This window comes from Cucumis sativus, chromosome 7 (assembly GCF_000004075.3).
Source record: "Cucumis sativus cultivar 9930 chromosome 7, Cucumber_9930_V3, whole genome shotgun sequence".
NCBI lineage: Eukaryota > Viridiplantae > Streptophyta > Magnoliopsida > Cucurbitales > Cucurbitaceae > Cucumis > Cucumis sativus.
The window spans coordinates 7575490-7845994 of NC_026661.2; the positions used below are offsets into that span (position 1 = coordinate 7575490).

Consider the following 270505-nt stretch of genomic DNA (forward strand, 5'->3'; position numbering starts at 1 on the left):
TTCAGACAAGAATGCATCGGGTTGCAACGATATTAGAACATGCGTGCGGAACTCCCGACTCTCGCCTGAAGCCATAATCGCCCATAGAAAGTTGGGGCAACAAGCTGCTTCGGGCTAGAATGCATCGAATTCTTTCAATATTAGAAACTGCGTAGGGAACTCTCGACTCTTGGTCGAAGCCACATAACAATTACCAGTGGAAAGTAGGAAAGCCAAGTCGCTTCGGGCCAGAATGGATCGGGTTCCTTCGCGGTATTAGAAACTGCATGGGGAACTCTCGACTCCTGGCCCAAGTCACATTACCATCGCCCATAGAAAGTAGGAGAAGCAAGCCACTTCGAGCAAGAATACATCGGGTTCCTTTAGCGTCAAACCTATGTGGGGAACTTTTGACTCTCGGTCGAAGCCACATTACAATCATCCGTAGAAATTAGGAGTGCCAAGCTGCTTCGAGCCAAAATGGGTCAGTTCCTACGATATTAGAAATTGTGTGGGAAACACTCGACTCTTGGCCCAAGCCATATTAAAAGCACACGTAGAAAGTAGGAGAGCCAAGCCACATCAGACTAGAATACGTTAGGTTCTTTTGATATCAAAACTGCGTGGGGAACTCTCGACTCTTGATCGAAGCCAAAGTACAATCGGCCGTAGAAATTAGGAGAGCCAAGCCTCTTCGGGCAAGAATGCATCGGGTTCCTTCGATATTAGAAACTGCGTGGGAAACTCTCGACTCTCAATTGAATCCACTCTACAATCACTCGTAGAAAGTAGGAGAGCCAAGCCGCTTTGTGCCTGAATGTGTCAGGTTCCTTTGTTATCAGAACTGCGTGGGGATTTCTCGACTCTCGACAGAAGCCCCAATACAATCCCCCGTAGAAAATAGTAGAGCCAAGCCGCTTTTGGCCAAAATTCATTAAGTTCCTTCGGTACAAAAACTGCATGGGGAACTCTCGACTCTTGGCCGAAGCCACATTTCAATCGCACGTAGAAAGGAGAGCCATGCCATTTCGTGGTAGAATGCGTCAGGTTCCTTCGGTATCAAAACTTTTGTGGGGAACTCTCGACTTTCGATAGAAGCCCCAATACAATCCCCCGTAGAAAATAGTGGAGCCAAGCCGCTTTGGGCCAAAATTCATTAAGTTCCTTCGGTACAAAAACTGCATGGGGAACTCTCGACTCTTGGTCGAAGCCACATTACAATCGCCCGTAGAAAGTAGGAGAGCCAAGCCGCTTTAGGCCATAATGCGTCGGGTTCCTTCGGTATCAAAACCTATATAGGAAACTCTCGACTCGCAATCGAAGCCATAATCGTCCGTAGAAAGGAGAGACATGCTGCTTCGGGCAAGAATGCATCGGGTTCTTTCGGTATAAGAAAAATGCGTGTGGAGCTCTGGGCTCTTGGCCGAAGCCACATTACAATCGCTCGTAGAAAGAAGTAGAGCAAAGCCGATCCAGGCTAGAATGTGTCGGGGTCCTTCTATATTAAAACTTGTGTGGAGAACTCTAGACTCTCGTCTGAAGCTACAATACAACTGCCCTAAGAAAAGAGGAGAGCGAAGCCGCTGTGGGCTAGAATGCATCGAGTTGCATCGATACTAGAACCTGCGTCGGGAACTTCTGACTCTCGCCTGAAGCCATAATCGCCCTTAGAAAGTAGGAGATCCAAGCCGCTACGGGCTTGAATTTCTTTGGTATTAGAAATTGCATGGGGAACTCTCGACTCTTGGCCGAAGCCACATAAAAATCGCTCGTAGAAAGTAGGAGTGCCAAGCCGCTTTGGGCTAGAATGGATTGGGTTCCTTGATATTATAAATTGCGTGGGGAACTCTCGACTCTTGGCCCAAGCCATATTACAATCACCCGTAGAAAGTAGGAGAGCCAAGACGCTTCGAGCCAGAATGCATAAAGTTTCTTGGCTATATGAATTTGTTTTTTGCACTTTCGACTCTCAACTGAACCCACTATACAATCACTCGTAGAAAGTAAGAGAGCCAAGTCGCTGCAAACCAAAATGCGTCGGTTTCCTTCGGTATCGAAACCTATATAGGAAACTCTCGACTCTCGATGAAGCCATAATCATTCGTGGAAAGTAGGAGAGCCATGCCGTTTCGGGCCAGAATGCGTCTAGTTCCTTCGATATCAAAAAATGCGTGCGGAACTCTCGACTCTTGGTCAGAGCTATATTATAATCGCACGTAGAAAGTAGAAGAGCCAAGCTGCTTCGAGCTAGAATGCGTCAAGTTTCTTTGGTATCAGAATCTGCTTTGCGAACTCTCGACTCTCAACTGAATCCAGAATACAATCAGTCGTAGAAAGGAGAGCCATGCCATTTCGTGGTAGAATGCGTCAGGTTCCTTCGGTATCAAAACTTTTGTGGGGAACTCTTGACTTTCGACAGAAGCCCCAATACAATCCCCCGTAGAAAATAGTGGAGCCAAGCCGCTTTGGGCCGAAATTCATTAAGTTCCTTCGGTACAAAAACTGCATGGGGAACTCTCGACTCTTGGTCGAAGCCACATTACAATCGCCCGTAGAAAGTAGGAGAGCCAAGCCGCTTTAGGCCATAATGCGTCGGGTTCCTTCGGTATCAAAACCTATATAGGAAACTCTCGACTCGCAATCCGTTTATGGAAGGCTGTAACATTTTACCGTTTAAGAAACAAATATAGGAAAGATGGTCATTCATGATCAATATACAGATGTTCTTCCAAAAGTTATTGCTACTGGCTCTACTGGGTCTACAGAGCTCCAAATTTCTTACACTCATGAAGCCAGCTTAAACAGAACTGATACTTAATATTTTTACTAGCTACAATTTTATGCAACAATATCTCTTCTTGCTTAGAGAAGGTCCCATATCATTTTTAGATAAAATGTCCACGTTTCTCTTTGTAATTTGGTGTATTGAGAGATTTTGTATTTTTCTTGTAGCTTGTTTCTCCAAATTATAGAGAGGTGTCCATTTTCCAAATTCTTTCACATGGGATAAAACACTAGTGTAGTTTAGGTTTAACTATGTAAAGTTTCTTTTTCTATACCATATTTTACGGTGGACTCGAAGTGCTTTCCTATTAGCATATGTGCTGTACTGTTTGTTCAAGCTCACTCATTTTCCCAACTTTTCACCTGACTAAAGCACATGAAATCAACAGTATTATCAAGGTATCCAGTGAATTAAATTTGCCTTACGTCTGGTTTAGGAGGTGTAATATCAAGGTATCCAGTGAATTAAATTCATGAAGTTACAACTGTTGGTTGTAGTCCCCCTTTTTCGCGGTTTTACATTTGTGTATTTGATGGAACCCGTAGATGAAAATAGTAATTCGACATTATTGATTGAAATAATAGAAAAAAAATTTTTGTTTCCCTCTCTCTCAAGGAATAACAGAAAGATACTGAATTCCAAAAAACTCAAAAACGGACTCTCCCGCCCTTTAACAAACTTATTTATATTGCTACCCTTCTCATCACACTCACACGTGCCTCACCCTCACGTGTTATTTCTTATTTTCTCTCCTCTTGTACTGATATAATATTGGTGGTCTATCATTACTCTCCTTCTCCAAATTCACCTTGTCCTCAAGGTGAAAATCTGGAAAACGCTGCTTCAAATCCTCATATAACTCCCAAGTAGCCTCGTGTTGTGGAAGACCCTTCCACTGCACCAACACATCCCAACTTCCCGCTTTGTTTTTCGAATAACCATAAACCTCTTCTGGGATATCTCTCCATTCATGATTTTCAATTAAACATGGAACATCATTCCCGTCTTCCTCGTGCTCTCCTATTACTTTCTTTAGCTGAGATACATGAAATACTAGATGTATGGTAGAATTCCCTGGTAGTTCTAGCTTGTAAGCTACCTGACCAATTTTAGCTATCACTATGTGGTCCAAAGAATTTAGGAGAGGGCTTTTCATTTCTTTTTCTTCTAACAGTCACTTGCCGATATGGTCTTATCTTTAACAATACCAAATCCCCAACTTGGTAATGAACTTCTCTTCTCTTCATGTCTGCATACTTCTTCATTTTGTCATGTGCAATTCTCAAATGTTTCCGTAGAGCTCCTAACACCACATCTCTTTCCTTCAACTATTCATCTAATGTGGAGTTAGTAGTGTCCCTCTCCCCATAGTATTCCAAAGGAGGTGGCAAATGCCCGTATACAGCCTGAAACAGTGTGACTCCTATTGCACGCTGATATGTAGTGTTATACCAGTATTCCGCCCAAAGGATCCATTTAACCCATTCTTTTGGCTTTTCCCCACAAAAGCAACCCAAGAACGTCTCTACTCCACGATTAACAACTTCTGTTTGACCATCCGTTTGTGGATGATACGCTGTACTGTGGTTCAACTTTGTTCCTGCCAAGCGAAATAATTCTCTCCAAAAGTGACTCAAGAATACCTTGTCTCTATCCGAGACAATGGATTTGGGATATCCGAATGATGCTGGAATGCGTCAGGTTCCTTCTCTATTAAAACCTGTGTGGAGAATTCTTGACTCTCGATTGAAGCCACAATACAATTGCCCTAAGAAAGTAGGAGTGCCAAGCTGCTTCGAGCTAGAAGGTGTCAGGGTTGCATCGTCAACAGAACCTGCGTGGAAAACTCTCGACTGTCTCCTGAAGCCATAATTGCCCATTGTAAGTAGGAGGGCCAAGACGCTTCGGGCCAGATTACGTCGGATTCCTTCGGTATTAGAAAATGCTTGGGGAACTCTTGGCTCTTGGTCGAAGCAACATAACAATCGCCCGGAGAAAGTAGGAGAGCCAAGCCGCTTCGGGCGAGAATGCATCGTATTCTTTAGGTATCAGAAACTGCATGGGAACTCTCGACTCTTGGCCGAAGCCACATTTCAATCGCACATAGAAAGTGGGAGAGCCAAGCCGCTTCAGGCCAGAATGCGTCAAGTTCGTACGACATCTGAATTTGCTTTGGGAACTCTCGATTCTCAACTGAAGCCACAATACAATCAATCGTAGAAAGTAGGACAGCCAAGCCGCTCCGGGCCAGAATGCGTAAAGTTCCTTTGGTATCAGAATCTGCTTGGGAACTGTCGATTCTCAACTGAAGCCACAATACAATCACGCGTAGAAAGTAGGAGAGCCAAGCCGCCTCGAGCCATAATGCGTCAAGTTCCTTCGATATCAGAATTGCGTGGGGAACTCTCGATTCTCGAAGCAAAGGTCACAATTCCTTCGCCCGTATAAAGTAGGAGAGCCAAGCCTCTTCGGACAAGAATGCATCTGGTTCCTTTGGTATCAGAAACTGCGTGGGAAACTCTTGACTCTTGGTCGAAGCCACATCAAAATTTCTCGTAGAAAGTAGGAGAGCTAAGTCACTTCATGCCAGAATGCATCGGGTTCGTTCGGTATTAAAAAATGCATGGATCTACATTATAATCACCCATAGAAAGAAGGGGAGCGAAGTCGATTTGGGCTAGAATGCATTAGGTTTCTTCTCTATTAAAACTGTGTGGAGAACTCTGGACTCTCGGCTGAAGCCACAATAAAATTGCCTTAAGAAAGTAGGAGAGCCAACTTGCTTCAGACAAGAATGCATCGGGTTGCAACGATATTAGAACATGCGTGCGGAACTCCCGACTCTCGCCTGAAGCCATAATCGCCCATAGAAAGTTGGGGAGCAAAGCTGCTTCGGGCTAGAATGCATCGAATTCTTTCAATATTAGAAACTGCGTAGGGAACTCTCGACTCTTGGTCGAAGCCACATAACAATTACCAGTGGAAAGTAGGAAAGCCAAGTCGCTTCGGGCCAGAATGGATCGGGTTCCTTCGCGGTATTAGAAACTGCATGGGGAACTCTCGACTCCTGGCCCAAGTCACATTACCATCGCCCATAGAAAGTAGGAGAAGCAAGCCACTTCGAGCAAGAATACATCGGGTTCCTTTAGCGTCAAACCTATGTGGGGAACTTTTGACTCTCGGTCGAAGCCACATTACAATCATCCGTAGAAATTAGGAGTGCCAAGCTGCTTCGAGCCAAAATGGGTCAGTTCCTACGATATTAGAAATTGTGTGGGAAACACTCGACTCTTGGCCCAAGCCATATTAAAAGCACACGAAATAGAAAGTAGGAGAGCCAAGCCACATCAGACTAGAATACGTTAGGTTCTTTTGATATCAAAACTGCGTGGGGAACTCTCGACTCTTGATCGAAGCCAAAGTACAATCGGCCGTAGAAATTAGGAGAGCCAAGCCTCTTCGGGCAAGAATGCATCGGGTTCCTTCGATATTAGAAACTGCGTGGGAAACTCTCGACTCTCAATTGAATCCACTCTACAATCACTCGTAGAAAGTAGGAGAGCCAAGCCGCTTTGTGCCTGAATGTGTCAGGTTCCTTTGTTATCAGAACTGCGTGGGGATTTCTCGACTCTCGACAGAAGCCCCAATACAATCCCCCGTAGAAAATAGTAGAGCCAAGCCGCTTTTGGCCAAAATTCATTAAGTTCCTTCGGTACAAAAACTGCATGGGGAACTCTCGACTCTTGGCCGAAGCCACATTTCAATCGCACGTAGAAAGGAGAGCCATGCCATTTCGTGGTAGAATGCGTCAGGTTCCTTCGGTATCAAAACTTTTGTGGGGAACTCTCGACTTTCGATAGAAGCCCCAATACAATCCCCCGTAGAAAATAGTGGAGCCAAGCCGCTTTGGGCCAAAATTCATTAAGTTCCTTCGGTACAAAAACTGCATGGGGAACTCTCGACTCTTGGTCGAAGCCACATTACAATCGCCCGTAGAAAGTAGGAGAGCCAAGCCGCTTTAGGCCATAATGCGTCGGGTTCCTTCGGTATCAAAACCTATATAGGAAACTCTCGACTCGCAATCGAAGCCATAATCGTCCGTAGAAAGGAGAGACATGTGCTTCGGGCAAGAATGCATCGGGTTCTTTCGGTATAAGAAAATGCGTGTGGAGCTCTGGGCTCTTGGCCGAAGCCACATTACAATCGCTCGTAGAAAGAAGTAGAGCAAAGCCGATCCAGGCTAGAATGTGTCGGGGTCCTTCTATATTAAAACTTGTGTGGAGAACTCTAGACTCTCGTCTGAAGCTACAATACAACTGCCCTAAGAAAAGAGGAGAGCGAAGCCGCTGTGGGCTAGAATGCATCGAGTTGCATCGATACTAGAACCTGCGTCGGGAACTTCTGACTCTCGCCTGAAGCCATAATCGCCCTTAGAAAGTAGGAGATCCAAGCCGCTACGGGCTTGAATTTCTTTGGTATTAGAAATTGCATGGGGAACTCTCGACTCTTGGCCGAAGCCACATAAAAATCGCTCGTAGAAAGTAGGAGTGCCAAGCCGCTTTGGGCTAGAATGGATTGGGTTCCTTCGATATTATAAATTGCGTGGGGAACTCTCGACTCTTGGCCCAAGCCATATTACAATCACCCGTAGAAAGTAGGAGAGCCAAGACGCTTCGAGCCAGAATGCATAAAGTTTCTTGGCTATATGAATTTGTTTTTTGCACTTTCGACTCTCAACTGAACCCACTATACAATCACTCGTAGAAAGTAAGAGAGCCAAGTCGCTGCAAACCAAAATGCGTCGGTTTCCTTCGGTATCGAAACCTATATAGGAAACTCTCGACTCTCGATGAAGCCATAATCATTCGTGGAAAGTAGGAGAGCCATGCCGTTTCGGGCCAGAATGCGTCTAGTTCCTTCGATATCAAAAAATGCGTGCGGAACTCTCGACTCTTGGTCAGAGCTATATTATAATCGCACGTAGAAAGTAGAAGAGCCAAGCTGCTTCGAGCTAGAATGCGTCAAGTTTCTTTGGTATCAGAATCTGCTTTGCGAACTCTCGACTCTCAACTGAATCCAGAATACAATCAGTCGTAGAAAGGAGAGCCATGCCATTTCGTGGTAGAATGCGTCAGGTTCCTTCGGTATCAAAACTTTTGTGGGGAACTCTTGACTTTCGACAGAAGCCCCAATACAATCCCCGTAGAAAATAGTGGAGCCAAGCCGCTTTGGGCCGAAATTCATTAAGTTCCTTCGGTACAAAAACTGCATGGGGAACTCTCGACTCTTGGTCGAAGCCACATTACAATCGCCCGTAGAAAGTAGGAGAGCCAAGCCGCTTTAGGCCATAATGCGTCGGGTTCCTTCGGTATCAAAACCTATATAGGAAACTCTCGACTCGCAATCCGTTTATGGAAGGCTGTAACATTTTACCGTTTAAGAAACAAATATAGGAAAGATGGTCATTCATGATCAATATACAGATGTTCTTCCAAAAGTTATTGCTACTGGCTCTACTGGGTCTACAGAGCTCCAAATTTCTTACACTCATGAAGCCAGCTTAAACAGAACTGATACTTAATATTTTTACTAGCTACAATTTTATGCAACAATATCTCTTCTTGCTTAGAGAAGGTCCCATATCATTTTTAGATAAAATGTCCACGTTTCTCTTTGTAATTTGGTGTATTGAGAGATTTTGTATTTTTCTTGTAGCTTGTTTCTCCAAATTATAGAGAGGTGTCCATTTTCCAAATTCTTTCACATGGGATAAAACACTAGTGTAGTTTAGGTTTAACTATGTAAAGTTTCTTTTTCTATACCATATTTTACGGTGGACTCGAAGTGCTTTCCTATTAGCATATGTGCTGTACTGTTTGTTCAAGCTCACTCATTTTCCCAACTTTTCACCTGACTAAAGCACATGAAATCAACAGTATTATCAAGGTATCCAGTGAATTAAATTTGCCTTACGTCTGGTTTAGGAGGTGTAATATCAAGGTATCCAGTGAATTAAATTCATGAAGTTACAACTGTTGGTTGTAGTCCCCCTTTTTCGCGGTTTTACATTTGTGTATTTGATGGAACCCGTAGATGAAAATAGTAATTCGACATTATTGATTGAAATAATAGAAAAACAATTTTTTTTCCCTCTCTCAAGGAATAACAGAAAGATACTGAATTCCAAAAAACTCAAAAACGGACTCTCCCGCCCTTTAACAAACTTATTTATATTGCTACCCTTCTCATCACTCACACGTGCCTCACCCTCACGTGTTATTTCTTATTTTCTCTCCTCTTGTACTGATATAATATTGGTGGTCTATCATTACTCTCCTTCTCCAAATTCACCTTGTCCTCAAGGTGAAAATCTGGAAAACGCTGCTTCAAATCCTCATATAACTCCCAAGTAGCCTCGTATTGTGGAAGACCCTTCCACTGCACCAACACATCCCAACTTCCCGCTTTGTTTTTCGAATAACCATAAACCTCTTCTGGGATATCTCTCCATTCATGATTTTCAATTAAACATGGAACATCATTCCTGTCTTCCTCGTGCTCTCCTATTACTTTCTTTAGCTGAGATACATGAAATACTAGATGTATGGTAGAATTCCCTGGTAGTTCTAGCTTGTAAGCTACCTGACCAATTTTAGCTATCACTATGTGGTCCAAAGAATTTAGGAGAGGGCTTTTCATTTCTTTTTCTTCTAACAGTCACTTGCCGATATGGTCTTATCTTTAACAATACCAAATCCCCAACTTGGTAATGAACTTCTCTTCTCTTCATGTCTGCATACTTCTTCATTTTGTCATGTGCAATTCTCAAATGTTTCCGTAGAGCTCCTAACACCACATCTCTTTCCTTCAACTATTCATCTAATGTGGAGTTAGTAGTGTCCCTCTCCCCATAGTATTCCAAAGGAGGTGGCAAATGCCCGTATACAGCCTGAAACAGTGTGACTCCTATTGCACGCTGATATGTAGTGTTATACCAGTATTCCGCCCAAAGGATCCATTTAACCCATTCTTTTGGCTTTTCCCCACAAAAGCAACCAAGAACGTCTCTACTCCACGATTAACAACTTCTGTTTGACCATCCGTTTGTGGATGATACGCTGTACTGTGGTTCAACTTTGTTCCTGCCAAGCGAAATAATTCTCTCCAAAAGTGACTCAAGAATACCTTGTCTCTATCCGAGACAATGGATTTGGGATATCCGATGCTGGAATGCGTCAGGTTCCTTCTCTATTAAAACCTGTGTGGAGAATTCTTGACTCTCGATTGAAGCCACAATACAATCGCCCTAAGAAAGTAGGAGTGCCAAGCTGCTTCGAGCTAGAAGGTGTCAGGGTTGCATCGTCAACAGAACCTGCGTGGAAAACTCTCGACTGTCTCCTGAAGCCATAATTGCCCATTGTAAGTAGGAGGCCAAGACGCTTCGGGCCAGATTATGTCGGATTCCTTCGGTATTAGAAAATGCTTGGGGAACTCTTGGCTCTTGGTCGAAGCAACATAACAATCGCCCGGAGAAAGTAGGAGAGCCAAGCCGCTTCGGGCGAGAATGCATCGTATTCTTTAGGTATCAGAAACTGCATGGGAACTCTCGACTCTTGGCCGAAGCCACATTTCAATCGCACATAGAAAGTGGGAGAGCCAAGCCGCTTCAGGCCAGAATGCGTCAAGTTCGTACGACATCTGAATTTGCTTTGGGAACTCTCGATTCTCAACTGAAGCCACAATACAATCAATCGTAGAAAGTAGGACAGCCAAGCCGCTCGGGCCAGAATGCGTAAAGTTCCTTTGGTATCAGAATCTGCTTGGGAACTGTCGATTCTCAACTGAAGCCACAATACAATCACGCGTAGAAAGTAGGAGAGCCAAGCCGCCTCGAGCCATAATGCGTCAAGTTCCTTCGATATCAGAATTGCGTGGGGAACTCTCGATTCTCGAAGCAAAGGTCACAATTCCTTCGCCCGTATAAAGTAGGAGAGCCAAGCCTCTTCGGACAAGAATGCATCTGGTTCCTTTGGTATCAGAAACTGCGTGGGAAACTCTTGACTCTTGGTCGAAGCCACATCAAAATTTCTCGTAGAAAGTAGGAGAGCTAAGTCACTTCATGCCAGAATGCATCGGGTTCGTTCGGTATTAAAAAATGCATGGATCTACATTATAATCACCCATAGAAAGAAGGGGAGCGAAGTCGATTTGGGCTAGAATGCATCAGGTTTCTTCTCTATTAAAACTGTGTGGAGAACTCTGGACTCTCGGCTGAAGCCACAATAAAATTGCCTTAAGAAAGTAGGAGAGCCAACTTGCTTCAGACAAGAATGCATCGGGTTGCAACGATATTAGAACATGCGTGCGGAACTCCCGACTCTCGCCTGAAGCCATAATCGCCCATAGAAAGTTGGGGAGCAAAGCTGCTTCGGGCTAGAATGCATCGAATTCTTTCAATATTAGAAACTGCGTAGGGAACTCTCGACTCTTGGTCGAAGCCACATAACAATTACCAGTGGAAAGTAGGAAAGCCAAGTCGCTTCGGGCCAGAATGGATCGGGTTCCTTCGCGGTATTAGAAACTGCATGGGGAACTCTCGACTCCTGGCCCAAGTCACATTACCATCGCCCATAGAAAGTAGGAGAAGCAAGCCACTTCGAGCAAGAATACATCGGGTTCCTTTAGCGTCAAACCTATGTGGGGAACTTTTGACTCTCGGTCGAAGCCACATTACAATCATCCGTAGAAATTAGGAGTGCCAAGCTGCTTCGAGCCAAAATGGGTCAGTTCCTACGATATTAGAAATTGTGTGGGAAACACTCGACTCTTGGCCCAAGCCATATTAAAAGCACACGTAGAAAGTAGGAGAGCCAAGCCACATCAGACTAGAATACGTTAGGTTCTTTTGATATCAAAACTGCGTGGGGAACTCTCGACTCTTGATCGAAGCCAAAGTACAATCGGCCGTAGAAATTAGGAGAGCCAAGCCTCTTCGGGCAAGAATGCATCGGGTTCCTTCGATATTAGAAACTGCGTGGGAAACTCTCGACTCTCAATTGAATCCACTCTACAATCACTCGTAGAAAGTAGGAGAGCCAAGCCGCTTTGTGCCTGAATGTGTCAGGTTCCTTTGTTATCAGAACTGCGTGGGGATTTCTCGACTCTCGACAGAAGCCCCAATACAATCCCCCGTAAAAATAGTGGAGCCAAGCCGCTTTGGGCCAAAATTCATTAAGTTCCTTCGGTACAAAAACTGCATGGGGAACTCTCGACTCTTGGTCGAAGCCACATTACAATCGCCCGTAGAAAGTAGAGAGCCAAGCCGCTTTAGGCCATAATGCGTCGGGTTCCTTCGGTATCAAAACCTATATAGGAAACTCTCGACTCGCAATCGAAGCCATAATCGTCCGTAGAAAGGAGAGACATGCTGCTTCGGGCAAGAATGCATCGGGTTCTTTCGGTATAAGAAAATGCGTGTGGAGCTCTGGCTCTTGGCCGAAGCCACATTACAATCGCTCGTAGAAAGAAGTAGAGCAAAGCCGATCCAGGCTAGAATGTGTCGGGTTCCTTCTATATTAAACTTGTGTGGAGAACTCTAGACTCTCGTCTGAAGCTACAATACAACTGCCCTAAGAAAAGAGGAGAGCGAAGCCGCTGTGGGCTAGAATGCATCGAGTTGCATCGATACTAGAACCTGCGTCGGGAACTTCTGACTCTCGCCTGAAGCCATAATCGCCCTTAGAAAGTAGGAGATCCAAGCCGCTACGGGCTTGAATTTCTTTGGTATTAGAAATTGCATGGGGAACTCTCGACTCTTGGCCGAAGCCACATAAAAATCGCTCGTAGAAGTAGGAGTGCCAAGCCGCTTTGGGCTAGAATGGATTGGGTTCCTTCGATATTATAAATTGCGTGGGGAACTCTCGACTCTTGGCCCAAGCCATATTACAATCACCCGTAGAAAGTAGGAGAGCCAAGACGCTTCGAGCCAGAATGCATAAAGTTTCTTGGCTATATGAATTTGTTTTTTGCACTTTCGACTCTCAACTGAACCCACTATACAATCACTCGTAGAAAGTAAGAGAGCCAAATCGCTTCGTGCCAGAATGCATCAGGTCCTTCTATATCAGAACTGCGTGGGAAAATCTTGACTTTCGACAGAAGCCACAATACAATCGCCCGTAGAAAGTAGGAGAGCCAAGCTGCTTTAGGCCAGAATGCGTCGGGTTGCTTCGGTATCAAAACCTATATGGGAATCTCTCGACTCCCCACTGAAGCCATCATCGTCCATCTTAAGTAGGAGAGTCATGTCGCTTCGGGGCAGAATGCATCGAGGTCCTTCGGTTTAAGAAAATGCGTGAGGAACTCTCGGCCCTTGGGCCAAGCCGCATTAAAATCACACACAGAAAGTAAGAGACCCAAGCCGATGTGGACTAAAATGCGTTGGGTTCTTTCGATATCAGAACGGCGTGGGAACTCTCGACTCTTGACTAAAGCCATGGTATAATATCCCGTAGAAATTAAGAGAGGGAAACCGACATCTCTCATACCACTAGGAATTTTAGTCCAAGTGCAATTCTTGTTGGAATTTTTTGTCCTAAAACTCGTAGTTTGTGAATCATATTCTGTTCAATAAAGTTGTTATTGAGAAATTAAATATTATAATCTTAAATCCAATAAATCAAGTTCCAAGGCTATTTTTTTAATAAACTTGAACTTTATGTGTAAACATAAACGTGGATCAAGTTCGAGTATATAGCCTAAATAGTCTATAGTATATGAAATAAAGGTTGGGCGCCTTATTTTGAGAAACTATGGATGCGGCCCACTTTGTAGTACAAACGATGTGATCCTAATCGTTCATGTAGAGACATGAAAGTGGGGGCATCCTATGTAAAATGTTTACATAAGACTGAACCATGAATTAGTCATTTTTACGTTATAACACCGTTTACTGTTTAAAACTGACTATCTCAATTATTGATGACCTAGGTAACTCAGTCTTAATCCTGAGTTAACTATGAACTCCTGTTCACACGAGATTATCCTTAGATCTGCATAGGTGAGGGCAGCTCATCAGCGTTGGCCCAATAAGCCTCCATTTCAGGGTAAGATCGGGTGGATAGCTGGGAACATAGGGTACAAGATGGAATTCACTCCTACCCGCTTTAGGTTAGTAGATAGGTTGCTCTCTTAAGCACTGAATCCAAGTCTTGAACAAGGGGCCCCACCCTCTCATTGGCCCGAGAGGGATTAAGTTTATAGGTTGAACCTTAAACCAATTGTTCAATAGTGGATTAGTGGGACTTAAGGAGCAAGATGTAATCTTGGGGTAAAACGTATTTTGACCCAGCCAAGGTTACGAGCAACCTGTGAAGGATTAACTTACTGATTATGGTTTTATCAAATGGACACAAATATATCTATAGTGAGGGGAGTGCAACTACGGGACTTTAGTGGAATGACCCGTTAGTTAACGAATGTTGATTAACTCGGTTTAAAAGAGTTTAGCTAGTTAATCTTGAATCGTTGGTGCCCATGATCTATGCTAGCTCATATGGATTAAACTTAGAACAGTGTGATGAAATAAGTCGAATTGTTCGAATTGGGAGAAGAAAGGGAAACCGACAAATATAGTGATATAGTCGTCGGTCTTCTAATTAGAAATAGAGCTTTATGTTTTACATACTATAAGTATGAATGCGGATTCATACTAAGAAGCTCGAATTGGTCAAAAATAGTAAAAAGTCAAAATGTTGACTTTTGACTTTGAAAAGTCAAACTTTGACCGACCTTATATTCAAATGTGATTTGAATTTTGGAAAAAGAATGCGGATTCATGCTCGGAGTTGGAATTAGTCAAGACGGACAAAATGGTAAAAAGTCAAAATATTGACTTTTGACTAAGAAAAGTCAAAGTTTGACTTTTGACTAGAAATATCTAATGACCATTTTACCCTTGGACTAAGTTAGTGGGAAAATCCAACATTTTGTTGGATAATCCCACTAACTCTTAGTGGGATATGTGGCTATATGAGATATAGACACCTAGCCCACTAAGTTCAACTAATTGTTAGTGGAACATTAGGTGTTGAGATTTGGCAAATGAATTGCATGCATTTTTGCATGCAATTAGGCTATAAATAGAGGTGTTTTCAAATGTTGAAGAACTTTTGCCTCTTTTATCATTTTCATCATCTCAACAAAAGAAAAAAAAAAACTTCCAATCTCATTTATCTCCATTATTTTCTACACCAAAATTGGGTCCCACAACCCAGTTCTTTGTCTAGAGGATAGCAGTTGAGTACTAGTGGTGGTCTCGAGTAGAATTGGTAAGAAGACATCAAACCTTTTGAAAGCTTCAAAGGTAATACTTCTTAAAACCCTAATTTGATTAGTTTATGGTTACATGTTAATTGTGCAATTAGGGTAGAAATTCGATTCTTTTTCCGCTGTGCATGACTTAGTTCTATCATGTGGTATCAGAGCATGCTTCATTTTTACCCAATTGCATGTGGTGGGTTCATATTTATTAGATAAATTTTGGTTTGAACTAAAATGGATATATTATGATTTTGGCTCTAGATTAAGTGTTTTTGTTCTAATTATTGTAATTAGCCTTGTTAATGGATTATTTTTATTGTTGCAAAGTGTTTGTAATTTTTAAAAAAATAAAAAAAGTCATTAGAGTTGAAGCTAGGCTGTAATTGGTTCAACCGGTGAGAGAATTGAAAAAAATGAAGAAAAGAAGGTCACAGACCCGAAAACCCGGCCTTGACCGCTTCGCGACCCACGCGCCCTCCTGCATCCGCACGCGCCCGCGCGCCTCCTGCGCCCGCGCGCGCCTTCGCCCGACCCGTGTGCGCCTGGCCGGTTCAAGCCAATAAATTTGGTTTTTGGGCCGGTTCAAGCGATTTCGCAGCCGCGTTCGAAGTTTTTGGAAAGTGGTTCTGTACTACACCAAATTAATTATGTAATAATTTAGTACTTAGCTTAAGTTAGGAGCCAAAAAATCAGTCCATTTTAGGGTGTTTTTTTATTTGTGCATGTGATGTATGATTAAATTACTTTAAATTTGTATGTGCATTTTGAATGTCATATAGATTTAAAATCCCACCATAGGTTAACATGTTCATGCATTAAAATGTATGATATAAAGGTTATATTGTATTGTATGCATGTTAATTGATTAATATGGAAATTAATTAATATGATTAATTAATTATTTAATTAATTAAGTTATTCTTGATTAAATATGATTTAATCAAATTAATTAATTATTGTTTGATTTAATTTAATTAAATATGATTTAATTAAATTAAAAATTAAATATGATTTAATTAAAGTTAAATAAATTAAAATCCATATTAATTGATTGTTTTATAAGGTTATATATTGATAAAATGATTGATTAAGTTTAAAAGTTTTTATAAGTGTTATAAAATAAATTAGACTTTAAAAATCAATAACAAAGATTAAATGCATGCTCACTTAGGTTAAACATATCTTCCATTTTTCATAAAATAGGTCGATATCTTGTAAAACTGGTTACAAAAGCTCACGGTTCAATCTTGTCAACAAGTCAGATAAGATGACTAAGGTTGGAGGTTCTTACTTGAAGGTTTACGAACACCTCCTACCTGGAGATCGTTATCAGTTCTTGAGCCTAGTTAACCTAGTTTTATGAGCATTCGTGAGAGGTGTGAGGTAATAAAAATGGTTTATCACCTAGACATCATAGTTAAAATCCATATAATGGTTATACTCGGATGTTTTATCTAGACTAAAGATTTGTTTAAGTTAGCCTAAATATAAATCTTGAAGCTTGGATTACCCTATTTTTTTTCTTTTAGAACACTCAACTAGAGAAAAATAATGTATTTTAGCTCTATGTCCTAAGAAGTTCACACCGTGAGGTCCATACAGGGCTTTGTGCCGTGCATAGGAGCGGCCTCCCTTCGGAGAGTGTTTGCATGGATCAAAATCAAGGTGAATAGGGGAAGTAGTTCATAGAAAGTGGGTGAGGGATTTGTGGCAGCACATCCCACGGTCTCTTTCATTAGGTCGCACCGTAAGATTTCTATAATATGCCTGCTTGTCTGCCCTGGAGCGACGTTCCCTTCGGAGGGTTGTATTATAGGATTCGGAACACCGCGAACTCCAAAACTGGATAGGATTTCTTAGATTAGTTTTCATAAATGATTCTAATCTATGAAATCTGAAAATGGTGGGTAACACTTACAAGAAGCCCCAATACAATCCCCAATACATTATAATGTGGCTTCGGCCAAGAGCCCAGAGCTCCACACGCATTTTCTTATACCGAAAGAACCCGATGCATTCTTTCCCGAAGCAGCATGTCTCTCCTTTCTACGGACGATTATGGCTTCGATTGCGAGTCGAGAGTTTCCTATATAGGTTTTGATCGAAGGAACCCGACGCATTATGGCCTAAAGCGGCTTGGCTCTCCTACTTTCTACGGGCGATTGTAATGTGTCTTCGACCAAGAGTCGAGAGTTCCCCATGCAGTTTTTGTACCGAAGGAACTTAATGAATTTTTGGCCCAAAGCGGCTTGGCTCCACTATTTTCTACGGGGGATTGTATTGGGGCTTCTTGTAAGTGTTACCCACCATTTTCAGATTTCATAGATTAGAATCATTTATGAAAACTAAGCGTGTGCGCACAGGGCATCAAGATGCTTGATCACATGCTTGCCTCACACACACACATGCCATTCAACCAGCAGTGTCGTGACACTATTCGTGTGAAGTTGCACTACACGTTTCTTTGCGCGTGGGTGACTTTTCACAAGGGTTTTCGACTCACACACTCCTACATTTCTTCGCACACATGACCTGGTTCACGACCTGGGTACATACCTACGTCACTTGATAAATGGTAAAAATATAAGTTATTATAGCCTTTTAAGTAGAATAATAAAACCTTAATACATAAAATTGGAACAAAACATGTGGGAAAGTAAGGAAATTGACTAAGTTGTGGAGTGAGGATTACAAAAGAGTCATATGCCTGTTTATCGCATTTTAATGTTTGATTTCAAGGCTTTTAGACAAAATGAAGAACAACCTGGCTAAATAATGTTAGTTGGGAAGGATGTACGCTAACCAACCTAACAATCACTATAGTAAGACTAGGCGAGATAAAGAACAAGCAAACAAAAGTGGTTGGCGCAAAAACCTACAACGGCCGTAGATATCTGTAAACCTGATAAAGGACCTTTGTGGTGTCAACTCAGCCTTATCAGAATCAATTAGAGCCCATGTTGCCTGTTGTCCATACTGTCCTGTCACATCAATTTTTGCCTATAAATAAAGAGGTTTTTTCTTCATTGGAGGTGTACGAATTTTGACAAACTTTGTTGCAGAGAGCAAGAACTCTTTTCCCTCCATTTTTGTCTCTGTTTTAGGTGAGAGTCTGAAAAAAAAAAAAAAAGAGAGATTTCCCTTTTGTGTAAAGGCAAAAACCTAGAGCCAAAGAATATGAACACTCATACTTTGCGGCTTGCTTTACTTTTTTGTGTTTTATTTGTGTATTTTATAACAGTGATTTGTAATATTGACTCCATGATCGAGAGGCCTAAAGCTTCATTTATGATATTGATGTTTTCTTTCTATCACTCTCCCATATTTTTTTATCTCTCCATTCATTGCATTTTTAGTTAATTATTTGGACAATGTAGGTTGCTTTAACACTAGAGATACTACTTGATTGCATTTTAGGTCATGCTTCTATATACGTCGATCAATACCTTGTCTTCTTTGAGAGAAAAGATATAGTAGGTGAGTAGTGGCGGATTCATAAAATTTATTGACAGGGGGCTTCACTACTAGTGACTATCATCAATTGATGCATGATAACTCGTATTTTGCTAACCATACGTGTGGAGATTGTAGCAATATAATCTTGTCCTCAAATTTGTTTCTTGCATATATCCCAGAGATGAATGATATGTGTAGCGATAGCACTGAGAGGTTGCTCACCTTAATAAGTGCAAATTACTTATAATCCAAATAAACAAAAAAGATACAAATTATAGATTAACTCCAAATATTTGGATCTTAAGAGACGAGCAAGTATGGAGAAAGCACTGAGAAGTTCCTCACCTTAATTATGAAGTTAATAGATGTTTTATATTGCCTCGAAATGTTAAACTCTCATGTTTTACATATGATTAGCTAAATTTTCCTTCACTACCACACCAAACCACCGAGTCATGTTTTATCACACTTCACCACCATATTCACCTTGATGCTCTTACTAGCACCATTAGTGTAAATAGCTAGAAATTTACACTGTGCATATTTTATACAATATACTCACTACATAAGATTATGACATGAGATAAATTCATTTTTGGAAACTAATTTCCTGTGTTCAACTATGGACTTTTCACAAAATCTCTTTCGATGTTTGGAATTGAGCGAGAAAGAGGAAACTTGTACTAATGTTTCATCATCATGCATGTGGCAACACATAGGTAAGGCGCACACCTTTTATCACATAACACTAACCTAGACGTCATGTTTAGTCGCATTATTTGAGCTTTGCATGGTTGACGAAGCTAAAGATGTATATGCTAAATGATACAATCCAGTAGATCAATTTATGATGTTAATGCAACAAAATTAAGTCCTTGGAGACCATATTAATTCTAAAGTTAAATTCAAAGAAATTGTAGTAAGGAGGGTGCTTACCGTTTTAGCTTCAACTAAAAGAATTTATAGAATTTGCCTTACTTTTTGTTTCGTAGTAATGTAGAAGTAAAGTGCTGAACCCTAGAGAATCTGGGGAAGTAGAAATTCAAATTGAAATCTAAAAACGAATCTCAAGAAGGTGGTTAGAAGACAAAAGAAATCACTAAAAATATTGTGCAAGAATGTAAAAGAGAGCTTTTAGTGGCAACAGACAAGAAGAAGATTAGAGAAGACAAATTTCATTTGATTCTTATTTCAAATCTACAAAGACAATGAATTAACTCTCAACAGAAGTATTGTGGCATGGAGTATGGGGATTTATTGCAACTTTTATGGGTGTAGTACAAGAGAAAATAAGAATGCTTACCATTCGACTCTTAATCAAGTCACCTTTTGAAATCAACTTGCTTGATTTTTCTTTGGGTGATTTGACTATGATCCAAGAATTGAGAGTAATTCAAACTTGAAGTTTCTTTTTATGATTTGACTAAGATCCAAGACTTGCTCTCTATTTGAAAGTCATATCATTCAAACAACGAGATGACATTACAATAGATGACATTACAATAGATGACGTTACAATTCATAAGAGAAGTTCACAATGGCAAGATTGACAATTGAACCAAAGAAAATTCAGTCTAGAATTCATCTTTTATTTTCATTAAGAAACTAGTATATCTTACGTACATAGAATTAATATTAAATTGAACTCAATTTTATAAGTTATGGTTACGTAGAAATGATTAATTAAATTCAACTCAAGATTAACATGCTTAACTTTAATTTTCAAACAAAAACATTGGAACACCTTGCATACTCATACATTCAAGAAACAACTATTAATTTTGTAAACTAAAATTCACACAATCAAACTCATACTTTCTTGAAGAGAGTTAAAGAAATAAAGCATACTAGACTTGATAACAATTTGAAATTTTTCAAAAAGAAGCAAACCCCATAAACCCTTTACCTCATTGGGAAGGTTTTTCCCTCATGGATAATGAAAAATGTTGCTGGAATTGAAGTATTGGATAATCAAATTGAGAGAAATTGAGAGAGAAAATTGGCACAAGTTTTTTTTTTTTTTAAAAAAAATTATTATGGAATGAAGTGATTGAATTGTTGTGAATTGGGGAGAAAACCCTTAGGGGGGTCTTTATAAGGAAAACATAAGAAAAAACTGCCCTAGAAATTCGAAACCACAACCTCTAGGCTCAAGCGCATGTGGATTAACGGAAAATTGATGATTTTCAGAAAGTTGTGACTTAATTACAACTTTGCCACTCAGAATTATGTTAAAAAAATGATTTTGGAGTATTTGAGGTTTGAACTTGTGATCTGGAGGTGGTGTGCTTGGTTCTGAGGCTGACGCGTGTCACGCATACTTTGAGTTATTTCCGAAAATGTATAAGAAAATATTCCGTGTCCTTGGTTATTCGCACCGGTGAGCTTGGGCTCGAAAATGTTGAAAATAATAGGTGCTGTTGGGATTCGATCTTGTAACCTTCATAAGAAACGAGGAATCGCATAATTATTTAGTCGAATCACACTTCCCAGTTCCCAACCATAGTCGATATGATCTCGTAGGCCCACAGACTACAAAGAATTAGAATTACTTAGTAACAAAACCAAAGTATTAGAACATAACAAACAAACTTACTTATTTGATGATTTTACCTAAAATGGATGTAGAAATTCCGGTATATTGTACTTAATAATGTAGTCCTTACTATTCTTAGACCTCTTTATGTAGTTTTCGGCCTTACGAACCAAATCTCGTTGCAATTTCGAGAATTTCCTCTCCTATAGAATGTTTTCCCAATCAAGACTACTAAAGTAATCAATGTATTCAATGTCCAAGAACAACCTCATGTCTACAAAGGCTCTCGCTTTCTCCCTACCCTTCATAGCCAGCTTAGTGTAATGGACCACTGTCATCTTCACAGCGTCTACATCGTATTCAAACGCCAATTTTCTGTTTTCCTCTTCAAGGGCTTTAGTGTGAATACCCTTTGTCATAGAATTCTTGTAATACATGAGAATTGTCTCTTCCGGTTCACATTCAACTCTTAAAGCCCATATGAATTGGGTGTCGACCACGATCTTGTCACTAGTAAGAAGTCATTCTTGGTAAATGTCACTATTATGCCATTCAAATTGAAAGTAATAACATCCCTCATGTTGTCTTTCACTTCCCCTAGTAGGATATAATGAAAAAGTGGACCATTGAATTTTACGTCCATATCGATGAAGCGACCGAACATCGTCCTTTTGAAGAGATCAAGCTATGTAGGTGTAAGCTTCTCCTTCATTGGCTAGTGTAATGTTAAAATAGTGGCTTGGCCAAGAAACCGATCCTTCAAATAGTTTTGAATTGACTAGTCATGCTGCATAGGAAACAAAATGAAAAAAGAAGTATGATTAGCCACTAATAAATCATTGCTCCTTGCTCCTTGTTTTACTTCGATGCTTAACATACTCGAAACTCGATGCTCCTCACATCCCACTGAACATGATACCTAAACTTGGTATTCGACCACTGTATACTTGTTACACGACATCATATAATCAACACCGATGCTTACTACTTGTTCATAAACATAATCCGTGTTTGTTAGCATTAAACCTTAGTTCTTTGTATTGAACAAGAGGGAAACAAAAGATTGTGAGTATGCTTCTATTTTTGAACTCCACGATGGGACAAATGAGATAGAAAAATGAGGTGAATGATACATTTTGCAAGTATCAGAGACATCAAATAAGTATGATGAATCACATGAAAATGATGAATATGATTTGAGGAGGATAGAATTAGAGCACCAAAATTTTTGAAATGAGGATAGGAAGCGTTATGAGAGAACAACAATGATTTTTTTTTGTTTTGTTTTAAGTATTCAATTATTGAATGAGGGAATCGAGGATTGAGTAACGAGCAAGATGATATCATGCATCGAGTGAAGTGTATATCAAGTAACTTAAAAATATATCAAGTATCGAGTAACTTAAAAATATATCAAGCTTGTATGAGCATATTGAATTTGGGGGCAAACATGTAACTTCACACGGTGCCGATGTAATCAAAAGACCATTTTTCTTTGAGTTGAAAAAGGTGGACCATTTTCTCGGAGGCCCGTACAAAAAAAATATCTTCAATTTTTCTACAAACATGCCCTTAGTTTTTCACTGGTTTCTAGAAATGGATCATTGCACAATAGCACGTTTAGGGTCAGGTTGTGTATGCAAAAATTTTAATCTATACTTCATTAATCTATGATTTTTTTTGGTTGAGAGTATGTATTGTGTGATGATTTATTTTTACAAGCAATTTTAATAAAATGGTCTAATTGACGAATTAAGGGGGAAGAGAAAGGGTTTAGGTTTGCGCGCAACAACAGTACCAAAATCTCACTGTTGCTAGTCCACAGCTTCCTTCGTCATAGCCATTGTCCTCTTCTTTCTCCGGGTCAGTTCGTCCGTTTTTGAAGAAGTAATTGGAGCAATTAGATATCAGAGTTGAGTAAATGTGGTATCTCTGTGTGTTCTATCACCGTCTTTTGGATTATCGGAAGGCCGAGGTCGAGTCTCTGGCCGAGTTGTTTGGTGAAAATGGCGACCACAAAGGGAAGAAGTTGGAATGGAAGCTTCCTCTTCACCATCACCCTGATTCTCCTTTCCATTTCGTCGACCTCTCTTCAGACGATATCGCTCGGAACATCGCTAACCGAAGTCAGCCATCTCGTTTCGTTTTTGGTTTTTGTCTTAATTGGTTCCAATTTCTTTCATTTACTTTCGTTTGGTTTGGTTTTGTGTAGGTATACTAGTGAAGGGGATGTATGAACTCTGGGGTCAAGGAAGTGACTACGAGGAGCTAGAGGAGTCTATTAGAAATTTTCCGGAAGAACGGAAGTCGCCATACTTACAACCTGGAAGCTCTTTCAAAATTTCTGTAGAGAGCTTTGGGAAGGCTATCAGCTTCCAGGAACAAAATGAACGTATTCAGGGGCTAGCGTACATCCCTTTCAAGGTATGATAGTTTTTGTAATCTAGTTTAAGCTCCCTTGTATTTATTTGTTTATTTTTGAGCTATTGAAATCCAATCGTTTTGCTTATAATGGATACTAGAGACACTATCGTTATAGTTTGGAATGCTCACTTCAGTGGATGGAATCAAATTGATGTGTGTTAAAACTCTTATAATGTGGACAGACTATTTGAGCTTGAAGATTTTGTTTAAGTGCTGAATCAAAGACAATCAGGCTAGAAATTATCAATTCTGGTACCTCTCATTTTGTAGGTAGAGAATTGATAGATAAAACAAAATTGCAATGCAATTTGTGAATTGGAACTATTGACAAGTATAAGCACTGAGAATGAATTGAAGTATTATGGCCAAATCATATTCGTTTGGCGTGTCAATAAAGGGGGAGGGGGCAAAAATGAACAGCATTGTTGGTTATATCTTCTAGTTAGTAATATTTTTTAAAATAATATTTTGAACAGTTTATCTAAAAAAGATTTTGTAATAGATAAAAATCTCTTAACAAGAAACGATTATTAAAAAGCTACGAATGAGTACAAAAATTCACAATCAAACTTGAGAAATTGAGAATTTAAGAACTTGTAGCAAAGTTTTGTTTGTGAAATGGCTTTGGTGTTAAAGGGTTGAGACCCCAAACATGAATGTCCCTTCTTCCTAGCCTAAAATCAAACTCTCCTATCGAAGATAGAATTTGCATTGTTTCCAAAACGAGGAAACGCAGAGCAGAAGGGTCTATTTCCCACCCTCTGATCTTCCCAAAAGTATGCTTCCTTCCCTTTCCCATCGCATAACGAACAAGATGGGACAAGAGATGGCCATTCAATTTCTCTCTTCCAATTAAACTTGTGGAATTTTTCATGGAGTCAGATAAATAATTTTCAGTAGTTAAGGTAGGGAAAGGGGTTAATGGGTTCTATGAATACATTGATAAGGTTGGAAGTATGGCAGAATTTGTGGTGGTGAAATCTAAGTTTGTGAAAGCACCCAAAGTTGCCTCAAGAGCAACTATTTGTTGCAGAAAATTCATTTTGAGATTTGTCGGTTGTTGTTGAACCATCGTCTGGGAAGTACCACTCTAACCTTGGATGTTTAGTGACAAGCCACAAGCAAATTTTCCTTTGTGGAAGGCGGAAGACTCACCACTTTCAACCTTGGGATAATTACCGGTAGTAGGATTGAGGAAGTTCACTAGTTCGATTGAAATGGAGTAGCGCGGCGACTGCGAACAAAAAGGTTGGAAATTGGGAGGTAGCGGTGTCTTATATTGTGAATGAGAGAGTCTGTTGGATTGCTGGTGACTGGGAGGTAGTGGCGCCGTAGGACGACATTGGCTACTGAAGAACTACTACTGAGGATCTGTGAAAGAGAAAGGCCAATCAAGGAAGGGACCATTGAAACTTGATCGATCAATGGCAGCAGTGGACAAATGGTAGCGTTGTACGAGTTTTCGAGTAGAGTTGGTGGTGGAAGGTAGGTCGGTATTGGTTGACGGCACCTGTATGGCAGTGGTAGCTTTGACAGGAAAAATGGCAGCGACAGTGGTGAGGTCAGCAGTAGCAACAATGGTGAGGTCATCGCTGGTGGTTAAGGGCTCCGTAGTAGGTTTTCCATTGGTTGATTTTCGTCAATGGTAGCTAGGGTTTCATTGCTCTGATACTATGTTGAGAAGAGAAAACACAAGTTATATGTGAAAAACCCTAGTATTGGGAGAAAAAACCATGATAGTAGCCTTTCTTATTATTTTCTAAATAATCAAAAGAATTCATGGGGAAGCATAGTCTTAACAAAAAAGATAATAAAACTAGGGTACAATAAATTACAAAATACCTTTAGGGATATAAACACCCAACTAACCCCTTATTTATGACGAAAAGAAAAGAAAGAAAAGATGAAAATAGAAAGTACTATCCATCTACTGAACTTCTTAGGGGGCGTTGGGGCAAGTAGTTGGTCATTATAGTCCTAGGTTATTATAGTTGAGTTATAATAGTTTGTGTTTAATGTAGATTGTTTTCGTTGTAGTTATAATAGTATGTATTTGAGGTGTAAACTATTTTAGTTTGAAAAGGAAATAGCAAACACTGTAATAAAGAATAAAAAAGGATGAATGTAAAATAATATAAACTGTATCAAATAGTCAATGCTATAGCAAATGGGGGTTTTGAAACAATGTTGAAAGTAGATAATTGGGGATTACAAAACAGTGTATTTTGTTAAGATGTTATCTCTTTGGTCCTTGATAGAAGGATACGATGAGGGCTCTATGGGGGTGTCAACCTAGTTGAGATATTCGGGTGCTCCTCCTGACTCTTAATTCTTTCCTTTTGGATGCTCCTTGTATAGTTCTCGTGTACTTTGAGATTTAGTCTTGATTTTATTAATAAATTTTTTAGGCTTTTCTCCTATAAGAAAAAATAGTATTTATTGTAGCAAGAGGTGATTATTTTAGTCTTAGATAGTCCTTGCCCCAAACGCCCCTTACTTGTTTCATTCATGCAAATGAGAAAATACAATCAATTTTCTTAATTTTGTACATTTGTTTTCTTCATGTTTCACTTCCTGACCTGGGAATTTTATTCTTTTTGAAGAAACTTGGTGGTATGTTGATCAATTGGGGCAGTTATGCGACCTCATACTTCATTTATGTTACAATGGCATTAAGACATGGTCTCATGCAATTATCATGGCTTCACATCATAAATGGTATCAATTAAGTGGTAGAAGTCCTATCAATATCATTTTCTTCATGCTTCATTTATGTTACAATGGCATTTACATTTGCATGTCAAAAGCCAGGGGTTACAGCTTTTGGAGATCTGGTAGAGCCAAAAGGCCATGTATTAGTCAAATGAATGGTATGTAGTTCCACTGGTTGGGTTGTGGAAGCCAAACTTGTCTCAGCCGTTAAATGTATTTTTCTAGATTTTGGTCCGACTTTAGTCTTTATGGGTTCTTCATGGGGGGAGGGGGGGAGGGGGGAGTAAAGCCTCTTTGCTGATATTTTGAAAGATTTTTTCGAGCCTCTTCTGGTGTTTGGACTACTATGGCACGATAGCTACGAGGCTGCCGGTTGCATCTTCTTGCAAGTCTCTAGATTCACATGGGTTCGTTATGAGAGAGATATTTCGTTATGCTTTGTATTCATATTTCTTCGTTTTGGTTTTTTTTAGCTTAAATTTTTCTGTTGGCATTCTCTTATTAGCTTGTCATCTCTTTTGTTTGCCTAATTTTAGCATTTGTTGTTGTTGACTGAATTCTTCTCTATCTTTTGCTCTTAGTATAACATTCTTGTACTTTGAGCTTAAGTTTCATTTATTATTAATAAAGAGGCTTGTCTCCATTTAAAAAATAAATTAAGTAGTAGAAGTCCTATCAATATCAATTTCTTCTGTTAGCTCTTCTAGGTTCTACAGGTAATACCTGAATTTTGACACTGTTTTTAATATTCATTTGCTACACAAGCTCAACATGTCAATGTCTTCCTTGTTTTAATAAATGGACGTGGATGGAATGTTTCAGGGTCAAGTTAATTTAAAAAGTCCAGATCATAAATTTTGTCTTTTGGAAACTGCTGATTACGGACTCAATAATGGACTTCCACCAATTGCTCAAAGGAGAATTTTTTTTGGCCCTGTCGGTGGTGCCGATAGGAAGCTTATACCAACATATCAATTAAAAAGTCGCACTTATCTTGGGCCAACTGCCATGGATGCTGAAATGGCTTTCTTAATGGCCAACCAAGCATTAGCGACATCTGGAAAACTTGTCTTTGATCCTTTTGTTGGCACTGGGAGCATTCTTGTTGGCGCAGCTCATTTTGGAGCAATGACAATGGTAACTACTTTAAGGACATCACAATTTATCTCATAAAGAAATTGTCTGATTTTACAACATTTGGCTGATAGAAAACATGTGGGTGACTTAATATTCTAAATTGATAGCTTTGAACACATTCCTCTGAAGTCTTTTACTTTCTTTCTCATACATGACTTATGGGGCTACTTTTTCTATGCATTGGATATTATATTATAAGTTCGGGTTCAATCTTGTAGCGAACATTCATTGCATTCAGGGAACTTAATTTAAGGTAGTTTTCAGTTCCCATAGAATGCGTGTGAGAGAGATACCATTTGAATTCAAACTGACCAAAATGTATCAGGGGGCAGACATTGACATTAGGGTGGTACGTGATGGTCGTGGCCCTGATTGTAATGTTTGGAGCAACTTCAAGCAGGTAAATATGTTTTATAAATTCTTAGAACTCAAGGACACAAATGTACCACCTAAAGAATAAATCCTGTTCAAGTAAGGTCATGCTTTATAATAAAATTCTACAATTCTAGGTTTAGAAATTTTGTTCATGGTGCTAGTCTTGGTTTATAATGCTCTATGTTGAAAGTTTGAAACTCTATGACTAACAGTAAAATACATGTGAGGGTGACAAGCATGATAAAGGATAACCGACTGTACTGCTAGTATTTTGCATGTGCAATTTTCTGTGATTCAACTGATTATGATAATATCAAATTTTGATGCTTTATGTTCCTATGTATGATCATAGATGTTTCATGCTGTAATGGTACTAATCTGTTTATTACTGCTTGCAGTATGGATTACCACCTCCAATTGCACTGTTAAGAGCAGATAATAATCTTCCTCCCTGGCGTCCAGGATTGAAGGAGGTACAGCAGCAATATTTGCACCAGTACTATTTATTTATTTTTCGTGGTGCTGAAGTTTCACTACCCTTGTTATATACTGATGGTCACTAATTCCTGTGGATACTGCTTAACATCTTTTTACAGATTTTCATTTACTTTTTATTTTTCTTAACAAGAACCTAATTTTTTCGTTGAGTAAATGTTTCAATGATTAAATGAAAAGTGACTGATGCCTAAAGAAAAAATGTAAAGTCATATGGAAGTGAATAAGGAACATAAATGAGAAAAAAAAAGTCAGAAGTATTCCAAAAAAAAAAAAACTGAAAGAATAATCTTACAAAGAACTTGAGGCGCCAATCAAATTTGTATCTTCAAAAACCATAAGAGCTTAGAGAACAAAAAAAAAAAAAAAAAGAACCTAATTCTCCCATAACAAGAACCTAATTCTCCTCCTACTATATTGGTGGATTATTGGTGGTCTAACATTGCATTCCCGGTCCAATTTTACCTTGTCCTCAAGGTGGAAATCAGGAAAAGACTGCTGAAAATCGTCATAATTCTCCCAAGTGGCCTCATGTTTTGGCAACCCCTTCCAGCTTATTAAAACCTCCCAAACGCCTTTACTATTCTTCTTGATATCCATAAATCTCATCAGGTTCAGGGTTTTCAGTCAAAAAGGGTACCCACTCCACCTTATCCTTGCATTCCCCAAAGGCTTTCTTCAACTGTGAAATGTGGAACACTGGATGTATTGTTGCTGAAGTAGGGAGTTTAAGTTTATAAGCTACATAACCAATCTTCTTCAGAATACGATAAGGACCGAAGTACTTAGGGGACAACTTCTCATTCCTTCTTTTTCGCATAGAAACCTGTCGGTAGGGTCTGATTTTTAAGAAAACCATATCTCCTTCAAATTCTACATGTCTTCTCTTCATATCTGCATAACTCTTCATCTTTTCTTGAGCTATTCGCAAATGCTCCTTCAAAGCCCCTAAAGAGACATCCCTTTCTTTAAGTTGCTCATCAAGCGTGGAGTTTGGAGTCTCTCTGTCTCCATAGTAAATAAGGGCCGGTGGCGTTCTTCCATAGCTTGAAAAGGAGTCACACCCAAGGATCGCTGGTATGTAGTATTATACCAATATTCTATCCAAGGAATCCACTTCACCCACTCTTTTGGTCTCTCTCCACAAAAACAGAAATATTTTGTCACGATCGGAAACAATGGATTGGGGAAATCCATGCTGTCTTACTACTTCCTTAATAAACAACTCAGCCACCACTTTAGCATCGAATGGGTGTTTTAGACTTAGAAAATGACCATATTTACTAAACCGATCCACCACCACCAAGATAACTCCATACCCCCACAACTTTGGCAGCCCTTCAATGAAATCCATTGAAATATCTTCCTCACACTCTACTTGGAATCTCCAACGGAACCAGTAATCCCGCAGGTGTAAGGACCGATGTCTTATTTATTTGGCAAAGGCACATTCTTTGCAGTATTTGTAACTTCTCATTTCATGCCCTCCCAAAACAGCTCTCCGGTCAATCTCTTGTATGTTCTTAGGAATCCCAAATGGCCCCTAAGGACAGAATCATGATAGGTATGCATAACGTTAGGAATCAATGAAGAAGTCTTTGCAATCACCAACCTTCCTTTATATCTAAGTATACCCTGCTGTAAGGAATAATTTTTAACTTCTTCATTCTGTGGCTTCATGATTATTTCTTTCAACTTCCCATCCCTATCTACCTCCTCCTTAATAATTTTCAGATCAATCAACGTCGGGGCCGTTAACTGATTAAGGAATACCGTGGGTGGTACTCGAGACAGGGCATCTGCTGCCTTATTTTCCAAGCCGGGCTTATATACTACCTCGAAGGAATAGCCAAGCAATTTTGCAATCCACTTATGATATTGTGGCTGTATGACCCTCTGTTCAAGTAAAAATTTAAGGGAATGCTGGTCAGTCTTGACTATGAACTGCCTTCTGATCAAATATGGCCGCCAACGTTGTACCGCCAACACTACTGCCATCAACTCCCTCTCATAAACCGGCTTGGCTCGGTCCCTCATTGCCAATGTGTGGCTATAGAAAGCAATAGGTCTCTTGTTTTGCATCAGCACCGCTCCCTCTCCATACCCAGATGTGTTTGTTTCTAATTCAAACGGTATATTGAAATTGCGTAAAGCTAATACTGGCAGAGTCATCATAATATTCTGTAACCTTAGGAAAGCTTTCTGAGCCTCATCATTCCATTTAAAAGACCCCAACTTCAATAACTAAGTTAAAGGTGCTGCAATGGAACCATAATGTTGTACAAATCGTCGATAATACCTGGTCAGTCCCAAAACTCCCCTAACTTCTCGTACATTTGTTGGAATTGGCCATTGCTTGATAGATCTTATCTTCTCCGGATCTACCTCTACTCCTTCCCCAGACAAAATGTGGTCTAAATATATATGCGAAACTACATTTCTTTTTGTTAGCATACAACTTGTGAGTTCTCAACACTTTTAATACCAACTCCACATGTTGACAATGTTCTTCTACCCCTCTACTATAAATCAGGATATCATCAAAGAAGACAAGGACAAATTTCCTCAAATATCATCTGAAAATATTATTCATCAAGGACTGAAAAGTTGCTGGTGAATTAGTTAGCCCAAAAGGCATTACTAGAAATTCATAGTGCCCTTCGTGCGTTCTAAATGCTGTTTTTTCTATATCTTGGTTACACATCCTAATTTGGTGATAACCAACTTTAAGATCAATTTTAGAAAACAGATTTGCACCATTTAATTCATCAAGCAGCTCCTCAATAACAGGGATAGGGAACTTATCTGGAATTGTTACGTTATTGAGCACCGGGTAGTCAACACAAAACCTCCAACTCCCATCTTTTTTTTCTCACCAAAAGCACCGGACTCGAATAAGGACTTGTACTGGGACGAATAATTCCAGACGATAATATTTCATCTACTAGTTTCTCCATCTCTTCCTTCTGTTGAAACATGTACCTATACGGTCTAACGTTTACTGGATCTATTCCTCCCTTCAAGTGTATATGATGCTTGATATCCCTCCTTGGGGGTAATTCTTCCAGCCACTCGAACACATCCTTATACCGTGCTAACACAGATTGAACTTTCTCCTGCCTTGTGTTTGCCGCTTCCTCTTCCTGTCGGCCAATATCAATAATCCTTGCTTCCAAGGCTCTGCATTCCACCAAATATCCTTGGTCCAAGTTGGTCCAAGACTTTTTCAAACTAACTTGAGTCTTTGTTAAACTGGGATCCCCTTAATTATCACCTTCCTGTTTTCATGAAAGAAGGTCATGATAAGGTTTTTCCAATCCATTTCAGTCACCCCTAAGGAGTATAGCCATTGCATCCCAAGTATTACATCCACCCCTCCTAACTCCAATGGCAAAAAATTCTCTATTACTTCCTAACCGTCAAGGTCAACTTCCACCTTCTCACATATCCCCCTCCCTTTAATGGCAGTTCCCGATCCAAAAATAACTCCATAATTGGAGGTATCCTTTGTGTTCAACTTCAGCATCAACACCAGCTTGTCTGAAATAAAATTATGCGTGGCTCCGCAATCGATCAACACAATGACTTCTCTTCCTTGAATTTTCCCTCTAACTTTCATGGCACCAGGATTCGTCAGCCCCACCACCGAATTAATACATAATTCGACTACCCCTTCTATTTCGCTTTTCAACTCCATAGTGCACAACTCCCTTTGCTCATATACGTCTTCCTCTATAATTTCTTCTTCTACATTATCTGCCCGAATCACAAACATTCGTAGCTCCCTTATTTCTTTTGCCTTACATTTATGCCCCGAGTAGTATTTCTCATCACATTTAAAACACAATCCCTTCTCTCTCTTGGCTTGAAATTCGACATCTGATAAACGCTTAGATGGCCTTTCCTTTTTATTCTCATTGGTCGTTGATCCTCTCAATGTAATGGTTCTTATCGAAAATACAACGTTACCTCTGTTTTTCTGATAATTATTTGTTGCATTCGACTTAGTATGAACATAGGGGTAATATGGGAATTTCCCTCTATTATATCTCGGTAAATTTGCTTCCTTCCTTAAAATCTCCCTATTCTCTACCATTTGAGCGTACTGCATCATTTGTGAAAACCTCACTAGTCGACAAAACTCTACTTCTTGGTAACAACCCTCCAATAAAAGTTTCTTCCAAAATTTTCTCCTGAATATCCGATAAAGGGGCAACCAATTAACAAAAAGATTTCGATATTCCTCCGCACTTGAAGTTTGTTGTATTTGCAGAAACTGGCCGGAAAGAGACCCTTTTTGTATCGAACGAAATCGGATTAACAACTGTTCTTTCATATTTAACTAGTCAGTAAACTTATCTCTCCTCCTGAAACCGATACCAGTGTAGTGTCGGGCCCTCAAAACTAACCGTCGCTACCAGAAGCTTCTCGGAATCAGTTAATCTGTGTATCTGAAAATACCGATCCACGCGAAACAGCCACAAGTCTGGATCATCTTCGTTGAAGACAGGCATCTCAACTTTTAAAAATTTTTGCTGATCAGAATTTTCGTCTTCTATTTCACTTTTCTTCTCCTGATTTTCGTTTTTGATTTCTTTGCTTGTTGAACCTTCTCCTTCTTTAGATTTCGTCGGTGAAGTTTCTTATAAAAGAAATCGAAAATCGTGACCGTATTAGCCCTTCGTTCCTCACAGAGGAAAGGAATCATATTAAAAAAAAAGCAAGCTTCATTGGCTAAAAGAAGGGGATGAGAAGATGCTATTTTTATATTTAGGGCTTCCATTGGGGAGTTATCCATGACAAGCTACTTTTTGGCAGTCCATGATTGATAATAGACAAATGGAGAAGATTTAATCTGTCGAAGAGGAAGAGCAACTTTATGCCAATCCGTATTGATCAATCTCCCCCCTTATTATATGTCTTTGTTTGCAATGCCGGACACTGGAGCCTCCTCTTTGGAGAGGCTAGTGAGGAATTTTTCTGGGAGGGGCATGGAAGCAAAATCAACCACCTAGTTAAATGGGCCAAAGTTATTCGGCCTCAACTTGATGGAGGTTTAGGTTTGGGAGCACTACAAAATAAAAACTTGGCTTTCCTTGCCAAGTGGGGCTGGAGATTTACGAATGAAGAGGATTCTTTATGGAGGCAAGTTATCCGAAGCATCCATGGAAAAGAACCATTTAACTGGCACATGGTTGGTAATTCTGGTTATAGCCTTAAATGCCCTTGGATTCGTATCTCAAGAATTTGGAGGAAGGTGGAGTCCTTGCCCTCTTTCAAACTTGGTGATGGCTCAAGAATTTCCTTCTGGGCAGATGGGTGGATTGATAATCTTTCAAACTTTTGTAATTGCTGTGACTAGTTCTCAAACATGGAACTTGTCCAGGGACTTGCAATTATATTTTCATCCCTTTCCCCTTCAGCCTAAAAGTGCGACGGTTTACATTTCATTTTTCAATGATTCTTTTGTGCGCCTTCAAATTCCGCTTTATAGTACAGCCAAAGTTTTGAGGAAAAAGCCAAGACTCATGCGAGGTTAATGCATTAGCGACTCAATTTGAGGAATGTATAAGGAACATGAAAATAAACAAAAGTTAAGGAATGCCTCATCATGGTGTATTTTGTCTTAAGGCATTTGAAGACTATTCCATCTAGGAGTTTTATTTGAATTGGCGAGCCTTAACTTTTACATCATAGTCCTCTTGTATTGTTGTATTTTTTTTTTGTTCCTTCCTTGTTTGTACTCTCCCGCTATTTGGGTGTCTAATTTGGGCTGTGCATAAGCCTAAGTTTTACTTGGTTATATTAGATTCTTGGATATGATGAGGACGCTATGGGACTGTCAACCTAGTTGAGATGTTCGGGTGTGTCTCCTGATCCTTGGGCCTTTTTGTTCTATGCTCTTTACATAGTTCTTTTGTACTGTGAACATTAGCCTCATTTCTATCATTAATGAAATGGCTTGTTCTTTTTCAAAAAAAAGAAAAACCCATTTGTTTGTGTGCAACATTCAAATTCCTTTTCTAATTAATTCTACCGTCTTTTTGGCTACATATATTTGGAGTTCATTTTTTGCAACTTCTATAAGTAATCCTTCTCACCCTACCACTTAAAAATGTTTTACTTGTATTATTTGGTCGACTTTTCTAAATCTTAATGTTTGCAATTTAATAGAATTTTACTTTCATGAGTTGTCTGAAAGTTCTCACCAGGCACACAAGGGGAGATATGGCGAAAGCAACATCTGTCCGCAGTAGAATGTTTTAATTATTTATTGATGGGATGCTTGTTACAAGCTATAGCATTATATTTGCTATATGAGAAATTTCTATATTACTGAGTAAATCATAATAATTCAAAGTACATAACGATGTTTTACATAGGAAATAAATAGACCTCAAAGTAACCTCCACAGGAAAATTCATATATGGAAAATACCAAAAAGGAAAATACTAATAATTCATAAACCCTAATTTTCCTTTAACAACTTCCCTCAAACTCAAGGTTCTAGAATCTTGAACTTGAGTTTGCTAAGAAAACATCTAAATCAAATCAGTAGATCTAGGATAGAACAAAAAACTTATGATGAACCAAACACACAAGAAACTTCTTGGCTAAAGACAAACCCACAAAGAACGAAACGAAGAACTTCTGAGATAGAAGCATAGATCCTTGTATAGAGATCTATAACAACAAAATCTAGGAAGAACGGAAGAACTTATGGGCAATAACAAAGATCCTCATGGAGAGAGATGTAATAAATGACAGATGTTGCTGATCACACACAAAATTGAACTAGATTAATCTAAATCGCACTTATCTTGGGCCAACTGCCATGGATGCTGAAATGGCTTTCTTAATGGCCAACCAAGCATTAGCGACATCTGGAAAACTTGTCTTTGATCCTTTTGTTGGCACTGGGAGCATTCTTGTTGGCGCAGCTCATTTTGGAGCAATGACAATGGTAACTACTTTAAGGACATCACAATTTATCTCATAAAGAAATTGTCTGATTTTACAACATTTGGCTGATAGAAAACATGTGGGTGACTTAATATTCTAAATTGATAGCTTTGAACACATTCCTCTGAAGTCTTTTACTTTCTTTCTCATACATGACTTATGGGGCTACTTTTTCTATGCATTGGATATTATATTATAAGTTCGGGTTCAATCTTGTAGCGAACATTCATTGCATTCAGGGAACTTAATTTAAGGTAGTTTTCAGTTCCCATAGAATGCGTGTGAGAGAGATACCATTTGAATTCAAACTGACCAAAATGTATCAGGGGGCAGACATTGACATTAGGGTGGTACGTGATGGTTGTGGCCCTGATTGTAATGTTTGGAGCAACTTCAAGCAGGTAAATATGTTTTATAAATTCTTAGAACTCAAGGACACAAATGTACCACCTATAGAATAAATCCTGTTCAAGTAAGGTCATGCTTTATAATAAAATTCTACAATTCTAGGTTTAGAAATTTTGTTCATGGTGCTAGTCTTGGTTTATAATGCTCTATGTTGAAAGTTTGAAACTCTATGACTAACAGTAAAATACATGTGAGGGTGACAAGCATGATAAAGGATAACCGACTGTACTGCTAGTATTTTGCATGTGCAATTTTCTGTGATTCAACTGATTATGATAATATCAAATTTTGATGCTTTATGTTCCTATGTATGATCATAGATGTTTCATGCTGTAATGGTACTAATCTGTTTATTACTGCTTGCAGTATGGATTACCACCTCCAATTGCACTGTTAAGAGCAGATAATAATCTTCCTCCCTGGCGTCCAGGATTGAAGGAGGTACAGCAGCAATATTTGCACCAGTACTATTTATTTATTTTTCGTGGTGCTGAAGTTTCACTACCCTTGTTATATACTGATGGTCACTAATTCCTGTGGATACTGCTTAACATCTTTTTACAGATTTTCATTTACTTTTTATTTTTCTTAACAAGAACCTAATTTTTTTGTTGAGTAAATGTTTCAATGATTAAATGAAAAGTGACTGATGCCTAAAGAAAAAATGTAAAGTCATATGGAAGTGAATAAGGAACATAAATGAGAAAAAAAAAGTCAGAAGTATTCCAAAAAAAAAAAAACTGAAAGAATAATCTTACAAAGAACTTGAGGCGCCAATCAAATTTGTATCTTCAAAAACCATAAGAGCTTAGAGAACAAAAAAAAAAAAAAAGAACTTATTTAAATATTTTAAAGAGCTTTGAGTTTTGAGGTGGAAAAATTGTTCTCTTTGTGTTGTTTTTTTCCCCTGTTTTGTGGGGCTGTTTTGGATATGTTGTTTTTGGTTTTGGATCTTTGGTGGTTTGTTTTTATTTCCTTTGGTGCTTTGTTTTCATTTCCTTTGGTGCTTTGTTGTCATTTCTTTTAGTGCTTTTTTTTTTCTTCCTCTGTTTGTGTTTGAACTCCAGTATGTTGTACTTCAATAGTAAACTTTATTGATGAATAACGATGTAAATCCTTAGTAGAATATAAGAATACAAAGTCTCTCCAACTGTTATGCTATCTTTTAAGGATTAAACAAAAGACTCACTAATCTCTTTTAGTAACTAACTTTCTGTCCAAAACAGATTTCCTATTTATATTTCAACTAACCGACCTACTGCCTGACTCATTGACCCCTGGCCTTCTCACTAAGTAACTGCCCCTCTCAATGTCCTGAGTTTAATGTGGAGGAGCAAGCCATTTGTTCCGTTGGGCTAACCAAATCCAAGCCTGGTGTTTTTGTTGAGGCAATACAACATCTTTTAATTCTAGCTACACCAGCAGAGGTAATAATTTCCCAACACTGCTTTTTTCCTTTATGTGTTACTTTTGTCTTTTAGACTGGTATACATTGTCTGATCATGCAAAACTCAACAATAATCAAGACTTTAAACTGGTCTAAATCGATTGATCATGTAAAGTGACAAAGTCAAAACTAGCACATAGTACCTAGAGCTACTCTGTTGATTTGGCTGGTTTTCTGCACTATATCATTAAGTTAGGCCACTTGGATGTTGGGACCTCTTGGTTAGAAAATTCTTTCTAACAAGCAGGCTCAACCTCTTCATAAGTCATTCCACCCCTGATTAGCTTTTTTATGGAAGGTTGTAACATTTTACCGTTTAAGAAACAAATATAGGAAAGATGGTCATTCATTGATCAATATCCAGATGTTCTTCCAAAAGTTATTGCTACTGGCTCTACTAGGTCTACAGAGCTCCAAATTTCTTACACTCATGAAGCCAGCTTAAACAGAACTGATACTTAATATTTTTACTGGCTACAATTTTATGCAACAATATCTCTTCTTGCCTGGAGAAGGTCCCATATCATTTTTAGATAAAATGTCCACGTCTTTGTATTGAGAGATTTTGTATTTTTCTTGTAGCTTGTTTCTCCAAATTATAGAGAGGTGTCCATTTTCCAAATTCTTTCACATGGGATAAAACACTAGTGTAGTTTAGGTTTAACTATGTAAAGTTTCTTTTTCTATACCATATTTTACGGTGGACTCGAAGTGCTTTCCTATTAGCATATGTGCTGTACTGTTTGTTCAAGCTCACTCATTTTCCCAACTTTTCACCTGACTAAAGCACATGAAATCAACAGTATTATCAAGGTATCCAGTGAATTAAATTTGCCTTACGTCTGGTTTAGGAGGTGTAATATCAAGGTATCCAGTGAATTAAATTCATGAAGTTACAACTGTTGGTTGTAGTCCCCTTTTTTTGCGGTTTTACATTTGTGTATTTGATGGAACCCGTAGATGAAAATAGTAATTCGACATTATTGATTGAAATAATAGAAAAACAAAGTTTTGTTTCCCTCTCTCTCAAGGAATAACAGAAAGATACTGAATTCCAAAACACTCAAAAACGGACTCTCCCGCCCTTTAACAAACTTATTTATATTGCTGCCCTTCTCATCACTAACACGTGCCTCACCCTCACGTGTTATTTCTTATTTTCTCTCCTCTTGTATTGATATGGGAATCTCTCGACTCCCCAGCGAAGCCATCATCGTCCATCTTAAGTAGGAGAGCCATGCCGCTTCGGGCCAGAATGCATCGAGGTCCTTCGGTTTAAGAAAATGGGTGAGGAACTCTCGGCCCTTGGGCCAAGCCGCATTAAAATCACACACAGAAAGTAAGAGACCCAAGCCGCTGTGGACTAAAATGCGTTGGGTTCTTTCGATATCAGAACGGCGTGGGAACTCTCGACTCTTGACTAAAGCCATGGTATAATATCCCGTAGAAATTAAGAGAGCCAAGCCGCTTCGGGCAAGAATGCATCAGGTTCCTTCGATACCAAAAACTACATGCGGAAACTCTCGACTATTGGCCGGAGCCATGTTACAATCGCATGTAGAAAGTAGGAGAGCCAAGTCATTTGGGCCAGAATGCGTCAAGTTCATTCAGTATCAGAATCTGCTTTGGGAACTCTCGACTCTCAATTGAAGCCACTATACAATCACTCGTAGAAAGTAAGAGAGCCAAGTCGCTGCAGACCAAAATGCGTCGGGTTCCTTCGGTATCGAAACCTATATAGGAAACTCTCGACTCTCGATGAAGCCATAATCATTCGTGGAAAGTAGGAGAGCCATGCCGTTTCGGGCCAGAATGCGTCTAGTTCCTTCGATATCAAAAAATGCGTGCGGAACTCTCGACTCTTGGTCAGAGCTATATTATAATCGCACGTAGAAAGTAGAACAGCCAAGCTGCTTCGAGCTAGAATGCGTCAAGTTTCTTTGGTATCAGAATCTGCTTTGCGAACTCTCGACTCTCAACTGAATCCAGAATACAATCGGTCGTAGAAAGGAGAGCCATGCCATTTCGTGGTAGAATGCGTCAGGTTCCTTCGGTATCAAAACTTTTGTGGGGAACTCTCGACTCTCGACAGAAGCCCCAATACAATCCCCCGTAAAAAATAGTGGAGCCAAGCCGCTTTGGGCCAAAATTCATTAAGTTCCTTCGGTACAAAAACTGCATGGGGAACTCTCGACTCTTGGTCGAAGCCACATTTCAATCGCACGTAGAAAGGAGAGCCATGCCATTTCGTGTAGAATGCGTCAGGTTTCCTTCGGTATCAAAACTTTTGTGGGGAACTCTCGACTTTCGATAGAAGCCCCAATACAATCCCCCGTAGAAAATAGTGGAGCCAAGCCGCTTTGGGCCAAAATTCATTAAGTTCCTTCGGTACAAAAACTGCATGGGGAACTCTCGACTCTTGGTCGAAGCCACATTACAATCGCCCGTAGAAAGTAGGAGAGCCAAGCCGCTTTAGGCCATAATGCGTCGGGTTCCTTCGGTATCAAAACCTATATAGGAAACTCTCGACTCGCAATCGAAGCCATAATCGTCCGTAGAAAGGAGAGACATGCTGCTTCGGGCAAGAATGCATCGGGTTCTTTCGGTATAAAGAAAATGCGTGTGGAGCTCTGGGCTCTTGGCCGAAGCCACATTACAATCGCTCGTAGAAAGAAGTAGAGCAAAGCCGATCCAGGCTAGAATGTGTCGGGTTCCTTCTATATTAAAACTTGTGTGGAGAACTCTAGACTCTCGTCTGAAGCTACAATACAACTGCCCTAAGAAAAGAGGAGAGCGAAGCCGCTGTGGGCTAGAATGCATCGAGTTGCATCGATACTAGAACCTGCGTCGGGAACTTCTGACTCTCGCCTGAAGCCATAATCGCCCTTAGAAAGTAGGAGATCCAAGCCGCTACGGGCTTGAATTTCTTTGGTATTAGAAATTGCATGGGGAACTCTCGACTCTTGGCCGAAGCCACATAAAAATCGCTCGTAGAAAGTAGGAGTGCCAAGCCGCTTTGGGCTAGAATGGATTGGGTTCCTTCGATATTATAAATTGCGTGGGGAACTCTCGACTCTTGGCCCAAGCCATATTACAATCACCCGTAGAAAGTAGGAGAGCCAAGACGCTTCGAGCCAGAATGCATAAAGTTTCTTGGCTATATGAATTTGTTTTTTGCACTTTCGACTCTCAACTGAACCCACTATACAATCACTCGTAGAAAGTAAGAGAGCCAAGTCGCTGCAAACCAAAATGCGTCGGTTTCCTTCGGTATCGAAACCTATATAGGAAACTCTCGACTCTCGATGAAGCCATAATCATTCGTGGAAAGTAGGAGAGCCATGCCGTTTCGGGCCAGAATGCGTCTAGTTCCTTCGATATCAAAAAATGCGTGCGGAACTCTCGACTCTTGGTCAGAGCTATATTATAATCGCACGTAGAAAGTAGAAGAGCCAAGCTGCTTCGAGCTAGAATGCGTCAAGTTTCTTTGGTATCAGAATCTGCTTTGCGAACTCTCGACTCTCAACTGAATCCAGAATACAATCAGTCGTAGAAAGGAGAGCCATGCCATTTCGTGGTAGAATGCGTCAGGTTCCTTCGGTATCAAAACTTTTGTGGGGAACTCTTGACTTTCGACAGAAGCCCCAATACAATCCCCCGTAGAAAATAGTGGAGCCAAGCCGCTTTGGGCCGAAATTCATTAAGTTCCTTCGGTACAAAAACTGCATGGGGAACTCTCGACTCTTGGTCGAAGCCACATTACAATCGCCCGTAGAAAGTAGGAGAGCCAAGCCGCTTTAGGCCATAATGCGTCGGGTTCCTTCGGTATCAAAACCTATATAGGAAACTCTCGACTCGCAATCCGTTTATGGAAGGCTGTAACATTTTACCGTTTAAGAAACAAATATAGGAAAGATGGTCATTCATGATCAATATACAGATGTTCTTCCAAAAGTTATTGCTACTGGCTCTACTGGGTCTACAGAGCTCCAAATTTCTTACACTCATGAAGCCAGCTTAAACAGAACTGATACTTAATATTTTTACTAGCTACAATTTTATGCAACAATATCTCTTCTTGCTTAGAGAAGGTCCCATATCATTTTTAGATAAAATGTCCACGTTTCTCTTTGTAATTTGGTGTATTGAGAGATTTTGTATTTTTCTTGTAGCTTGTTTCTCCAAATTATAGAGAGGTGTCCATTTTCCAAATTCTTTCACATGGGATAAAACACTAGTGTAGTTTAGGTTTAACTATGTAAAGTTTCTTTTTCTATACCATATTTTACGGTGGACTCGAAGTGCTTTCCTATTAGCATATGTGCTGTACTGTTTGTTCAAGCTCACTCATTTTCCCAACTTTTCACCTGACTAAAGCACATGAAATCAACAGTATTATCAAGGTATCCAGTGAATTAAATTTGCCTTACGTCTGGTTTAGGAGGTGTAATATCAAGGTATCCAGTGAATTAAATTCATGAAGTTACAACTGTTGGTTGTAGTCCCCCTTTTTCGCGGTTTTACATTTGTGTATTTGATGGAACCCGTAGATGAAAATAGTAATTCGACATTATTGATTGAAATAATAGAAAAAAGAATTTTTGTTTCCCTCTCTCTCAAGGAATAACAGAAAGATACTGAATTCCAAAAAACTCAAAAACGGACTCTCCCGCCCTTTAACAAACTTATTTATATTGCTACCCTTCTCATCACTCACACGTGCCTCACCCTCACGTGTTATTTCTTATTTTCTCTCCTCTTGTACTGATATAATATTGGTGGTCTATCATTACTCTCCTTCTCCAAATTCACCTTGTCCTCAAGGTGAAAATCTGGAAAACGCTGCTTCAAATCCTCATATAACTCCCAAGTAGCCTCGTATTGTGGAAGACCCTTCCACTGCACCAACACATCCCAACTTCCCGCTTTGTTTTTCGAATAACCATAAACCTCTTCTGGGATATCTCTCCATTCATGATTTTCAATTAAACATGGAACATCATTCCTGTCTTCCTCGTGCTCTCCTATTACTTTCTTTAGCTGAGATACATGAAATACTAGATGTATGGTAGAATTCCCTGGTAGTTCTAGCTTGTAAGCTACCTGACCAATTTTAGCTATCACTATGTGGTCCAAAGAATTTAGGAGAGGGCTTTTCATTTCTTTTTCTTCTAACAGTCACTTGCCGATATGGTCTTATCTTTAACAATACCAAATCCCCAACTTGGTAATGAACTTCTCTTCTCTTCATGTCTGCATACTTCTTCATTTTGTCATGTGCAATTCTCAAATGTTTCCGTAGAGCTCCTAACACCACATCTCTTTCCTTCAACTATTCATCTAATGTGGAGTTAGTAGTGTCCCTCTCCCCATAGTATTCCAAAGGAGGTGGCAAATGCCCGTATACAGCCTGAAACAGTGTGACTCCTATTGCACGCTGATATGTAGTGTTATACCAGTATTCCGCCCAAAGGATCCATTTAACCCATTCTTTTGGCTTTTCCCCACAAAAGCAACCAAGAACGTCTCTACTCCACGATTAACAACTTCTGTTTGACCATCCGTTTGTGGATGATACGCTGTACTGTGGTTCAACTTTGTTCCTGCCAAGCGAAATAATTCTCTCCAAAAGTGACTCAAGAATACCTTGTCTCTATCCGAGACAATGGATTTGGGATATCCGAATGAGGCTGGAATGCGTCAGGTTCCTTCTCTATTAAAACCTGTGTGGAGAATTCTTGACTCTCGATTGAAGCCACAATACAATTGCGCCTAAGAAAGTAGGAGTGCCAAGCTGCTTCGAGCTAGAAGGTGTCAGGGTTGCATCGTCAACAGAACCTGCGTGGAAAACTCTCGACTGTCTCCTGAAGCCATAATTGCCCATTGTAAGTAGGAGGGCCAAGACGCTTCGGGCCAGATTATGTCGGATTCCTTCGGTATTAGAAAATGCTTGGGGAACTCTTGGCTCTTGGTCGAAGCAACATAACAATCGCCCGGAGAAAGTAGGAGAGCCAAGCCGCTTCGGGCGAGAATGCATCGTATTCTTTAGGTATCAGAAACTGCATGGGAACTCTCGACTCTTGGCCGAAGCCACATTTCAATCGCACATAGAAAGTGGGAGAGCCAAGCCGCTTCAGGCCAGAATGCGTCAAGTTCGTACGACATCTGAATTTGCTTTGGGAACTCTCGATTCTCAACTGAAGCCACAATACAATCAATCGTAGAAAGTAGGACAGCCAAGCCGCTTCGGGCCAGAATGCGTAAAGTTCCTTTGGTATCAGAATCTTCTTGGGAACTGTCGATTCTCAACTGAAGCCACAATACAATCACGCGTAGAAAGTAGGAGAGCCAAGCCGCCTCGAGCCATAATGCGTCAAGTTCCTTCGATATCAGAATTGCGTGGGGAACTCTCGATTCTCGAAGCAAAGGTCACAATTCCTTCGCCCGTATAAAGTAGGAGAGCCAAGCCTCTTCGGACAAGAATGCATCTGGTTCCTTTGGTATCAGAAACTGCGTGGGAAACTCTTGACTCTTGGTCGAAGCCACATCAAAATTTCTCGTAGAAAGTAGGAGAGCTAAGTCACTTCATGCCAGAATGCATCGGGTTCGTTCGGTATTAAAAAATGCATGGATCTACATTATAATCACCCATAGAAAGAAGGGGAGCGAAGTCGATTTGGGCTAGAATGCATTAGGTTTCTTCTCTATTAAAACTGTGTGGAGAACTCTGGACTCTCGGCTGAAGCCACAATAAAATTGCCTTAAGAAAGTAGGAGAGCCAACTTGCTTCAGACAAGAATGCATCGGGTTGCAACGATATTAGAACATGCGTGCGGAACTCCCGACTCTCGCCTGAAGCCATAATCGCCCATAGAAAGTTGGGGAGCAAAGCTGCTTCGGGCTAGAATGCATCGAATTCTTTCAATATTAGAAACTGCGTAGGGAACTCTCGACTCTTGGTCGAAGCCACATAACAATTACCAGTGGAAAGTAGGAAAGCCAAGTCGCTTCGGGCCAGAATGGATCGGGTTCCTTCGCGGTATTAGAAACTGCATGGGGAACTCTCGACTCCTGGCCCAAGTCACATTACCATCGCCCATAGAAAGTAGGAGAAGCAAGCCACTTCGAGCAAGAATACATCGGGTTCCTTTAGCGTCAAACCTATGTGGGGAACTTTTGACTCTCGGTCGAAGCCACATTACAATCATCCGTAGAAATTAGGAGTGCCAAGCTGCTTCGAGCCAAAATGGGTCAGTTCCTACGATATTAGAAATTGTGTGGGAAACACTCGACTCTTGGCCCAAGCCATATTAAAAGCACACGTAGAAAGTAGGAGAGCCAAGCCACATCAGACTAGAATACGTTAGGTTCTTTTGATATCAAAACTGCGTGGGGAACTCTCGACTCTTGATCGAAGCCAAAGTACAATCGGCCGTAGAAATTAGGAGAGCCAAGCCTCTTCGGGCAAGAATGCATCGGGTTCCTTCGATATTAGAAACTGCGTGGGAAACTCTCGACTCTCAATTGAATCCACTCTACAATCACTCGTAGAAAGTAGGAGAGCCAAGCCGCTTTGTGCCTGAATGTGTCAGGTTCCTTTGTTATCAGAACTGCGTGGGGATTTCTCGACTCTCGACAGAAGCCCCAATACAATCCCCCGTAGAAAATAGTAGAGCCAAGCCGCTTTTGGCCAAAATTCATTAAGTTCCTTCGGTACAAAAACTGCATGGGGAACTCTCGACTCTTGGCCGAAGCCACATTTCAATCGCACGTAGAAAGGAGAGCCATGCCATTTCGTGGTAGAATGCGTCAGGTTCCTTCGGTATCAAAACTTTTGTGGGGAACTCTCGACTTTCGATAGAAGCCCCAATACAATCCCCCGTAGAAAATAGTGGAGCCAAGCCGCTTTGGGCCAAAATTCATTAAGTTCCTTCGGTACAAAAACTGCATGGGGAACTCTCGACTCTTGGTCGAAGCCACATTACAATCGCCCGTAGAAAGTAGGAGAGCCAAGCCGCTTTAGGCCATAATGCGTCGGGTTCCTTCGGTATCAAAACCTATATAGGAAACTCTCGACTCGCAATCGAAGCCATAATCGTCCGTAGAAAGGAGAGACATGCTGCTTCGGGCAAGAATGCATCGGGTTCTTTCGGTATAAGAAAATGCGTGTGGAGCTCTGGGCTCTTGGCCGAAGCCACATTACAATCGCTCGTAGAAAGAAGTAGAGCAAAGCCGATCCAGGCTAGAATGTGTCGGGTCCTTCTATATTAAAACTTGTGTGGAGAACTCTAGACTCTCGTCTGAAGCTACAATACAACTGCCCTAAGAAAAGAGGAGAGCGAAGCCGCTGTGGGCTAGAATGCATCGAGTTGCATCGATACTAGAACCTGCGTCGGGAACTTCTGACTCTCGCCTGAAGCCATAATCGCCCTTAGAAAGTAGGAGATCCAAGCCGCTACGGGCTTGAATTTCTTTGGTATTAGAAATTGCATGGGGAACTCTCGACTCTTGGCCGAAGCCACATAAAAATCGCTCGTAGAAAGTAGGAGTGCCAAGCCGCTTTGGGCTAGAATGGATTGGGTTCCTTCGATATTATAAATTGCGTGGGGAACTCTCGACTCTTGGCCCAAGCCATATTACAATCACCCGTAGAAAGTAGGAGAGCCAAGACGCTTCGAGCCAGAATGCATAAAGTTTCTTGGCTATATGAATTTGTTTTTTGCACTTTCGACTCTCAACTGAACCCACTATACAATCACTCGTAGAAAGTAAGAGAGCCAAGTCGCTGCAAACCAAAATGCGTCGGTTTCCTTCGGTATCGAAACCTATATAGGAAACTCTCGACTCTCGATGAAGCCATAATCATTCGTGGAAAGTAGGAGAGCCATGCCGTTTCGGGCCAGAATGCGTCTAGTTCCTTCGATATCAAAAAATGCGTGCGGAACTCTCGACTCTTGGTCAGAGCTATATTATAATCGCACGTAGAAAGTAGAAGAGCCAAGCTGCTTCGAGCTAGAATGCGTCAAGTTTCTTTGGTATCAGAATCTGCTTTGCGAACTCTCGACTCTCAACTGAATCCAGAATACAATCAGTCGTAGAAAGGAGAGCCATGCCATTTCGTGGTAGAATGCGTCAGGTTCCTTCGGTATCAAAACTTTTGTGGGGAACTCTTGACTTTCGACAGAAGCCCCAATACAATCTCCCATAGAAAATAGTGGAGCCAAGCCGCTTTGGGCCGAAATTCATTAAGTTCCTTCGGTACAAAAACTGCATGGGGAACTCTCGACTCTTGGTCGAAGCCACATTACAATCGCCCGTAGAAAGTAGGAGAGCCAAGCCGCTTTAGGCCATAATGCGTCGGGTTCCTTCGGTATCAAAACCTATATAGGAAACTCTCGACTCGCAATCCGTTTATGGAAGGCTGTAACATTTTACCGTTTAAGAAACAAATATAGGAAAGATGGTCATTCATGATCAATATACAGATGTTCTTCCAAAAGTTATTGCTACTGGCTCTACTGGGTCTACAGAGCTCCAAATTTCTTACACTCATGAAGCCAGCTTAAACAGAACTGATACTTAATATTTTTACTAGCTACAATTTTATGCAACAATATCTCTTCTTGCTTAGAGAAGGTCCCATATCATTTTTAGATAAAATGTCCACGTTTCTCTTTGTAATTTGGTGTATTGAGAGATTTTGTATTTTTCTTGTAGCTTGTTTCTCCAAATTATAGAGAGGTGTCCATTTTCCAAATTCTTTCACATGGGATAAAACACTAGTGTAGTTTAGGTTTAACTATGTAAAGTTTCTTTTTCTATACCATATTTTACGGTGGACTCGAAGTGCTTTCCTATTAGCATATGTGCTGTACTGTTTGTTCAAGCTCACTCATTTTCCCAACTTTTCACCTGACTAAAGCACATGAAATCAACAGTATTATCAAGGTATCCAGTGAATTAAATTTGCCTTACGTCTGGTTTAGGAGGTGTAATATCAAGGTATCCAGTGAATTAAATTCATGAAGTTACAACTGTTGGTTGTAGTCCCCCTTTTTCGCGGTTTTACATTTGTGTATTTGATGGAACCCGTAGATGAAAATAGTAATTCGACATTATTGATTGAAATAATAGAAAAAACAAATTTTTGTTTCCCTCTCTCTCAAGGAATAACAGAAAGATACTGAATTCCAAAAAACTCAAAAACGGACTCTCCCGCCCTTTAACAAACTTATTTATATTGCTACCCTTCTCATCACTCACACGTGCCTCACCCTCACGTGTTATTTCTTATTTTCTCTCCTCTTGTACTGATATAATATTGGTGGTCTATCATTACTCTCCTTCTCCAAATTCACCTTGTCCTCAAGGTGAAAATCTGGAAAACGCTGCTTCAAATCCTCATTAATTACTACTCCAAGTAGCCTCGTATTGTGGAAGACCCTTCCACTGCACCAACACATCCCAACTTCCCGCTTTGTTTTTCGAATAACCATAAACCTCTTCTGGGATATCTCTCCATTCATGATTTTCAATTAAACATGGAACATCATTCCTGTCTTCCTCGTGCTCTCCTATTACTTTCTTTAGCTGAGATACATGAAATACTAGATGTATGGTAGAATTCCCTGGTAGTTCTAGCTTGTAAGCTACCTGACCAATTTTAGCTATCACTATGTGGTCCAAAGAATTTAGGAGAGGGCTTTTCATTTCTTTTTCTTCTAACAGTCACTTGCCGATATGGTCTTATCTTTAACAATACCAAATCCCCAACTTGGTAATGAACTTCTCTTCTCTTCATGTCTGCATACTTCTTCATTTTGTCATGTGCAATTCTCAAATGTTTCCGTAGAGCTCCTAACACCACATCTCTTTCCTTCAACTATTCATCTAATGTGGAGTTAGTAGTGTCCCTCTCCCCATAGTATTCCAAAGGAGGTGGCAAATGCCCGTATACAGCCTGAAACAGTGTGACTCCTATTGCACGCTGATATGTAGTGTTATACCAGTATTCCGCCCAAAGGATCCATTTAACCCATTCTTTTGGCTTTTCCCCACAAAAGCAACCAAGAACGTCTCTACTCCACGATTAACAACTTCTGTTTGACCATCCGTTTGTGGATGATACGCTGTACTGTGGTTCAACTTTGTTCCTGCCAAGCGAAATAATTCTCTCCAAAAGTGACTCAAGAATACCTTGTCTCTATCCGAGACAATGGATTTGGGATATCCGAATGAGGCTGGAATGCGTCAGGTTCCTTCTCTATTAAAACCTGTGTGGAGAATTCTTGACTCTCGATTGAAGCCACAATACAATCGCCCTAAGAAAGTAGGAGTGCCAAGCTGCTTCGAGCTAGAAGGTGTCAGGGTTGCATCGTCAACAGAACCTGCGTGGAAAACTCTCGACTGTCTCCTGAAGCCATAATTGCCCATTGTAAGTAGGAGGGCCAAGACGCTTCGGGCCAGATTATGTCGGATTCCTTCGGTATTAGAAAATGCTTGGGGAACTCTTGGCTCTTGGTCGAAGCAACATAACAATCGCCCGGAGAAAGTAGGAGAGCCAAGCCGCTTCGGGCGAGAATGCATCGTATTCTTTAGGTATCAGAAACTGCATGGGAACTCTCGACTCTTGGCCGAAGCCACATTTCAATCGCACATAGAAAGTGGGAGAGCCAAGCCGCTTCAGGCCAGAATGCGTCAAGTTCGTACGACATCTGAATTTGCTTTGGGAACTCTCGATTCTCAACTGAAGCCACAATACAATCAATCGTAGAAAGTAGGACAGCCAAGCCGCTCCGGGCCAGAATGCGTAAAGTTCCTTTGGTATCAGAATCTGCTTGGGAACTGTCGATTCTCAACTGAAGCCACAATACAATCACGCGTAGAAAGTAGGAGAGCCAAGCCGCCTCGAGCCATAATGCGTCAAGTTCCTTCGATATCAGAATTGCGTGGGGAACTCTCGATTCTCGAAGCAAAGGTCACAATTCCTTCGCCCGTATAAAGTAGGAGAGCCAAGCCTCTTCGGACAAGAATGCATCTGGTTCCTTTGGTATCAGAAACTGCGTGGGAAACTCTTGACTCTTGGTCGAAGCCACATCAAAATTTCTCGTAGAAAGTAGGAGAGCTAAGTCACTTCATGCCAGAATGCATCGGGTTCGTTCGGTATTAAAAAATGCATGGATCTACATTATAATCACCCATAGAAAGAAGGGGAGCGAAGTCGATTTGGGCTAGAATGCATTAGGTTTCTTCTCTATTAAAACTGTGTGGAGAACTCTGGACTCTCGGCTGAAGCCACAATAAAATTGCCTTAAGAAAGTAGGAGAGCCAACTTGCTTCAGACAAGAATGCATCGGGTTGCAACGATATTAGAACATGCGTGCGGAACTCCCGACTCTCGCCTGAAGCCATAATCGCCCATAGAAAGTTGGGGAGCAAAGCTGCTTCGGGCTAGAATGCATCGAATTCTTTCAATATTAGAAACTGCGTAGGGAACTCTCGACTCTTGGTCGAAGCCACATAACAATTACCAGTGGAAAGTAGGAAAGCCAAGTCGCTTCGGGCCAGAATGGATCGGGTTCCTTCGCGGTATTAGAAACTGCATGGGGAACTCTCGACTCCTGGCCCAAGTCACATTACCATCGCCCATAGAAAGTAGGAGAAGCAAGCCACTTCGAGCAAGAATACATCGGGTTCCTTTAGCGTCAAACCTATGTGGGGAACTTTTGACTCTCGGTCGAAGCCACATTACAATCATCCGTAGAAATTAGGAGTGCCAAGCTGCTTCGAGCCAAAATGGGTCAGTTCCTACGATATTAGAAATTGTGTGGGAAACACTCGACTCTTGGCCCAAGCCATATTAAAAGCACACGTAGAAAGTAGGAGAGCCAAGCCACATCAGACTAGAATACGTTAGGTTCTTTTGATATCAAAACTGCGTGGGGAACTCTCGACTCTTGATCGAAGCCAAAGTACAATCGGCCGTAGAAATTAGGAGAGCCAAGCCTCTTCGGGCAAGAATGCATCGGGTTCCTTCGATATTAGAAACTGCGTGGGAAACTCTCGACTCTCAATTGAATCCACTCTACAATCACTCGTAGAAAGTAGGAGAGCCAAGCCGCTTTGTGCCTGAATGTGTCAGGTTCCTTTGTTATCAGAACTGCGTGGGGATTTCTCGACTCTCGACAGAAGCCCCAATACAATCCCCCGTAGAAAATAGTAGAGCCAAGCCGCTTTTGGCCAAAATTCATTAAGTTCCTTCGGTACAAAAACTGCATGGGGAACTCTCGACTCTTGGCCGAAGCCACATTTCAATCGCACGTAGAAAGGAGAGCCATGCCATTTCGTGGTAGAATGCGTCAGGTTCCTTCGGTATCAAAACTTTTGTGGGGAACTCTCGACTTTCGATAGAAGCCCCAATACAATCCCCCGTAGAAAATAGTGGAGCCAAGCCGCTTTGGGCCAAAATTCATTAAGTTCCTTCGGTACAAAAACTGCATGGGGAACTCTCGACTCTTGGTCGAAGCCACATTACAATCGCCCGTAGAAAGTAGGAGAGCCAAGCCGCTTTAGGCCATAATGCGTCGGGTTCCTTCGGTATCAAAACCTATATAGGAAACTCTCGACTCGCAATCGAAGCCATAATCGTCCGTAGAAAGGAGAGACATGCTGCTTCGGGCAAGAATGCATCGGGTTCTTTCGGTATAAGAAAATGCGTGTGGAGCTCTGGGCTCTTGGCCGAAGCCACATTACAATCGCTCGTAGAAAGAAGTAGAGCAAAGCCGATCCAGGCTAGAATGTGTCGGGTTCCTTCTATATTAAAACTTGTGTGGAGAACTCTAGACTCTCGTCTGAAGCTACAATACAACTGCCCTAAGAAAAGAGGAGAGCGAAGCCGCTGTGGGCTAGAATGCATCGAGTTGCATCGATACTAGAACCTGCGTCGGGAACTTCTGACTCTCGCCTGAAGCCATAATCGCCCTTAGAAAGTAGGAGATCCAAGCCGCTACGGGCTTGAATTTCTTTGGTATTAGAAATTGCATGGGGAACTCTCGACTCTTGGCCGAAGCCACATAAAAATCGCTCGTAGAAAGTAGGAGTGCCAAGCCGCTTTGGGCTAGAATGGATTGGGTTCCTTCGATATTATAAATTGCGTGGGGAACTCTCGACTCTTGGCCCAAGCCATATTACAATCACCCGTAGAAAGTAGGAGAGCCAAGACGCTTCGAGCCAGAATGCATAAAGTTTCTTGGCTATATGAATTTGTTTTTTGCACTTTCGACTCTCAACTGAACCCACTATACAATCACTCGTAGAAAGTAAGAGAGCCAAATCGCTTCGTGCCAGAATGCATCAGGTCCTTCTATATCAGAACTGCGTGGGAAAATCTTGACTTTCGACAGAAAGCCACAATACAATCGCCCGTAGAAAGTAGGAGAGCCAAGCTGCTTTAGGCCAGAATGCGTCGGGTTCCTTCGGTATCAAAACCTATATGGGAATCTCTCGACTCCCCACCGAAGCCATCATCGTCCATCTTAAGTAGGAGAGCCATGCCGCTTCGGGCCAGAATGCATCGAGGTCCTTCGGTTTAAGAAAATGCGTGAGGAACTCTCGGCCCTTGGGCCAAGCCGCATTAAAATCACACACAGAAAGTAAGAGACCAAGCCGCTGTGGACTAAAATGCGTTAGGTTCTTTCGATATCAGAACGGCGTGGAACTCTCGACTCTTGACTAAAGCCATGGTATAATATCCCGTAGAAATTAAGAGAGCCAAGCCGCTTCGGGCAAGAATGCATCAGGTTCCTTCGATACCAAAAACTACATGCAGAAACTCTCGACTATTGGCCGGAGCCATGTTACAATCGCATGTAGAAAGTAGGAGAGCCAAGTCATTTGGGCCAGAATGCGTCAAGTTCATTCAGTATCAGAATCTGCTTTGGGAACTCTCGACTCTCAATTGAAGCCACTATACAATCACTCGTAGAAAGTAAGAGAGCCAAGTCGCTGCAGACCAAAATGCGTCGGGTTCCTTCGGTATCGAAACCTATATAGGAAACTCTCGACTCTCGATGAAGCCATAATCATTCGTGGAAAGTAGGAGAGCCATGCCGTTTCGGGCCAGAATGCGTCTAGTTCCTTCGATATCAAAAAATGCGTGCGGAACTCTCGACTCTTGGTCAGAGCTATATTATAATCGCACGTAGAAAGTAGAAGAGCCAAGCTGCTTCGAGCTAGAATGCGTCAAGATTCTTTGGTATCAGAATCTGCTTTGCGAACTCTCGACTCTCAACTGAATCCAGAATACAATCAGTCGTAGAAAGGAGAGCCATGCCATTTCGTGGTAGAATGCGTCAGGTTCCTTCGGTATCAAAACTTTTGTGGGGAACTCTCGACTTTCGACAGAAGCCCAATACAATCCCCCGTAGAAAATAGTGGAGCCAAGCCGCTTTGGGCCAAAATACATTAAGTTCCTTCGGTACAAAAACTGCATGGGGAACTCTCGACTTTTGGTCGAAGCCACATTACAATCGCCCGTAGAAAGTAGGAGAGCCAAGCCGCTTTAGGCCATAATGCATCGGGTTCCTTCGGTATCAAAACCTATATAGGAAACTCTCGACTCGCAATCCGTTTATGGAAGGCTGTAACATTTTACCGTTTAAGAAACAAATATAGGAAAGATGGTCATTCATTGATCAATATACATATGTTCTTCCAAAAGTTATTGCTACTGGCTCTACTGGGTCTACAGAGCTCCAAATTTCTTACACTCATGAAGCCAGCTTAAACAGAACTGATACTTAATATTTTTACTAGCTACAATTTTATGCAACAATATCTCTTCTTGCTTAGAGAAGGTCCCATATCATTTTTAGATAAAATGTCCACGTTTCTCTTTGTAATTTGGTGTATTGAGAGATTTTGTATTTTTCTTGTAGCTTGTTTCTCCAAATTATAGAGAGGTGTCCATTTTCCAAATTCTTTCACATGGGATAAAACACTAGTGTAGTTTAGGTTTAACTATGTAAAGTTTCTTTTTCTATACCATATTTTACGGTGGACTCGAAGTGCTTTCCTATTAGCATATGTGCTGTACTGTTTGTTCAAGCTCACTCATTTTCCCAACTTTTCACCTGACTAAAGCACATGAAATCAACAGTATTATCAAGGTATCCAGTGAATTAAATTTGCCTTACGTCTGGTTTAGGAGGTGTAATATCAAGGTATCCAGTGAATTAAATTCATGAAGTTACAACTGTTGGTTGTAGTCCCCCTTTTTCGCGGTTTTACATTTGTGTATTTGATGGAACCCGTAGATGAAAATAGTAATTCGACATTATTGATTGAAATAATAGAAAAACAAATTTTTGTTTCCCTCTCTCTCAAGGAATAACAGAAAGATACTGAATTCCAAAAAACTCAAAAACGGACTCTCCCGCCCTTTAACAAACTTATTTATATTGCTACCCTTCTCATCACTCACACGTGCCTCACCCTCACGTGTTATTTCTTATTTTCTCTCCTCTTGTACTGATATAATATTGGTGGTCTATCATTACTCTCCTTCTCCAAATTCACCTTGTCCTCAAGGTGAAAATCTGGAAAACGCTGCTTCAAATCCTCATATAACTCCCAAGTAGCCTCGTATTGTGGAAGACCCTTCCACTGCACCAACACATCCCAACTTCCCGCTTTGTTTTTCGAATAACCATAAACCTCTTCTGGGATATCTCTCCATTCATGATTTTCAATTAAACATGGAACATCATTCCTGTCTTCCTCGTGCTCTCCTATTACTTTCTTTAGCTGAGATACATGAAATACTAGATGTATGGTAGAATTCCCTGGTAGTTCTAGCTTGTAAGCTACCTGACCAATTTTAGCTATCACTATGTGGTCCAAAGAATTTAGGAGAGGGCTTTTCATTTCTTTTTCTTCTAACAGTCACTTGCCGATATGGTCTTATCTTTAACAATACCAAATCCCCAACTTGGTAATGAACTTCTCTTCTCTTCATGTCTGCATACTTCTTCATTTTGTCATGTGCAATTCTCAAATGTTTCCGTAGAGCTCCTAACACCACATCTCTTTCCTTCAACTATTCATCTAATGTGGAGTTAGTAGTGTCCCTCTCCCCATAGTATTCCAAAGGAGGTGGCAAATGCCCGTATACAGCCTGAAACAGTGTGACTCCTATTGCACGCTGATATGTAGTGTTATACCAGTATTCCGCCCAAGGGATCCATTTAACCCATTCTTTTGGCTTTTCCCCACAAAAGCAACCAAGAACGTCTCTACTCCACGATTAACAACTTCTGTTTGACCATCCGTTTGTGGATGATACGCTGTACTGTGGTTCAACTTTGTTCCTGCCAAGCGAAATAATTCTCTCCAAAAGTGACTCAAGAATACCTTGTCTCTATCCGAGACAATGGATTTGGGATATCCGAATGAGGCTGGAATGCGTCAGGTTCCTTCTCTATTAAAACCTGTGTGGAGAATTCTTGACTCTCGATTGAAGCCACAATACAATCGCCCTAAGAAAGTAGGAGTGCCAAGCTGCTTCGAGCTAGAAGGTGTCAGGGTTGCATCGTCAACAGAACCTGCGTGGAAAACTCTCGACTGTCTCCTAAAGCCATAATTGCCCATTGTAAGTAGGAGAGCCAAGACGCTTCGGGCCAGATTATGTCGGATTCCTTCGGTATTAGAAAATGCTTGGGGAACTCTTGGCTCTTGGTCGAAGCAACATAACAATCGCCCGGAGAAAGTAGGAGAGCCAAGCCGCTTCGGGCGAGAATGCATCGTATTCTTTAGGTATCAGAAACTGCATGGGAACTCTCGACTCTTGGCCGAAGCCACATTTCAATCGCACATAGAAAGTGGGAGAGCCAAGCCGCTTCAGGCCAGAATGCGTCAAGTTCGTACGACATCTGAATTTGCTTTGGGAACTCTCGATTCTCAACTGAAGCCACAATACAATCAATCGTAGAAAGTAGGACAGCCAAGCCGCTTCGGGCCAGAATGCGTAAAGTTCCTTTGGTATCAGAATCTTCTTGGGAACTGTCGATTCTCAACTGAAGCCACAATACAATCACGCGTAGAAAGTAGGAGAGCCAAGCCGCCTCGAGCCATAATGCGTCAAGTTCCTTCGATATCAGAATTGCGTGGGGAACTCTCGATTCTCGAAGCAAAGGTCACAATTCCTTCGCCCGTATAAAGTAGGAGAGCCAAGCCGATTCGGACAAGAATGCATCTGGTTCCTTTGGTATCAGAAACTGCGTGGGAAACTCTTGACTCTTGGTCGAAGCCACATCAAAATTTCTCGTAGAAAGTAGGAGAGCTAAGTCACTTCATGCCAGAATGCATCGGGTTCGTTCGGTATTAAAAAATGCATGGATCTACATTATAATCACCCATAGAAAGAAGGGGAGCGAAGTCGATTTGGGCTAGAATGCATCAGGTTTCTTCTCTATTAAAACTGTGTGGAGAACTCTGGACTCTCGGCTGAAGCCACAATAAAATTGCCTTAAGAAAGTAGGAGAGCCAACTTGCTTCAGACAAGAATGCATCGGGTTGCAACGATATTAGAACATGCGTGCGGAACTCCCGACTCTCGCCTGAAGCCATAATCGCCCATAGAAAGTTGGGGAGCAAAGCTGCTTCGGGCTAGAATGCATCGAATTCTTTCAATATTAGAAACTGCGTAGGGAACTCTCGACTCTTGGTCGAAGCCACATAACAATTACCAGTGGAAAGTAGGAAAGCCAAGTCGCTTCGGGCCAGAATGGATCGGGTTCCTTCGCGGTATTAGAAACTGCATGGGGAACTCTCGACTCCTGGCCCAAGTCACATTACCATCGCCCATAGAAAGTAGGAGAAGCAAGCCACTTCGAGCAAGAATACATCGGGTTCCTTTAGCGTCAAACCTATGTGGGGAACTTTTGACTCTCGGTCGAAGCCACATTACAATCATCCGTAGAAATTAGGAGTGCCAAGCTGCTTCGAGCCAAAATGGGTCAGTTCCTACGATATTAGAAATTGTGTGGGAAACACTCGACTCTTGGCCCAAGCCATATTAAAAGCACACGTAGAAAGTAGGAGAGCCAAGCCACATCAGACTAGAATACGTTAGGTTCTTTTGATATCAAAACTGCGTGGGGAACTCTCGACTCTTGATCGAAGCCAAAGTACAATCGGCCGTAGAAATTAGGAGAGCCAAGCCTCTTCGGGCAAGAATGCATCGGGTTCCTTCGATATTAGAAACTGCGTGGGAAACTCTCGACTCTCAATTGAATCCACTCTACAATCACTCGTAGAAAGTAGGAGAGCCAAGCCGCTTTGTGCCTGAATGTGTCAGGTTCCTTTGTTATCAGAACTGCGTGGGGATTTCTCGACTCTCGACAGAAGCCCCAATACAATCCCCCGTAGAAAATAGTAGAGCCAAGCCGCTTTTGGCCAAAATTCATTAAGTTCCTTCGGTACAAAAACTGCATGGGGAACTCTCGACTCTTGGCCGAAGCCACATTTCAATCGCACGTAGAAAGGAGAGCCATGCCATTTCGTGGTAGAATGCGTCAGGGTTCCTTCGGTATCAAAACTTTTGTGGGGAACTCTCGACTTTCGATAGAAGCCCCAATACAATCCCCGTAGAAAATAGTGGAGCCAAGCCGCTTTGGGCCAAAATTCATTAAGTTCCTTCGGTACAAAAACTGCATGGGGAACTCTCGACTCTTGGTCGAAGCCACATTACAATCGCCCGTATAAAGTAGGAGAGCCAAGCCGCTTTAGGCCATAATGCGTCAGGTTCCTTCGGTATCAAAACCTATATAGGAAACTCTCGACTCGCAATCGAAGCCATAATCGTCCGTAGAAAGGAGAGACATGCTGCTTCGGGCAAGAATGCATCGGGTTCTTTCGGTATAAGAAAATGCGTGTGGAGCTCTGGGCTCTTGGCCGAAGCCACATTACAATCGCTCGTAGAAAGAAGTAGAGCAAAGCCGATCCAGGCTAGAATGTGTCGGGTTCCTTCTATATTAAAACTTGTGTGGAGAACTCTAGACTCTCGTCTGAAGCTACAATACAACTGCCCTAAGAAAAGAGGAGAGCGAAGCCGCTGTGGGCTAGAATGCATCGAGTTGCATCGATACTAGAACCTGCGTCGGGAACTTCTGACTCTCGCCTGAAGCCATAATCGCCCTTAGAAAGTAGGAGATCCAAGCCGCTACGGGCTTGAATTTCTTTGGTATTAGAAATTGCATGGGGAAACTCTCGACTCTTGGCCGAAGCCACATAAAAATCGCTCGTAGAAAGTAGGAGTGCCAAGCCGCTTTGGGCTAGAATGGATTGGGTTCCTTCGATATTATAAATTGCGTGGGGAACTCTCGACTCTTGGCCCAAGCCATATTACAATCACCCGTAGAAAGTAGGAGAGCCAAGACGCTTCGAGCCAGAATGCATAAAGTTTCTTGGCTATATGAATTTGTTTTTTGCACTTTCGACTCTCAACTGAACCCACTATACAATCACTCGTAGAAAGTAAGAGAGCCAAGTCGCTGCAAACCAAAATGCGTCGGTTTCCTTCGGTATCGAAACCTATATAGGAAACTCTCGACTCTCGATGAAGCCATATATCATTCGTGGAAAGTAGGAGAGCCATGCCGTTTCGGGCCAGAATGCGTCTAGTTCCTTCGATATCAAAAAATGCGTGCGGAACTCTCGACTCTTGGTCAGAGCTATATTATAATCGCACGTAGAAAGTAGAAGAGCCAAGCTGCTTCGAGCTAGAATGCGTCAAGTTTCTTTGGTATCAGAATCTGCTTTGCGAACTCTCGACTCTCAACTGAATCCAGAATACAATCAGTCGTAGAAAGGAGAGCCATGCCATTTCGTGGTAGAATGCGTCAGGTTCCTTCGGTATCAAAACTTTTGTGGGGAACTCTTGACTTTCGACAGAAGCCCCAATACAATCCCCCGTAGAAAATAGTGGAGCCAAGCCGCTTTGGGCCGAAATTCATTAAGTTCCTTCGGTACAAAAACTGCATGGGGAACTCTCGACTCTTGGTCGAAGCCACATTACAATCGCCCGTAGAAAGTAGGAGAGCCAAGCCGCTTTAGGCCATAATGCGTCGGGTTCCTTCGGTATCAAAACCTATATAGGAAACTCTCGACTCGCAATCCGTTTATGGAAGGCTGTAACATTTTACCGTTTAAGAAACAAATATAGGAAAGATGGTCATTCATGATCAATATACAGATGTTCTTCCAAAAGTTATTGCTACTGGCTCTACTGGGTCTACAGAGCTCCAAATTTCTTACACTCATGAAGCCAGCTTAAACAGAACTGATACTTAATATTTTTTACTAGCTACAATTTTATGCAACAATATCTCTTCTTGCTTAGAGAAGGTCCCATATCATTTTTAGATAAAATGTCCACGTTTCTCTTTGTAATTTGGTGTATTGAGAGATTTTGTATTTTTCTTGTAGCTTGTTTCTCCAAATTATAGAGAGGTGTCCATTTTCCAAATTCTTTCACATGGGATAAAACACTAGTGTAGTTTTAGGTTTAACTATGTAAAGTTTCTTTTTCTATACCATATTTTACGGTGGACTCGAAGTGCTTTCCTATTAGCATATGTGCTGTACTGTTTGTTCAAGCTCACTCATTTTCCCAACTTTTCACCTGACTAAAGCACATGAAATCAACAGTATTATCAAGGTATCCAGTGAATTAAATTTGCCTTACGTCTGGTTTAGGAGGTGTAATATCAAGGTATCCAGTGAATTAAATTCATGAAGTTACAACTGTTGGTTGTAGTCCCCCTTTTTCGCGGTTTTACATTTGTGTATTTGATGGAACCCGTAGATGAAAATAGTAATTCGACATTATTGATTGAAATAATAGAAAAACAAATTTTTGTTTCCCTCTCTCTCAAGGAATAACAGAAAGATACTGAATTCCAAAAAACTCAAAAACGGACTCTCCCGCCCTTTAACAAACTTATTTATATTGCTACCCTTCTCATCACTCACACGTGCCTCACCCTCACGTGTTATTTCTTATTTTCTCTCCTCTTGTACTGATATAATATTGGTGGTCTATCATTACTCTCCTTCTCCAAATTCACCTTGTCCTCAAGGTGAAAATCTGGAAAACGCTGCTTCAAATCCTCATATAACTCCCAAGTAGCCTCGTGTTGTGGAAGACCCTTCCACTGCACCAACACATCCCAACTTCCCGCTTTGTTTTTCGAATAACCATAAACCTCTTCTGGGATATCTCTCCATTCATGATTTTCAATTAAACATGGAACATCATTCTCCTGTCTTCCTCGTGCTCTCCTATTACTTTCTTTAGCTGAGATACATGAAATACTAGATGTATGGTAGAATTCCCTGGTAGTTCTAGCTTGTAAGCTACCTGACCAATTTTAGCTATCACTATGTGGTCCAAAGAATTTAGGAGAGGGCTTTTCATTTCTTTTTTCTTCTAACAGTCACTTGCCGATATGGTCTTATCTTTAACAATACCAAATCCCCAACTTGGTAATGAACTTCTCTTCTCTTCATGTCTGCATACTTCTTCATTTTGTCATGTGCAATTCTCAAATGTTTCCGTAGAGCTCCTAACACCACATCTCTTTCCTTCAACTATTCATCTAATGTGGAGTTAGTAGTGTCCCTCTCCCCATAGTATTCCAAAGGAGGTGGCAAATGCCCGTATACAGCCTGAAACAGTGTGACTCCTATTGCACGCTGATATGTAGTGTTATACCAGTATTCCGCCCAAAGGATCCATTTAACCCATTCTTTTGGCTTTTTCCCCACAAAAGCAACCCAAGAACGTCTCTACTCCACGATTAACAACTTCTGTTTGACCATCCGTTTGTGGATGATACGCTGTACTGTGGTTCAACTTTGTTCCTGCCAAGCGAAATAATTCTCTCCAAAAGTGACTCAAGAATACCTTGTCTCTATCCGAGACAATGGATTTGGGATATCCGAATGATGCTGGAATGCGTCAGGTTCCTTCTCTATTAAAACCTGTGTGGAGAATTCTTGACTCTCGATTGAAGCCACAATACAATTGCCCTAAGAAAGTAGGAGTGCCAAGCTGCTTCGAGCTAGAAGGTGTCAGGGTTGCATCGTCAACAGAACCTGCGTGGAAAACTCCTCGACTGTCTCCTGAAGCCATAATTGCCCATTGTAAGTAGGAGGGCCAAGACGCTTCGGGCCAGATTATGTCGGATTCCTTCGGTATTAGAAAATGCTTGGGGGAACTCTTGGCTCTTGGTCGAAGCAACATAATCAATCGCCCGGAGAAAGTAGGAGAGCCAAGCCGCTTCGGGCGAGAATGCATCGTATTCTTTAGGTATCAGAAACTGCATGGGAACTCTCGACTCTTGGCCGAGAAGCCACATTTTCAATCGCACATAGAAAGTGGGAGAGCCAAGCCGCTTCAGGCCAGAATGCGTCAAGTTCGTACGACATCTGAATTTGCTTTGGGAACTCTCGATTCTCAACTGAAGCCACAATACAATCAATCGTAGAAAGTAGGACAGCCAAGCCGCTTCGGGCCAGAATGCGTAAAGTTCCTTTGGTATCAGAATCTTGCTTGGGAACTGTCGATTCTCAACTGAAGCCACAATACAATCACGCGTAGAAAGTAGGAGAGCCAAGCCGCCTCGAGCCATAATGCGTCAAGTTCCTTCGATATCAGAATTGCGTGGGGAACTCTCGATTCTCGAAGCAAAGGTCACAATTCCTTCGCCCGTATAAAGTAGGAGAGCCAAGCCTCTTCGGACAAGAATGCATCTGGTTCCTTTGGTATCAGAAACTGCGTGGGAAACTCTTGACTCTTGGTCGAAGCCACATCAAAATTTCTCGTAGAAAGTAGGAGAGCTAAGTCACTTCATGCCAGAATGCATCGGGTTCGTTCGGTATTAAAAAATGCATGGATCTACATTATAATCACCCATAGAAAGAAGGGGAGCGAAGTCGATTTGGGCTAGAATGTTCATTAGGTTTCTTCTCTATTAAAACTGTGTGGAGAACTCTGGACTCTCGGCTGAAGCCACAATAAAATTGCCTTAAGAAAGTAGGAGAGCCAACTTGCTTCAGACAAGAATGCATCGGGTTGCAACGATATTAGAACATGCGTGCGGAACTCCCGACTCTCGCCTGAAGCCATAATCGCCCATAGAAAGTTGGGGAGCAAAGCTGCTTCGGGCTAGAATGCATCGAATTCTTTCAATATTAGAAACTGCGTAGGGAACTCTCGACTCTTGGTCGAAGCCACATAACAATTACCAGTGGAAAGTAGGAAAGCCAAGTCGCTTCGGGCCAGAATGGATCGAGGTTCCTTCGCGGTATTAGAAAACTGCATGGGGAACTCTCGACTCCTGGCCCAAGTCACATTACCATCGCCCATAGAAAGTAGGAGAAGCGCAAGCCACTTCGAGCAAGAATACATCGGGTTCCTTTTTCTATGCGTTCGATATTACCTTATAAGTTGGGGTTCAATCTTTTAGCGAACATTCATTGCGGTCAGGGAAGCCACATTAACATAGTTTTCAGTTCCCGTAGAAAGCGTGTGAGAGAGTGCCAAGCTGCATTCGAACTGACCAAAATGGGTCAGGGTTCCTACATTGATATTAGGGAAATTCGTGATGGTTGAAACACTGATCGTACTCTTTGGCGCAAGCTCAATCATGTAAATATGCTTTATACATTCGTAGAAAGTCAAGGAGAGCCAATGTACCACATCTAGACTAGAATACTGTTCAAGTAAGGTCATGCTTTATGATAAATTCAACAATTCTGCGTGGGGAACTCTCGACTCTTGATCGAAGCCAAAGTTTACAATCGGCCATGTTAAAATTAGGAGAGCCAATGCCTCTCGGCAAGAATGCATGTCAGGGTTCCTTCTCTGATTAAGGATAACCGACTGTGCTGGTAGAATTCTTGACTCTGCGATTTGAAGCCATTCAACTGACAATCGCACTAAGAAAGTAGGAATGCCATATGCTGCTTCGTATGCTCAGAGAGGTGTCAGGGTTGCATCGTACTAATCAGTTTATTACTGCTTGCAGTATGGAAAACCTCCTCCGACTGTACTCCTGAGAGCCGATAATCTGCCTCATTGCGTACAGGATTGAAGGAGGGCCAGCAGCACGCTTCGGGCCAGTATTATGTATGGATTTTTCCTGGTGCGGTAGTTAGAAAATGCTTGGGGTATACTCTTGGTCACTCATTGCTGTCGAAGCAACATAACAATCGCCGGAGAAAGTAGGAGAGCCAAGCCGCTTTTCGGGACGAGAATGCAATCGTATTCTTTAGTAAATGTATCAATGATTAACTGCATGGGAACTCTCGACTCTTGGCCGAATGCCAAGTCATATGGAAGTCAATCAGGCACATAAATGAGAAAAAAAAGTGGGAAGTAGTCCAAAGCCGCTTCAGTGCCAGAATGATCGTACAAAGTTCTTGAGGCGACAATCTGAATTTGCATCTTGGGAAACTCTCGATTCTCAACTGAAGCCACAATACAATCAATCGTAGATAAGTAGGACAGCGCCGCTCCGGGCCAGAATGCGGAAAATTGTTCTCTTTGTGTTATCAGAATCCCCTGCTTTGTGGAACTGTTTCGATATCTTCAACTGAAGCCACAACTACAATCACGCGTTAGAAAGTAGGATGGAGCCAAGCTTTCGTTTCCTTCGGTGCCATAATGTCGTTTCATTTAGTTCCTTCGATATCAGAATTGCGTGGGTTTGAACTCTCGATTCTCGAAGTTCAAAGGTCAACAATATCCATCGCCAACGATATAAAGCCTTAGGAGAAGCCAAGCCGCTTCAGGCTCGAGAACTGCTATCGTATTCTTTAAGGATTAATCAGAAGACTGCATGGGAACTTCTCGTAACTAACTTTCTGGCCGAACAGCCATCCTATTTCAATCGCAACATACCGAACTAGTGGGAGAGCCAATGACCCCTGGCCTTCAGGCCAAGTAACTGCCCCGCTCAATGTTCTGAGTTTAACGTGGACGATCTAGACATTTGCTCCGTTGGGCTAACCAAATCCTAGCCTGATGTCTCAACTGAAGCCATACAATATCAATCAATTCTAGCTAGAACAGTAGAGGTAACAAGTTCCCAAGCCTGCTTCGGGCCAGAATGCGTTAAAGTTGTCCTTTAGACTGGTATACAGAATCTGATCTTGGGAAACTGTACGATTCTCAAGACTTTGAACTGGCCACAATACATTGATCACGCAAAGTGAGAAAGTCAGGAGTAGCACATAGCACTAGAGCTACTCGGGCCATAATGCTGGTCAAGTTCACTATATCGATAAGTCAGGACACTTGGCTGTGGGGAACTCTTGGTTCGAAAATTCTTTCGAACAAGCAGGCTCAAGGTCTTCACAATTCCTTCCGCCCTGATTAGCTAAAGTATGGAAGGAGCCACAGTTTACCGATTCGGAAACAAGAATAGCATCTATGTTCCTTTGGTGATCAAGAAACAGATGTTCGTGGGAAACTTCTTGACTCTTGCTCGACTAGGCCTACAGAGCTCAAAATTTCTTACGCTCATGAAGCCAGCTTAAGGAGAGCTGATAGTTCATACTTTCACTAGCCAGAATTTTATGCATCGGGTTCGCTTCGGTATTAAAGAATGTCCCATGGCATTTCTACATTATAAGTCCACGTTTCTCATAGAAAGAAGGTGGAGCGAAGTCGATTTGGGCTTAGAATGCATCAGGTTTCTTCTCTATTAAAGACTGGTGTGGAGAATCTGGACTCTTTCGGCTGGGATAAGCCACAAGTAAAATTTAGCCTTAACTATGTAAAGTTTCTTAGGAGAGACCATACTTTGCTTCAGACAAGAAGTGCATTCGGGTTAGCATATGTGCTGTACTATTAGAACATGCGTGCGGAACTTCCCGACTTCTCGCCTGACTAAAGCACATGAAATCGCCCATAGTATCAAGGTATGGAGTGAAGCAAAGCTGCCTTCGGGCTAGAATGCATCGAATTCTTTCAAGGTATTCAGAGAACTGCGTTAGGGAACTCTCGACTCTTGGTCGAAGTCCCCCTTTTTCACAGTTTAACAATTGTGTACCAGATGGAAACCGTAGATGAAAAGCCTAAGTCGACATTATCGGTTGCCAGAATGGAAAAAAAATTTCGGGTTCCTCTCTCGCAAGGTATTACAGAAAGATACTGCATTGGGGAAAACTCTAAAACGGACTCTCTGGCCCTTTAAGTCACTTATTACCATCGCTACCATAGAAAGTAGGCAGAAGCAAGCCACCTTCGAGCAAGAATACTTATCGGGTCTCCTTTAGCGCTCAAACCATATGTGGGGAACTTTCATGACTCTCCGGCTCCGAATTCACCTTGTCCACAATGTGACAATCTGGAAATCGCTGCTAGAAATCCTCATAGGAGTGCCAAGCTGCTTCGTATTGCCAAAGATGGGTCCAGTTCACCTACGCATCCCAACTTAGAAATTTGTTTGTGGGATAACACTCGACCTCTTCTGGCCAAGCCATCCATTAAAGAGCATCACGTAGAAAGTAGGAGAGCCAAGCCATCATCAGACTAGAATACTGTTAGGTTCTTTAGCTGAGATACATCAAATACTAGCTGTATGGGAGAACTCCCTCGTAGTTCTAGCTTGTAATCGAACTGACCAATTTTAGCTATCACTATCTGGTCCGTAGAAATTAGGAGAGGGCTTTTCAAGCCTTTTTCTTCGGGCAAGAACTTGCCGATCGGGTTCTTCTCTATTAACAACACTGTGTGGAGAACTTCGTAATGAACTTCTCTTCGATTGAAGCCACAATACAATCGCAATAAGACAAGTAGGAATGCTCAAATGCTTGCTTCGAGCTCCTAAGACCAGGTGTCAGGGTTGCAACTCGTCAACAGAACCTGGCGTTGGAAATCTCGACTGTCTCCATAGAAGTCCATAGGATGTGCCCATTGTAAGTAGGCAGGCTGCCACAGTGTGACGCCTATCGGGCGCAGATTATGTTGGATTCCTTCGGTATTACGCCCAAAGGATGCATTTGGGGAACTCTTTTGGCTCTTGGTCACGAAAGCAACCCAATAACAACTCGACTCCGCGAGTAACAAGTTAGGAGAGCCAAGCCGCTTCGGGCTGAGAAGCTGCATCGTAGTTCTTCTAGGTATCAGACAACTGCATGGGAACTCTCGACTCTTGGCCGAAGCCACATTTCAATCGCACATAGAAAGTGGGAGATGCCATAGCCGCTTCAGGCCAGAATGCGTCAAGTTCGTACGACATCTGAATTTGCTTTGGGAACTCTCGATTCTCAACTGAAGCCACAATACAATCAATCGTAGAAAGTAGGACAGCCAAGCCGCTCCGGGCCAGAATGCGAAAAGGTTCCTTTGGTATCAGAATCTGCTTGGGAAACTGTCGATTCTCAACTGAAGCCAAATACAATCACGCGTAGAAAGTAGGAGAGCCAAGCCGCCTCGGGCCATAATGCGTCAAGTTCCTTCGATATCAGAATTGCGTGGGGAACTCTCGATTCTCGAAGCAAAGGTCACAATTCCATCGCCCGTATAAAGTAGGAGAGCCAAGCCGCTTCAGGCGAGAATGCATCGTATTCTTTAGGTATCAGAAACTGCATGGGAACTCTCGACTCTTGGCCGAAGCCACATTTCAATCGCACATAGAAAGTGGGAGAGCCAAGCCGCTTCAGGCCAGAATGCGTCAAGTTCGTACGACATCTGAATTTGCTTTGGGAACTCTCGATTCTCAACTGAAGCCACAATACAATCAATCGTAGAAAGTAGGACAGCCAAGCCGCTTCGGGCCAGAATGCGTAAAGTTCCTTTGGTATCAGAATCTTCTTGGGAACTGTCGATTCTCAACTGAAGCCACAATACAATCACGCGTAGAAAGTAGGAGAGCCAAGCCGCCTCGAGCCATAATGCGTCAAGTTCCTTCGATATCAGAATTGCGTGGGGAACTCTCGATTCTCGAAGCAAAGGTCACAATTCCTTCGCCCGTATAAAGTAGGAGAGCCAAGCCGATTCGGACAAGAATGCATCTGGTTCCTTTGGTATCAGAAACTGCGTGGGAAACTCTTGACTCTTGGTCGAAGCCACATCAAAATTTCTCGTAGAAAGTAGGAGAGCTAAGTCACTTCATGCCAGAATGCATCGGGTTCGTTCGGTATTAAAAAATGCATGGATCTACATTATAATCACCCATAGAAAGAAGGGGAGCGAAGTCGATTTGGGCTAGAATGCATCAGGTTTCTTCTCTATTAAAACTGTGTGGAGAACTCTGGACTCTCGGCTGAAGCCACAATAAAATTGCCTTAAGAAAGTAGGAGAGCCAACTTGCTTCAGACAAGAATGCATCGGGTTGCAACGATATTAGAACATGCGTGCGGAACTCCCGACTCTCGCCTGAAGCCATAATCGCCCATAGAAAGTTGGGGCAACAAAGCTGCTTCGGGCTAGAATGCATCGAATTCTTTCAATATTAGAAACTGCGTAGGGAACTCTCGACTCTTGGTCGAAGCCACATAACAATTACCAGTGGAAAGTAGGAAAGCCAAGTCGCTTCGGGCCAGAATGGATCGGGTTCCTTCGCGGTATTAGAAACTGCATGGGGAACTCTCGACTCCTGGCCCAAGTCACATTACCATCGCCCATAGAAAGTAGGAGAAGCAAGCCACTTCGAGCAAGAATACATCGGGTTCCTTTAGCGTCAAACCTATGTGGGGAACTTTTGACTCTCGGTCGAAGCCACATTACAATCATCCGTAGAAATTAGGAGTGCCAAGCTGCTTCGAGCCAAAATGGGTCAGTTCCTACGATATTAGAAATTGTGTGGGAAACACTCGACTCTTGGCCCAAGCCATATTAAAAGCACACGTAGAAAGTAGGAGAGCCAAGCCACATCAGACTAGAATACGTTAGGTTCTTTTGATATCAAAACTGCGTGGGGAACTCTCGACTCTTGATCGAAGCCAAAGTACAATCGGCCGTAGAAATTAGGAGAGCCAAGCCTCTTCGGGCAAGAATGCATCGGGTTCCTTCGATATTAGAAACTGCGTGGGAAACTCTCGACTCTCAATTGAATCCACTCTACAATCACTCGTAGAAAGTAGGAGAGCCAAGCCGCTTTGTGCCTGAATGTGTCAGGTTCCTTTGTTATCAGAACTGCGTGGGGATTTCTCGACTCTCGACAGAAGCCCCAATACAATCCCCCGTAGAAAATAGTAGAGCCAAGCCGCTTTTGGCCAAAATTCATTAAGTTCCTTCGGTACAAAAACTGCATGGGGAACTCTCGACTCTTGGCCGAAGCCACATTTCAATCGCACGTAGAAAGGAGAGCCATGCCATTTCGTGGTAGAATGCGTCAGGTTCCTTCGGTATCAAAACTTTTGTGGGGAACTCTCGACTTTCGATAGAAGCCCCAATACAATCCCCCGTAGAAAATAGTGGAGCCAAGCCGCTTTGGGCCAAAATTCATTAAGTTCCTTCGGTACAAAAACTGCATGGGGAACTCTCGACTCTTGGTCGAAGCCACATTACAATCGCCCGTAGAAAGTAGGAGAGCCAAGCCGCTTTAGGCCATAATGCGTCGGGTTCCTTCGGTATCAAAACCTATATAGGAAACTCTCGACTCGCAATCGAAGCCATAATCGTCCGTAGAAAGGAGAGACATGCTGCTTCGGGCAAGAATGCATCGGGTTCTTTCGGTATAAGAAAAATGCGTGTGGAGCTCTGGGCTCTTGGCCGAAGCCACATTACAATCGCTCGTAGAAAGAAGTAGAGCAAAGCCGATCCAGGCTAGAATGTGTCGGGGTCCTTCTATATTAAAACTTGTGTGGAGAACTCTAGACTCTCGTCTGAAGCTACAATACAACTGCCCTAAGAAAAGAGGAGAGCGAAGCCGCTGTGGGCTAGAATGCATCGAGTTGCATCGATACTAGAACCTGCGTCGGGAACTTCTGACTCTCGCCTGAAGCCATAATCGCCCTTAGAAAGTAGGAGATCCAAGCCGCTACGGGCTTGAATTTCTTTGGTATTAGAAATTGCATGGGGAACTCTCGACTCTTGGCCGAAGCCACATAAAAATCGCTCGTAGAAAGTAGGAGTGCCAAGCCGCTTTGGGCTAGAATGGATTGGGTTCCTTCGATATTATAAATTGCGTGGGGAACTCTCGACTCTTGGCCCAAGCCATATTACAATCACCCGTAGAAAGTAGGAGAGCCAAGACGCTTCGAGCCAGAATGCATAAAGTTTCTTGGCTATATGAATTTGTTTTTTGCACTTTCGACTCTCAACTGAACCCACTATACAATCACTCGTAGAAAGTAAGAGAGCCAAGTCGCTGCAAACCAAAATGCGTCGGTTTCCTTCGGTATCGAAACCTATATAGGAAACTCTCGACTCTCGATGAAGCCATAATCATTCGTGGAAAGTAGGAGAGCCATGCCGTTTCGGGCCAGAATGCGTCTAGTTCCTTCGATATCAAAAAATGCGTGCGGAACTCTCGACTCTTGGTCAGAGCTATATTATAATCGCACGTAGAAAGTAGAAGAGCCAAGCTGCTTCGAGCTAGAATGCGTCAAGTTTCTTTGGTATCAGAATCTGCTTTGCGAACTCTCGACTCTCAACTGAATCCAGAATACAATCAGTCGTAGAAAGGAGAGCCATGCCATTTCGTGGTAGAATGCGTCAGGTTCCTTCGGTATCAAAACTTTTGTGGGGAACTCTTGACTTTCGACAGAAGCCCCAATACAATCCCCCGTAGAAAATAGTGGAGCCAAGCCGCTTTGGGCCGAAATTCATTAAGTTCCTTCGGTACAAAAACTGCATGGGGAACTCTCGACTCTTGGTCGAAGCCACATTACAATCGCCCGTAGAAAGTAGGAGAGCCAAGCCGCTTTAGGCCATAATGCGTCGGGTTCCTTCGGTATCAAAACCTATATAGGAAACTCTCGACTCGCAATCCGTTTATGGAAGGCTGTAACATTTTACCGTTTAAGAAACAAATATAGGAAAGATGGTCATTCATGATCAATATACAGATGTTCTTCCAAAAGTTATTGCTACTGGCTCTACTGGGTCTACAGAGCTCCAAATTTCTTACACTCATGAAGCCAGCTTAAACAGAACTGATACTTAATATTTTTACTAGCTACAATTTTATGCAACAATATCTCTTCTTGCTTAGAGAAGGTCCCATATCATTTTTAGATAAAATGTCCACGTTTCTCTTTGTAATTTGGTGTATTGAGAGATTTTGTATTTTTCTTGTAGCTTGTTTCTCCAAATTATAGAGAGGTGTCCATTTTCCAAATTCTTTCACATGGGATAAAACACTAGTGTAGTTTAGGTTTAACTATGTAAAGTTTCTTTTTCTATACCATATTTTACGGTGGACTCGAAGTGCTTTCCTATTAGCATATGTGCTGTACTGTTTGTTCAAGCTCACTCATTTTCCCAACTTTTCACCTGACTAAAGCACATGAAATCAACAGTATTATCAAGGTATCCAGTGAATTAAATTTGCCTTACGTCTGGTTTAGGAGGTGTAATATCAAGGTATCCAGTGAATTAAATTCATGAAGTTACAACTGTTGGTTGTAGTCCCCCTTTTTCGCGGTTTTACATTTGTGTATTTGATGGAACCCGTAGATGAAAATAGTAATTCGACATTATTGATTGAAATAATAGAAAAACAAATTTTTGTTTCCCTCTCTCTCAAGGAATAACAGAAAGATACTGAATTCCAAAAAACTCAAAAACGGACTCTCCCGCCCTTTAACAAACTTATTTATATTGCTACCCTTCTCATCACACTCACACGTGCCTCACCCTCACGTGTTATTTCTTATTTTCTCTCCTCTTGTACTGATATAATATTGGTGGTCTATCATTACTCTCCTTCTCCAAATTCACCTTGTCCTCAAGGTGAAAATCTGGAAAACGCTGCTTCAAATCCTCATATAACTCCCAAGTAGCCTCGTGTTGTGGAAGACCCTTCCACTGCACCAACACATCCCAACTTCCCGCTTTGTTTTTCGAATAACCATAAACCTCTTCTGGGATATCTCTCCATTCATGATTTTCAATTAAACATGGAACATCATTCCCGTCTTCCTCGTGCTCTCCTATTACTTTCTTTAGCTGAGATACATGAAATACTAGATGTATGGTAGAATTCCCTGGTAGTTCTAGCTTGTAAGCTACCTGACCAATTTTAGCTATCACTATGTGGTCCAAAGAATTTAGGAGAGGGCTTTTCATTTCTTTTTCTTCTAACAGTCACTTGCCGATATGGTCTTATCTTTAACAATACCAAATCCCCAACTTGGTAATGAACTTCTCTTCTCTTCATGTCTGCATACTTCTTCATTTTGTCATGTGCAATTCTCAAATGTTTCCGTAGAGCTCCTAACACCACATCTCTTTCCTTCAACTATTCATCTAATGTGGAGTTAGTAGTGTCCCTCTCCCCATAGTATTCCAAAGGAGGTGGCAAATGCCCGTATACAGCCTGAAACAGTGTGACTCCTATTGCACGCTGATATGTAGTGTTATACCAGTATTCCGCCCAAAGGATCCATTTAACCCATTCTTTTGGCTTTTCCCCACAAAAGCAACCCAAGAACGTCTCTACTCCACGATTAACAACTTCTGTTTGACCATCCGTTTGTGGATGATACGCTGTACTGTGGTTCAACTTTGTTCCTGCCAAGCGAAATAATTCTCTCCAAAAGTGACTCAAGAATACCTTGTCTCTATCCGAGACAATGGATTTGGGATATCCGAATGATGCTGGAATGCGTCAGGTTCCTTCTCTATTAAAACCTGTGTGGAGAATTCTTGACTCTCGATTGAAGCCACAATACAATTGCCCTAAGAAAGTAGGAGTGCCAAGCTGCTTCGAGCTAGAAGGTGTCAGGGTTGCATCGTCAACAGAACCTGCGTGGAAAACTCTCGACTGTCTCCTGAAGCCATAATTGCCCATTGTAAGTAGGAGGGCCAAGACGCTTCGGGCCAGATTACGTCGGATTCCTTCGGTATTAGAAAATGCTTGGGGAACTCTTGGCTCTTGGTCGAAGCAACATAACAATCGCCCGGAGAAAGTAGGAGAGCCAAGCCGCTTCGGGCGAGAATGCATCGTATTCTTTAGGTATCAGAAACTGCATGGGAACTCTCGACTCTTGGCCGAAGCCACATTTCAATCGCACATAGAAAGTGGGAGAGCCAAGCCGCTTCAGGCCAGAATGCGTCAAGTTCGTACGACATCTGAATTTGCTTTGGGAACTCTCGATTCTCAACTGAAGCCACAATACAATCAATCGTAGAAAGTAGGACAGCCAAGCCGCTCCGGGCCAGAATGCGTAAAGTTCCTTTGGTATCAGAATCTGCTTGGGAACTGTCGATTCTCAACTGAAGCCACAATACAATCACGCGTAGAAAGTAGGAGAGCCAAGCCGCCTCGAGCCATAATGCGTCAAGTTCCTTCGATATCAGAATTGCGTGGGGAACTCTCGATTCTCGAAGCAAAGGTCACAATTCCTTCGCCCGTATAAAGTAGGAGAGCCAAGCCTCTTCGGACAAGAATGCATCTGGTTCCTTTGGTATCAGAAACTGCGTGGGAAACTCTTGACTCTTGGTCGAAGCCACATCAAAATTTCTCGTAGAAAGTAGGAGAGCTAAGTCACTTCATGCCAGAATGCATCGGGTTCGTTCGGTATTAAAAAATGCATGGATCTACATTATAATCACCCATAGAAAGAAGGGGAGCGAAAGTCGATTTGGGCTAGAATGCATTAGGTTTCTTCTCTATTAAAACTGTGTGGAGAACTCTGGACTCTCGGCTGAAGCCACAATAAAATTGCCTTAAGAAAGTAGGAGAGCCAACTTGCTTCAGACAAGAATGCATCGGGTTGCAACGATATTAGAACATGCGTGCGGAACTCCCGACTCTCGCCTGAAGCCATAATCGCCCATAGAAAGTTGGGGAGCAAAGCTGCTTCGGGCTAGAATGCATCGAATTCTTTCAATATTAGAAACTGCGTAGGGAACTCTCGACTCTTGGTCGAAGCCACATAACAATTACCAGTGGAAAGTAGGAAAGCCAAGTCGCTTCGGGCCAGAATGGATCGGGTTCCTTCGCGGTATTAGAAACTGCATGGGGAACTCTCGACTCCTGGCCCAAGTCACATTACCATCGCCCATAGAAAGTAGGAGAAGCAAGCCACTTCGAGCAAGAATACATCGGGTTCCTTTAGCGTCAAACCTATGTGGGGAACTTTTGACTCTCGGTCGAAGCCACATTACAATCATCCGTAGAAATTAGGAGTGCCAAGCTGCTTCGAGCCAAAATGGGTCAGTTCCTACGATATTAGAAATTGTGTGGGAAACACTCGACTCTTGGCCCAAGCCATATTAAAAGCACACGAAATAGAAAGTAGGAGAGCCAAGCCACATCAGACTAGAATACGTTAGGTTCTTTTGATATCAAAACTGCGTGGGGAACTCTCGACTCTTGATCGAAGCCAAAGTACAATCGGCCGTAGAAATTAGGAGAGCCAAGCCTCTTCGGGCAAGAATGCATCGGGTTCCTTCGATATTAGAAACTGCGTGGGAAACTCTCGACTCTCAATTGAATCCACTCTACAATCACTCGTAGAAAGTAGGAGAGCCAAGCCGCTTTGTGCCTGAATGTGTCAGGTTCCTTTGTTATCAGAACTGCGTGGGGATTTCTCGACTCTCGACAGAAGCCCCAATACAATCCCCCGTAGAAAATAGTAGAGCCAAGCCGCTTTTGGCCAAAATTCATTAAGTTCCTTCGGTACAAAAACTGCATGGGGAACTCTCGACTCTTGGCCGAAGCCACATTTCAATCGCCACGTAGAAGTAGGAGAGCCATGCCATTTCGTGGTAGAATGCGTCAGGTTCCTTCGGTATCAGAAACTTTTGTGGGGAACTCTCGACTTTCGATAGAAGCCCCAATACAATCCCCCGTAGAAAATAGTGGAGCCAAGCCGCTTTGGGCCAAAATTCATTAAGTTCCTTCGGTATCAAAAACTGCATGGGGAACTCTCGACTCTTGGTCGAGAGCCACATTACAATCGCCCGTAGAAAGTAGGAGAGCCAAGCCGCTTTAGGCCATAATGCGTCGGGTTCCTTCGGTATCAAAACCTATATAGGAAACTCTCGACTCGCAATCGAAGCCATAATACGATCACGCGTAGAAAGTAGGAGAGACATGCTGCTTCGGGCAAGAATGCATCGGGTTCTTTCGGTATAAGAAAATGCGTGTGGAGCTCTGGGCTCTTGGCGCGAAGGCCACATTACAATCGCTCGTAGAAAGAAGTAGAGCAAAGCCGATCCAGGCTAGAATGTGTCGGGGTCCTTCTATATTAGAAACTTGTGTGGAGAACTCTAGACTCTCGTCTGAAGCTACAATACAACTGCCCTAAGAAAAGAGGAGAGCGAAGCCGCTGTGGGCTAGAATGCATCGAGTTTGCATCGATACTAGAACCTGCGTCGGGAACTTCTCGACTCTCGCCTGAAGCCACAATACAATCGCCCTTAGAAAGTAGGAGATCCAAGCCGCTACGGGCCTGAATGCGTAAATTTCCTTTGGTATTAGAAATTGCATGGGGAACTCTCGACTCTTGGCCGAAGCCACATAAAAATCGCTCGTAGAAAGTAGGAGTGCCAAGCCGCTTTGGGCTAGAATGGATTGGGTTCCTTCGATATTATAAATTGCGTGGGGAACTCTCGACTCTTGGCCCAAAGGCCATATTACAATCACCCGTAGAAAGTAGGAGAGCCAAGACGCTTCGAGCCAGAATGCATAAAGTTTCTTTGGCTATATGAATTTGTTTTTTGCACTTTCGACTCTCAACTGAACCCACTATACAATCACTCGTAGAAAGTAAGAGAGCCAAGTCGCTGCAAACCAAAATGCGTCCGGTTTCCTTCGGTATCGAAACCTATATAGGAAACTCTCGACTCTCGATGAAGCCATAATCATTCGTGGAAAGTAGGAGAGCCATGCCGTTTCGGGCCAGAATGCGTCTAGTTCCTTCGATATCAAAAAATGCGTGCGGAACTCTCGACTCTTGGTCAGAAGCTATATTATAATCGCACGTAGAAAGTAGAAGAGCCAAGCTGCTTCGAGCTAGAATGCGTCAAGTTTCTTTGGTATCAGAATCTGCTTTGCGGAACTCTCGACTCTCAACTGAATCCAGAATACAATCAGTCGTAGAAAGGAGAGCCATGCCATTTCGTGGTAGAATGCGTCAGGTTCCTTCGGTATCAGAAACTTTTGTGGGGAACTCTTGACTCTTCGACAGAAGCCCCAATACAATCCCCCGTAGAAAATAGTGGAGCCAAGCCGCTTTGGGCCGAAATTCATTAAGTTCCTTCGCGGTACAAGAAACTGCATGGGGAACTCTCGACTCTTGGTCGAAGCCACATTACAATCGCCCGTAGAAAGTAGGAGAGCCAAGCCGCTTTAGAGCCATAATGCGTCGGGTTCCTTCGGTATCAAAACCTATATAGGAAACTCTCGACTCTCGGTCGAATCCGTATTATGGAAGGCTGTAACATTTTACCGTTTAAGAAACAAATTATAGGAAAGATGGGTCAGTTCATGATCAATATTACAGATGTTCTTCCAAAAGTTATTGCTACTGGCTCTACTGGGTCTACAGAGCTCACAAATTTCTTACACTCATGAAGCCAGCTTAAACTAGAACATGATAGGTTCTTTTAATATTTTTACTGCGTAGGGAACTATCAATTCTTGATGCAAGCCAATATCTCTTCTTGCTTAGAGATTAGGAGTCCCATATCATTTTTAGATAAGAATGTCTCACGTTTCTTCTTTGTAATTTGGTGTATTGAGAGATTTTGTATTTTTCTTGTAGCCTTGTTTCAATCCAAATTATAGAGTAGGTGTGCCAATCTGCTTCCAGCTAGATTCTTTCACAGTGGGATCGTAAACACAACCTACGTGGTAAAGTTTAGGTTGTAACCTGATGTAATAGTTTCCCTTTTTCAGTATGAGGGCCAATATTTTACGGGTGAGACTCTGAAGGATGCTTTCCGTATTAGCATATGCTTGCTGTACTCTTGGCTCTTGTTCGAAGCTACACTACATTTTCCCAGACTTTTCACCTGACTAAAGCCACATCGGGCGAGAATCAACAGTATTATCAAGGTATCCAGTGAATTAAATTTGCACTTACGACTCTTGGTTTAAGGCAGGTGTAATATCACAGGTATCCAGTGGGAGATTAAATTCGCATGAAGTTACAACTCGTTGAGTTCGTAGTCCCCCTTTATTCGCGGTTTTACATTTGTGTATTCTGAATGGAAGCCACGATAGAATGAAAAGTAGTAATTCGGACATTCAATTCGATTCGGGAAATAATAGAAAAACAAATTTTTGTTTCCCCATCTCTCAAGGAATAACAGAAAGATAACTGAATTCACAATACAATCACTCGTAGAAAGTACGAGACTCTCGCCGCCTCGGGCTTTAATGCATCAACTTATTTCGATATTAGCATACCCTTCTCATCACTCACAGTCGTAGCAACATCACCCTCGCACGTGTTATTTCTTATTTTCTCTCCTCTTCGTACTAGAATGCATAATATTGGTTAGGTATCTGAAACTGCATTGGAACTCTCGACTCTTCTCCAAATTCACCTTGTCCATCACAGGTAGAAAATCTGAGAAACACGCTGCTTCAGGCCAGAATCCGTCAAGTTAGTACGACATCCCAAGTAGCCTGTTGTGGAAGACCCGATTCTCAACTGCACCAACACATCCCAACTTCCCGCTTTGTTTTTCGAATAACCATAAACCTCTTCTGGGCATAATCTCTCCAGTTCCATGATTTTCAGATTAAACATGGGAACAGTCGATTCCTGTCTTAAGCCTCGATGCAATCTCGCGTATTACTTTCTTTAGCTGAGATACATCGGCCATAATACGTCAAGATGTATGGATATCAGAATTCCCTGGGTAGTTCTAGCTTGTCGAAGCTAACCTGACCAATTCCTTAGCCCGTATCAACTATGTGGTCCAAAGAATTTAGGAGAGGGCTTTTCATTTCGTTTTTCTTCTAACAGTCACTTGCCTGATATGGTCTTGACTCTTTAACAATACCAAATCCCCAACTCTGGTAGAAAGTAGAACTTCTCTGTCTCTTCATGTCTGCATGCATCGGGTTCGTTCATTATTGTCATGTGCAATGATCTACAATATGTTTACCCGTAGAAAGAAGGGCTCCTAAGTCGACTTGGGCTACAATGCATCTGGTTCCTTCAACTATTCAATCTAATGTGGAGTACTATGTAGTGTCCGCTCTCGCCACAATAGTATTGCCATAAGAAAGTAGGTGAGCCAAATTGCTTCAGACAAGTATACATCGGGTTGCAACGATATGAGAACATGCGTGTGGAACTCCCTACTCTCGCACGCTGCCATAATCGCCCATAGTAAGTTATGGACCAAAGCTACTTCCGCCCAGAAGGCATCCAATTCTAACCCTATTAGAAACTTTGTAGGCTTTTCCCCACAAAAGTCGAACCCACAGAACGTCTACTACTCCAACGTATTAAAGCCAAGTCGCTTCTGGTTTGAACCGATCCGGTTCCTTCGTGGTATTAGATACTGCATGGGGTACTCTCGACTCCTGGTTCAACTTTGATTACCATCGCCATAGAAAGCAGGAGAATCAATTCTCTTCCAACAAGAATGCATCGGGTTCCATTAGCGACATACCTATGTGGGGAACTTTTGACTATCGGTCGAAGACACATTGGAATTATGCGTAGATATTCCGAATGCCAAGCTGCTTCGAGCCAAAATGCGTCAGGTTCCTTCTCTATTAAAACCTGTGTGGGAGAATTCTTGACTCTCGATTGAAGCCACAATACAATTGCCCTAAGAAAGTAGGAGTGCCAAGCTGCTTCGAGCTAGAAGGTGTCAGGGTTGCATCGTCAACAGAACCTGCGTGGAAAACTCTCGACTGTCTCCTGAAGCCAAAGTACAATTGCCCATTGTAAGTAGGAGGGCCAAGACGCTTCGGGCCAGATTATGTCGGATTCCTTCGGTATTAGAAAATGCTTGGGGAACTCTTGGCTCTTGGTCGAAGCAACATAACAATCGCCCGGAGAAAGTAGGAGAGCCAAGCCGCTTCGGGCGAGAATGCATCGTATTCTTTAGGTATCAGAAACTGCATGGGAACTCTCGACTCTTGGCCGAAGCCACATTTCAATCGCACATAGAAAGTGGGAGAGCCAAGCCGCTTCAGGCCAGAATGCGTCAAGTTCGTACGACATCTGAATTTGCTTTGGGAACTCTCGATTCTCAACTGAAGCCACAATACAATCAATCGTAGAAAGTAGGACAGCCAAGCCGCTCCGGGCCAGAATGCGTCAGGTTCCTTTGGTATCAGAACTCTGCTGGGAACTGTCGATTCTCAACTGAAGCCACAATACAATCACGCGTAGAAAGTAGGAGAGCCAAGCCGCCTCGAGCCATAATGCGTCAAGTTCCTTCGATATCAGAATTGCGTGGGGAACTCTCGATTCTCGAAGCAAAGGTCACAATTCCTTCGCCCGTATAAAGTAGGAGAGCCAAGCCTCTTTCGGACAAGAATGCATCTGGTTCCTTTGGTATCAGAAACTGCGTGGGAAACTCTTGACTCTTGGTCGAAGCCACATCAAAATTTCTCGTAGAAAGTAGGAGAGCTAAGTCACTTCATGCCAGAATGCATCGGGTTCGTTCGGTATTAAAAAATGCATGTGGAGCTCTGGGCTCTTGGCCGAAGCCACATTATAATCACCCATAGAAAGAAGGGGAGCGAAGTCGATTTGGGCTAGAATGCATTAGGTTTCTTCTCTATTAAAACTTGTGTGGAGAACTCTGGACTCTCGGCTGAAGCCACAATAAAATTGCCTTAAGAAAAGTAGGAGAGCCAACTTGCTTCAGACAAGAATGCATCGGGTTGCAACGATATTAGAACATGCGTGCGGAACTCCCGACTCTCGCCTGAAGCCATAATCGCCCATAGAAAGTTGGGGAGCAAAGCTGCTTCGGGCTAGAATGCATCGAATTCTTTCAATATTAGAAACTGCGTAGGGAACTCTCGACTCTTGGTCGAAGCCACATAACAATTACCAGTGGAAAGTAGGAAAGCCAAGTCGCTTCGGGCCAGAATGGATCGGGTTCCTTCGCGGTATTAGAAACTGCATGGGGAACTCTCGACTCCTGGCCCAAGTCACATTACCATCGCCCATAGAAAGTAGGAGAAGCAAGCCACTTCGAGCAAGAATACATCGGGTTCCTTTAGCGTCATGAACCTATGTGGGGAACTTTTGACTCTCGGTCGAAGCCACATTACAATCATCCGTAGAAATTAGGAGTGCCAAGCTGCTTCGAGCCAAAATGGGTCAGTTTCCTACGATATTATTAGAAATTGTGGGAAACACTCGACTCTTGGCCCAAGACATATTAAAAGCACACGTAGAAAGTAGGAGAGCCAAGCCACATCAGACTAGAATACGTTAGGTTCTTTTGATATCAAAAACTGCGTGGGGAACTCTCGACTCTTGATCGAAGCCAAAGTACAATCGGCCGTAGAAATTAGGAGAGCCAAGCCTCTTCGGGCAAGAATGCATCGGGTTCCTTCGATATTAGAAACTGCGTGGGAAACTCTCGACTCTCAATTGAATCCACTCTACAATCACTCGTAGAAAGTAGGAGAGCCAAGCCGCTTTGTGCCTGAATGTGTCAGGTTCCTTTGTTATCAGAACTTGCGTGGGGATTTCTCGACTCTCGACAGAAGCCCCAATACAATCCCCCGTAAAAAATAGTGGAGCCAAGCCGCTTTGGGCCAAAATTCATTAAGTTCCTTCGGTACAAAAACTGCATGGGGAACTCTCGACTCTTGGTCGAAGCCACATTACAATCGCCCGTAGAAAGTAGGAGAGCCAAGCCGCTTTAGGCCATAATGCGTCGGGTTCCTTCGGTATCAAAACCTATATAGGAAACTCTCGACTCGCAATCGAAGCCATAATCGTCCGTAGAAAGGAGAGACATGCTGCTGCTTCGGGCAAGAATGCATCGGGTTCTTTCGGTATAAGAAAATGCGTGTGGAGCTCTAGGCTCTTGGCCGAAGCCACATTACAATCGCTCGTAGAAAGAAGTAGAGCAAAGCCGATCCAGGCTAGAATGTGTCGGGTTCCTTCTATATTAAAACTTGTGTGGAGAACTCTAGACTCTCGTCTGAAGCTACAATACAACTGCCCTAAGAAAAGAGGAGAGCGAAGCCGCTGTGGGCTAGAATGCATCGAGTTGCATCGATACTAGAACCTGCGTCGGGAACTTCTGACTCTCGCCTGAAGCCATAATCGCCCTTAGAAAGTAGGAGATCCAAGCCGCTACGGGCTTGAATTTCTTTGGTATTAGAAATTGCATGGGGAACTCTCGACTCTTGGCCGAAGCCACATAAAAATCGCTCGTAGAAAGTAGGAGTGCCAAGCCGCTTTGGGCTAGAATGGATTGGGTTCCTTCGATATTATAAATTGCGTGGGGAACTCTCGACTCTTGGCCCAAGCCATATTACAATCACCCGTAGAAAGTAGGAGAGCCAAGACGCTTCGAGCCAGAATGCATAAAGTTTCTTGGCTATATGAATTTGTTTTTTGCACTTTCGACTCTCAACTGAACCCACTATACAATCACTCGTAGAAAGTAAGAGAGCCAAATCGCTTCGTGCCAGAATGCATCAGGTCCTTCTATATCAGAACTGCGTGGGAAAATCTTGACTTTCGACAGAAGCCACAATACAATCGCCCGTAGAAAGTAGGAGAGCCAAGCTGCTTTAGGCCAGAATGCGTCGGGTTGCTTCGGTATCAAAACCTATATGGGAATCTCTCGACTCCCCACTGAAGCCATCATCGTCCATCTTAAGTAGGAGAGTCATGTCGCTTCGGGGCAGAATGCATCGAGGTCCTTCGGTTTAAGAAAATGCGTGAGGAACTCTCGGCCCTTGGGCCAAGCCGCATTAAAATCACACACAGAAAGTAAGAGACCCAAGCCGATGTGGACTAAAATGCGTTGGGTTCTTTCGATATCAGAACGGCGTGGGAACTCTCGACTCTTGACTAAAGCCATGGTATAATATCCCGTAGAAATTAAGAGAGGGAAACCGACATCTCTCATACCACTAGGAATTTTAGTCCAAGTGCAATTCTTGTTGGAATTTTTTGTCCTAAAACTCGTAGTTTGTGAATCATATTCTGTTCAATAAAGTTGTTATTGAGAAATTAAATATTATAATCTTAAATCCAATAAATCAAGTTCCAAGGCTATTTTTTTAATAAACTTGAACTTTATGTGTAAACATAAACGTGGATCAAGTTCGAGTATATAGCCTAAATAGTCTATAGTATATGAAATAAAGGTTGGGCGCCTTATTTTGAGAAACTATGGATGCGGCCCACTTTGTAGTACAAACGATGTGATCCTAATCGTTCATGTAGAGACATGAAAGTGGGGGCATCCTATGTAAAATGTTTACATAAGACTGAACCATGAATTAGTCATTTTTACGTTATAACACCGTTTACTGTTTAAAACTGACTATCTCAATTATTGATGACCTAGGTAACTCAGTCTTAATCCTGAGTTAACTATGAACTCCTGTTCACACGAGATTATCCTTAGATCTGCATAGGTGAGGGCAGCTCATCAGCGTTGGCCCAATAAGCCTCCCATTTCAGGGGTAAGATCGGGTGGATAGCTGGGAACATAGGGTACAAGATGGAATTCACTCCTACCCGCTTTAGGGTTAGTAGATAGGTTGCTCTCTTAAGCACTGAATCCAAGTCTTGAACAAGGGGCCCCACCCTCTCATTGGCCCGAGAGGGATTAAGTTTATAGGTTGAACCTTAAACCAATTGTTCAATAGTGGATTAGTGGGACTTAAGGAGCAAGATGTAATCTTGGGGGTAAAAAGGTATTTTGACCCAGCCAAGGTTACGAGCAACCTGTGAAGGATTAACTTACTGATTATGGTTTTATCAAATGGACACAAATATATCTATAGTGAGGGGAGTGCAACTACGGGACTTTAGTGGAATGACCCGTTAGTTAACGAATGTTGATTAACTCGGTTTAAAAGAGTTTAGCTAGTTAATCTTGAATCGTTGGAGCCCATGATCTATAGGTCCATTAGGTTCCTATGCTAGCTCATATGGATTAAACTTAGAACAGTGTGATGAAATAAGTCGAATTGTTCGAATTGGGAGAAGAAAGGGAAACCGACAAATATAGTGATATAGTCGTCGGTCTTCTAATTAGAAATAGAGCTTTATGTTTTACATACTATAAGTATGAATGCGGATTCATACTAAGAAGCTCGGAATTGGTCAAAAATAGTAAAAAGTCAAAATGTTGACTTTTGACTTTGAAAAGTCAAACTTTGACCGCCTTATATTCAAATGTGATTTGAATTTTGGAAAAATGAATGCGGATTCATGCTCGGGAGGTTGGAATTAGTCAAGACGGACAAAATGGTAAAAAGTCAAAATATTGACTTTTGACTAAGAAAAGTCAAAGTTTGACTTTTGACTAGAAATATCTAATGACCATTTTACCCTTGGACTAAGTTAGTGGGAAAATCCAACATTTTGTTGGATAATCCCACTAACTCTTAGTGGGATATGTGGCTATATGAGATATAGACACCTAGCCCACTAAGTTCCACTAATTGTTAGTGGAACATTAGGTGTTGAGATTTGGCAAATGAATTGCATGCATTTTTGCATGCAATTAGGCTATAAATAGAGGTGTTTTCAAATGTTGAAGAACTTTTGCCTCTTTTATCATTTTCATCATCTCAACAAAAGAAAAAAAAAAACTTCCAATCTCATTTTATCTCCATTATTTTCTACACCAAAATTGGGTCCCACAACCCAGTTCTTTGTCTAGAGGATAGCAGTTGAGTACTAGTGGTGGTCTCGAGTAGAATTGGTAAGAAGACATCAAACCTTTTGAAAGCTTCAAAGGTAATACTTCTTAAAACCCTAATTTGATTAGTTTATGGTTACATGTTAATTGTGGCAATTAGGGTAGAAATTCGATTCTTTTTCCGCTGTGCATGACTTAGTTCTATCATGTGGTATCAGAGCATGCTTCATTTTTACCCAATTGCATGTGGTGGGTTCATATTTATTAGATAAATTTTGGTTTGAACTAAAATGGATATATTATGATTTTGGCTCTAGATTAAGTGTTTTTGTTCTAATTATTGTAATTAGCCTTGTTAATGGATTATTTTTATTGTTGCAAAGTGTTTGTAATTTTTAAAAAAATAAAAAAAGTCATTAGAGTTGAAGCTAGGCTGTAATTGGTTCAACCGGGTGAGAGAATTGAAAAAAATGAAGAAAAGAAGGTCACAGACCCGAAAACCCGGCCTTGACCCGCTTCGCGACCCGCACGCGCCCTCCTGCATCCGCACGCGCCCGCGCGCCCTCCTGCGCCGCGCGCCTGCCTTCGCCGCCCGACGCCGTGTGCGCCTGGGCCGGTTCAAGCCAATAAATTTGGTTTTTGGGCCGGTTCAAGCGATTTCGGTTGGTTTTTCAGCCGGTTCGAAGTTTTTGGAAGTGGTTCTGTACTACACCAAATTAATTATGTAATAATTTAGTACTTAGCTTAAGTTAGGAGCCAAAAAATCAGTCCATTTTAGGGTGTTTTTTTTATTTGTGCATGTGATGTATGATTAAATTACTTTAAATTTGTATGTGCATTTTGAATGTCATATAGATTTAAAATCCCACCATAGGTTAACATGTTCATGCATTAAAATGTATGATATAAAGGTTATATTGTATTGTATGCATGTTAATTGATTAATATGGAAATTAATTAATATGATTAATTAATTATTTAATTAATTAAGTTATTCTTGATTAAATATGATTTAATTTAATTAAATATGATTTAATTAAATTAAAAATTAAATATGATTTAATTAAAGTTAAATAAATTAAAATCCATATTAATTGATTGTTTTTATAAGGTTATATATTGATAAAATGATTGATTAAGTTTAAAAGTTTTTATAAGTGTTATAAAATAAATTAGACTTTTAAAATCAATAACAAAGATTAAATGCATGCTCACTTAGGTTAAACATATCTTCCATTTTTCATAGAAATAGGTCGATATCTTGTAAAACTGGTTACAAAAGGCTCACCTGGTTCAATCTTGTCAACAAGTCAGATAAGATGACTAAGGTTGGAGGTTCTTAACTTGAAGGTTTACGGAACACCTCCTACCTGGAGATCGTTATCAGTTCTTGAGCCTAGTTAACCTAGTTTTATGAGCATTCGTGAGAGGTGTGAGGTAATAAAAATGGTTTATCACCTAGACATCATAGGTTAAAATCCTATATAATGGTTATACTCGGATGTTTTATCTAGACTTAAAGATTTGTTTAAGTTAGCCTAAATATAAATCTTGAAGCTTGGATTACCCTATTTTTTTTCTTTTAGAACACTTCAACTAGAGAAAAATAATGTATTTTAGCTCTAGTGTCCCTAAGAGTTCACACCGTGAGGTCCATACAGGGCTTTGTGCCGTGCATAGGAGCGGCCTCCCTTCGGAGAGTGTTTGCATGGATCAAAATCAAGGTGAATAGGGGAAGTAGTTCATAGAAAGTGGGTGAGGGATTTGTGGCAGCACATCCCACGGTCTCTTTCATTAGGTCGCACCGTAAGATTTCTATAATATGCCTGCTTGTCTGCCCTGGAGCGACGTTCCCTTCGGAGGGTTGTATTATAGGATTCGGAACACCGCGAACTCCAAAACTGGATAGGATTTCTTAGATTAGTTTTCATAAATGATTCTAATCTATGAAATCTGAAAATGGTGGGTAACACTTACAAGAAGCCCCAATACAATCCCCAATACATTATAATGTGGCTTCGGCCAAGAGCCCAGAGCTCCACACGCATTTTCTTATACCGAAAGAACCCGATGCATTCTTTCCCGAAGCAAGCATGTCTCTCCTTTCTACGGACGATTATGGCTTCGATTGCGAGTCGAGAGTTTCCTATATAGGTTTTGATCGAAGGAACCCGACGCATTATGGCCTAAAGCGGCTTGGCTCTCCTACTTTCTACGGGCGATTGTAATGTGTCTTCGACCAAGAGTCGAGAGTTCCCCATGCAGTTTTTGTACCGAAGGAACTTAATGAATTTTGGCCCAAAGCGGCTTGGCTCCACTATTTTCTACGGGGGATTGTATTGGGGCTTCTTGTAAGTGTTACCCACCATTTTCAGATTTCATAGATTAGAATCATTTATGAAAACTAAGCGTGTGCGCACAGGGCATCAAGATGCTTGATCAATGCTTGCCTCACACACACACATGCCATTCAACCAGCAGTGTCGTGACACTATTCGTGTGAAGTTGCACTACACGTTTCTTTGCGGTGGGTGACTTTTCACAAGGGTTTTCGACTCACACACTCCTACATTCTTCCACATGACCTGTTCACGACCTGGGTACATACCTACGTCACTTGATAAATGGTAAAAATATAAGTTATTATAGCCTTTTAAGTAGAATAATAAAACCTTAATACATAAAATTGGAACAAAACATGTGGGAAAGTAAGGAAATTGACTAAGTTGTGGAGTGAGGATTACAAAAGAGTCATATGCCTGTTTATCGCATTTTAATGTTTGATTTCAAGGCTTTTAGACAAAATGAAGAACAACCTGGCTAAATAATGTTAGTTGGGAAGGATGTACGCTAACCAACCTAACAATCACTATAGTAAGACTAGGCGAGATAAAGAACAAGCAAACAAAAGTGGTTGGCGCAAAAACCTACAACGGCCGTAGATATCTGTAAACCTGATAAAGGACCTTTGTGGTGTCAACTCAGCCTTATCAGAATCAATTAGAGGACAACAGAGAGAGATTTCCCTTTTGTGTAAAGGCAAAAACCTAGAGCCAAAGAATATGAACACTCATACTTTGCGGCTTGCTTTACTTTTTTGTGTTTTATTTGTGTATTTTATAACAGTGATTTGTAATATTGACTCCATGATCGAGAGGCCTAAAGCTTCATTTATGATATTGATGTTTTCTTTCTATCACTCTCCCATATTTTTTTATCTCTCCATTCATTGCATTTTTAGTTAATTATTTGGACAATGTAGGTTGCTTTAACACTAGAGATACTACTTGATTGCATTTTAGGTCATGCTTCTATATACGTCGTTCAATACCTTGTCTTCTTTGAGAGAAAAGATTTAGTAGGTGAGTAGTGGCGGATTCATAAAATTTATTGACAGGGGGCTTCACTACTAGTGACTATCATCAATTGATGCATGATAACTCGTATTTTGCTAACCATACGTGTGGAGATTGTAGCAATATAATCTTGTCCTCAAATTTGTTTCTTGCATATATCCCAGAGATGAATGATATGTGTAGCGATAGCACTGAGAGGTTGCTCACCTTAATAAGTGCAAATTACTTATAATCCAAATAAACAAAAAAGATACAAATTATAGATTAACTCCAAATATTTGGATCTTAAGAGACGAGCAAGTATGGAGAAAGCACTGAGAAGTTCCTCACCTTAATTATGAAGTTAATAGATGTTTTATATTGCCTCGAAATGTTAAACTCTCATGTTTTACATATGATTAGCTAAATTTTCCTTCACTACCACACCAAACCACCGAGTCATGTTTTATCACACTTCACCACCATATTCACCTTGATGCTCTTACTAGCACCATTAGTGTAAATAGCTAGAAATTTACACTGTGCATATTTTATACAATATACTCACTACATAAGATTATGACATGAGATAAATTCATTTTTGGAAACTAATTTCCTGTGTTCAACTATGGACTTTTCACAAAATCTCTTTCGATGTTTGGAATTGGGCGAGAAAGAGGAAACTTGTACTAATGTTTCATCATCATGCATGTGGCAACACATAGGTAAGGCGCACACCTTTTATCACATAACACTAACCTAGACGTCATGTTTAGTCGCATTATTTGAGCTTTGCATGGTTGACGAAGCTAAAGATGTATATGCTAAATGATACAATCCAGTAGATCAATTTATGATGTTAATGCAACAAAATTAAGTCCTTGGAGACCATATTAATTCTAAAGTTAAATTCAAAGAAATTGTAGTAAGGAGGGTGCTTACCGTTTTAGCTTCAACTAAAAGAATTTATAGAATTTGCCTTACTTTTTGTTTCGTAGTAATGTAGAAGTAAAGTGCTGAACCCTAGAGAATCTGGGGAAGTAGAAATTCAAATTGAAATCTAAAAACGAATCTCAAGAAGGTGGTTAGAAGACAAAAGAAATCACTAAAAATATTGTGCAAGAATGTAAAAGAGAGCTTTTAGTGGCAACAGACAAGAAGAAGATTAGAGAAGACAAATTTCATTTGATTCTTATTTCAAATCTACAAAGACAATGAATTAACTCTCAACAGAAGTATTGTGGCATGGAGTATGGGGATTTATTGCAACTTTTATGGGTGTAGTACAAGAGAAAATAAGAATGCTTACCATTCGACTCTTAATCAAGTCACCTTTTGAAATCAACTTGCTTGATTTTTCTTTGGGTGATTTGACTATGATCCAAGAATTGAGAGTAATTCAAACTTGAAGTTTCTTTTTATGATTTGACTAAGATCCAAGACTTGCTCTCTATTTGAAAGTCATATCATTCAAACAACGAGATGACATTACAATAGATGACATTACAATAGATGACGTTACAATTCATAAGAGAAGTTCACAATGGCAAGATTGACAATTGAACCAAAGAAAATTCAGTCTAGAATTCATCTTTTATTTTCATTAAGAAACTAGTATATCTTACGTACATAGAATTAATATTAAATTGAACTCAATTTTATAAGTTATGGTTACGTAGAAATGATTAATTAAATTCAACTCAAGATTAACATGCTTAACTTTAATTTTCAAACAAAAACATTGGAACACCTTGCATACTCATACATTCAAGAAACAACTATTAATTTTGTAAACTAAAATTCACACAATCAAACTCATACTTTCTTGAAGAGAGTTAAAGAAATAAAGCATACTAGACTTGATAACAATTTGAAATTTTTCAAAAAGAAGCAAACCCCATAAACCCTTTACCTCATTGGGAAGGTTTTTCCCTCATGGATAATGAAAAATGTTGCTGGAATTGAAGTATTGGATAATCAAATTGAGAGAAATTGAGAGAGAAAATTGGCACAAGTTTTTTTTTTTTTAAAAAAAATTATTATGGAATGAAGTGATTGAATTGTTGTGAATTGGGGAGAAAACCCTTAGGGGGGTCTTTATAAGGAAAACATAAGAAAAAACTGCCCTAGAATTCGAAACCACAACCTCTAGGCTCAAGCGCATGTGGATTAACGGAAAATTGATGATTTTCAGAAAGTTGTGACTTAATTACAACTTTGCCACTCAGAATTATGTTAAAAAAATGATTTTGGAGTATTTGAGGTTTGAACTTGTGATCTGGAGGTGGTGTGCTTGGTTCTGAGGCTGACGCGTGTCACGCATACTTTGAGTTATTTCCGAAAATGTATAAGAAAATATTCCGTGTCCTTGGTTATTCGCACCGGTGAGCTTGGGCTCGAAAATGTTGAAAATAATAGGTGCTGTTGGGATTCGATCTTGTAACCTTCATAAGAAACGAGGAATCGCATAATTATTTAGTCGAATCACACTTCCCAGTTCCCAACCATAGTCGATATGATCTCGTAGGCCCACAGACTACAAAGAATTAGAATTACTTAGTAACAAAACCAAAGTATTAGAACATAACAAACAAACTTACTTATTTGATGATTTTACCTAAAATGGATGTAGAAATTCCGGTATATTGTACTTAATAATGTAGTCCTTACTATTCTTAGACCTCTTTATGTAGTTTTCGGCCTTACGAACCAAATCTCGTTGCAATTTCGAGAATTTCCTCTCCTATAGAATGTTTTCCCAATCAAGACTACTAAAGTAATCAATGTATTCAATGTCCAAGAACAACCTCATGTCTACAAAGGCTCTCGCTTTCTCCCTACCCTTCATAGCCAGCTTAGTGTAATGGACCACTGTCATCTTCACAGCGTCTACATCGTATTCAAACGCCAATTTTCTGTTTTCCTCTTCAAGGGCTTTAGTGTGAATACCCTTTGTCATAGAATTCTTGTAATACATGAGAATTGTCTCTTCCGGTTCACATTCAACTCTTAAAGCCCATATGAATTGGGTGTCGACCACGATCTTGTCACTAGTAAGAAGTCATTCTTGGTAAATGTCACTATTATGCCATTCAAATTGAAAGTAATAACATCCCTCATGTTGTCTTTCACTTCCCCTAGTAGGATATAATGAAAAAGTGGACCATTGAATTTTACGTCCATATCGATGAAGCGACCGAACATCGTCCTTTTGAAGAGATCAAGCTATGTAGGTGTAAGCTTCTCCTTCATTGGCTAGTGTAATGTTAAAATAGTGGCTTGGCCAAGAAACCGATCCTTCAAATAGTTTTGAATTGACTAGTCATGCTGCATAGGAAACAAAATGAAAAAAAGAAGTATGATTAGCCACTAATAAATCATTGCTCCTTGCTCCTTGTTTTACTTCGATGCTTAACATACTCGAAACTCGATGCTCCTCACATCCCACTGAACATGATACCTAAACTTGGTATTCGACCACTGTATACTTGTTACACGACATCATATAATCAACACCGATGCTTACTACTTGTTCATAAACATAATCCGTGTTTGTTAGCATTAAACCTTAGTTCTTTGTATTGAACAAGAGGGAAACAAAAGATTGTGAGTATGCTTCTATTTTTGAACTCCACGATGGGACAAATGAGATAGAAAAATGAGGTGAATGATACATTTTGCAAGTATCAGAGACATCAAATAAGTATGATGAATCACATGAAAATGATGAATATGATTTGAGGAGGATAGAATTAGAGCACCAAAAATTTTGAAATGAGGATAGGAAGCGTTATGAGAGAACAACAAAGATTTTTTTTGTTTTGTTTTAAGTATTCAATTATTGAATGGGGGAATCGAGGATTGAGTAACGAGCAAGATGATATCATGCATCGAGTGAAGTGTATATCAAGTAACTTAAAAATATATCAAGTATCGAGTAACTTAAAAATATATCAAGCTTGTATGAGCATATTGAATTTGGGGGCAAACATGTAACTTCACACGGTGCCGATGTAATCAAAAGACCATTTTTCTTTGAGTTGAAAAAGGTGGACCATTTTCTCGGAGGCCCGTACAAAAAAAATATCTTCAATTTTTCTACAAACATGCCCTTAGTTTTTCACTGGTTTCTAGAAATGGATCATTGCACAATAGCACGTTTAGGGTCAGGTTGTGTATGCAAAAATTTTAATCTATACTTCATTAATCTATGATTTTTTTTGGTTGAGAGTATGTATTGTGTGATGATTTATTTTTACAAGCAATTTTAATAAAATGGTCTAATTGACGAATTAAGGGGGAAGAGAAAGGGTTTAGGTTTGCGCGCAACAACAGTACCAAAATCTCACTGTTGCTAGTCCACAGCTTCCTTCGTCATAGCCATTGTCCTCTTCTTTCTCCGGGTCAGTTCGTCCGTTTTTGAAGAAGTAATTGGAGCAATTAGATATCAGAGTTGAGTAAATGTGGTATCTCTGTGTGTTCTATCACCGTCTTTTGGATTATCGGAAGGCCGAGGTCGAGTCTCTGGCCGAGTTGTTTGGTGAAAATGGCGACCACAAAGGGAAGAAGTTGGAATGGAAGCTTCCTCTTCACCATCACCCTGATTCTCCTTTCCATTTCGTCGACCTCTCTTCAGACGATATCGCTCGGAACATCGCTAACCGAAGTCAGCCATCTCGTTTCGTTTTTGGTTTTTGTCTTAATTGGTTCCAATTTCTTTCATTTACTTTCGTTTGGTTTGGTTTTGTGTAGGTATACTAGTGAAGGGGATGTATGAACTCTGGGGTCAAGGAAGTGACTACGAGGAGCTAGAGGAGTCTATTAGAAATTTTCCGGAAGAACGGAAGTCGCCATACTTACAACCTGGAAGCTCTTTCAAAATTTCTGTAGAGAGCTTTGGGAAGGCTATCAGCTTCCAGGAACAAAATGAACGTATTCAGGGGCTAGCGTACATCCCTTTCAAGGTATGATAGTTTTTGTAATCTAGTTTAAGCTCCCTTGTATTTATTTGTTTATTTTTGAGCTATTGAAATCCAATCGTTTTGCTTATAATGGATACTAGAGACACTATCGTTATAGTTTGGAATGCTCACTTCAGTGGATGGAATCAAATTGATGTGTGTTAAAACTCTTATAATGTGGACAGACTATTTGAGCTTGAAGATTTTGTTTAAGTGCTGAATCAAAGACAATCAGGCTAGAAATTATCAATTCTGGTACCTCTCATTTTGTAGGTAGAGAATTGATAGATAAAACAAAATTGCAATGCAATTTGTGAATTGGAACTATTGACAAGTATAAGCACTGAGAATGAATTGAAGTATTATGGCCAAATCATATTCGTTTGGCGTGTCAATAAAGGGGGAGGGGGCAAAAATGAACAGCATTGTTGGTTATATCTTCTAGTTAGTAATATTTTTTAAAATAATATTTTGAACAGTTTATCTAAAAAAGATTTTGTAATAGATAAAAATCTCTTAACAAGAAACGATTATTAAAAAGCTACGAATGAGTACAAAAATTCACAATCAAACTTGAGAAATTGAGAATTTAAGAACTTGTAGCAAAGTTTTGTTTGTGAAATGGCTTTGGTGTTAAAGGGTTGAGACCCCAAACATGAATGTCCCTTCTTCCTAGCCTAAAATCAAACTCTCCTATCGAAGATAGAATTTGCATTGTTTCCAAAACGAGGAAACGCAGAGCAGAAGGGTCTATTTCCCACCCTCTGATCTTCCCAAAAGTATGCTTCCTTCCCTTTCCCATCGCATAACGAACAAGATGGGACAAGAGATGGCCATTCAATTTCTCTCTTCCAATTAAACTTGTGGAATTTTTCATGGAGTCAGATAAATAATTTTCAGTAGTTAAGGTAGGGAAAGGGGTTAATGGGTTCTATGAATACATTGATAAGGTTGGAAGTATGGCAGAATTTGTGGTGGTGAAATCTAAGTTTGTGAAAGCACCCAAAGTTGCCTCAAGAGCAACTATTTGTTGCAGAAAATTCATTTTGAGATTTGTCGGTTGTTGTTGAACCATCGTCTGGGAAGTACCACTCTAACCTTGGATGTTTAGTGACAAGCCACAAGCAAATTTTCCTTTGTGGAAGGCGGAAGACTCACCACTTTCAACCTTGGGATAATTACCGGTAGTAGGATTGAGGAAGTTCACTAGTTCGATTGAAATGGAGTAGCGCGGCGACTGCGAACAAAAAGGTTGGAAATTGGGAGGTAGCGGTGTCTTATATTGTGAATGAGAGAGTCTGTTGGATTGCTGGTGACTGGGAGGTAGTGGCGCCGTAGGACGACATTGGCTACTGAAGAACTACTACTGAGGATCTGTGAAAGAGAAAGGCCAATCAAGGAAGGGACCATTGAAACTTGATCGATCAATGGCAGCAGTGGACAAATGGTAGCGTTGTACGAGTTTTCGAGTAGAGTTGGTGGTGGAAGGTAGGTCGGTATTGGTTGACGGCACCTGTATGGCAGTGGTAGCTTTGACAGGAAAAATGGCAGCGACAGTGGTGAGGTCAGCAGTAGCAACAATGGTGAGGTCATCGCTGGTGGTTAAGGGCTCCGTAGTAGGTTTTCCATTGGTTGATTTTCGTCAATGGTAGCTAGGGTTTCATTGCTCTGATACTATGTTGAGAAGAGAAAACACAAGTTATATGTGAAAAACCCTAGTATTGGGAGAAAAAACCATGATAGTAGCCTTTCTTATTATTTTCTAAATAATCAAAAGAATTCATGGGGAAGCATAGTCTTAACAAAAAAGATAATAAAACTAGGGTACAATAAATTACAAAATACCTTTAGGGATATAAACACCCAACTAACCCCTTATTTATGACGAAAAGAAAAGAAAGAAAAGATGAAAATAGAAAGTACTATCCATCTACTGAACTTCTTAGGGGGCGTTGGGGCAAGTAGTTGGTCATTATAGTCCTAGGTTATTATAGTTGAGTTATAATAGTTTGTGTTTAATGTAGATTGTTTTCGTTGTAGTTATAATAGTATGTATTTGAGGTGTAAACTATTTTAGTTTGAAAAGGAAATAGCAAACACTGTAATAAAGAATAAAAAAGGATGAATGTAAAATAATATAAACTGTATCAAATAGTCAATGCTATAGCAAATGGGGGTTTTGAAACAATGTTGAAAGTAGATAATTGGGGATTACAAAACAGTGTATTTTGTTAAGATGTTATCTCTTTGGTCCTTGATAGAAGGATACGATGAGGGCTCTATGGGGGTGTCAACCTAGTTGAGATATTCGGGTGCTCCTCCTGACTCTTAATTCTTTCCTTTTGGATGCTCCTTGTATAGTTCTCGTGTACTTTGAGATTTAGTCTTGATTTTATTAATAAATTTTTTAGGCTTTTCTCCTATAAGAAAAAATAGTATTTATTGTAGCAAGAGGTGATTATTTTAGTCTTAGATAGTCCTTGCCCCAAACGCCCCTTACTTGTTTCATTCATGCAAATGAGAAAATACAATCAATTTTCTTAATTTTGTACATTTGTTTTCTTCATGTTTCACTTCCTGACCTGGGAATTTTATTCTTTTTGAAGAAACTTGGTGGTATGTTGATCAATTGGGGCAGTTATGCGACCTCATACTTCATTTATGTTACAATGGCATTAAGACATGGTCTCATGCAATTATCATGGCTTCACATCATAAATGGTATCAATTAAGTGGTAGAAGTCCTATCAATATCATTTTCTTCATGCTTCATTTATGTTACAATGGCATTTACATTTGCATGTCAAAAGCCAGGGGTTACAGCTTTTGGAGATCTGGTAGAGCCAAAAGGCCATGTATTAGTCAAATGAATGGTATGTAGTTCCACTGGTTGGGTTGTGGAAGCCAAACTTGTCTCAGCCGTTAAATGTATTTTTCTAGATTTTGGTCCGACTTTAGTCTTTATGGGTTCTTCATGGGGGAGGGGGGGGAGGGGGGAGTAAAGCCTCTTTGCTGATATTTTGAAAGATTTTTTCGAGCCTCTTCTGGTGTTTGGACTACTATGGCACGATAGCTACGAGGCTGCCGGTTGCATCTTCTTGCAAGTCTCTAGATTCACATGGGTTCGTTATGAGAGAGATATTTCGTTATGCTTTGTATTCATATTTCTTCGTTTTGGTTTTTTTTAGCTTAAATTTTTCTGTTGGCATTCTCTTATTAGCTTGTCATCTCTTTTGTTTGCCTAATTTTAGCATTTGTTGTTGTTGACTGAATTCTTCTCTATCTTTTGCTCTTAGTATAACATTCTTGTACTTTGAGCTTAAGTTTCATTTATTATTAATAAAGAGGCTTGTCTCCATTTAAAAAATAAATTAAGTAGTAGAAGTCCTATCAATATCAATTTCTTCTGTTAGCTCTTCTAGGTTCTACAGGTAATACCTGAATTTTGACACTGTTTTTAATATTCATTTGCTACACAAGCTCAACATGTCAATGTCTTCCTGTTTTAATAAATGGACGTGGATGGAATGTTTCAGGGTCAAGTTAATTTAAAAAGTCCAGATCATAAATTTTGTCTTTTGGAAACTGCTGATTACGGACTCAATAATGGACTTCCACCAATTGCTCAAAGGAGAATTTTTTTTGGCCGGGAGGTCGGTGGTGCCGATAGGAAGCTTATACCAACATATCAATTAAAAAGTCGCACTTATCTTGGGCCAACTGCCATGGATGCTGAAATGGCTTTCTTAATGGCCAACCAAGCATTAGCGACATCTGGAAAACTTGTCTTTGATCCTTTTGTTGGCACTGGGAGCATTCTTGTTGGCGCAGCTCATTTTGGAGCAATGACAATGGTAACTACTTTAAGGACATCACAATTTATCTCATAAAGAAATTGTCTGATTTTACAACATTTGGCTGATAGAAAACATGTGGGTGACTTAATATTCTAAATTGATAGCTTTGAACACATTCCTCTGAAGTCTTTTACTTTCTTTCTCATACATGACTTATGGGGCTACTTTTTCTATGCATTGGATATTATATTATAAGTTCGGGTTCAATCTTGTAGCGAACATTCATTGCATTCAGGGAACTTAATTTAAGGTAGTTTTCAGTTCCCATAGAATGCGTGTGAGAGAGATACCATTTGAATTCAAACTGACCAAAATGTATCAGGGGGCAGACATTGACATTAGGGTGGTACGTGATGGTCGTGGCCCTGATTGTAATGTTTGGAGCAACTTCAAGCAGGTAAATATGTTTTATAAATTCTTAGAACTCAAGGACACAAATGTACCACCTAAAGAATAAATCCTGTTCAAGTAAGGTCATGCTTTATAATAAAATTCTACAATTCTAGGTTTAGAAATTTTGTTCATGGTGCTAGTCTTGGTTTATAATGCTCTATGTTGAAAGTTTGAAACTCTATGACTAACAGTAAAATACATGTGAGGGTGACAAGCATGATAAAGGATAACCGACTGTACTGCTAGTATTTTGCATGTGCAATTTTCTGTGATTCAACTGATTATGATAATATCAAATTTTGATGCTTTATGTTCCTATGTATGATCATAGATGTTTCATGCTGTAATGGTACTAATCTGTTTATTACTGCTTGCAGTATGGATTACCACCTCCAATTGCACTGTTAAGAGCAGATAATAATCTTCCTCCCTGGCGTCCAGGATTGAAGGAGGTACAGCAGCAATATTTGCACCAGTACTATTTATTTATTTTTCGTGGTGCTGAAGTTTCACTACCCTTGTTATATACTGATGGTCACTAATTCCTGTGGATACTGCTTAACATCTTTTTACAGATTTTCATTTACTTTTTATTTTTCTTAACAAGAACCTAATTTTTTCGTTGAGTAAATGTTTCAATGATTAAATGAAAAGTGACTGATGCCTAAAGAAAAAATGTAAAGTCATATGGAAGTGAATAAGGAACATAAATGAGAAAAAAAAAGTCAGAAGTATTCCAAAAAAAAAAAACTGAAAGAATAATCTTACAAAGAACTTGAGGCGCCAATCAAATTTGTATCTTCAAAAACCATAAGAGCTTAGAGAACAAAAAAAAAAAAAGAACCTAATTCTCCCATAACAAGAACCTAATTCTCCTCCTACTATATTGGTGGATTATTGGTGGTCTAACATTGCATTCCCGGTCCAATTTTACCTTGTCCTCAAGGTGGAAATCAGGAAAAGACTGCTGAAAATCGTCATAATTCTCCCAAGTGGCCTCATGTTTTGGCAACCCCTTCCAGCTTATTAAAACCTCCCAAACGCCTTTACTATTCTTCTGATATCCATAAATCTCATCAGGTTCAGGGTTTTCAGTCAAAAAGGGTACCCACTCCACCTTATCCTTGCATTCCCCAAAGGCTTTCTTCAACTGTGAAATGTGGAACACTGGATGTATTGTTGCTGAAGTAGGGAGTTTAAGTTTATAAGCTACATAACCAATCTTCTTCAGAATACGATAAGGACCGAAGTACTTAGGGGACAACTTCTCATTCCTTCTTTTTCGCATAGAAACCTGTCGGTAGGGTCTGATTTTTAAGAAAACCATATCTCCTTCAAATTCTACATGTCTTCTCTTCATATCTGCATAACTCTTCATCTTTTCTTGAGCTATTCGCAAATGCTCCTTCAAAGCCCCTAAAGAGACATCCCTTTCTTTAAGTTGCTCATCAAGCGTGGAGTTTGGAGTCTCTCTGTCTCCATAGTAAATAAGGGCCGGTGGCGTTCTTCCATAGCTTGAAAAGGAGTCACACCCAAGGATCGCTGGTATGTAGTATTATACCAATATTCTATCCAAGGAATCCACTTCACCCACTCTTTTGGTCTCTCTCCACAAAAACAGAAATATTTTGTCACGATCGGAAACAATGGATTGGGGAAATCCATGCTGTCTTACTACTTCCTTAATAAACAACTCAGCCACCACTTTAGCATCGAATGGGTGTTTTAGACTTAGAAAATGACCATATTTACTAAACCGATCCACCACCACCAAGATAACTCCATACCCCCACAACTTTGGCAGCCCTTCAATGAAATCCATTGAAATATCTTCCTCACACTCTACTTGGAATCTCCAACGGAACCAGTAATCCCGCAGGTGTAAGGACCGATGTCTTATTTATTTGGCAAAGGCACATTCTTTGCAGTATTTGTAACTTCTCATTTCATGCCCTCCCAAAACAGCTCTCCGGTCAATCTCTTGTATGTTCTTAGGAATCCCAAATGGCCCCTAAGGACAGAATCATGATAGGTATGCATAACGTTAGGAATCAATGAAGAAGTCTTTGCAATCACCAACCTTCCTTTATATCTAAGTATACCCTGCTGTAAGGAATAATTTTTAACTTCTTCATTCTGTGGCTTCATGATTATTTCTTTCAACTTCCCATCCCTATCTACCTCCTCCTTAATAATTTTCAGATCAATCAACGTCGGGGCCGTTAACTGATTAAGGAATACCGTGGGTGGTACTCGAGACAGGGCATCTGCTGCCTTATTTTCCAAGCCGGGCTTATATACTACCTCGAAGGAATAGCCAAGCAATTTTGCAATCCACTTATGATATTGTGGCTGTATGACCCTCTGTTCAAGTAAAAATTTAAGGGAATGCTGGTCAGTCTTGACTATGAACTGCCTTCTGATCAAATATGGCCGCCAACGTTGTACCGCCAACACTACTGCCATCAACTCCCTCTCATAAACCGGCTTGGCTCGGTCCCTCATTGCCAATGTGTGGCTATAGAAAGCAATAGGTCTCTTGTTTTGCATCAGCACCGCTCCCTCTCCATACCCAGATGTGTTTGTTTCTAATTCAAACGGTATATTGAAATTGCGTAAAGCTAATACTGGCAGAGTCATCATAATATTCTGTAACCTTAGGAAAGCTTTCTGAGCCTCATCATTCCATTTAAAAGACCCCAACTTCAATAACTAAGTTAAAGGTGCTGCAATGGAACCATAATGTTGTACAAATCGTCGATAATACCTGGTCAGTCCCAAAACTCCCCTAACTTCTCGTACATTTGTTGGAATTGGCCATTGCTTGATAGATCTTATCTTCTCCGGATCTACCTCTACTCCTTCCCCAGACAAAATGTGGTCTAAATATATATGCGAAACTACATTTCTTTTTGTTAGCATACAACTTGTGAGTTCTCAACACTTTTAATACCAACTCCACATGTTGACAATGTTCTTCTACCCCTCTACTATAAATCAGGATATCATCAAAGAAGACAAGGACAAATTTCCTCAAATATCATCTGAAAATATTATTCATCAAGGACTGAAAAGTTGCTGGTGAATTAGTTAGCCCAAAAGGCATTACTAGAAATTCATAGTGCCCTTCGTGCGTTCTAAATGCTGTTTTTTCTATACCTTGGTTACACATCCTAATTTGGTGATAACCAACTTTAAGATCAATTTTAGAAAACAGATTTGCACCATTTAATTCATCAAGCAGCTCCTCAATAACAGGGATAGGGAACTTATCTGGAATTGTTACGTTATTGAGCACCGGGTAGTCAACACAAAACCTCCAACTCCCATCTTTTTTTTCTCACCAAAAGCACCGGACTCGAATAAGGACTTGTACTGGGACGAATAATTCCAGACGATAATATTTCATCTACTAGTTTCTCCATCTCTTCCTTCTGTTGAAACATGTACCTATACGGTCTAACGTTTACTGGATCTATTCCTCCCTTCAAGTGTATATGATGCTTGATATCCCTCCTTGGGGGTAATTCTTCCAGCCACTCGAACACATCCTTATACCGTGCTAACACAGATTGAACTTTCTCCTGCCTTGTGTTTGCCGCTTCCTCTTCCTGTCGGCCAATATCAATAATCCTTGCTTCCAAGGCTCTGCATTCCACCAAATATCCTTGGTCCAAGTTGGTCCAAGACTTTTTCAAACTAACTTGAGTCTTTGTTAAACTGGGATCCCCTTAATTATCACCTTCCTGTTTTCATGAAAGAAGGTCATGATAAGGTTTTTCCAATCCATTTCAGTCACCCCTAAGGAGTATAGCCATTGCATCCCAAGTATTACATCCACCCCTCCTAACTCCAATGGCAAAAAATTCTCTATTACTTCCTAACCGTCAAGGTCAACTTCCACCTTCTCACATATCCCCCTCCCTTTAATGGCAGTTCCCGATCCAAAAATAACTCCATAATTGGAGGTATCCTTTGTGTTCAACTTCAGCATCAACACCAGCTTGTCTGAAATAAAATTATGCGTGGCTCCGCAATCGATCAACACAATGACTTCTCTTCCTTGAATTTTCCCTCTAACTTTCATGGCACCAGGATTCGTCAGCCCCACCACCGAATTAATACATAATTCGACTACCCCTTCTATTTCGCTTTTCAACTCCATAGTGCACAACTCCCTTTGCTCATATACGTCTTCCTCTATAATTTCTTCTTCTACATTATCTGCCCGAATCACAAACATTCGTAGCTCCCTTATTTCTTTTGCCTTACATTTATGCCCCGAGTAGTATTTCTCATCACATTTAAAACACAATCCCTTCTCTCTCTTGGCTTGAAATTCGACATCTGATAAACGCTTAGATGGCCTTTCCTTTTTATTCTCATTGGTCGTTGATCCTCTCAATGTAATGGTTCTTATCGAAAATACAACGTTACCTCTGTTTTTCTGATAATTATTTGTTGCATTCGACTTAGTATGAACATAGGGGTAATATGGGAATTTCCCTCTATTATATCTCGGTAAATTTGCTTCCTTCCTTAAAATCTCCCTATTCTCTACCATTTGAGCGTACTGCATCATTTGTGAAAACCTCACTAGTCGACAAAACTCTACTTCTTGGTAACAACCCTCCAATAAAAGTTTCTTCCAAAATTTTCTCCTGAATATCCGATAAAGGGGCAACCAATTAACAAAAAGATTTCGATATTCCTCCGCACTTGAAGTTTGTTGTATTTGCAGAAACTGGCCGGAAAGAGACCCTTTTTGTATCGAACGAAATCGGATTAACAACTGTTCTTTCATATTTAACTAGTCAGTAAACTTATCTCTCCTCCTGAAACCGATACCAGTGTAGTGTCGGGCCCTCAAAACTAACCGTCGCTACCAGAAGCTTCTCGGAATCAGTTAATCTGTGTATCTGAAAATACCGATCCACGCGAAACAGCCACAAGTCTGGATCATCTTCGTTGAAGACAGGCATCTCAACTTTTAAAAATTTTTGCTGATCAGAATTTTCGTCTTCTATTTCACTTTTCTTCTCCTGATTTTCGTTTTTGATTTCTTTGCTTGTTGAACCTTCTCCTTCTTTAGATTTCGTCGGTGAAGTTTCTTATAAAAGAAATCGAAAATCGTGACCGTATTAGCCCTTCGTTCCTCACAGAGGAAAGGAATCATATTAAAAAAAAAGCAAGCTTCATTGGCTAAAAGAAGGGGATGAGAAGATGCTATTTTTATATTTAGGGCTTCCATTGGGGAGTTATCCATGACAAGCTACTTTTTGGCAGTCCATGATTGATAATAGACAAATGGAGAAGATTTAATCTGTCGAAGAGGAAGAGCAACTTTATGCCAATCCGTATTGATCAATCTCCCCCCTTATTATATGTCTTTGTTTGCAATGCCGGACACTGGAGCCTCCTCTTTGGAGAGGCTAGTGAGGAATTTTTCTGGGAGGGGCATGGAAGCAAAATCAACCACCTAGTTAAATGGGCCAAAGTTATTCGGCCTCAACTTGATGGAGGTTTAGGTTTGGGAGCACTACAAAATAAAAACTTGGCTTTCCTTGCCAAGTGGGGCTGGAGATTTACGAATGAAGAGGATTCTTTATGGAGGCAAGTTATCCGAAGCATCCATGGAAAAGAACCATTTAACTGGCACATGGTTGGTAATTCTGGTTATAGCCTTAAATGCCCTTGGATTCGTATCTCAAGAATTTGGAGGAAGGTGGAGTCCTTGCCCTCTTTCAAACTTGGTGATGGCTCAAGAATTCCTTCTGGGCAGATGGGTGGATTGATAATCTTTCAAACTTTTGTAATTGCTGTGACTAGTTCTCAAACATGGAACTTGTCCAGGGACTTGCAATTATATTTTCATCCCTTTCCCCTTCAGCCTAAAAGTGCGACGGTTTACATTTCATTTTTCAATGATTCTTTTGTGCGCCTTCAAATTCCGCTTTATAGTACAGCCAAAGTTTTGAGGAAAAAGCCAAGACTCATGCGAGGTTAATGCATTAGCGACTCAATTTGAGGAATGTATAAGGAACATGAAAATAAACAAAAGTTAAGGAATGCCTCATCATGGTGTATTTTGTCTTAAGGCATTTGAAGACTATTCCATCTAGGAGTTTTATTTGAATTGGCGAGCCTTAACTTTTACATCATAGTCCTCTTGTATTGTTGTATTTTTTTTTTGTTCCTTCCTTGTTTGTACTCTCCCGCTATTTGGGTGTCTAATTTGGGCTGTGCATAAGCCTAAGTTTTACTTGGTTATATTAGATTCTTGGATATGATGAGGACGCTATGGGACTGTCAACCTAGTTGAGATGTTCGGGTGTGTCTCCTGATCCTTGGGCCTTTTTGTTCTATGCTCTTTACATAGTTCTTTTGTACTGTGAACATTAGCCTCATTTCTATCATTAATGAAATGGCTTGTTCTTTTTCAAAAAAAAGAAAAACCCATTTGTTTGTGTGCAACATTCAAATTCCTTTTCTAATTAATTCTACCGTCTTTTTGGCTACATATATTTGGAGTTCATTTTTTGCAACTTCTATAAGTAATCCTTCTCACCCTACCACTTAAAAATGTTTTACTTGTATTATTTGGTCGACTTTTCTAAATCTTAATGTTTGCAATTTAATAGAATTTTACTTTCATGAGTTGTCTGAAAGTTCTCACCAGGCACACAAGGGGAGATATGGCGAAAGTAACATCTGTCGCAGTAGAATGTTTTAATTATTTATTGATGGGATGCTTGTTACAAGCTATAGCATTATATTTGCTATATGAGAAATTTCTATATTACTGAGTAAATCATAATAATTCAAAGTACATAACGATGTTTTACATAGGAAATAAATAGACCTCAAAGTAACCTCCACAGGAAAATTCATATATGGAAAATACCAAAAGGAAAATACTAATAATTCATAAACCCTAATTTTCCTTTAACAACTTCCCTCAAACTCAAGTTCTAGAATCTTGAACTTGAGTTTGCTAAGAAAACATCTAAATCAAATCAGTAGATCTAGGATAGAACAAAAAACTTATGATGAACCAAACAACAAGAAACTTCTTGGCTAAAGACAAACCCACAAAGAACGAAACGAAGAACTTCTGAGATAGAAGCATAGATCCTTGTATAGAGATCTATAACAACAAAATCTAGGAAGAACGGAAGAACTTATGGGCAATAACAAAGATCCTCATGGAGAGAGATGTAATAAATGACAGATGTTGCTGATCACACACAAAATTGAACTAGATTAATCTAAATCGCACTTATCTTGGCCAACTGCCATGGATGCTGAAATGGCTTTCTTAATGGCCAACCAAGCATTAGCGACATCTGGAAAACTTGTCTTTGATCCTTTTGTTGGCACTGGAGCATTCTTGTTGGCGCAGCTCATTTTGGAGCAATGACAATGGTAACTACTTTAAGGACATCACAATTTATCTCATAAAGAAATTGTCTGATTTTACAACATTTGGCTGATAGAAAACATGTGGGTGACTTAATATTCTAAATTGATAGCTTTGAACACATTCCTCTGAAGTCTTTTACTTTCTTTCTGATACATGACTTATGGGCTACTTTTTCTATGCATTGGATATTATATTATAAGTTCGGGTTCAATCTTGTAGCGAACATTCATTGCATTCAGGGAACTTAATTTAAGGTAGTTTTCAGTTCCCATAGAATGCGTGTGAGAGAGATACCATTTGAATTCAAACTGACCAAAATGTATCAGGGGGCAGACATTGACATTAGGGTGGTACGTGATGGTTGTGGCCCTGATTGTAATGTTTGGAGCAACTTCAAGCAGGTAAATATGTTTTATAAATTCTTAGAACTCAAGGACACAAATGTACCACCTATAGAATAAATCCTGTTCAAGTAAGGTCATGCTTTATAATAAAATTCTACAATTCTAGGTTTAGAAATTTTGTTCATGGTGCTAGTCTTGGTTTATAATGCTCTATGTTGAAAGTTTGAAACTCTATGACTAACAGTAAAATACATGTGAGGGTGACAAGCATGATAAAGGATAACCGACTGTACTGCTAGTATTTTGCATGTGCAATTTTCTGTGATTCAACTGATTATGATAATATCAAATTTTGATGCTTTATGTTCCTATGTATGATCATAGATGTTTCATGCTGTAATGGTACTAATCTGTTTATTACTGCTTGCAGTATGGATTACCACCTCCAATTGCACTGTTAAGAGCAGATAATAATCTTCCTCCCTGGCGTCCAGGATTGAAGGAGGTACAGCAGCAATATTTGCACCAGTACTATTTATTTATTTTTCGTGGTGCTGAAGTTTCACTACCCTTGTTATATACTGATGGTCACTAATTCCTGTGGATACTGCTTAACATCTTTTTACAGATTTTCATTTACTTTTTATTTTTCTTAACAAGAACCTAATTTTTTTGTTGAGTAAATGTTTCAATGATTAAATGAAAAGTGACTGATGCCTAAAGAAAAAATGTAAAGTCATATGGAAGTGAATAAGGAACATAAATGAGAAAAAAAGTCAGAAGTATTCAAAAAAAAAAACTGAAAGAATAATCTTACAAAGAACTTGAGGCGCCAATCAAATTTGTATCTTCAAAAACCATAAGAGCTTAGAGAACAAAAAAAAAAAAAGAACTTATTTAAATATTTTAAAGAGCTTTGAGTTTTGAGGTGGAAAAATTGTTCTCTTTGTGTTGTTTTTTTCCCCTGTTTTGTGGGGCTGTTTTGGATATGTTGTTTTTGGTTTTGGATCTTTGGTTTGTTTTTATTTCCTTTGGTGCTTTGTTTTCATTTCCTTTGGTGCTTTGTTGTCATTTCTTTTAGTGCTTTTTTTTTCTTCCTCTGTTTGTGTTTGAACTCCAGTATGTTGTACTTCAATAGTAAACTTTATTGATGAATAACGATGTAAATCCTTAGTAGAATATAAGAATACAAAGTCTCTCCAACTGTTATGCTATCTTTTAAGGATTAAACAAAAGACTCACTAATCTCTTTTAGTAACTAACTTTCTGTCCAAAACAGATTTCCTATTTATATTTCAACTAACGACCTACTGCCTGACTCATTGACCCTGGCCTTCTCACTAAGTAACTGCCCCTCTCAATGTCCTGAGTTTAATGTGGAGGAGCAAGCCATTTGTTCCGTTGGGCTAACCAAATCCAAGCCTGGTGTTTTTGTTGAGGCAATACAACATCTTTTAATTCAGCTACACCAGCAGAGGTAATAATTTCCCAACACTGCTTTTTTCCTTTATGTGTTACTTTTGTCTTTTAGACTGGTATACATTGTCTGATCATGCAAAACTCAACAATAATCAAGACTTTAAAGGTCTAAATCGATTGATCATGTAAAGTGACAAAGTCAAAACTAGCACATAGTACCTAGAGCTACTCTGTTGATTTGGCTGGTTTTCTGCACTATATCATTAAGTTAGGCCACTTGGATGTTGGGACCTCTTGGTTAGAAAATTCTTTCTAACAAGCAGGCTCAACCTCTTCATAAGTCATTCCACCCCTGATTAGCTTTTTTATGGAAGGTTGTAACATTTTACCGTTTAAGAAACAAATATAGGAAAGATGGTCATTCATTGATCAATATCCAGATGTTCTTCCAAAAGTTATTGCTACTGGCTCTACTAGGTCTACAGAGCTCCAAATTTCTTACACTCATGAAGCCAGCTTAAACAGAACTGATACTTAATATTTTTACTGGCTACAATTTTATGCAACAATATCTCTTCTTGCCTGGAGAAGGTCCCATATCATTTTTAGATAAAATGTCCACGTTTCTCTTTGTAATTTGGTGTATTGAGAGATTTTGTATTTTTCTTGTAGCTTGTTTCTCCAAATTATAGAGAGGTGTCCATTTTCCAAATTCTTTCACATGGGATAAAACACTAGTGTAGTTTAGGTTTAACTATGTAAAGTTTCTTTTTCTATACCATATTTTACGGTGGACTCGAAGTGCTTTCCTATTAGCATATGTGCTGTACTGTTTGTTCAAGCTCACTCATTTTCCCAACTTTTCACCTGACTAAAGCACATGAAATCAACAGTATTATCAAGGTATCCAGTGAATTAAATTTGCCTTACGTCTGGTTTAGGAGGTGTAATATCAAGGTATCCAGTGAATTAAATTCATGAAGTTACAACTGTTGGTTGTAGTCCCTTTTTTTGCGGTTTTACATTTGTGTATTTGATGGAACCCGTAGATGAAAATAGTAATTCGACATTATTGATTGAAATAATAGAAAAACAAAGTTTTGTTTCCCTCTCTCTCAAGGAATAACAGAAAGATACTGAATTCCAAAACACTCAAAAACGGACTCTCCCGCCCTTTAACAAACTTATTTATATTGCTGCCCTTCTCATCACTAACACGTGCCTCACCCTCACGTGTTATTTCTTATTTTCTCTCCTCTTGTATTGATATGGGAATCTCTCGACTCCCCAGCGAAGCCATCATCGTCCATCTTAAGTAGGAGAGCCATGCCGCTTCGGGCCAGAATGCATCGAGGTCCTTCGGTTTAAGAAAATGGGTGAGGAACTCTCGGCCCTTGGGCCAAGCCGCATTAAAATCACACACAGAAAGTAAGAGACCCAAGCCGCTGTGGACTAAAATGCGTTGGGTTCTTTCGATATCAGAACGGCGTGGGAACTCTCGACTCTTGACTAAAGCCATGGTATAATATCCCGTAGAAATTAAGAGAGCCAAGCCGCTTCGGGCAAGAATGCATCAGGTTCCTTCGATACCAAAAACTACATGCGGAAACTCTCGACTATTGGCCGGAGCCATGTTACAATCGCATGTAGAAAGTAGGAGAGCCAAGTCATTTGGGCCAGAATGCGTCAAGTTCATTCAGTATCAGAATCTGCTTTGGGAACTCTCGACTCTCAATTGAAGCCACTATACAATCACTCGTAGAAAGTAAGAGAGCCAAGTCGCTGCAGACCAAAATGCGTCGGGTTCCTTCGTATCGAAACCTATATAGGAAACTCTCGACTCTCGATGAAGCCATAATCATTCGTGGAAAGTAGGAGAGCCATGCCGTTTCGGGCCAGAATGCGTCTAGTTCCTTCGATATCAAAAAATGCGTGCGGAACTCTCGACTCTTGGTCAGAGCTATATTATAATCGCACGTAGAAAGTAGAACAGCCAAGCTGCTTCGAGCTAGAATGCGTCAAGTTTCTTTGGTATCAGAATCTGCTTTGCGAACTCTCGACTCTCAACTGAATCCAGAATACAATCGGTCGTAGAAAGGAGAGCCATGCCATTTCTGGTAGAATGCGTCAGGTTCCTTCGGTATCAAAACTTTTGTGGGGAACTCTCGACTCTCGACAGAAGCCCCAATACAATCCCCCGTAAAAAATAGTGGAGCCAAGCCGCTTTGGGCCAAAATTCATTAAGTTCCTTCGGTACAAAAACTGCATGGGAACTCTCGACTCTTGGTCGAAGCCACATTTCAATCGCACGTAGAAAGGAGAGCCATGCCATTTCGTGGTAGAATGCGTCAGGTTCCTTCGGTATCAAAACTTTTGTGGGGAACTCTCGACTTTCGATAGAAGCCCCAATACAATCCCCGTAGAAAATAGTGGAGCCAAGCCGCTTTGGGCCAAAATTCATTAAGTTCCTTCGGTACAAAAACTGCATGGGGAACTCTCGACTCTTGGTCGAAGCCACATTACAATCGCCCGTAGAAAGTAGGAGAGCCAAGCCGCTTTAGGCCATAATGCGTCGGGTTCCTTCGGTATCAAAACCTATATAGGAAACTCTCGACTCGCAATCGAAGCCATAATCGTCCGTAGAAAGGAGAGACATGCTGCTTCGGGCAAGAATGCATCGGGTTCTTTCGGTATAAGAAAATGCGTGTGGAGCTCTGGGCTCTTGGCCGAAGCCACATTACAATCGCTCGTAGAAAGAAGTAGAGCAAAGCCGATCCAGGCTAGAATGTTCGGGTCCTTCTATATTAAAACTTGTGTGGAGAACTCTAGACTCTCGTCTGAAGCTACAATACAACTGCCCTAAGAAAAGAGGAGAGCGAAGCCGCTGTGGGCTAGAATGCATCGAGTTGCATCGATACTAGAACCTGCGTCGGGAACTTCTGACTCTCGCCTGAAGCCATAATCGCCCTTAGAAAGTAGGAGATCCAAGCCGCTACGGGCTTGAATTTCTTTGGTATTAGAAATTGCATGGGGAACTCTCGACTCTTGGCCGAAGCCACATAAAAATCGCTCGTAGAAAGTAGGAGTGCCAAGCCGCTTTGGGCTAGAATGGATTGGGTTCCTTCGATATTATAAATTGCGTGGGGAACTCTCGACTCTTGGCCCAAGCCATATTACAATCACCCGTAGAAAGTAGGAGAGCCAAGACGCTTCGAGCCAGAATGCATAAAGTTTCTTGGCTATATGAATTTGTTTTTTGCACTTTCGACTCTCAACTGAACCCACTATACAATCACTCGTAGAAAGTAAGAGAGCCAAGTCGCTGCAAACCAAAATGCGTCGGTTTCCTTCGGTATCGAAACCTATATAGGAAACTCTCGACTCTCGATGAAGCCATAATCATTCGTGGAAAGTAGGAGAGCCATGCCGTTTCGGGCCAGAATGCGTCTAGTTCCTTCGATATCAAAAAATGCGTGCGGAACTCTCGACTCTTGGTCAGAGCTATATTATAATCGCACGTAGAAGTAGAAGAGCCAAGCTGCTTCGAGCTAGAATGCGTCAAGTTTCTTTGGTATCAGAATCTGCTTTGCGAACTCTCGACTCTCAACTGAATCCAGAATACAATCAGTCGTAGAAAGGAGAGCCATGCCATTTCGTGGTAGAATGCGTCAGGTTCCTTCGGTATCAAAACTTTTGTGGGGAACTCTTGACTTTCGACAGAAGCCCCAATACAATCCCCCGTAGAAAATAGTGGAGCCAAGCCGCTTTGGGCCGAAATTCATTAAGTTCCTTCGGTACAAAAACTGCATGGGGAACTCTCGACTCTTGGTCGAAGCCACATTACAATCGCCCGTAGAAAGTAGGAGAGCCAAGCCGCTTTAGGCCATAATGCGTCGGGTTCCTTCGGTATCAAAACCTATATAGGAAACTCTCGACTCGCAATCCGTTTATGGAAGGCTGTAACATTTTACCGTTTAAGAAACAAATATAGGAAAGATGGTCATTCATGATCAATATACAGATGTTCTTCCAAAAGTTATTGCTACTGGCTCTACTGGGTCTACAGAGCTCCAAATTTCTTACACTCATGAAGCCAGCTTAAACAGAACTGATACTTAATATTTTTACTAGCTACAATTTTATGCAACAATATCTCTTCTTGCTTAGAGAAGGTCCCATATCATTTTTAGATAAAATGTCCACGTTTCTCTTTGTAATTTGGTGTATTGAGAGATTTTGTATTTTTCTTGTAGCTTGTTTCTCCAAATTATAGAGAGGTGTCCATTTTCCAAATTCTTTCACATGGGATAAAACACTAGTGTAGTTTAGGTTTAACTATGTAAAGTTTCTTTTTCTATACCATATTTTACGGTGGACTCGAAGTGCTTTCCTATTAGCATATGTGCTGTACTGTTTGTTCAAGCTCACTCATTTTCCCAACTTTTCACCTGACTAAAGCACATGAAATCAACAGTATTATCAAGGTATCCAGTGAATTAAATTTGCCTTACGTCTGGTTTAGGAGGTGTAATATCAAGGTATCCAGTGAATTAAATTCATGAAGTTACAACTGTTGGTTGTAGTCCCCTTTTTCGCGGTTTTACATTTGTGTATTTGATGGAACCCGTAGATGAAAATAGTAATTCGACATTATTGATTGAAATAATAGAAAAAAGAATTTTTGTTTCCCTCTCTCTCAAGGAATAACAGAAAGATACTGAATTCCAAAAAACTCAAAAACGGACTCTCCCGCCCTTTAACAAACTTATTTATATTGCTACCCTTCTCATCACTCACACGTGCCTCACCCTCACGTGTTATTTCTTATTTTCTCTCCTCTTGTACTGATATAATATTGGTGGTCTATCATTACTCTCCTTCTCCAAATTCACCTTGTCCTCAAGGTGAAAATCTGGAAAACGCTGCTTCAAATCCTCATTAACTCCAAGTAGCCTCGTATTGTGGAAGACCCTTCCACTGCACCAACATCCCAACTTCCCGCTTTGTTTTTCGAATAACCATAAACCTCTTCTGGGATATCTCTCCATTCCTGTCTTCCTCGTGCTCTCCTATTACTTTCTTTAGCTGAGATACATGAAATACTAGATGTATGGTAGAATTCCCTGGTAGTTCTATCTTGTAAGCTACCTGACCAATTTTAGCTATCACTATGTGGTCCAAAGAATTTAGGAGAGGGCTTTTCATTTCTTTTTCTTCTAACAGTCACTTGCCGATATGGTCTTATCTTTAACAATACCAAATCCCCAACTTGGTAATGAACTTTCTTCTGTCTTCATGTCTGCATACTTCTTATTTTGTCATGTGCAATTCTCAAATGTTTCCGTAGAGCTCCTAACACCACATCTCTTTCCTTCAACTATTCATCTAATGTGGAGTTAGTAGTGTCCCTCTCCCATAGTATTCCAAAGGAGGTGGCAAATGCCGTATACAGCCTGAAACAGTGTGACTCCTATTGCACGCTGATATGTAGTGTTATACCAGTATTCCGCCCAAGGATCCATTTAACCCATTCTTTTGGCTTTTCCCCACAAAAGCAACCCAAGAACGTCTCTACTCCACGATTAACAACTTCTGTTTGACCATCCGTTTGTGGATGATACGCTGTACTGTGGTTCAACTTTGTTCCTGCCAAGCGAAATAATTCTCTCCAAAAGTGACTCAAGAATACCTTGTCTCTATCCGAGACAATGGATTTGGGATATCCGAATGAGAGGCTGGAATGCGTCAGGTTCCTTCTCTATTAAAACCTGTGTGGAGAATTCTTGACTCTCGATTGAAGCCACAATACAATCGCACTAAGAAAGTAGGAGTGCCAAGCTGCTTCGAGCTAGAAGGTGTCAGGGTTGCATCGTCAACAGAACCTGCGTGGAAAACTCTCGACTGTCTCCTGAAGCCATAATTGCCCATTGTAAGTAGGAGGCCAAGACGCTTCGGGCCAGATTATGTCGGATTCCTTCGGTATTAGAAAATGCTTGGGGAACTCTTGGCTCTTGGTCGAAGCAACATAACAATCGCCCGGAGAAAGTAGGAGAGCCAAGCCGCTTCGGGCGAGAATGCATCGTATTCTTTAGGTATCAGAAACTGCATGGGAACTCTCGACTCTTGGCCGAAGCCACATTTCAATCGCACATAGAAAGTGGGAGAGCCAAGCCGCTTCAGGCCAGAATGCGTCAAGTTCGTACGACATCTGAATTTGCTTTGGGAACTCTCGATTCTCAACTGAAGCCACAATACAATCAATCGTAGAAAGTAGGACAGCCAAGCCGCTCCGGGCCAGAATGCGTAAAGTTCCTTTGGTATCAGAATCTGCTTGGGAACTGTCGATTCTCAACTGAAGCCACAATACAATCACGCGTAGAAAGTAGGAGAGCCAAGCCGCCTCGAGCCATAATGCGTCAAGTTCCTTCGATATCAGAATTGCGTGGGGAACTCTCGATTCTCGAAGCAAAGGTCACAATTCCATCGCCCGTATAAAGTAGGAGAGCCAAGCCTCTTCGGACAAGAATGCATCTGGTTCCTTTGGTATCAGAAACTGCGTGGGAAACTCTTGACTCTTGGTCGAAGCCACATCAAAATTTCTCGTAGAAAGTAGGAGAGCTAAGTCACTTCATGCCAGAATGCATCGGGTTCGTTCGGTATTAAAAAATGCATGGATCTACATTATAATCACCCATAGAAAGAAGGGGAGCGAAGTCGATTTGGGCTAGAATGCATTAGGTTTCTTCTCTATTAAAACTGTGTGGAGAACTCTGGACTCTCGGCTGAAGCCACAATAAAATTGCCTTAAGAAAGTAGGAGAGCCAACTTGCTTCAGACAAGAATGCATCGGGTTGCAACGATATTAGAACATGCGTGCGGAACTCCCGACTCTCGCCTGAAGCCATAATCGCCCATAGAAAGTTGGGGAGCAAAGCTGCTTCGGGCTAGAATGCATCGAATTCTTTCAATATTAGAAACTGCGTAGGAACTCTCGACTCTTGGTCGAAGCCACATAACAATTACCAGTGGAAAGTAGGAAAGCCAAGTCGCTTCGGGCCAGAATGGATCGGGTTCCTTCGCGGTATTAGAAACTGCATGGGGAACTCTCGACTCCTGGCCCAAGTCACATTACCATCGCCCATAGAAAGTAGGAGAAGCAAGCCACTTCGAGCAAGAATACATCGGGTTCCTTTAGCGTCAAACCTATGTGGGGAACTTTTGACTCTCGTCGAAGCCACATTACAATCATCCGTAGAAATTAGGAGTGCCAAGCTGCTTCGAGCCAAAATGGGTCAGTTCCTACGATATTAGAAATTGTGTGGGAAACACTCGACTCTTGGCCCAAGCCATATTAAAAGCACACGTAGAAAGTAGGAGAGCCAAGCCACATCAGACTAGAATACGTTAGGTTCTTTTGATATCAAAACTGCGTGGGGAACTCTCGACTCTTGATCGAAGCCAAAGTACAATCGGCCGTAGAAATTAGGAGAGCCAAGCCTCTTCGGGCAAGAATGCATCGGGTTCCTTCGATATTAGAAACTGCGTGGGAAACTCTCGACTCTCAATTGAATCCACTCTACAATCACTCTAGAAAGTAGGAGAGCCAAGCCGCTTTGTGCCTGAATGTGTCAGGTTCCTTTGTTATCAGAACTGCGTGGGGATTTCTCGACTCTCGACAGAAGCCCCAATACAATCCCCCGTAGAAAATAGTAGAGCCAAGCCGCTTTTGGCCAAAATTCATTAAGTTCCTTCGGTACAAAAACTGCATGGGGAACTCTCGACTCTTGGCCGAAGCCACATTTCAATCGCACGTAGAAAGGAGAGCCATGCCATTTCGGTAGAATGCGTCAGGTTCCTTCGGTATCAAAACTTTTGTGGGGAACTCTCGACTTTCGATAGAAGCCCCAATACAATCCCCGTAGAAAATAGTGGAGCCAAGCCGCTTTGGGCCAAAATTCATTAAGTTCCTTCGGTACAAAAACTGCATGGGGAACTCTCGACTCTTGGTCGAAGCCACATTACAATCGCCCGTAGAAAGTAGGAGAGCCAAGCCGCTTTAGGCCATAATGCGTCGGGTTCCTTCGGTATCAAAACCTATATAGGAAACTCTCGACTCGCAATCGAAGCCATAATCGTCCGTAGAAAGGAGAGACATGCTGCTTCGGGCAAGAATGCATCGGGTTCTTTCGGTATAAGAAAATGCGTGTGGAGCTCTGGGCTCTTGGCCGAAGCCACATTACAATCGCTCGTAGAAAGAAGTAGAGCAAAGCCGATCCAGGCTAGAATGTGTCGGGTTCCTTCTATATTAAAACTTGTGTGGAGAACTCTAGACTCTCGTCTGAAGCTACAATACAACTGCCCTAAGAAAAGAGGAGAGCGAAGCCGCTGTGGGCTAGAATGCATCGAGTTGCATCGATACTAGAACCTGCGTCGGGAACTTCTGACTCTCGCCTGAAGCCATAATCGCCCTTAGAAAGTAGGAGATCCAAGCCGCTACGGGCTTGAATTTCTTTGGTATTAGAAATTGCATGGGGAACTCTCGACTCTTGGCCGAAGCCACATAAAAATCGCTCGTAGAAAGTAGGAGTGCCAAGCCGCTTTGGGCTAGAATGGATTGGGTTCCTTCGATATTATAAATTGCGTGGGGAACTCTCGACTCTTGGCCCAAGCCATATTACAATCACCCGTAGAAAGTAGGAGAGCCAAGACGCTTCGAGCCAGAATGCATAAAGTTTCTTGGCTATATGAATTTGTTTTTTGCACTTTCGACTCTCAACTGAACCCACTATACAATCACTCGTAGAAAGTAAGAGAGCCAAATCGCTTCGTGCCAGAATGCATCAGGTCCTTCTATATCAGAACTGCGTGGAAAATCTTGACTTTCGACAGAAGCCACAATACAATCGCCCGTAGAAAGTAGGAGAGCCAAGCTGCTTTAGGCCAGAATGCGTCGGGTTCCTTCGGTATCAAAACTATATGGAATCTCTCGACTCCCCACCGAAGCCATCATCGTCCATCTTAAGTAGGAGAGCCATGCCGCTTCGGGCCAGAATGCATCGAGGTCCTTCGGTTTAAGAAAATGCGTGAGGAACTCTCGGCCCTTGGGCCAAGCCGCATTAAAATCACACAGAAAGTAAGAGACCCAAGCCGCTGTGGACTAAAATGCGTTAGGTTCTTTCGATATCAGAACGGCGTGGGAACTCTCGACTCTTGACAAAAGCCATGGTATAATATCCCGTAGAAATTAAGAGAGCCAAGCCGCTTCGGGCAAGAATGCATCAGGTTCCTTCGATACCAAAAACTACATGCAGAAACTCTCGACTATTGGCCGGAGCCATGTTACAATCGCATGTAGAAAGTAGGAGAGCCAAGTCATTTGGGCCAGAATGCGTCAAGTTCATTCAGTATCAGAATCTGCTTTGGGAACTCTCGACTCTCAATTGAAGCCACTATACAATCACTCGTAGAAAGTAAGAGAGCCAAGTCGCTGCAGACCAAAATGCGTCGGGTTCCTTCGGTATCGAAACCTATATAGGAAACTCTCGACTCTCGATGAAGCCATAATCATTCGTGGAAAGTAGGAGAGCCATGCCGTTTCGGGCCAGAATGCGTCTAGTTCCTTCGATATCAAAAAATGCGTGCGGAACTCTCGACTCTTGGTCAGAGCTATATTATAATCGCACGTAGAAAGTAGAAGAGCCAAGCTGCTTCGAGCTAGAATGCGTCAAGATTCTTTGGTATCAGAATCTGCTTTGCGAACTCTCGACTCTCAACTGAATCCAGAATACAATCAGTCGTAGAAAGGAGAGCCATGCCATTTCGTGGTAGAATGCGTCAGGTTCCTTCGGTATCAAAACTTTTGTGGGGAACTCTCGACTTTCGACAGAAGCCCAATACAATCCCCCGTAGAAAATAGTGGAGCCAAGCCGCTTTGGGCCAAAATACATTAAGTTCCTTCGGTACAAAAACTGCATGGGGAACTCTCGACTTTGGTCGAAGCCACATTACAATCGCCCGTAGAAAGTAGGAGAGCCAAGCCGCTTTAGGCCATAATGCATCGGGTTCCTTCGGTATCAAAACCTATATAGGAAACTCTCGACTCGCAATCCGTTTATGGAAGGCTGTAACATTTTACCGTTTAAGAAACAAATATAGGAAAGATGGTCATTCATTGATCAATATACATATGTTCTTCCAAAAGTTATTGCTACTGGCTCTACTAGGTCTACAGAGCTCCAAATTTCTTACACTCATGAAGCCAGCTTAAACAGAACTGATACTTAATATTTTTACTAGCTACAATTTTATGCAACAATATCTCTTCTTGCTTAGAGAAGGTCCCATATCATTTTTAGATAAAATGTCCACGTTTCTCTTTGTAATTTGGTGTATTGAGAGATTTTGTATTTTTCTTGTAGCTTGTTTCTCCAAATTATAGAGAGGTGTCCATTTTCCAAATTCTTTCACATGGGATAAAACACTAGTGTAGTTTAGGTTTAACTATGTAAAGTTTCTTTTTCTATACCATATTTTACGGTGGACTCGAAGTGCTTTCCTATTAGCATATGTGCTGTACTGTTTGTTCAAGCTCACTCATTTTCCCAACTTTTCACCTGACTAAAGCACATGAAATCAACAGTATTATCAAGGTATCCAGTGAATTAAATTTGCCTTACGTCTGGTTTAGGAGGTGTAATATCAAGGTATCCAGTGAATTAAATTCATGAAGTTACAACTGTTGGTTGTAGTCCCCCTTTTTCGCGGTTTTACATTTGTGTATTTGATGGAACCCGTAGATGAAAATAGTAATTCGACATTATTGATTGAAATAATAGAAAAACAAATTTTTGTTTCCCTCTCTCTCAAGGAATAACAGAAAGATACTGAATTCCAAAAAACTCAAAAACGGACTCTCCCGCCCTTTAACAAACTTATTTATATTGCTACCCTTCTCATCACTCACACGTGCCTCACCCTCACGTGTTATTTCTTATTTTCTCTCCTCTTGTACTGATATAATATTGGTGGTCTATCATTACTCTCCTTCTCCAAATTCACCTTGTCCTCAAGGTGAAAATCTGGAAAACGGCTTCAAATCCTCATATAACTCCCAAGTAGCCTCGTGTTGTGGAAGACCCTTCCACTGCACCAACACATCCCAACTTCCCGCTTTGTTTTTCGAATAACCATAAACCTCTTCTGGGATATCTCTCCATTCATGATTTTCAATTAAACATGGAACATCATTCCTGTCTTCCTCGTGCTCTCCTATTACTTTCTTTAGCTGAGATACATGAAATACTAGATGTATGGTAGAATTCCCTGGTAGTTCTAGCTTGTAAGCTACCTGACCAATTTTAGCTATCACTATGTGGTCCAAAGAATTTAGGAGAGGGCTTTTCATTTCTTTTTCTTCTAACAGTCACTTGCCGATATGGTCTTATCTTTAACAATACCAAATCCCCAACTTGGTAATGAACTTCTCTTCTCTTCATGTCTGCATACTTCTGTCATGTGCAATTCTCAAATGTTTCCGTAGAGCTCCTAACACCACATCTCTTTCCTTCAACTATTCATCTAATGTGGAGTTAGTAGTGTCCCTCTCCCCATAGTATTCCAAAGGAGGTGGCAAATGCCCGTATACAGCCTGAAACAGTGTGACTCCTATTGCACGCTGATATGTAGTGTTATACCAGTATTCCGCCCAAGGATCCATTTAACCCATTCTTTTGGCTTTTCCCCACAAAAGCAACCAAGAACGTCTCTACTCCACGATTAACAACTCTGTTTGACCATCCGTTTGTGGATGATACGCTGTACTGTGGTTCAACTTTGTTCCTGCCAAGCGAAATAATTCTCTCCAAAAGTGACTCAAGAATACCTTGTCTCTATCCGAGACAATGGATTTGGGATATCCGAATGAGGCTGGAATGCGTCAGGTTCCTTCTCTATTAAAACCTGTGTGGAGAATTCTTGACTCTCGATTGAAGCCACAATACAATGCCCTAAGAAAGTAGGAGTGCCAAGCTGCTTCGAGCTAGAAGGTGTCAGGGTTGCATCGTCAACAGAACCTGCGTGGAAAACTCTCGACTGTCTCCTGAAGCCATAATTGCCCATTGTAAGTAGGAGGCCAAGACGCTTCGGGCCAGATTATGTCGGATTCCTTCGGTATTAGAAAATGCTTGGGGAACTCTTGGCTCTTGGTCGAAGCAACATAACAATCGCCCGGAGAAAGTAGGAGAGCCAAGCCGCTTCGGGCGAGAATGCATCGTATTCTTTAGGTATCAGAAACGCATGGGAACTCTCGACTCTTGGCCGAAGCCACATTTCAATCGCACATAGAAAGTGGGAGAGCCAAGCCGCTTCAGGCCAGAATGCGTCAAGTTCGTACGACATCTGAATTTGCTTTGGGAACTCTCGATTCTCAACTGAAGCCACAATACAATCAATCGTAGAAAGTAGGACAGCCAAGCCGCTTCGGGCCAGAATGCGTAAAGTTCCTTTGGTATCAGAATCTTCTTGGGAACTGTCGATTCTCAACTGAGCCACAATACAATCACGCGTAGAAAGTAGGAGAGCCAAGCCGCCTCGGCCATAATGCGTCAAGTTCCTTCGATATCAGAATTGCGTGGGGAACTCTCGATTCTCGAAGCAAAGGTCACAATTCCTTCGCCCGTATAAAGTAGAGAGCCAAGCCTCTTCGGACAAGAATGCATCTGGTTCCTTTGGTATCAGAAACTGCGTGGGAAACTCTTGACTCTTAGTCGAAGCCACAATCAAAATTCTCGTAGAGAAGTAGGAGAGCTAAGTCACTTCATGCCAGAATGCATCGGGTTCGTTCGGTATTAAAAAATGCATGGATCTACATTATAATCACCCATAGAAAGAAGGGGAGCGAAGTCGATTTGGGCTAGAATGCATCAGGTTTCTTCTCTATTAAAACTGTGTGGAGAACTCTGGACTCTCGGCTGAAGCCACAATAAAATTGCCTTAAGAAAGTAGGAGAGCCAACTCCTTCAGACAAGAATGCATCGGGTTGCAACGATATTAGAACATGCGTGCGGAACTCCCGACTCTCGCCTGAAGCCATAATCGCCCATAGAAAGTTGGGGAGCAAAGCTGCTTCGGGCTAGAATGCATCGAATTCTTTCAATATTAGAAACTGCGTAGGGAACTCTCGACTCTTGGTCGAAGCCACATAACAATTACCAGTGGAAAGTAGGAAAGCCAAGTCGCTTCGGGCCAGAATGGATCGGGTTCCTTCGCGGTATTAGAAACTGCATGGGGAACTCTCGACTCCTGGCCCAAGTCACATTACCATCGCCCATAGAAAGTAGGAGAAGCAAGCCACTTCGAGCAAGACATCGGGTTCCTTTAGCGTCAAACCTATGTGGGAACTTTTGACTCTCGGTCGAAGCCACATTACAATCATCCGTAGAAATTAGGAGTGCCAAGCTGCTTCGAGCCAAAATGGTCAGTTCCTACGATATTAGAAATTGTGTGGGAAACACTCGACTCTTGGCCCAAGCCATATTAAAAGCACACGTAGAAAGTAGGAGAGCCAAGCCACATCAGACTAGAATACGTTAGGTTCTTTTGATATCAAAACTGCGTGGGGAACTCTCGACTCTTGATCGAAGCCAAAGTACAATCGGCCGTAGAAATTAGGAGAGCCAAGCCTCTTCGGGCAAGAATGCATCGGGTTCCTTCGATATTAGAAACTGCGTGGGAAACTCTCGACTCTCAATTGAATCCACTCTACAATCACTCGTAGAAAGTAGGAGAGCCAAGCCGCTTTGTGCCTGAATGTGTCAGGTTCCTTTGTTATCAGAACTGCGTGGGGATTTCTCGACTCTCGACAGAAGCCCCAATACAATCCCCCGTAGAAAATAGTAAGCCAAGCCGCTTTTGGCCAAAATTCATTAAGTTCCTTCGGTACAAAAACTGCATGGGGAACTCTCGACTCTTGGCGAAGCCACATTTCAATGCACGTAGAAAGGAGAGCCATGCCATTTCGTGTAGAATGCGTCAGGTTCCTTCGGTATCAAAACTTTTGTGGGGAACTCTCGACTTTCGATAGAAGCCCCAATACAATCCCCCGTAGAAAATAGTGGAGCCAAGCCGCTTTGGGCCAAAATTCATTAAGTTCCTTCGGTACAAAAACTGCATGGGAACTCTCGACTCTTGGTCGAAGCCACATTACAATCGCCCGTAGAAAGTAGGAGAGCCAAGCCGCTTTAGGCCATAATGCGTCGGTTCCTTCGGTATCAAAACCTATATAGGAAACTCTCGACTCGCAATCGAAGCCATAATCGTCCGTAGAAAGGAGAGACATGCTGCTTCGGGCAAGAATGCATCGGGTTCTTTCGTATAAGAAAATGCGTGTGGAGCTCTGGGCTCTTGGCCGAAGCCACATTACAATCGCTCGTAGAAAGAAGTAGAGCAAAGCCGATCCAGGCTAGAATGTGTCGGGGTCCTTCTATATTAAAACTTGTGTGGAGAACTCTAGACTCTCGTCTGAAGCTACAATACAACTGCCCTAAGAAAAGAGGAGAGCGAAGCCGCTGTGGGCTAGAATGCATCGAGTTGCATCGATACTAGAACCTGCGTCGGGAACTTCTGACTCTCGCCTGAAGCCATAATCGCCCTTAGAAAGTAGATCCAAGCCGCTACGGGCTTGAATTTCTTTGGTATTAGAAATTGCATGGGGAACTCTCGACTCTTGGCCGAAGCCACATAAAAATCGCTCGTAGAAAGTAGGAGTGCCAAGCCGCTTTGGGCTAGAATGGATTGGGTTCCTTCGATATTATAAATTGCGTGGGGAACTCTGACTCTTGGCCCAAGCCATATTACAATCACCCGTAGAAAGTAGGAGAGCCAAGACGCTTCGAGCCAGAATGCATAAAGTTTCTTGGCTATATGAATTTGTTTTTTGCACTTTCGACTCTCAACTGAACCCACTATACAATCACTCGTAGAAAGTAAGAGAGCCAAGTCGCTGCAAACCAAAATGCGTCGGTTTCCTTCGGTATCGAAACCTATATAGGAAACTCTCGACTCTCGATGAAGCCATAATCATTCGTGGAAAGTAGGAGAGCCATGCCGTTTCGGGCCAGAATGCGTCTAGTTCCTCGATATCAAAAAATGCGTGCGGAACTCTCGATCTTGGTCAGAGCTATATTATAATCGCACGTAGAAAGTAGAAGAGCCAAGCTGCTTCGAGCTAGAATGCGTCAAGTTTCTTTGGTATCAGAATCTGCTTTGCGAACTCTCGACTCTCAACTGAATCCAGAACAATCAGTCGTAGAAAGGAGAGCATGCCATTTCGTGGTAGAATGCGTCAGGTTCCTTCGGTATCAAAACTTTTGTGGGGAACTCTTGACTTTCGACAGAAGCCCAATACAATCCCCCGTAGAAAATAGTGGAGCCAAGCCGCTTTGGGCCGAAATTCATTAAGTTCCTTCGGTACAAAAACTGCATGGGGAACTCTCGACTCTTGGTCGAAGCCACATTACAATCGCCGTAGAAAGTAGGAGAGCCAAGCCGCTTTAGGCCATAATGCGTCGGGTTCCTTCGGTATCAAAACCTATATAGGAAACTCTCGACTCGCAATCCGTTTATGGAAGGCTGTAACATTTTACCGTTTAAGAAACAAATATAGGAAAGATGGTCATTCATGATCAATATACAGATGTTCTTCCAAAAGTTATTGCTACTGGCTCTACTGGGTCTACAGAGCTCCAAATTTCTTACACTCATGAAGCCAGCTTAAACAGAACTGATACTTAATATTTTTACTAGCTACAATTTTATGCAACAATATCTCTTCTTGCTTAGAGAAGGTCCCATATCATTTTTAGATAAAATGTCCACGTTTCTCTTTGTAATTTGGTGTATTGAGAGATTTTGTATTTTTCTTGTAGCTTGTTTCTCCAAATTATAGAGAGGTGTCCATTTTCCAAATTCTTTCACATGGGATAAAACACTAGTGTAGTTTAGGTTTAACTATGTAAAGTTTCTTTTTCTATACCATATTTTACGGTGGACTCGAAGTGCTTTCCTATTAGCATATGTGCTGTACTGTTTGTTCAAGCTCACTCATTTTCCCAACTTTTCACCTGACTAAAGCACATGAAATCAACAGTATTATCAAGGTATCCAGTGAATTAAATTTGCCTTACGTCTGGTTTAGGAGGTGTAATATCAAGGTATCCAGTGAATTAAATTCATGAAGTTACAACTGTTGGTTGTAGTCCCCCTTTTTCGCGGTTTTACATTTGTGTATTTGATGGAACCCGTAGATGAAAATAGTAATTCGACATTATTGATTGAAATAATAGAAAAAAAATTTTTGTTTCCTCTCTCTCAAGGAATAACAGAAAGATACTGAATTCCAAAAAACTCAAAAACGGACTCTCCCGCCCTTTAACAAACTTATTTATATTGCTACCTTCTCATCACTCACACGTGCCTCACCCTCACGTGTTATTTCTTATTTTCTCTCCTCTTGTACTGATATAATATTGGTGGTCTATCATTACTCTCCTTCTCCAAATTCACCTTGTCCTCAAGGTGAAAATCTGGAAAACGCTGCTTCAAATCCTCATATAACTCCCAAGTAGCCTCGTTGTGGAAGACCCTTCCACTGCACCAACACATCCCAACTTCCCGCTTTGTTTTTCGAATAACCATAAACCTCTTCTGGGATATCTCTCCATTCATGATTTTCAATTAAACATGGAACATCATTCCTGTCTTCCTCGTGCTCTCCTATTACTTTCTTTAGCTGAGATACATGAAATACTAGATGTATGGTAGAATTCCCTGGTAGTTCTAGCTTGTAAGCTACCTGACCAATTTTAGCTATCACTATGTGGTCCAAAGAATTTAGGAGAGGGCTTTTCATTTCTTTTTCTTCTAACAGTCACTTGCCGATATGGTCTTATCTTTAACAATACCAAATCCCCAACTTGGTAATGAACTTCTCTTCTCTTCATGTCTGCATACTTCTTCATTTTGTCATGTGCAATTCTCAAATGTTTCCGTAGAGCTCCTAACACCACATCTCTTTCCTTCAACTATTCATCTAATGTGGAGTTAGTAGTGTCCCTCTCCCCATAGTATTCCAAAGGAGGTGGCAAATGCCCGTATACAGCCTGAAACAGTGTGACTCCTATTGCACGCTGATATGTAGTGTTATACCAGTATTCCGCCCAAAGGATCCATTTAACCCATTCTTTTGGCTTTTCCCCACAAAAGCAACCCAAGAACGTCTCTACTCCACGATTAACAACTTCTGTTTGACCATCCGTTTGTGGATGATACGCTGTACTGTGGTTCAACTTTGTTCCTGCCAAGCGAAATAATTCTCTCCAAAAGTGACTCAAGAATACCTTGTCTCTATCCGAGACAATGGATTTGGGATATCCGAATGATGCTGGAATGCGTCAGGTTCCTTCTCTATTAAAACCTGTGTGGAGAATTCTTGACTCTCGATTGAAGCCACAATACAATTGCCCTAAGAAAGTAGGAGTGCCAAGCTGCTTCGAGCTAGAAGGTGTCAGGGTTGCATCGTCAACAGAACCTGCGTGGAAAACTCTCGACTGTCTCCTGAAGCCATAATTGCCCATTGTAAGTAGGAGGGCCAAGACGCTTCGGGCCAGATTACGTCGGATTCCTTCGGTATTAGAAAATGCTTGGGGAACTCTTGGCTCTTGGTCGAAGCAACATAACAATCGCCCGGAGAAAGTAGGAGAGCCAAGCCGCTTCGGGCGAGAATGCATCGTATTCTTTAGGTATCAGAAACTGCATGGGAACTCTCGACTCTTGGCCGAAGCCACATTTCAATCGCACATAGAAAGTGGGAGAGCCAAGCCGCTTCAGGCCAGAATGCGTCAAGTTCGTACGACATCTGAATTTGCTTTGGGAACTCTCGATTCTCAACTGAAGCCACAATACAATCAATCGTAGAAAGTAGGACAGCCAAGCCGCTTCGGGCCAGAATGCGTAAAGTTCCTTTGGTATCAGAATCTTCTTGGGAACTGTCGATTCTCAACTGAAGCCACAATACAATCACGCGTAGAAAGTAGGAGAGCCAAGCCGCCTCGAGCCATAATGCGTCAAGTTCCTTCGATATCAGAATTGCGTGGGGAACTCTCGATTCTCGAAGCAAAGGTCACAATTCCTTCGCCCGTATAAAGTAGGAGAGCCAAGCCTCTTCGGACAAGAATGCATCTGGTTCCTTTGGTATCAGAAACTGCGTGGGAAACTCTTGACTCTTGGTCGAAGCCACATCAAAATTTCTCGTAGAAAGTAGGAGAGCTAAGTCACTTCATGCCAGAATGCATCGGGTTCGTTCGGTATTAAAAAATGCATGGATCTACATTATAATCACCCATAGAAAGAAGGGGAGCGAAGTCGATTTGGGCTAGAATGCATCAGGTTTCTTCTCTATTAAAACTGTGTGGAGAACTCTGGACTCTCGGCTGAAGCCACAATAAAATTGCCTTAAGAAAGTAGGAGAGCCAACTTGCTTCAGACAAGAATGCATCGGGTTGCAACGATATTAGAACATGCGTGCGGAACTCCCGACTCTCGCCTGAAGCCATAATCGCCCATAGAAAGTTGGGGCAACAAAGCTGCTTCGGGCTAGAATGCATCGAATTCTTTCAATATTAGAAACTGCGTAGGGAACTCTCGACTCTTGGTCGAAGCCACATAACAATTACCAGTGGAAAGTAGGAAAGCCAAGTCGCTTCGGGCCAGAATGGATCGGGTTCCTTCGCGGTATTAGAAACTGCATGGGGAACTCTCGACTCCTGGCCCAAGTCACATTACCATCGCCCATAGAAAGTAGGAGAAGCAAGCCACTTCGAGCAAGAATACATCGGGTTCCTTTAGCGTCAAACCTATGTGGGGAACTTTTGACTCTCGGTCGAAGCCACATTACAATCATCCGTAGAAATTAGGAGTGCCAAGCTGCTTCGAGCCAAAATGGGTCAGTTCCTACGATATTAGAAATTGTGTGGGAAACACTCGACTCTTGGCCCAAGCCATATTAAAAGCACACGTAGAAAGTAGGAGAGCCAAGCCACATCAGACTAGAATACGTTAGGTTCTTTTGATATCAAAACTGCGTGGGGAACTCTCGACTCTTGATCGAAGCCAAAGTACAATCGGCCGTAGAAATTAGGAGAGCCAAGCCTCTTCGGGCAAGAATGCATCGGGTTCCTTCGATATTAGAAACTGCGTGGGAAACTCTCGACTCTCAATTGAATCCACTCTACAATCACTCGTAGAAAGTAGGAGAGCCAAGCCGCTTTGTGCCTGAATGTGTCAGGTTCCTTTGTTATCAGAACTGCGTGGGGATTTCTCGACTCTCGACAGAAGCCCCAATACAATCCCCCGTAGAAAATAGTAGAGCCAAGCCGCTTTTGGCCAAAATTCATTAAGTTCCTTCGGTACAAAAACTGCATGGGGAACTCTCGACTCTTGGCCGAAGCCACATTTCAATCGCACGTAGAAAGGAGAGCCATGCCATTTCGTGGTAGAATGCGTCAGGTTCCTTCGGTATCAAAACTTTTGTGGGGAACTCTCGACTTTCGATAGAAGCCCCAATACAATCCCCCGTAGAAAATAGTGGAGCCAAGCCGCTTTGGGCCAAAATTCATTAAGTTCCTTCGGTACAAAAACTGCATGGGGAACTCTCGACTCTTGGTCGAAGCCACATTACAATCGCCCGTAGAAAGTAGGAGAGCCAAGCCGCTTTAGGCCATAATGCGTCGGGTTCCTTCGGTATCAAAACCTATATAGGAAACTCTCGACTCGCAATCGAAGCCATAATCGTCCGTAGAAAGGAGAGACATGCTGCTTCGGGCAAGAATGCATCGGGTTCTTTCGGTATAAGAAAATGCGTGTGGAGCTCTGGGCTCTTGGCCGAAGCCACATTACAATCGCTCGTAGAAAGAAGTAGAGCAAAGCCGATCCAGGCTAGAATGTGTCGGGGTCCTTCTATATTAAAACTTGTGTGGAGAACTCTAGACTCTCGTCTGAAGCTACAATACAACTGCCCTAAGAAAAGAGGAGAGCGAAGCCGCTGTGGGCTAGAATGCATCGAGTTGCATCGATACTAGAACCTGCGTCGGGAACTTCTGACTCTCGCCTGAAGCCATAATCGCCCTTAGAAAGTAGGAGATCCAAGCCGCTACGGGCTTGAATTTCTTTGGTATTAGAAATTGCATGGGGAACTCTCGACTCTTGGCCGAAGCCACATAAAAATCGCTCGTAGAAAGTAGGAGTGCCAAGCCGCTTTGGGCTAGAATGGATTGGGTTCCTTCGATATTATAAATTGCGTGGGGAACTCTCGACTCTTGGCCCAAGCCATATTACAATCACCCGTAGAAAGTAGGAGAGCCAAGACGCTTCGAGCCAGAATGCATAAAGTTTCTTGGCTATATGAATTTGTTTTTTGCACTTTCGACTCTCAACTGAACCCACTATACAATCACTCGTAGAAAGTAAGAGAGCCAAGTCGCTGCAAACCAAAATGCGTCGGTTTCCTTCGGTATCGAAACCTATATAGGAAACTCTCGACTCTCGATGAAGCCATAATCATTCGTGGAAAGTAGGAGAGCCATGCCGTTTCGGGCCAGAATGCGTCTAGTTCCTTCGATATCAAAAAATGCGTGCGGAACTCTCGACTCTTGGTCAGAGCTATATTATAATCGCACGTAGAAAGTAGAAGAGCCAAGCTGCTTCGAGCTAGAATGCGTCAAGTTTCTTTGGTATCAGAATCTGCTTTGCGAACTCTCGACTCTCAACTGAATCCAGAATACAATCAGTCGTAGAAAGGAGAGCCATGCCATTTCGTGGTAGAATGCGTCAGGTTCCTTCGGTATCAAAACTTTTGTGGGGAACTCTTGACTTTCGACAGAAGCCCCAATACAATCCCCCGTAGAAAATAGTGGAGCCAAGCCGCTTTGGGCCGAAATTCATTAAGTTCCTTCGGTACAAAAACTGCATGGGGAACTCTCGACTCTTGGTCGAAGCCACATTACAATCGCCCGTAGAAAGTAGGAGAGCCAAGCCGCTTTAGGCCATAATGCGTCGGGTTCCTTCGGTATCAAAACCTATATAGGAAACTCTCGACTCGCAATCCGTTTATGGAAGGCTGTAACATTTTACCGTTTAAGAAACAAATATAGGAAAGATGGTCATTCATGATCAATATACAGATGTTCTTCCAAAAGTTATTGCTACTGGCTCTACTGGGTCTACAGAGCTCCAAATTTCTTACACTCATGAAGCCAGCTTAAACAGAACTGATACTTAATATTTTTACTAGCTACAATTTTATGCAACAATATCTCTTCTTGCTTAGAGAAGGTCCCATATCATTTTTAGATAAAATGTCCACGTTTCTCTTTGTAATTTGGTGTATTGAGAGATTTTGTATTTTTCTTGTAGCTTGTTTCTCCAAATTATAGAGAGGTGTCCATTTTCCAAATTCTTTCACATGGGATAAAACACTAGTGTAGTTTAGGTTTAACTATGTAAAGTTTCTTTTTCTATACCATATTTTACGGTGGACTCGAAGTGCTTTCCTATTAGCATATGTGCTGTACTGTTTGTTCAAGCTCACTCATTTTCCCAACTTTTCACCTGACTAAAGCACATGAAATCAACAGTATTATCAAGGTATCCAGTGAATTAAATTTGCCTTACGTCTGGTTTAGGAGGTGTAATATCAAGGTATCCAGTGAATTAAATTCATGAAGTTACAACTGTTGGTTGTAGTCCCCCTTTTTCGCGGTTTTACATTTGTGTATTTGATGGAACCCGTAGATGAAAATAGTAATTCGACATTATTGATTGAAATAATAGAAAAACAAATTTTTGTTTCCCTCTCTCTCAAGGAATAACAGAAAGATACTGAATTCCAAAAAACTCAAAAACGGACTCTCCCGCCCTTTAACAAACTTATTTATATTGCTACCCTTCTCATCACTCACACGTGCCTCACCCTCACGTGTTATTTCTTATTTTCTCTCCTCTTGTACTGATATAATATTGGTGGTCTATCATTACTCTCCTTCTCCAAATTCACCTTGTCCTCAAGGTGAAAATCTGGAAAACGCTGCTTCAAATCCTCATATAACTCCCAAGTAGCCTCGTATTGTGGAAGACCCTTCCACTGCACCAACACATCCCAACTTCCCGCTTTGTTTTTCGAATAACCATAAACCTCTTCTGGGATATCTCTCCATTCATGATTTTCAATTAAACATGGAACATCATTCCTGTCTTCCTCGTGCTCTCCTATTACTTTCTTTAGCTGAGATACATGAAATACTAGATGTATGGTAGAATTCCCTGGTAGTTCTAGCTTGTAAGCTACCTGACCAATTTTAGCTATCACTATGTGGTCCAAAGAATTTAGGAGAGGGCTTTTCATTTCTTTTTCTTCTAACAGTCACTTGCCGATATGGTCTTATCTTTAACAATACCAAATCCCCAACTTGGTAATGAACTTCTCTTCTCTTCATGTCTGCATACTTCTTCATTTTGTCATGTGCAATTCTCAAATGTTTCCGTAGAGCTCCTAACACCACATCTCTTTCCTTCAACTATTCATCTAATGTGGAGTTAGTAGTGTCCCTCTCCCCATAGTATTCCAAAGGAGGTGGCAAATGCCCGTATACAGCCTGAAACAGTGTGACTCCTATTGCACGCTGATATGTAGTGTTATACCAGTATTCCGCCCAAAGGATCCATTTAACCCATTCTTTTGGCTTTTCCCCACAAAAGCAACCCAAGAACGTCTCTACTCCACGATTAACAACTTCTGTTTGACCATCCGTTTGTGGATGATACGCTGTACTGTGGTTCAACTTTGTTCCTGCCAAGCGAAATAATTCTCTCCAAAAGTGACTCAAGAATACCTTGTCTCTATCCGAGACAATGGATTTGGGATATCCGAATGATGCTGGAATGCGTCAGGTTCCTTCTCTATTAAAACCTGTGTGGAGAATTCTTGACTCTCGATTGAAGCCACAATACAATTGCCCTAAGAAAGTAGGAGTGCCAAGCTGCTTCGAGCTAGAAGGTGTCAGGGTTGCATCGTCAACAGAACCTGCGTGGAAAACTCTCGACTGTCTCCTGAAGCCATAATTGCCCATTGTAAGTAGGAGGGCCAAGACGCTTCGGGCCAGATTATGTCGGATTCCTTCGGTATTAGAAAATGCTTGGGGAACTCTTGGCTCTTGGTCGAAGCAACATAACAATCGCCCGGAGAAAGTAGGAGAGCCAAGCCGCTTCGGGCGAGAATGCATCGTATTCTTTAGGTATCAGAAACTGCATGGGAACTCTCGACTCTTGGCCGAAGCCACATTTCAATCGCACATAGAAAGTGGGAGAGCCAAGCCGCTTCAGGCCAGAATGCGTCAAGTTCGTACGACATCTGAATTTGCTTTGGGAACTCTCGATTCTCAACTGAAGCCACAATACAATCAATCGTAGAAAGTAGGACAGCCAAGCCGCTCCGGGCCAGAATGCGTAAAGTTCCTTTGGTATCAGAATCTGCTTGGGAACTGTCGATTCTCAACTGAAGCCACAATACAATCACGCGTAGAAAGTAGGAGAGCCAAGCCGCCTCGAGCCATAATGCGTCAAGTTCCTTCGATATCAGAATTGCGTGGGGAACTCTCGATTCTCGAAGCAAAGGTCACAATTCCTTCGCCCGTATAAAGTAGGAGAGCCAAGCCTCTTCGGACAAGAATGCATCTGGTTCCTTTGGTATCAGAAACTGCGTGGGAAACTCTTGACTCTTGGTCGAAGCCACATCAAAATTTCTCGTAGAAAGTAGGAGAGCTAAGTCACTTCATGCCAGAATGCATCGGGTTCGTTCGGTATTAAAAAATGCATGGATCTACATTATAATCACCCATAGAAAGAAGGGGAGCGAAGTCGATTTGGGCTAGAATGCATTAGGTTTCTTCTCTATTAAAACTGTGTGGAGAACTCTGGACTCTCGGCTGAAGCCACAATAAAATTGCCTTAAGAAAGTAGGAGAGCCAACTTGCTTCAGACAAGAATGCATCGGGTTGCAACGATATTAGAACATGCGTGCGGAACTCCCGACTCTCGCCTGAAGCCATAATCGCCCATAGAAAGTTGGGGAGCAAAGCTGCTTCGGGCTAGAATGCATCGAATTCTTTCAATATTAGAAACTGCGTAGGGAACTCTCGACTCTTGGTCGAAGCCACATAACAATTACCAGTGGAAAGTAGGAAAGCCAAGTCGCTTCGGGCCAGAATGGATCGGGTTCCTTCGCGGTATTAGAAACTGCATGGGGAACTCTCGACTCCTGGCCCAAGTCACATTACCATCGCCCATAGAAAGTAGGAGAAGCAAGCCACTTCGAGCAAGAATACATCGGGTTCCTTTAGCGTCAAACCTATGTGGGGAACTTTTGACTCTCGGTCGAAGCCACATTACAATCATCCGTAGAAATTAGGAGTGCCAAGCTGCTTCGAGCCAAAATGGGTCAGTTCCTACGATATTAGAAATTGTGTGGGAAACACTCGACTCTTGGCCCAAGCCATATTAAAAGCACACGTAGAAAGTAGGAGAGCCAAGCCACATCAGACTAGAATACGTTAGGTTCTTTTGATATCAAAACTGCGTGGGGAACTCTCGACTCTTGATCGAAGCCAAAGTACAATCGGCCGTAGAAATTAGGAGAGCCAAGCCTCTTCGGGCAAGAATGCATCGGGTTCCTTCGATATTAGAAACTGCGTGGGAAACTCTCGACTCTCAATTGAATCCACTCTACAATCACTCGTAGAAAGTAGGAGAGCCAAGCCGCTTTGTGCCTGAATGTGTCAGGTTCCTTTGTTATCAGAACTGCGTGGGGATTTCTCGACTCTCGACAGAAGCCCCAATACAATCCCCCGTAAAAAATAGTGGAGCCAAGCCGCTTTGGGCCAAAATTCATTAAGTTCCTTCGGTACAAAAACTGCATGGGGAACTCTCGACTCTTGGTCGAAGCCACATTACAATCGCCCGTAGAAAGTAGGAGAGCCAAGCCGCTTTAGGCCATAATGCGTCGGGTTCCTTCGGTATCAAAACCTATATAGGAAACTCTCGACTCGCAATCGAAGCCATAATCGTCCGTAGAAAGGAGAGACATGCTGCTTCGGGCAAGAATGCATCGGGTTCTTTCGGTATAAGAAAATGCGTGTGGAGCTCTGGGCTCTTGGCCGAAGCCACATTACAATCGCTCGTAGAAAGAAGTAGAGCAAAGCCGATCCAGGCTAGAATGTGTCGGGTTCCTTCTATATTAAAACTTGTGTGGAGAACTCTAGACTCTCGTCTGAAGCTACAATACAACTGCCCTAAGAAAAGAGGAGAGCGAAGCCGCTGTGGGCTAGAATGCATCGAGTTGCATCGATACTAGAACCTGCGTCGGGAACTTCTGACTCTCGCCTGAAGCCATAATCGCCCTTAGAAAGTAGGAGATCCAAGCCGCTACGGGCTTGAATTTCTTTGGTATTAGAAATTGCATGGGGAACTCTCGACTCTTGGCCGAAGCCACATAAAAATCGCTCGTAGAAAGTAGGAGTGCCAAGCCGCTTTGGGCTAGAATGGATTGGGTTCCTTCGATATTATAAATTGCGTGGGGAACTCTCGACTCTTGGCCCAAGCCATATTACAATCACCCGTAGAAAGTAGGAGAGCCAAGACGCTTCGAGCCAGAATGCATAAAGTTTCTTGGCTATATGAATTTGTTTTTTGCACTTTCGACTCTCAACTGAACCCACTATACAATCACTCGTAGAAAGTAAGAGAGCCAAATCGCTTCGTGCCAGAATGCATCAGGTCCTTCTATATCAGAACTGCGTGGGAAAATCTTGACTTTCGACAGAAGCCACAATACAATCGCCCGTAGAAAGTAGGAGAGCCAAGCTGCTTTAGGCCAGAATGCGTCGGGTTGCTTCGGTATCAAAACCTATATGGGAATCTCTCGACTCCCCACTGAAGCCATCATCGTCCATCTTAAGTAGGAGAGTCATGTCGCTTCGGGGCAGAATGCATCGAGGTCCTTCGGTTTAAGAAAATGCGTGAGGAACTCTCGGCCCTTGGGCCAAGCCGCATTAAAATCACACACAGAAAGTAAGAGACCCAAGCCGATGTGGACTAAAATGCGTTGGGTTCTTTCGATATCAGAACGGCGTGGGAACTCTCGACTCTTGACTAAAGCCATGGTATAATATCCCGTAGAAATTAAGAGAGGGAAACCGACATCTCTCATACCACTAGGAATTTTAGTCCAAGTGCAATTCTTGTTGGAATTTTTTGTCCTAAAACTCGTAGTTTGTGAATCATATTCTGTTCAATAAAGTTGTTATTGAGAAATTAAATATTATAATCTTAAATCCAATAAATCAAGTTCCAAGGCTATTTTTTTAATAAACTTGAACTTTATGTGTAAACATAAACGTGGATCAAGTTCGAGTATATAGCCTAAATAGTCTATAGTATATGAAATAAAGGTTGGGCGCCTTATTTTGAGAAACTATGGATGCGGCCCACTTTGTAGTACAAACGATGTGATCCTAATCGTTCATGTAGAGACATGAAAGTGGGGGCATCCTATGTAAAATGTTTACATAAGACTGAACCATGAATTAGTCATTTTTACGTTATAACACCGTTTACTGTTTAAAACTGACTATCTCAATTATTGATGACCTAGGTAACTCAGTCTTAATCCTGAGTTAACTATGAACTCCTGTTCACACGAGATTATCCTTAGATCTGCATAGGTGAGGGCAGCTCATCAGCGTTGGCCCAATAAGCCTCCCATTTCAGGGGTAAGATCGGGTGGATAGCTGGGAACATAGGGTACAAGATGGAATTCACTCCTACCCGCTTTAGGGTTAGTAGATAGGTTGCTCTCTTAAGCACTGAATCCAAGTCTTGAACAAGGGGCCCCACCCTCTCATTGGCCCGAGAGGGATTAAGTTTATAGGTTGAACCTTAAACCAATTGTTCAATAGTGGATTAGTGGGACTTAAGGAGCAAGATGTAATCTTGGGGGTAAAACGGTATTTTGACCCAGCCAAGGTTACGAGCAACCTGTGAAGGATTAACTTACTGATTATGGTTTTATCAAATGGACACAAATATATCTATAGTGAGGGGAGTGCAACTACGGGACTTTAGTGGAATGACCCGTTAGTTAACGAATGTTGATTAACTCGGTTTAAAAGAGTTTAGCTAGTTAATCTTGAATCGTTGGAGCCCATGATCTATAGGTCCATTAGGTTCCTATGCTAGCTCATATGGATTAAACTTAGAACAGTGTGATGAAATAAGTCGAATTGTTCGAATTGGGAGAAGAAAGGGAAACCGACAAATATAGTGATATAGTCGTCGGTCTTCTAATTAGAAATAGAGCTTTATGTTTTACATACTATAAGTATGAATGCGGATTCATACTAAGAAGCTCGGAATTGGTCAAAAATAGTAAAAAGTCAAAATGTTGACTTTTGACTTTGAAAAGTCAAACTTTGACCGACCTTATATTCAAATGTGATTTGAATTTTGGAAAAATGAATGCGGATTCATGCTCGGGAGGTTGGAATTAGTCAAGACGGACAAAATGGTAAAAAGTCAAAATATTGACTTTTGACTAAGAAAAGTCAAAGTTTGACTTTTGACTAGAAATATCTAATGACCATTTTACCCTTGGACTAAGTTAGTGGGAAAATCCAACATTTTGTTGGATAATCCCACTAACTCTTAGTGGGATATGTGGCTATATGAGATATAGACACCTAGCCCACTAAGTTCAACTAATTGTTAGTGGAACATTAGGTGTTGAGATTTGGCAAATGAATTGCATGCATTTTTGCATGCAATTAGGCTATAAATAGAGGTGTTTTCAAATGTTGAAGAACTTTTGCCTCTTTTATCATTTTCATCATCTCAACAAAAGAAAAAAAAAAAACTTCCAATCTCATTTTATCTCCATTATTTTCTACACCAAAATTGGGTCCCACAACCCAGTTCTTTGTCTAGAGGATAGCAGTTGAGTACTAGTGGTGGTCTCGAGTAGAATTGGTAAGAAGACATCAAACCTTTTGAAAGCTTCAAAGGTAATACTTCTTAAAACCCTAATTTGATTAGTTTATGGTTACATGTTAATTGTGGCAATTAGGGTAGAAATTCGATTCTTTTTCCGCTGTGCATGACTTAGTTCTATCATGTGGTATCAGAGCATGCTTCATTTTTACCCAATTGCATGTGGTGGGTTCATATTTATTAGATAAATTTTGGTTTGAACTAAAATGGATATATTATGATTTTGGCTCTAGATTAAGTGTTTTTGTTCTAATTATTGTAATTAGCCTTGTTAATGGATTATTTTTATTGTTGCAAAGTGTTTGTAATTTTTAAAAAAATAAAAAAAGTCATTAGAGTTGAAGCTAGGCTGTAATTGGTTCAACCGGGTGAGAGAATTGAAAAAAATGAAGAAAAGAAGGTCACAGACCCGAAAACCCGGCCTTGACCCGCTTCGCGACCCGCACGCGCCCTCCTGCATCCGCACGCGCCCGCGCGCCCTCCTGCGCCCGCGCGCCTGCCTTCGCCCGACCCGTGTGCGCCTGGGCCGGTTCAAGCCAATAAATTTGGTTTTTGGGCCGGTTCAAGCGATTTCGGTTGGTTTTTCAGCCGGTTCGAAGTTTTTGGAAGTGGTTCTGTACTACACCAAATTAATTATGTAATAATTTAGTACTTAGCTTAAGTTAGGAGCCAAAAAATCAGTCCATTTTAGGGTGTTTTTTTTATTTGTGCATGTGATGTATGATTAAATTACTTTAAATTTGTATGTGCATTTTGAATGTCATATAGATTTAAAATCCCACCATAGGTTAACATGTTCATGCATTAAAATGTATGATATAAAGGTTATATTGTATTGTATGCATGTTAATTGATTAATATGGAAATTAATTAATATGATTAATTAATTATTTAATTAATTAAGTTATTCTTGATTAAATATGATTTAATCAAATTAATTAATTATTGTTTGATTTAATTTAATTAAATATGATTTAATTAAATTAAAAATTAAATATGATTTAATTAAAGTTAAATAAATTAAAATCCATATTAATTGATTGTTTTTATAAGGTTATATATTGATAAAATGATTGATTAAGTTTAAAAGTTTTTATAAGTGTTAGAAAATAAATTAGACTTTTAAAATCAATAACAAAGATTAAATGCATGCTCACTTAGGTTAAACATATCTTCCATTTTTCATAGAAATAGGTCGATATCTTGTAAAACTGGTTACAAAAGGCTCACCTGGTTCAATCTTGTCAACAAGTCAGATAAGATGACTAAGGTTGGAGGTTCTTAACTTGAAGGTTTACGGAACACCTCCTACCTGGAGATCGTTATCAGTTCTTGAGCCTAGTTAACCTAGTTTTATGAGCATTCGTGAGAGGTGTGAGGTAATAAAAATGGTTTATCACCTAGACATCATAGGTTAAAATCCTGTATAATGGTTATACTCGGATGTTTTATCTAGACTTAAAGATTTGTTTAAGTTAGCCTAAATATAAATCTTGAAGCTTGGATTACCCTATTTTTTTTTCTTTTAGAACACTTCAACTAGAGAAAAATAATGTATTTTAGCTCTAATGTCCCTAAGAGTTCACACCGTGAGGTCCATACAGGGCTTTGTGCCGTGCATAGGAGCGGCCTCCCTTCGGAGAGTGTTTGCATGGATCAAAATCAAGGTGAATAGGGGAAGTAGTTCATAGAAAGTGGGTGAGGGATTTGTGGCAGCACATCCCACGGTCTCTTTCATTAGGTCGCACCGTAAGATTTCTATAATATGCCTGCTTGTCTGCCCTGGAGCGACGTTCCCTTCGGAGGGTTGTATTATAGGATTCGGAACACCGCGAACTCCAAAACTGGATAGGATTTCTTAGATTAGTTTTCATAAATGATTCTAATCTATGAAATCTGAAAATGGTGGGTAACACTTACAAGAAGCCCCAATACAATCCCCAATACATTATAATGTGGCTTCGGCCAAGAGCCCAGAGCTCCACACGCATTTTCTTATACCGAAAGAACCCGATGCATTCTTTCCCGAAGCAGCATGTCTCTCCTTTCTACGGACGATTATGGCTTCGATTGCGAGTCGAGAGTTTCCTATATAGGTTTTGATCGAAGGAACCCGACGCATTATGGCCTAAAGCGGCTTGGCTCTCCTACTTTCTACGGGCGATTGTAATGTGTCTTCGACCAAGAGTCGAGAGTTCCCCATGCAGTTTTTGTACCGAAGGAACTTAATGAATTTTGGCCCAAAGCGGCTTGGCTCCACTATTTTCTACGGGGGATTGTATTGGGGCTTCTTGTAAGTGTTACCCACCATTTTCAGATTTCATAGATTAGAATCATTTATGAAAACTAAGCGTGTGCGCACAGGGCATCAAGATGCTTGATCACATGCTTGCCTCACACACACACATGCCATTCAACCAGCAGTGTCGTGACACTATTCGTGTGAAGTTGCACTACACGTTTCTTTGCGCGTGGGTGACTTTTCACAAGGGTTTTCGACTCACACACTCCTACATTTCTTCGCACACATGACCTGGTTCACGACCTGGGTACATACCTACGTCACTTGATAAATGGTAAAAATATAAGTTATTATAGCCTTTTAAGTAGAATAATAAAACCTTAATACATAAAATTGGAACAAAACATGTGGGAAAGTAAGGAAATTGACTAAGTTGTGGAGTGAGGATTACAAAAGAGTCATATGCCTGTTTATCGCATTTTAATGTTTGATTTCAAGGCTTTTAGACAAAATGAAGAACAACCTGGCTAAATAATGTTAGTTGGGAAGGATGTACGCCAACCAACCTAACAATCACTATAGTAAGACTAGGCGAGATAAAGAACAAGCAAACAAAAGTGGTTGGCGCAAAAACCTACAACGGCCGTAGATATCTGTAAACCTGATAAAGGACCTTTGTGGTGTCAACTCAGCCTTATCAGAATCAATTAGAGCCCATGTTGCCTGTTGTCCATACTGTCCTGTCACATCAATTTTTGCCTATAAATAAAGAGGTTTTTTCTTCATTGGAGGTGTACGAATTTTGACAAACTTTGTTGCAGAGAGCAAGAACTCTTTTCCCTCCATTTTTGTCTCTGTTTTAGGTGAGAGTCTGAAAAAAAAAAAAAAAAGAGAGATTTCCCTTTTGTGTAAAGGCAAAAACCTAGAGCCAAAGAATATGAACACTCATACTTTGTGGCTTGCTTTACTTTTTTGTGTTTTATTTGTGTATTTTATAATAGTGATTTGTAATATTGACTCCATGATTGACAGGGGGCTTCACTACTAGTGACTATCATCAATTGATGCATGATAACTCGTATTTTGCTAACCATACGTGTGGAGATTGTAGCAATATAATCTTGTCCTCAAATTTGTTTCTTGCATATATCCCAGAGATGAATGATATGTGTAGCGATAGCACTGAGAGGTTGCTCACCTTAATAAGTGCAAATTACTTATAATCCAAATAAACAAAAAAGATACAAATTATAGATTAACTCCAAATATTTGGATCTTAAGAGACGAGCAAGTATGGAGAAAGCACTGAGAAGTTCCTCACCTTAATTATGAAGTTAATAGATGTTTTATATTGCCTCGAAATGTTAAACTCTCATGTTTTACATATGATTAGCTAAATTTTCCTTCACTACCACACCAAACCACCGAGTCATGTTTTATCACACTTCACCACCATATTCACCTTGATGCTCTTACTAGCACCATTAGTGTAAATAGCTAGAAATTTACACTGTGCATATTTTATACAATATACTCACTACATAAGATTATGACATGAGATAAATTCATTTTTGGAAACTAATTTCCTGTGTTCAACTATGGACTTTTCACAAAATCTCTTTCGATGTTTGGAATTGGGCGAGAAAGAGGAAACTTGTACTAATGTTTCATCATCATGCATGTGGCAACACATAGGTAAGGCGCACACCTTTTATCACATAACACTAACCTAGACGTCATGTTTAGTCGCATTATTTGAGCTTTGCATGGTTGACGAAGCTAAAGATGTATATGCTAAATGATACAATCCAGTAGATCAATTTATGATGTTAATGCAACAAAATTAAGTCCTTGGAGACCATATTAATTCTAAAGTTAAATTCAAAGAAATTGTAGTAAGGAGGGTGCTTACCGTTTTAGCTTCAACTAAAAGAATTTATAGAATTTGCCTTACTTTTTGTTTCGTAGTAATGTAGAAGTAAAGTGCTGAACCCTAGAGAATCTGGGGAAGTAGAAATTCAAATTGAAATCTAAAAACGAATCTCAAGAAGGTGGTTAGAAGACAAAAGAAATCACTAAAAATATTGTGCAAGAATGTAAAAGAGAGCTTTTAGTGGCAACAGACAAGAAGAAGATTAGAGAAGACAAATTTCATTTGATTCTTATTTCAAATCTACAAAGACAATGAATTAACTCTCAACAGAAGTATTGTGGCATGGAGTATGGGGATTTATTGCAACTTTTATGGGTGTAGTACAAGAGAAAATAAGAATGCTTACCATTCGACTCTTAATCAAGTCACCTTTTGAAATCAACTTGCTTGATTTTTCTTTGGGTGATTTGACTATGATCCAAGAATTGAGAGTAATTCAAACTTGAAGTTTCTTTTTATGATTTGACTAAGATCCAAGACTTGCTCTCTATTTGAAAGTCATATCATTCAAACAACGAGATGACATTACAATAGATGACATTACAATAGATGACGTTACAATTCATAAGAGAAGTTCACAATGGCAAGATTGACAATTGAACCAAAGAAAATTCAGTCTAGAATTCATCTTTTATTTTCATTAAGAAACTAGTATATCTTACGTACATAGAATTAATATTAAATTGAACTCAATTTTATAAGTTATGGTTACGTAGAAATGATTAATTAAATTCAACTCAAGATTAACATGCTTAACTTTAATTTTCAAACAAAAAACATTGGAACACCTTGCATACTCATACATTCAAGAAACAACTATTAATTTTTGTAAACTAAAATTCACACAATCAAACTCATACTTTCTTGAAGAGAGTTAAAGAAATAAAGCATACTAGACTTGATAACAATTTGAAATTTTTCAAAAAGAAGCAAACCCCATAAACCCTTTACCTCATTGGGAAGGTTTTTCCCTCATGGATAATGAAAAATGTTGCTGGAATTGAAGTATTGGATAATCAAATTGAGAGAAATTGAGAGAGAAAATTGGCACAAGTTTTTTTTTTTTTAAAAAAAAAATTATTATGGAATGAAGTGATTGAATTGTTGTGAATTGGGGAGAAAACCCTTAGGGGGGTCTTTATAAGGAAAACATAAGAAAAAACTGCCCTAGAATTCGAAACCACAACCTCTAGGCTCAAGCGCATGTGGATTAACGGAAAATTGATGATTTTCAGAAAGTTGTGACTTAATTACAACTTTGCCACTCAGAATTATGTTAAAAAAATGATTTTGGAGTATTTGAGGTTTGAACTTGTGATCTGGAGGTGGTGTGCTTGGTTCTGAGGCTGACGCGTGTCACGCATACTTTGAGTTATTTCCGAAAATGTATAAGAAAATATTCCGTGTCCTTGGTTATTCGCACCGGTGAGCTTGGGCTCGAAAATGTTGAAAATATAGGTGCTGTTGGGATTCGATCTTGTAACCTTCATAAGAAACGAGGAATCGCATAATTATTTAGTCGAATCACACTTCCCAGTTCCCAACCATAGTCGATATGATCTCGTAGGCCCACAGACTACAAAGAATTAGAATTACTTAGTAACAAAACCAAAGTATTAGAACATAACAAACAAACTTACTTATTTGATGATTTTACCTAAAATGGATGTAGAAATTCCGGTATATTGTACTTAATAATGTAGTCCTTACTATTCTTAGACCTCTTTATGTAGTTTTCGGCCTTACGAACCAAATCTCGTTGCAATTTCGAGAATTTCCTCTCCTATAGAATGTTTTCCCAATCAAGACTACTAAAGTAATCAATGTATTCAATGTCCAAGAACAACCTCATGTCTACAAAGGCTCTCGCTTTCTCCCTACCCTTCATAGCCAGCTTAGTGTAATGGACCACTGTCATCTTCACAGCGTCTACATCGTATTCAAACGCCAATTTTCTGTTTTCCTCTTCAAGGGCTTTAGTGTGAATACCCTTTGTCATAGAATTCTTGTAATACATGAGAATTGTCTCTTCCGGTTCACATTCAACTCTTAAAGCCCATATGAATTGGGTGTCGACCACGATCTTGTCACTAGTAAGAAGTCATTCTTGGTAAATGTCACTATTATGCCATTCAAATTGAAAGTAATAACATCCCTCATGTTGTCTTTCACTTCCCCTAGTAGGATATAATGAAAAGTGGACCATTGAATTTTACGTCCATATCGATGAAGCGACCGAACATCGTCCTTTTGAAGAGATCAAGCTATGTAGGTGTAAGCTTCTCCTTCATTGGCTAGTGTAATGTTAAAATAGTGGCTTGGCCAAGAAACCGATCCTTCAAATAGTTTTGAATTGACTAGTCATGCTGCATAGGAAACAAAATGAAAAAAAAAGTATGATTAGCACTAATAAATCATTGCTCCTTGCTCCTTGTTTTACTTCGATGCTTAACATACTCGAAACTCGATGCTCCTCACATCCCACTGAACATGATACCTAAACTTGGTATTCGACCACTGTATACTTGTTACACGACATCATATAATCAACACCGATGCTTACTACTTGTTCATAAACATAATCCGTGTTTGTTAGCATTAAACCTTAGTTCTTTGTATTGAACAAGAGGGAAACAAAAGATTGTGAGTATGCTTCTATTTTTGAACTCCACGATGGGACAAATGAGATAGAAAAATGAGGTGAATGATACATTTTGCAAGTATCAGAGACATCAAATAAGTATGATGAATCACATGAAAATGATGAATATGATTTGAGGAGGATAGAATTAGAGCACCAAAAATTTTGAAATGAGGATAGGAAGCGTTATGAGAGAACAACAAAGATTTTTTTTGTTTTGTTTTAAGTATTCAATTATTGAATGGGGAATCGAGATTGAGTAACGAGCAAGATGATATCATGCATCGAGTAAGAGTGTATATCAAGTAACTTAAAAATATATCAAGTATCGAGTAACTTAAAAATATATCAAGCTTGTATGAGCATATTGAATTTGGGGGCAAACATGTAACTTCACACGGTGCCGATGTAATCAAAAGACCATTTTTCTTTGAGTTGAAAAAGGTGGACCATTTTCTCGGAGGCCCGTACAAAAAAAATATCTTCAATTTTTCTACAAACATGCCCTTAGTTTTTCACTGGTTTCTAGAAATGGATCATTGCACAATAGCACGTTTAGGGTCAGGTTGTGTATGCAAAAATTTTAATCTATACTTCATTAATCTATGATTTTTTTTGGTTGAGAGTATGTATTGTGTGATGATTTATTTTTACAAGCAATTTTAATAAAATGGTCTAATTGACGAATTAAGGGGAAGAGAAAGGGTTTAGGTTTGCGCGCAACAACAGTACCAAAATCTCACTGTTGCTAGTCCACAGCTTCCTTCGTCATAGCCATTGTCCTCTTCTTTCTCCGGGTCAGTTCGTCCGTTTTTGAAGAAGTAATTGGAGCAATTAGATATCAGAGTTGAGTAAATGTGGTATCTCTGTGTGTTCTATCACCGTCTTTTGGATTATCGGAAGGCCGAGGTCGAGTCTCTGGCCGAGTTGTTTGGTGAAAATGGCGACCACAAAGGGAAGAAGTTGGAATGGAAGCTTCCTCTTCACCATCACCCTGATTCTCCTTTCCATTTCGTCGACCTCTCTTCAGACGATATCGCTCGGAACATCGCTAACCGAAGTCAGCCATCTCGTTTCGTTTTTGGTTTTTGTCTTAATTGGTTCCAATTTCTTTCATTTACTTTCGTTTGGTTTGGTTTTGTGTAGGTATACTAGTGAAGGGGATGTATGAACTCTGGGGTCAAGGAAGTGACTACGAGGAGCTAGAGGAGTCTATTAGAAATTTTCCGGAAGAACGGAAGTCGCCATACTTACAACCTGGAAGCTCTTTCAAAATTTCTGTAGAGAGCTTTGGGAAGGCTATCAGCTTCCAGGAACAAAATGAACGTATTCAGGGGCTAGCGTACATCCCTTTCAAGGTATGATAGTTTTTGTAATCTAGTTTAAGCTCCCTTGTATTTATTTGTTTATTTTTGAGCTATTGAAATCCAATCGTTTTGCTTATAATGGATACTAGAGACACTATCGTTATAGTTTGGAATGCTCACTTCAGTGGATGGAATCAAATTGATGTGTGTTAAAACTCTTATAATGTGGACAGACTATTTGAGCTTGAAGATTTTGTTTAAGTGCTGAATCAAAGACAATCAGGCTAGAAATTATCAATTCTGGTACCTCTCATTTTGTAGGTAGAGAATTGATAGATAAAACAAAATTGCAATGCAATTTGTGAATTGGAACTATTGACAAGTATAAGCACTGAGAATGAATTGAAGTATTATGGCCAAATCATATTCGTTTGGCGTGTCAATAAAGGGGGAGGGGGCAAAAATGAACAGCATTGTTGGTTATATCTTCTAGTTAGTAATATTTTTTAAAATAATATTTTGAACAGTTTATCTAAAAAAGATTTTGTAATAGATAAAAATCTCTTAACAAGAAACGATTATTAAAAAGCTACGAATGAGTACAAAAATTCACAATCAAACTTGAGAAATTGAGAATTTAAGAACTTGTAGCAAAGTTTTGTTTGTGAAATGGCTTTGGTGTTAAAGGGTTGAGACCCCAAACATGAATGTCCCTTCTTCCTAGCCTAAAATCAAACTCTCCTATCGAAGATAGAATTTGCATTGTTTCCAAAACGAGGAAACGCAGAGCAGAAGGGTCTATTTCCCACCCTCTGATCTTCCCAAAAGTATGCTTCCTTCCCTTTCCCATCGCATAACGAACAAGATGGGACAAGAGATGGCCATTCAATTTCTCTCTTCCAATTAAACTTGTGGAATTTTTCATGGAGTCAGATAAATAATTTTCAGTAGTTAAGGTAGGGAAAGGGGTTAATGGGTTCTATGAATACATTGATAAGGTTGGAAGTATGGCAGAATTTGTGGTGGTGAAATCTAAGTTTGTGAAAGCACCCAAAGTTGCCTCAAGAGCAACTATTTGTTGCAGAAAATTCATTTTGAGATTTGTCGGTTGTTGTTGAACCATCGTCTGGGAAGTACCACTCTAACCTTGGATGTTTAGTGACAAGCCACAAGCAAATTTTCCTTTGTGGAAGGCGGAAGACTCACCACTTTCAACCTTGGGATAATTACCGGTAGTAGGATTGAGGAAGTTCACTAGTTCGATTGAAATGGAGTAGCGCGGCGACTGCGAACAAAAAGGTTGGAAATTGGGAGGTAGCGGTGTCTTATATTGTGAATGAGAGAGTCTGTTGGATTGCTGGTGACTGGGAGGTAGTGGCGCCGTAGGACGACATTGGCTACTGAAGAACTACTACTGAGGATCTGTGAAAGAGAAAGGCCAATCAAGGAAGGGACCATTGAAACTTGATCGATCAATGGCAGCAGTGGACAAATGGTAGCGTTGTACGAGTTTTCGAGTAGAGTTGGTGGTGGAAGGTAGGTCGGTATTGGTTGACGGCACCTGTATGGCAGTGGTAGCTTTGACAGGAAAAATGGCAGCGACAGTGGTGAGGTCAGCAGTAGCAACAATGGTGAGGTCATCGCTGGTGGTTAAGGGCTCCGTAGTAGGTTTTCCATTGGTTGATTTTCGTCAATGGTAGCTAGGGTTTCATTGCTCTGATACTATGTTGAGAAGAGAAAACACAAGTTATATGTGAAAAACCCTAGTATTGGGAGAAAAAACCATGATAGTAGCCTTTCTTATTATTTTCTAAATAATCAAAAGAATTCATGGGGAAGCATAGTCTTAACAAAAAAGATAATAAAACTAGGGTACAATAAATTACAAAATACCTTTAGGGATATAAACACCCAACTAACCCCTTATTTATGACGAAAAGAAAAGAAAGAAAAGATGAAAATAGAAAGTACTATCCATCTACTGAACTTCTTAGGGGGCGTTGGGGCAAGTAGTTGGTCATTATAGTCCTAGGTTATTATAGTTGAGTTATAATAGTTTGTGTTTAATGTAGATTGTTTTCGTTGTAGTTATAATAGTATGTATTTGAGGTGTAAACTATTTTAGTTTGAAAAGGAAATAGCAAACACTGTAATAAAGAATAAAAAAGGATGAATGTAAAATAATATAAACTGTATCAAATAGTCAATGCTATAGCAAATGGGGGTTTTGAAACAATGTTGAAAGTAGATAATTGGGGATTACAAAACAGTGTATTTTGTTAAGATGTTATCTCTTTGGTCCTTGATAGAAGGATACGATGAGGGCTCTATGGGGGTGTCAACCTAGTTGAGATATTCGGGTGCTCCTCCTGACTCTTAATTCTTTCCTTTTGGATGCTCCTTGTATAGTTCTCGTGTACTTTGAGATTTAGTCTTGATTTTATTAATAAATTTTTTAGGCTTTTCTCCTATAAGAAAAAATAGTATTTATTGTAGCAAGAGGTGATTATTTTAGTCTTAGATAGTCCTTGCCCCAAACGCCCCTTACTTGTTTCATTCATGCAAATGAGAAAATACAATCAATTTTCTTAATTTTGTACATTTGTTTTCTTCATGTTTCACTTCCTGACCTGGGAATTTTATTCTTTTTGAAGAAACTTGGTGGTATGTTGATCAATTGGGGCAGTTATGCGACCTCATACTTCATTTATGTTACAATGGCATTAAGACATGGTCTCATGCAATTATCATGGCTTCACATCATAAATGGTATCAATTAAGTGGTAGAAGTCCTATCAATATCATTTTCTTCATGCTTCATTTATGTTACAATGGCATTTACATTTGCATGTCAAAAGCCAGGGGTTACAGCTTTTGGAGATCTGGTAGAGCCAAAAGGCCATGTATTAGTCAAATGAATGGTATGTAGTTCCACTGGTTGGGTTGTGGAAGCCAAACTTGTCTCAGCCGTTAAATGTATTTTTCTAGATTTTGGTCCGACTTTAGTCTTTATGGGTTCTTCATGGGGGGAGGGGGGGGAGGGGGAGTAAAGCCTCTTTGCTGATATTTTGAAAGATTTTTTCGAGCCTCTTCTGGTGTTTGGACTACTATGGCACGATAGCTACGAGGCTGCCGGTTGCATCTTCTTGCAAGTCTCTAGATTCACATGGGTTCGTTATGAGAGAGATATTTCGTTATGCTTTGTATTCATATTTCTTCGTTTTGGTTTTTTTTAGCTTAAATTTTTCTGTTGGCATTCTCTTATTAGCTTGTCATCTCTTTTGTTTGCCTAATTTTAGCATTTGTTGTTGTTGACTGAATTCTTCTCTATCTTTTGCTCTTAGTATAACATTCTTGTACTTTGAGCTTAAGTTTCATTTATTATTAATAAAGAGGCTTGTCTCCATTTAAAAAATAAATTAAGTAGTAGAAGTCCTATCAATATCAATTTCTTCTGTTAGCTCTTCTAGGTTCTACAGGTAATACCTGAATTTTGACACTGTTTTTAATATTCATTTGCTACACAAGCTCAACATGTCAATGTCTTCCTGTTTTAATAAATGGACGTGGATGGAATGTTTCAGGGTCAAGTTAATTTAAAAAGTCCAGATCATAAATTTTGTCTTTTGGAAACTGCTGATTACGGACTCAATAATGGACTTCCACCAATTGCTCAAAGGAGAATTTTTTTTGGCCGGGAGGTCGGTGGTGCCGATAGGAAGCTTATACCAACATATCAATTAAAAAGTCGCACTTATCTTGGGCCAACTGCCATGGATGCTGAAATGGCTTTCTTAATGGCCAACCAAGCATTAGCGACATCTGGAAAACTTGTCTTTGATCCTTTTGTTGGCACTGGGAGCATTCTTGTTGGCGCAGCTCATTTTGGAGCAATGACAATGGTAACTACTTTAAGGACATCACAATTTATCTCATAAAGAAATTGTCTGATTTTACAACATTTGGCTGATAGAAAACATGTGGGTGACTTAATATTCTAAATTGATAGCTTTGAACACATTCCTCTGAAGTCTTTTACTTTCTTTCTCATACATGACTTATGGGGCTACTTTTTCTATGCATTGGATATTATATTATAAGTTCGGGTTCAATCTTGTAGCGAACATTCATTGCATTCAGGGAACTTAATTTAAGGTAGTTTTCAGTTCCCATAGAATGCGTGTGAGAGAGATACCATTTGAATTCAAACTGACCAAAATGTATCAGGGGGCAGACATTGACATTAGGGTGGTACGTGATGGTCGTGGCCCTGATTGTAATGTTTGGAGCAACTTCAAGCAGGTAAATATGTTTTATAAATTCTTAGAACTCAAGGACACAAATGTACCACCTAAAGAATAAATCCTGTTCAAGTAAGGTCATGCTTTATAATAAAATTCTACAATTCTAGGTTTAGAAATTTTGTTCATGGTGCTAGTCTTGGTTTATAATGCTCTATGTTGAAAGTTTGAAACTCTATGACTAACAGTAAAATACATGTGAGGGTGACAAGCATGATAAAGGATAACCGACTGTACTGCTAGTATTTTGCATGTGCAATTTTCTGTGATTCAACTGATTATGATAATATCAAATTTTGATGCTTTATGTTCCTATGTATGATCATAGATGTTTCATGCTGTAATGGTACTAATCTGTTTATTACTGCTTGCAGTATGGATTACCACCTCCAATTGCACTGTTAAGAGCAGATAATAATCTTCCTCCCTGGCGTCCAGGATTGAAGGAGGTACAGCAGCAATATTTGCACCAGTACTATTTATTTATTTTTCGTGGTGCTGAAGTTTCACTACCCTTGTTATATACTGATGGTCACTAATTCCTGTGGATACTGCTTAACATCTTTTTACAGATTTTCATTTACTTTTTATTTTTCTTAACAAGAACCTAATTTTTTCGTTGAGTAAATGTTTCAATGATTAAATGAAAAGTGACTGATGCCTAAAGAAAAAATGTAAAGTCATATGGAAGTGAATAAGGAACATAAATGAGAAAAAAAAAGTCAGAAGTATTCCAAAAAAAAAAAACTGAAAGAATAATCTTACAAAGAACTTGAGGCGCCAATCAAATTTGTATCTTCAAAAACCATAAGAGCTTAGAGAACAAAAAAAAAAAAAGAACCTAATTCTCCCATAACAAGAACCTAATTCTCCTCCTACTATATTGGTGGATTATTGGTGGTCTAACATTGCATTCCCGGTCCAATTTTACCTTGTCCTCAAGGTGGAAATCAGGAAAAGACTGCTGAAAATCGTCATAATTCTCCCAAGTGGCCTCATGTTTTGGCAACCCCTTCCAGCTTATTAAAACCTCCCAAACGCCTTTACTATTCTTCTGATATCCATAAATCTCATCAGGTTCAGGGTTTTCAGTCAAAAAGGGTACCCACTCCACCTTATCCTTGCATTCCCCAAAGGCTTTCTTCAACTGTGAAATGTGGAACACTGGATGTATTGTTGCTGAAGTAGGGAGTTTAAGTTTATAAGCTACATAACCAATCTTCTTCAGAATACGATAAGGACCGAAGTACTTAGGGGACAACTTCTCATTCCTTCTTTTTCGCATAGAAACCTGTCGGTAGGGTCTGATTTTTAAGAAAACCATATCTCCTTCAAATTCTACATGTCTTCTCTTCATATCTGCATAACTCTTCATCTTTTCTTGAGCTATTCGCAAATGCTCCTTCAAAGCCCCTAAAGAGACATCCCTTTCTTTAAGTTGCTCATCAAGCGTGGAGTTTGGAGTCTCTCTGTCTCCATAGTAAATAAGGGCCGGTGGCGTTCTTCCATAGCTTGAAAAGGAGTCACACCCAAGGATCGCTGGTATGTAGTATTATACCAATATTCTATCCAAGGAATCCACTTCACCCACTCTTTTGGTCTCTCTCCACAAAAACAGAAATATTTTGTCACGATCGGAAACAATGGATTGGGGAAATCCATGCTGTCTTACTACTTCCTTAATAAACAACTCAGCCACCACTTTAGCATCGAATGGGTGTTTTAGACTTAGAAAATGACCATATTTACTAAACCGATCCACCACCACCAAGATAACTCCATACCCCCACAACTTTGGCAGCCCTTCAATGAAATCCATTGAAATATCTTCCTCACACTCTACTTGGAATCTCCAACGGAACCAGTAATCCCGCAGGTGTAAGGACCGATGTCTTATTTATTTGGCAAAGGCACATTCTTTGCAGTATTTGTAACTTCTCATTTCATGCCCTCCCAAAACAGCTCTCCGGTCAATCTCTTGTATGTTCTTAGGAATCCCAAATGGCCCCTAAGGACAGAATCATGATAGGTATGCATAACGTTAGGAATCAATGAAGAAGTCTTTGCAATCACCAACCTTCCTTTATATCTAAGTATACCCTGCTGTAAGGAATAATTTTTAACTTCTTCATTCTGTGGCTTCATGATTATTTCTTTCAACTTCCCATCCCTATCTACCTCCTCCTTAATAATTTTCAGATCAATCAACGTCGGGGCCGTTAACTGATTAAGGAATACCGTGGGTGGTACTCGAGACAGGGCATCTGCTGCCTTATTTTCCAAGCCGGGCTTATATACTACCTCGAAGGAATAGCCAAGCAATTTTGCAATCCACTTATGATATTGTGGCTGTATGACCCTCTGTTCAAGTAAAAATTTAAGGGAATGCTGGTCAGTCTTGACTATGAACTGCCTTCTGATCAAATATGGCCGCCAACGTTGTACCGCCAACACTACTGCCATCAACTCCCTCTCATAAACCGGCTTGGCTCGGTCCCTCATTGCCAATGTGTGGCTATAGAAAGCAATAGGTCTCTTGTTTTGCATCAGCACCGCTCCCTCTCCATACCCAGATGTGTTTGTTTCTAATTCAAACGGTATATTGAAATTGCGTAAAGCTAATACTGGCAGAGTCATCATAATATTCTGTAACCTTAGGAAAGCTTTCTGAGCCTCATCATTCCATTTAAAAGACCCCAACTTCAATAACTAAGTTAAAGGTGCTGCAATGGAACCATAATGTTGTACAAATCGTCGATAATACCTGGTCAGTCCCAAAACTCCCCTAACTTCTCGTACATTTGTTGGAATTGGCCATTGCTTGATAGATCTTATCTTCTCCGGATCTACCTCTACTCCTTCCCCAGACAAAATGTGGTCTAAATATATATGCGAAACTACATTTCTTTTTGTTAGCATACAACTTGTGAGTTCTCAACACTTTTAATACCAACTCCACATGTTGACAATGTTCTTCTACCCCTCTACTATAAATCAGGATATCATCAAAGAAGACAAGGACAAATTTCCTCAAATATCATCTGAAAATATTATTCATCAAGGACTGAAAAGTTGCTGGTGAATTAGTTAGCCCAAAAGGCATTACTAGAAATTCATAGTGCCCTTCGTGCGTTCTAAATGCTGTTTTTTCTATATCTTGGTTACACATCCTAATTTGGTGATAACCAACTTTAAGATCAATTTTAGAAAACAGATTTGCACCATTTAATTCATCAAACAGCTCCTCAATAACAGGGATAGGGAACTTATCTGGAATTGTTACGTTATTGAGCACCGGGTAGTCAACACAAAACCTCCAACTCCCATCTTTTTTTTCTCACCAAAAGCACCGGACTCGAATAAGGACTTGTACTGGGACGAATAATTCCAGACGATAATATTTCATCTACTAGTTTCTCCATCTCTTCCTTCTGTTGAAACATGTACCTATACGGTCTAACGTTTACTGGATCTATTCCTCCCTTCAAGTGTATATGATGCTTGATATCCCTCCTTGGGGGTAATTCTTCCAGCCACTCGAACACATCCTTATACCGTGCTAACACAGATTGAACTTTCTCCTGCCTTGTGTTTGCCGCTTCCTCTTCCTGTCGGCCAATATCAATAATCCTTGCTTCCAAGGCTCTGCATTCCACCAAATATCCTTGGTCCAAGTTGGTCCAAGACTTTTTCAAACTAACTTGAGTCTTTGTTAAACTGGGATCCCCTTAATTATCACCTTCCTGTTTTCATGAAAGAAGGTCATGATAAGGTTTTTCCAATCCATTTCAGTCACCCCTAAGGAGTATAGCCATTGCATCCCAAGTATTACATCCACCCCTCCTAACTCCAATGGCAAAAAATTCTCTATTACTTCCTAACCGTCAAGGTCAACTTCCACCTTCTCACATATCCCCCTCCCTTTAATGGCAGTTCCCGATCCAAAAATAACTCCATAATTGGAGGTATCCTTTGTGTTCAACTTCAGCATCAACACCAGCTTGTCTGAAATAAAATTATGCGTGGCTCCGCAATCGATCAACACAATGACTTCTCTTCCTTGAATTTTCCCTCTAACTTTCATGGCACCAGGATTCGTCAGCCCCACCACCGAATTAATACATAATTCGACTACCCCTTCTATTTCGCTTTTCAACTCCATAGTGCACAACTCCCTTTGCTCATATACGTCTTCCTCTATAATTTCTTCTTCTACATTATCTGCCCGAATCACAAACATTCGTAGCTCCCTTATTTCTTTTGCCTTACATTTATGCCCCGAGTAGTATTTCTCATCACATTTAAAACACAATCCCTTCTCTCTCTTGGCTTGAAATTCGACATCTGATAAACGCTTAGATGGCCTTTCCTTTTTATTCTCATTGGTCGTTGATCCTCTCAATGTAATGGTTCTTATCGAAAATACAACGTTACCTCTGTTTTTCTGATAATTATTTGTTGCATTCGACTTAGTATGAACATAGGGGTAATATGGGAATTTCCCTCTATTATATCTCGGTAAATTTGCTTCCTTCCTTAAAATCTCCCTATTCTCTACCATTTGAGCGTACTGCATCATTTGTGAAAACCTCACTAGTCGACAAAACTCTACTTCTTGGTAACAACCCTCCAATAAAAGTTTCTTCCAAAATTTTCTCCTGAATATCCGATAAAGGGGCAACCAATTAACAAAAAGATTTCGATATTCCTCCGCACTTGAAGTTTGTTGTATTTGCAGAAACTGGCCGGAAAGAGACCCTTTTTGTATCGAACGAAATCGGATTAACAACTGTTCTTTCATATTTAACTAGTCAGTAAACTTATCTCTCCTCCTGAAACCGATACCAGTGTAGTGTCGGGCCCTCAAAACTAACCGTCGCTACCAGAAGCTTCTCGGAATCAGTTAATCTGTGTATCTGAAAATACCGATCCACGCGAAACAGCCACAAGTCTGGATCATCTTCGTTGAAGACAGGCATCTCAACTTTTAAAAATTTTTGCTGATCAGAATTTTCGTCTTCTATTTCACTTTTCTTCTCCTGATTTTCGTTTTTGATTTCTTTGCTTGTTGAACCTTCTCCTTCTTTAGATTTCGTCGGTGAAGTTTCTTATAAAAGAAATCGAAAATCGTGACCGTATTAGCCCTTCGTTCCTCACAGAGGAAAGGAATCATATTAAAAAAAAAGCAAGCTTCATTGGCTAAAAGAAGGGGATGAGAAGATGCTATTTTTATATTTAGGGCTTCCATTGGGGAGTTATCCATGACAAGCTACTTTTTGGCAGTCCATGATTGATAATAGACAAATGGAGAAGATTTAATCTGTCGAAGAGGAAGAGCAACTTTATGCCAATCCGTATTGATCAATCTCCCCCTTTATATATATGTCTTTGTTTGCAATGCCGGACACTGGAGCCTCCTCTTTGGAGAGGCTAGTGAGGAATTTTTCTGGGAGGGGCATGGAAGCAAAATCAACCACCTAGTTAAATGGGCCAAAGTTATTCGGCCTCAACTTGATGGAGGTTTAGGTTTGGGAGCACTACAAAATAAAAACTTGGCTTTCCTTGCCAAGTGGGGCTGGAGATTTACGAATGAAGAGGATTCTTTATGGAGGCAAGTTATCCGAAGCATCCATGGAAAAGAACCATTTAACTGGCACATGGTTGGTAATTCTGGTTATAGCCTTAAATGCCCTTGGATTCGTATCTCAAGAATTTGGAGGAAGGTGGAGTCCTTGCCCTCTTTCAAACTTGGTGATGGCTCAAGAATTTCCTTCTGGGCAGATGGGTGGATTGATAATCTTTCAAACTTTTGTAATTGCTGTGACTAGTTCTCAAACATGGAACTTGTCCAGGGACTTGCAATTATATTTTCATCCCTTTCCCCTTCAGCCTAAAAGTGCGACGGTTTACATTTCATTTTTCAATGATTCTTTTGTGCGCCTTCAAATTCCGCTTTATAGTACAGCCAAAGTTTTGAGGAAAAAGCCAAGACTCATGCGAGGTTAATGCATTAGCGACTCAATTTGAGGAATGTATAAGGAACATGAAAATAAACAAAAGTTAAGGAATGCCTCATCATGGTGTATTTTGTCTTAAGGCATTTGAAGACTATTCCATCTAGGAGTTTTATTTGAATTGGCGAGCCTTAACTTTTACATCATAGTCCTCTTGTATTGTTGTATTTTTTTTTTGTTCCTTCCTTGTTTGTACTCTCCCGCTATTTGGGTGTCTAATTTGGGCTGTGCATAAGCCTAAGTTTTACTTGGTTATATTAGATTCTTGGATATGATGAGGACGCTATGGGACTGTCAACCTAGTTGAGATGTTCGGGTGTGTCTCCTGATCCTTGGGCCTTTTTGTTCTATGCTCTTTACATAGTTCTTTTGTACTGTGAACATTAGCCTCATTTCTATCATTAATGAAATGGCTTGTTCTTTTTCAAAAAAAAGAAAAACCCATTTGTTTGTGTGCAACATTCAAATTCCTTTTCTAATTAATTCTACCGTCTTTTTGGCTACATATATTTGGAGTTCATTTTTTGCAACTTCTATAAGTAATCCTTCTCACCCTACCACTTAAAAATGTTTTACTTGTATTATTTGGTCGACTTTTCTAAATCTTAATGTTTGCAATTTAATAGAATTTTACTTTCATGAGTTGTCTGAAAGTTCTCACCAGGCACACAAGGGGAGATATGGCGAAAGCAACATCTGTCCGCAGTAGAATGTTTTAATTATTTATTGATGGGATGCTTGTTACAAGCTATAGCATTATATTTGCTATATGAGAAATTTCTATATTACTGAGTAAATCATAATAATTCAAAGTACATAACGATGTTTTACATAGGAAATAAATAGACCTCAAAGTAACCTCCACAGGAAAATTCATATATGGAAAATACCAAAAAGGAAAATACTAATAATTCATAAACCCTAATTTTCCTTTAACAACTTCCCTCAAACTCAAGGTTCTAGAATCTTGAACTTGAGTTTGCTAAGAAAACATCTAAATCAAATCAGTAGATCTAGGATAGAACAAAAAACTTATGATGAACCAAACACACAAGAAACTTCTTGGCTAAAGACAAACCCACAAAGAACGAAACGAAGAACTTCTGAGATAGAAGCATAGATCCTTGTATAGAGATCTATAACAACAAAATCTAGGAAGAACGGAAGAACTTATGGGCAATAACAAAGATCCTCATGGAGAGAGATGTAATAAATGACAGATGTTGCTGATCACACACAAAATTGAACTAGATTAATCTAAATCGCACTTATCTTGGGCCAACTGCCATGGATGCTGAAATGGCTTTCTTAATGGCCAACCAAGCATTAGCGACATCTGGAAAACTTGTCTTTGATCCTTTTGTTGGCACTGGGAGCATTCTTGTTGGCGCAGCTCATTTTGGAGCAATGACAATGGTAACTACTTTAAGGACATCACAATTTATCTCATAAAGAAATTGTCTGATTTTACAACATTTGGCTGATAGAAAACATGTGGGTGACTTAATATTCTAAATTGATAGCTTTGAACACATTCCTCTGAAGTCTTTTACTTTCTTTCTCATACATGACTTATGGGGCTACTTTTTCTATGCATTGGATATTATATTATAAGTTCGGGTTCAATCTTGTAGCGAACATTCATTGCATTCAGGGAACTTAATTTAAGGTAGTTTTCAGTTCCCATAGAATGCGTGTGAGAGAGATACCATTTGAATTCAAACTGACCAAAATGTATCAGGGGGCAGACATTGACATTAGGGTGGTACGTGATGGTTGTGGCCCTGATTGTAATGTTTGGAGCAACTTCAAGCAGGTAAATATGTTTTATAAATTCTTAGAACTCAAGGACACAAATGTACCACCTATAGAATAAATCCTGTTCAAGTAAGGTCATGCTTTATAATAAAATTCTACAATTCTAGGTTTAGAAATTTTGTTCATGGTGCTAGTCTTGGTTTATAATGCTCTATGTTGAAAGTTTGAAACTCTATGACTAACAGTAAAATACATGTGAGGGTGACAAGCATGATAAAGGATAACCGACTGTACTGCTAGTATTTTGCATGTGCAATTTTCTGTGATTCAACTGATTATGATAATATCAAATTTTGATGCTTTATGTTCCTATGTATGATCATAGATGTTTCATGCTGTAATGGTACTAATCTGTTTATTACTGCTTGCAGTATGGATTACCACCTCCAATTGCACTGTTAAGAGCAGATAATAATCTTCCTCCCTGGCGTCCAGGATTGAAGGAGGTACAGCAGCAATATTTGCACCAGTACTATTTATTTATTTTTCGTGGTGCTGAAGTTTCACTACCCTTGTTATATACTGATGGTCACTAATTCCTGTGGATACTGCTTAACATCTTTTTACAGATTTTCATTTACTTTTTATTTTTCTTAACAAGAACCTAATTTTTTTGTTGAGTAAATGTTTCAATGATTAAATGAAAAGTGACTGATGCCTAAAGAAAAAATGTAAAGTCATATGGAAGTGAATAAGGAACATAAATGAGAAAAAAAAAGTCAGAAGTATTCCAAAAAAAAAAAAACTGAAAGAATAATCTTACAAAGAACTTGAGGCGCCAATCAAATTTGTATCTTCAAAAACCATAAGAGCTTAGAGAACAAAAAAAAAAAAAAAGAACTTATTTAAATATTTTAAAGAGCTTTGAGTTTTGAGGTGGAAAAATTGTTCTCTTTGTGTTGTTTTTTTCCCCTGTTTTGTGGGGCTGTTTTGGATATGTTGTTTTTGGTTTTGGATCTTTGGTGGTTTGTTTTTATTTCCTTTGGTGCTTTGTTTTCATTTCCTTTGGTGCTTTGTTGTCATTTCTTTTAGTGCTTTTTTTTTTCTTCCTCTGTTTGTGTTTGAACTCCAGTATGTTGTACTTCAATAGTAAACTTTATTGATGAATAACGATGTAAATCCTTAGTAGAATATAAGAATACAAAGTCTCTCCAACTGTTATGCTATCTTTTAAGGATTAAACAAAAGACTCACTAATCTCTTTTAGTAACTAACTTTCTGTCCAAAACAGATTTCCTATTTATATTTCAACTAACCGACCTACTGCCTGACTCATTGACCCCTGGCCTTCTCACTAAGTAACTGCCCCTCTCAATGTCCTGAGTTTAATGTGGAGGAGCAAGCCATTTGTTCCGTTGGGCTAACCAAATCCAAGCCTGGTGTTTTTGTTGAGGCAATACAACATCTTTTAATTCTAGCTACACCAGCAGAGGTAATAATTTCCCAACACTGCTTTTTTCCTTTATGTGTTACTTTTGTCTTTTAGACTGGTATACATTGTCTGATCATGCAAAACTCAACAATAATCAAGACTTTAAACTGGTCTAAATCGATTGATCATGTAAAGTGACAAAGTCAAAACTAGCACATAGTACCTAGAGCTACTCTGTTGATTTGGCTGGTTTTCTGCACTATATCATTAAGTTAGGCCACTTGGATGTTGGGACCTCTTGGTTAGAAAATTCTTTCTAACAAGCAGGCTCAACCTCTTCATAAGTCATTCCACCCCTGATTAGCTTTTTTATGGAAGGTTGTAACATTTTACCGTTTAAGAAACAAATATAGGAAAGATGGTCATTCATTGATCAATATCCAGATGTTCTTCCAAAAGTTATTGCTACTGGCTCTACTAGGTCTACAGAGCTCCAAATTTCTTACACTCATGAAGCCAGCTTAAACAGAACTGATACTTAATATTTTTACTGGCTACAATTTTATGCAACAATATCTCTTCTTGCCTGGAGAAGGTCCCATATCATTTTTAGATAAAATGTCCACGTTTCTCTTTGTAATTTGGTGTATTGAGAGATTTTGTATTTTTCTTGTAGCTTGTTTCTCCAAATTATAGAGAGGTGTCCATTTTCCAAATTCTTTCACATGGGATAAAACACTAGTGTAGTTTAGGTTTAACTATGTAAAGTTTCTTTTTCTATACCATATTTTACGGTGGACTCGAAGTGCTTTCCTATTAGCATATGTGCTGTACTGTTTGTTCAAGCTCACTCATTTTCCCAACTTTTCACCTGACTAAAGCACATGAAATCAACAGTATTATCAAGGTATCCAGTGAATTAAATTTGCCTTACGTCTGGTTTAGGAGGTGTAATATCAAGGTATCCAGTGAATTAAATTCATGAAGTTACAACTGTTGGTTGTAGTCCCCTTTTTTTGCGGTTTTACATTTGTGTATTTGATGGAACCCGTAGATGAAAATAGTAATTCGACATTATTGATTGAAATAATAGAAAAACAAAGTTTTGTTTCCCTCTCTCTCAAGGAATAACAGAAAGATACTGAATTCCAAAACACTCAAAAACGGACTCTCCCGCCCTTTAACAAACTTATTTATATTGCTGCCCTTCTCATCACTAACACGTGCCTCACCCTCACGTGTTATTTCTTATTTTCTCTCCTCTTGTACTGATATGATATTGGTGGTCTATCATTACTCTCCTTCTCCGAATTCACCTTGTCCCCAAGGTGAAAATCTGGAAAACGCTGCATCAAATCGTCCTATAACTTCCAAGTAGCCTCGTATTGTGGAAGACCCTTCCACTGCACCAACACATCCCGACTTCCCGCTTTGTTTTTCGAATAACCATAAACCTCTTCTGGGATATCTCTGCATTCATGATTTTCAATTAAACATGGAACATCATTCCCGTCTTCCTCGTGCTCTCCTATTACTTTCTTTAGCTGAGATACATGGAATACTAGATGTATGGTAGAACTCTCTGGCCCTTGGAGCCTGTAAGCTACCTGACCAATTTTAAATATCACTATGTGGTCCACAGAAAGTAGGAGAGGGCTTTTCATTTCTTTTTCTTCTAACAGTCACTTGCCGATGTGGTCTTATCTTTAACAATACCAAATGCCCGACTTGGTAATGAACTTCTCTTCTCTTCATGTCTGCATACTTCTTCATTTTGACACGTGCAATTCTCGAATGGTTCCGTAGAGCTCCTAACACCGCATCTCTTGACTTCAACTAGTCATCTAATGTGGAGTTAGTAATATCCCGCTAGCCATAGTATTCCAAAGGAGGTGGCAAATGCCCGTATACAGCCTGAAACAGTGTGACTCCGATTGCACGCTGATATGAAGTGTTATACCAGTATTCCGCCCAAAGGATCCATTTAACCCATTCTTTTGGATTTTACCCACAAAAGCTACCCATGAACGGAACTACTCCTCGATTAACTACTTCTGTTTGACCATCCGTTTGTGGATGATACGCTGTACTGTGGTACAACTTTGTTCCTGCCAATCGAAATAAGTCTCTCCAAAAGTGACTCAAGGAGACCTTGTCTCTATCCGAGTCAATGGATTTGGGATATCCGAATGATGCTGGAATGCGTCAAGTTCATTCAGTATCAGAATCTGCTTTGGGAACTCTCGACTCTCAATTGAAGCCACTATACAATGCACTCAGAAAGTAGGAGTGCCAAGCTGCTTAGAGCTAGAAGGTGCCAAGGTCGCATCGTCAACAGAACCTGCGTGGAAAACTCTCGACTGTCTCCTGAAGCCATAATTGCCCATTGTAAGTAGGAGGGCCAAGACGCTTCGGGCCAGATTAGTCGGAAACCTTAGGTATTAGGAAATGCTTGGGGAACTCTTGACTCTCGATCGAAGCCATATATCATTCGTCCGGAGAAAGTAGGAGAGCCATGCCGTTTCGGGCCAGAATGCGTCTAGTTCCTTCGATATCAAAAAATGCGTGCGGAACTCTCGACTCTTGGTCAGAGCTATATTATAATCGCACGTAGAAAGTAGAACAGCCAAGCTGCTTCGAGCTAGAATGCGTCAAGTTTCTTTCGTCATCAGAATCTGCTTTGCGAACTCTCGACTCTCAACTGAATCCAGAATACAATCGGTCGTAGAAAGTAGGAGAGCCATGCCATTTCGTGGTAGAATGCGTAAAGTTCCATTGGTATCAGAATCTTCTTGGGAACTGTCGATTCTCAACTGAAGCCACTATACAATCACGCGTAGAAAGTAGGAGAGCCAAGCCGCCTCGGCCATAATGCGACAAGTTCCTTCGATATCAGAATTGCGTGGGGAACTCTCGATTCTCGAAGCAAAGGTCACAATTCCTTCGCCCGTAAAAAATAGTGGAGCCAAGCCGCTTTGGGCCAAGAATTCATTAAGTTCCTTCGGTATCAAAAACTGCATGGGGAACTCTCGACTCTTGGTCGAAGCCACATTTCAATCGCACGTAGAAAGTAGGAGAGCTAAGTCACTTCATGCCAGAATGCATCGGGTTCGTTCGGTATTAAAGAATGCATGGATCTACAGGATAATCACCCTTAGAAAGAAGGGGAGCGAAGTCGATTTGGGCTAGAATGCATCAGGTTTCTTCTCTATTAAAACTGTGTGGAGAACTCTCGACTTTCGATAGAAGCCCCAATACAATTGCCTTAAGAAAGTAGGAGAGCCAACTTGCTTCAGACAAGAATGCATCGGGTTGCAACGATATTAGAACATGCGTGCGGAAGTCCCGACTTTCGCCTGAAGCCAAAATTGCCCATTGAAAGTTGGGGAGCAAAGCTGCTTCGGGCTAGAATGCATCGAATTCTTTCAATATTAGAAACTGCATGGGGAACTCTCGACTCTTGGTCGAAGCCACATTACAATCGCCCGTAGAAAGTAGGAGAGCCAAGCCGCTTTAGGCCATAATGCGTCGGGTTCCTTCGCGGTATCAAAACCTATATAGGAAACTCTCGACTCGCAATCGAAGTCACATTACCATCGTCCGTAGAAAGGAGGAGAAGCATGCTGCTTCGGGCAAGAATACATCGGGTTCCTTTAGCGTCAAACCTATGTGGGGAACTTTTGACTCTCGGTCGAAGCCACATTACAATCATCCGTAGAAATTAGGAGTGCCAAGCTGCTTCGAGCCAAAATGGGTCAGTTCCTACGATATTAGAAATTGTGTGGGAAACACTCGACTCTTGGCCGAAGCCACATTACAATCGCTCGTAGAAAGAAGTAGAGCAAAGCCCGATCCAGGCTAGAATGTGTCGGGTTCCTTCTATATTAAAACTTGTGTGGAGAACTCTAGACTCTCGTCTGAAGCTACAATACAACTGGCCTAAGAAAAGAGGAGAGCGAAGCCGCTGTGGGCTAGAATGCATCGAGTTGCATCGATACTAGAACCTGCGTCGGGAACTTCTCGACTCTCGCCTGAAGCCACTCTACAATCGCCCTTAGAAAGTAGGAGATCCAAGCCGCTACGGGCTTGAATGTGTCAGGTTCCTTTGGTATTAGAAATTGCATGGGGAACTCTCGACTCTTGGCCGAAGCCACATAAAAATCGCTCGTAGAAAGTAGGAGTGCCAAGCCGCTTTGGGCTAGAATGGATTGGGTTCCTTCGATATTATAAATTGCGTGGGGAACTCTCGACTCTTGGCCCAAGCCATATTACAATCACCCGTAGAAAGTAGGAGAGCCAAGACGCTTCGAGCCAGAATGCATAAAGTTTCTTGGCTATATGAATTTGTTTTTTGCACTTTCGACTCTCAACTGAAGCCACTATACAATCACTCGTAGAAAGTAAGAGAGCCAAATCGCTTCGTGCCAGAATGCATTCAGGTCCTTCTATATCAGAACTGCGTGGGAAAATCTTGACTCTTCGACAGAAGCCACAATACAATCGCCCGTAGAAAGTAGGAGAGCCAAGCTGCTTTAGGCCAGAATGCGTCGGGTTCCTTCGGTATCAAAACCTATATGGGAATCTCTCGACTCCCCACCGAAGCCATCATCGTCCATCTTAAGTAGGAGAGACATGCCGCTTCGGGCAAGAATGCATCGAGGTCCTTCGGTTTAAGAAAATGCGTGAGGAACTCTCGGCCCTTGGGCCGAAGCCGCATTAAAATCACACACAGAAAGAAGTAGAGCAAAGCCGATCCAGGCTAGAATGTGTCGGGGTCCTTCTATATTAAAACTTGTGTGGAGAACTCTAGACTCTCGTCTGAAGCTACAATACAACTGCCCTAAGAAAAGAGGAGAGTTAAGCCGCTGTGGGCTAGAATGCATCGAGTTGCATCGATACTAGAACCGGCGTCGGGAACTTCTGACTCTCGCCTGAAGCCATAATCGCCCTTAGAAACTAGGAGATCCAAGCCGCTACGGGCTTGAATTTCTTTGGTATTAGAAATTGCATGGGGAACTCTCGACTCTTGGCCGAAGCCACATAAAAATCGCTCGTAGAAAGTAGGAGTGCCAAGCCGCTTCGGGCAAGAATGCATCAGGTTCCTTCGATACCTAAAAACTACATGCAGAAACTCTCGACTATTGGCCGGAGCCATGTTACAATCGCATGTAGAAAGTAGGAGAGCCAAGTCATTTGGAGCCAGAATGCGTCAAGTTTCATTCAGTATCAGAATCTGCTTTGGGAACTCTCGACTCTCAACTGAAGCCACTATACAATCACTCGTAGAAAGTAAGAGAGCCAAGTCGCTGCAGACCAAAATGCGTCGGGTTCCTTCGGTATCGAAACCTATATAGGAAACTCTCGACTCTCGATGAAGCCATAATCATTCGTGGAAAGTAGGAGAGCCATGCCGTTTCGGGCCAGAATGCGTCTAGTTCCTTCGATATCAAAAAATGCGTGCGGAACTCTCGACTCTTGGTCAGAGCTATATTATAATCGCACGTAGAAAGTAGAAGAGCCAAGCTGCTTCGAGCTAGAATGCGTCAAGTTTCTTTGGTATCAGAATCTGCTTTGCGAACTCTCGACTCTCAACTGAATCCAGAATACAATCAGTCGTAGAAAGGAGAGCCATGCCATTTCGTGGTAGAATGCGTCAGGTTCCTTCGGTATCAAAACTTTTGTGGGGAACTCTCGACTTTCGACAGAAGCCCCAATACAATCCCCCGTAGAAAATAGTGGAGCCAAGCCGCTTTGGGCCAAAATTCATTAAGTTCCTTCGGTACAAAAACTGCATGGGGAACTCTCGACTTTTGGTCGAAGCCACATTACAATCGCCCGTAGAAAGTAGGAGAGCCAAGCCGCTTTAGGCCATAATGCATCGGGTTCCTTCGGTATCAAAACCTATATAGGAAACTCTCGACTCGCAATCCGTTTATGGAAGGCTGTAACATTTTACCGTTTAAGAAACAAATATAGGAAAGATGGTCATTCATGATCAATATACAGATGTTCTTCCAAAAGTTATTGCTACTGGCTCTACTAGGTCTACAGAGCTCCAAATTTCTTACACTCATGAAGCCAGCTTAAACAGAACTGATACTTAATATTTTTACTAGCTACAATTTTATGCAACAATATCTCTTCTTGCTTAGAGAAGGTCCCATATCATTTTTAGATAAAATGTCCACGTTTCTCTTTGTAATTTGGTGTATTGAGAGATTTTGTATTTTTCTTGTAGCTTGTTTCTCCAAATTATAGAGAGGTGTCCATTTTCCAAATTCTTTCACATGGGATAAAACACTAGTGTAGTTTAGGTTTAACTATGTAAAGTTTCTTTTTCTATACCATATTTTACGGTGGACTCGAAGTGCTTTCCTATTAGCATATGTGCTGTACTGTTTGTTCAAGCTCACTCATTTTCCCAACTTTTCACCTGACTAAAGCACATGAAATCAACAGTATTATCAAGGTATCCAGTGAATTAAATTTGCCTTACGTCTGGTTTAGGAGGTGTAATATCAAGGTATCCAGTGAATTAAATTCATGAAATTACAACTGTTGGTTGTAGTCCCCCTTTTTCGTGGTTTTACATTTGTGTATTTGATGGAACCCGTAGATGAAAATAGTAATTCGACATTATTGATTGAAATAATAGAAAAACAAATTTTTGTTTCCCTCTCTCAAGGAGGAATAATAGAAAGATACTGAATTCCAAAAAACTCAAAAACGGACTCTCCCGCCCTTTAACAAACTTATTTATATTGCTACCCTTCTCATCACTCACACGTGCCTCACCCTCACGTGTTATTTCTTATTTTCTCTCCTCTTGTACTGATATAATATTGGTGGTCTATCATTACTCTCCTTCTCCAAATTCACCTTGTCCTCAAGGTGAAAATCTGGAAAACGCTGCTTCAAATCCTCATATAACTCCCAAGTAGCCTCGTGTTGTGGAAGACCCTTCCACTGCACCAACACATCCCAACTTCCCGCTTTGTTTTTCGAATAACCATAAACCTCTTCTGGGATATCTCTCCATTCATGATTTTCAATTAAACATGGAACATCATTCCTGTCTTCCTCGTGCTCTCCTATTACTTTCTTTAGCTGAGATACATGAAATACTAGATGTATGGTAGAATTCCCTGGTAGTTCTAGCTTGTAAGCTACCTGACCAATTTTAGCTATCACTATGTGGTCCAAAGAATTTAGGAGAGAGGCTTTTCATTTCTTTTTCTTCTAACAGTCACTTGCCGATATGGTCTTATCTTTAACAATACCAAATCCCCAACTTGGTAATGAACTTCTCTTCTCTTCATGTCTGCATACTTCTTCATTTTGTCATGTGCAATTCTCAAATGTTTCCGTAGAGCTCCTAACACCACATCTCTTTCCTTCAACTATTCATCTAATGTGGAGTTAGTAGTGTCCCTCTCCCCATAGTATTCCAAAGGAGGTGGCAAATGCCCGTATACAGCCTGAAACAGTGTGACTCCTATTGCACGCTGATATGTAGTGTTATACCAGTATTCCGCCCAAAGGATCCATTTAACCCATTCTTTTGGCTTTTCCCCACAAAAGCAACCCAAGAACGTCTCTACTCCACGATTAACAACTTCTGTTTGACCATCCGTTTGTGGATGATACGCTGTACTGTGGTTCAACTTTGTTCCTGCCAAGCGAAATAATTCTCTCCAAAAGTGACTCAAGAATACCTTGTCTCTATCCGAGACAATGGATTTGGGATATCCGAATGAGGCTGGAATGCGTCAGGTTCCTTCTCTATTAAAACCTGTGTGGAGAATTCTTGACTCTCGATTGAAGCCACAATACAATCGCCCTAAGAAAGTAGGAGTGCCAAGCTGCTTCGAGCTAGAAGGTGTCAGGGTTGCATCGTCAACAGAACCTGCGTGGAAAACTCTCGACTGTCTCCTGAAGCCATAATTGCCCATTGTAAGTAGGAGGGCCAAGACGCTTCGGGCCAGATTATGTCGGATTCCTTCGGTATTAGAAAATGCTTGGGGAACTCTTGGCTCTTGGTCGAAGCAACATAACAATCGCCCGGAGAAAGTAGGAGAGCCAAGCCGCTTCGGGCGAGAATGCATCGTATTCTTTAGGTATCAGAAACTGCATGGGAACTCTCGACTCTTGGCCGAAGCCACATTTCAATCGCACATAGAAAGTGGGAGAGCCAAGCCGCTTCAGGCCAGAATGCGTCAAGTTCGTACGACATCTGAATTTGCTTTGGGAACTCTCGATTCTCAACTGAAGCCACAATACAATCAATCGTAGAAAGTAGGACAGCCAAGCCGCTTCGGGCCAGAATGCGTAAAGTTCCTTTGGTATCAGAATCTTCTTGGGAACTGTCGATTCTCAACTGAAGCCACAATACAATCACGCGTAGAAAGTAGGAGAGCCAAGCCGCCTCGGGCCATAATGCGTCAAGTTCCTTCGATATCAGAATTGCGTGGGGAACTCTCGATTCTCGAAGCAAAGGTCACAATTCCTTCGCCCGTATAAAGTAGGAGAGCCAAGCCTCTTCGGACAAGAATGCATCTGGTTCCTTTGGTATCAGAAACTGCGTGGGAAACTCTTGACTCTTGGTCGAAGCCACATCAAAATTTCTCGTAGAAAGTAGGAGAGCTAAGTCACTTCATGCCAGAATGCATCGGGTTCGTTCGGTATTAAAAAATGCATGGATCTACATTATAATCACCCATAGAAAGAAGGGGAGCGAAGTCGATTTGGGCTAGAATGCATCAGGTTTCTTCTCTATTAAAACTGTGTGGAGAACTCTGGACTCTCGGCTGAAGCCACAATAAAATTGCCTTAAGAAAGTAGGAGAGCCAACTTGCTTCAGACAAGAATGCATCGGGTTGCAACGATATTAGAACATGCGTGCGGAACTCCCGACTCTCGCCTGAAGCCATAATCGCCCATAGAAAGTTGGGGAGCAAAGCTGCTTCGGGCTAGAATGCATCGAATTCTTTCAATATTAGAAACTGCGTAGGGAACTCTCGACTCTTGGTCGAAGCCACATAACAATTACCAGTGGAAAGTAGGAAAGCCAAGTCGCTTCGGGCCAGAATGGATCGGGTTCCTTCGCGGTATTAGAAACTGCATGGGGAACTCTCGACTCCTGGCCCAAGTCACATTACCATCGCCCATAGAAAGTAGGAGAAGCAAGCCACTTCGAGCAAGAATACATCGGGTTCCTTTAGCGTCAAACCTATGTGGGGAACTTTTGACTCTCGGTCGAAGCCACATTACAATCATCCGTAGAAATTAGGAGTGCCAAGCTGCTTCGAGCCAAAATGGGTCAGTTCCTACGATATTAGAAATTGTGTGGGAAACACTCGACTCTTGGCCCAAGCCATATTAAAAGCACACGTAGAAAGTAGGAGAGCCAAGCCACATCAGACTAGAATACGTTAGGTTCTTTTGATATCAAAACTGCGTGGGGAACTCTCGACTCTTGATCGAAGCCAAAGTACAATCGGCCGTAGAAATTAGGAGAGCCAAGCCTCTTCGGGCAAGAATGCATCGGGTTCCTTCGATATTAGAAACTGCGTGGGAAACTCTCGACTCTCAATTGAATCCACTCTACAATCACTCGTAGAAAGTAGGAGAGCCAAGCCGCTTTGTGCCTGAATGTGTCAGGTTCCTTTGTTATCAGAACTGCGTGGGGATTTCTCGACTCTCGACAGAAGCCCCAATACAATCCCCCGTAGAAAATAGTAGAGCCAAGCCGCTTTTGGCCAAAATTCATTAAGTTCCTTCGGTACAAAAACTGCATGGGGAACTCTCGACTCTTGGCCGAAGCCACATTTCAATCGCACGTAGAAAGGAGAGCCATGCCATTTCGTGGTAGAATGCGTCAGGTTCCTTCGGTATCAAAACTTTTGTGGGGAACTCTCGACTTTCGATAGAAGCCCCAATACAATCCCCCGTAGAAAATAGTGGAGCCAAGCCGCTTTGGGCCAAAATTCATTAAGTTCCTTCGGTACAAAAACTGCATGGGGAACTCTCGACTCTTGGTCGAAGCCACATTACAATCGCCCGTAGAAAGTAGGAGAGCCAAGCCGCTTTAGGCCATAATGCGTCGGGTTCCTTCGGTATCAAAACCTATATAGGAAACTCTCGACTCGCAATCGAAGCCATAATCGTCCGTAGAAAGGAGAGACATGCTGCTTCGGGCAAGAATGCATCGGGTTCTTTCGGTATAAGAAAATGCGTGTGGAGCTCTGGGCTCTTGGCCGAAGCCACATTACAATCGCTCGTAGAAAGAAGTAGAGCAAAGCCGATCCAGGCTAGAATGTGTCGGGGTCCTTCTATATTAAAACTTGTGTGGAGAACTCTAGACTCTCGTCTGAAGCTACAATACAACTGCCCTAAGAAAAGAGGAGAGCGAAGCCGCTGTGGGCTAGAATGCATCGAGTTGCATCGATACTAGAACCTGCGTCGGGAACTTCTGACTCTCGCCTGAAGCCATAATCGCCCTTAGAAAGTAGGAGATCCAAGCCGCTACGGGCTTGAATTTCTTTGGTATTAGAAATTGCATGGGGAACTCTCGACTCTTGGCCGAAGCCACATAAAAATCGCTCGTAGAAAGTAGGAGTGCCAAGCCGCTTTGGGCTAGAATGGATTGGGTTCCTTCGATATTATAAATTGCGTGGGGAACTCTCGACTCTTGGCCCAAGCCATATTACAATCACCCGTAGAAAGTAGGAGAGCCAAGACGCTTCGAGCCAGAATGCATAAAGTTTCTTGGCTATATGAATTTGTTTTTTGCACTTTCGACTCTCAACTGAACCCACTATACAATCACTCGTAGAAAGTAAGAGAGCCAAGTCGCTGCAAACCAAAATGCGTCGGTTTCCTTCGGTATCGAAACCTATATAGGAAACTCTCGACTCTCGATGAAGCCATAATCATTCGTGGAAAGTAGGAGAGCCATGCCGTTTCGGGCCAGAATGCGTCTAGTTCCTTCGATATCAAAAAATGCGTGCGGAACTCTCGACTCTTGGTCAGAGCTATATTATAATCGCACGTAGAAAGTAGAAGAGCCAAGCTGCTTCGAGCTAGAATGCGTCAAGTTTCTTTGGTATCAGAATCTGCTTTGCGAACTCTCGACTCTCAACTGAATCCAGAATACAATCAGTCGTAGAAAGGAGAGCCATGCCATTTCGTGGTAGAATGCGTCAGGTTCCTTCGGTATCAAAACTTTTGTGGGGAACTCTTGACTTTCGACAGAAGCCCCAATACAATCCCCCGTAGAAAATAGTGGAGCCAAGCCGCTTTGGGCCGAAATTCATTAAGTTCCTTCGGTACAAAAACTGCATGGGGAACTCTCGACTCTTGGTCGAAGCCACATTACAATCGCCCGTAGAAAGTAGGAGAGCCAAGCCGCTTTAGGCCATAATGCGTCGGGTTCCTTCGGTATCAAAACCTATATAGGAAACTCTCGACTCGCAATCCGTTTATGGAAGGCTGTAACATTTTACCGTTTAAGAAACAAATATAGGAAAGATGGTCATTCATGATCAATATACAGATGTTCTTCCAAAAGTTATTGCTACTGGCTCTACTGGGTCTACAGAGCTCCAAATTTCTTACACTCATGAAGCCAGCTTAAACAGAACTGATACTTAATATTTTTACTAGCTACAATTTTATGCAACAATATCTCTTCTTGCTTAGAGAAGGTCCCATATCATTTTTAGATAAAATGTCCACGTTTCTCTTTGTAATTTGGTGTATTGAGAGATTTTGTATTTTTCTTGTAGCTTGTTTCTCCAAATTATAGAGAGGTGTCCATTTTCCAAATTCTTTCACATGGGATAAAACACTAGTGTAGTTTAGGTTTAACTATGTAAAGTTTCTTTTTCTATACCATATTTTACGGTGGACTCGAAGTGCTTTCCTATTAGCATATGTGCTGTACTGTTTGTTCAAGCTCACTCATTTTCCCAACTTTTCACCTGACTAAAGCACATGAAATCAACAGTATTATCAAGGTATCCAGTGAATTAAATTTGCCTTACGTCTGGTTTAGGAGGTGTAATATCAAGGTATCCAGTGAATTAAATTCATGAAGTTACAACTGTTGGTTGTAGTCCCCCTTTTTCGCGGTTTTACATTTGTGTATTTGATGGAACCCGTAGATGAAAATAGTAATTCGACATTATTGATTGAAATAATAGAAAAACAAATTTTTGTTTCCCTCTCTCTCAAGGAATAACAGAAAGATACTGAATTCCAAAAAACTCAAAAACGGACTCTCCCGCCCTTTAACAAACTTATTTATATTGCTACCCTTCTCATCACTCACACGTGCCTCACCCTCACGTGTTATTTCTTATTTTCTCTCCTCTTGTACTGATATAATATTGGTGGTCTATCATTACTCTCCTTCTCCAAATTCACCTTGTCCTCAAGGTGAAAATCTGGAAAACGCTGCTTCAAATCCTCATATAACTCCCAAGTAGCCTCGTGTTGTGGAAGACCCTTCCACTGCACCAACACATCCCAACTTCCCGCTTTGTTTTTCGAATAACCATAAACCTCTTCTGGGATATCTCTCCATTCATGATTTTCAATTAAACATGGAACATCATTCCTGTCTTCCTCGTGCTCTCCTATTACTTTCTTTAGCTGAGATACATGAAATACTAGATGTATGGTAGAATTCCCTGGTAGTTCTAGCTTGTAAGCTACCTGACCAATTTTAGCTATCACTATGTGGTCCAAAGAATTTAGGAGAGGGCTTTTCATTTCTTTTTCTTCTAACAGTCACTTGCCGATATGGTCTTATCTTTAACAATACCAAATCCCCAACTTGGTAATGAACTTCTCTTCTCTTCATGTCTGCATACTTCTTCATTTTGTCATGTGCAATTCTCAAATGTTTCCGTAGAGCTCCTAACACCACATCTCTTTCCTTCAACTATTCATCTAATGTGGAGTTAGTAGTGTCCCTCTCCCCATAGTATTCCAAAGGAGGTGGCAAATGCCCGTATACAGCCTGAAACAGTGTGACTCCTATTGCACGCTGATATGTAGTGTTATACCAGTATTCCGCCCAAAGGATCCATTTAACCCATTCTTTTGGCTTTTCCCCACAAAAGCAACCAAGAACGTCTCTACTCCACGATTAACAACTTCTGTTTGACCATCCGTTTGTGGATGATACGCTGTACTGTGGTTCAACTTTGTTCCTGCCAAGCGAAATAATTCTCTCCAAAAGTGACTCAAGAATACCTTGTCTCTATCCGAGACAATGGATTTGGGATATCCGAATGATGCTGGAATGCGTCAGGTTCCTTCTCTATTAAAACCTGTGTGGAGAATTCTTGACTCTCGATTGAAGCCACAATCCAATCGCCCTAAGAAAGTAGGAGTGCCAAGCTGCTTCGAGCTAGAAGGTGTCAGGGTTGCATCGTCAACAGAACCTGCGTGGAAAACTCTCGACTGTCTCCTGAAGCCATAATTGCCCATTGTAAGTAGGAGGCCAAGACGCTTCGGGCCAGATTATGTCGGATTCCTTCGGTATTAGAAAATGCTTGGGGAACTCTTGGCTCTTGGTCGAAGCAACATAACAATCGCCCGGAGAAAGTAGGAGAGCCAAGCCGCTTCGGGCGAGAATGCATCGTATTCTTTAGGTATCAGAAACTGCATGGGAACTCTCGACTCTTGGCCGAAGCCACATTTCAATCGCACATAGAAAGTGGGAGAGCCAAGCCGCTTCAGGCCAGAATGCGTCAAGTTCGTACGACATCTGAATTTGCTTTGGGAACTCTCGATTCTCAACTGAAGCCACAATACAATCAATCGTAGAAAGTAGGACAGCCAAGCCGCTTCGGGCCAGAATGCGTAAAGTTCCTTTGGTATCAGAATCTGCTTGGGAACTGTCGATTCTCAACTGAAGCCACAATACAATCACGCGTAGAAAGTAGGAGAGCCAAGCCGCCTCGAGCCATAATGCGTCAAGTTCCTTCGATATCAGAATTGCGTGGGGAACTCTCGATTCTCGAAGCAAAGGTCACAATTCCTTCGCCCGTATAAAGTAGGAGAGCCAAGCCTCTTCGGACAAGAATGCATCTGGTTCCTTTGGTATCAGAAACTGCGTGGGAAACTCTTGACTCTTGGTCGAAGCCACATCAAAATTTCTCGTAGAAAGTAGGAGAGCTAAGTCACTTCATGCCAGAATGCATCGGGTTCGTTCGGTATTAAAAAATGCATGGATCTACATTATAATCACCCATAGAAAGAAGGGGAGCGAAGTCGATTTGGGCTAGAATGCATCAGGTTTCTTCTCTATTAAAACTGTGTGGAGAACTCTGGACTCTCGGCTGAAGCCACAATAAAATTGCCTTAAGAAAGTAGGAGAGCCAACTTGCTTCAGACAAGAATGCATCGGGTTGCAACGATATTAGAACATGCGTGCGGAACTCCCGACTCTCGCCTGAAGCCATAATCGCCCATAGAAAGTTGGGGAGCAAAGCTGCTTCGGGCTAGAATGCATCGAATTCTTTCAATATTAGAAACTGCGTAGGGAACTCTCGACTCTTGGTCGAAGCCACATAACAATTACCAGTGGAAAGTAGGAAAGCCAAGTCGCTTCGGGCCAGAATGGATCGGGTTCCTTCGCGGTATTAGAAACTGCATGGGGAACTCTCGACTCCTGGCCCAAGTCACATTACCATCGCCCATAGAAAGTAGGAGAAGCAAGCCACTTCGAGCAAGAATACATCGGGTTCCTTTAGCGTCAAACCTATGTGGGGAACTTTTGACTCTCGGTCGAAGCCACATTACAATCATCCGTAGAAATTAGGAGTGCCAAGCTGCTTCGAGCCAAAATGGGTCAGTTCCTACGATATTAGAAATTGTGTGGGAAACACTCGACTCTTGGCCCAAGCCATATTAAAAGCACACGTAGAAAGTAGGAGAGCCAAGCCACATCAGACTAGAATACGTTAGGTTCTTTTGATATCAAAACTGCGTGGGGAACTCTCGACTCTTGATCGAAGCCAAAGTACAATCGGCCGTAGAAATTAGGAGAGCCAAGCCTCTTCGGGCAAGAATGCATCGGGTTCCTTCGATATTAGAAACTGCGTGGGAAACTCTCGACTCTCAATTGAATCCACTCTACAATCACTCGTAGAAAGTAGGAGAGCCAAGCCGCTTTGTGCCTGAATGTGTCAGGTTCCTTTGTTATCAGAACTGCGTGGGGATTTCTCGACTCTCGACAGAAGCCCCAATACAATCCCCCGTAGAAAATAGTAGAGCCAAGCCGCTTTTGGCCAAAATTCATTAAGTTCCTTCGGTACAAAAACTGCATGGGGAACTCTCGACTCTTGGCCGAAGCCACATTTCAATCGCACGTAGAAAGGAGAGCCATGCCATTTCGTGGTAGAATGCGTCAGGTTCCTTCGGTATCAAAACTTTTGTGGGGAACTCTCGACTTTCGATAGAAGCCCCAATACAATCCCCCGTAGAAAATAGTGGAGCCAAGCCGCTTTGGGCCAAAATTCATTAAGTTCCTTCGGTACAAAAACTGCATGGGGAACTCTCGACTCTTGGTCGAAGCCACATTACAATCGCCCGTAGAAAGTAGGAGAGCCAAGCCGCTTTAGGCCATAATGCGTCGGGTTCCTTCGGTATCAAAACCTATATAGGAAACTCTCGACTCGCAATCGAAGCCATAATCGTCCGTAGAAAGGAGAGACATGCTGCTTCGGGCAAGAATGCATCGGGTTCTTTCGGTATAAGAAAATGCGTGTGGAGCTCTGGGCTCTTGGCCGAAGCCACATTACAATCGCTCGTAGAAAGAAGTAGAGCAAAGCCGATCCAGGCTAGAATGTGTCGGGTTCCTTCTATATTAAAACTTGTGTGGAGAACTCTAGACTCTCGTCTGAAGCTACAATACAACTGCCCTAAGAAAAGAGGAGAGCGAAGCCGCTGTGGGCTAGAATGCATCGAGTTGCATCGATACTAGAACCTGCGTCGGGAACTTCTGACTCTCGCCTGAAGCCATAATCGCCCTTAGAAAGTAGGAGATCCAAGCCGCTACGGGCTTGAATTTCTTTGGTATTAGAAATTGCATGGGGAACTCTCGACTCTTGGCCGAAGCCACATAAAAATCGCTCGTAGAAAGTAGGAGTGCCAAGCCGCTTTGGGCTAGAATGGATTGGGTTCCTTCGATATTATAAATTGCGTGGGGAACTCTCGACTCTTGGCCCAAGCCATATTACAATCACCCGTAGAAAGTAGGAGAGCCAAGACGCTTCGAGCCAGAATGCATAAAGTTTCTTGGCTATATGAATTTGTTTTTTGCACTTTCGACTCTCAACTGAACCCACTATACAATCACTCGTAGAAAGTAAGAGAGCCAAATCGCTTCGTGCCAGAATGCATCAGGTCCTTCTATATCAGAACTGCGTGGGAAAATCTTGACTTTCGACAGAAGCCACAATACAATCGCCCGTAGAAAGTAGGAGAGCCAAGCTGCTTTAGGCCAGAATGCGTCGGGTTCCTTCGGTATCAAAACCTATATGGGAATCTCTCGACTCCCCACCGAAGCCATCATCGTCCATCTTAAGTAGGAGAGCCATGCCGCTTCGGGCCAGAATGCATCGAGGTCCTTCGGTTTAAGAAAATGCGTGAGGAACTCTCGGCCCTTGGGCCAAGCCGCATTAAAATCACACACAGAAAGTAAGAGACCCAAGCCGCTGTGGACTAAAATGCGTTAGGTTCTTTCGATATCAGAACGGCGTGGGAACTCTCGACTCTTGACTAAAGCCATGGTATAATATCCCGTAGAAATTAAGAGAGCCAAGCCGACATCTCTCGGGCCACTAGGAATTGCAGTCCAAGTGCAATTCCTGTTCGAATTTTTTATCCAAAAACTACTAGTGCGTGAAACATCTTCTGATCTATTAAGCTGGTATTGCCATATTACATATTCTCATGTTAGAACCAGTAAGTAGAGTTCCAAGTCTATTTTTGGGCCAGACTTGAACGTCAAGTGTAAACATTCACGTGGATCAAAATCTGCTTTGGGAACTCTCGACTCTCTAGTATATGAAAGCCACTATAGGCAACTCACTCGTAGAAAGTAAGGATGAGGCCAAGTCGCTGCAGACCAAACGATGCGATCGGGTTCCTTCGTGTAGATACATGAAACCTGGGATACTAGGTAAACTCTCGACTCTCGACTGAAGCCATGAATCATTCGTTGGAAAGTTAGGAGAGCCATTGCCGTTTCGGGCCTAGAATGTCGTCAATTAGTGATCACTTCGATAACTCAAAATTAATGCTGTGCTGAACTCTCGACTCTTGGTCACACGAGCTTATACTTATAATCTGCATACGTGAGGAAAGCTCAGAAGCGATGGCCCAATAAGCCTGCTTCAGAGCTAAGAATGCGTCGATAGTTTGGAACTTTGGGTACATCATGGAATCTGCTTCTGCGAACTCTCGGACTCGTCGATACGTGAATCTCAGAATCACTGAATCCAAGTCGTAGACAAGGAGAGCCATGCCATTTCGTTGGTACGAATGCGATCAGGTTCCTTCGGTGAATCATAAACTTTTGTGGGGAACTCTCGACTTGTCGGACAGAAGGCGCACAGATACAATCCCCCGGTAGAAAAATAGTTTGGCCCAGCCAAGGCTACGAGCAACCTTTGAAGGCCAAAATTACTGATTAAGGTTCCTTCAAATGGTCACAAATATATCTATAGCGATGGGAGTGCAACTACTCGACTTTGGTCGAATGCCACGTTAGTTAACGAATGTCGCTTAACTCGGTTTAGAAGAGTTAAGGAGAGCCAAGCCTGCATCGTTAGTGCCCATGATCTATGCTAGCTCATATGGATTCAACTTATAACAGTGTGATCAAATAACTCTAATTGTTCGAATTAGGAGAACTCTCGGAACTCGACAAATCGAATGCCATAATCGTCCGTCTTAGAATTAGGAATAGAGCATGCTGCTTTACGGGCTATAAGAATGCATGCGGGTTCATACTAAGAAGCTCGGTATAAGTCAAAAATAGCGTAAAGTGGAGCTCTAGGCTCTTGGCCTTGAAAAGCCAAACATTGACCGAACTTCGCTTCGTATGTGAAATGAAGTTTAGAAGCAAATGCCGATCCAGGCTAGAATGTGTCGGGTTCCTTCTATATTGACAAACTTGTGTGGAGTCAAACTCTAGACTCTCGTCTAAGAAAAGCTACAATACAACTTTGCCCTAAGAAATAGAGGATGAGCGATTTAGCCTTGGACTAAGTTGGTGCTAGAATGCAACATCGAGTTGCATCGATACTAAGAACTCTTAGTGCGATCTGTGGATACATGAGATCTAGACTCCTCGCCTACTAAGCTCAACTAATCGCGCTTAGAACAGTAGGTGTTGAGATTTCGCAAATGCCTTGCATACGGGCTTGAATTTCTTTTGGCTATAAATAGAAATGTTTGCAAATGGTGAAGAACTCTCGACTCTTTGGCCGAAGTCCATCATCTAAACAATCGCTCGTAAGAAAGTAGGAGTGCCATTTAGCTCCATTCTTTTCGGCACCAAGAATGGGTCCCACAATCTGGTTCCTTGTCTAGAGGATATCAGAAGACTGCTAGTGGGAAACTCTTGTACTCTTGGTCAGAAGCCACATCAAAATTTCTGGTAGCTTCAAAGGTAGGAGAGCTTAAGTCACTTCCTTGCCTAGATTATGCATACGGGTTCGTTCTGGTAATTAAGGTAGAAATGCGATTGGATCTACATTATACATCACCCAGTAGAAAGAAGGGGTAGCAGAGCATGCTTCGATTTGGGCTAGAATGCATCAGGTGGGTTCTTCTCTATTAGATAACTGTGTGGATTGAACTCAAATGGACATCTTCGGCTTGAAGCTCTACAATAAAAGTTTTTGCTCTAATTAATGAAAGTAGGAGAGCCAACGGATTGCTTTCAGACAAGCAAAGTGCATCGGGTTTGCAACGATATTAAGAAGTCATGCGTGCGGAAGCTCCGCTGTAACTCGTTCGACCTGAAGCCATAATCGCCCAAAATGAAGAAAAGTTGGGGAGCAAAGCTGCTTACCCGGGCTAGAATCGCATCGCGAATTCTTTCAATATTAGAAACTGCGTAGGCGAACTCTCGACTCTTGCGTCCGAACGCCACATAACAATTACCATGTGCGAAAGGTAGGATCAAGCCAATAAAGTTCGCTTTCGGGCCAGATCATGCGATTTCGGGTGTCCTTCGCGGTATTAGAAACTGCATGGGGAACTCTCGACTCCTGGCCCAAGTCACTATGTAACCATTTCGCCCATAGATTAAGTTAGGAGCCAAAGCATCAGTCCACTTTCGAGGCAAGAATACATCTGTGCATGTCCTTTATGCGTCAATTACCTTAAATTTGTGGGTGAACTTTGAATGACATCTCGGTTTCGAAGCCCACCATAGGTTAACAAGTTCATCCGTTAAAATGAATGATATAAAGGTTATAGTGCCAAGCATGCATGTCGAGCCATTAATATGGGAATCAGTTCCTACGATTAATTAAGTATTTAATTGTGTGGGAAACACTCGACTCAATATGAGCCCAAGCCATATTAATTAAGCACACGTAGAATTAGTAGGAGTAGCCATGCCGTAATTCAGGCCAGAATTGCGTCTGAGTTCCTTCGATATCAAAAAATTGCGTGCGGTAACTCATCGACTGTATTGGCCGGAGCCATGTTTACGAATCGCATGATAGATTAAGTTTAGGAGAGCCTATAAGTCATTTGGGCCAGAATAGACGTTCAAGTTCATTTAGTATCAGTAAATGCATGCTCACTTGGGTTAAACATATCTTCGACTTCTCATATTAATAGGCCACTATCTACAATCACTCGTTAGAAAGCTAAGAGAGCTCAAGCTCGTCTGCAAGACCGATAAGATGACTAAGGTTCGAGGTTCTTACTTCAAGGTATACGAACACCTACTATATGGAAATCTCTCGCACTTCTCGAGCCTAGATAGCCTAGTTTTATGATCATTCGTGAGAAATGTGAGGTAATAAAGATGGCCTATGACCTAGTTATCGTAGGCCAGAATGCGATCTAATGGTTATCCTTCGATGTTTTATCTAGACTAAAGATTTGTGTGCGGAAGCCTCAATATGGCTCTTGAAGCTCAGAGTACTATATTATAATCGCACGTAGAACAGTAGAAGAGCCAAGCATGCATTCGAGCTAGAATGCGTCAAGTTTACTTTAGGTCCATCAGAATCTGCTTTGCGAACTCTCGACTCTCGAACTGAATCCAGAATACAATCAGTCGTAGAAAGGAGAGCCATGCCATTTCGTGGTAGAATGCGTCAGGTTCCTTCGGTATCAAAACTTTTGTGGGGAACTCTCGACTTTCGATAGAAGCCCCAATACAATCCCCCGTAGAAAATAGTGGAGCCAAGCCGCTTTGGGCCAAAATTCATTAAGTTCCTTCGGTACAAAAACTGCATGGGGAACTCTCGACTCTTGGTCGAAGCCACATTACAATCGCCCGTAGAAAGTAGGAGAGCCAAGCCGCTTTAGGCCATAATGCGTCGGGTTCCTTCGGTATCAAAACCTATATAGGAAACTCTCGACTCGCAATCGAAGCCATAATCGTCCGTAGAAAGGAGAGACATGTTGCTTCGGGCAAGAATGCATCGGGTTCTTTCGGTATAAGAAAATGCGTGTGGAGCTCTGGGCTCTTGGCCGAAGCCACATTACAATCGCTCGTAGAAAGAAGTAGAGCAAAGCCGATCCAGGCTAGAATATGTCGGGTTCCTTCTATATTAAAACTTGTGTGGAGAACTCTAGACTCTCGTCTGAAGCTACAATACAACTGCCCAAAGAAAAGAGGAGAGTGAAGCCGCTGTGGGCTAGAATGCATCGAGTTGCATCGATACTAGAACCTGCGTCGGGAACTTCTGACTCTCGCCTGAAGCCATAATCGCCCTTAGAAAGTAGGAGATCCAAGCCGCTACGGGCTTGAATTTCTTTGGTATTAGAAATTGCATGGGGAACTCTCGACTCTTGGCCGAAGCCACATAAAAATCGCTCGTAGAAAGTAGGAGTGCCAAGCCGCTTTGGGCTAGAATGGATTGGGTTCCTTCGATATTATAAATTGCGTGGGGAACTCTCGATATTATAAATGCGTTTGAACCTACTATGTTCTTTCAAAACATAAGTTATGTTGGATCAATTACAATCACATAGAAACTGAGTACAAGAATGCAACAATAACAGAAGAACCAAAATTCCAAATTAGCTCCATGATAATGGGAATGAAAATCAGAAAACAGAAGCTACGAACAAAACTTAGAAAATAGAAGCTCGTAAAAGATTTAGTTGTGGATCACACTCTTTTTAAGACATTTCACGGCTATGCCTGGTGTGCAAGTAGTTTGAAAAAATTTCCACAGTGCCTTAGAATAAAACAATCCAAACTCGTTTATCTTGATGAGATATGCACTAGAAGCCGATCAAAATTTTCACACCCTTTTGATTATGTTCAAAATATGGAACAAAAACATGCTCGAAAAAACAAAATGAGAATACTTGAAAAAACCGAAAATCTCAAAAAAAAAAAAAAAAAAAAACAAAGAAGTATATTTTTTGTATCTCCCATATGAACCATGAGGGATATCTTTCCTATAGGAGTTTGGTTCACAAAATAGTTCACAAAGAACCAAAATCATTTTTTAAAAAAAAATATTATTTTCTTATTTAATTAATAAATCAACTAAAATTTTATGTTTGATGCGCATATTTATTCAAAAAATAAACTTAGAAACATTTCTAAATATAACCAAATGAATAAAAATATTTATAAAATAAGTAAAATTTTAAATTTGATAGTAAACACGAGTAACAATCTATCGATATCAGTAATAAGAGTTTAATAGACAATACAATTTACTATAATTTGTAAATATTTTTTTTTGTAAAAAATATAGTTTTTAATTAAGGGTTTAAAAAAAAGAAATAAATAGTGAGTGTAAAGAAAGTTTTGAGTGTTTGTAAAAGGCAAAATTTGAATATATTGTTAGGTAAGAGATGTGGGAAAGTTGTGGAAGAAAGTAGAATGTTATATGTAAGTTATAGATCATGGAATTAGACTGCAATTATTGAAAGACAATTCCCTCCTCCATATTGCTTTTCATTCTTCCAAATGGGTGTTACGTTGTTGTATTTACAAATTATAATATTAATTGGATGAAAGAGAGAAGAGAAGACTCACTTTTGGAATAGAATTTACTTTTTTATATATATATATTGGTTTTGAAAATGACGTCCATTTATTCATTTACCACACGAGAGAGTTGCAAGAATCCATTTTATTCATTTACCCCAACGTTGACATGTACGTTAGGGATACTTTCCCTGACGAAGATCATGTTGATGATGGGGAAACGCTCACCGACGCACATTGTCAGCACGTCGGGAAAGGGTTTTCGCGACATCACAACGTGGAACCCTTCCCCGACGTGACATTGTGAAAAGCCTAAACTTTGTTTTCTTTTCTTTGTTTTTCATCATCATCATCTACTTCTTCTAGCTTGTTACGTTCTGTTTCAATTGCATACTTCTATTATTCTTGTAGTTTCTTTGTGGGTTTTTTTTTTTTTTTTTTTTAACTTTGTGTTTCAATGCGGATTCATAAACACATTTTGCGGTGCTCTGGATTCTAGCTATGCTATGATTTGAAAGGGTAAAGTGAAGCGAAAAATTTGAAATGAAAAAGGAAAAGAGAAGAAAAGAGGACGCTTCCAACAGTGGTGGCGGCAAAGACGAACGATGACGGCAGCACAACTCTCCTACTCTCCCTCTCTCTTGGTCGGTTTTGGGTTCATTTTCTTTTTGCATTCTATTCTGTGTTGAAGGTAGAATAAATAGTGTGGACTTTCTCCGACGTCTTCGAAAATATCTAGAAATGTACCTTTTGCCGGCGTATGTAGTACACACGTCGTACAAAGTTTAAATAATAAATTCATTATTTATTATTTAAATAAATAAAGTGTCCGTATCATTTAAACTTTCCTCGACGTGTCCCCTGCCACACGTTAGGGAAAGGTGACCATTGTCACTTCAATATGTACACTTTCCGCGATGTGTGGCAGGTTTCACGATGGAGAAAGTTTAAACAATAATTATTATTAAACTTTTTGCAACGACACTCCACCCGACGTCAGGGAAAGTTTAAATATTTCATTTACACTTTCCTCGATGTGCCTCTACCATACGTTGAGAAAAGTCTAAAATTAAATTTAATGCATTCACTTTCCGCGACGTGTGGCAGGATAATGTCAGAAAAAGTTTAAACAATAATTATTACTTAACCTTTCGTGATGTGCACCCTACCACACGTCGGGAAAAATGAACACATTAAATATAAATTTAGACTTTTCGCGACGTAACATTGCGTGCGTCGACGAAAGGTGATCAACAGTGATAAACTTTTCGTCGATGTTGTTTCTGGTGTCGCAATTGTTTCAATTTCTTGTAGTGTATAAGATGACTATTTTTAAAAAATAGATTTCATACAGAGGCAGAAGAAGATGAACCCGAGACCACTTGTTCTCAATTACTCATAGGTGTCAGTTGAGTTGAGCTCATATTCGCTATTAGGTGATTATTGACTTCCTCAATCAAAACTCTCATAGACCTCACCTAAATTCCTCTAAAAGACTGATGATAACTATAAAATGTCACACACATATTGTTTAATATACGGAGCAATATAACTCTAAAGTATCTCTATATACTAGTTTAATTAGGTTAAACCTTAACCAATCTAGTAATGAACTTCTACCCGCTTATTCTATACTCAAATTAAAAACGTAGAGCGATCACATTTTAATATAGCTCAATCTAAGAAAATAACTTAATGTGAAAAAATATTAATCAAACCTATATCTCCATACTTTTAATTATACATATTATTATATAAAAGAATAGGAGTAAGAGTATAGAGATTTAAATGTTTAGAGTAAATATTAGGTTAGCTTTCAAGTAAATTTTAATAATTAAATGAAATTTGAAGTTGGATTAAAGGTGGAGAAAGTAGAAAGAGCATTTGGGATCCTCTTGTTCTAATTTTGTTTTGTAATGTAAAGAAAATAGATGCAAATTTGAGTTTGAACTATTTGATCATTTATTTTATCCATCAAAAAGGAGAGAAAGAGCATATTGTAGATGTTGACTTTTTTCACTCCATTTGCTTTTAGTTAGAATCCGAATCTTCTCTAAGTTTCACATCAAATATAATTCTCTCTATTCTTCTTTTTTTCATTTCTTTCACACGAAGGAAAAGTTTATATATGGAGATCACATTTATGGGTTTTTTTAGAAGTTATTAAGTTGGGGTTTACTTAACTTTAGTCAATCAACTTTTCATCCATCTAACAACTTTTACGTTTCTCTCTAAATAAATGATGTTAGGAATTAGGATTTTCAAAATGTTAAGTAGGTTTCTAAATTAATTCTTTCAATTTTATATGTTTATATAGAAATAAAAGTAAATTATTAAATAAAAAATTGAAAGTTTAGATACTCATATAATACATATTTTCACAAACTTTAAGGATCTAATAGATCGAAAGTTCAAAAACGTGTCTAACACAAATATATTATTCGTTCAATGATTAACTTTATAATACGTAATTAGATTTTACCTATACACAAATCGTATAAAATCTTGATCAGTTCATATAAAAGTACGTATATTGTGGAAAGTTGGGTTTGTTATGGTTTGTATTATTGAGATGAACAGATAAATTAGAAATATGCATGCATGGGCTATATTATATTATTACATCTAAAAATTTAGGTTAAAGAAAAGTGTTTAAGTAGTTGTGAGTCAAAAATACTTTATCTCTATGGAACTAATAGTTCTATAATAATAGAAAAAGAGTAAAGTTTTTCAAAAAAGAATATTTGTTTCTTGTCACAAAGCAATCAACAAAGCATAAGAATCAAAGTGTTGACATTGATTGATGGGTAGAATATAGTTTGTTGTGTTCTTCTTTCATTGAGGCTTCACAAGTTTGTTTGTAATTTGATTTCACAGCTTCTTCTTCTGCTTTTTTTTTTTTTAATCTTTTTATTATAGTTTTTTAAAAATACATCAATGGTTTATATGTATTATTCTCTAAAGTAGTATATTATAGGACTTATAGCAATAGTTTTCATAATGTTTTTAGAGGGTAATAATATTCTTTTATTTTTTATTTCCTTAAAGAAGGAATGAGATTCTTTTCAAGGGAAAGGCTTTGAAAGCTCATCTATTTTAAAGGGAATTAAAGAGAAATAACATCATTTTATCTAATTAATATTTATATAATTAAATTTTGTCTATTTTATTAATCAAACTTTAGGTTAATTGAGTTTATTTTTATTTTTATTTTTATTTTTTGTAGAGTTAAATAAGTTTAGGTTTATACCTTTGATGAAGTTGAAAATTCAATTTTGGACCATTACACTTTGGCTGTCCTCATGGAGCTGTTAATTTCCTTAATAAAATTGAACATTCCTAAAATAGAAAAATAATTGATGAATTGTGATTTTAAACGTAAATTAACCTAATGTTTTCAAAATAAATAATATTTCTCTTTAAATGGCCATTCTTCAAACAAACTTTTTTTTTTCTTTCTAGTTTTATAGTTTTCTCAATTTTGCTTATTTATTACATCTCGGTTTCTGGATCAGTTTACACGTACTTTCATTAATCTCACGAGATAACATATCCAATCTTACAACATTAACTAGATGTTACATAAATTCATATGAAATTAATTTCTAAATATATATGACTATCATAAATTGAACCACGACTTTTTAGTCATATTTTGAGACCATGCCTTCTTTTGAGGCCAACCCAACCCAACCCACGCAGGTTTATTCATAATATAGTTTTCATTCTTTATTTTAGCAGAAACATTTTTTTTTGTTTGTGTGTTGTTTTCAAAAATTTTGTTTAGTTCTTAAAAGTATCGATAGAAAATAGACAAAGAACAAAAGTAAATTAAAAGTAGGATACATAAGTTTAGTTTTCAAAACCCAAAGCGAAAAGGCTATCAACTTCGACACGTATTATCTCACACTTTGTAATTGTTGGTGGATATATAACATATCAATTAGCATCGTTAAAATTCAATTAGTTTAATTTTTTATTTTGCATTTAATTTATGTTAACCAAAATTAGAAGAGAAAATTTGAAAATCAGTGAGAACTTAAGGTATTGGAGAAAATCTTTACTTTCAGAACCCAAAATCCAAAACCAATTTAATTGACCATTGTGATGTTTGATTAAGCTATGAGTAATTTCTCTCTCTCTCTCTCTCTCTCTCTCTTTTGTTTGTTTTTAAAAATGAACCAATTGCAGACATAATATATGAAAGTCCAATTTTGTTATTCATAGAGAAAGAGATAAAAATAGAAAAGGGTACTGTACCTTTTAAGTTTGTATAAGAAGATAATTTGCCCAACAACCAATGAAGAAACGAAAGTTGACCCAAATGAATGATCAAAGAGAGAACTTTTGAAGAGATCTACCAAATTCCAAATTATTTTGCATATCCAACAATACAACCAAAGTGCCCTTTCTTTGTAACACAATTCTCTTTTTAATATTAAATAATATATTAATTTTATCTAGGTAAATATCTTCAAACATAACAATTTATACTAACGTTATCGGATAATGTAAATCAATTATAAATATTTTGATACAGATTACAAATTCAATTGGTTCATCTTTCTTTTTACATTTTTTTGTATGTTTATGTATGAAGTTGTAAATAATAACAATTGTATTTACAAAATCTTGAACACGAAATGCGCTACACCATGAATAAGAAGATAAAACATATATTTCATATATCATTATTTTGTTTTCTCTTTTAACATTGTAATTTTAATAAAATCAAGGCTAAATTACAAATAAAATAATTCTTTTAAACTTTATCGTTTGTTAAAAATATATCTTTATTTTTTCAAAAGTTGTAATTACCTTGACCTTTCTGAAATATTTCAAATCCATCATTAGAATAAAAACTCATCAAAATATTAGACGAAGATGGGTACTTGAAACAATGTAGCAATGACTTGGAACTTCAACGTCACAGTCTAAGATCAAAAGTAAATGAGCAGAACTTTTTAAAAAATAAAAATATTTTAAAAACAAATAAGAAAGTTTATTTAAAATATTTTAATTTTGTTTTTGTTTTTGTAATTTAGCCTAAGACTAAGTAGTGACAATAATAATAATAAATAATCAAACAACGACTAGAGTTCTTGGAGCATCATCTAGGATGATTTCTTCCTTCATTCTTTTGATGAATTCATCAAACTTTCTATTCAGTTCTTCATCACTCATCACTCCACAATTCTCTTCATCTTCTTCTTCTTCTTCTTGAATCATCTCTACAAGTTCCCCCGTTTCACTTCCAAAAAGAGTCTCCCCTAACACTTCAGCTTGTTGTTGTTGTTGTTCAAGATTTGGTGGGTTTTGTAGTGCGTCATCCTTCTTTTCTTCTGGAGTTTCAGAGTGAATGGATGAGGGTTTCTGAAGAAGGTCGAGGCCGAAGTCGAAGAATCGGAAATTGGTGTCGAGATGTTTGGGGGAAGAAGAAGAAGAAGAAGAGAGGGATTTGAAGAGACCGGAGTAATTTGCAAGGAAAACGAGGAGAGCGTTACAAAGGAGGAACATGGAGTTTTTGTCAATTGGTTGGTTGAAGAAATGGGAAGAGATGACATGGAAGTGAAATGGAAGGTTTGTGATGAAGAAGGAGAAGAGAGAGATTGAAAAAAGTAATTTTGTTACCTTCTTTAGTGTTTGATGAGAGGTGGGTTTCGTCTTCTTTTGATCGCCTATGCTTGTCTTTTGGTACTGTTGGAATTGAACTACTCCATTTTGATCCATGGTTTTGGTTTTTTCTTTTTCTTTTTGTTCAATCAATTTGGAGGAGGAGGATGAAGTGTGTGTGTGTTTTGTTGGTGAGAAAAAGTGGAGATATTATTATGGGAGATGGGCAACATGGTTGCTTGGTTTATATAGAGAGAACCTTCAACTTCTTTTTGGTGGGTTTTACTGAATTTACTTTAATACCCTCTTTGCTCCTTCTTTAAAACCATCTCCACTTTAGTTTTCTCTTATTCAAATCTCTCTTTCTTCTTTCATTTTCATAACCATCTTCGTTTTTTTCTTCTAGGTAATATGAAATTATTGGTTCTACCTGTGTGCATATATAATAAGTTCTTAAAATCTTTTATTTTTTAAAACTATTATTACTTTTGAAATTTTCAAATGTTAGACAATTTTTTTTTGATAACTTTACATATTGAAGTAGTGTCTATCAAAAATCCATCTAATGGCTATCGTAAAATGGAACATTATTTTGTGAGATAAATCCTTAATTACTTTCAAACCACCAACGTTAGGATTCTGTGATGATTAATGATTGCCTTTAGGAGGGGCAATTCAAATGTTTGGAGATTTCTCTCCAACCCCGTAAACCCATTTTTAATTAAATAATAATAATAATAATAATAATAAAGGAGGACCCAAAATCAAACGACAACCACTTAGATTGTACATAAATATTTTGTAAACTAAATTGGATTAATTAGGACCAGAAATCAAGATCTTGTAAGGTGGAAGGTTGAGAGATGCATGATAGCTTATTAAGAATCTTTCGACTCTCAATACGAAACTACTTGTTTGTTTGATGCTAAGTAATGCTAACGAACTTAAATGACGAAGAGTCATAGTTAGTATAATTCATTTTCATTTGCAGATATTTTATTTAATAGGTCACCTTCAAATTAATTAAATGAAAGGGTTCTGAGAAGAGAGAGAGAGGTGTGTGTGTGTGGCTAAAGAGAAAGAAAGAAAAGATATGTGGGTTATTGGTTATAGTTGGTTGGAAATTAACTAATGGATTAGTGTGATATATATGAAGAATAGTGGTTGTCTTTTGTAGCAAAAAGACTTTATGTCTAAGCATTTTCCTATGATGATCAAGTAGTTGATCATGATGATCTCCCCAAAATGCCCAAACTAATTCTCATGATATTAACTTTGAAAGCTTATTTTAGTAACAACTACCACTTCTCCTAAATAAAAATTAAATCTTCTTTTATTATTTATTGGTCCCAATTGTTATTAAATAATGCATAAAACTAAAAGTAAAAAAAAAAAAAGGAGAATTGACTTAATCTTTATCTTCATATTTTATTATTATTTGTTAGTATTATTGAAGTGATTTTGATAATATATATATATATATATATAAAATGTGGTGTGCCAAAGTCCTCTTTAGCCTTTAGTGGGAATAATCTATTCACCTAACGAACAACGAACACCAAGGACTTTTTGAAAAGGGAAGGGATGGGAAGGAATTTTGATTACAAAAAAAGTTTCAATTGCCCCACCTAAAACTTCTAACACCAAACAAGATCAATATTTGTTTATTCATGATTATAATATTTTTGCATATGGGTATATTTTAACTTATTATAAAATAATATATATCATCAACTAAAATAGCAAGGCTTCGAATTTCTCATTTTATATATATAGGTCTTTTTAATACAACCCCATATAATGCTTTTAGTCCTAAATAATTATGAATTGTGTTTATTTGGGCTAAATAATATCGAGTTTCCGGCCTTTCCCTCGCAACTTTCTGCGAAACTATGATTTGTGACCTCCATTGATGACCATACACGACTGATCTGGATCTTTCTCATCTACGATAAATTCAAGGTCTCTTCCATATTTCAGAACTTCTATCACATTGTGAAACATAGTTCATTGCAAAGATTGCAATCCTACAAAGTGACAATGGACATGAGTTTTAAAATCACACCCTTAATGAGTGTTTGTCCTCTAAAGGGATTGTCCACCAAAATTTCTGTGCTTACACCCTCCAACAAAATGAGGTTGTCGAGAGAACAATCGTCACCTTTTGAAAGTAAAATGTTCCCTTATGTTGTCAACTTTCACCCTTCCGATTTATGGGACGATGTTGTTCTTACTATTGTAGCTCATCTTATCAACTAGATGCCTTCTTGTGTTCTACATCTTCAGTCCACTTTAGAGTGTCTCAAGGAGTCTTATCCCTCTACTTGACTCATCTCTAACGTTCGCCTTTGAGTGTTCAAATGCACAACCTACATTCATAGCCATGGCCCTAACGAAACCAAGTTCACTCCTCGGACTCAAGCATGTGTATTTGTTGGGTACCCTATACACTAACGAGGCTATAAATGCTTTCTTCACTCGTATTCTCATAAATACTTTGTCTCAATAGATGTCACCTTTCTCGAGGATCATTATTTCTTCCCCGTTAGCCTGCTTTAGGAGGAGAGTGTAAGCAAAGAGTTTAACCGTGCGGTCCCTTTACAGTCTACCAATCTTTGTTAACTTACCTGATCCATATCCTCATAGCACAGTCCTAACTACAAACCAAGTCCATTGGATAATCTACTATAGGAGGAATCTTAGAAAGGAAGTTGGCTCTCCTACTGTTCAACTAACTCCAGTCCAAGATTCTGAAACTTTACGAGATTAAGGTATGATTGGTTCTTGAATCACATATTGATAGTAAAATAGATGAGAATGACAAGTCTGAGAAAAATTCTACGAACTCACATGTTGACAGTAAAATGGGTAAGAATGACAGGTCCGAGCCTGCTGTCCCTGAAGATATGGGTGAAAAGGGCAATGTTGATGAGATTGAGGTCATTACAAATGAAAAGAGCAGTGTTGATGAGAATGATGTCTATGCATAATCTACTGGCAATGAAACTAAGCAGGATCATTCATGAAATAATAATAAGTATGATCCATCTCTTGATCTACGTATTGCGTCGAGAAAAGGTACCACATCTTGCATAAAGCACTCCATTTCTAATTAACTATGTCTCTTACGAGAACCTATCATCTCAATGCAAAGCTTGTACAACTAGCCTTGACTCTACCACAATATCCAAGAATATCCACTTTGCCTTAAAGTGTTCTAAGTGGAAAACTATAGTCATGAAAGAGATGAGAGCCTTAAAAAAGAACATGACTTGGGAGCTCTGCACTTTCCATAGGGACATAAAATTGTGTGATGCAAATGGGTGTTTACTCCCAAGTATATAGCTGATGGAGCTCTTGACAGACACATGGCCAGATTAGTTGCAAAAGAACTCACTCAGACTTATGAGGTTAACTACTTTGAGACCTTTTCTCATGTTGCAAAGTTAAACACGGTTAGGGTAATGTTGTTTGTTGCTGTGAATAAAGATTGACTCCTATATCAACTATATGTTAAGAACGTGATCTTGAATGAAGATTTAGAGAAAAGAAGTGTATATGAGATCTCCTCCAACGACTAGAAGTCTAGTTTGACCATCAGGTTTGCAAGCTTCAAAAGTCCTTGTATAGGTTAAAATAGTCACCAAAAGCTTGGTTTGACAAATTTACCATCTTTGTCAAGTTTCAAGGGTATATTCAAGGGCACTTTGATCACACTTTGTTCACAAAAGTCTCCAGGGTTGGAAAATTTTAGTGCTAGTAGTCTATGTTGACGACATTGGGAAAATTAAATTGGCTTGACAGCAGTATGTTCAGCACGCAGAGTTTTACAATTTGTACCTAGAAAGAGAGAAAACATTTTGAAAGGGTAAGCTAAATAAAAACCCAGTGAGTTACAATTTTGTAAAACATACTTTAAAACAAATACACTGAAATCTTTTCATAAATCATTTATAAAGCTTAAAATGAGTACAAAATCTTTAAAACACCTCTATGCTAGTAACGATCCAACTTTTCTAACTAAGTCGAAGTCATTAATTTCAAACAAAGACCTTAGTTTACACAAAATATCAAATTCAAATAAAATCAAACTCTCAAGGAAAACAAAATTTAAATTCGGGCCTTGTTTAAAATAACCAAAAAAAAAAAAAAAAAAAATTTCAAGGAAAGGCTTACAAATCGTTAGTTCGTGAATTCAGTTAACCCACAAAGTTTTCTAACAGTCTCGAGTACTAAAACGTAATAAGAAAATCAAACATTAAGCGGAAACAAATTAAAATACCCCTATGGCAATCACGCTTCCTTCCTGCCCCTCGTCGGTCTGCTTCCCTCGTTACCTTTGCCTGAAAAAGTTAAACATAAAAGGGGTGAGTATAAATATACCTAGTAAGAGACTCGCTACTGGTCCCGTTAGGGGAAAAATAAAATATTAACTTCCTATGGAGTACCCTGCACAGTTACAGCCTTGTGATCCCGTAGGATACACATAATCAATCTAACATCCGAAGGATGCATAAAGCAGTCTAGTGTTATGCAAAAACACATATCAGTCTAGTGCTCCCGAAGGATGCACATGTCATTCTAGTGCTCTCGAAGGATGCACATAAAGGGTGGTGATGACCATATACTGAACATCTACGATACGTTTGATCCTAGTTAACTTTACAATGATCTAGTTGATAGTCTTCCTATTTGTTGAGCTTCTCTTTTAGATTGAAGGAAAGGGAAAGACTGGCTGGGTTGTGGCAAGCGAACTTCTTCGCTATTATGTGGAGAAATTTATAGGGGAGACTAGGGAGTTAGAGAGTTTTTTTGGAAAAAAAAAAAAGAGAAGGGACTTTACATTAAGAGAATTAAAAAAAAAAGACCAATGTTCAAAGAAGTGAAAAAGAGCAACATAGCACAAAAAAAAAGACATAGGAACATAAAGTAAAAAGTAAGCTAGAGAGGTGATAAGGATAATTAGTATATTTTAGTTAATTGGTTAATTGTCTTATTTTCCTGTAAGGCTATAGATAGCCAATTTAGGAGTGTATTTGAACCTCTTGAATATCTTTCCAATATAGAACGTTATTCTTGGAGAGCTTTTTCTCATCTCTAAGGAATGAGATTTCTCTTGTTCCAGAATGGATTTGGCCTGGTACTCCAACCTGTTGCATCAAGAGGTTTAATTATTCTGTTTGGGCATTTATCACCAGGAATTTTTGTAATTGTGATAATGGTCTTGTTCTTTTTTATTAGATTGTTTGATGTGATTAGTCATTGACTCCTTTTTATGAGTATTATGTCTTTTTTTTTTTGTTTTTCTTATTGCAATTTGGTTTTGGTATTTCTGTTGTATGTCTTTTTATTATTATTATTGCAATTTGGTTTTGGTATTTCGGTTACGAATAGAGTTTTGTTTGCCCTTGGTTCTTTTTTTTTTTTTCACAATAAAAGTTTGGTTGCTTAAATAAAATGGTTCTCTGGACAGAAGTGAATTGTGAGTTTACTGAATTTGGTAAATTTAGAAGCATTCCTCTGTGCATCCTCTAGTAGATTTTGGATTTTCCTCTTCCACTGTAATGGAATTGGACCGAGAAAAGTTAATGTGTTCCAGTTATTTTACGGTGCTGGCACTTACATGTTTGGAATTGATGATGAACGAGTAATTGATGCTATAAGGTCTGGAAGCATTGCTCATTTGATCAACCACTCTTTCGAAGTATGTATTACTTTAACAATTCATTTACTTTTTATTTTTTCCTTTTATGTTAATGTTCTTTATCCTTATGAGATGACTCATTAAATTAGGTGTCAATAGAATTATCTTATATCATAGTGCTCTATGGAGATGAATGCAAGTTAGCTAAATTTTTCCTTAGATGCTTGGAAGTTAGAAGAGAAATTTAACTCTCGTTTTTCTCTCAAGGACTAAGCTATCTTATTCATACACAGTAACTGTTGCTCCTCACAAAGTGTTTAAGGATAAATAAAGGTTCAAATTAGAAGTGGACGTCCATTAGTTTTGGTATGTATTTAAATTATTTTAAATCTAAGTATCTGATTTCCTAATAGTTGAAAACCTTAGTTTATTGACAAGAAATCAAATGGTTACTTCTGAAGTTGGCTGATTGTATTTGGTTATGTCTAATAATGAGAATGACTTTACCTTAAGGGGATAGATTTTAGTTTTGGTATCTCCAATTGAGAATTTAGCCATTGTGCTTACTCTTTATGGAGTATCTAAAGACAAGAAATCGACACTCCAATACTATGAAAATTTTCCTATAAGGTAACATTTATAGTCTCATGTTCATTTGGTATGTTATTTTATTTGCTTACTTTGTAATACTATTCTATTTTAGAGCTATTTAGTCAATTGATTGTAAATTCTGACTACAGCTGATGATATACGTGGGGAAGATATCCAAATGTCACAAAAGTCAGCATCTTTGGTGTACCGATTTCTCACCTGCAAGCAATTTCTTCCTTAAGGGGATAGACTTTAGTTTTGGTCTACCACACATGTTTTTGGTTATATAAGATAGTTATTATTATTGTCAGTTTTGGAATAAGCTACATGTAGGAAATTCTACTTGACTATATTATATTGGAATTGTGTAATTTTTGATGATATTATTGAGATTAATAAAATTATTGTTGGTTTACTTATTATACTAAATTATTTGTCATTTTTTTGTTGTGTAAATACTGGTTAGAGAGTTTATTTTGTTGATAGATATGTTTTATTGAAACGAATGTATGTAATGCAGAAAATAGGAAATGGAAAATTTTGTATATTTTATATATTAATAAATGGTATACATAACGTTAAATACATGTCAAATATATGATCTTACTTTAATTAAATATACAATTTTACTTGATGGTTAAATAGTGTCAAGTATACAATCTTACTTGATGGACAAATAGTGTCAAATATATCATCTTACTTGACGTGTAAATGGTGTTAAGTATACAATCTTACTTGACGTTTAAAAACCATCAAGTATACTACTTTACTTGATACATAAAAAACGTCATGTATACGACCTTACTTGACATGTAATAAACGTCAAGTGAGATAGATTATTTGATGTAAATACAGTGTCAACTAAACGTATAATTGACGATTTTTTAGTGTCAAGTAATGTGACTATACTTGACAGTTGATTACTTGACGCTTTTAAAAATGTCAAGTATATGTTTACTTGACACCGTATTGACGTCAAGTAACCAATTTCTGTAGTAGTGACCTCACTAACTATAGAGGGTCGAGACCAACTGGTAACAACTTCAATCTTTAAAGGATCCACATAAACTCCCTCACTAGATACCACATGACCAAGGAAAGCCACTTGCTTCAACCAAAATTCGCACTTTGAGAATTTAGCATAAAGTTTATTGGCTCGAAGAGTCTCTAAAACTTTATGTAAATGCTCCTCATGTTCAGTCTTTCTCTTGGAGTAAACCAAGATATCAATACTATTACAAAAGTGTCTAAGAAATTCTTAAACACCTTGTTCATCAAATCCATAAATACTATAGGTGCATTGGTCAAACCAAAAGATATTACAATGAATTCATAATGTTCATAGCTCGAACGAAAAGCAGTCTTAGGAATATCACTATCTCTAATCCTCAACTGGTGATAACCTGAGCGCAAGTCAATCTTAGAGAATACAGTGACTCCTTGTAACTGATCAAACAAATCATCGATTCTAGGTAAAGGATACCTGTTCTTGATCGTTACAGCTCTCTATAGTCAATGCAAAGACGCATCGACCCATCCTTCTTCTTCACAAACGGTACTGATGCACCCCAAGGCGACACACTAGGTCGAATAAAATCTTTGTCAAGCAACTCATGTACCTTCGGTTCTTTCAATTCAGCAGGAGGCATCCTATAAGGAGCTATAGAAATAAGAGTAGTGTCTAGCTCCAACTCAATGGCAAAATCAATCTCCCAGTGAGGCGTAAGTCCTGGAATCTCTTCTGAAAACACATATGGGAATTCTCTTACCACAAGTTCTGAGTATCCACCGCACTGGCCAAAATACTTAGGTACCCTGGTTAAGCAGTTTACTAGCTTTCATAGCTGAAATCACTTTAGGTAGTACCACTGTTTCTACCCCTTTGAATTTAAAACTAGGCTCGGTAGGAGGACTGAACACTACCTCCTTACAAGAAGAATCCATGCTAGCATGATTAACAACTAACCAATCCATGCCTAAGATTACATCAAAGTCACACATATCCCAACACTAACAAAGTTACGTCCAACACATGACCAGTTATTTCAATTTTACATGCTTTGACATTTTCCTTAGACAACATAATTTCCCTAGACGGTGTTGACACTGATAAAACATTGTCTAAGAACTCCACCTCTAAGCATGCATGTATTACAAATAACGAAGAAATAAAAGAATGAGAAGATCATGAGTCAAACAAAGTTAAGGCAAAGTGCCCTAACACTGGTAGCGTACCTGTCACCACTATGCCAGCCTTCTCTGCCTTTGATCTACGAGTGGCAAAAACTTTACCCCGTTGTGGAGTTCTCACTCCCTGACTGCTCTGTCAAGTCTCAGTAGATCTCAAGGGACAACGATCAACCATGTGTCCCTCTTGCTTGCATTTGAAGCAAACTCTGGTTCCAACCAAACAACGGCCCAGATGGCGCTTCCCACACGTGTTGCATAGTGGCTTCTCTAGTAGTGTCCCCTGCCCCACCAGAACTCTGTTGGAAACTGCGAAAAGGACCACCCGATCTCAAGTTTCTCTGAGGAACTTTCATAAAACCTCTACTCTACTTTTCTTTTCTGGCCAGACGACGTTCCCTTATCAGAACTCTTTGCATGAACTTCGTCCTTTCCAATACTCATATCCACTGCTAGATGTAGTGCTTCAGCCTGAGTGGTGGGCTTTAGTGCTCGCACAAAGCCTCTGATCTCATCCCTCAATCCTTTAACAAACCTCTCAGCTATGGTCTGCTCATTACCAACAAGCTCAGGGGCAAAGCGCAACATCATGTCGAACTCTTGGTCATACTCCTCAACTGCCATGTGTCATTGCTTCAATTCCAAGAATTCCTGGCTTTTAGCATCTCTAAGGTTAGCCAAGAAAAACTTGGTATAAAAGCAGTCTCTAAACTGATCTCAAGTAATCTGTCTCACATTCCCACCTAACATACGCATCGTGGACCTCCACCAGATGATACCTCTGTCCCTGAAGAGAAAAGCAGCACATTGAACCCTATGCTCCTCCGGACACCTCATGTAGTTAAATATGGTTTCCACATAAGACAACCACAACTCTGCCTTGGTAGGATCCTCCAGTGATCCATCAAAAGTCTGAGGGTCATATTTCCTAAAGTCTCTCAAGTGTTTCGCCTCGGCAGAAAGCTGATTTAGTAGTATATGTGGCTGCTGTGCAGCCAGTCCCTGTGCAGGGAGGGCCACAAGTGTATATGGAGCTGCTGATACAGAGGGGGCCACGATGTAGGCAGAACAGCTGGTGCCTGCTGGTTAGCCATAGCATCCATAAGCTCCATGAACCTCTTCTCCATGTGAGCGACCAGTGCAGCCAAACCAGTGTGAGTCACTAGTGCAGCAGGAATTTGTTATTCAGGTTTACTCTCAGCAGGTTGATTACGCCTTGCGCCTCTACCCCTACCTCTGCAACCTCCTCTACGTACACCTATTTTTGGTGGCATAAATTCCTATTATCCACCAATAACTCTCTTTTAATAGTCTTAAACAATAAGTATTTCATACAGTCTAGTTTAACTTAGGCAAAGTCATGAAAATAAACCATACATACAAGCATAAAGCATACCTAACGAGAGACGAAGGGTCGCGTTAGCCATAGGGACACAAAAACATAGACTTACATCATAAGTCAGTCTACAGAACCTAAAACTCTGCTCTGATACCAACTATAACGACCCAACTTTTCTAACTAAGTAGAAGTCATTAATTTCGAAAAAAGACCTTAGTTTACACAAAATATCAAATTCAAATAAAATCAAACTCTCAAGGAAAACAAAATTTAAATTTGGGCTCTATTTAAAATAACAAAAAAAAGAAAAAAAGAACTTTCAAGGAAAGGCTTACAAATCGTTAGTTCGTGAATTCAGTTAACCCACAAAGTTTTCTAAACAGTCTCGAGTACTAAAACGTAATAAGAAAATAAAACATTAAGCGGAAGCAAATTAAAATATCCCCTATGACAATCACGTTTCCTTTCTGCCCCTCGCCGGTTTGCCTCCCTTGTTACCTTTGCCTCTCCCTTATTACCTTTGCCTGAAAAAGTTAAACATAAAAGGGGTGAGTATAAATATACCCAGTAAAAGACCCGCTACTGGTCCCATTAGGGGAAAAATAAATTATTAACTTCCTATGGAGTACCTTGCACAGTCACAGACTTGTGATCCAATAGGATACACATAATCAGTCTAACACCCCGAAGGACGCATAAAACAGTCTAGTGTTCTGCAGAAACACATATCAGTCTAGTGCTCCCAAAGGATGCACATATCAGTCTAGTGCTCTCAAAAGATGCACATAAAGGGTGATAATCCTATAGGACACCTGCAGGGTAACTACCCAATAGGAAACTAATAATTTTTTCCCTAAGTCCATTCTAAACATCTTATCAGTCAATCATAATACAGTCAAATTACCTGAACACATGATCCCTTCACTTAATACCCTAACAGTCAACTTAGTGCATTTTAGCCCAAGTCAGTCAGTAACATATCAACACATCAGTCAAACAAACTAAGTAATCATAACATCCCCTTAGTTCACTAGCACACAACCATACTTGATATAACTTACACCCGGTCCACATGACAGCCAACAAGTTCACATTCACATATTATATAAGCAACATCCACAATTTGCAGTCATTTCACATCCAAAAGTGTATATATATCACAACTGACGTACAATCTCAATTTAGTGATAACATACCGTCAACATATTCTACTTTATAGGTGAGTCCAGTAGTAGAAAATCTCTTACCTCAAGGTTCCTCAATTTCTCGAACAACTATATCCAACGAAAGACACCTAACCATAAGAATAAAATAACTCAATTATTTCCACAAAACAACTCCCACCTAATTTCCTCAAGGCAAAAATTTAGCTTACCAAGGTATTGGCGAACCAAGCTCAAAATTCACAAATTGGTTGTGAATTCAAGTGACCCAACATTATTGCCAACACCTTCAAGAATCAAATAACAAATTAATCAACTATTCCAACCATAACGTTTGAACACTTAAAACAATTACAATCCATAACCTAAATTATTACCAATAAAACAACTTTGACGATTCACAGACGAAAGAAGCAGCGACTATCGATCCCAATGAAAATAATCGTGCAAACTTATCTGAGTGTAAGCTGGCTTGTAACTCACAGTTGGAAGTCGAAAAGTCGTGGCGGCGCGGGGCATTGGGCGGACGGTTGATGAAGCGAGCGGCGACTTCATGAATCGGGACAAACGAAGACGGAATGAAAAAACTAAGCGACGACGCTTCGACTTTAGCCCGACGAACGGTGGCGTGCACGGCCGCTGGGCTTTGTCAGACAGAAAAGAAGAAGATGGTGGCAGAACGTTTCAGCTTCGACAGAGACAGCACCGATGACGGCGGTGGCTACCGAAGACATTGCTTTGTGGCGTGACTGGCCGAAACAGGAGAATGGGGGAAAGATTTTGGAGGCAGGCGGTGACTGGGTAAAGAAGAGATGAGGCGAGGGGGGGGGGGGGGGGGGGGGGAGGGAGGCGGCGGTACAAAGAAGAAGGAAAAGATTTTCTTTTTCCTTTTTTATATAATAATAATAATAATAATAAACATTAAGTATTATTACTACTCCTAATTACAATAACCAATTTCTCTTTTCCTTCAATCCTATAATATAACAACACCCAACCCAAAAATTTAAAATCTCTAAATAATTAAGGCAAATTAATTAAAATAAAGTACCTTAGGATTTGGGGTGTTACAATGCTAAACTCTTTCTTTCTTCCAAATACTCATTTATCTCTGTATATTCTATACCTAGGAAACTCGATCACTACAGTAACTAGTTCGACCTACTGTGTCTGATTTGATTGTATTGGTCAAGATAGCAGAGCTCCTTTGGTCTTACTATCCTGCCAAATCTCGGTTAAGATAGTAGAGCACCTTTGGTCTTACTATCTTGTTAAAGCCTGGTCAAAATAGCAGAGTACCTTTGGTCTTACTATCTTGTCAAATTTCGGTAGTAGCTGGCTAAGTGGTCAGCAAAGCCCCATACCCCTGATTGTACGCATTGGCCGTCGAGAACTCGATATATAGAATACCATGCTTTTCTCTTTAAAACCATTCTTATGAAACTCATGCTTTTCAAGTATCTTTCTAAAACAGTAAACAATCTTGTTTCAGAAACTCAAGCTTGCTCATAAATTATAGCTTGCAAATATCATAAATACATGCTTCAACAAAACATGTCAAATTAAGCATACTCAAGTATTTTTTATAAACATGGTTGCAAATCAAATATCATAATCAACTCAGTAATCATTTCAAAACATATTTAAATGGTAGCTTGTAAATCATATTTAGAATCGTCATTTAGAAATCATTTTGTCACTCACAATACTTGAGTTGGTCTTTAGTCGGATGTTTCCTTCACAATTTTCTTGTCCTCAAAATTTCATAACCAAACTACAAAAGATGAGCTATGTAGCCTTCTTGGAGTGCACCTTGCTTAGACTGCACTTAAAACTGACATTCTCACATTCTCTTAATCAAAACGTAAATCTTCTTGCATCCCAATTGTACAGAAACCTAATCTTATAAATTAGACACAATTTCTGAACTTTTAAGAGTAATTTAAAGTAAGTAGCACGAGTGAGTTATGAGACTTTATTGACACCTTCTACTTACATTTTCCACCTCAAGCTTGTATGATTTATTTTGACACCACCTACTTAGTCACTTTACACCTCATACTAACCTCTTCACACTTTAAACAACTCATCGAATGTGCAAGCAAAACGCCTAGGAGTCTAAAACGTCCAACTAACCTCTGTAGCTGCAAGCCTTTCTCGCCTAATGTCATCTTGCCTACTAACCTCTTAGTCCATCATCTCGCTTAACAACATTTGCTTGCATAGCATACTTGAACGTCCAACATGCTTGCTAACCTCTCTAGTAATCTCACCAAGCACCTCACTCCTCTACTAACCTCTAAATCCTTCTTCTTGCCTAGCATGCTCCAAGGTTATCAAGCCATCCAAAATGCCTAGACATGTTTTTTGAGGTTATTCTCATCTACTTGACTGCTCACCTAACCTCTAAAAGCCTAGCTTATTCTTTGACATTTAGCTAAAATTTTCAAGTTTTCCTACCTTGACTTAAACATAGAACCTTAATGTCCTTCCAAATTTTTTACCTTATTTTCTTATAAATCTCATTTTCTTTTGTCCTTAAAACTTAACAAGTTCCAAAGATCTAAGAATTTTAAGGTTTCATAGAAAAAGAAGATATATCTGAATAAACAGATAAGTAAAAAACATCGGATGGTGGTGGAATCAACGACTAGTGGCACAGAAACGAGGTAACAGAGATGAAAAATAAGAAACTACAAAACCCCACCAACTTACAGTAAGAAAACACAAGAAAAAATGGCTTTCAAAAAGGTCTAATGAGCAATGACGGCTATTGATTGGACTATAGCGACTAATCGCAATGATCCTTAAGGCGGCGATGACGAGCTATAAGGAATTTAAGGATTTTGTTTTTAGAAAAAAGGTTAAGACTTGTTAAAGTTTAAAAATAACTTGGTATGATACCAAATTAAATTTGAGAGAATTAAATCGTTTTCCCTTATCTTCAAATATTTGCAAGGTTGGTACTCTTATATAAGAGAAAGACCTTTTATAAATAAAGAAAGAATAAAAGCAATAAAGGATAAATATATGAACGACAATATAGAAATAAAGATAAATATATGAACAATAAGGATAAATATATGTGTATACAAATATAGAAATTCCTACAAATGTATTTTTATTTAATTAAGTTCATACATGTTGATAATTTGAAAAAGTATGAGTTAAAAGGGTAAAACAAAAACTTAAGTAAAAGAAAAAAAAACCAAAAAAATCCATTAAAAAATGATGTTTTATTTAATTATAAAAAAACTTTACAACATATTCATAACTCACCGTTTAAATATTTTTTTTCTTACGTTAAAAATCACTTCTAGTCCATTAACTTTTGATAGAAATAAAAATTTAGTTTGTATACTTTTAATTTTATAACAATTTAGTCAAACTTTGCTATATGATAATTTAGTCCTTGCAATTTAACATTTGCAATGATTTAGTCTGTATTGTAGAAATTAATGTTAAAATTTAATGAGATTTCTATCATAAATATATTGATAAATTAATTAGAGACTTAATATTTTTATAAAATATTTTAAAATAAATATAATTTTGATAATTTTTTTTACATTAGGAACTAAATTGTCACAAATTTAGAAGTAAAGTTTTGAGACTTAGAAATTGAAGTAAGGTCACGTTTACCGAAAATGTAATAGATAAGTGAATAAAAAAAGTGAGTCATATTATTTTATTACTTTTGATGTTGTTTACTTGTGTCATGTAATTGCACGAGAGAGATTGATGAGTTGTGGATGCTCAATTAGATTACACGTAGAAGTTATATAATATCATTACAATTATCACTAGAGTTGTATCGTATGATTGTTACAACGAACAAAATTATTAATTTTAATATCATTACTGATTAGTAAATTTGATAAAAAACTATAATTATAAGTAAACATGGGAAAATAGTTGAATTAGGTTTGCGATTAAGTTTAGTACAATTGGTAATCATCATCAATCAAATTCAATTACACCGATTTTCATTCTAATTCGGTAAATATGAACTTTAATGTTACTTTCGTTTGATCGATATTTGCAAAAACCTCTCCACATTTCCATCCACACCCACATGGTCGTTTTAAATCTTTCCGTTGAATTCAACCAATTTTGTATTATTCAATTCATCAAGCGGTGAGAATGAAAACGGAGATGAATTCATTCGCCGGTAATCACAATTTGCTAATTTCTTCAATCCAATTCAACCAGAAAACAAACTTAGAGCAGCACAATTTTCAAACAAGGATAGCGAAATCGAAAGCGAAGTATTTACAAGCATCTCGACCTCAAACTTTCTCCAAGTCGAATGCTAATCCGATTCTAGTTCAACCCCATTCACTGTAAGCTTCAGTTCTTTTCAGATCTTGCCGTAATTCTGCTTATTAACTTAACCAAATCTTTTCTGAGATCTCCGTTTTCAGTTTTCACAAACTCAATTGAAGCTTCATTTTGTGTTCATAACTCTACTACGGCATGATTATCGAGTTTATGGCTTCTTCTGTGGAGTTTTTTTCTGTTAATTATTTGTGTTCATCGGGAGTTGGTTTCTTTGTAGATCATGGAAATAGTGGATGATGGTCGAAATTAGTGCTTGAATTTTTGTTAAATTGTTGTCAAACCCGTGGATGGGAGGATCTATATATATGTCTTCAATCTCTCGCATATATTTGACTCGGATGCTATACATAGTGCTTTCTTTTTTATTTTTGGAAGTTGTTATGCTTGTGAATTTGATGCATAATATCAACAAGGTTAAAAAAAGGCATACTCTACTCGAAATTTCAACTGAACTGAGCTCTGGAATTAGCTTTGAGATTGGAATTCACTGACTACCTCCCAAAAGGACCTTGGTTGATTATATTCTAAATTTAGATGTTGACAGGTATGAAAGTTATGATTGTAATAGTTATGTTTATTAGGACAGTATGTCCAATACAGTAGATTTCATTCTTTATTGAGAAAATTGATTGAAACGTTTCAGTCACATATACGTCATACGTGAACAAAATGAAATTGGATACTAGGACAAAGAGTTTTTGGAAGGAACAGTAGATATACATAATTCTGAGGCAGGGACACATATATGGTGTATAATGTTGCCCTCCTTGATTGAAAAATTATGTGGTCTCTAATTTGATATCTTACCTTTTTTCTCTCAATTTGTTTTCTTTAGGAAGAAAATAAAAATTCATAAAGAACGATGATTCTCATTACTAGGGTCAAGAAGACTAATCAAAGAGATTTAAGATTGGAGAATTCACAGGGGAAAAACATGAGAGAGAGAGAGAGCTTTTCCATTCTGAACGTTGATATACATTTTGTAGTCAAATCTTTTTTGATAGTATTTAGGATGAACCTGTAATTGGATTTCATTTTGCTGATATTTTGAAGAGGTTTTATGCTTGAATTTGAGGCAGATAATCACAACAAAGGTTCAAGTCTTGCTGGTTTTGCAGAATGAGCCTGCATTTTAGGCTGAATGCTATTATGAAAATTCCTACAAAATTAAAATGGAAACTAACTGGAAATGAAAATCATTTGTTGTGTTGGTCTTTTGACTCTCCTTAGTGTAGAAGCTCCAAACTGCTCTGTTTTCGTCCATGTCTTTCATTGCACGATGACGTTTCTAGTTTTTATAACACAGAATTTTGCTGAGGAATATGATTTTATTACTGAATCTACACATCACTAAACTGAGTAACTTCGATTTGAATATTATTGTGGTGATGCAGGTAGCCATTGGTAATTTGTTGAATTATCTTAATGGGTAGCCAAGATGCTAGACAACCACTGTTACCAACATCATCTAATACTTTAGAAACAAGGGTAATAAATATTCCTAGAAGCAAAAGGCGATTGAGGCGCACCAAGAGTGCTCCTCATGCAAATTCTCCTACTGAGATCACCCACACCAGCAACGTGCCGGCCACAGGTCCAGTTCCACGTTCAGGATTAATATTCGGAAATCTACACCCGAGTTTCAGAAGAGTAGCCTTAGTTTTAATAACATACCTGGGTATAGGAACTTTATGTTTTTACCTTGTCAGGCACCAAATCCAAGGGGAGAAAACAAACAGATTAGTTGATGCCATATATTTCACTATTGTGACAATGACAACTGTTGGGTATGGAGATCTTGTCCCAAACAGTCCTTCCACAAAACTGCTAGCTTGTGCTTTCGTTTTCACAGGAATGGCCCTAGTTGGCCTAATACTGAGCAATGCAGCCGATTATTTGGTAGAGAAGCAGGAAATCTTGCTATTTAAAGCCTTCCATATTGACCAAAATGGCCATTGTGACATTTCGAAAGAAATCGATACTAATAAAGCTAGAAACAAGTGCATAGTGGTGTTTCTCCTTCTTCTTTTGTTCATCATTTCTGGGACTGCCTTTCTAGTTACCATTGAGAAGTTAGATTTTATTGATGCCTTTTATTGTGTATGTTCTACGATCACAACGCTAGGCTATGGAGATCAAAGCTTTTCAACCAAGTGGGGACGTGTGTTTGCCATTTTCTGGATCTTGATAAGCACCATCACTCTAGCTCAGTTTTTCCTTTACATTGCTGAGCTAAACACTGAAAGAAGGCAAAAGTCTCTTGTAAAGTGGGTTCTAAGTAAAAAGGTGACAGACATAGACCTTGAGGTTGCAGATATCGATGATGACGGTGTTGTCGGGTAAGTCATTGCCTATTCTTTTCATTACACTCCCCTATCATGTAATCGCAAATTCATTTGATCAGAGCACATCCATTCCTTTCTGATCAGACCTCTAGCATTTTTGTCAATTTCGTAGTTGAAGTTGATTGAATTTCTATAGCTATTTGCTTATTGTTCCTTCTTAATCTTCCACAGGGCTGCAGAATTTGTGATATACAAGCTGAAGGAGATGGGGAAGATTACTGAAGATGACATTTCACTTGTGTTGAATGAATTTGAGAATCTTGATGTTGATCAATCAGGAACACTGTCCATATCTGATATAACACTTGCTCAATTATCTTAAGCAGAGATGATGATGGTGGCCTTTCTTCTATGACATCAGTTAAGTTGTTTTTGCAATGTTTTTATATTGCTCGACTTTCTGCTTCTTATCTTGTGGAATTTGAATCATTCAGCATTCTTTTGGATATTGGTTACTGTCCATATGTTGTGGTAAAGATATCCTCTCCTATTAGTGAAATGTTATAAAATTTCGATGTCGTAAAGTTGTTCATATCAAGTTGTCCATATGTGTCACAGTTTTGCTTGTCTTTAGCCTGTTTATCTAAGTTTTTGATATTGAACTTGAAATGAGATTTTGCGTGTGTTGATGACGAATATTCATCACCAACCTTTGTCATTCTTGATTTAGAGGATTAGCATTCATATAAGTCTGACCATCTTGCTTGTGAAGTGTTCAAACCTTGAGTCTTTTCTTTTGGTCTTCCATCAAAAGTTAATCCAATTTTAGTCATTCCTATGGATTGGTGTTAAATTGATTTGGGGTTTTAGAATTTGATATTAGGTGTTCATCAATTCCGTTTCTAATTTTTAAATAGTAGGGTTTTCATATCATTTCATAACAGAGTATAGGCTCTAGATTGGATATATGTTTGATTGATCTGTGATTCGCTAGCTTTTTCTTTTGTTTAAATCATGCATTAAGACACTTAAAATAGGGTGAAACAAGCATGGATGCTTATGTAAATGTATTTATGAATATTTATGAATTTATAACATAAGATACGCATTTTGATACATTTAATACGCATTTTGGTCTCATTATTCTATCTTAAAGATTATAATAAGTTGTATTTCTACAAGTTATCACTAAGAACTTTCAATCTTCGGCATTAGGAAGATTTTCCAATATCGAGTTGCCAAATTGACTAAGAATTTGCATGCTCTAAGATGGATAGATTCGAGCTACATGTGGAAAGTTAGGGCTATTAGAGTGAAAGATTATGATACGTTAAAGTTTCTAAGTACGTTAGTGGACACATATGCTAATATTTTTTCTTTAATGAAAACTAGATTATAAACAAGCTTAAAGTTGGGTTATAGTTGAATTCATTAATTCTAAGTACCAAGATGTTAGTCGTGGTTATAGGTCCACGGAAATCATTCAAGACTTTTGTAAGGAGTATAAAGTGGATATTGCTTATGAAAATGCATGGAGGGTCTGGGAAGTTGCACTATGTATAGTAAGAGGGTCACCTAGAAAATCTTTCAGCTTGTTAGCTCAGTATAGAGAAGTGTAAAATATTTCCTACCTTGGTACTCAGTATGAGTTGGAAACCGAGTCGAATGACCATTTTAAATACATGTATATGACATTTGAAGTTGTCATAAAATGTTTCCTGAAATACATTCGACTAGTAATTGTTGTTGTTGAACATTGCAAGAGAAAGTATAAGGGTGTTATGCTTGTAGCGGTGTTAGTTGATGCTAATAAGAAAATATACTCACTTGCTTTGAGATCAAGGGATAAGAAGAATGGTGATTTGTGGACGTGGTCCATGAGAAGGTTGTAAGCAACCATTGGTGTGGTTAATGAGTTAGTGTTCGTATCCGATCGACACAAGATTATAGCAAAATCCATAGCTACAGTCCTCCCAGAAACTTTAAATGCACTATGTATCTATCATTTGAGCCTTAACCCAACCACAAAGTTCAACAACATCTATGAAAATTTTGTGTTAGTAACAAAAGCATGTCGGAAGCATGTCTTCTGCTACTATTAGAACAAGTTGGTTTCGTATAAAGGGTGCAAAGATATCTCACAAAATTAGAGTTGGAATGATTCTCTGAGTAGAGATTAATTATCTCAAAGTGAGTTTATTTTGCTTGTGAAACTTGCTGATATTAGTACCAAAAGATACGTAGTGCAACCAATTGATCACTAGAAGTTTGAGATAGTAGGCGGTTATCTAAATCATTACGTTAATTTGCATGAGAAGACTTGCATGGTGTGGTTAATACGAGATCATATGTTCCCATGAGTTGTCTGCTTGTAGGGTAAAGAACACTAACTCATATAACTTGTGCTTGAGTGCATACACAATGACTTCCTGTGATATGAAAATCGTTGTAGAACGAATAGGGCTAGACGGAGCAGAATTAAAAAATAATTCTAACCCTAGAACATAAATAAACTATGCATAAACAATTAAGCCACAAATAAACATACCTCTGTGTCTATGTGAGCAACATTCCAAATTCAAACTACTTTGTTTTGATAAGAACTATCCTCCAAATTCGTATCCCCAAAACGCTGCAAAATCACTATTGGTTTCTAATAGTATCCACATGAATTGAGAATTCGACTCCTCAAATTTGAATATGCTATAACGCTACTACAAATTTGGTTTTTCTTGACGCACATACATTTTGATTTTTTTATGGTCATGGCAAATGGCCATCAAGAAAAATATTTTTCTTGATACAATGCTTATCTTGATGGTCAAGTACATCAAGAAAAGTCTCCTTATTTTGTTGAAGAAATACGAAAAAACTTTAAAAAAATGTGAATTCTTGATTTCCTTAGATAGGTAAAGTTCTTTTAGTTTTGTTGATGGTCCACAAACATTAAAAAAAAATACTATTTTTTATGGACAATAAACAAAGTATAATATATTAATAAACTGAAAATGTCCATCAAGTTAGTTAGGTTTTCTTGATGAATGAGACAAAGGATGAATTTTCTTGATTTGTAATAACCATCATCGATAAAAAATTAATACATTTATTTTGAATTTCTGGATGGGTTTAGAATTTTTTTATGGGTCTAAGATTTCTTGATGGACAAAGATAAAAAAAAGATCATGGGCAAGGTCCATCAAGAAAAATGATGTAATGCCCATCAAGAAAAAACTATTTTCCACGAAGAAAAAAACTATAAAAACTATTGCCCATCAAGAAAAAAAACTATTCAAGAAACTCATTAGCAATGTTTTTAAATTTTTACTATTTTTTTCCACTTATTACTTTCTATTAATCAATAATACAATATTACTTTTTTAAAAGTTAACTGTCGTAATTATAATTAGATTGAAATAAGTGACTTTATCAAAATTAAATTAGTTATTATATTCAACGAATTGAAAGTTTGTAATTTAGGGTTTTTAAAGTTTGTAGAGTTGTAGAAGCTAGCCATATGAGCTTAGCTCAATTGGCACCTTTGTGTACCTGTGGACAAGAGGTGTTTTGAGTTCAAATTTACACCCCTGCTTTAGAAAAGGTGTAACTGCCTGTTTTTAAGTCTGCCATATAACCCCTATAAAATGTTTCTCATTATCGGGGGGGCGGGGGAGGAAATAAGATCAAAACAATAGAAAGATTCTAAGTTGTCTGAATGTGATAGTAATTTTTCATAAAGTCTTTAATGTTTGGTGCGTGTTCCAATGCCAGATCACATAGCAAGCAAAGAACATCCCATACTAGGTCATACAACAAGTATGAGGCAATCCTATTTCAAATCACACAACAAAAATAGGACATTCTATCCCAGGTCACACATTAGGAATAAAGTGTTACTATCGTGTAGGGTACCAAATCAATTACAAGCTCGTGACTGATCTCAAGTCCTAACTTTTGGAGTTGCTCAAGCTAACTCATCATCTTGAGAGCATGAAGGCTAATTGGACTACCCTTAGCTAGTTTGCAATTGAAAACTTTGATGGTGTTGAACCTCTCTTGTTTTGCTTGCTCTTGAAACATTACCTTCAATTGACCAATGATCGTGAAGGCATCCATTTTCTCGAATTTCTTCTAAAGCTTCGAGTTCATGCATGCCAGCATGAGGCACGTGACATCAATGTAGACATTGTAATGCTTACTATAAGCATTCTTTTGAGCCTTAGTCGCTCTTGCCCCAGGTTCCTCATTAGGGAGAGCCTCATCTAGGATATACAACTTCCTTTCTTGCTTGAGGACAATCCTCAAATTGTGATGCCAGATGAGGATTAGTCCTGATCAATTTATCCTTCTCAAGGATCGATCACATCGAAAATGTTAGGTACCACATGATTAGTATTTTCCATAATATTCTACATGAAAAAAAAAATTGCAGAGCATATATTAATAATTTTCTAAGCACACTCCCACTTAGAATCATACCCTCAAATGATCATTCATAATAATGAATTTAATTTAGTGGGCTAAGATCCATATTTCACAAACTTTCAAGTTACCTTTGGCAGGATATAGACAACAAATTTATCAATTACATCACCTGTAGTTCTTAGAACGTTTATGAGACAAAAGATATCACATATCAATGCATGTTAAAAATAATCTCATCTTATACCATTGAGCCCAAAACCGTTTCGATAGCCTAATTAAGTATAACCATGTTCAAGCGTATAAGTATCACAATCATTTCATCTCGCCTAACTCAAATAATCACCAAATACACTTTCACTTTGGTGGAACATATATCAAGTGATCCGAGCTTTGACAAGTGCTAACACAAGGAAGATACACGACTTCTATTATAAAGAGGGTTATATATTATGTCTTAATGTGAAAAATAAGAATATGAAAATTATCCCATAATTACATATGATAAGATAAATAAAAAAGAACATATAAAAAAATGGACTTCACCAAACAAAATTAATAACTTAAAAATAACTTTAAGGCCGTACAACTGGGCAGAACGATGATCCCGCTACACAAATCAAATCTTTTATTATGACAAATTTCAGATCTCATCTAAACATGTCAACCAACAAATTTATATAGAACAAAATCAAGACATGCAATCTACATATCTTATATAGAATCAGAATTCAAATATCTCATTCAATAAACACGAAAAGAATTAACATCATATATTAACCAATCAATTCATTTTCATCTAAAACAAATTTTAGCAATGACCCAATAAATTCACAAATCCTAATTTTGTCAAACAAAATCGATTCAGGCAAATCGACGAAGTAGAATATTAAGCAACTAGACGAATCAAAATTCTCAAATCAATATCACATATTAATCCCTAATCGTAATAAACATAATCAAATTTAATTGTTTTTGTCTCTGAAACCACTATTGGAGAGTGAACGAGGGGTAGACGTAGCATAATTAAAAGAAATCTAACCCTAGAACGTAAAGAAACTGTGCATAAATAATTAAATAGTGAATAAACATATCTTTTGTCGATGTGAGCAACACTTCAAATTTGAATTGCCTATGTTAATAACGATCCTCCAATTTCGCATCACCAAAATGCTGCAAAATCATTAGTGTTCTCTGACAATATCCAAACACGAACTAGGAATTCGACCTTGAATTCGTGTCTACTAGAATCTCATAAAGTGAGAATTTCGACTCTCTCTATTTTCTCTTTGTGTAGAACCAATTTATGTCTTTTGCTTGTATCTCGAATAAGACGTCAAAGTTTTATTTATATGTTTCCTACGGTCTCCTAATAAGATTCAGATTTCATAATAAGCTTCCAATTCTTCAATTGGGCTTGTTAATTACTTAGACAAATTCGAGCTAGTTCTTTTGTGTGCAATCCATTAGGTCAATTTAATATGACAATGGATTCATATATCGTCTTATGACCCATAAGTCATAATTGGTCTCTAACAAGACATTATGGTTACCCATATTAAATTAAGTCATTGATCCAACCTAATATAATTATTATTTAATCCTTTTATCAAGCGATATCTATAATTGAATATAAGGCATGAATAAACTCACCTTATCTAATTCAATTGCATTTTTTTTATCAATAAGCATACTTAAATAATAAATGACATTAATACCCTTATTAATTCATTTATAGCAAGGCCATGCATTTCCACCGTCACGCTTAATCGAGAGGCCCAAAGATATATCTCCATAAAAAGAGGGATCAATTCCATTTTGATTAATCATTGTTCACTACATAACTAGAAACGTTTTCAAGTACAACCTTTATAATTATCCAATTAAAAGTAACATTTGATTGTATCAAAATAGATTATTTCTTATGTTTGACACTACGATAACCTCAAGTCTAACAATCACAACAATTAATTATTCAAGATTATTATGACACATGTCCTGTAATAATCTCAATAAATGGTTAATCCAATTCTTATTTTCTAATAAGATCAAAATAGGATTATAATTTAAGTGTAATAATCTCAATAAATGGTTAATCCAGTTCTTATTTTCTAATAAGATCAAAATAGGATTATAATTTAAGTCTCTCTACGTATATAATTATCAATTATAACTCATACTAATCTTAATTTATTATTGTTCTCACAATAATAATTGGTTAGAGACATTTAGAATATATTAACATTTTCTTGGATATTATTATACAATAACATGTAATTGAATAATAATGAGAATAATAACCTTTATTAAATAATTAAACAATAATCCAATTATCCATAAAATTATTAGAGAGTTACAATAAAAAAACCAACATTTCTATGATATGAAAACCCTATGATTTGAAAATTAGGAACCCAATTGGTGAACCTCTAATATCAAATTCTAAAATCTCCAAATCAATTTGACAACAAACCAAGGGAATGGATTAGAATTAGATTTAGATTACCTTTTGATCGAAGACCAAAAGATAAGGAGAATTAGATCCTCACTTCAAGTTTGAATACTCCACGATCAAGATGATCAAACATACCTACAAGTTCTTGGCATGCAACTTTGAATCAAGAATTGCAAAAGGAAGTTTTAAAGCTCTATCATCTACTAGATAACTTCTTTTGTTAGAAAATACCTTAAACATCAAATTATAAAAAAAAAAACTTGTGTGTGTATTTGGTTGCCCTATTTTAAACTCATCCAAATGACTAAAATGGACATAAAAAGTCCATTCCACCCCTAATTGAAAACCTAAATCTCAAACCTATAACTATATTAGACTCGCCAACTACACACCCTAGGTCTAAATCTCAAACCTGTAACTATATCAGACTCGCCAAGGCCAAAAGATAATTTTGTTCCCCAATAACTTAAAACTAGTGACATCTTTCCTATCCTATTGCACCTCTATCAACAAAATATAATGACACGGAGGACCGTTAAAAACCAACTTGACATCCAAAACATGACCAAATAATTTGCCTAAACATGTACAACTGCCTATATGTCACTTTATTTTTAATATTTGAGATAGTCTTAGCCAAATGAGAACTGTCACGCCCTACCCCAAATGCCACTCTATTCCACCAAATGGAGTGTGCCGCCTAAACATCCATCACGTACCTCTTCGCGAGATGACACGTTAAACGCTTAGTAAACAGAACAACTTCTTAACTTATCCCTTTGTGAACCCTTTACCTCGAACTTAGACTTTCTTATCGCAACAAAAATTTACAACTTTTAGACCTTATTTTATTGTCTAGCACTTTTACATAATATAAATCAACTTTAGCCTTTAGGCGATAAGATCGAACAAGAATAATAATGCAGCAAAATAACACAACTTCTTCTCTTTATTAACTTAACACTTTACAGAGTTCGTACTTTTACAAATTACATTCCTTTTCTCGCAAAACCACAAATTTAAAACTAAGTTCTGATCCACTTTTCTTCCTCAATCGCTCAATTTTGTTCCTTACGAGGATAACCAGAGGTGTAAAGACCTTGATTTCATCCATCTCCTTGATCGACAAACAACCAATTAAGGGATAACCTTCAGAGCTTCCTTTTCCTGACTCAGTTCTTCCAACCACCGAATTTGGCCTTACCAATCTAGGTGCAGACCCCGATGCCTCATCCAAATTAAGTGGTAACGCCCCTTAGCGTTAAAGAGTGAGAACCTTACGTACTAACTCCTTAAACACAAGATGGGATGACACGGCTTGCACGTCACACAAGTTTACATAATAACCCACATTTCCCTCATTTACTTGGCTTTTACGCCTGACATCCATTTCTTACTTGGCTTTTACGCCTGACATCCATTTTTCACTTGGCTTCTACGCCTGACATCCATTTCTTACTTAGCTTCAATGCCCTTGAAGATCTGGGGAGAAAAAACTTAAAACGTAAGTTAAAGACTTAATGAGTGATGAGTTTAGAAAATGTCTGTCGCCACGTGCTCGAGACGACGCAGAGCGGTCGACGTCCTCAAAAGAATTTTTTTTTAAATTTTCTGTGAAAATAGGAGTCGCCACCAATCCTTTTTTTTAAGGTGTGATTGGACACCAAAATAAAGTAAATAAGTTTTATTTCAAAAATTGTCTGTAAAAAATAGAGTTGGGTTCGAGAGTCATTTGTGTATAGGGAAGGTATTAGCACCTTGTAACACTTGTTTAGAAAACAGTGGCCAAACTTAAAGTCTTGAATAAAATTTATTAAATTTTTTTTATGTCTTATTTTCTTGCTCATCACCCTCATATTTAAAGCAATGATCCCATCAAATAAGCGGAATAATATTCCATTAATTAGACTATATTGAGAAAAATTTTCCATCTCAAGAAAATGAAAAATTATTACAATTTCTCAAAAACTATCATAGGATAGTCTTCGAATAATTTTTTTTAAAAAAATTGACCAAAATCATTTTTTATTGGGATCAAATCTTGGACTCCCATAGATATCAACCTCTCACCTCCAGAATCTAGAAATAACGGACTCCCAGAAAGTTCTAGATTTCGTCTTAGGATCTTTTAGCAAAATAGGAATGAGTTATTAAAAAAAAGTTGATTAGGAAAACTTATGGAATATAGATTTTTTTAAAGAAAATTTAAAAGGATAGTTTTAAAGTAAAAATTTCTAAACAGTTAAAAAAGAAAATTTAAGAAAGACTTCAAATTTAGGGTCAATATGAAATAATGCACAAATGAAATCAAATATATCACACTATGGATTAAGCAACCAAAATAAGATTTTATTTTTTTAAAAGTATTGGAAATTGATCTTGGACTCCCAAATAACCGATTCCCTCACCTCAAGAATTTAGAGATAACGGGCTCCCAGATATTTCTAATTCCATCGTCGATTTTTTTTCTCTTCAGAATGATAAAATGTAAAGATAAATATGATATAAGAAGAAAAAAATAATTGATATAAAATATCATGGTAACATTGCAAAGTGTAAAAAAAATTCATAAATTTAATACTACATGATAATAATTATTATGCATGCAAGGAAAATAAATTAAAATAAATAAAAGAAAAATAGAAACGGTAGATAACGAAAATGAATAAATAAAGAAATAATAATAAATAAAAGAAATAAATAAATAAATAAAAGAAATAAATAAATAAATAAATACTAAAAAGGAAAGAAAAAATAAAGAAATGAAAGAAATGAAAGTAAGAAGAAATAAAAGAAAAAGATTTTTTTATAAAAAAAATAGAGGGGTGGCGGCCGCAACTTGCCGCAGCCCATAATAATAATAATAAATAGTAATTATATAAATAAATTAAGTTTTAAGTATATATAAAAAGCAATAGTTATAATAACAAAGTTAAAAGAAAACAGAAGTTTAAAAAAAACAGTAATAAAAAAACGTTAATAACAAATAATATATATATTATTATCAATAAGTAAATAAAATTTAAATATAAATACATAATTTTTTTATATATATGTTTCTAAAGAGAATAAAATATTTTTAAAGAGAATAAAGTAAATATCAAGAATAAGACTTGTCTCTTTTTCTTTTTCTCTATTTTTTAGGAAGATTAAAGTACAAAATAACTCATGTGAATTCGTGAGTAGCATTAGTTTCTGCAAGGTTTGTCACAAATTTGATACGCATTGATACGATCCTTTTAAAACAGGGCAAAGAGGTATAAGCGTGAATAAACAAAAATCGGAGGAAACTGTTGCTATTTTTATGCATAGTACTTCTTCACAAAATCTGCACTTAATGGGTTAGGAAAATCATTCTCATCCATGCTTGTGAGGATTAAAGCTCCACCAGAGAATACCTTTTTTTACTACATATGGTCTCTCATAATTAGGAGTCCACTTTCCTCTATGATTTTTTTGAAATGGCAGGATCCTTTTCAAGACCAAATCCCCTTCCTGAAAACAACGTTGTTGAACTTTCCTATCGTATGCACGAGTCATTTTCTTATGATAAAGTTGTCCTCTACACAACACGGTCAACCTTTTCTCTTCTATGAGGTTTAATTCCTCGTACCTCGTCTGTGTCCATTCAGCCTCTTCTAGTTCTGCTTCTTTGATTACCCTAAGGGATGACACCTCGACCTCAATAGGCAAAACAGCTTCCACGCCATACACCAAAGAGAAAGGAGTTGCCCCAGTTGATGTGCGAACTGACGTTCGGTAACCGTGTAATGCAAATGGTAACATCTTATGCCAATCTTTATATGTGACAATCATCTTTTCAATAAACCCTAAACCCTGGACTTGAGATTCACTTTCACCAACGTCTCGTGATTTTTCTGGGATTTCCACCAACACCTCGTAATACTCATTTCTTTCTTAGACCTGAGGTTCACTTTCACCATCATCATCTTAAGCCAAACGTTAGTTACGAATAGACATTTTCCTTAAGACATCAACCTTAATTATCTTCTTGGAAAGCCAAACTTCTTATCGCCTGACTCTCTTCTCGAAAAGTCACAAAACATTTACTTCGCCCCAGAGGGCTGTCCAATCACCTCATACGAACATCAAACTTTTCAACTGAGCATCTACCTCATCATGACCATACCTAGGTGTAGGCACTTCTCCTCGCGTCACTACACCCAACACCTAGTTCTTCACATATAATCGCGTGCTCCTTCCTTGCCAAATAATTCTCATCGTGTTGCTTACTTTAATGTGGTGGCACTTAAGCCCAAATACTTCTTTTAGCATCACCCTTTCTCCTATCGCTTTCTTCTTCGCAAAATACCTCTTCAACAAGACTCCCTTTTGGATTCGAGTCTCACAAGAACAATAAGTTAAGTTAGGTAGGGAGTGATCATAAGAGCAAACTTTAGATACCAATTTCCATATAAAAAAAAATACAAGTTAGACAATTAAATACATGAAAATATAGAACAAACAGAACCAATATGTATTTAAATCTCAAGACAAACTATGAAAATCTAAGGAAAAACGAGAAAAAATCTCAACCAAGATTGTATTTTACACGAACAACTCACGACATTAGCATTGGGTGCCACAAGATTGAGGTTTTTGACTTCATTTTTGTTTAAAATCTCGAGACATTCTTGGTCCACATATATCCAAAAATTAAACATATAATGGCACTAAAACCTCATGCGTCAACTAAATCTCGAGACACCTACATTAAATTTCGACTCATATTTATATATTCTCGATTAAGATTCTACCAAAATTCAAGCGTGAAGTGCAGATATATTGAGAAAATCCCCTAAGTGAAACTTCAAAGTCGAGATTTCTTAGATATAAAAAATAACTTATACAAACCATAAGATTCCATATCAAAACTACTATGTCAAAATTAAACACAACAAACGGTGAAATAATGTTGTAAAACAAAGCTTAACGTAGAGGATAAACATTTGAAGGTCGCAAATCACAGGGAACAAATTTGATTTTCGAAAGAATTTCACGGAGAACTTGGAAGAAGTGAGAACCCAGATTGAAGAAGGTAAGATAAAAGGTTTTTCAAACATAGGTAATTTTGTCATTTCACATTACTTGTATTTGAATCTCCAACGTCTAAATTAAAATCTCGAGTCCAATCTCGATTGAGATTAGTCGAGAAGAAAGCATACAAATATCATTTTAAAAAGAGAGCTATTTGTGAAAAGTGAACCAAAAAAGGTTGTTTTAGATCATTTCTCTATCAATGGTTATCTTAACTATGCTTCCCCACTTAAGGGACGTATTGATACATATTTTAGCATTTGACATTTTTTATTTTTTTCATTATTTGCTACCGTGCTTACTATTTTCTTATCATACAAAAATAATTTCACACCAAATACCTATTATTTAATCCAAAGTAAAATAATCTATATACTACAAATTATTGAATAATTAAAGTATAAGAAGGTAGAAATATGAAAGAGCCCATTAGAGTGCAAAGAAAACGGGAAACAACCAACAAAATCAGCGGTCCAAACCTCTACCGCCCTCGTTCTTCCTTGTGCTGCATTTCAATTTATAATCTCTTCCATGGCGCCTGTGACTGATCGAGCCACAGGCGCCATTATTGCCGCCATCTCTGTTTCTGTAGTCCTCTTCTCTTACCTTCTTATTAAACATCATCCCAAGGAACGCTCCAGGAATAACACAAAACCCTTCTCTGTACCGAAGAGAAGTCCAAAAAATGGGGTTGTAGGCGCCATTGGCAACACCCCTTTGATACGGATTAACAGCCTCTCTGAGGCCACCGGTTGTGAGGCAACTTCCCGTTTCTCTATTTTTCTCTGTTTTCAGATTTCTTGTTCAACTTATGGGCTTCTTGTTCTTGATAATTTGTTGCTCATTAAGTGCCTGTGTCATGTATCGTGTCTTATCGGTTGATTTGATGTTTTGCTTCGGATTTTTAGATTCTGGGGAAGTGTGAGTTCTTGAATCCTGGTGGGAGTGTAAAGGATAGAGTTGCAGTTAAGGTAATTGAAGAGGTGAGTTAATTTTCTTTTCTTGATGCATCTTCTGGATTCACTGTTGCGTTAATTTGATTAATAATGTTGATTTTGTTGAAATATTGTTGAGTCGTTTTTTGTTCTTTGGAAACAGCTCGGTAGAAACTTAAAGAATTCTAATTGGATTCGGTATAGTATAGGCTTCTTTATCTCAACAGACCAATTATATCTGTAAATTGCAAAGTGAGATTGAAATTTGTCATATTTAACCTAGAATCCCATCCATCAGTGCCTTATCCACTTATTTTTCAATAAGATCACTCGTCAAGTCCTTCAAAAATGAAAAAAATAAAAGAGGTGGGAGGGCGTACCTTGTCTTAAATTCTTAAAGCTTTGACTCCGTCGATAAGGAAGATTGAAGATATAGTATCTTAAATGTAACCATTGATCTAGAGGTGGGAGGGGCTACCTTGGAAATTAATGTGTTGCACAACACCATATTTTAATTGCAGCACAATCATGTGTTACCCCATATTAATCCCTTACTTTCAACATATAATGTGAGCTTGTTAAATTAAAAACGCAACAAGTCAGGAGGATGGCATCCTCACAGGCCGTTATGGAAAGGAAATTCATCATGCTGTTGTAGACATTCTAATATGAGGTTTTCCTTGTAGGCCTTAGAATCTGGTAAGCTGGTTGAGGGTGGTGTAGTTACTGAGGGAAGCGCTGGAAGCACTGCTATAAGTCTTGCTACAGTTGCTCCAGCTTATGGTTGCAAATGCCATGTGGTTATTCCAGATGACGCTGCTATTGAAAAAGTATGTATTGTATTTTTGGACTTCATTCCTGCAGTTCTTTACAAAATAGATATTTCAATTTCATTGAAATACCCATTACATTTGTATTAATTTTTTCTTTTTTGAATAACAGTCTCAAATACTTGAAGCACTTGGAGCTCATGTTGAAAGGGTAAGACCAGTGTCAATTACACACAGAGATCATTATGTTAACATTGCTAGAAGGAGAGCAGCACAAGCCAATGAGCTAGCTTTGAAGCGAAAAACTGAAGAGCAACTATGTGTGGGAGACTTGGAACAAATTAATGGTCACATTTATGGGGGAGAAACCCAAGATTCTTTCTTAAGTAATTGCGAAGGTGGCTTCTTTGCTGATCAATTTGAAAACTTGGCAAATTATCGAGCTCATTATGAGGGTACGGGACCAGAGATTTGGGAACAAACTGGTGGGCACATCGATGCCTTTGTTGCAGCTGCAGGAACCGGTGGTACTGTGGCCGGTGTTTCCAGGTTTCTCCAGGTAAACTCTGCATTCCTTATCCTTCCAAATCTGTGTGTATAGTTTTCTGAGGCAATTGTGCAACTTCTCTTCCACTTCTTCAACAGGAGAAGAATCCAAATGTTAAGTGTTTCCTCATAGATCCACCCGGTTCTGGCCTGTTCAACAAGGTGACTAGAGGAGTTATGTACGCCAAAGAGGAGGCTGAAGGACGAAGATTAAAGAATCCTTTTGACACAATAACTGAAGGAATTGGAATCAATAGATTAACGCAGAATTTCTTGATGGCAAAACTTGACGGGGCATTTTGTGGAACAGACAGGGAAGCTGTTGAAATGTCAAGGTTAGTGGCCAAACCATTGTAGAACTAATTTCTTGATGGTATCATCTCCCTTTCTCTACTGATGCAACTATCTGTTTTTTTTGGTTTATTGAGGTTATTGAGACCTTGTTACTTTTGACCCAATTATAGTTGTGTTAATGTGGAATGATCAAAGTTTAGAGGATCAATGAAAACTAACCTCTCCTGCTTACGCCACAAAAGACTCAACCGCTTGGACTTTATTCTCTCGACTGTGCCTTCTCTCCCATCATGAAATATTCGGATCCCTAAGATGAGTTTTTGAAAGTTCTCCTGTTTGTCAGTCATGGTTCTGTAAAGAATGGTTTTTTTTTAGAAATTTCGTTTGACTTTATAATCGGGATCCACTATAATTTCACTGTGGTTTGTCACCGGGACTGCAATTGTCAAACGAGTGGATTTTTTAAAAACATCCTGATACAAAAAGCACTACGTTAGGGATTCGAATATTTCACGAAGTTCCAAACGATTGAATGCTCTATGACTTAAGTAGAATGTTTTCTTTTAATTCTATAATTAGATCATGAAGGATCATAAATGTTAATTTTTATTGATTTCTAATATTTGATGATTCAGCATCAATGGATTTGAGATTGGGACATCCACACAAAAATCTCGTTATTATATATATAGAGCATGCTGTTTGTATTCTCACATTTACTTTCTCCATAGCTTTAATCTTCATGTTCAATTTTAGCAACGCTAATCGATCTTCTTGCAACGTTATAAACCAGATATCTGCTGAGGAATGATGGGCTCTTTCTCGGGAGCTCTTCAGCCATGAATTGTGTTGGAGCTGTGAAATTGGCCCAATCAATTGGCCCCGGAAAAACCATTGTCACCATTCTTTGCGACAATGGAATGAGGCATCTGAGCAAATTTTTCAGTTCAGAGTATCTGAGTCAATACAATCTGACGCCCAAGGCTACTGGCTTAGAATTCCTCGAATCCAGGTGAAATGGTAGAGCTATGAGTCTCAGAATGTCGTGTTAAAGAGTATGGAGGTTTGCGTCATCATGATATGCAACTGAATATAGAGAATTAACAGCACATCATATTTGAAGGTCTTGAAGTAACTAAACTGTTGTAGAATGTTGGATACGAGTAATTCATCGAGATATTCAATTTTGTAAGACTTAAGACATTGTTGTTCGGAAGATTAAAATCATTCAATGAATTAGCTTCACCAAATCTCTGCTTTGTAAGCAACTGCTTCATTTATACCATCAAAGCTCCAATGCAAAACTTATTATAGTTATAAACTCCCAGCTTTATGTAAATATAGAGAAGGGTACATTGTCTCGAAAGGACAGATTAATAGACTGATAGAACGACCAATCCGATCTTTATCTCAAAAACTGTGCTAACTTTCTTAAGCTGTCTTATAAAATACTTTGATCTCTGTGGACATTACTTCTCGAACTCAGCCTCATGGCAGTGTGGGTCAAGCCAGTCCCTAGAAGAACCCTTAGCCATATTGGTGCTTGATTTTCCACCACCTACAAGCTCTCTTAAATTTTCCAACTTATTCTCTCGTCCTGTCGTGGTCCTCCGGTCTGCTTCCTTCAATTTCTGCTTTAACCGTTGCTTACGATTGGTGGGGTTCAAATCTTGTTTTGACTGTGATGGTGGTGCGCCATGTGGGCCAAGATAGATCGTCGTCTCTTCTTTAACCTGAATATGAAAGAAGCATAAGCAAAGCAATCATTGAATTGTGAAGACAAAAACCATCACCTGAATCAATAATATTTGGCGTCTGAATTTCATTTACATTGAATATAAAATATTTACAGCTTATCCACTAATTTTCCTTGGCCAATCTCCAAGGTGGCTTTTGCTGGCATTTATATTAAGAGGATTTACTAATAACTACCTTTGGGGGAGGTTCTTCGATTTCTACTTTTGGAGAACCAACTCTTGTTTGGTCTGCCTCTTCTATTCCCAAGCTGGGAATCACGAACCCATCAGTGTCTGTTACAAAAATAACCACACACTACAATCAGTGCCATGCCTCATGAAGATTATTTTTGAAACAAAAACTTCAGTGTAATGTGTTTGTATATTCTCAAGCTTGGAGGAATCTGTTGAAAAAGTCCTCCTTTGACAATATTTTGATTTTTTCTCCATGATTAACAAAAAAGTAAATTTAATCGTTGCAAACAAAAAGATACAAGAGAAAAAAGTAGAGGCATATTCATAGTTAGAGATCTCATTAAGAAAAGAAATAATATCAAGGGAATGCCAATTCTTTTGAGGGAAATCATTCTCGAAAGGTGAAAAAGCTAGGGAAGAGCTGTGGCAGTTAAATAAATGATGGTAACTTGCTCATGAGCATCTACTGTGTAGTACCCCACAATGACAGAGATTGTTCATAAAGCATTCATGACAATCCAGAAATTATCCACTTTGGTCTCTCTACTTTCGGCACTATTATCAAGCCAGTGAGCACATCCTCCATTTTTGGGGGTACCAAAAGCAAAATACTTTTGGTATTATTATTAAGCCACTGAGCACAGGCGCTGTAACGAACTCGACTAAAGCATTAAAACAACAAACGTATGAAAGATAATGTTAGAATCTCCTTTATTATCAAGCTACTGAGCACATATTTTATTTATTTTAGATCAAATTGACTGACTGATGGTTCGTCCATGCACATCTGGGAGTTTTTTTGAACTGGCAATACCCAAGTATCTTCTATTTTATTCAAGAAACTTCATTGTTCCAAGACTTGTGGAGTTCTTAACCAAGTCATAGAACCTAGGCATAAGACAAAATGGTCAAGGACGACAATATCTTTGAACAGACGTTCACAAATTTCTTATCTAGTTGTCAGTAAATCGATTTACACAGATGAATCGATGTGGGTGCTAGGTCCATTTGGCGGCTCATTGCATGCTCTCCACTCGTTGATATAGTAAATTACAGATAAATGAGAGTTCTCATCCAAAAAAGTCCTTTGGCATGACCAATGTCCAAAGAAGGTCGAGTTCTTTCAATGAGGGCTCATTCGCAGAAGTCCAAATCCCCATGACAAGATTGAAAAGTGGCTTATTCTTGAGATGCTGTTCTATTTGCCAAACAGGAAAGGAAAGTCAGATTCTGGTAGGGCACCCTTTAAAAAGAGGAAAGGAAGTTCTTTGGCTCTCAATTCATCAGGCCACTTTTATCACCAAGGAGACGTCCTTTTATCAATTCTTAGGTTATCTAACTTTAGCAGCTCTTTCTTTGTATGCGTTTGGTCAATAAGAGAAGCTTTTCATAGTCCCCTTCACGCTAGGACTTGACTCTCCACCCTTCGTTTCTAAACTCTTAACATCAATAAAATTATTCCCATCTAAGAAAAACGTTGGAATGATATTAAATTTAGCATTTCCAAGCTAACAACTATTTGAATGAAAAGCACTACCTCACTGTTAACCTTTCAACTAACAACTAAATTCTAATCAACACATTCCACGAGATAACTTGCAAAGATACCAAAAAGAGCTATTCATCAAGTAACACATTGCTTTCTGTTTTCATGATGAAACCGCCCGACAAAAGAATACATTTTTTTGAGCAAAATCATTTACCTCATGTAACTTCGTAGCTAAGCGAGTTAAATTTAGACTATCAACTTTATCCAGTTTAACCTGAGCTAAAGAACGAGAATCAACATCCGTATCCTTTAATTGTTAAGATGTGTTCTCGAAAAATGTGTATAATAGGTGGGTGCTCTTGTAGCTGAGCCAAACTGAAGTCCTTTTGTTCTCAGTTTGGGCAGTCTTTTGGCTACATTACTTTTTGCTAGGCTTGAATCTTTCTGCACTTGGATTTTATTGACCAATGTTCTTACTTGGTTAGGATTAGGGCAACAAATTACTACTAACCGAAGTATAGAGCTTAAATTAGATGAACTACAACTTGTAAGGCTAAAACAGGCTCGATTTCCTATGTACTAAAATTCGTGAATCACTCCTATTCTCAAAAAGTAACTGGCTTAAAATTCACTCAACCAAACCTCAAATATTCAGAAGGCCATGTAAGATTACAAAGTGAAAACGATAGGAACAAGGCCTCAGAAACAGGGGAATCAAATTCCTACCACTACAAAGAACAAACCACCAAATACAGACAACAAAGCAAACAAATCTGTAGTATACACTATCAAACAATCAGCAATATTGGGTTAAAATAAGTAGACAAATTTCCAGCACAATTCCAGAAAAGGGAGATTAAATGGATTCAAAATAGAAACAAAGACAGACCCACCATTCAATATTAGGGTTCATAACCACATTCCAAAAATGAGATTACAGATTCCAAAATTTCCAATCCACGGAAACTCAATTTGAAGAAACAATCAAACCCCATTTCCAATGAGGGAAAAAGAGATGCAAGAATCAAAGAAGGAACAATACCCCACTCATCTTCTTCAGCTGGAGGAGCTTTGCGCACTGACGACGGGTCCATTGAATACTGACGATCATCGATTTCCGTGGCCACAGGGCGCTAAAGCCCAGAAAGGAGGAAAGGAAAACAATTAACACCACCACGCTCAACACGATTACCAAAGAAACTTCAATTAAAAGGAGAAAGGAACAAAAAAAAAAAAAAAAAAAAAAGGAAAAAGAAGAGAATAAAATTTTAAAGGGAAAGAGTTTAATTTGAATAGCAATTTCTACGGGTGTTTAGCACTTGACTGTCACTTGTATATACGTTAGACATGAGATTTGGGATTTAAATCTCTAACCCTCAATTTGTACTAAAAAAAATTGCAATTTTGATTAACAATAATACAATAGAAAGTTCTTATTGTATTATATCCTAAACCCTTTAGGGAAAACAAAGTACGACATGGAATCAAAATTTCTTCCTTCGAGCTTCACATTCTCTTTTCCCCCTTTAAACACTTAGCCATTTGAAAAACTAGAATAGAATAAATATTGTTAAAATTCTAAGAGATGTGATGCATGAGGAAATGAGAACGAAATGAAAATAAGATCGTCAAGCTTGAAAATAGTGGAAAGAAGATTTGAGTTGAAATCTATATGGAAAGAAATTAGTTTGATATTAGAAATTGGGCTCAAAAAGTTCAATCTAATTATGGAGTTTGGATTACGTTACTGAACAAACTCATTCCATTATGGATCCTAAACAAATCCTAAAGCAAAGCAAAACCTTATGTTTTGTTTTAAATTTTTGTTCTCATGATAAAATGTTACACTACAAGAAAAATCATTTACTATGACATTTATTTATATCACAAAATAGAGGAAGGAAAAAAAACTGTCACAAAAGAAAAAAAACGCGTTTTTAACCGAAAAAAGTAGAGTTTTTCCAAAAATATTTTTTGCGACAGTTATTTGATATCATATAATATAAATAAAATAACAACAAATTAAATATATTTAATATATGAAAAATAATAAACAACAATTAATATATGTTCCCTTCGGTCATCTCTCCACTCCACCCTCATTCCATTCGCATGCCTTCACTCCACCGCCCCATTCTGCCTCTCAATCTCTGAATTCTTTGAAGGTCTTCTCCGAACGACGACCAGGTCCATCATTGCCACTGCCCTATCGTGCCTGTCTCCCCACTCCAACGCAGCTGATACCTCCTCTGTCCTACTCTGTTCAATCTGATCGTGGCCATAATCTCCAATCCGCCGCATTCTCTTGAACATTCAATCTGCATCTGTGTCCTCCTCTATCGCTAAGTTGTCTATTCCTTTTATATTTCTCTATCTTTTTGTTAACTTGTTCTCTGTAATCTTTCCCTCAACTCCATGTCAATCTGTCTGTAATGTGTGCAATTTTAAATTTTGTCTGAATTTCATTCTTTGGACAAACAAGATTTAAGACTGAAGCTAAACGAGATCACTATTTGAGAATGGGTGAATGAATTCTTAGTTTTTCCTTGTCTTGTTTAGGGTTTAGGATGATAATGGGTGAAATGTATATTTAGTTTCTATATTGTTTGTTTTCTTAGGGTGAAATGTACATTTAGCTTTTGTATTGGGTGAAATGAGCGAAATGAATTTGTATTTGTTTGTTTTCTTTATGATTTCGTAGTAGCTGAGGATTTCAAATGCAGAACTCAGCAATCAAAATAGTCAAATGGCCAAATGGATGTCAAATAATTAATTCAAGATGCCAAAAATTAAAAACCTCAAATATGACAGGTGCTAATTAATTAATTGGGCAAATGGAAAATGGGTATTGCCAAATAATTTGCTAATTAATTAATCATGCATAATTATTAATGCAGAAATATGTGTAAGTAATTTACACCCAATGAATGTGAGATGGGTGTCAAATAATTAAAAGGATGCAAATAATTAAAAGAGATCAAATGGGTACCAAATGATTAAAAGGATGCAAATAATTAAAAGATGTCAAATGGGTGCCAAATGATTAACACAACAACTAATTAATGAGTGGTTTAAATGAATAATTAATACAACACCCAAATGGGTGCCAAATAATTAAGTCAGTATCATCAAACATGAATAAAAAAAGACCTTACAGGTTTGCCTTAAATGCAAAAAGTTGTGTGTTGATACTCTTCACCTCTTCCCAAAAAATTTCTTTTACGTGTCCCCCTTCTCTATCAAATAATACTCCTAGCAAAAAAAATCCCCCCAAGTTGAATCTCTTCATTCTCTTTTTATAGGGCAATGTCTCATTTTTTAGATAGAAGTAGAGTGGTTTTAGATAGTGAAGTGGAGTACAACACAAAAAAGGGAAGAAGGTGAAAGAGTGGGAGAACGTGAGAGATTGGGAGAAAGTGGGAGCGTGGTGATCAAGGAAAACAGAGGATGGTTGAGAAAAATAGGGAGAAGAAAAAAACCTTTTACTTTTAATTTTAATTTTAAATATGTTTTTATTTTTATTTTTGCTTTAAAACATAAATTTAAAAATTAAGATTTAAAATTAAAATTTTCAATTTCAATTCAAATTCAAATTCTTTTAAAAAATAATAAATAAATGAAAAAAATAAAAAAGGCAGGACAAAATACAGTATCTGCAGCTGTGTGAGAAGAAAATATTTGATGTTGACAATGTTAATATCAGGTCCAAAGCAACCGAGATACGATATCAGTACGTACTTAGCACCCTTAATTGATGACCTACAAATTTTGTGGGAAGATGGAGTTCGTTGTTTCGATGCATATAAGGAAGAATATTTCACACTGTTGGCTGTCTTATTGTGGACTATCAACGATTTTCTAGCATGCAATAATCTATGCGGGTTTAGTGTGAAAGGATATAAGGCTTGTCCAATATGTGGAGAGGAGCTTACTTCAATAAGATTGCAACATGGAAAAAAAATGTCATACATGAGACACATTAGGTATTTGCCAAGACATCATCCATACAGATTACAAAAAAAGAAAAATTAATGGGAAGCAAGAGCATGGAAGTCCTCCACAACCCTTGTCGGGAGAAGCCATGTACTTTAAGCTGAAATACATAATATTTTCATGTGGGAAGAAGTGTGGGAAGACATTGCATAATAAAGGTGGCAATGACTATTGGAAAAGAACAAAATTTTTTCAACTACCATATTGGAAACACTTGCATATATGACACTGTCCAGACGTAACGTATATTGAAAAAAATGGATGCATGAACATGGTGGGCACCTTGCTTGATATACCAGGAAAAAGTAAAGATGAGTTGAAATACTAGACTTGACTTAGTTGAAATGAAAATTAAACCAGAATTTGCACCAACGTTTACTGATAATAAAACTTACATACCTGCGACATGTTATACATTGTCAAGAGAAGAGAAGTATCGGTTTTGTAAGATTTTGTCTGAACTTAAAGTTCCAGAAGGTTATTCATCAAATATTAGCAGTCGTGTCTATTTGGATGACTTAAAATTGATCGGTCTTAAGTTGCATGACTGTCATGTTTTAATGCAACAACTACTTTCAATTGGCATACGTTCAGTCCTACCGAAGAATGTGAGGTACACTATCGATAGACTATGCTTTTTTTTCAATGCGATTTACACCAAAAGTTTTTCTGTCTTAGATCTTGATGCATTGCAAGAAGATACAGTTTTGACTTTATGCAATCTTGAGAAGTATTTTCCACCCTCGTTCTTTACAATTATGGTTCACCTTGTCGTTTATCTCGTTAGAGAAGTAAAACTTTGTGAATTTGTATATTTGTGGTGGATGTACCCATTTGAACGATGCATGAAAGTGTTGAAAAGTTATGTTCACAATAGAACTCGACCGAAAGGATGCATTGCAGAAGCAAGTATATGTGAGGAGACAATTGAATTATGTTCAAATTTTCTTCCTGGATTAGATCCTATTGGACTTGGGTCACTCAATTCAAGGGTAAACATACAAAGCGATAGACAACTGTCAGCAGGAACATACGTTCGATCTGATGTATAACAACTGAAGCAAGCACATTTTTACGTTTTACAAAACACTGAAGAAGTGCACCTATACGTAGAGTAAGCATTCGTATGATTATATACTGCAATTAATTTACCCTTAAGGAACCATTTTAATGTATGAAACATTTTGTAGATAACATTTAAATCAATTAAAGATGAAAAATCGCAGAAGAGTAAAAAATGAACAATGGCTACAAGTTGAACATAATCAATCATTCAGTGCATGTTTTAAGGATCGGGTACTTAAACAATCAAAATTCATTTTCGTTTCATCTAATTGTTCAATATTTAGAACGACTGATTGTTCTCTTCAATAGGTTGATGAGTGAACTACAGGAAGGAAAGGTTCTCTCGAACACTATACGTTGGCTTGCACATGGACCCCATCCTGCTTTAATGATGTATGATGGGTACATAATTAATGGAACGTCTTACCACATAAATTAAAGTTTCGTGATGACCACCGAACTGTTCAAAACAGTGGGATTATGTTAGTCGCAACAACAATGCAAGTGTCTAGTGTGAAGGACAAAAACCCGGTCGTTTGTGACATGTCTTTCTATGGCACCATTCAAAGATTTGGAAAGTCAACTACAATACGTTTAAGGTTGTTCTTTCCAAATGTAGTTGGGTTAAAAATAATGATGGTGTTCGAAAGGATGATCTTAATTACACACTGGTGAACCTTAGCCGAATTGGTCACTCTTCAAATTTGTTCATTATTGCCACACACGAGAGACAAGTATTCTTGTCACAGATCCTGTTGATGCAAGATGGTCCGTTGTTGTGATGCCACCCGAGAAGGACTTTCCCTACAAATGTGTTGATGATGACATAGGAGATATGTTACCGCACTATCCCCCACTCTCTTCTTACCACACAACTTGTGATATTGACGAAGGTGGTGAAACATATGCTAGACCTGACTCTGAAGGCACATGAGTTAGCAATTGACTTTGAGAAGTATGTATAGTAAGATGTGTACACTTTGTTATTTGCGTGTGTTATTCAATGTTCATTCCATAGATTTAATCATTGTTGTTTTTTTCTTCTTTGTAGGACAATTTCATTTTTAGATATGGCTACTTCAGAATCTACCGTTATCAAGTTTTCTTTTCATGTTCAACAATTTCTTTGTTTTCAAATTTCGAAGAATTTTATGTAGTAGATATTCTAATTTGAAAGTGTTACGTGTGCTATCATGCATATTTATTGTGAACTTTGCGTAAGTAAGTGTCTATTTTATTTGAGAACTAAGTGTTTATTAACATCTAATTATGAAAGTCGTGTTTGTAAACTTTTTGGTTATGTTAAGACTTTTGGGTTATTTCACAATTCACATTTACATTTACATGAGTATTGTTACTAACAGTCTGTTGGGTTATGTTTTAAATAACATTTATGTTTGCAGTAATGGTTCATTCAGATGATGATCAACTTGCTACACCCCTTGAAAGAGAGGAAACTAGTAGCCAGAAAAAGAAACGTGGCCCTACGGAAATGAAAGATATAACATGCTTTAGTAGTGAGGGGTGGAGAATGGTTATTCAGTACAACGAATTAGGTCAACCTATTGGACCGAATGCAACGAAGTTGAAAAGTTTTATTGGAATGACCGTAAGGTTTCACGTACTCTACGTGGCATGTCGTTCCAAAAGAGATGAAGGAGAAGATCTATGAACTAATTGAGGTAAAAATCCTTCTAATTGAGTGTACATATAATAAACCACCAACTGGAACAGATTTAATACTTTTGATGTGTTTTTCACATTGTAGGCATGCTTCATTCTTGACCCTAAGTTGAAGAAAATTATACTTCAAAATTTGGGAGTATGCTTTCGCGATTTCAAGTCCAGATTAATAACTACGTACGTACTACCATTTAAGGACGATGCGGAGAAATTAAAACACCCACCAGCAGAGTACTCATTCATTGATCAAGACCATTAGGATGAATTTGTGGGTTCACGGTTGAAGGAAGATTCTGGAGTAAGTATGAAGATCCAAACATTTTGTTATACTTTATGTACAATTTGTTACCAAAATATGTTAATTGAATTGAGGTTATACAATTTTTTCTACAGAAAAAAAGTGAAGAAGGTAAACTGAAAAGGAAGCTATACAAATACAACCATAAAACATCTCGCAAGGGGTATGCAAATCTTGTTAAGGAATTGGTAAGTCAGGATTTATACTAAAACAAATTAAATATGCTTCATATACTACTTGCTTTACAAGCCACACCCATTCCAATTTGTCTTTGCCCTACTCCTTAATAATTAGCTTGCCTTTAATTCTAACAAAAATGTTATTTTCCATTATTTGTGATCTTAATTGTTTTTTAATTTTGTCTCTTCAACGATTTAAGAATGGTATAGAAATGAGTGATTAAACCAACCCTTTATATTTTAAATAATTAATAATTAATAATTAAAATCGTCATCGATGTCAATAATTTTATAAATAATCATAGAGAATTACACCTAATTAACATTCCTTCAACCAGTAAAGAAGAGAATAGGAAAGTCTAATTACTAATAAAAGTGCTAACCACTTCATTATACAATAATTATTAAGAGGTAACCTAGCTAAACTCTTACTAATTAAAGACCTGATCTACAATTTCTAAACCAAACAATTTAACATGATGAATGTATAAATAATAGATACAAGTAAATAAATGATATCTTCTGAGATTCCACGTGGATTTTGATTTGGAGTATAAATTATGAATGATTGATGTATTTTTTTAGGGAGAAAAAAAGTAGCAGCCACATGCTAAGGGTAGTTAAAATTCATGTCATTCATAACACACATAGCCAATTCTGATATATGGTACTCACACAGTAGCATAAATAATAAAGGATATTTTTGCAGAATTATGTAAAGAATAGTTGCACCTTCTTAGTGGGGAAGAATTAATTAATTTAGTGTTATTTTAAGAGTGTTATTTTGCACCTTCATAGCTAATTATGGTCAGAAATTAACGACCAAAACTCCCTTCTTTCAGCCTCTCTTTTGGCCTTTCTGTTGGCATTGTCACTGCCCTTAATCCTCTTTCTCAGGGTTTCCTTCTACCACTTCCATAAATCTCTTCTTTGATCCTTCAATAGAAGTTCTTGAGCTTGAATTTTCATCCTCACTCCAAGATTCACTTTGAACCAAATCAATTTGGTTGTAATGATTTTCTTTGCTAATCTCTATGTTTGACAAAGTTGGTGTTGCTTTATCTTTTCTTGAGCATGAACTTGAATAACTTCCATTGCTATTACTTGAAAAGGGTTAAACATAAGGAATCAATTTTTCTATTGTTTGCCTAATAAGAATCTCATGCTTACAAAATTGAAGTTATGCCCCCATTTTTTAAGTAAGGAAAAGCACATAAGGAAAGGAAGGAATCACATGCGCTTACTACAACGCAATGAAGTTGTTCTGTTGTTCTGTTGTGTGGAAAATTCTAATCTAAAGAATTGCAAATTAATTGTAGTTATCTGTGTTACCGATTCGGATGTGTCTTGTTATTGTTTCTCTAAATGTTTATTACTATTATCTGTACACTTGCTAGGCTTGCTATGTATTTAACCTATGTATATCTTATATATTTATACTTATATAACATCTATTCTTTATGTATAGTATGCGTCTTTTTTGTCCAATTAAATAGATCGATCGATAGTATGAAAACATGCGCGCATGGAACGTAAAGGAGAGTTCCCAGATAAAGAGACGAAGGACGTTGTCAATTGTCATTATTCAATTTTAGTGGTTATATATGATAAAACAAACGGTTGAATTGTTGCTTTACAAAACAAGGTAAATACTTGAAAACAACCAATTGATGCTTCTTCTCTCCTTAATTTATTTAAAAAATTCTTCAATCAACTGAATTTCCTTTTACCACCATTGCCTTTGAACTTTAAGTTTCTAATAAATCTTCTGTTTGCTATGTGTATTTTACTCACACTTATGGCATGCCTCAACTTTGTAGTGTTTTGAATTGTTATCCACTGATATTTGTGCAACCCCTTACTCATCTATTTGTTGCTTTTGAGTTTGTTTTTTTTTATTGCCAGAAATCTTATAGATTTTCAACTTCTTGTCTCACGAGTATTAGTCTTTTTTTGTTTCATCAATTATAACGTTGTTTCTGTTTAAAAAAAAAATGACAGATAATTTGTTGAACTTGAACTTGAGATGTGATACTAAGCTAGCTCTTTGGTACGTATTGCCATTTTTTTTTCGGGCAGAGGACAGTTATATATGTGATACTAAGCTAGCTCTTTTGTAACCTTGTCATGCATGTAGTGTTATCAATGCATGTAGTGATAGTTGAGGTTCAATGTTGAAATTTTCTATAAGAGTTGTAGTGATCTTTTGTCCTGTGATGGATGTTTATATTCATGTTGTCTTTGTAGGTTCAACTGGAGTCGACAACTTCATGAGTTTTCTTTCAAAGAATATTTTCAGAGATGAAGGCTTACCGGTTGGTCGTTTATGCTTGTGCAGTAAATTTTGTTATATGTATTCTGATGCTATTTACAATGGTTTTGATTAAGGGTTAGAATTTTGTACTTGTAAATTGTTGAAACTTGATTGAAAATGTACGAATATTACAAAGTGTATTATAGCGTATATATATTAAAGTGTCGGTTATTTGCTTCTATATGGGTGTGATGTATTATAACATTATTGTCATTCAAATGGTTCGTGTAATGGCAGAGCGACAATAAGAACATAACAAAACTATAGTAATTGAGAAATTTGCAATAGGGAATAAATGTCATAATATATGAATTTGTAACCGTCATTAATTGTCGTCAATACCAAAACAATGACAATTTCTTTATAAAAGAATTGTCACAATTGCCCTATTTGTGACAAAAAAAAATGTCATCAATAGCGAAACAATGACAATAATTTTTTAAAAGAAAATTGTAACGATTGCCCTATATTTGATAGAAAAAAATGTCGTCAATAGCAAAACAATGACATTTAATTTTTTTTAGAAAAACTGTCACAATTGCACTATATTTTACTAGAAAAAAATGTCGTCAATAGCGAAACAATGACATTTATTTTTTAAAAAGAACTGTCACGATTACCCTATATTTGACAGGAAAAAATGTCGTCAATAGCAAAACAATGACATTTATTTTTAAAAAGCTGTCACAATTGACATATTCGTGATATTTACAAAATGTCACAATTAATGAATTTGTGACATTTTTTCAACTGTCGTTAATAATTAAATGATGACAATTATTTATAGTCATAATATAAAATATGACAATTATTTTTTATCATAAAATAATAATTAACGACATTTATTTTTTGTCATGAAATAACTTATTGCAACAGTTTTTGAAAACTGTCATAAAAGGATTTTCCATGACTGAAAATAACTGTCACAAATTTTATCGTGACAAAAAATAACTGTTGTCGTAGACCATAACTGTCACATATTTTATTCTCTCTAATTATAAAGTTGCTAGAAGCACAAGTGCAACGGTTTATTAAACCCATTGATGAGCGAACAAGAGGAAGGAAAAGGTTTAATGTTCATTGTTTTCGAAATTAGATCATTTGAGTTTAACAAAACACATATATATTGCATTATTCTTATAGAAAAAACACTTTGAAATATGTATGGAATATCTTTCCAAGTGAAGCTATTTTAATTTTTTTTAAGAAATCATAGGTTAAACAACCACCTAAACTGGAATTCAAAAAAATAAATTTAATAAAAACATTTGGTTCATGAAACAAACTTTTACAGAAAAAATGTTTGTGATGAAATATTTAGTGATTAATCTCTCTCTAATTTGTATTAGAAATTGCAACCACCATCTCCAACAACCACCGTTATCGATAAATTCCAGCAACCACTTATGATGACCATCATCGCCAACCTCTTACCACCATCTTGACGAACGTTGCTAGTCAACTTTGATGACCATTTTTGAGAACCATCATTGACCAACCCTCAATCTATAAGAGTATATAATCATGCAACAGAACCAATATGATCAAATATCATCCTAACTACATCAATTTCATGGATTAAACATGCTTTAACAAAATGTAAAAAATATAGCTTATTGTAATTAACCCTCAATTTTGCTTTAACAAAATGGATTAAACATGCTTTAACAAAACTATAGTTGTGTACATATCTTATGTAGTTTGAATTCATCTTGAATTAATGGTTGTAATTAATCACAAATTCACAGTTGACCACAACCAAGATCTTCTGGAATTAGCACTTGATTGTGGGATCAATTAAGTGACGAATTTGATAGAATTTTGAGTGATAAAGAGATAAGAACACAAGATAATTCTCAACCAAAAATCACTAAGAATCCAAGAAGATTTAAATCTTATCAAAACTTTGTATTTAAAGAACATTACGCAAACACTTTGCATAGTATTTTGACACTTAATTCATCAATTAGATAGCAGATTTGGTGAATATTTGTGGCAAGAATAAGATGACAAGCTAATAGTTTATTCATGAAAACCCACTAAAGTGGGGATATTTCTACGTACTAAGTGAAATTTTCCACCCAAGTTTAATTTTTTATTTTTGACTTTCATAATTTGTATTATTGAACTCATAAAATAATTAATTAAACAAAAAAAATTATTCAATTTTATATCATATTTAAATTACATTTTCCATGAGGAATTTGATTGACCTAATTTGAATTTATGATATTTAAATATTATTTCTCTTTCAATTTGTATTTCATTAATGATATCAAATATTATTCACGATTTACTCTTTAGACCAATTCGAATATTTCAAAAAAATTTATCACTTTGTTCTAAGTTTAATTTTGTAATGAACTAGTAGAAGGACCTAATAGACCTACCAATCATAAGCTCCAATTATCCGAGATTAACTGACTAAATTCTTTTAACTTAGACAACCAACATTCATTAACTAACGAGATTGTCTACTATAGTTCATAGTTGCACCATTCTTATTGTTTACATATTTGTGTCTACTTGATATAACCATGATTAGTAAGCTGACCCTTCACATGTTGTTTGTAGTTTAGGCTAAGTCAAAATATCGTCGAAATTACATCTTGTCACTACAAGAAAAACTACCTATTATAACAGATGTATACATCCCAAAGGAGAAAAGAAAAAACTATCACAAAAGCTAAAAATCTGCGTTTTCGGCGGGAAAAGACGAAATTTTTCGAATTTTACTTTCCGTGACAGTTATTTGGTGTCATAAAAGATATAAAATAATTAATTTAATTTATTAAAATAAAATTCATTTTAGATCAAAAGTTTATTATAATAAGATTTTTCCCTAATTCTAAAAACATTAAATAATTTATTTATTAAAATAAAGCTTACAAAATATCTCCAAAAACTCTTTCTCTACCTCCCCCTCCTCTTCTTATTCTTCTTCTTCTTTTTTTCTTCTTCTTTGTGTAAGATCCACGTGTCGTCCTTCCTTCTCGATTTTTCCTCCCTTTCGCTAACCATCTCTATCCCTCACTTATGCACGCTGGAAACGACGTGACTTTTCGTCAACGACACACCCGAAGTTCTCCTCTCTCTCCTTCAGCCGACGCCACCACCTAACACCCCTTGCACCGCTGAACTCACTGGTAAATCTCAGCCACCACATGCGGTAGCTCGCTGAAGATCAAGCCCATTATGGTCTGTCTCCATTCTTAGCTCAGATTCAACTTCTAGAGTTTTCACTTTGACTCCCATTTTCTTTTCATTTCTCTTCAAATGCTTACATTTTACCCACAATATGAAGGTATTCAATCAAAGTTTCATTATTTCTATTGTTTGTATTTGTACATTATATTAACTTCAAATGCTTTCATTTTACCCACAATGTGATATATTGATGGTTCTTTTTATAAAAAACATCCCTCATAGTTTTGCTTTTATAGGAGATACGTGTTTGTGTTGTCTACCATCCTATTCAATATTGTTGTTTACGATCATTTTTCTAATGTGAATGTACATTTTTTCTTTATGGTTGGCTATGTGATGAAGCATTTTGGTAGCTTACAATGTGTTTGATAAAATGCCTCAATGAAGCATTTGGTTGATTTTTAATTGATTTTTGTTCATTCGAATTAGGAAATCAAGGCCAAGGGAGATTTCATGGCTATGGGCTGAAGCTTTGAGAAAAAGAGAATGAAAAATGAAATGTGAGATTTTAAACTTTGATGATGTGTAGGATCTTTTTGTTTGTCTATGCATTTTCCTAGTGAATATGAGTACTTGAACTCCCATATTGATCTTTTGTTTATGGTTACTATTGAGTTGTATCGTAATTGCATGATAGTTATAGCATAAACAAACTATATATATAAACTTGAACACAAGTACTTGTTATCTAACTCATTAATAAATTGTTGTAATTTGGTTACTCTTGATTTACTAATGATTGAAGATTAAAAAAGTTATGAACATTTTCACTATGAGCAAGAAATAAACTATTTATGATGCTAATGAACTTATCTTGATTTATAGGAAGCTCTGATAAACCATCAATTTAAACAATTGTTTTGGCCTTGTTATAGTTGTGAATTCTATTTCTTTTTGTTGGTGTTGGAAGTCAGTATGCAATAATGGTCCTACACCTCTTAGGCAGAGAGAAGTATGATATTTGTGCGAGGTAAGACATTTGCTAGTAAACCTAAATGTATCATTGAATTTCATTTTCCATTGTTATTATCTTTGAAAAAGAAGCCTAACCTTCACTCTCTTTTTCTTTTTGTCTCTATTATGATCTTGCAATCTTGGAAGGATTATGGTTTCTTTTGTAATATAAAATTCTTTTATTTTATTTGGATTGAAATTATGTCTTGCTTTGATTGAAGGATAGAGGGAAGTGATTATTGATAATTATAGGTATGTTCTCTCTCCCTTTCTTACAATAAGGATAGTAGCAACAAAATTACTACATGTTCTTCTATATTGAAAGGAAAGACAAAAAAAAATGGTGGTGAATTAAAATGGCTCGCAAAAATCATATCATTAAAGTGGGAGTCTGAGACATACAGTGATGGTATGGTTATGATTTATGCATTCATAAAGTATAGTCATTTTGCTACTATGGAGGCTATATTTTTTATTTTTTTACTTTCTGGTATATGCTTCATATTGTGTATAATATTAAGTCATGATTTATAATGCACTTAGTATAGACATCCTTTATAAAGCTACGTGAACTTTTCATATGACATACCCTTTTTAACAAAACTCCCCAAACCTTGTTTGTAATATTTGCATTTTTGGATAGATGTATTGTAGGTTCATTGTTGATATTGGGTATTCTTGGACAAAGATTTATTTTGTATGGTAGAATTTTATTTGTCACTTACAATGCTAGATCTTTCCAAGAGGAGTAAATTTAATTTGAAAATTTTGAAATACACCACTGCTTGAAATGGATGCTAGTCCTCTGTAATGAAATTTTGTTTATGAAATTTTTTGGATTAATTAGGAAGTGGAAGTGAATCGTTTCTTGCAGACAAAAAAAAGATATATTCAATGGTAAACTGGTTTTTAGGTATCTCCCATTTGGAGTTACTTTAAACTTGCAAGACAGAGGGAGGTGTTTATGTACTTGCTTATAACTGCAGTTTCAGTTCTGTGTCTTTGTCTTTTTTCTGTTTATTAATCCCCTTTTCACCTTTGTGATTCAATGGTTGTGGAGAAGAATTTTTTTTTGCAATATTTGATTTATTATTTATTTTTTCCATTTGTATCAGTGTTTAGTGCTTATGTGTATTCAAATTAAATCAGGGAGGAGTTTTTAATTTATTAGGTCGTGTTTGTTATCTATTTGGTTTTTGGCTTTAAGTTTTCGAAACTTAAGCCTATGCACTTTTTTTCTACCTCAACTTTTTATCAATGTTTTTAAAATTAGGCCAAATTAATGTTTTTGAAACTGTCATTATTATATGTGCTATAATTCTTAAAGAATTTACTCGTATAGAGAGAGAAGCATTCCATGCTAGAAAACAATGACTCTATTGGAAAGACTCCAGTGAAGGCCATTATATAATTCCAGACTTGGAGAGTTGGTAAGTTATTCTGTGATGTTAAATTTCTTGTAGACATTTATGTGATATACTTTTTCAGGAAGAATACTACATTTGGTACCTAAGGCCTTAGTTATATCTTCACTTACAGGCTTTTGTTTATAGGTATTACATATTTCATTATTAAAAATTGCCTTAACTTTATTTCCTTTGTATATGCTGCCCAGGTTGGTAGAAATTACTTTAGCCAATTTCACAATTTGAGTATTACAGTTTGGTTTGGTTCTTTATTGATCGTGGACTTTCCCTATTTGATGCAATCCTTATTGTTTTCATGTTTCAGATAGCATGGATTTTTCCTGAGATCCTATAAGTTTTTCTTCAAATCATCACTTGCTCTGCTAGATGATGAGCCGTAGTGGGTTAGCAAGATTACCATGATGTTGCCTTTGCTATTTTGGGGATTTAGTTTCACATGTGAAGCCTTATTTTTTTAGGCTAAGTTATGAATTAGTGGGATAGTCATATAAATTCCACCATGAAATTGTTACTTTTTATAAATGATTTGAACCATTGAATGGCTATACATAGGTGTACTTTTCTCATGGGATTTAAGTTGAAATCATACTTTCAATCAAGTGTTCTTGATGTTTTTGTTGTCTCGGGTGTATTTGATGTCTTAGCATATACTAGTATATAAATTGTTTCTTTTAAATCATACTAGTAAATAAACTCAAGTTCATGGACATTGGGTTTCATTTTGTTAAGAAAAGTAGTGTTTCCAAATCTATCTTTTGAGTATTGCAATAGCCTCATCTCAACAATCTATGCTTGTTTGGCAATCACATTGGTTTTCATCTTTATTTAATAATAATTTGTATGTGTATAAAACTTTGAAATCTAGATAATGTTTTGAAGATGGTTTTGTTGGTAGAGGATTGATTCTATTGGGGGGTGTTTGATAATTTTTGTGCTATATTCATGTTGTAATCTCTTTAAGCGAGTTATACTCTCTTGTCCTGTGATGTATACTTATATTCATGTTGTCTTTGTAGGTTCTAATGGAATCGACAAAGTTCATAAAATTTCCGTCAAAGAAGCTAATTAGGGTCATCAAAATACACTGGTTGTTTTTAGAAATGAAGGATTTGACCATGGTTCAAGCAACAAAGAATATTTTCAAAGGTGAAGGATTACCGGTTGGTTGTTTATGCTTGTACAGAAAATCATGTTATATGTATTATGATGGTATTTTAATGTAATTCAAGTTGGACTTAATTTCTCAAAAATTAATTCTCTGCCTATTCTCAGTTGGAGAATGACTATTTATTGATGAATTGTATGTAGTAGTTACAATCAGTTTTGGTAGTTTGGGGTATAACTAATCAGTTTTAAACAGCTGATTAGTTTAAACTAACAACAGAATATAACAGACTAACTATCTAACTGTCTTGACGACAAACTATCTTATTACATCATTCCACCCCTTAGCATCAAACTCGTCCCGAGTTTGTCATGAAAGTTGAAATCCATCCAGTACAGTGGAGTATGACCAAACCAACCTCCTACATTTTGGACAAAAATATTGTGATCGAAGGGATAATAAAATCGAGACAAAAAATCAAATGTGGCCACTAAAAGATGAATCTCTCCATAGACCATAAACCCGAAAAAGACTTTCCCTTCAATCTCATTTAAAACCGTATTTAAAGAATTAATTTTAAAAGAATAAACTTTTGAAGAAAATCCTTCCAAAATCACATTTTCTTTATTATTCGCTTCAAGTTCTTTGACGGTTTGAAGATTCATTTCCACCTCAACCAATGTGTCGTTGATCTTTTGCTCAGTGTTTGATACTTCTTTTTCATCTTCTTTGTTGGATTCTTCTTCACTTGTGACCACTTCCAAGTTAACATTTTCAAATTCTTGTTCTTCAATTTTATCTTCATGATTTTCTATTTGAAAATTTTTCAACCGTGATTTCTTTGTCTTCTCTTCTGTATATGAAACCAATATGTTCTTGGACTCTTGCAAATAGATTGATGGTTGATCTACATGTTGAGTCTTTTTCTCCAATGAAGGATGATTTCTTGGAAATTTAGTTTGATTGGATTGTTGGGCCATTTTTTTATATTGTCCCTTTCATATACTGTCCTAAACTGTTTTAGAAACATTATCGAAGTCACTAGAATCATTTTTTCAATTTGGGTGATGATAGGTTCTTTGAGAAAATCAGGCATGGCCAAAATTTGAATGTTGAAATTCTTCTTCCAAATCACTTGAATCAAAATTCCAGCATTGTTTATGGAAGTACAATTGATTTTCTTGTTTATACCAACTGCTGATTTTTTTTTTCTCATACCATCAGCATGTGACCAAAACCTTCTCTTATGATCATTTACTGTACTTTCTTGCCATTCATCATCATTGGAATTCTAATCTTGAAGTTCTTGGTAGTAATCTTAGTTTCTTTGGAACAGGTTCTTGATAATCTTGGACTGGTCTCCTTCTTTTTTGAGCTTCAAATCTTCCTCCTTGACTGTCATCATCGGCATACCGTAGTGGAATGTCCATTGGTCTCCTCCTTCGATCATTTCTTTGGTTGTACAAGTTTCTAAAGTTTCTTCGAGCTCGTCGGCCTCCTCTGTTTCCTGCATTTCGGTCATAATCTTCAATCCTCATCGGTGCCGGTAATCCATCTATTCTTCGAGTTAGCGTATCCAAGTTGTCCATTATTTTGTTCATCTTATCGTGTAAATCTTCCAAGGAGTCTTTGACGGCCAGCAAGCAAACTGTGAATGTCCTTGGAGAGAGGGCGATGATCTCCTCCACCTCTTCTTGCTCGCGGTTGTTCCCCGCGACGGGGATTCTTCTCTAGTCAGACATCCATCCGAGGATCGGGGTTGCTCTGATGCCACTTGATGTAATTCAAGTTGGACTTAATTTCTAAAAAAAATGAATTATCTACCTATTCTCACCTAGAGAATGGCTACTTATTGATGAATTGTATGTGGTAGTTACAATCAGTTTTGGTAGTTTGGGGTATACTAATCAATTTTAAATAGCTGATTAGTTTCAACTAACAACAAAATACAACAAACTTACTATTTAACTGTCTTGACAACAAACAAACTATCTTATTACATCATATTTACACTGGTTTTGATTAAGGGTTGTAATTTCATACTTGTAAATTGCTCAAATCTGATTGGAAATGTACGAATATTACAAAGTGTATTATAGCGTATATATATTAAAGTGTCGACCATTTGTTTCTATATGTGTGTTATGTATTATAACATTATTGTCATTCAAATAGTTCGTGTAATGACGGAGCGACAAGGACAACAAGGAAAAACGATAGTAATTGAGAAATTTGCAACAGAAAATAAATGTCATAATATATGAATTCGTAACACTCCATAATTGTCGTCAATATTAAAACAATGACTTTTTTGTTATAAAAAAAATTGTCACGATTTTCCTATATTTGACAGAAAAAAATGTCGTCAATCCTAAAACAATGACATTTATTTTTTAAAAAAACTGTCACGATTGATAATCCTTGACATTTAAAAAATGTCATAATAAACGAAGTTGCGACATTTTTTAACTATCGTTAATACGCAAATGATGACAGTTATTTGTTGTCAAAATATAAAATATGACAGTTATTTGTTGTCATAAAATAGTAATTAACGACATTTATTTTCTGTAATAAAAAAATTATTGCGACAATTTTTGAAAACTGTCATAAAAGAACTTTCCATGACTCCCGATACTATGACTATAAATAACTGTCATGGATTTTATTCGTGACAGAAAATAACAGTTGTCGTTGACCATTTTTGTTGTAGTGTGTTCATTAAACTTAGTTAATTCTCTTATGAACAATTGGTTTATGGTTTCTCAATTATATAGAATCCCCTTTAGGCTAACAAAAGGGTGGGAACCCCTTTAGGCTAACATGGTTTCTCAAGTCTAGACTTCAGTACTTAAGGAAACAACTTCCCTACTATCCCTATAAGTGAGTAGAAGTGAATTCCATCTTGTACTCTATGTCCCCAAATATGCACCTGGTCTTACCCTAAAATTGAAGGTATATTGGGTCAGCGCTAATAAACTGTCCTCACCTATGCAGATTTAGCTAAGAACAATTCTGAGTAAACATAAATTCATAGTTAGCTCATTAGTAAAGCCAAGTTGCCCGGGTTATCAAAGTTAAAGTAGTCAACTTTAAACAGTAAATAGTGTTATAACGTAAAAGTGATTGTTTCATGGTTAGGTCTTATGCAAACTGTTTTACATAAGACACCCCCAACTCACATGTCTCCTTATGAGTAATTTGGGATCACACTGCTTGTACTAAATATAAAGTGGGTCAGGTCCATAGTTAGAATAAGACCCTTCAACCCTATTCTTATACTATAGATTATTTAGGCTATGTAGTTTAACTTGATTTACATTTACATCACACTACATAAAATTCAAGTACTTATATTATAGTCAAGGAACCTTAGCTTATTGGATTCAGAGTTTATAACGAGAAAATCTCTTATTCAATAACAATTTATTGAACAATACCTCAATAACAACTTTATTGAATAATATGATAGTTTAACATTCATAAATCACAAGTTTTAGGACATAAAATCCAACATGATCACCACTTATGGTGACTCCATTGGGCGACCTTAAATCATCCTCTCTATCAATAGTCTCGACCAACCTCTTTTGAAATACCCAATTTACCCAAATTTGAAATGGATTATCATTTCTCTTTTTTTTTTTTTTTTCTTTTTGTGTTTCTTGTTATATTTCCAAAATGTAATACAAGAAATGATTTAAATTTAAACATTCCGAGATCATTTAAATGCAAATATGTTTTAATTGTTTGCTCGATTTATAAGCATGATTTGAAAAAATGGGAAAAGCATATGATTAAAATGAATGGTTATTTGAGCTAAAACATGGTTGTATTAACAAAGATATGATTACAATAAAATCAACATTCACACAACAAAATGTGTGCGATTATTAAGCTTGAGGTTTTGAGTTTCACAGTTCACACATTTCAAATTTGTTTTGGTTATATCTTTATAAATACAACTCAATTTTAACTAATGACTAACTGCACGTACGTTTCCATGCATTTTTCGGGTTCTTTCCAACAATATTTGTAGATAGGGCAAAATTGGTAAAGGGAGCTATCTCAATCATAGGTTTGAGAACTCCTCTTGTGCTAAAGAGAAACGATAATAAGATTAAGATTTAACAAATTGATAACAACCCCAAGCGAGGTGAAAATTAAGTCTAATTAACGTGAGCCGTACAATGAGACCCATGCGACTTGAAAATTTGATCCCATTAATTGTGATTGATCAATAACCCATGCAAAAATCAAATCGTGGAAATGATTCATCTTTTTCCCCAACATTATTCTTCTTTTCCTTTCATTTATTATGATTCTTCAGTCCATTTATTGCTCAGACAACTTCTTCTCCATTGATTCTTCTTCTCATTCTTTCAATATATATTAATTCCCCTTTCATTTCAACATTCATTTGCCACTGGTCCACTTCATTTTTCTTATTTCTTCATCTCTCATACAAAACTTATATCCATTCACACGGTCTATCAGTGACTTCATAAGTCTAACAATGTCAACTTTTCAATATAATCCATCCATTCTTCATTCTTTCATTATTTACTCGATTCTTGGTTTTACAATAATTATAAAGGCTTATTAGTTAGGATGAATCACTTGATCATACTAGTCTATCACCATTTATTTCTTGTTTATTCCTCAAATATAATTAACATAAACTTTGTGAACAAATGGAAAGAAACAAAAATTAGAAGAAAACTCTTCAATAAAAGGGAAATCATCAACCAAAATACAAAAGTTATCACGCCTACAAAAATAGACTATCTTCACATTTTTTAACTGTCAATAATTATTATTCTTGACTGTTAAAAAAACGTCAAGAATAATAGTGAATGTTGACGTTTTATAAACATCAAGTATACAATTGATCATGACAGTTAAAAACTGTCAAGAGTATAAGTGTTCATGGTATTTAAAAACCATCAAAGAGTATGAATGTTCCTTACATTTAAAAACCGTCAAGCATATGAGTATTCATGACATTTAAAAGCCTCGTGAGTACGAGTGTTCATGACATTTAATAACAGTAAAAAAGTGTTCTTTACTTGATACGGAAAAAACTATCACGAAATTTATTGTTTATGACATTGAAAAACCATCAGAAATGTACTTGTTTATGACATTTTAGAACCATCAAGAATATACTTCTTTATGACATTTAAAAACCGTCAAGTCTATTTCGGATTTTTTAAAAAAAAATTGTAACTCAATTATATTTTTGTTCCTATGTTGTGCTTTTATAGTCCTGTATAGTAGTCCACAACAACAATTCCATAAATATCATGAACAACGATATTGACCAAATATAGTTTCAAAACTTGAACAGAAATAAAACTTTTCACCATATATATAATCATTTTCAAAACTTTACATACATGAGCTTCTCTTTCTCGCAACAAATCACAATCGCCTACTTCTTTTCTGACTTCATTCGTTATTTCACCAAATTGCCTAAGTCCTTTTGCTATAGAACTCCTTTATCGCAGCAACCTTTCCTTCACCACCTTCTCTCAACACGACTTCTTTCCTTCCCTTTGAATTTTATCTTTAGAATGATTAGTATCTTTTCATTTTGGAAGGATCATCCCACTCCTTGGCACCTCTCTTCTTCGATAGAACTCCCTTAATTTCTCGAATCTTGGCCTCACAAGGAGTGAATTTCATCTTATGTGATTATGCTTCCAGCTCTCCACTCAGTCTTGTCCAAAGAATGATAAGTTTATTAGTCGACAGTCTGACCATTCTCATTAGTACAAATCAAAAGACAATCACTTGTAAACAGGAGTTCATAATCATTTCAATTAATTTACTGATATTACCCACAATTAGAGACAACAAATACTCCATTCAATAGCTAGCGAACACAAATGTATATTAGTTTAAAATTCAATTTTAGTCCTAGAAGATCAAGAATATGGTGGAATTTCTTAAACAAGGGCTATCCTTCATGGCTTCCTTCGGTCACTAGAAGAATGACGTAGTGAAACAACCTTGTAAACTATCTTCATTTCTTTAAGGTTGTTCTTGTTGATGCTCTAAACGGACAAAATCGTGTAACCAAAATTATTCTAATATCTATGTCTTTTTTTGTTTGGCTTTCTCTCTCTTCTCATTATTTTAACTATATATATATATAATGTTTTTCTTTTTTTAAGAAAATTCCAAGAGTTTGTGAGAGAATATAATATGGTCTAAAAGCCTTTCCAACAACTAACCAAATAATATGTCTCAAGGTGGCTGATGGTGGAAAGTGGAATGGGGGGTTTGACAATAATTAATAACCGAAGAAGAGTGAGGCTTCATCATGGGTTGGCAAATGTTTGTAGTCTTTCATTTTGTGTTGGATTGGAGTATTTTCTCATCTTTAAATAGGAACATCAATCTTTGAGCTTTTACGTTGTTATCTTTGATCGTACTGCTATGGAGATGGAGTATCCAATAAAGAAAAATTGTCTTGATGATCCTGAAAAAGAAGGTAAAAATGGACACATTAATTTGGATGATTTTTTATATCCAGTTTCTAACTCTCAAGGTATGTTTCTTGTTTGAGGTTTGATGTTGAAGCATCAAGTGTCTATTCTATTATTGAAATTTAATTTCCATTTTAATATTGAGCTATGTTTTTCGTTCTCTTTTTTTCTTTTGGGTTCTTAAGCTTTTGAACTTTAAATATCATTCTAATGGATACGATTGATTATATATATTTAAATTTATCTTCAAAAATCGGTGGAGCATAGAAGAAATTAGAGAGAAAGCTGGAAGGGAGCACTATGTCACGTCCCGCGAAACGACCCCACTTTTTGCACCAAAAAGTGCTATAAAACTCCCAAAAGAATACCAAAGGGGAGCCAAGCACGCTCGAATAACAACCCAATCCGGCCATGTGACAGCCCACATGTGCCCACAGAAGGCAGCCCACGAGCCCCGCATGCATGTCGCGACACGTGCCCACGACAGCCCATGTGCGTGTACGGACGCACACCTCATGGGCATGGACACCAGACAAGGCGTCAGGCACCAACGCCACCCAGACGACCCATGTGCACCGGCAGCTGCACATGGTACGGCGGCCAACCACCAGGCGCGCGCACAGGCGCCCACGCCCATCAGACGGCCGCCCATGCCAGACACGGCATGGCGCGCACGGCCATGCGCGCGCGTCCCTGCATCCGTACGCCCCACACCCCGAAGCGCCGAGAAGCTTCTAGAAGAATCGGGAAGGCGTGCGACACTTCGTGAGGCGCGCGCCCAGCGCCCGCGAAGACGGACACTCGCGCGCGAGCGCGGAAGGCTCTGGAAGGCCCGCGCACGCGCCAGACACCCCCAAATGCTTCCAGAAGGCCCCAGACACGCCCCTGTGCGTGCTGCTCCGCCCATGCTCGATCTAGACAGCCCCGAAGCTTCTAGAACGCCCGAGACAGTGCCAGAATGTGCCAGAATGGTCTGGACACACCCGAGAAGGCCCTGGAACATGCTAGAACGTACTGGACAAAGCTAGAACGTGCTAGAAGGCTACAATGACGGTCTGGAAGTGTCATGAAAGGTCTAGTCCTCTCTAGAATGTTCTATGCTTCCTTGTAATGTACTAAACCCTCTTGTATCATCTAGAATATTCCTTGGCCGACCTTATGAGGCCCTAGGTCGGTTTGGCAAGGTTATAAATACTTGTAAGGGCCCTCATTTGTAAACCAAGAAGGAAACCAATAAGAGAAACTGTTCTCTTAAGCTCTCTCAACTTCTCACTCACTCTCTTGCCAACCCATTGTGATTTTTAAGTGCCTTAGGTGCACTAATCTCTTCCGCTGCATATTATTAAGGTTATTTATAGTGCTTGGTGCACTAACCTCTTGTTAAGGCTTACTTGGCTAACGGAGACGACATAGTCAAGCCAAGTGTCGCACGGTTGGTTAGCTTCAGATTCTAACCACATGACAACTGGGTGAAATAGATTTCCATGAGGGAAGGGGAGGGATTTCTGGGACCTCAGCTTGCTTAAGAAAAAGTTTAAAAAATTTATTGACTAAAAAATGGAGTTAAAAACTAATCTACCTATGTATTAGTTTATTTAATGGAATGTTATTTATTGTTGTGTTTGTCACTTTATATTGGGTGAAGTGCAAAAGAATGATAAAATCATGTTTATATTATATTAAATATATGTTGATTAGAAGGAGATTCAACAGGTGGGGTTGGTCTAAACCTATACACTTCTTCGTGTTGTCTAACAAAGAATTTTAATGGGTTTCTGTGGTCGATGTCTAGTAACGCGTAACTATCAGTATTGTATACACTGATGGTACGATATTACTCTCATACCATGGAAATAACATATCCACAAGGTCTCAATGTATTATGATCTCAACGTCTCACACTACAAGAAAAATGGTCTAAAACGACAGTTATTTAGTCATAGAAGCGGGTGTCATGGAAAGTCCTTCAATGACGTGTCGCAATAACTTATTTCATGACATAATATAAATGTCATTAATTAGCATTCTACGACATCAAATAACTGTCATATTTTATTTTACGACAATAAATAACTATCATCATTTGTGTATTAACGGTAGTTAAATAAATGTCGCAGATTCGTGTATTGTGACATTTTTTAAATATCACGGATATGTCAATCGCGACAGCTTTTTTTTAAAAAAAAAATGTCATTGTTCTGTTATTAACGACATTTATTTCCTGTCCAATTTAGGGTATTCGTGACAGTTTGTTTAAAAATTAAATGTCATTGTTTCATTATTGACTACATTTTTTCCCAATCAAATATAATGCAATTGTGATAGTTTTTCGATAAAGTTAAATGTCATTGTTTTGCTATTGACGACATTTTTTTGCTGTCAAATATATGGCAATCGTGACACTTTTTTTATTTAAAAAATTGTCATTTTTTATCTATTGACGACATTTTTTTCCTATCACAGATGTACCATTGACAACAATTAATAACTGTCACAAAATTCATATATTACGACATTTATTTTCTATTGCAAATTACTTAATTGCTACAGTTTTTTATTGTTCTCCTTGTTGTTTTGCCATTACACGAACCATTTGAATGACAATAATGTAGCCGACACTTTAATATATATACGCTATAATACAATTTATAATATTCGTACATTTCCAATCAAGTTCCAACAATTTACATGTACGGAATCCCAACCCTTAATCAAAAAATATTTTAAATAGCATCAGAATAAGTATAACAAAATTTTCTGTAGAAGCATAAACGACAAACCGAGAATGTTCGTCTCTGAAAATGTTCCTTGAAAATAAACTCATGAAGTGGTCGACTCCAGTTGAACCTACAAAGATAACATGAATATAAGCATCCATCACAGGACAAGAGAGTGCAACTCTTATAGAAAATTTCAACATTGAGCATTAACTATCACTACATGTGTCGATAAGAGAAACAACTACGTAGCAGAGCACAAATATAGAATAACAGCGTCACCTTAACATCCACTTGGTTACAATATTGGAACTTTTTACAAATTACAACTCTTGTATCATTACTCTTTAGAAAATTTAGCTGGATATAAATAAGTAATCTACAAGGAAATTATTGAATAAGTAATCATAATTATGAGGTTCACTGTCAATAAGGTTGGAAGAAACGTTATCCAACAAGAACTAAAAAGTTTCCATCTTAAGGAGTCAATCACTTTCAAAGTTACAAATATCATAAAGAAGACAGTTTTCATGTGCAATCCACATCAATTAACGAAGCCAAGAAATATTAAGGTACTAGGAAAATGAAACTAGAACAACTTGTATCATTTATGGCTTGACAGAAATTAAAAGTCTCCTAGTTTCTTATCCAAAAAAAGCTCTATCAATGAGTACAAACATAAAACCCTAACAATTTACACAAGTAGCAATTTAGCAATAGCCAACCGGTACAAGCATACTATCCATGATAAAAAAAAAAAAAAAAAAAAAAGGTATCTAGCTATTACTCTTAATCCTCTAATATGAACGACATTAACTAAGAAGGGGCCATTGAAGTTAGATGAAATAGAAATCTAACTAATAACCTTAAAATTACAAGCCATCAGTTTAGTCTTTTAGGACACACAACAATTCTACTACCTCATACTAACAGCAAAAACTACTTGATATATTAATTTCTAAAGAGTAATGATACAAGAGTTGTTTGTGGAGAAAGAGGAGTTTAACTTGTTATATTAGTTTCCAAATATGATTTTTGCATTCTAAAGCCATCTTGACTAGATAACAATGATTTTCAATCATGCAGATTTCTAAAATTCATCTTTTACCTAGGATTTTCAATCATGCAGATTTCTAAAATTCATCTTTTACCTAGGATCTTGGGAGGTTGATCTTGTCTTTAGCTTGATATATTGACTTTGTGTTTTATATAATTGATTGCATTTACTCCATCCTCATAAGTCAAGTAACAATCTCACTTGATCACATTCACATTCTGAACCTAGATAAACGTTAACATTGATTTTCAAAATCGATCAAACAAATTTACTTAACTTTTATGTGTTGATAACAATGAAAGATTTGTATTTTTGAAAAAAGTGGTTGGATTTTCATTGACATTGACATTAAAATATAATCAATCGTTGCTTACTACAAACATTCTAAAAAAGTTGGATTTTCATCCTAAGTGTAGATAACCTTAAGCTATAATTATGTATTTATATGATGTAAATCGTATCTAAATTTATCCCTAATATTTTTTTTCTTTTTGGACTGGGTTTAGGAAGGTGAAGTTTGACATTCTTAGTGAGGTAGGTGCCTTTCATGCAATAAGCCACTTGCATATCACATGCAAGTGATAAGCTTGTCAAATCTCAACAAGTGTTATTATTTAAATTATTCTAAGGACAATATGGTAATTCAAACATAAATCATATATAAAGTTTAACTTTTTCAAGTCCAAAGTCAACATTTTGACTTTTAACCATTTTGTCCGTCTTGACTAGTTTCAACCTCCCAAGCATGACTCCGTATTTATTTCTCCAAAATTTAAATCACATTTGAATATAAAGTCGGTCAAAGTTTGATTTTCAAAGTCAAAAGTCAACATTTTGACTTTTTACATCTTTGACATTTTTCATTAATTCCAAGCTTTCAAATATGAATCCATATTCATATTTAAATCAAGTTTAAACATGAAGCTCTATCTTAAATTATAACCGATGACTATATTAGATATATTTTTTGGTTTCTCTCTCTTTACCTAATTTGAATTATTCTATCATAATGTTCTAAGTTGATTCCTTGTGAGTTAGCGAGGGAACCCAATGAACCTATAGATCATGGACTCAAACGATTCGAGACAAATCATGAAAGAGTGAAAAATGGAAAGCCAATATCACAAATATATCCTTATTCCTAGTCCTTACAACAAAAAAGCTAAGACAATATACCTAAGACAATTCCTAGTCCTTAAAGTTCAACATTTTGTATTAGGCAATCATTGCATATAAAGATGAACTATGAATAATCATGCACCAATTCTCTCAAATTATTAAAACAGAGAGTAAAATTACAGCAAGTACTCAGGTTCATGAACAAAAAAAAAAAGACATGAAATGCAGTCAACCAAATTGCACCCCAATTAGAGTTTTGCGCAACTACGATAATCAAGGAATAGTTTTTCCTAACAAGCAATGAATGGGAATATATATCAGTTTGTGGAATGCAGATGATTGGACAACTGAAGGGGTTAGTGTCAAAACATAACTGTATCAACGTAGCATTCATTGCTGTCTTGCGACAATTTAGGCCTAGAGCTTGTTACTAGAATGAAGTGTCCAACATTATCCCATGTGCCACGTGACAAAGTATACTCTTGTAAGATTCTCCATTTGTTCAATATAAATTAAAAGGAATAGAAGAAAAAGTTGTATAGTACCTCATTATCTGTTCCATAACCAAGCTGTCCATATTTTGGAAGACCGCAGTACTGAAAAAACCAAACATGCAATAACCATTGCTATAGGGAGTGAAGAAGAATGAAACGGTGCTTTATACCATTTTTTTGTCTAAGCCTAACTAGCACTACTCAATACATTGCACTATTTTGTGAGCTGATTCAAACCCAACTTCTAAGACACTAATAAAGTAAGTATAAACCAAAGAGAATGTTAAAAAGTGTGAACCTTCACAAGCCTAGCTCACTTATATTTCCAGTTCTTTTTCATACACAGCACCAACCCTATTTCAATTATAATAAAAACACCAATTACACAGATAAGCGCAATGTTAAAACCTACATCTTCAATTCTCAATCCATATATTAAACACTCAAAGCTAATGAACCAAGTAGAATTAGCAATTGACAATTTGTCACATATACGAACATGAACAAACCACACAATATTGACAAAATAAAACCTCAAGAAAACAAGCAAAGAATTACCTTCAGCAATTATTTGATTGCAATAAGATCCATATCCCAATGCAGTAGGGCCCCAACCAAAAAAATTTAATGCGCCAGTCACATATATATCGAACTCTTCCTAATAAACAAATAAACACACTCACATTCATATCCACTTACTTATAAGGAAGTCACATATGTATATAGATGCGATACAATAACCATTAACTTACCCCTTTCATGTTTCAGTTTGTTAAAAATGATGTGGTTAAACATTTACTTATGTGCGAGTATGTAGGAGGTAAACTCTCCACATATTGGACAAGCCTTATATCATTTTCACACTAAAACCGCATAGATTACGGTATGTTGGAAAATCGTTGATGGTCCACAATAAGACAACCCGTAGTGTGAAGTATTCTTCCTTATATGCATCGAAACAACGAACTCCATCTTCCCACAACATTTGTAGGTCATCAATTAAGGGTGCTAAGTACGTATTGATATCGTATCCCGATTGTTTTGGACCTGATATTAACATTGTCAACATAAAATATTTTCTTCTCACACACAGTCATGGTGGAAGGTTGTATATTGTTGTGATAATAGGCCAATAACTGTACGTCGTTGACATATCTCCAAATGGGTTAATTCCATCAGTAGACAAACTCAAACGGAGATTTCTCGATTTTGACCCAAAGGAACCACATGTGGTAAATCAACCTCCATGATGGAGTGTCAGCCAGGTGTCTCAAAATACCATCAACTTTTCTATCTACTACATGCCAATGCAAGTTCTTAGCATTTTCGAATCACTTGAACATTCTTATAAATTTTGGAACTATTGGAAAGTATCATATCTGCTTGGCAGGCACACCACATTTTTTCCTTGTTTGAGTTCTTAACGATCTTCCACATTGACAAACCACACTTAAGGCACTTGGTCATGTTTTCATATTCTTTTTTGTACAAACAACAATCATTAGGACATGCATCAATTTTTTGGTAACTCGGTCCTAAGACACCTAGTGTTTTCTTCGCTTCGTATAAGGAACATGAAATTTCGTTGTTATCAGGTAATAGATCACTTATTATGGACAGTAATTCAAAGAAACTAGTGTTACTCCAAACATACCTAACCTTCAGGTTATACAATCTCACAAGAGCTGACAACTTTGTGAATTTCTTACATCCTAGGTATAAGGGTTTTTTCGCGTCATCAAACATAGTGTTCAAGGTATTCGATGCATTACAAGATTGTTCTTGAACGGATTGAACCATATTAACTATATTAAATAAATCATCGTTTTCATCAGTTTCATCCACTGTATTTTGCATCATGTTGGTAACGTTATCTGAGTTCAAATCTTCACCATGCCAAAACCATACCTTGTAACTTTTATCAATTCCATTGACATACAAATGGTACCGAATTGTTGAGACATCCTTAAGTAAACGATTGTCGCAATTCAAACATGGACATCTAATTGAATTAGAACCTTTGGCATGACTCAACCCAATTTGAATGAACCTTTCAACTTCTAAATCATATTCTCTTGACATCCTTCTTTCTGTCATCCATGATTTGTCCATTTTGTAGATGTATAAAAAATTAATATTCTAAATTGGTCTCTATATAAATCTGATTACAAAAGAGATATTGGGCAACAACTTTTAAAACTCAAACTTGCAAGTTATTTAAAGTTAGCAAATTAACTAAAAGAATATTCCTTCCAACGAAACTATCATTAAAGAGGTTTGCATATAGAAATAGATGTAATCCATGCACTTGATCATGTACGTATTTTTGTAATTTAACCAAACTAAAACTCAAACTAAAACTGAGTCTTGTGAATAGCCAATGAAAAAGGTTGCATGTGAGTGGAAAAGATAAATATCATTAACCATGTGATGTCAATCATTTTTACACAATTTAAGATTGCCCATAAGGTGTTTTTTTATAAGAAAAAAACTCATGTAACGCTACTGTTTATAGAAAATTTGGCAACACTAAGCATATATATTAGGTACAAGACACATGGAGGTAAGACATGTTTTAGAACACTTGTAAGCTTTGGGGATATCTATTTTGTAGTGTATATATATAATCCAATCTTTGTAGATTTTGGAGAGGACATATCTCAAAAGAAATGCAAAGGAGAACAAACGCGTGCATCTTCCACAAAGAAGAATAAAAGAAGAAGAAGAGGAGGAGGAGGAGGTAGAGAAAGGGTACTATTGCAAATAAATATTGTTCCTTGTTATAAAGTTTGCACCAAGACACCTCAATTGTCAAGCAATGCTAAGACAAGCAATTATATAGCAAAGGCAAAAGACATTAGAGATTTGCAAGATTCTTTTTCTTCTATATATGTCTAGGATCGAATAATTTGTAGACTAGCTCAAATTTTCCATTTTATGCTTCTTAAACAAGGGACATTACAATATACTAAACAGTAAAAAGAAAGCTATCTAAACAAGGGCTCCATGAATATAGTTAGAGAACAAATAGATCTTGTAGAAATAAATTAAAAAAGAAAAAAAAAAAGGAAAGAAGAACAAAAGAAAAAAAACTTAACCGTAATGGAACTAAAATACTTCCTACCAAACAATGAACAAGTGAGTGAACCAAGTAATGAACAAGAAAATTAGTTTACATTAACTTCCAATGAAAGCAAACACAATCTTTTTAAAATCCTAGAAAGCCAACTTAAACAGAAGGAACACAATATAAAACCTATACCAAGCTAAATTAAACAATGACACTAATCTTCTTGGTACTTTCTCAAACAGTGTTACTTCGGTTACTTTGAAGCTCTTTTGTACTAGCTCTTGTGCCAACCATGGAAAATGGAGCCAAGCATCATAGTTCCCAGCCAAGTTAAGAATGGGTACATGACTTCAACTTTTTCGATTTTACTTAAAGTTATTTTGAATCCAATACTTACTGAAAAATAATTTACGTAAAATCTTGTCATGTTGTATTCATAATTCAAATTTCAAGCAAATAATACGTTTCTTTTTTTAAAACCATGCCTTTTGGCTTAAAACTTTGGATAGAACTACAAATAATTTTGCTATCCATATCAAATAAAACTTACCCATCAACTATTGTTCAACTAACTAGTTTTTAACATTTTGTTTTGGTGTTTAAATTATGGGACCATAGGTTGACAAACCTCAGTTTTTATATTGATGAGTGGAAGTTCAAGCACAAAAACTCTTTGACGTTAAAAAGTTAATACCTTTTGTTGTAAAATGCTTGGCAGAGTGACAAAGAAAAAGAAGGCTTAAACTACAGTTTATGAACAAACTTTCATTCACTTATATTACTTCAAATATACAGTACAATTATCTAACAACTATATTGATTTCTAGGCTACCTTATACATAATTCATTTTACGAATATGAATATGAGTATTTCCTCGACTACGGTTGTACATGTCTTCATTGGCTACACTACAAAATCATAAAGAAAACAAACAAATAAGAAAACACATTTCACCCATTATCATCCTAAACCCTAGACAGGAGAAGGAAAAACTGAGAATTCATTCACCCATTCTCAAATAGTTATCTCTTTTAGCTTCAAGTCTTAAATATTGTTTGCCAAAAAGATGGAATTCAGAAAAAATTTAAAATTGCACACATTACAGACAGATTCACCCTTTTATGGTTAGTATAGTTTTCAGTGGCTTATGTGAGAAACTTTTTTGCTTCTATCTTTGCTACCATTATCCTCTTTACCGGGGAAAAATTTCTTGCATAATAAATCTAAGCACAAATTTTTATTTCTAAAAGCTACATGGCATCTTCTTATCCAAGTTTCTAAATTAATTTCTTCTCAAGATCAAGACACCTCACATAGTTTATAGAGAACAAGTTCAGAAAGAGATAGAGAAATAGAAAAGGAAGAGACGACTTACCGATAAAGTAGGTGACGGATGAGGATTGAATGTTGAAGAGAATGTGGCGGATTGGAGATTACGGGCACGACGGGATTAAATAGAGAATCGACGGATTGGAAATTACAAGACGTTTCGTCATCCAGTGGAGGAGGAACCGACGGTGTTGGAGTGGGGAGACGGCCACGAGGGGCAGTGGCGGTGATGGACCCTGGTCGTCGGCTGGAGAAGACGTTCAAATGGAAGCTAATAATCCCTATTTCTGAAGGGGGCGGTGCAAAGGAGGATGGAAGGGGGTGGTGCGAAAGAGGTTGGAGTGCTAATGATCCCTAAAAACATGTTATATTTTCATATATTAAATATGTATTTTTTATTATTTTATTTCTATTATATGACATCAAATAACTGTCGCGAAAAATATTATTCGAAAAATTCCTCTTTTTTCCGTCAAAAACGCGTTTTTTTTCCGTTTCGCTACATTTTTTTTCACTCCCTCAATTTTATGATATAAATAAATGTCATAGTAAAGGGTTTTTCTTGTAGTGTCACTTCAACATGTTCAAAGTATTTCAAAACCTCGTCTTTCAACATCGACCTTTTGGAAAATTAATTTTATTAATTCAAAATTCAAAAATAAAATAAATATTTAAAAAGTAATGTTATTATTTTATTCCTTATCTCACCTGGCTCATCCAATTAGACGGACGACACGCACATGCACAGATATGAACAAATCTATATTTGTTTATCTCCTCACTCTCTCTATTTCTAACATCTTACACACACATTTTTCGAGTTTAGTTAGAAAAGCCCGTGCTTAAGGTCTAGCACGTTTATCCCAGTTTAGTTAATACTCTAAAGAATTTTTCTAAAATTTCATAGGAAGCGGTCCTTAATTCAACATCCACAAATGTGAGTCAATCAATAATACTCTTATAGCTAGGTACTCCACTTAGACATAATGTATAGATCTTATTAAAAATGAGGTTCAACTTTTTCATTCGCATCAGGATATCATGCTAATACTTTAGGTCATAAAAATGGAGCTCATAATTATTATAGCATGACTTTCTCCATGTCACTTGTGATCAGATATTACCCTTTGAACTTGTTTCTTGGTATCTCAAGTTTACAAGTGTGGTTTACCTCATGAATGATTCATTCTTATACAGACATGAGTCTTATTCTTTCTGAGGATTTTAAAATTTTTATCTTTGGCTAGTCCTTTCGTCAAATGATCTACCAAGTTTTCATCAATTCATCGTACATGATCCATTATAGTTGCACCAGTTGTGAGCAATTCTTTAATGGTATTGTGCTTACGACATATTTGTCATCCTTTGTCGTGGTAATAATGATTATGAACTTTTGCGATTATTGTAGTACTATCGCAGTGGATCAATGTGGTTGGTACCGGTTTATCCCATATAGGAATTTTAGATAACAAGCTTCAAAGCCAACTTGCTTCTTCACTAGCTGTTAGTGCTATCATTTGAATGTAATGGGCAATGGGCAATGGGCACGAGAACTACCAATATTACAAATTAAATTTTGGTTCTCTCGTTCCATTTACCCTCATTTTGTAGGTGAGTAAGCATTTTTTTTCTTTAATTTTGATTTACAATTATTCTTATTTCTTAAACTTGATCAATGTTTTGTAATTTGAAAATAAATTACTAGAAATTTTGGTTCTCTAGTGAATGGCATAATGAGGATTGAAGATTTATAAAAGTTATAATAATAAAAAATTAGAAGAGTTATGATATAAGAAGATAAAATATAAAATTAACAGGTCGAAGTTCCTTGGGCCGAATGCGTGTAACTCTATCCAACTGACGAAGAAAAAAAAAAATACTACGTAGGGTTTGTCGTCAAAATGGAGAAAGCAAAAGGCAGTAAGCCCACATGGGTTTTATTTCACTTTCCAACTACTCCTTCCTTCAACCTTCTCTCTTCCTCCGACAATGGAAAAGTTCACTACCCATTGCTCTTCACTCACTTCATCTTCATCATTTTTCACACAATCACGCTTCAATCTTCCCATTTTTTCTACTCTTCTAGCTTCAATCTTCTTCCTCACTCTCCGTTTCTCCCCTTCCTTCTTCACTCTCCTCCTTCTTCTTCTAATCCCTGCCATTCTCTTCATCGCTAACAAAAAATCCAATCCCCTTTACCATCACCTGTTCGACGAAAACCCTCAAACAACTCCCATACAAGAATCCACCACACAAATCGGACAACACATTTCTTCCGATGATGAAACTAGTTGTAGCAGCAGCAGTAACGATGGTGGATTAGGAAGTGGAGATTTCAAGTCCGATCTCTGGATGCATTTGGACGAACTGACTCGGAATCTTCCGTTGTCTGAGGATTATTCGAGTTCCGAAGATGACGACGACGATAGCTTGATTGAAATTCCTCTTCTTCCAAATTCGAATGGGATTCGGAATCTTGAAACGTGTTTGCCTAATTTGTTACCAGATTCTGTTTTGAGACAGCATGGATTTGTTGAGCTTTTGGAAGAGATCAATGAGGAAGATAACTTGATTGAGATCGATATTTCCAAAGGTTTCAACCGATTTCCCACTGTTTGCAATTGAAAGGGGATGGATCTCAGTCAGGTACAAAGCCCGATCAGAAGTTGAATCGGTAATGCGTTGGGTTAAGCAATTAATTTGTAATTTGATGATATTTTTGTTCATTCTTTTCCTTTTCAACTGTTTTAGTTCTTAATTTGATTCTCTCATGAATACTTTATTAGAGCTTTTTTATCCGTACACAAAATTACCTCTGCCATTTGCTCTTCCTTAAAAATACTCTTACACCACATTAAAAAAGTTTCAAATCTTATTCAATCTCTCTTTCATAAATGTTTTCAAACTATAGAAATTCTTTACAACTTTACACATAAATCAACTACCATATCTTTCCCTTCTCGTCATAAATTTTATTTCATTAATATGTAAAGAAAAAAAAGTAGTGCTGTACTACCTACCATATGTATTTTTTTAGTACAACCATTATTGGAGGCAGTGGATTCAAATCATAATCCTTATAAAATTAATGTTAATTGAGCTAAGCTAGCTCTTATTTTAGTACAACAATGAATGTTTTTTATACTATTTTACTACTACAAACTCTAATTTCTAAAACGGGCTTACCTTATTTTTCTTTTATTTTTTTTATTTATAAAATGTGTCAATGTGGAATATAATAAATGAAAAAGTTATGTATAACTTTTCTAAATTTTTCTTAAAACTAGAGTGTTGATTAAACTATTGATGTTAGGGTCACCTGCCACAGCGTTCTAAGTGCTAGTTTTTGTAAAAGAAATTTAACCCCAACAATTGATGAAACTTGTAAAAGAAATATAATGACATTTTGTAAACAAAAAACTAACATATTTAGGCTTTTTTTAATATGAAAAAAATTAACCTTTTATCTATGTTTCAAAATTCCGAAAAGGTTTAGTTTATATGTAAATTAGTGGTAATCAAGAACATTGGAGCTGATTACTTTTCTTTATTTATTATCTCAATCTGCGTGGATAAAGAGAAGGAAATGGAGACTTTTTGTGATTCCAATAGAGCTGGGTCATCATGATGACCGTTTGTCGTCTCACAAGAATTTTCGTTAAAGTTTAAAAGAAAAAATGGTTATGTAAATTACCTTTTTCTCCAACCAAAATATTTATAAATCAAACCAAATTTTAGCATTCATCTAAAGTAGATATTGATATTTATCGGCTATTATTATATACTATTAAACGTTTAACGATGGATCACATCATCATATATTTCAAATACATTTACATTAGTTTTATCATTTCAAATATGTTAATTTTCATAAATATAACAAAACACCAAAACGTTTACGGTCCGTGTGATAGAATGAAAAAGATCATGATATTGTCATAAATTTTAGGTTTGCCTTTCAATATTTCTGACGGTTTTTCATTCTTTTTCTTCCAAGTCTTTGACTTGTTTTTGTTTATGATTTCATCCTTTCCTCTTCTAAAATTTCTTCTTTCTTCAAATTCCTACTTGGTAAACTCTCATATATTTTCTCTTATAGATCTAAGTGATCGTGTATCAAATCTAAACGATTTTGGTTAAGATCGTGTACCAAATATGAAAGATTTTGGTACACGATCTTGAACAAAAATCATTTAGATCTTGGTTCACGAGCGTGTACCAAATCTAAACGATATTGGTACACGATCTTGTACTAAAATATTAATGATCGTGTACCAAGATCGTTTAACTTTGTTACATAATCGTTTAAATCTTTGTATGTGATCATGTACCAAAATCTAAATGGTTTTGGTTCTCAATCTTATATTAAATATAAAAGATCGTGGTACACGATCATGAACCAAAATTTTTTTATATTTTATACACGATCGTTTAGCTCTTGGTATGCGATCATGTACCAATATCTAAACTATCTTGGTTCACGGTCGTTTTAAAAAAGAACTACATGCACGCGTGGGGCCAATTAATCGTGTGTTGACTGAGACATCTTTTGTATTTTTCGTTGTGGACATGTGAGTCTTTTTTTGTTATCGAAATTATTTTACACAATGTATATATTTTGTTTGTTTGCTATATTAAAAAAAAAAACCTTTTAAATAATTGCTCTAGATAAATTGTGGGCTATTTTAGTTTATTTCTTATGTGATTCATTTGTTTTTTTTTTTTTAATGTTAGGAATGAATTATATAAAGATAGATACATTTGAAACCACCAACGAGTATTGCTTAGTTGAGAAATCATTTTTCATCCATGCTAGTTTTGCATTGTTTCATATATCTAAATGTAAGGTTTCTTTCCATAAATCATAAAGTTAGTATTGTAAGTTTAACCAAATTGGGAAAATAATAATACTAATGTTGTTCATACAAGAAAAAATATCACGTAAATATATGCTTCTAAATTTATAATGGAAAACATAGTATTGATTAAGAAAAAATACCACGTAAATATATGCTTCTAAGTTTATAATGGAAAACATAGTATTGATTACTTTTCTTTTTGGAAAAGTTGAAGAAAAAAACACTATTATTGTAGATTACTTTTAAGATTCATTAAAAGCAGAAGGATATATTTAATCCATTAAAAGTAAAACGAGTTAAATAAAAGAAAATTTTCAAAAATATAACTTTCCAAGAGTATTTACATATTTTAAAGAAAAAATTAAGTGTAATTTGTTTTAGTGGTTTTGTTAATAGTTTATAAAAAGAAAATTGTTTTTGAAAAATACCTTAAATAAAGTATAAAAATTTGTTGAAAATAGACAAACCACAAAATATTTACACATTACATAAAAATTAAGTGTAATAAATTTTGATTTAAGTGGTTTGTCTAGTGTGTTGTTTTTGTTTTCTTTTTCTATTTTTGAAACAACACCCATAAATCAAGTTCAAAGTCTGAAAGAACTAAAATGATATTTTATAAAAGCTTAAAACATATTTAAGGGTTTAAATTGATACAATTACGAACTTTAAGGTTTAAATTAATACGCATAAAAAAAAATTAGGATTTATTTTTGTCACACCCTAATTCGTAGGACAACCAAAATGCATGAAGTAGTGCATATAGGACTTGATTTAGCTTAAACCTGCAATTGATCTTATCGCAAAGCTTATTTTCAACTCATTTTAAACTATCAAATTAAACTCAAAACACAATGACAGTTAACCTTAAACGCCAAATGCAAAAAATAACTTATAAAACACATACATTTTATTAATAATAGATGTTCTAAAAGAATATACAATTACAACACTTTGACCAACACATAATTAACAACTCTTAAATGTCTCGTGACTTTCTCAACTCGCCGCAAGTCCTTCAACCTTCTTCTCTACTTGACTTAAACGTTTGTTCTTGGAAGGTGAAAAATTTTAAACGAAGTCTAAAAGACTTAGTGAAGTTTTATGAAATCCTTTTCGCAATGCCCTTTGATAAATCCTTTTCGTCAAATCATAAATTACAACAAAAATCAGTTTATCAATAAACACTTTATTTTGCAAAACATATCAATACACATTTTGTATAAACACCCATTATTCAATTTTTCTTTAAATAAACTCTTTGTCTATGTATACTCTATGCCCAGGAAAACTTAGTTAAGAGAACAAAGCACCTTGGTCTTATTATCCTATTAGACCTCGATCAAACTAGTAGAGCACCTTTGGTCTTACCATGCTGCCTGGACTCGGTGGTAGCGACTAAGTGGTCAGCATAGCCCTGTACCCCTGACTGTGCACATTGACCATTGAGAACTCAGTATATAAAGTACCATGATTTTCTCTTTAAAACCATTCTATTTAAACTGTTTTTTTAAACAACTTTCTAAAACACGATGAACTTTTCTATTTTAGAAATTCCAACATGCTTGTAAATCATGGTTTTGCAAATATTCATAAACTTAACAATAATTACATGCTTTGGAAGCATTTCTCAGTAACATAATTTAATACTATTTAAACATGCTTATAAATAAGTAAGCTCAACATTAAATCATCAAAGTTTGCTTAAAATATTTTATAATTAATCTGATTTAGAAATCAAATTTAAACTCATTTTATCACTCACCACACTTTACCAAAGATCCTTCTCTTCCTTCTCTTTACACGAAGTCTTCTCGCGGAACAAACTGCAACACTTAACATTTTGTTTTTTTTTTTTTCTCATCAAAACAAAACAGAAGCATTTTAGCTCCATTTTTTTTAATAAATTTTTTGTGCTTACTTAATGATAAAGTCCTCTATTTATAGAGCTCTTAGACTAACTAAGTCATGCTTAACTCTTCTCAGTTCACTACCTCCTTGCTTAAAACTCTACACGAGTAAATTTAATATTTAACACAACCATACTTAAATCCTTCATCTTACACATTAACCTCTGTCAAAGCATATTTGACATTTTATTCGCCAGACCTCTCTTCTCGCCTAACCCCATTCTGTGAATAATTTCAACCACTCAACATAGCTTTCGAATAACTTCTTTTCTCGTGAAAATTCTTATTCTCTCAAATTTCTTCGTGAATTAACTTCTTAATCACAAAATTTATACTTAACCATAAAAGATTTTATCTGATAATTCTTTATGCGGATTAATTCAAACACCAACTTCATATTGCGAAGTATTACCTCAAAACGACTCCTCTTATCTAAAATGCAAATTTTTAAATCACAACAAGAAATTGATATTTGTAAGTATAAAAATACAAATTGAAATAAGAAGAACAAAATAAAATTTGAAGGAAAGAAGTGATGCACCAAAATTTGGGTACAATTCCAACCCATGACCACCGAACGCGAAATAAGAAGATAGAAAGAGAGGGTAAAAAATTAAAACAAAAAAGAATGCACCAGCCGGGAATCGAACCCGGGTCTGTACCGTGGCAGGGTACTATTCTACCACTAGACCACTGGTGCTTTAATGAAACCAAAGTATTTTTAAAGTAATTTAAATAAAATGTTTTAGGGAAGCCACTACGGCCCTTAATAATCAGCATAAGTAAGAATTTACTGTATAAACCTACAAATAACACTATAAGAAAAATGAGTTAGGAAGGATAGCCAACAATTCAAATGCTCAATCAAAATTTCGAGATCTTAATTCTACAAAAGATTTTGATGAAAATATCGATGTAATGTCGGTTTCAAATTAAATATGTAGAAAAAATTTAATTAATAAACAAGTGGTCATTTGTGAATTTTGGAGAATAAACACACGCCCGTGGTAATTTCATTAATTTTGGAGAAAGCAATGAATTTTAGAGAAATTAATTTTGAAAAAATTCTATTTTCCTCATTTATAATAATTTCTTTTCATTTAATCTAACTTGTTTATAATACTATGTTTCATTTATATGGATCTTTTTTTAAAATTTGAAACTTATTTCAAACATAGGTTGTTGCAAAACTAATTTTAAAAATAGGTGATTTGAGGAGAAGTCGTGTACCAAGTGGATCCCACCTATTCTATTTTTTCTTATTTTTATATATATACTATATTGGGTCCTACATTTTTTTATTTTCTAATTATTTATATGTGTGGGTCTCACACATTTAACTTTTTCCCTTTATTTATAATATATACCCACATATAATAATATATATAATAAACATTCAAATTTTAAAAATATATTTCTTTATTAATTTAATTTATTTTTTATTTTTTTCTTTATTTATATTTAAATATCTCAATCTTCAATTTTTCTTATTAAATTCATTTTTTCTAATTTAATTTAATTATTACTTAATCGAAATTATACATTTCTTTTTCCAATTTTCAATATTTTTTTAAAAATTTAAACATTAACAAAATATGTTATTAAAATATATATTAAACAAATGAAAATAATAATAATAATAATTAGAAGAAGTTGAAGTTACTCAAAATAATAATAATAATAAAAAATCAATAATGCACATTACTAATTGAATAAATTTTTTTAATATATATATATATTAAATATCTCAATCTTTAATTTTTTTATTAATTCATCTTTTTTAATTTAATTAATTATTACTTAACCAAAATTATATATCTTTTCTGGTTTTGTGTTTAAAAAAACATATATATTAATAAAACATGTTATTAAAAAATATATTAAACAAAACAAAATAATAATAATCAAAAGAAGTGGAAGCTTACTCTAAAAATAATAATAATAACAAATTTGCAATCGAAAATTATTCGTTAAGTTTTTAATTTGTAATCGAACCAATTCTTGTTTTTTTTCTTTTGTCGTAAACATGAACTTTTTTTTATTCAATTATCAATGTGCATTGGTGGCTACAAGTATTATTATTATTTCTTTTAGTAACTTCAACTTCTCTCAATTATTATTACTACTTTTATTTGTTTAATATATTTTTAATAACATATTTTTGTTAATATATGAGTTTTTTTAAAAAATATTGAAAATTGAAAAAAAAATATGTATAATTTTGATTAAGAAATAATTAAATTAAATTAGAAAAATGAATTTAATAAGAAAAGTTGATGATTGTGATATTTAAATATAAATAAAGAAAAAATAAAAAAATAAAAAAAATAAATTTAATAAAGAAATATATTTTTAAAATCTGAATGTTTAATATATATATTATTATATGTGGGTATATATATATAAATAATGAGAAAGAGTGAAATAAAAAAATGTAGGACCCATTGTAGTATATATATAAAAATAAGAAAAAATAGAAGAGGTGGGGTCCACTCGTACGCGACTTCACCTTAAATCACCTATTTTTAAAACAGTTTTGCAACAACCTATTTTTGAAATATGTTTCAAATTTTACCATAATTAAAAAAAAGATCCCATTTATATTAGAAAAATTTGTGTTTATGTTGGGTCTCATTTTTACAACAAAATAAACAGTTAATATATTTATTATTTATATTATATTAGTGGTATTTTTATGCTTACTTTTGTGTTTGGTAGAATTTTCATGATATAACTTTACACCTCATGTTGATATTGAACATATGAAAATTTGGAAATATTCCATCAAAATTTGTCATTTTAAGAGTAAGTATAAAAGATATAGAAAAGTAATTGAATTTAGAGTGCATTTCTAGAAAATACCTAAAGTATTTTGAAGGGATATTTTGAAAATTTGTATTCACGGTTATTTTAAACATTTGGAAGTTTATTTTATTTGAGTCTCAAACGTTAAAAATGTGTTTAGCTTTTTTAATATTCAATTTTATGTATATATGTTCTTCAACTCTTCAAAAGTTTTCTATATGTCCAAATTTTAGGTCCATTATTTAACTTCTAAATTTGTTGGATAAGGCTTCATCTTAACTAATATTATTAAACATTTTTCAACCAACTAAATACAAAATTAAAAGTTTAAGGTATGATTAGATATAATAATTAAAAATTATATTTAACAAGTTTGATTAATTTTAAAATACTTCAAACATGTGGTGTTATTTGTTAAATTTTTATTAAAGACAAAATTTGAGCAAGGAGCTTGAACACGGAACCCCCTAGACCAATTGACAATGAGATAAGTAATTTATCTATCTTATAAGGAATGCGAGTCCCCTTGATTTTTCTAGTGTAGGACTCTCAACATCTTAACATGCTCCCTTATGATGGTGCCTCTTTGGGTTCACCAATCTTGGATCAAATATTCATTTGAGCTTAATGCGCTCTAATATCATATTTAATGTAAAGTACCCATGGACTCCACCTCTTCATTATCTTGTCTAACCAAAACACGTAAGTGTGGAACATCAAGATAAACACCTAACTAACTTCAAACATGGCCGCAAGCACTCCTTCCTCGCGTGCAAGTCTACTCGCCCAACATCATGTTGTCTAGCTTTCTCGCCTAGCATCTTAACGCTTAATAACCTCTAAATGACAAGCTTTCCTCGCCCTAAAAATCTTTCTCGCATAGCCTTGCTAACCTCTTTTGCTCTCAATCGCCTAGGGACACTCTTCACCACCCAATAACCTCTACGGACAAGCCTTGTCGCCTAGCCAAACACAAACTCAAGCTTAGCTACCTACCTTGTCCAAACGCCTAAATAACCACTTTAGAGGTTATATTTCCTTCTTTTGGCTGCCTACACATCACCCTATAACCTCTAAACGCTTTGTCCTTAAACCTTTGACACTTAGTCAATTATTTTTACGGTTAAATTTGGGTCTTAAATCATGTATTAAAATAAACCAAATTTTAAACTACTCATAATTTTAATTTTTTAAGTGAATACTATTTTTTAATAAAATTTTAGTTTTTGTTTAATGATAAATAAAACTTTAGAGATCACCCGATTCTTTTTATAGTTGTATCCACAAAATAGGAGAGATTTCATTTTTTTTAAAAAAAAAAATCAACTTTAAACGTGTATATGCACAAAAATATGGAAGATTTTTTCTTCCTTCCTTTAGGGTGAATTTTAGATTTTAAGGATAAAATCTATTTTTTAAAAAAGAAATTTTACTTTGAAAAGTAGGTGAGATTTTAAATTTTTTTTAAAGGTGAAATTAGGTAAAATATATACATACACATATAGAAAATGGTATGTATATATTAAAGGGGCAGATGATGTTTCTCCCACAGCCCCTTTATAAATATATACACACATACACACACATATAGAAAATGGGGAATTTTCAAAAAGAGTAAACAATTTACCCTCAATAAAATATTTACATTTTCATACAAAATTTTTGTATTTCATAGAAAAGAAACTGTAATTGATTTTATTTTTGTCTTTTAATAGTTTGTTTTTATGAAGTTTAAATAATTTATTTTTTTATTGTTTTTATTGTTTTTTATTGTAATTGACACGATATTACAATGATTTTATCAATAGAAAAAAAAAAACTATTCAATTGGTCACTACATAGAAGACAAAGAAATAGAAAGTGAATTCGAACTTCATTATAAGATTGGAGATTTCACAAATGATTCAATTTGAAATCAAAAAAGACATATTGACATATTACTTGAAAGTGTGTCACAAATTTAAGGCTTCACAATTTACCAAATCTTCATCATATTTACCATTTTTACGAATTGGATGAAAGAAAAGTTAGAAAGGGTGTACATTATATCATAACAACTACATGAAAGAGTGGAGGAGTGTAAACGGATTGAGTTGGGTTGGAGGACATTCCTAACCCAACCCATATTTTTAGGTTGGTTGGATTGACAATATGAATAACCCAAATAGTATTTTTAACCAACCCAATCAAACCCTTAAATTATGGATTAAGTTGGGTTGGGTTGTCGAGTTGAGAAGAAGATGGCGAACGTTGGAGATTGTGAACACTAGAGATGAGAGATCCAAACGAGAGGGAGAGAGTGAGTCAGAGAGATAAGGAGAGTGATGTGAAGTGAGCTACTTCTTTTCCATTTACTAAACTAATAATATAAATAAATAAATATATATATATATATATATATATATATATATATGTACGTATGTATATAAGACCTAGATCCAAAAGGTAAGTCCTATTGAAAAAGAGCATTGTTGAAAAAAGGGAGTTCATTTGAGTATAAGTGTTATCGAGTTAGAGTAAGTTGACCACCATTAATCGCTTCCGACCAACCTCCGATGACTACTTTTTGACAATTGTAGTTGATCAAACTTCGAATGCTTGTTTTATGGCAATAGTCACAAGAAAATTATTGACCACCATTAATAGTCGTCGGCGAACCTGTGGTCAACTTTCATCTACTGTTTTTTTGACAACCATTGTTGATCGAACCCGACAATCTTTTTCTAACAACCATCGTCGATCAACTTCTCATGAACTTTTTTATGGCAACTAATTTTTTTTTTATCACTGGCAGTAACTTCCTTGTACCATTTTCCCCGTAATCGCTGCTGGTCAACCTCTGAAATTGTCGACCATTTTTCAGCGACTATTGCTAGACAACTTTTGTTTATTGTTGATCGACTAGCATTGTCGGCCAGCTTTCGTCGACCATTTTCGATGACCCATTACTGATTAACTTTCCTCAACCATTGTCGGTAAACTTTTGTCAACTGTTTTTTATGACTGTTGCTGGCAAGTATCAATGTCCGTTGTTGGCCAACTATTGAGGACCACTTTTTTTCTTTCAATTAACATAAAAATAGAAAAGGACAACATTGTCATCTACCTAATTATAGAAGCTACTTCTAAAGGAAAGTCAAAAATGGAAGAAAAAATTTTCTTCTCATTCAAGCTTTTATATATACTATAGATAGAAATCTAAAAGAGAGTATTGCAAATATAGTTATATATTGTAAATGTACATCTATCCATAACCTACATAGGTTATCAATTGTCATATAACTCTCATTCAATTCCATGTTGTAACATTCATCCTACTAAGATTCATATTGTAATTTGTACCATGACATGACATGTCTTATAAATAGAGGTATGTGATGTCTTTCTTAGATATACCACAATTGAGTTCAATTGCTTTCCATGTTTTCTCCCTCTCTATTATTCTCTTTTGTGTTGTTTCATTGTTATGACGTATTTTCTTTATTCTTATTTTATAGTATTAAAATCCATAACAAACATAATGGGTGTTTTTTTCTTTGAATTATCATTTATGTAAAATAAATTAATAAGGATAATTTAAGTTTGTCTTTAAAGTATAAAACAACGTCAGATAAATTTAAGTTAATTTGTTGGTTTTTTTCCCCAAAAGTAGAACAAAATGCAAAATTATTTACACCGTATAGAACAATTTTGAAAAAAGAAAGAGCCCACAAGTCCATAACGTAAAATAACAAAAATACCTCGGAATTAATTGACCACAAACATACACAAAAAAAAGCTTCTAATTTAAACGGTTGTATAATATAGTCCAAAATATCGTTTAGATATTGGTACACAATCGTTTAGATGTTGGTAAGTGATCCGTTTGAATCTATTACTTATCTATTTAGGATAGATAGTGATAGTGATCTATATGAGATAGATGACTGATTGTTTAGATTTTGGAACACAGTCATTTAGTAAAAAAGAAGAAGAAAAATAAAGAAGATGAAAGATGACGTACAAGGAAGAAATTATGGAACAAGAGATGAAGAAATCGCAAACAAGAAGAAGTGAGAATATGAGGAAGATATGTCGGAATTCAATACTCGTCCAAAAAAATTCAAAACCAACCACGAAATCATGGAACTTGTGAAAAAATAACAATGACATGAACTTTTATTTTATTTTTATATGGACGAAGTAGTCTACTAATATTCTCCCTTAATTCGCTTTGGACTGTGCTTTTCTTTCCTTTTGTGTTTTGAAATACTAAACTTTTCATATTTTTTTTAAATGGAAAGATAAGCTGATTATTATTAAAACAAAATTGTTAAACTTTTTGAGAATACGAAATGAGAAATTCTTTTACATTCCAACTCTTTAGATTCCTTTAAAGAATGTGTTTACTTCTTTATTTTATATTTCATTAACGTTAATTATTTACAATTAATTGAAAAAATTATGAGACAAAATTACACATGTTTTACTTTTCTCAACAATAGAAACATAAACTTGTAAACATGAAAAACTGTAATGACTGTTCTTTACTACGAAATATATTGTCAAACAATAACCAAGCTGAGAGATAATAACAATACAACAAGAAGTAAACGAAAAAACACACGAGAATTGTGTCCGAGAAAGTTAATCCACGGAAATCAATAAGTCAAGCAATTATAAAGTTGTACTTATATAAACACTCTTCCGCTCACAAAGACAATCGTAGAACTAATTCACTGGACACTTGGGAAACATTCTCTTTAATACTTAGGCTCCCCTTAAGTATGCTACTATTAGTGAATAACTACTCAAACTCCCCTAAATAATAGAAATTCTTGATTAATCATTCCTCTTTACTTGTGAACTCCCTTCACGAATAAACTTAGACTCCCCCTAAGTTGATGAGATCTCCCTTCTCGATAAAGCCAACTTTAGGATCTCCTAAAGCAATGTCATTAGATTGGTTTCAAATTAATCTTTAGCCAAGCATTCACACGAACAACAGCCACACGCACATAGGAATGAATCCTTTGAATATCGACTCTTCTTAGCCCAAATGGTAAAGAGAAATCAAGATATATGCAGCAACCCTAGCACAAAGACTTCCTTAAGCTTAAAAAGGACAACATAAACAAAGAGAAAAGCTTAGAAAAAATGGACATAATGGGTGTCCATGAGGGGTCATTATATCAACCTGTCTAATGTATGTCCCTAAAATTTTGAATACCAATAACTTGAGATGTTAAAGAAAATTGAATATGGTCTTTTAGAGCAAAGAGTACATAAAGAACACAAATAGAGAAGAAATAATAAAGATGAAAGAAATGATGCAACTTCAAGTGTTGGGAAGAAAATGATGAATAAAATGGTAATTTTAATAGTAGAACGTGAGTTACAAAGTTTTGTTTTTGAATTCTACCCCTTCTTACATTCAATTATATATATTATATGCATAATAGGGTTGGGTGAACCAGATCAGTATTTTTTTCCTCTAATTTAATCCAACCCGTGATGATTATTCTAGTTTATTTTACTTAAGTGTTTAGAGTAACTGCTTTTATTGAAATAATGTTTACAAATAAGGGCCATAATTTTAGTCCAAAACGACCCGTAGTATCTCTATTCTACCTCTTACCCCGAACATCCCTCCCTCTTGCCTCCAAAACATCCTCTTCGTATCTTTTTTATAATTTACCGATTCTGTGGCTTTCAGTTTTCACAATTTTTTGGTAACTTCTTTTCCCCAAAGAATATTGCTCTCTTCTTCGCGGGTTCCGTCGCGAACTAATTTTCACCTCCCCAACTTCTGCCTGACTTTCTTCCGTAGGGCTGCTGGTATCCGATTCTTGTTTACAATCTGTTCCCATTCTTCCTTTGCTATCTTCGCTGCTAACATTGTTGAAATTGTTCGGTATTGCCATTTCCCGAGTTTGAATAGCTTCTTGTAGGGATTGGCTCTCAACCGAAGGCCATTCAGGTACCTTCTTCGTCCCTCTCAATTACCCTTTTTGTATTTGCATTTTAGGGAGTACTTCGTATGGATATGTCACTATGATCAATCCTATTCCTGTTTCAAGAACGGGTGTTTGTTCTAGTCTTAAGGGAAAGTGAAGTATTCTCTTTCATTGTAGGTCGGATTTTTAGTCATTTTTTATTTTGTTATTCCACTCATTGAATTTAGTTGTTAAGTAGCAGGACTGGAACTACAATAGAGTAATGGCGTCTTCAGATGATGAGGCTGAGACCTTACCAGTACCACCTGTCTCAAATTATCACTTTGTGGATCACAAGGAAGAACCTATTTCATTCTCTATTTTGCCGATTAAATGGGATGAAGGGAGAGATTGGAGGGCAGTCAAGAACCTGTTTTCCTCCATGGTACAGTTGATAATGGACTTCAAAAGGTTTATAAACAGGTTACCGCATGGAGATTTAATATTTCTGGTTCAAAGCCAGAGATATCGGTGCTTTCCAAAGAGAATGTGTGGATTACACTTCAGAAGCCTAGAAAGAGCTTTGAGGATACCATTAGAACCATCTTGATCACAGTGCACTGCCTTCATGCTTTGAAGAGGAATCCAGATACATCTAGCAAATCTTTGTGGGATCTATTAGCTAAAACCTTTAGGTAACATGAATTCATTTCATCTTTTACTTTCATGCTTTTGTATTTGTTGTTTTTAAGCCATTCATTTTTGCAGCTTGTATGAAGTGAGGCCTTCCCAGAATGATTTGGTGGATCACATGTCATTAATCGGAGAAGCAGTTAAAAGGGATGATATATTGGCCAAGTCCCAGGTTCTCTTTCATTCTTGTGCAGACAATGAAAAGATTATGTTCATTTGTTTTGTTGAATAAAGTTTTTTATATGGATGTGAAGAAGAAACAAAAGGGCAGGGGGGAGGGAGGAAGGAGTTCGTGATACATTCCTAAGTCTCAAAGCCACGCCCACAGGCAATAGAGTTTCAATTAGTGCAAGATAAATAAAATTTTGACTCAACCATTCCACAGTTCTAGGTTATGTTGACTTCCATCCTCAAAATATTTTTTTATACCCTCTTTTCAGAAAGTTCCTACAGGACTTCTGGAACCATATTTATCCCCGTAGGCTTTTCATTTTCTATAAAGATAATTCCCATACAATCTGAGATCCAAGTCCTCAATTTTAGAGGGAGCTGTCCTGATCAGTTGGTGGAATGCAAGGCCCTGATTTTCTGTGGGTAATGATTGTGAAAGTACACACGGTTAATCTCCTTGCGGTCAGCTTGCAAGCACAGAGTGCAGTAGCCAAGTAGGATATATGTTTCATATCATCTCACAAGTGTTGATTTCATGGCATAAAAGAGTACAAAGACTCCAAAAACTCTAATGAAGATTCTGTTACGTTTGGGACTTTAGATGACCTTAAAATCTTGAAAATAGTGGTAGAGGGTACAATGTTTAACTAGTTGAGGTACTTAAAAAAATGTCAACAAAGAAGAGATCTGGTTTTGCACAACTTAGTCGCTGGGCTATTGAATTGAATTAATTCTACAGAATACGAGTCTTTGCCACTTGTTAATTCAAGAGATAGTAACAAGGAAATTTTGCATGTGGAACATGCATTTATTATAATTTGAATAATTTTGGAAAAAGTATAGTTACTGTTCAAATGATAGTTATTTCAGTGGTATTACTTTGTCATTTTGTTTGAATTAGAAACATTTTCATAGATGATAATATTGTAGAAGAGGGGGGAGGAAAGCAAGCCCGATGCTGAAGGAGGTTACAAAAAAGTTTTCCAACTGGCTGTAACTGTGTAAGGAGAAACAATGTTCTACCAGGGCCACAAAAGTAAGGGTGTAAGAGATGATTGAAGGATTGCTCTTTGTTGTCAACATTGGATTTCCAATCTTTTAGGCTTATAGTCAAAGGATAGGGAAGATTATCTACGGATGTGCTTCATTTTGCAATTTGTATGGAGTTATGTTTGGAAAGAAATATTTAAGCTTATAATGGGCAGGAGATAGATGAATAAAACCTTTAAGTAGGAATTCTTTTAAATTTTGGGTATCTTCAATTAACATTGTGCTAAAGAACCAGATTTTGCTAAATAGATGACCTATTTGAAAACTCCATTTGGAGGGTTTGGCTTTTGGATCCCAACCTTCCCCCACATCACTGCTGCTTATATGTTGTAAATGCCTTCGTTAATGGGTCGTTTATATTGTATCCTTTGTCGAAAGGTGGAGGAAAACATGGACCACATTCTCCGAGGGTGTCAGTTTGTGAGATCAGCGTGGAATTGTTTTTCTTTTAGGAGTTTGATATTGCGATTGCTCGCCAGAGGGATATTCGTTCAATGATTGGGGAGTTCCTCCTCCATTTGTCTTTTAAAGTGAGGCTGTTTTTTTGTGATTCGTAGGGTGTGTTTGGTTGTGGGAGAGGTACAGTAGAGTGTTTCGAGGTGCGAATGGAGACCCTTGTGCGGTTTTGGTCCTTGGTGAGGTTCTGTGTTTCTCTTTGGGCTTTGGTTTCAAAGACCTTTTGACAATAGAGTGTTCTCAATGAAAACTTTTCAATATAATAAAGCAGTCTACAGTGGCATGAGTCAATTTTTCTTGAGCCATATTTTAATAGAATTCTTTTGTACTGAATTAGATGATCTTCTTACCTTGATGGTTTGTAATCTGAACAGTTCTTACTTGCATTCCTTGAAGAGAAGCCTGTTAAGAGAATGTCATGTCATGAGGTAATTCATTTTTGCTGTCAAGTGCATGCCTACAAGGACTCTCCTGTTTTCTCATTTTCAGCTTGGACAGTTGTACTTTCAGGATGCTCAACGTAATATGCAGCCAAGTTTTATAGTTGATGATTCAGATGATGAAGACATGGTTGATGATGCTGTTGAAGAGGAAAGTGATGATGATGCTGTTGAAGAGGAAAGTGATGATGATGTCTTTGATTCTGTCTGTGCATTTTGTGATAATGGTGGCAACATTATATGGTATTTGTTTTCTGTTCCTTGTTATCAGATGAACATTTTGGGTAATGCTTTAAAATGCTGGAGGTGGCCTTGAGGCTTTTCCTCTTGGAGAGGCCGAGGAGTAAGCCTCAAAAAGTGAATAAAAACATCTTGAAAATCCTAAATTGGTATAAATAGCCAAGTAGTGCTAAACATGATTGTCATGTAAAAGTGCTAAGAGAAAATTCACCCCTGCAATTTTCACTTAATCAAAAAATTCTAAAGGATATCTTTATCATTACTACAACTACTAATATGTAATAGGATTGTTATTTATAGTATAAATTTTACCTTCAGTGTTTTTAAAGTCACAACAACAAAAGTAATCCTAATTCATATTGACACAACTTAAACCTTGATATTTTTGAAGAAGCTAGGCAAATGACTATTTTTTTTTATCACTAGATGAGGCACATAGTTTAAGCCTTGATGCATTTTTACAAAGCTGTTAGCTTCTTCTATGAGAGGTGTAAGCCTCTTATGGTCGTCGTAAATCTCAAGGCTAAAACTTAGAATTTTGCCTCAGGATGAGCCTCAAGGTGTGAGCCTCAATAGCTTTTTGGAACATCGATTCTAGGTTCATATTTTGAAATACTTGTAAACAACATTGGGCGTGGTTATTGGGACCTGCGAAAAAAGTTAAAAGGTGCTATGACGAATATGTTCAAACCCTCATGTATGCTGCCTACCATATCTAATCCTACAAAATTTTGACAAAAGAAGGTTGTGAGCCCATATGGTTTCCTTGTGAAATAAGTTGAGGTGCACGTAGGTTAGCTTGGACACTCACAAATATAAAAAAGGGTAATCGTAATGGATGACCATTTGAGGAATAATAATTAAGGATATGACAACATTTTAACAAAATTGCAAATATAGCAAAACTATCATTGATAGATTCGTATGATTTATCGGTGATAGACCAATTTTTATAACATGGTCTATCAGTGATAGACTCTATCATTGATAGAATTTGACACATTTTGCTATATTTGCAATTTTTTAAAATGTTGCTATATACTTAATTATTTTGAATTTAATTGCTAAATTTGCAACTATCCCTATAAAAAAACAAAACTTTTGAAATATATGTTTTGTGAATTTTTGAGGTGGTTAAAAACATAGAATCATCATCTTTCAAATTCACACAGTTATTCCAGTAGTCATGAAAGTAGTCATGAAGTCTCTTCTCTCTCATTTAGATGGCATCCTGTTAGAGAAAAGGCAAGAAAATACATGGTGGTACATAGTTTTGTAGCATCATCTTGGAGTGTTCTTTCTAAATTTTTTGTACCTATTCTCTCTCTATAGTTTTCAGTATCTTCTTTGGTTTGAGGGTTTCCTTTTTGTATATTTCATTATTTTTGATGAAATGTTGAAGTATTCATTTTCTGTAGTGCATTCCTTTCTGTTTTGTTTAAAGTGATCCATTGATATTTGATAATTCATTTTATGGATCTTGTGTCCGATTTTAACTGAATGATAAGGTTTTTTTTTCTTGTGGAGAGAGTAATATTTCATATCTCAACTGCCGTTATTTTTTAATATACCTTCTGCCTTTTTTTCACAATCCACATATTGTTTTTTTTCCCTACTTTAAATTATCGAGGTTGGTTACTGGCTTTGCAAAATTGTTTGTTTCTTAAAATCATAGTTCGATGGAATTTCCTTCCCTTTTAGCCTTCTTCTCAGAATGACATAGAAATGACAGCTCGACCAGGAAATCACACACAAAAGTGTTTCTAGTTCAAAATAATATGATCTAATGAATAATTACAGAAGTCATAGGAAATTTTCTCCCAAGTAGAAGCATCAAGCTAAGCCTAATAAGCTATTTTGATTTTCTTACAGCTGTGATGGGAGGTGCATGAGGTCCTTTCATGCAACTGAAGAGGATGGTGATTGTTTCTCGCTCGGTCTCTCTAAAGAAGAAGTAGATGTATGACAATATTCATGTATGTTTTCTATGCTTGCAAACTCCCTTTGTTAATTTTCTTCAATATCTATGGGCTTGCTGGCAGGCAATTGAAACCTTTATTTGCAAGAATTGCGAGTACAAACAGCACCAGTGCTATGCTTGCGGGAATTTAGGTTCATCTGATCAGTCTTCTGGTGCTGAGGTATGGGATTAATAATGTTTACTGGATGTTTTTGATTTTTTTTACTTTCAATATACACTGTTTTTGCTGGGTATGTTTTTCTTAGAGAGAAACACGAATGAGAGAGAGGAAGGTGTCTTTGCGGGAATAAAATGGGTCATAAATCCAATTTGAACAAGATATCAAAGTGAAAATTACACTTTTGATCCTTGAGGTTTGTTTTGAATTGTTGTCTAAGTTTGAAAATTGAACAATTGAGTCTCCTACATTTGAAAAATGCTTGATTTTGCTCCCTTTATTAACAGGATCTACATGTGGTAATTACTACGAATAAAAATATTATTAATTAATATAAATAAGTTGAATAAAATACTAATTTTAATTTTATTGAATTCTCTCTCTCCTCTCCTCCTTCAACCCCTCTCCATCATTGTTGTGCGCTCACCGTTGTTGCTATTAAAGGAAAGCCCACCCAGCTCCTTTTTCTTCCTCTTCCCAACAAAA

The 270505-nt window shown here is 38.1% G+C and overlaps 7 protein-coding genes, 1 long non-coding RNA gene and 1 other non-coding gene across 20 annotated transcripts in view; 5 read left to right on the forward strand and 4 right to left on the reverse strand.

The window, feature by feature from the left end:
* Positions 1-22799: 22799 nt before the first annotated feature.
* Positions 22800-153020, forward strand: LOC116405078 (tRNA (guanine(10)-N2)-methyltransferase homolog). Of its 10 annotated transcripts, none has more exons than XM_031888700.1 (15): positions 22805-23203; positions 23290-23501; positions 27036-27350; positions 27676-27750; positions 28124-28198; positions 35510-35584; positions 35958-36032; positions 94527-94601; positions 94975-95049; positions 102347-102421; positions 102795-102869; positions 144280-144354; positions 144728-144802; positions 152109-152183; positions 152557-153020. In XM_031888700.1, the coding sequence occupies exons 1-15, from the start codon at positions 22999-23001 to the stop codon at positions 152719-152721; spliced, it is 1722 nt and encodes a 573-aa protein (XP_031744560.1). In that variant the 5' UTR covers positions 22805-22998; the 3' UTR covers positions 152722-153020. The 10 variants fall into 10 exon arrangements, with proteins under 10 accessions (XP_031744562.1, XP_031744563.1, XP_031744564.1 ...); XM_031888701.1 differs by having other exon boundaries at positions 152116-152183; positions 152557-153006; XM_031888710.1 differs by lacking the exon at positions 22805-23203 and adding an exon at positions 26105-26219 and having other exon boundaries at positions 23365-23501; positions 152557-153006.
* A 27838-nt stretch (positions 153021-180858) lies between these two features.
* LOC105436244 lies at positions 180859-181293 on the reverse strand. The gene has a single exon (XM_011661425.1). It carries the CDS (start codon positions 181291-181293, stop codon positions 180859-180861), a length of 435 nt encoding a protein of 144 aa, XP_011659727.1.
* Positions 181294-196328: 15035 nt separating this feature from the next.
* Positions 196329-199537, forward strand: LOC101216032 (two-pore potassium channel 1). The gene is made up of 3 exons (XM_004150741.3): positions 196329-196656; positions 198049-198993; positions 199171-199537. Exons 2-3 carry the CDS (start codon positions 198080-198082, stop codon positions 199319-199321), a joined length of 1065 nt encoding a protein of 354 aa, XP_004150789.1. The 5' UTR covers positions 196329-196656; positions 198049-198079; the 3' UTR covers positions 199322-199537.
* An 11770-nt stretch (positions 199538-211307) lies between these two features.
* Positions 211308-214684, forward strand: LOC101216270 (cysteine synthase 2). The gene is made up of 6 exons (XM_004150742.3): positions 211308-211630; positions 211780-211854; positions 212493-212636; positions 212749-213135; positions 213222-213457; positions 214210-214684. Exons 1-6 carry the CDS (start codon positions 211403-211405, stop codon positions 214430-214432), a joined length of 1293 nt encoding a protein of 430 aa, XP_004150790.1. The 5' UTR covers positions 211308-211402; the 3' UTR covers positions 214433-214684.
* Positions 214626-218153, reverse strand: LOC101216518 (hypothetical protein). Its single transcript, XM_004150743.3, has 3 exons — positions 217879-218153; positions 215349-215446; positions 214626-215149 (listed from the first exon to the last, which is right to left on the reverse strand). The coding sequence occupies exons 1-3, from the start codon at positions 217928-217930 to the stop codon at positions 214886-214888; spliced, it is 414 nt and encodes a 137-aa protein (XP_004150791.2). The 5' UTR covers positions 217931-218153; the 3' UTR covers positions 214626-214885.
* A 627-nt stretch (positions 218154-218780) lies between these two features.
* LOC116405089 lies at positions 218781-226520 on the forward strand. Of its 3 annotated transcripts, XR_004218169.1 has the most exons (6): positions 218783-222849; positions 223298-223576; positions 223663-223875; positions 223971-224063; positions 225551-225699; positions 226302-226520. It is a non-coding gene; the product is annotated as an uncharacterized LOC116405089 (long non-coding RNA). The 3 variants fall into 3 exon arrangements; XR_004218170.1 differs by having other exon boundaries at positions 218781-223576; positions 225523-225699; XR_004218168.1 differs by having other exon boundaries at positions 218781-223576.
* Positions 226521-242153: 15633 nt separating this feature from the next.
* On the reverse strand, positions 242154-251513 carry LOC101222116. The gene is made up of 4 exons (XM_031889198.1): positions 251349-251513; positions 249389-249696; positions 244994-245044; positions 242154-242402 (listed from the first exon to the last, which is right to left on the reverse strand). Exons 1-4 carry the CDS (start codon positions 251511-251513, stop codon positions 242279-242281), a joined length of 648 nt encoding a protein of 215 aa, XP_031745058.1. The 3' UTR covers positions 242154-242278.
* Positions 251514-256740: 5227 nt separating this feature from the next.
* TRNAG-GCC lies at positions 256741-256811 on the reverse strand. The gene has a single exon. It is a non-coding gene; the product is annotated as a tRNA-Gly (tRNA).
* An 8070-nt stretch (positions 256812-264881) lies between these two features.
* LOC116405237 (protein ENHANCED DOWNY MILDEW 2-like) overlaps positions 264882-270505 on the forward strand; it is a 33981-nt gene continuing 28357 nt past the window's right edge. Inside the window, 8 exon segments of the mRNA XM_031889199.1 lie at positions 264882-265241; positions 265244-265526; positions 265600-265696; positions 267576-267629; positions 267712-267884; positions 269754-269841; positions 269924-270029; positions 270307-270318. Of these exon segments, the coding sequence (XP_031745059.1) occupies positions 265115-265241; positions 265244-265526; positions 265600-265696; positions 267576-267629; positions 267712-267884; positions 269754-269841; positions 269924-270029; positions 270307-270318 (940 nt within the window). The 5' untranslated portion in view covers positions 264882-265114.

Coding starts and splice junctions, on each gene's coding strand:
- LOC116405078 (XM_031888700.1), top strand. CDS start 22,999: ATGTGGTATCTCTGTGTGTTCTATCACCGTCTTTTGGATTATCGGAAG. Junction 27,751..28,123: donor TTTGGAGCAACTTCAAGCAG/GTAAATATGTTT, acceptor TACTGCTTGCAG/TATGGATTACCACCTCCAAT. Junction 102,422..102,794: donor TTTGGAGCAACTTCAAGCAG/GTAAATATGTTT, acceptor TACTGCTTGCAG/TATGGATTACCACCTCCAAT.
- LOC105436244 (XM_011661425.1), bottom strand. CDS start 181,293: ATGTTCCTCCTTTGTAACGCTCTCCTCGTTTTCCTTGCAAATTACTCC.
- LOC101216032 (XM_004150741.3), top strand. CDS start 198,080: ATGGGTAGCCAAGATGCTAGACAACCACTGTTACCAACATCATCTAAT. Junction 198,994..199,170: donor GATGATGACGGTGTTGTCGG/GTAAGTCATTGC, acceptor AATCTTCCACAG/GGCTGCAGAATTTGTGATAT.
- LOC101216270 (XM_004150742.3), top strand. CDS start 211,403: ATGGCGCCTGTGACTGATCGAGCCACAGGCGCCATTATTGCCGCCATC. Junction 211,855..212,492: donor CAGTTAAGGTAATTGAAGAG/GTGAGTTAATTT, acceptor TTTTCCTTGTAG/GCCTTAGAATCTGGTAAGCT. Junction 213,458..214,209: donor GAAGCTGTTGAAATGTCAAG/GTTAGTGGCCAA, acceptor GTTATAAACCAG/ATATCTGCTGAGGAATGATG.
- LOC101216518 (XM_004150743.3), bottom strand. CDS start 217,930: ATGGACCCGTCGTCAGTGCGCAAAGCTCCTCCAGCTGAAGAAGATGAG. Junction 215,447..217,878: donor AGCTGAAGAAGATGAGTGGG/GTATTGTTCCTT, acceptor TTTTTGTAACAG/ACACTGATGGGTTCGTGATT. Junction 215,150..215,348: donor TCGAAGAACCTCCCCCAAAG/GTAGTTATTAGT, acceptor TTTCATATTCAG/GTTAAAGAAGAGACGACGAT.
- LOC101222116 (XM_031889198.1), bottom strand. CDS start 251,513: ATGAAGAGAATGGCAGGGATTAGAAGAAGAAGGAGGAGAGTGAAGAAG. Junction 249,697..251,348: donor AAGTGAGTGAAGAGCAATGG/GTAGTGAACTTT, acceptor ACATGTTTTTAG/GGATCATTAGCACTCCAACC. Junction 245,045..249,388: donor ATCCGTCACCTACTTTATCG/GTAAGTCGTCTC, acceptor TGGTTTTTTCAG/TACTGCGGTCTTCCAAAATA.